The sequence below is a fragment of the Pieris napi genome, chromosome 20 (genome assembly GCF_905475465.1).
Source record: "Pieris napi chromosome 20, ilPieNapi1.2, whole genome shotgun sequence".
In the NCBI taxonomy this organism is placed as follows: domain Eukaryota; kingdom Metazoa; phylum Arthropoda; class Insecta; order Lepidoptera; family Pieridae; genus Pieris; species Pieris napi.
The window spans coordinates 9,302,009-9,590,366 of record NC_062253.1 but is presented as its reverse complement, the minus strand read 5'-3'; the positions used below and the strand labels follow the sequence as shown (position 1 = coordinate 9,590,366).

Below are 288,358 nucleotides of genomic sequence, written 5' to 3'. Positions count from 1 at the left end.
AAATCATTAATATGTCACGAATCTGAATGTTTATATAAAATTCTCGTGTGACATATATCCTCCTCCATACTCCTCCGAAACGGCTCGACCGATTCTTATGAATTTTTTTATATTCAGTAAGTCTGATAATCGGCTACTATATATCTTTCAAACCCCTTAGTGATAAAGGGTGTCCACCCCAGAACATATATTTTGTTTTTAGACAAATTTTTTTGTTTTTATTTTTTTATGATACACCATACAAAAATACATAGAACCCCTAATTTTCATCCCACTATGATCAAACCCTACTGTAAAAATGTTTCTAGAAATAATATACATGGCAAAACAACGTTTGCCGGGTCAGCTAGTAAATAATATATAAATACACAATTCCTAAATAACAGCAAAACTCTAGGATACTCAGTGTTTATAACGGACCTAAAGCTCAGCCGAACTGTGTAAAATGATTGTCGACACAGGCGTGCTATGAATCCAAATTAGATCAAACAAATGGACTATATAATGCGACGACATCCACTAGTGACCACTGAAACGAAAACAGTTTAACACGCAACATCTTAAAACTTTTAATATGAAGGTAGTGGCGTTGTTAGTTTTTTGTGTGCTGGAAATTCGGGCATATCCCTATCCTTATTATGGACAGAACGTGGATACATGTAAGTATATGTTAATTTTTATTTACAATAGAGTATTTACAATTTTCTTAACCTACAAATTAATAATAAAATTATAAAAAAAAACAAATTTAAAAAGTTTGGTCCCTGTTTTGTACCTTTAATGCTGGTAGCATTTCCATGTATTGCGATACTTATTCGTTGAGCCAGGAAAGTGCCAGCTCTGGGGTCACCGGTACTATCTACTAGGCGCCAACTTAAGTCTTTAATAAGCGCCTGTGCACTTGAACCCCAGGGCCCAAGAGTCTCTACCCCAAAGGGAACAAAATCGAAGTTGGAGGAAAGAGTATATATGTTAGTTTACTCCGAATAGTCGAGACGTATGTCAAAATTGTTTATGGATACACGGTCATAGTTGGCTTTGAATTCGATTCGAAGTCTTGTCTCTGAATTTTGCTGTAATATTCAATAACAATACCATTTTTTAAATTCGTATGTGTTTCCAAGTTTGTGTCGTAAGCGCTACGGATATTTAAATCAATAAAAAGTAGTTTTAAGGCTCTTTTTTTGTCCAGATTGTTAACTAATAATAAAGAGTTGAGAGAGTGAGAGAGTAGTAGAGAGAGCCGATTCAATGACTATTAAATACTGTTTTTTTTTAAATTCATTAATTTTATTCACTTTGAAATCTTCACAGTGATCTTTTTAAAGCCGTTCCTTTGTCATTTAAAGTCTATGTTAAAAGATTCCTTTGATTGTCATGAATTGTATCATTCTTTTGCAGTTAGACTAGTCTGCGGTCTCAAGCTTATGTCGTGCTTTCAAACCTCTCCTATGAATGCTTTCTATGATTTATAAATTTCACTACCTGGATTTTTAACGAACCATAAAAAAGCATATTTAGCCTTATATTCATTATCTTACTAATTTAGCGAGTGTAGTAAAAAACATTGTAATAGTTTGCAAACTCTTGCCTAGCGGCAGTCAGTTGCTAGGCCACAAGGAAATTAAAATTCTGATATTAGATAGAGAAAGAGTTCACCTATATCTGGCGTAACTCTAATTTAAGTCCGAGCTATGTAAATTTAAGCCTAATATCAACGACGTGCGTCAAGCAGGTACTAAAAACTGAAACTAAATTCACACTATTTTCAGATTCTTATGGATCTATGGACAGGAATCGTGGAGCTATTGTGTTAAGCCGCTACTACAGTCCATATTACAACCCACGTACAGTTGGTGGTGGTGGAATGGCTGCATTCATGTTCAAGCCCGAAGAATACCAGCCCCAAACCAGTCAATACTACTTGCCAGACAGACGCCGCCAGACTCCCCAGGATATTAACTATGCGCCACCGCTACAGAACGAGGTTTACTACCAAACACCTGAAGCTCCCTCTGAACCAGAGCGAACTTATGTCCCTGAGTCTCCATTTGTGCCCTCTGAACGACCGGTTGCTACAGAAGCTACTGAAATGGCAGACCCAACTGAAAGAATCGAAGTCCCGACTACAGTAAAGGCGGTAGCAGTTCCAGAAATAATAGAACCCGAGGCAGAGGATGTGCCGGAACCAGCTCCAAAGAAGAGAGTCACAAAGAAGAAACAGGTAAGGAAACCTGATGAAGACGAGGAAGAGGGTAACGATTATCCCCCAAGAATGCCAACTGGTGCCTTTTTCCCGATGTTCTTCGGATACGGTGGAAGATCTGGTCAAGGTACTCCTCAAGGAGCGACAGCAATCGCGAACGCTTTCAGCACGGGTCGTGGTGGTGTCGCTACAAGCCATGCGACGGCCTACGGACCACCAAGAACCGAAAGTAAATTGTAAATAAACATATAAGCAAAGATTTTAAAAGTTGCCTACTGTGTTAATTCTCTCATACTTTGCTTAAAGAATACAGTCGCGGAAATTATAGCTAAGATGCCTTTAGTTATATGTATTATATGTAATTTAAACGATTTTATGTAATGTGACAAACATAATTTTAACGCTGAAAGTAAGTTTTGCCACAGATTTTCTTTGGAAATTATAATGCAATGTTGAACATTAAATAAATTGCCAGTATGATCTTAGCAGGCGTTTTATTTTTCATGTATAGTGAACAGTATTGTATAGGCGATACTGCCTTATGAATTTCTTATAATAAGTCGCTGATCGTCTTCTAACACAGTCTATATTTGGTCTAAAACAAATATAGGGCATACTAGAAATTCATTAACAGTTTCTAATCTACACCTATTTTAAATTATAGTATTATTCATTTCAGCAAAAAGTAGTTTAATTAAATACTCAGTAATTTTCTATAAATCAAGTTACTGACACGTTATTACTATGATTCACTATAATTATAGTAATTGCTATTTCATAACAATGTTCATCACAATACTCTTTAAACTTGTAATAAGATTATTTTCGTCATTGTTAATACAATTTTGAGGCTTAAAAAAGCGAAAGTCTAAACTTTACCTTTTTTTATCGCTCATTTTATTTTTATCTTTGGTTTTAAATTAATAGTCTACTATTAATGTTAGTATCAAATCGTATTCAAACCAAAAGTACCTAGTAACTTCGTGTCTTTGCAATTCTTTTTATTATTTATCAGTTTTGACTAAGGTGAACGGGCATTTGTATACAAAGGTTTATATTGTACAGACTTAGAGTTTTAGAAATTAGATTTAGTAGGAATCCCTCTAATATAATTGTACGGTACATAGGGCTAAATCTCTGATTTTTGCCCTTAAACAAATAATCAATAATTAAAACAGTATAAAACTGATTTATATTTTTGAAGTTATACTTCTTTAGGCGCGTTATGAAAAATTGATGAGAGTAAAATTCTACGATGCGCGCGCACCGTTACACAAAATTAACAGAATGAAGTTAGTTCTAGGTGGCATGAAAATCGATAATAACTATGTTCAAGTTGTATATTCTAGTATTTTTATATTTAGAACACGTGTTTCGTAACAGTACAATTAAACAGTGTGAATAAATATTTATTATTTTGGTGTTTTTATTAAATCAATTTCATATACGACGGTGATAGTATTTACTAATAATAATTTTATTGATTAATTTTAATATTTATCGTTAATCACTACTGCATTTTAGTTATTTTTTTTCCATACCCCAAAGAAGTATAACTTCTAACGCGTGTACATAAGTAGACACTCTCTTTTTTTTATATGCTTAAGCTATCTATGCCCTGGCTTCCCTATCACAGGTCTCTGACTTACTAGGGAGGCCTCAATCTGAATTCTATTATATAGATAAACAAATAAAGTTTTTTTTTAATTTTGAGTATTCCGTGGTACTTTAGAATCCGTTCCCGTAGTTTTTTCACAATAGTTTCGTGAACGTCAATACGAAATTCCAGTTTCGGCCGCACGAACATTTTCCTTACTAATATACATAGGTCAAGAAAAAAAATACAAAAGGGAATAATATTATAGCGTTGTTTGTACGAACTTATTTCAGTTCCAAATACACTCACAATCTAATATATAAAATTCTCGTGTCACAATGTTCGTTCATATACTTCTCCGAAACGGCCATACCGATTCATATGAAATTGTTTATGCATATTCAGTAAAGTCTGAGAATCGGCTACTATCTATCTTTCAAACCCCTATCTGATAAGGGGTGTCCACCCCATAATTTTATTTTTTTTTAGACAATTTTTTTAGTTTTCATTTTTTATGATACAGCATACAAAAATACAACCCCTAATTTTCACCCCTCTACCATCAACCTATTTTTAGTAAAATAGATATTTTTTTTTATTAAAGTAAAAAAATTTTTTTTTTTTTGACATGGCAAAACAACGTTTGCCGGGTCAGCTAGTATTTTATACAATATCTCATAGCTTTTTAACTAGACTTTGTGTTTTATGTTAGAATGATTCAAAGCTTGTTGTTTTTTGTTATACGTATACAAAATGACGTAAGAATCAAGGATGTGGTTTTTATAAGCGATGCACTTTAGAAGTCGTGACTGCAGACGATACGATTAATAGATAATGCTAATAATAAATAACGTAATAATTGACATTATACTTGGCAATAGTTTTTATAAATGCATAATGGAGTTAAACTCACCTCTGAACTTAACGATAATTTGTACACGTTCTATGGAAACATAATAAATTTAATATTTCATAAAAGGAGATTAACAGTTATGTATGTGATAGCTGGAATTGGATAATATTTGAGTTTGTATTTATATTTATAAACTTCTCAGTGTGTATTTGATTTACAACCTACTAAAGCGACCCCTATGGGTCTACTATTGAATCTTCGAAACTACAGAACCTCTTTGCCGCTTGCGCGCTTACCAGTCGGGCACCTCGAGCTCGCGTAGGTCCTCCGTGACGTCTTACCAGCGATATATTCTCCTCTTCTCTCATGACCTGTTCAACTGAGTCTTTGGCCTAGATATCTTCGTGTTTATGCAGCTTCCTTCCTCCATCTTTGTCGGGCCTAGAATCTTCCGTAGAAAATCTTCCGGCTACTAATAATGTCTCCGTTTCTTTAATAGTCAGTCACCAAGTCTCAGATCTCTACAACTGTATAACTTAAAACCGTTTTGTAAATACGGAGTTGGGTACCTTTAGAGCACCTTGGGCGATAGGATTTTGTGAAGAGCTGCTGATCGGGGAATACGGCTGTCAAAAATCTATAGCATTGTGTTTGTGTCCGTTACAGTACATACTTGAATTTATTAGTGCCATTGAAAGAGATATTCCCTACGCGCAGGTCTTTTCGTTTTGGGTTTTGTCTTTTAAGAGCTTTATGTGTAGATTTTCGCGATTTTTCGCAGTCTTCTTAGGCCTATTTTAGCAGCTTCAGACACCAAAGTTTAAGTTTCATCAAAAGTGGATTCCTTCATATTACTTCTATATGTTAGAAAATATATAATGAAGTGTATAGAATGTGTTTTATTTTTTGATCTTATATTATAGTCATATATATTTTATTTTATTTTTACACATGACATATTGCAAATATAGTAAGGGTTTATTAAGAAAGTAGAATATTGTACTATTAATAATACCCGTGACACTATAACCCTTCGCCGTAACTTTTTGTATCTCTTTCCTTGTATATTTTGATGATTTTCTTCTTAATAGACAGGTCAGGTCATTAGACTTCTAAGCCTGAGACACGCAGTCGACTTTTGGGTCTAAGACATGCCAGTTTCCTCACGATAATTTCAACGTACGAGCAAGCAATTGCAAATAGAAAAATAAATATAGTTTAAAAAAACTAAAAAACACGCTTTTAAAGCACATCAAACTAAAATGTGAGAAATAATTCCTAATTTAGGCTGAAAATGGTAATGAACAAAAAATACTGGTTTTATTGTGAAAAAGCGTGGGTTGCTCGATAGACGAAAAATGTGGCACTTTTTAGTCCTAGCAGCAATACGTGTTGTCTCAATTTAATCGTATTGCTTTGTGGACTTAAAAAAAATTCATTGTTTTTTCGAGATAAACCTATGAAATTATTATATAATCGCTGATTTTTTATAAGTGTACAAAGTTTGAATTAAATCTGTCCGTTTAAAGTGGGTCAAAATCGAGTCCGAAGGAGTCGGTTACATACATATATACATACATACAGGTGAAGCTAATATAAAGCGTGTAAAAAAACAGCTTCTGTTTTGTCGCACAATACATATAGCCAATTGCTCCGTGATTAATAATCTATTTAAACATTTATATTAGCCTAGTCTTTTTATTCAACCTAAAGTCGAAAGCATCAGTGTATCATTAATTGAACCATTGTTAATGTAGTTAATAAAATTGCAGATATTACAAGCGTACAAAACCTGACCCCTAAATCTTGGAAATACCACCTGTTTCGATCTTATCGTTAAACGTTACCACAGTACATACACCACACCGTAATCTAAAATCTTAAACTCATGTTAAGTAATGCCAGCCGATAGCGGCTTTCCGGCTCTCATAGGTAGGCTTTTAATAAGGCCTGATTATGAGGTTGATGCTACAACACACACATTTTCTATTGTTAGTAGTCATTACTAATGATTATGGCAGTTGTTTTAAGTTTAAAAGATACATTTGGACAAAAACAAAACATCACGGGTTGCTTGACACGTGTAATTATAAATTTGACGATTATGTTAATGATCCTAATCCTTGGAATTTTTAAGACGCAAAACTTGGCGATTAAAAAGAGTGGCGGAGAGTATCTTGCCAGTTATAATTCCGCTCTACGCCCTTGACTTGCGAACTGGTAGTAAAAGTTAATTTAGAATCAATTTAACATCTTTTCTGTTGACGGTTAAAAAGAGTGGTGGAGAGTTTATGGCCAGTTCTTCCCTTCCGTTTTACGCTCTTGATTTGAGAACTGGCAGTAAATGTAAAATTAGAAGCATTTAATGTATATTTCTTTTTTGACGTTCATAAGTGTACATTGTGTTACCTATATGAATAAATGATTTTTGACTTCAGTGTACTTGGTTACGTATATTAATAAAGTTATTATGAGTTTGAGATTTTTTTTATATTTGTGTTACAAAAGTACACAAGCTTATAGCTACACGCACTTGACATTTTAACTTATACACGCCATAAGGAAAACACAAAAATATAATCTTAACAATTGTATCTTAAAAAATTAAAGACACAAACAAGTACATCCTAAAAATATGTGTTTAACCAATGAGATCATCAATTATAATTCACATCTCATTCTCATGAACGGAAATCTACAATTACATAATTGATTACATATAAAAAGTGAACTTCTAAAGGCCCTTTCCGGGTTCTTGAAATTATTAATTCTATTGAGACAAGGTTTAGAATCGAGACAAACCATTAAGCATGACTTCTGAACTTCAAAATATACGTTTTTCCTAGTATCTTATTTCTTTTTTGAGGTAGTTATGAATGTAATTAAGTTACCTTGAAGTCCTGATAAACTATGTGCGCAATTAACATTTGCTTATACGACAACGAGAAACACCGTGATGAAACGCATATCAAAGACCTATAGAGGAACATGGTGTAATGGTTGCAGCTCCTTACAAACGTTGTGTAAAAAAAAAACATGGCGATTAAAAAGAGTGGCGGAGAGTTTATTGCCAGTTCTTCTCTTCCGTTCTACGCCCTTGATTTGAGAACTGGCAGTAAATGTAAAATTAGAAGCATTAATATGTATTTCTTTAATGACGAATCACAAGTGTACATTGTGTTACCTACGTGAATAAATGATTTTTGAATTTGAATTTGAATATAAATCAACGAAATGTGCACGGCTGTCCAACTTTCAAAAATAACAAATATCGAAGAATAACCATTTTTTTATAATGTTTTTTAAATTAAAGAAATTATAAGTCAAGCTGGATTGTAAGAGCCCAAATTAGTTCTCAAAGACAATAAAAAAATAAATGTGGTACTACAACTGTATCTTGGGTCCAGATTAAATCTGATAGTTCGGTCTTTTTGTTTATATATGTTAACGTAAAATTGTAAACACCGTTAGATTGTAATCTATCTCGCGAGATTATAAACTGTCGAAAGATTGTGAACCTCAGCGTACTGCTTACAATTTAACGTATTATTATTCGGTAGATTGTACTACACTAACTTAGTTATCATTCAAACTTCTTTGGTCAATTACAGATTAATTTTACTTCCCAACAATTTCATATAACTACCGAATAATAATACGTAAAATTGCAAGCAGTTCGTTGAGGTTCACAATCTTTCGACAGTTTACAATCTCGCGAGATAGATTACAATCTAACGGTGTTTACAATTTTACGGTGACATATGAAATGAAATGAAATGAAATGAAATGAAATGAAATGAAATGAAATGAAATGAAATGAAATAGTTTATTCTTGCAAGTAGGACTATATAAATCACTTTTACAATGTCATCCTAAACTAGATGAAGTCGACATTTCCTAACTGACTGCCCTGAGAAGAAATGTCGAAACAAACTCGGGGGTCTTAGTCTCTTTTATAGTCCAGATAATACAATAATAAATTAATAAATTGGTGTAAACAAATGCAGAGTATTTACTGGACTGGTCTTTGGAAGAAAGAACCAGATCGATCTGAGCAAGCCTGTGCCAGCAGACGGCTAGCATGCCCCGAATAGCTCATGCAGCTCAACCATTTTTAAGGGAGCTGCACAACCCGGTACACAACAATACCGCCAGTGGCACCATAAAAATATGTGGGGCAACAACTCACTCAGATCGCCAGCCCAAAATAACTATAGACTAAAATGTATCAAATTATAAATCAAGCAAAAGAGTTTATGATATACCCGCATAATGTTTACACTTACAATGGATACAAAATGTATTTTTAAGGTGTACCTTAAAGCAAGGAAAAAATAATGAAATTGAAAAATATAATCGAAATATAATCATTATTCACTTGGCATGTCAAAGTGTAAAATATTGTATGCAAAAGCACAAAACATGTCAGTACTGTAGAAAAAGAAAAAATGAATATGCACTAAGCACAAAACATGTCAGTAATATAGAAAAAAAAAAAAAAATGTAAAAAAATGAATATGCACTAAGCACAAACATGTCAATAGAATAAAATAAAATGCATATGCAAAAGCACAAGACATGTCAGATTGTAAATATGTACAACATGCAAAAAAAAAAAAAAAAAGAAGTGAAAGACAGCTTACAAAAACACAAGCGATAGCTGTATAAGCGAGCAGCTCAATCCCAGGCGTTTCTATCATTTAAATAATCGGATATCTTGTAATATCCTTTAGTTAATAATTTTGATTTAATAAAAAATTTAAATTTCTTAAGGGGAAGTTTACGAACATCCATAGGAAGTTTATTGTAAAAGCGTATACATTGACCCATGAACGAGTTGCTTATTCTATGAAGGCGAGTAGCATGAACTGTTAAATTATTTTTGTTCCTAGTATTTCGGGAGTGAAGATCAGACAATTTGACAAAATCCGGTTCGTTTTTGTAAACATAAAGTAAATTTTCAAAAATATATTGTGAAGTTACAGTCAGAATGTTTATCTCTTTGAATTTCTCTCGGAGAGAAACTCTAGGACCTAACTTATATATAGCGCGGACAGCCCTTTTTTGTAATAAGAAGATTGTATTAATATCCGCACAGTTTCCCCAAAGGAGAATGCCGTACGTCATCAAGCTATGAAAATAACTGAAATAAACAATTCTGGCAGTATCCACATCAGTAATTTGTCTAATTTTCCTTACAGCATAAGCAGCTGAACTGAGCCTTCCAGACAATTTGTTAATGTGTGGGCCCCACTGTGGTTTGGCGTCAACAGTAATGCCAAGAAAAACAGTTGACTCAACAGGGTCCAACTCTACTCCATTCAGTTGTACATTGGTGCTTAACTGCCTCACATTAGGCGTAGAAAATTTTATTAATTTAGTTTTACTTGAGTTCAAAAGCAGATTATTAACATTAAACCAATGGACAACCTTAGATAGTGCCAAATTAACTTGGTCAAAATTTTCAAGTTGACGCTTAACTTTAAAAACAAGCGAAGTGTCATCCGCAAATAATAGGATTTTGTGATCATCCCTTACACAAAAAGGTAAATCATTGATATAAATAAGGAATAAGAAAGGACCTAGAATTGAACCCTGCGGAACACCCATAGTTACCACAGATCCTTTTGATTTTTTGCCATTAATATCTACACTTTGTATTCTATTGTCTAAATATGAACTGAGAAGTCTAAGAGCCTTATTTCTAATGCCATAGTGGTGTAGTTTCTTGATTAGTGTGTCATGGCAAACACAGTCAAAAGCTTTGGACAAGTCACAGAATATGCCTAAAGCATCCTGTGAATTCTCCCAAGCCTCGAATACATTTTTGAGTAGTTCCACACCTGCATCAGCAGTAGACCGACCCTTAGTAAATCCAAATTGTTTGGAGTGAAAAAGATTCTGTCTGTTAAAATGCTTTAGCATTTGCTTTAAAATTATTTTCTCAAAAATTTTGCTCAGTGTAGGCAAAATTGAGATAGGGCGAAAATTCGTAGGATCGGTTGTACTACCAGATTTGAAGAGTGGAATCACCTTGCTTAACTTCATTAAGTCCGGAAACACACCAGATGCGACACAAGAGTTGAACACAATTGCCAGAAATGGGGAAATACATTCAATTATTGAGGATATTATTTGAACTGACAACCCCCAAAGATCGGTGGACTTTTTTACTTCCAAATCTTTAAATGCATCTAGAATGTCCTTAGCACTAACAACTGTAAATTCAAAACTTGTCCCACATTCTGCGACACAGTCTTTAAGTATGTTGTATGCGGAGCCGGAAGATGACAACAAAGTTTGAGTTGTTAATACAGGAATATTAGTGAAAAAAGATTCAAACTCGGTTGCCACCTCCAAATCCGCCCTAACATCTATATCATTAATTTTAAGATGAAAATCATTATTCTTGACTGTGGTTCTTCCTATTTCAGAATTAATAATATTCCAAGTAGTTTTAATTTTGTTTGCAGAAGATCGTATTTTGTTTTTAATGTGTAAAGATTTTGCGGCAGCACAGGCTCTCTTAAAAGTCTTAGAGTAATTTTTAACATACTCCCTAAACCTTTCACTATGATCATGGTTCCTTTCATTATATAATTCAAATAATCTTATTCTGCTTTTAAAAATACCTGGTGTTGCCCAGTCACTAAACAAAACTCGATCACTAACAGAAACTGATCTAGATGTAAAAACCTTCTTAAACTGAGAATTAATCATGTTAAATAATGAAGAGTAAGCTTGGTCAGGGTTATTGTGATAAGGCAAACCAGGCAGTTTTTCATTTAAATTATTTTTAAAAAGTTCTAAACGATAACTGGTTACTGGAACAAAATTAACATTTTTTCGATTTGCTTTAACAATGTCTTTAGTAAATGAAACCAACTGGCCACAGTGATCTGAATCTAACAGATTAATAATTGAGTAGAAAGTTGGCTTCACATTTGTAAAAACATTGTCAATACAAGTGGCACTGGTGGCAGTTATTCTAGTTGGCTCAAGGAAAATATTATATAAATTATATGATTTCAATAAGATTAAAAATCTATTAACAATACTAGATTTATCTAATAAGTTAATATTAAAGTCTCCACAGATGGCAACTGTTTTATTAGTATTAGATATTTTTATTAATACATCTTCTAGGATTTTTTCAAAAGTATCGTATAAAGTACTAGGGGGCCTGTATACACTCAATACAATGAACTGCTCAAGCTCAATACATGCTATCTCAGCAACTCGCTCAACAGACAGGCTCACTATGTCGGTACGTTCTTTAAATTTAAGATTATTCCGAGCAATAATTAAAGAGCCTCCACGTATTAAATTAACTCTGCTGAACGAGCTGGCTACCAGATGATTGTTGAAGCTAAACATGAACTGGTGGTCCTTTAACCAATGTTCAGTAATACATAAGATATCAATGTTATTACAGTTCATGAACAACTCCAACTCCAATTCTTTACCCATCAAACCCTGAATATTCTGATGTACTAAATTTAAAATATGCTTATTATTGATTTTATTATTGACATTTAAGGAGTTTGATGGATCTCCTAATAAACAACTATGACTAGAACTATTGCCAGAGATCACCTCTTTTGTCTTAAAATCTAATTTAAATAATTACTTGGAACAAATTCCAAGGTATCTTGAGAAAAGGTACTATTATCTATCTGCTCAATAGGAGCAGATTGGTTAGCCAAACATTTGGCTTCGTTTAAAATACAATATGATAGCGAATTTGCTACTTGTCCAATATAATAATTACAAAGATAATAGTTATCTTTTGTCAAAAAGTAATTATAACTAATGATGATATTAGTGTCAATAAATTCAAATTGTTTATTATACAGTGTCATTGTATGAATTTTATTATTGCATCTGTACCTAGCATTGTTTTCGGTCTGTGACATACCTTTTCCATAAGGAAAAGCAAATAAGACAACTTTATTTACATTAAGTTTTGATAACTTTTCAAAATAACTGATTAACATATTTACTGTTACATTACCTCTTCTCCCAATTAAAAGTACAATAGTTGTGGATGGGCAATAACTATTACTTACTATTTTATCTAATATTTGTTTATAGGAAGCTCCAGGCATACAACAATTTATGACCTGAGAACCTAAATTTTGGTATAACTTATAAGATATGTTTTTGCCCATTTCATCGCTAAATATCATTATTTGATTTTTGTTTATTACATTAGATTTAACATTCAGGTTTACATGTGTGGCGAAGGAAGTACTTGTGAGGCTATTACACAACTCCGCAGAATGAGTCACAGGTGGCAACGACTCCAGAGAAACAGCTGGCTGTGAACAACCCAACATATCTGTTTTACAGTCTGATGTTTGACTGTTTACTAAGGAGTTGAACATCCTTTCATTCTCACTACACAGATCTATCAAGCCATCCATTGCCAGTATATATTCTCCTATTTCCTTTTGTGAGGTGTCATATTTAGAACTAATATTGTTCAAGGATTCCTGCAAACGGAGAATCTCTGACTGAAGGTGTTGTATATCAGCCTCATATTTTAATTTTCTATAATCGAACTTACATTTTAACTGTTTACATTTATTTAATGAGTTAAAATTGTTTTTACAGGTAGTTTTATTGTTTTTAATAAATCTTTGTGTTTTCTTAATTGATTTCTTAATTTTAATATATTTCTTTAACTTATTGTGACTACAACTTATTTTCTGTACTGTGTTATCACAAGTTAAGTCTATCGTTTCAATTTGGTTATTATTTCCCAAAACTGAGTTGGCAGAAGGCAGTGGAGCGGCACCAACCAGTCTATCAAACAGAGCATGTGTATATTGTGCCTGGATTTTCTGGCTAGCACCGTCCATTTTGTGGATTGTCTCTTGGGCTTCACTTAATCTACTTTTAAGGTCTGCGTTGAGCTTGAGAGTTGAATCAAACTCATCACTGCACTGATCAAATTGATCTACTAATAATCTAAGTTTATCCCGTTCCTCTGTGATGTTTACTAATTCGCTATGAATTTCAGCCATCTCACTTTTGAGTTTGGTATTGTTGTTTAAAATTTGAAGCACTTCCTTCTCATTGTCATCTTGTTCTCTTTGCAACTCCTCACACAAATTTTTGTATTTATTTAATTCCTGTAATGTTAATTGGAGTTTTGATTCCTCCAAGCGAGCAGCACCCCTTCTGGTCATCACTCTATCCATTCCAGATGCAAAAAAATAGAGAAGTGACAAATCAGATGGGTGTTAAGTCAAAGTTAGAAGAAGAGTTGCAAAGTTTGAGGTTGTAAGTTAATCAGTTCAAGTTAATCCCTTGGCAATAAACACCAAGACACCGTTGTAGTAAACGTGTGTGATAAAGAAATAATATCAATATACTTACACGCAAGTTTAAGATGATAATGCACTTTACAATTATCGTTACAGTTTAACTTAGTTTGACAGCGAACTTTTCTGATACAATATACAGTTTTGCACCTCGTTACACACTTAACATGGAAAAATGGCACTGTTCTTACAAAGTATTGATTATTACTTAGTATATTATCGATAATTAAGTGTAAAATATAAACAAATTAAATTAAAATTTAATTAATTAATTGGGAGAAGTTTTGTTGACGTCTTATCAACGGTGTTGCCCGACCGAAAAAAAAAACAACAACATATACAACGTGATGTCTTGCTTACAATAATCGTCCAATTTTCCGTTCGGAATGTTTTCTTTAACTGAACGAGCGAGTGTAATGCTTTAAAAGTATTTACATATTTTAAATTTTGTGGTAGTACACCATTATGTACCTTAAAAATAAAATAAATCATCCATCATTAGAGATAATTTAAACGGAGTACGCGATGACGTCTCTATCAAATATCCAATACTTGCGATTTTAATATATATTTTAGTCTAAAAATATATTTCGTATTTCATTGACTTAATCGGTAATTAATATTTAATAAATACCATAATTAAATCGATCAATATTATTGATTGATAATAAATCGTTGACCTTTTTCTCGCTAATCACGAGATTAGCTCATAACACGATCATTCCTAGTAAATGTATGTTTTGATGAAAATTCTCTATAAGTAGGCAATAAATTATAATCTATCAATACAATTTCTCAAAACAAAGTCGAAGACACCATTGGTTTCTCCGTACTTGATATTCATGTGAACTTGTTTGTGATTGTGTTAGATAAATAGGTGTATAAAAGGATATTATCGTGTAAGCATTGTTATACTGTGCGAATAAACCGCCATGAAGTGGTCGTGTTTTGTTTTTGGGATTGCGCTAACTCTCGCTAATGCAGGTAAATATAACATATCTATTCGTTATGACATAACTTACTGATTTACTTAGTTATTCCTATACTCAAAAATGTATTAGCCATTTAATAAGATATCACCATGAGTAGACTGAATAATAGAACAATTTAATTTTTAATAACACGCTCGCTACACTCAAATATAAACATTCACATAAGAATTGTACTTTAATATAATATAATAAAAAGGTTTTCTTATAAAAAAAGTACATTGTAGAAGCCGGAATAAGCTAGTTTTAAATAAAGAAGTGTAAGTAGTATTACAGCTATCTGGGAAATTCTGTTTTACTGTAATTAAGCGGTGTTAATTATTTTAATTACTGCGTTTTTTTCATAAAGGCCAATTAATTTCATGAAAATGAATGTGTTTATTAAGAATTACCATAGTAAATGTGTGATAATTACTCAAAATTATCTAGAAAGTGCCTCGGTACGGACACGAGGCTTTATCTCTAAAATTTTTATACGTTTTAGATTAAACATAAATAAACTTATACCACCCTGTGACATTGTTAATTTTTTACATTATATTCATTAGTAAATCATGAAAAGATTCACGATAATAATATATATTATTATTAATTATTATCTAACAATAATATATTTTATGTGATAGATAATAATATATATTGTGTATACAATCTCTATTGCAAAATTTTCCTTTGTGCTTTTAAGCGTATTAGGAATAAACTTTGTTGACGGTACTAAATTTGTGACAATAAACACTCTTTATTACAAAACTGGAAATGTCAATGGGTGATACTATTGAAAAAGAAATTAATTTGATATTTTCATTAAAAAGAACTATATTAACTTTGCTTTTGAATTAAGTATTAAGTTTGTTATCATATAAGAGCTGAAAACCCTTACACAAGTATTTTTTTATTTTAAAGCCAATCAGTCAATTTCATTTTACAGAAAATTTTTTTGTAAGGACGCACTTGTACCCACAAGAAAATATGAGATCACAAATTTAACATACACATCAATTATATTAGAACACAAGCAATCTATCAAAGGAAAAGTTAAAAAATAATAATAACTAATACTATAAAGATAAAAATTCAAATAACAATAATAACCTAAACTAAATGAAAACTTAAACCTCATTAAGAGCGTGATAAACAAGGTTACGGTAACTTGGCAGACTGTTGTACAACACATCAATATTTTCATCGATGTTAGGAATAAAGTTGTAAAAGCGAGACAGCCTATTCACTGGGCCATTGAAAGTAGCAGATAGGCTATTGATATACTATATATAAATAATAAATAAATTACTATATATATTATAAAGATGGTTTACCTTTGTGAGAATGTAGAGGATAATCTCTCGATTTACTAAACCGATTTTGAAAATTCTTTTACCAACAGAAAGCTACATAGTGAAAATATCATAGCAGAAAACATAAAAGTATAAAAACTTATTCATAGAAGTCGGATTTGCAAAGTAAGGCCCTTTCTCCACTGCTCCGGTCCGGCGTCGGATACCGGAATGAGTCATGAGAAAAATATCGGAAAGCCGGATTGCGCTTCTCCACTAGGTATATCCGATCCGACAATAATCGATACTTGTATATTCATCATGCAACACCTATATTAACTTAAACCCATATACTTAATTTTATTAATAAAACGTTCTAAATTCTAAATATTTTATTGCCCTGGCAAGTTTATTACTTTTTTATATTGTCTATCTTAAAATATTATAATCTACTTAATAAATAGTTCACTAATACTATGGTATAAAAAAAAATTAATAGCAACATAATTTGTTTCGGTCCAGGTTATCCAGATTCTTTCAAATTAAACAAACAATAAATAAACCTGTAAATAATAATTTATAACCTATTGGATACTTGGATATACTTGGACCGAGAAAACACCGCGTTCCGATCTAGCAAGTTATCGGATCGTTAAAAACCGGATGCCGGAGTAGTGGAGAATTACATAAGAACTGTTATGAGTTTCTAAATCGGACCGGTAATTAAGGTTTGCCGGACCGGAGCAGTGGAGAAACGGCCTAGTCAGGATAATAACGGTCGAACAAAAAACTTCTCAATATTCCATACAACATCTCAAAGTTCCAATGAGTCATAGTAATGTAATAATAATGTAAATTGGCGTTCAACAAATTTTTATTTAAAGTACGCTTTTTGTCTTTTCAGAGAGAGTTCGTAGATATAGCGGAGGCGGCGGCGGTGGCGGTGGCGGTGGCGGTGGCTTCGGCTTCGGAGGCGGATTTGGATCCGGCGGAGGTGGCGGAGGCGGGGGTGCCTTTGGGGGCGGTGGGGGACTAGGTTTAGAGGCCGGGCTGGGCGCAATAAAACAAGGTGTCCATAGCATCATTGACAAGGCTGCAAGTTTCGGAAAAGGAGGTGGCTTTGGATTTGGAGCTGGTGGGGGATTGGGCGGTGGATCAGGAGGTGGTTATGGCCTTGGAGGTGGTTCTGGCCTCGGAGGTGGTTCTGGCCTAGGAGGTGGTTCTGGCCTCGGAGGTGGTTCTGGCCTAGGAGGTGGTTCTGGCCTCGGAGGTGGTTCTGGCCTAGGAGGTGGTTCTGGCCTCGGAGGTGGTGCTGGAATTGGAGGCGGCTTAGGTGGAGGAAAAGGAACAGAGAAGTTTATACAAACGAGTTCATCCGATGGAAAATCTGGAGGGTTCGCTTTTACTGGAACACTTGAAAATGGGGGCTACGGAGGAGGTGGTGGTTACAGCAACGGTGGAGGAGCAGGTTATGGTGGCGGTGCTGGAGGTGGATTAGGATCCGGCGGAAACGGAAATGGCGGTTTCGGGGGTCACAGTGGAAGCGCTGGAGGTGGAGCCGGTGGCTTCGGAGGAAACGGTGGATCTGGAAGTGGGGGCTATGGAGGTGGAAATGGTCTCGGTGGTGGAGCTGGGGCTGGATTTGGAGGGGGATTTGGCGGGGGACTAGGGGGTGGTAAAGGATCCGGTGGTTCTGGCAACTATGGAGGCGCTGGACCTAGTCACGGAGGTTCGGGTGGAAATGGCTTTGGAGGTGGATCTGGTGGACAAGGGGGCAGTGGAGGCGGTTTTGGTGGATCGGGTGGAGGTCTTGGCGGTGGCGCTGGAGGTGGATCCGGAAGTGGTATCGGTGGTGGTGTCGGTGGAGGCCATGGTGGATCCGATGGCCACAGCGGTGGGTTAGGTATATCAGGTGGAGTTGGAGCTAGTTTGGGTAGTGGGGTAGGAGGTGGTAAAGGCTATGGCGGTTCAGGAGGCAGTGGATTTGGCGGAGGTGCTGGAGGTGGTCTTGGAGGTGGATCTGGGGGTGGATTAGGAGGTTCCGGTGGTCATGGAAACGGCTTTGGAGGTGGATCTGGTGGTCCGGGGGGTAATGGAGGCGGTTTCGGAGGATCAGGTGGTGGTCTTGGAGGCGGATTAGGAGGTTCCGGTGGTCACGGAAATGGCTTTGGAGGTGGATCTGGTGGTCCGGGGGGTAATGGAGGCAGTTTTGGAGGATCGGGTGGTGGTCTTGGAGGTGGTTACGGTGGCGGCTTGGGAGGAGGTAGTGGTCATGGTGGATCTGGAGGTCATGGCGGTGGTGGCAACGGAGGTGGTTCCGGGGGATATGGTGGAAATGGTTCTGGATCAGGTAGCAAAGGTTGTTCTGGAGGGTGTGGTGGTTGTGGTAGTGGGTCTTGTGGTGGTCAGGGCTCTGCCTATGCCAGCGCTTCTGCAACTGCAAGTGCTAGTGCCCACGCTGGTGGATATGGAAAATAAAGTCATAAAAGACAAAGAAAATTATTTTCTATTTGGAACCCAATCAGTAAGGCCACGTCTTTTTCAAATTTATGAATAAGTTACGAATTTATTATTTTAAGTAACGATGCCATAACATTCATTATGTATTATAAAAGAAAAATAATTGTTAATTAAGATTGTTTTCAATTACATGTAATAAAAATAATAACGTTTAAAATTAATACTATCAAAAATATTGTAATGGAATAAAAGCTGTGATTTAAAACTAAAGTAGAATTAAGTTATTTAAAAATTTTAATAAAACTTTTTATGTTTACATTTGTCTTTTATTTGTCTACACTAATATAGAGAAAAGATTTAATTGTTTGTTTGCATTGAATAGGCTCGAAAGCTACAGGACTCTATAGAATTCTTACACCATTAGAACCCTACGTTATCGCTGATAAGCAAATTCTGTAGAATATTTGCAAAAAGTTAAAGTTCTGTATAACCAATAGTGTAGTCTGTGTAACCCAAGAAAAAGACCAATGAGGGATTTTTCTGACAGCTAAGAAAAGTAGTCATTTTCATGTAAGGGTTTTTGTTTTTTTAATGGGACTTGCCAGTTTGTTCTGTGGTCTTTCCTCTTTTCTTTTGGCTCTTGCATTTGATTGTGATTGGTCTTTGGGCAACTTTGGGTGCTAAAATCACGGAAAAAACGTTTTATAATCCTTGTATTGTTAAAACATGTAAAAAAATTGCTACGCACCATTTCCCTACCAATGAATATCGAAGAGTACATATTAGAACAGAACATTCGCGTAACCACCAAGTTTTTATCTGTGGCAAGCAATAAGAAAAAAAGGTAAACCCTTGCGATCAAGCGCCATTTCATCGTAGCTTTTAGAACTATCTTTTTTTTAAATAGCTGTCAGAAAAATCCCTCATTCCTAAATCGGGTACGTTGCGGAAACTATTGATTATAGAGCAAAGTGATTGGCTATACACTTTATATAGAAGACGTCAATATCTAGTCGATGAGATCATGTCTAACAAATAAATATTATTTTTGTGTTTAGAATTCTATTTACCCAGTAAAATTGTAATACGTCATATTAAAATAGTATTCGTAACGTAAGCTTTGTTTATTTTTAGACTAGAATTTGTTACATTAAATAATAAAAACCCCATAGTAGTAGTATATGTATAATAAGTTTTAGGATTTTAACGATTTCTATTAAATTACCATTGTAAAATACATACCTTTGTCTTTGCTAATTTTACAAATATTAAGGACTAAAAATTCAAAAATCGCAATTAAATGAGAATAAAATTTGAAACAGCCTTATAAAAATAAATTAGCAGTAATGAGATGCAGTAACTTTGCTTTTATTCGTAATGATAACAATAGTTTAAATTCGTATATGATTCGTCGGACACTCTTGACATACTGATGACTTTGGCACATCGCAGGGAATAGACGCAAAATCATAATGAAACAAAAAATTTTATATTTTGTATATTGTTTCTTTTGTATTGTATCTTCGTGAATGTATTTAATGGACACTACATCCTTTGACTATAAGTGTACTATACCGAATCTATGGATATAAACGTATATTATCCACAAGTCGAGGAATACTTATACTATGACTATAAGTGATATAGACTTTGTCTTTGAAAGTATATTTTGCTAGGTACTAATTAAGTAAACCATCATTTGACTCAATAATCATTTTCGAATTTTAATTTGCTGATTGAATTGAATTAGAACGATGTATACGTTGCATTTTTATTTTAACATTACAATTACTTTGAGCACATGCTTAGGCAGATATTCACACACCAAACTTAAAGATGTATGTCAAAATCCATTATTAATGGCGTACGGGAGTCCAGACTTAAGCGTAGATAACAATCTCATTTCTGAATCCTACGCTAGGCACTAGGCAAGACAAATACTTGACGAAATTAACAAACTTAAATTAAAAAGAGTGGCGGAGAGTTTCTTGCCAGTTCTTCTTGCCCGCTCTACTCCCTTGACTGGCGAACTGGTACTAAATGTACATTTAGAATTAATTTTACTTCTTTTCTGACCTTCATAAGTGTACTTGTTTACCTATATGAATAAAGTTATTTTGAGTTTGAGTTTGAAACAACCCTTCTTCTAATAGAAAGCTCTAACTAGTAATGTTAAATTGTTAAACTGAAACCAAAATGGACTATAACGTATTTTTTTTTTTAAAGACAATTCACACCAATTAACCTAGTCCCATGCTAAGCTGGTGAAGCTTGTGTTATGGGTACTAGGCAACGGATATACATACATATTGTAGATAGATAGACTTATAAATACATATAAACACCCAAGACCTAAGCACAACACCAAATGCTCATCACATCGATGTTCGTCTCAGCCGGGGATCGAACCCGGGACCCATGGATTCGCAGTCAGGGGTACTGACCACTAGACCAATGAGTCGTCGAATTAAATAACAATTGTTTGTATTTGTAAAAGAATAAAAAATAAACATAAAACAATTGTCCTATTGTACTTTTAACCTTATGGAAGATGGTGCTAATCATAATTCGTAACACAATTCTTGTTTTTACGAAGGGGCATAAAGACAAGTTTTATTATTAAGACGTTCGTAATTGTAATATGATCAAATTTATTTCCAATACACAATTATACAGTATATACAATATTCTTAATCTACATAGTAATAATAATTATTATTTATATAATAGTTGATAAATATAAAGTTAAAATAAATTTAAAAAGTTTGGTCCCTGTGGAAGTGTACCTCTATTGCTGGCAGCATTTCATTGCTGTAATAAGGTAACTTATTCGTTGAGGAAGCAACAGCTCTAGTGTACTATCTACCAGACGTATCTTTAATTACCGCTTGTGCTCTAGAGTCCCAAGAGTCTTTACTCCAAAGGGAACATAATCAAATTTGAAGGAAAGACTCCTATATTTGAGCCGTTATTATTTTTCACCAGCTCTGCGGCTGCGCCAGATTTTGTGCTTGCCGAGGGAGATAAGATGGGGCTAATAACAATAATAACAATTGTAATAATTATAATGAACTAGTAGACTCGGCCAAGCGTTGCTGTGGCTAAGGTTTTTGTTACAGATGTTAAATAGTATCTTATGTGAAACGTTGGTACTTTCAACACAGCGCGGCGCCATGTGTTAGAATTGTGATTTGTGACTGTCAAATAATAACAGACAAATAATTAGCAATAAATTAAAATTGCGACTATAATTTGAGATTTAAACTATCCTATCTCTCAAGTTGGATCGAACTGCACATGGTGTGCAAATTTGATTGATATCGGTTCGGTAGTTTAGGAGTCCATTGAGGACAAACGTTGTGACACGAGATTTATATATATTAAGATTATCGGGGGTACTTGTAAATATGATTAGTATCAGTATAAGATACAAAAAATAAGCATTATTAATCTTGACGCCTACTTTTTTTATAAAACATCACTTGTTAAACCATTATTTTTCTCTTAATATGTTTAGCTATAACAAACGTTTTAATATTGACTTCTTAAGGTCATAAGGAAAAGTCAACGCGGTTATTCTTCGAAATTGCTTGCTTATTGTAATTAAATTGATAAAAAAAACCTCAATATAATAGGAATTACGAACATATAAACTTCTTTTTTAAAACACTGAGAGGTTCATACTTTGATGTAGAGTTTTGTACTGGTTCCGCGAATATTAAAGGTACTAGATCAAACATTTCATCGCTAATTTGATTAGAAATACCAGCCCAGGCTTTGGTAAAGAATTAGCATACTAATGACGATGTTGTAAAAAGTTTACGATGTACCTTAATGGTCTTCAAGATCAAGAACCTAACGAAGACAAAAACTCGAGAAAACCAGTCCGGTGCTTCCCGCTGTAGTGTTTGTAATTACTTTAGAGTAAGTAATGAACAAGCATGATACAAAATTTGTTCGTAGGGTTGCCACTTCGATGAAAAACTTAAACCACTTATCACATCTCCCACATTACACAGTGCTGGATTGAGGGTGCGACTCTCATCCCTGATATACGAACCCCAGCTGTGCAGCAATGGAACTTTCTCTATATGTGCGCGTTTAACACTCCCATTGTGAAAGGAAGCATCGTGAAGTTACACCCAAAAGGCTGACGGTGTCTACCTTTTGGGTGGTCAAGCACAGAAGGCTGATCACCTACAGATTTATAAGAAAAAATGATTACGAAACAGCCTTGCGATTCTGTAACTCACTTTTCGTACTCGCAGTCCACCCCGAGACACTGACACAGCAATTCGTGCTGGGATAGGGCCTTAATTATGATGACAAATATGTAGTAATAATTTAATATCTACCACTTGTACTTTAAGTAGGGACGATTTTTTGTTAAACCTACAAGAATGAAGACGGCAGTTTCCAAATGAGATATACTGCTTATCACTAGATCGTTATGTTTAGTTACATTGGTTCTGTTGACGCGACCATTTCAGTTTTAATTCTCTAGTGTTGTACGTGTATATATATAAATATATCTTTATACTCTATGTGTCATTTGACGACTAAATAAATAGCTTACTTTAATAAATCAAAATCGTTATACCGATATTGCTTCACATTTTATTTGTCTATCTATTTAATATTGTCTCTTTTTTACTATCGTGCACCTGTAATAAATAAGATTTACAAAACATTTGGCTAGTATAGCGACTAATTTAGTCATATTAAAAAGAACAAATCTACAGCCCTATCGTATAAAAAGATACTTATCATAGAATTCGTTGAATGTATAAAAAACACGTCGATAGTCAATGCTTTATCGATATTAGGTATAAAAAAAGATAAAAATCCCCTTTCAAAGCTTCAAGCTGCAAAAATAGGCTTTTATATTGCTGTAGAAACTATTTATTGATGTATATAAAGTCAATCCCGTTCTGTAAATTATATAAAATTAGTATTTTATTGTTTTTTGAATTAACTAAATTTGTAAAACTTTGTTTACTAACATAGTTTACGTTCTTATTGTTGCAATATTAACAGATCAATGACGTCACCGTGACCTCGTTCTTCGCTGTTCTAAAATAAACAATTAATTAAAACTCTGTAACTATACATACTCGTATGCTCTAACCTAGTATTCAACGTGGGGCCCGCGCCCCACAGTGGGGCAGTTTGGTTGTTAAAAGGGGGGATTTAGAAAATGTTTCTGAAGTGAACTATTCAGTTTTTAATATTAAAATTTTTGTAGGGGTTATGCTACATAAGGGGGTATAAGAACTTTAAAAAGGCAACACTGCTCTAACTTGTCTCGATTCTGAGTGAGCAGGTACGGGTGTACATAGCGCATTAGATTACCACATACGGAAGTGAGTTCATGCTAAGCCTTCTTTCTGAATCTCACCAGAATTTTTGACTCTGAATTTTTTGGTATTAAACTACCTTTGATGTCAATAAAATCAAATTAGATATACATCGGTGTTTTTATCCAAGTTTTTTTTCGCATACAGACGCAGTTAAAGATTCGTTCTCATATCAATTTTCTATATCTCAACCAAAGCGAGTCACGAACCTGTTACAATTTTAAATAGATTTTATCACGACTGATTCCGAGTATAATACAACGGAAATTATGGGCACAGGTTATTCCCAGTAATAATGTACTTACAATCTTTTAAGTAAATTACAAAAACTTATGTAAATGTTGTTTGTTATTCACTAAGTGAGGCCCGAGAGACAAAATTGAAATTGAATCAATCAAAATTTACTCAATTCTCATCCAAATGTAGGGTATATAAGTAATTACAAGTATCAATTTATATTAAAAGATAACAAGATAATTTGTCCTCGCTGTTCAACTTTTCATATCTAAATAAGAAATCTAGGCAAATAAGGAAGTCTTATTTGCCTTTAATACAATCTGTATAAATTTCATAGCATTTTAGGACACATAAAAAAGCTATGAATTTCATTTGCAATAATTCAACCAAATTATATTTTCAAGAGGTTGTGACGCGTGAAAAACAAAACAGGTTTTTCCAGGTGCTTAATATTGATGTTCAAGCAGACATCAAACCATAATTGGATAATTGTAAACATTTGCGGTTTTTTGGCAAAATACGCCAGTATATAACATTTAGATTGAGTGTAACATCAGTAGTTCATCGAAATGTCAAGGTGGACAGTGGTTTGCTTAGTATTAGGGCTTGTTGCCTATGCCCAAACTAAACCTTTAGGTACGTAAAAAATTAAATTAATGCTCAAATCTGTCGATTAAACAATGTTTTTTTAAGCTTCCATATATAACCGATAATATTAGTGATTATTTTTCCGACCCAAATATCGGCCAATAGAATTGCACCATTCGACGTCACGTGGTACAACCTACATGGTATTATACTGATAATTTTTTGTGAAAATGTTCTCTGGTCGTTGCTTCAAGAAAAGTATTAAGTAGTTGTTTTATTCATTATGAAATTCTTATTTGTTAACTGTACATTTCGTCTCATGGTGCAATTCTATTGGCCGACATTTGGGTCGGAAAAATAATCCCCCGAATACCACACGAGCTTCAAAATTATCGGGCATTTCCCTCAAGGTTCCCTGCAAACAAATATAGTCGTCATACTCTTGTGGTATTATAAGTGAAAATAATTGTATGGGTAGCAATAATTCTAAAAAAAATAAAGCTTAATAAAACATCAAGTTTTTAATAATTATGTGTTAATAAAATAGGTACGTTTATTTTATATCAGAAATATCATGTTCTTAACTTTATTTTCAGTTGGTGGTAGCCGGGGAGGTGGTTTTGGTTTCGGGGGAGGTGGTGGTGGAGGAGGTTTTGGGGGAGGTGGGGGAGGTGGAGGAGGTGGAGGAGGTTTCGGCGGAGGTGGCGGTTATGGTGGAGGTGGCGGCTTCGGTGGCGGAGGTGGCGGCTTCGGTGGAGGCGGAGGCAGGGGCTTTGGAGGAGGACACGGTGGTGGCCATGGCGGTTATGGAGGCGGACGAGGGTTCGGAGGAGGTTATGGCGGTAATCGTGGTTTTGGTGGTAAGCATTTATTTAGTCAAATGGAGCAACAAAATTCCATGTTCAAATGTATCCGTATTATATATGTTTATCTGTAAGGACTTTTCATGGGAAAATGACAACTGCTATCACTATGCACTTGATATATAATAATATTATTCGATCAGTATGTTAGATAATATTATTAGTAATTGACTTAAAAACTACTGGACTGATTTCAAAATTTCTTCACCATCCCAGATTATTCTTATTACTCAGGCAATATTTATTTTGAAATTTAAAAAAAATCATTCCTTGCGAAGTTGCTTGTGATTAACAGTAGGTACAGAGTTTTTGACATTCCTCTTTTTTTACCAGGTCATGGCCATCACTATGGGTAGGTGCTCGACTCTCCTAATTCATCATTGGTGTGTGAGAGGACTACTATTTCTAGATCATGCGACATGTGAAATTTTCAGACGATATGGATTTGAAGATACAAGAACTACTTGTGATTTACTTTTTAGATATAAATAAATAGCGTTATGTTTTATTTTATTTTTCTTTTTTATCCGCGCGATACTTTCGTTGCTTTTATCGATATATGAAGTCAATACGTTCCATAGTCTTCTAACAATTTTATTTATACTTTATTACCTTATCATAACATGAACGGATTACAAAAGTTATAAGGCAATGCGCGGCCTTATCGCTACCAAGCGATTTCTTCCAGGCAACCCTAAAATTTTATTCTTTTTATACAATTAAATCCAGGTTCGTTTAGTGCGTTTATATTTTTGAAGTTTAAAGTAGCTTTTCTATGATAATTGGTTTCAGCCCATCACGTTATGATTTTTCAGAAAATTATAAAAACCTTGTGAGATATTTAGTTGGTACTAAAGCAAAGAACCTTATTGATATTTCCTAAATCGAATAAAAATTATTTATTTAAAATAAACTTACTATTCAATGTCCTGATAAACAACCTACTACCCCATGGATCAATAATTAATCATTTTTTTTGTGCGAGTGGGACAGTCAAAAGTCAAAATCATTTATTCATATAGGCAACGCAATGTACACTTATGAACGTCAAAAAAATATATATACATGAAATGCTTCTAATTTTACATTTACTGCCAGTTCTCAAATCAAGGGCGTAGAACGGTAGAGAAGAACTGGCAATAAACTCTCCGCCACTCTTTTTAATCGCCAAGTTTTTTGTTTTACACAACGTTTGTAAGGTGCTGCAGTAATCAATAATAATAAAATAAATTAAAAATAAAGATTTGTCCTCCATCAGCAGGACGCATGGTGAAATAGGAGCACGCACATATATTCTCGTGAGTACAACATGCAAACACATAGTCGAAATAACTAACATAACGATCGATATTCGATTACGAAATTTACATTATGTTAAGAAATAATGGCCAAGAGAAAGACATAGACCAGTGCAGATAGCCTTTAAAATAAATAAAAAGTGAAAAAAATTACAGTAGGATGAAACCCATTAGAAAAGCAGGGGAATATGATCAAAATGAAAGGAAAAATAAATTACGGTCGATCTGAGGTCGGGAAGGGGTAGGGGGGGGAGTTTTAAGGGAAAAAACGGTTTATCTCGATTTCCGGCAAAACTAAAAGTCCTATCGAAGAAAGTTTAATGGCAAAGTTGTAGGTAATAAAAAGATCTAAAACTTTTGTATTCACACATTTTTCACATAACCTCAAAATTTATGTGAAAAATTCAAAAAACCAAGTTTTTGGTTTTTAATTTTTATCTTTTACAAAAATATTTTTTTTTTTAACGAAATTTGGTGAAAACTTACCTTTCTATGTCCCAAATACGCTGTAATTTATTTGATTAAAAATATTTATTTGTTCACCTTATTTTGAATTAATATCGAAAAAACTCCCTAATTTTCAATCGAAAATTCTGACGTCAAAATTTCAGCTTTTTTCAAAAAGTTGGTGTGCTTTCAGATCGTTGAAATCTCTACTTTCCTATGGTAAAAAAATATAAATATACTACCATAGTAAATCTTCTTAGAAAACGCAAAAAATCGTATGCAGTAACGCCCAGACCTGTCATCCCCTTCCTTACTTCTCTATGAAATACGAAAATTTTAGCCCATCTGAAGGCTAAATTTTTTTTTAGGTCACTCAGGTATATATAAGTTATCTTAAAATAGTAATAAATAGGCATCTGATTATAATTTAAAGAAGATCGGCACTGGTCTATTATTATACCTGGACAAAAAAAAATGTGCAGCGTGATGCATTACTTTTACTATAACCTATGAAATTTGAAATACTTTATCATAAATTGTAGCCCTGTGTAATAATCATGTGTACATGCACTGTTTTAACTGGCGTATTATTAGTCTCTTTTCATTAGTGTAAGTCTGATTTAGTTTTTATAAATTAGGAGGGATAGTTATAATAATAATTTGAAAAAAAATAATGGACAGATTAAACCAAAATTGTTAATGGAGACTAATCAACACGTGAGTGACTGATAACGTCGCATCTTCTTTCTATTTCAATGTCCAAAATAAATCCAAAACAAAGATTCGTAATGAAACAGATAAAATAGTGGATATTAAAATATAGATTATATAAGGTAAATCCAATTGTTATGGGTTTTTTCAATGTTTCTTCTAGAAAAATACGTTTATTCAGTTTAGATGCGTCTTAGGGCATGCTTATGAATGTCAAAAACCTTTACAAAATTCGCGAAAGAGCAAGACTACGCGATCGATCATCTGTGAACAATGGAAACTCTTCCATTATTATTCATACCTTCTAAATTGTCTAAACTGCTTACAATTAACAAAAGCTCTTGCTTTGTTCATTTTGGCAGTGATTATTTAAATAAAATATAATGTATTTTTGACGTGACAACGTCTTATAATTCGATGGTGCCGGCTGCACGCACGAAAAAACATGACGATGTTACCTCGCTCTGAGGCGTTCCATTTATGGCTAGAAGTGCAAGCGAGATCGCGGAGCGAGCGACAAAGAGGCACAATCGGCCTCCGCTTTCGGCAGCGTTCGTTCGTTAAAAAATTTGACATAATTTATGCGAACAAATAAATGTAACTTGATCAATTCAATTGTGATTTCAATTTACCTCCTTCTCTATATACATACAAAATATCTATCAAACGAATAAAATTAAAAATTTCTTTTGAAACATGCAATGCATGCATGCAGGTTTAAGGGTAAAAAACGGTTTATCTCGATTTCCGGCAAAACTAAAAGTCCTATCGAAGAAAGTTAAATGGCAAAGTTGGAGGTAATAAAAAGATCTAAAACTTTTGTATTCACACATTTTTCACATAACCTCAAAATTTATGTGAAAAATTCAAAAAACCAACTTTTTGGTTTTTTACTTCTATCTTTTACAAAAATTTATTTTTTTAAACGAAATTTGGTGAAAACTTACCTTATTATGTCCCAAATACACTGTAATTTATTTGATTAAAAATATTTATTTGTTCACCTTATTTTGTATTAATATCGAAAAAACACCCTAATTTTCAATCGAAAATTCTGACGTCAAAATTTCAGCTTTTTTCAAAAAGTTGGTGTGCTTTCAGTTCGTTGAAATCTCTACTTTCCTATGGTAAAAAATATATATATATATTACCATAGTAAATCTTCTCAGAAAACGCAAAAAATCGTATGCAGTAACGCCCAGACCTGTCATCCCCTTCCTTACTTCTCTATGAAATGCGAAAATTTTAGCCCATCTAAAAGCTAATTTTTTTTTTAGGTCACTCAGGTATATATAAGTTATCTTAAAATAGTAATAAATAGGCATCTGATTATAATTTAAAGAAGATTCATAGAGAAGTAGGGAAGGGGATGACGGGTCTGGGCGTTACTGCATACGATTTTTTGCATTTTCTGAGAAGATTTACTATGGTAATATATATATTTTTTTACCATAGGAAAGTAGAGATTTCAACGAACTGAAAGCACACCAATTTTTTGAAAAAAGCTGAAATTTTGACGTCAGAATTTTCGATTGAAAATTAGGGTGTTTTTTCGATATTAATTCAAAATAAGGTGAAAAAATAAACATTTTTAATCAAATAAATTACAGCGTATTTGGGACATAGAAAGGTAAGTTTTCCCCAAATTTCGTTAAAAAAAAAATATTTTTGTAAAAGATAAAAATTAAAAACCAAAAACTTGGTTTTTTGAATTTTTCACATAAATTTTGAGGTTATGTGAAAAATGTGTGAATACAAAAGTTTTAGATCTTTTTATTACCTACAACTTTGCAATTTAACTTTCTTCGATATGACTTTTAGTTTTGCCGGAAATCGAGATAAACCGTTTTTTACCCTTAAAACTCAACCCCCCCTACCCCTTCCCGACCTCAGATCGACCGTAATTTATTTTTCCTATCATTTTGATCATATTCCCCTCCTTTTCTAATGGGTTTCATCCTACTGTAATTTTTTTTGGTTTCAAAAATTATCGGCACTGGTCTATTAGTGAATCGAACGCTTTTCTGTATTTCACAAATGCAAATCCCGGAGTGACACAATAGCAATATCAGGTTTTAAAAGTATATTTAATAACAATGTTTGTTGATTGTCGGTTAGGATGCATTTGCTAATTCTGTAGAACGGTGATTTTCCTTTTTGAATTATCTGGAAAAACATGTCGATTCATAATTATCATATAGATGTCAATCAAGACTTCGGCGACTACAGCATAAGAATTGCATCATAATACAATTAGTTTACCTAGGTAACACTGAAAATGTTTAGAAAATGAAAAACGGCTTAATGTGGAAAGTTGCCAATACCTTTATTGTTTTTCGAAGTAATCTTCGTTCCTCTCTACACATCGTCGCATTCGATGGAACCACTGAGAAAAGCAGCATAAACTTCAACGTTAATATTGCATTATAATAATATTTATTAAGTATATATTATTTGCCTTATCGCATTTAGCGATTTTCCAGCCACTCAAGTAAAGGATAATATGATCAAATATTAGGTTTCTGAAAATGTACATCCCGAATTGTCAATTAAAATTATTCATTAAAGGCAAAAACTAAAATTAATGTTACTATGAGGAGTTGATATTAACGTTTAACACATACTAGAGATAATTCCAGATAACTTATCCACATTGATTTGGCTACAAAAGCTCCAAAGCTAAATTTAAAATAACATAAGTTTCAGTCCGCCAAAGTAACCAAACTTCGTCCAGTTTATCGCTTTGGTTCAGGCACAAAAAATGCACAACAAAAAGCAAAGTCTGTAAGTAAACACTACCCGTTCATGACATAAGCCTCACAGTATAAAAGGCAGTAGCGAAGACTGTATTCTCACAGTTCTAGATATGCCGAAGTTTGTAGTAGCTTGTGTTGCCTTCGGGTTCATTGTTTGTGTGCACTCTGCACCAGGTAATTATAATACTTATTAGCACTTTAAATTATTTTATTTTTAATATACAGACCCAGTTCAGAGTATTTATTTTAGTTATTTTCAACCCCAACGGGGAATGTTCGCTCCTTGGATGTGTACGAATAAATCTTGGATGTGGAGAAAAAATTGCTCATAGACTAAACTTAAACTCAAAATATCTTTATTCAAGTGGATAACCAAGTACACTTTTGAATTGTCAAGTTAAATTAATTGTAAATTTACATTTACTACCAGTTCGCAAGTCAATGGCGTAGAGCTGGTAAGAAGAACTGGCAAGAAACTTTCCGCCACTCTTTTTAATCGCCAAGTATTGTCATACAAATTGTTTGAACTGGAGCAAATCAATCCCAAGGATTAGGATCATTTATGTATTCCTCAAATTTATAAAACGCTTTATTAATTTCCGTTTAACGAGGACTTTGAATTTATTTACTGATAATTCTCTAATTTCGCTTGGGAGTTTGTTGTAAAAACGAATACAATTTCCATATAAGGAGTGGTTTATCTTTTGGAGCCTGGTCAAATTACTAGACTAAAAAAACATTGAAAAGAAACTGCCATCTCTTAGTTAAGTATGACTTCTATATGTCAAAAACTTATTGGATTTTGATACTGGAGTCTTACTGAGCGCTACTTACATCCAAAAATCGACACACAATTCCTTACCGGCAGTAGGTAAGGAATTGTGTGTCGTCTGTTTGTTTCATTTTCTTTTACATAAAATCTTTTACAAAAAATCACTTAACTATGTTGTATATTTCAAGGCATGTAAGAGAGCCCTCTGTGTCCAATCTATATATATAAAAGAAAGTCGTGTTTGTTACAACACTTATAACTCGAGAACGGCTGGACCGATTGCCATGGTTTTTGATTTGTTGGATTTGTTTCTGTCCCGAATAGCAGAATAAGCAATATAATATCGGATAAGTTATCGAATAACAATAAACTAATTAATTAATTTTACGAATGCAAAAACCGTATGGTGCCATCTGTTGACAAAACTACGCATCATTTTACGTCGAATTCGTGTCAGTTTAAGAAATTCCGATCTTGAGGTGAATGAGGAGATGCATAACCATGCTTTGATCCTGATCAAAAGATGTTGGATATCAGAAAGTGCTTAACATGCAGTATCGCCATATTGACGCTAGAGAGAAGATGCCTAATGTGTAAAACTGCCATTCTTCTTTCGCAATGGCAAGCAATAAAACATTTCTGTATTTGCAAAAGAGTTGTATTAATGTAATACTTAACATTAATGAAATCCTTAAATAAGTTAAATTAAAGTAACAACGATATGATAAGGTTGTAGGGCGAAACGAAGTTAGCCAGGTCAGCTAGTTTTAAATAAAAATAACCTTGCTAGCAAGCGATCCCTGTAAGGGTAATTCAGATTTAACGTGTAAGTTAATCGCTATAGTCAGAGGAGTTTCAATCATAACAAAAGTAATATAGAAGCCGGAACCAGCTAAGCAAGTAACGCATAAAGTTACATCGAAGGTCAATTAAATGTCTATACAATGTTTACTAAACTAATTTTGACAATTGTAATATGAAGACCGATTTTAAAAAAAACTGTGTGTACTTATGTACACGCGTTAGTAGTTATACTATAGCGGAACAAGATATATTTTTTTCTATTTTTCGCCTTATTCTATCTACGTTTGTAGAAAAAACGACATTAACAATAAAAAAAAAATACTCGCATCATTCTTCCCTAACGCGCCAAAATATTAGTGTTTACACTTAAACATAATACAAGTCCGTAGGGGTCATAAAATCCCATAAATCATATTAGCAAAATTGTTTTATAATTAAATTTTTTTCTCGTATTGTTTTAATTTATATTGCACTGTAACAACGGTAGCAGTGACCGCCATGGAAAGGACAAGATTAACATTTTAACAGTAACTTAAATATATTAACAGAAAATAACAACATCAATAGAATTATTACTAAATGGGAATATATGTATATATATATTTTTTTTAAAGACAATTCACACCGATTGACCGAGTCCCATGCTAAGCTAATGAAGCTTGTGTTATGGGTACTAGGCAACGGATATACATACATATTATAGATAGATAGACATATAAATACATATTTAAACACCCAAGACCTAAGCACAACACCAAATGCTCATCACATCGATGTTCGTCTCAGCCGGGGATCGAACCCGGGACCCATGGATTCGCAGTCAGGGGTACTAACCACTAGACCAATGAGTCGTCAATATTGTTTTTCAGGGGGCTACGGCGGTGGTAGTAAAGGCTATGGAGGTGGTGGCGGCGGCGGATTTGGAGGCGGCGGCGGTTTTGGCGGTGGTGGCGGTGGAGGCGGAGGCGGTGGCGGCGGATTCGGAGGTGGAATAGGAGGTAAGTTTGTTTATTGTTTGTAGGACAGCAGAAGCATTCAAATCATTAATGGCACTTATAATCAAAACTTTGGTTTTATGCAGAAAAAGTAGTGGTATTTTTTATATGTTAGTTGCCATCTGATGTATTGTCTGCTCCGCTGTAAAATTACATTAATGTATTCGAGGTATAATGTTGTAAGAACTTATTGACTTTAGTGTTTCACGACAACGCTTTAGGTAAAGAAATTTTTTTTTTTTTTGAGCCTTTAGTGTTAAAAAAATCATACCACAACTGCTAACATATTTGAGGAATATATTACTGAATTTTGTTACTCCTTTATTAAAAGTTAAATTATTTTGTGGTTTTAAAATGAGAATATTTCAGGTGGTCATGGTGCAGGTTTAGGTGGCGGTAATGGTGGTGGCTTAGGAGGTATGTCATATCAATAAATAAATATATAAAATAAAGCCTTTACGTGACTATTGTTCAATATCAATTATATATTAACCAGTTTCACGGTCAGGTTGTCTGATAGGTGACGTACCCTATTATAGGCAATTCTGCTGGGCTAGCCTGCTCCATCTCTTCGATAGACCATATGCCCATCTTTTTACAGGACATCCTCTCTTCGTTTTGCAAACAAAACCTTAATATTATATTATTATATGTGTAACGTAATGTGGTATTGATGTAAAGTTATTTCAGGTGGTCACGGAGGAGGCCTTGGTGGAGGAAACGGCGGTGGCATAGGAGGTAAATTAAGAGATATTTTACTTACCTTATATATTGGTAACTTTCTAAGAAATTAACAGTTACTTGGGTATATATGTCTTATATTATCATATAATAAGCAAAACATGGTTTGTATTTACGGTCTTGACAATATGTTTGCGAAAATATTTAATTATAAATGGATTGATTGATTGTTTATTCAAACAAAATTGTAGTGATGTCGACTAGTTATATATTTTTTAACTCATACGTATTCTCGTATTAAATCATATAAAATTATTATGCAAATTATATAATGATTATGCATATGCATATACTATGCAAATTTAAAACGTCAATGTATACCACCGGTTTATTGTGGGTCTGAGAATAACTAGTACATAAAACGTGACAAAAATGTACACCATATAAAGGGGTTTAGACAAAAATAACGAAAGTGCTTAGATTACATGTACTTATAATTTTTCAGGTGGTCATGGAGGAGGTCTTGGTGGAGGAAATGGCGGTGGCTTAGGAGGTGGTCACGGAGATGGATTAGGTGGCGGAAATGGCGGCGGCCATGGTGGTGGTCTTGGAGGCGGAAGCGGAGGTGGTCTTGGAGGTGGTCACGGTGGCGGTCTTGGGGGCGGAAGCGGAGGTGGTCTTGGAGGTGGTCACGGTGGCGGTCTTGGGGGTGGAAACGGCGGTGGTCACGGTGGCGGTCTTGGGGGCGGAAACGGAGGTATGACAATATATGCATTCAAGTTTTTTATTTTTAAACGTTAAAACCCTTTTTTAAGTTCAGGAGTCAGATTCTAGATTATTGTGGTTACAAAGTTATGCTTTATTCTTTAACGTATAGTGCATATAAAAATCACAAAAGAGGTTACTATTAGTTTTTAGTTCTATGGACTATAATTCAGTTTCATCTACAAATGAAAATCAAATATTAGCTACTAAGAATGAATCTAATATCTTCTTAAATATTTACCTTAAGTATATTAGTACCAATTACAGGGGAAATTTTTTGCGGTTAGGAATTATGATTCTTTATTAATTATTGGATATTATTAATAGGTTTATAAGTTAAGATCCGACTCATCCAAAGAGTCAATCTGGTCAATGTTTCATCCCCTAGAAAAGACACTAAGTCAAAGTCATTTCTTGGACGTTATACCTGGATTTATAAAGAATGCCGTGAGAGCCCTCTGAGACACGCTAAAATATTTTTTATAGGTGGAGTCGGAGGTGGAATCGGTGGCGGCCATGGAGGTGGTGGTGGGCTCGGAGGTGGCCTAGGTGGCGGACATGGCGGAAACGGCGGACATGGCGGTTACGGCGGACATGGCGCTCACGCAAGCGCAAAAGCACACGCCGGTGGATACGGGTAAGAAATAAAAGTTTTAAACAAATTTAACCTTTTAACTAAGCTAACTACAGTCTATAATTTATACAAGTATCTTTTATGGTATAGTTTAAACTTTTTTTTTTTCGCACTGAGTGGCGATTAATCCACAGACAAAGAGCCCGGCTCTTAAATTTGAAGAAGAAATGAATATATAAACATATAGCTCATTTATCTTAAAGTATGTTTAGATTGTTTTAAGGTTCATCTTAAAGTAGCAGAAAAAATAAATCAATAGTCAATTACAACATATATCCTGCTATATATAAAGACAGCTAAATAAATGATTATGACGCCCATATTTAATCAATGTTAGCACATATTACTATTTGTATTACTATATTGTCAGAATTAATAAAAATATTTTCTTTTACAGGCGCTAGAACAACACGAATATGGCGGTTCCAAAGTGCAATAAAACAATTCAAAATGTGATATAATTAGATATAATATCGCCATTACTGAAACGTAATATAATATATTGATTTAGAACAAAGCAGATGTTTTATTTTCTACCATTAGTATTAACACACTCAAATTCAAATTCAAAAATCATTTAATCATATAGGTAACACAATGTACAATGATCGTCAAAAAAAAAGAACTATATTTGAAATGCTTCTAGCTTTACATTTAGTGCCAGTTCTCAAATCAAGGGCGTAGAACGGAAGAGAAGAACTGGCAATAAACTCTCCGCCACTCTATTTAACAGCCATGTTTTTTTTACACAACGTTTGTAAGGAGCTGCAACCATTACTAATGAGTTTGCAAGAGCCGTTTGAAAGTTCTAGTAAAGTGACCGATTTGGATCGTTTTTACACAGAAAATGTATCTAATAATAAAAGCTATTTCGTAATATTTTTTTATTTGAGGACGGAAAATGTTTTCTTACTAAACCCTTAATGATTCTGATTCGCAACAGAGATAGGTAAATTAAAATGTCATGAAAAAAGTAATACGATAAAAATGGATATTTTCAATTGCGCACGAATTGACGTATTTCGTTAAAGTTAATTATCTGAGTAACCAATTATTTATTTCTTTGCAATTTCCTCATAAAAATTAATTTAAAAAATTCAACATAAAACATATAAATTTGGCGAATTTTTTAATTTATTGACTGGGTAGCTGGTTTCACATAGTGGTGAACTGCCTTAAATAACAGTTGTGGAATGATGATTATGATGATGAAACTCAGCTGGTAACAGTGTGGCAACAATGCACTATACAATATTAGTTATTGGGGGCCTATCGTGAACTTCGCTTATCACTACAATTAGTATAAAAGAAAGTCGCTTTCTCTGTCCCTATATCCCTATATGTTTTTATATACAACGTTCACAGTTTTTCTGTAGTGTATTTAGTATCAGCATTGCACCCGTGCGAAGCCTGGGCGGGTCGCTAGTGTAAGTATATAAAATAGATAAAAGTGCAGCAACAAAACTTGCTAAACTAGATTTTTTACAAGTAAGCTTCGTTATGTCTTAATACGTAATTTTTTTACTTATTTCCTTCAGTAGTATTTTTTTACTATATAGTATATACCAATATATGGAACATTTGGCTATGCTACCCCATAGAGACTTCAATTTTCAGGAAGAATAACACAAATCCTGGACGAAAACCAACCCATTGTTCTGGCTTGATTGTTTTTGAAAGAATTATAGTACAATTGATCATATCCCCACAATCAAACAAGTGCTAGAAAAATTAAACGATCTTCCACAGTATTTGACTGTCTGATAACCTCATCTATCCCCTAGTTGCGTTTGATCCACGACTTTTTGGCCACCCTGTATATCCAGTACAAATGTGGATCACTGAAAACCGATGCAGTAGGCATTTAGCTGTCATGCTACGCCACACTCTTGTCAATACGCTTAGTATTTTCCAGTTGATATCATATCACAGTTTTACTTACAACTAAAAATTATTATTATATTAACTGGTTTACGTAGGGTTTACTTTCATGAATATAAGACGTGTTTGTGAAAGTTTGTATGTTTCATGAAATACCTGTGAAGTTCTGCCCTGCGATTCTGTAACTCACTTTTCGAACTCACACAGCGGTTTTCGCATCGGCGGTCGCTCTCAAATCAGTCGTGAGCAGTCATTTTATGATTTGGCATTCTGAAAAGGTGAGAACTTGTAGTTTATTGTTTATTAGAATGCCAAATCATAAAATGACTGCTTCACGACTGATTTGAGAGCGACCGCCGATGCGAAAACCGATGTGTGAGTTCGAAAAGTGAGTTACAGAATCGCAGGGCTGGACTGCTCAACTCAGACGAAACCTGTCAGATTTTAGTTTAATGTGATGTCAGTTTTATAAAAACAGTAGCCTATTCGCTGGATTTATTTTTTATTAAAAGTGATTAATTTGATGATATCATCGTACAAGCAGAACAGTTATAAACATGCTTCTCCTTTGTATTATATAAAGCTTTATTTACATATTATATAAAGAAAACAAAATGTGTGTTCTTAAATTTTATTGATTGTGCCACATCGAAATTAAAATGATTGCATCCCTTTAGCCGAGACTCCTGAAAAAATAAAGATTGGTTTATTAAAATTAATTATCTATGTTCTATTACGAGTGGTACTTTATATACTTACACGTTCATAAACCCGGTTATAAGATCAATCAGTGCCGTATTCTCTGATTTCACTTCTGACATTCCTAAAAGAAACAGCACAATTAACGCTTAAAATATTTAGAAATATCTAATCATTTTGCGGGTGATGGTGGATAAGAATTGAAGACGTATGTAATAAAATTTCTTGTCTAATCACAGACACCCGACAAAATCCGTCTTTTGTTTGCCTGATTAACGTAAAACGTCGGAACTATTATCTGGAGGGTTTGAGAATTCATTATGCGCCGCTATAACTATTGGCTTTAGAGGCACTTAATTAATTAATCTATTCCATGTTATTTTGTTTAATTAGTCATGATCAACTCAACCTTAGGCTAATATTTCTTCATGCCGGTTTACACCGTACGTGTAATTGTTTAGTAAAACCGAATTGCGTGGTTCTAATTAAATCAATGTTGCTACTAGGCTAAGTAATGACTCTTGAATGTCAAATATCAACTCATTTCTAACATACATAGGCTGCACGAAAAGTATCGGGAATGGAATAATACCACTGTTCCTATATATAGTTTTCAATTAATAAGATTTAAATATTTAAATCTTATTAATTGAAAACTCCTTTTTTTTAAATCGAATACTATTTTTTTTTTTTTAAAGATTCTCGGTCTTTTCTATACTTTCCCTAAAATAAAGAATAAATTGCGTGGTCAGAGATTTTCATCACCTGAAGAAGCTGTGGACGCCTACAAAACGGCCAATTTGGAGACCCCAACTTCCGAATGGAATGGTTGATTCAATGATTGGTTCCATCGTATGGAAAAATGTGTCAAATTTCGCGGAGATTACTTCGAAAAGCAATAAATAAATTTTTAAATGGTAATGTTGTGTCACTTCCTTGATTCCCGAAATTTTCAGTGCCGCCCTCGTACCGTAGACATATTATATATGGCTAAGTTTCAATTTTAAATCTTACCCTACCAGTACCAGTATAGTACGTTCAATCAATATAATAATGTTATTTTTCTTACCCTCAGGTGGTGGTGCAGTCAAAATAATTGCAATTTGAATAGCAAAAACAATTAAAATAAAAAACAAACTCGTATAGGACATCATGTTGACAAGTAAACTAATTGAAAATGCTCGCCGTTTACCATTTTTATATCTTTTACAGTTTTTTGCATTATGTAAATTTTTCAACTTTAGGAAATTACAAAGAAGTACATAATTAGTCTCTTATTAATTAGTTTTGAATACGTGGTACCTTACGTAATTGCTTTGTATTTGAATATACGTTTAATTACTTTAGAGAGTTAATTTCGTTGGCGGTTGTTGAAGGGATGTTCAATTAAATGAAACTCTTTGTTTAAGTCACCTAGCTTAAGTGTCAACTAGCTTAAATCGTTTAATACATGAGCTTATAACTAACATAGGATTCGGGTTAGTGGCGTTGCGATGCTAGACTAACAAAAAACTAACTTGACTTATTTAAGGGTTCTTAAATCTAAGGGACACTTCTGTTACCTAATAATAAGTGTAATCGAACTATTGGACATTTTCGCAAACGAGAATGTTATATTACAACTAGCTGACCTGGCAAACGTCGTTTTGAAATGTATATCATTTATAATAAAAAATAGGAGTTGATCGTAGAGGGGTGAAAATTAGGGGTTGTATGTATTTTTTAATGCTGTATCATAAAAAATAATTGTTTTATCTAAACATTAAAAAAATAAAATATTGGGCTGGACTAACCTTAACATTTAGGGGGATGAAAAATAGATGTTGTCCGATTCTCAAACATACCCAATATGCACACAAAATTTCATGAGAATCGGTCAAACCGTTTCGGAGGAGTTTAACTACAAACACCGCGACACGAGAATTTTATATATTAGCTTTATGATAGTATGAAAAACTAAAGGGCACATTTAATACTAAACTGACGTTTTACAATTTACTGACTACAAGTGTACGATGATTGCTAAAATTTGGTTTGCGCTTCCAATTATTCACTAATATATACTTATGTAACTAATGTTACGTTACATAACTATGTCTATATGAATTTTTATATTTTGATACTTATATTTTCTATTACAATGTACTACAACAATACGTATTAAAATTCAGTTAAAGGTACGATCCTCAGAATGGGTTTTTACACAGTTTTTAATTCGATAAGACCAACACAGACACAAGTTTGTGTTTCTATAACTTTAAAGTAAGATGACCGAATTGTGCTGTTCATACAGACCCTGAAAATATGTGAATCAATAAAAAATTGATACAGAAAGACCATGATTTTGATTGTATATATATTGATCCCCGACTGTGCACCAATTTGAGTGTTCTCTTGCTCGTAGAGTAAGGAGAACACGTCATAGACCCAAAATTCGCCTATAAAGTTAACATCACACTGTTATCAGTCATAATGAATTTAATAATGTATGCTTCAGAATATTTAAACTAAAATTTCCAGAAAAGCAAAGGTTCGTGGACAATAACTAGGTATAAATTATCTATTATCGTGTTTATTTATAAGAAAACTCAATTCTTGGGTGTATATGATGTCAGCACAGCTCAACAAAAGCCTATTATATCAAACTGTTGGGCTTGCACCATGAAATAATTATATCAGGTCAAAAGTGAGTACGTTATAAAGTTTATGACAGTTTCGTCTGAGTTGACCTGACCAGAACTTCACAGCTATTAAATGAAAATACAAACTTTCATAAACACAATATATTCTTGAATATAAACCCTATGTAAAATTATGTATTTCAAGTGCACAGGCGCTTATTAAAGATTTAAGTTGGCGCCTAGTAGATAGTACCGGTGACCCCAGAGCTGGCACTTTCCTGGCTCAACGAATAAGTATCGCAATACAGCGAGGAAATGCTGCCAGCGTTAAAGGTACACTGCCACAGGGACCAAACTTTTTAAATTTGTTTTGATTTTCTTTTTAATTATTTTTATGATTACTTTTGTAAATAAATTTATTTAACCCTATGTAAACCAGTTATAATAATATAATATAAAGTGGTCAGTAAAACTGTGATGTGATATCAACTAAAAAGTACTAAGCGTATTGAAAAAAGAATAGCGTAGCATGACAGGAGAAAGCCCATTGCTCAGTTTTTTAGCTATCCATATTGTACACAATCCACTCTATACTGGATATACAGTGCAAGAGTGTAGATATTATTAACATGCCAGTGAAGTTCTTGACAGGTCAACTCAGACGAGACCTGTCAGATTTTAGTTTATAATGCGATGACGGTTTTATAAAAACAGTAGCCTAATCGCTGGCTGGATTAAGACAAGTAATTAATTTGTTAACCTGATTTTAATTATCCTCGTACAAACAGTTTCAAACAGGCTTTTTCTTTGTTACTGTAAAAGCTCGAACTGCAGTAAATCCTAAGATATTCCAGTAAAACCTAAGATCTACCAATTCCTAATGGTAAATGTCCCAAAAGGTTTGCCATTCGAACTCTTACCACCATTCCGTTGGTAAATCTTAGGATTTACATTAATGGCACGGTAAATGTTGAAAAACAAAACATGACTAGCTTATGTAAGCATTATGTTTGTATTTTGTTGTTTAATTCCAAATAGAGAACTACAGATTCAGTAAGATAGATATAATAGAAATTGAGATATTCAGAGATATACGTTATGTGTTTTTTCAAAATAATTTAAATAAGTTTGTATTAGTTTCTACTTATTACTATCATATTATTCCTTTATAATACTATGTACCTGTTTTGTCTAATAGTTCATTAATGTAAATAATTAAGAATTACTCATTGTTTTATTCCTAAAACCAACATCTACCAGCTGACAGTGGTAAAACCATATACTCAGTTCGAATGGTAAAAGCTCGAAAAAATCGTCGTATTTTCAGAAATACTTACATTTACCAACTCGGTACGGTAAATCCTAAGACTTACACTTAAATCTTAAGATTAACCGTAGTTTGAGCTTTTACAGTAACATATATAAAGCTTTATAACAATTTACATATTATATAAAGAAAACAAAATTTGCGTTCTTAAATTTTATTGACGTGCCACATCGAAACTAAAATGATTGCATTCCTTTAGCCGAGAGTTCTGAAAAAAGATTAGTTTATTAAAATTAATTATTTATGTTCTATTACGAGTGGTACTTTATATACTTACATATTCATAAACCCGCTTTTAAAATCAATCAGTGGCGAATTCTCTGATTTCGCTTCTGACATTCCTAAAAGTAATAGCACAATTAATGGTTAAAATATTTAGAAATTACAAATCATTTTGGGGGTAATGGTAGATAAGAATATAAGAAGAATGAATTCTCTTGTGTAATTACAGACACGCGACAAAATCCACCTTTTCTTTGAGTAATTATAATCAAACGTAACGACTAATTTTACACCAATAAATTATTACATAGTTTCAAAATAAATTGATTTTGACTCCCTTATATAATATTATTAGTGAAAACTTATACCCAGTCTTACAAAACACTGTATTAGGTTTCAAAGATAATAAAGTCTCTTAATAAATGAACTTAAGTTAATACTAAGTCGATTACCCTACTTACTCTTTACACTTTATTATTCTCAGCGAAAACAAACTGTTTCAAGGCCTTGCCTGGTGCCTGATCATCTGATGCCTGGTCGAAATGAATCGGCCCCATTGTCTGGAGGTTTTGAGAATTCATTCTGAGCCGTTACAATTATGGGCCTTAAAGGTACTTAATTAATTAATAAATATATTAGAGTTATGGAGTTGATAACCTTCTTACCGATGATTTCCTACACTGGACTTTTTTTTTATTGTAATAGGAGGCAAACGGCCGCCCATGGACACTCACAATGCCAGAAGGCTCGCAAGTGCGTTGCCGGCCTTTCAATAATTGGTACGCTCTTCGGACGTGTAATTGTGCTGGTAAAACCGAATTGCGTGGTCCGAATGAAATCAATATTGCTACTAGGCTAAGTATGACTGTTGAATGTCAAATTTCAACTCATTTTTAAAATACGGCTCAAGCTCTATAAGTCCAGTACCAGTACATTACGTTCAATCAATATAATTATTTGTCTTACCCCCAGATGGTGCAGTCAAAATACTTGCAATTTGAATTGCAAAAATAATTAAAACAAAAAATAAACTTGACGTATAGGACATCGTGTTGACAAGTAAACGAATTAAAAATGGTCGCCGTTTACCATATTTATATACCTTTTTTACAGTGTTTTTGTATTATGCAAATTTTTTAACTTTAGGAAATAACAAAGGAGATAATTTATCACTTACTAATTAATTTTGAACACGTATTACCGTACGTAATTGTAATTATACTTTTTAGTACTTAATCATTTAATACACGAGCTTATAACTAACATACGATTATTGTTAGTGGGGTTGCGACGCTAGACTAACAAAAAACTAACGTGACTTATTTAAGGGTTCTTATATCTAAGAGACACTTCTGTTACACACATATAAAGAGTATAAGTGTAATCGATAAAAATATATATTTTTACTATTTTTAATACTTATTTTTTCTATTACAATATACATAGATAACAAAATTTAAAGAAAAAACTTTTTACCGGATTAAAGTTATGTATTATTATAAATTTACAATTATTTAACATAATTTTAAATTTATCCGACGTTTCGCGTGCTTTACAGCGTGCGTGGTCACCGTGATAATAATACATAACTTTAATCCGGTAAAAAGTTTTTTCTTTAAATGTGTAAAGGTTATGTTAATCAAAGACAATACTATGTAACAAAATTTATTAAAATTCTCTGCTATCTATGATATACTGTATGGGTAGATCCGATTTCACAGGACCCCTAACGTGAATTCTGAATTCACACAGTTTTAAATTCATTAAGACCAACACAGACACAAGTTTTTTTCTATAATTTTAAAGTAAAATGAGCGAATTGTTCCGTTTTCATACAGACCCTGAAAATACGTGAATCAATAAAAAATTGATACAAAAAGACCATGAATTTGATTGTAATTGATCCCCTTCTGTGCACGAATTTGAGTGTTCTCGTAGAGTAAGGAGAACACGTCATAGACCCAAAATTCGCATATAAAGATGATATAACACTGTTATCAGTTATAATGAATTTAATAATGTATGTTTCAAGTTCGAATATTTAAACTACAATTTCCATAAAAGCAAAGGTTCGTGGACAATAACTAGGTATAAATTATCTGATATCTGAGAAAATTCAATTCTTTAGTGTATATGAGGTCTTAGCACAGAACTCACTTTTCGAACTCACACAGCGGTTTTCGCATCGGCGGTCGCTCTCAAATCAGTCGTGAAGCAGTCATTTTATGATTTGGCATTCTGAAAAGGTGGTGCTTGTAGTTTATTGTTTATTAGAATGCCAAATCATAAAATGGTAGGGGAGCCCACGATGCTAAATGGGGATTTACTCGAGCGTCGTAGAGACCTATTGGGATGCAAAGCTTAGATAAAAAGAAGAAAAAAATGTTATATGATAAATTCCTTTTCATCGGTGGGGGAAGCGGCTATAGATAGTTAAATATGTAAAAAAAAACTGTTGCATGGACATCCTCGAGCGCGTCAGATATTGATAGCATCTATGCCCTACGTATTTTTAATAATGTACGTATGTTAATCTGATCGTTTGCATGATGCGGGTGGTTGTATTTAAGGGTTGAAAATTAAAAAAAAATTTTTTTTATCGAGCGCGTCAGATTTTCTAAGGGAGTGTTAAGTGCACCAAAAAAAAGCTCTCATTCACTAATCTGACGATTTCGATGGGACGCAAACCCACAGCCATTTTCTTAATTTGCAAAAAAAAATCGCAATTTTGAAATACTCAAGCGCGTCAGATTAAGATATATGTGGTTCATCTTTATGTTCTAAACGTACTGTCTCATAATCTGACGATTATCTAGAGGGATTCGCCTGATCTGCCAAAAAAAAATAGAAAAACGGTTCACCTAAAGGGTCATCCCTGCAACTTCCCGCTAATTCCATTCCTGGGCGCTTAAAATTGATATTTTGAGCTCGCTGAGTTCAAAGAAATAACATTTCTATGCATTTGAGCTCTCCCAGCTCGAAAGTCTGATAGAAGTTTCATAGAACACTATTTTTGGAATTTTCAAACCGCAATAACTTTTGAATGGATCAAGCAATTTTCACGTGGTTGGCGGCATTCGACGCAGTTTTATCATCCTCATAAATAATTTTGCAATTTTAATTGATCGAACCACAAATTTCGGAGTAATCCCGAAAAAACACTTTTTCGGGTTTCTTTCGTGTACGATATCTCTCGAACGAATCAACCGCTTTTGACCAGCTTGGTGGCGATCGACGTGGTTTTTCAAGCTCAAAGGCGGATTAGTTTTTGAAGTTGATCGATAAAGAAACCACTTTAAAAAAAAATATTTCTTATTTTTTTAAGATTTTTCAAAATTTCTCAAAATCTATCGGTCCGAATCGGTTCAAATTCACAGGAAATGTAATTTTGAGGGAAATATTTAGAACGCCGTTTAGTAGATTCCGATCGGTTGAAGGAAATGTAGGCATCACGCAGCTGCACGCATTTAACTTTATCGACGAATTTTTGTTATTTCGGCTTGCGGAAATCGTCAGATTATATATTTTTCATTATTCTTGAATCATTTCCTTCAAAATAAAAAAAAAATTAGCTACGCTCGAGAATGTCGAGATGACGTTTTTTTTTTACAACTTTGTTGCCCTCCCCTTTTTTTCCGTCACTCTCAAATTGTCAGATTAGTGGAATATACACTTTTTAGGATGTAATTAACTCACCCTACCTTAATCTGACGCGCTCGGGAATTTCTGATGGTCAATTTTTTTTTACTAAACTGATCCTGTCTCCTTCACGTGCGGCTTTATATATGGGCCTCATATTTTGTGGAGGTACTTAACCGGGTACAAGGTATCCCCCTATATATTAATCTGCCGCGCTTTAGTAAATCCCGAAATCCCCTCTTGGGCTCCCCTACCAAAATGACTGCTTCTGCTTACAGAATCGCAGGGCAGTGCAAGAGTATATTGTCCCCGTAGAGCGAATAATCATTAAGTCCTTAAAACCACTTTTGACATAATCAGGGCTAATGTTTTGAAATATATAAATTGCAATAACTTTAGCATATCACAATCAGTTGACCCTGCCCGTGCGCTGTTGTACAAAAAAAAAACAAGAATATGTCCTAAAATTTTATTTTATGCCACATCGTAAAACTTGAAATATCTCCAAATACATATCATTGGTATATCTGCAAATAACAACCTCCATTTCTTAGCCGAGAGTTCTGAAAAATAGGTTCGATTATTGTATCTATAGTTTATGGTAATTTGATATCTTTTTTGCACTGTAATATATACTTACAGATTTAATAAAGCACTATTGACACCGAGAAGGGATGTCGGGAATCCAGAGTCTGAAAATTCAATTATTAATGTTTGAATGTCTAAATCAATATGTAGGACGTATTCACCCAGCACCGAATGTTTCAGATACATTGTATCTGGTTTATTAATATTTTTTAAAGTTACTTTCTGTGCCTTCGTGCTAAAAAAAATTTGATTTCGCCGACGAAAAACTGGTACCAGACTCTTGGGTACGTTGTGTACACTAGGCCCCTTTTTGTTGCTTTAAAACATAATGTACACAGTGAAATAAACTTTGATTTAACTTTGCATTAAAAAGATGTTAAAACAAATGATAAAAACAATTTAAACAACATAAAATACTTACTAAATAATTGTGGCGCACTGTAAATACTTGCAATTTGAATTAGAAATATAATAAAAATTAAAAACAAAGTTAAAATGTTTATGGACGTCATATTGTCAACAGTCAATAAATTAAAAAAATACCAATTCGCCAAATTTATACGTTTTACGTTGTATTTTTTGCTATATTAATTTGCACGAGGAAATTGCAAAGAAATAAATAATTGGTTACTTAGATAATTAACTTTAAGTAAATACGTCAATTCGTGCGTAATTGAAAATATCCATTTTTATCGTATTACTTTTTTACATTTTAATTTACCTATATCTCTGTTGCGAATCAGAATCATTTATGGTCGAGTAAGAACACATCTATCGTCCTCACAGTCGCGCATGGGCCATGGACGGCTCAAGGGTCCACCTAGGGCCTGGCCAGGATCATGCTTTTTTAAAATGTTACGAAATAGCTTTTGTTAGTAGGTACAGTTTCTGTGTAAAAACGATCCAAATCGGTCACTTTACTAGAACTTTCATAGATAGGACCGTAAAAGCAAAATCGTGTAAACGCTTCTTTCAAAACGTTTTCCTTCACCGCTCGAATAATTAATGCGCACATAGAAATAAAGTCAATTGGTGCACAGCCGGGGATCGAACCTACGACCTCAGGGATGAGAGTCGCACGCCGAAGCCACTAGCCCAAAACTGCTCATTTTTTTTTGCAACCAAACATTATTTATTCATAAAAATGTTATGAATGTGAATTCAGACCAGGACGCTGGCAGAGCTCAGCTGGTTAGTTCTTTGTTAACAACATAGACACTAAAACATAATGTTTGTAATCTAATTAATGTAATACATTCGCGTTTGTATCCACCTTCCATCGAAGTTTAACACGTTCACTGCGGCAAGTAAAATAATAATATTTCATCAGGTGCGGCGGCGGGCCAAAATGCGCCCCCAATGATATTTCCGCCGGTGCGTGGCAGGTCTTTCTAGACCCAACAGCACTAGGATAGATTAAATTGCTATAACTTTGTGGAAACATAATGTATACATTTTCTTTTTATATTGTTAGAATGACCTTGAACCCAACTTCCTTAGGTTTGATTCGCCCCGGGATCTGGCAAACAGGAAATGAGAAATAAAGCAGGAAAAGCGGCAGGCCGATATCGACCTGAACCGCACTAGAATATATTTTTAGTAGTGATGGGACAGAGAAATATCGAAAATAAAACAGAATTATCGTAAACTCAACTCAAACTCAAACTCAAAATATCTTTATTCAAGTGGGTAACCAAGTACACTTTTGAATCGTCAAGTTAAATTAATCGTAAATTTACATTTACTACTAAAGGAACTGAAAAATTTATTTATTTACTTATGTATGCCTGTCTTGGAAACAGAAATACTTTTTATTTTTCTTAGTGGAAAATATGTCTTCACTGCTGTCACTATCACTGTCAATAACTGCAAGGCGAATTACTCTATTTTCCTAAATTTGTATTTTTCTTGTATTGCTTGCCATCGTTGATAATATCGAACGCTATGTTAGATCAGTTAGATAGCACAACACTAACTGGTCGGGCGCGCGCTCTGTGCGGTATCGGGTCGCCAGCTGCCTGTTGGGTGGGCGGGCTGAAATGGGCCCACTGCCGCACTCAGCGGATGCAAAGCAGCGTCAGTGCGTGGTAGGTCGATAAAAGCCTGCCGTTATGTTTTGATGGGGAAAACCTACAATTTTGACCGCAAGATGAAATATATATTTGTCCCTGTCGAATTTTTACAAACACCTGAGATAATCGTTACGCACCAGCGAGAGGGACATAGATTTCTTCGTCCACACCAGCGGAAATACCGCGGCAGGCTGATATCGGCCTGTTACGCAGTGAACGTGTTAAGTAAATCATAGACAATATATTTAATTAGCTATTCGTTGCCTGTGTTTTCACATAGATTTAAGGTATTGCATTAAAAATGTGTATGTATGTGTCTCAGCTAATAACAGCCTTGCCTTCTAACGAAACAGCGCCGCCTAAAAGTCAGCCGTAGCGTTTGTAATAACATTTAATAAAATGGCTGGCTGGTGCTTAAGCCATTCGTACGATAGAGTGACCATGTGGCAGAAAAAAAACAGATAAATAATTTGACATAAAAAATATTTCTTTAAAAATTAAATTGCTTGAGTCAGTCACAACTAAATTCACATTTTATTGTCACTACACTCTTCCATTGTACTTGTGGTTTTTTACACTTTGGAAAACACCATCAAAGTTGTGGTTTGTCGACGCCATATTGACAGTTTCTAGAGTTTCGTTTCGAATTTGAGAGTGGCAGAAAGTGGAACTAAATTTAAATTAACAGTCAACTGGCTAGGCAAGTAATGAAACATCTTCAATCCAAGTATTTTTTTTGTAACCAAACATTTATTTTTATAAAAATGTTATGAATGTGTATATATTCAGACCAGGACGCTGGCAAAGCTCTGCTGGTAAGTGCTCTGCTAACTACACAGACACTAAAACATAATGTATGTAATGTAATACATTTGCGGTTGTTTCCACTCTCCAGCCCAGCCCAGCTGTTTGATCAACTGGCTGAATATCTTTCAGACCGCTAGTTAAACGGCGCTGTTTAGTTAAAAAGCTTAATTGAACGGCTTATTAAAGTCAAAGTCAAAAATCATATTTTATTAATGTATATGGCATGACGTTAAACTAATTTATAAAGACACCAACGTTATGATAGAGCTATTTAATTACTTTCGCCTCAAATTATAATGTTAATTTATATTTAAATTAGGTAGCAAAAGAACAAACCATTTATAATGTATGTAATTAATATATATAAAACGTCAATAGCTTAAAAATAATAAAGTAAATTTAAATAATGATGGTTTAAATCGAACAGTTAATTAATTTTTTTATTGAAATGACTTATAGAAAAGATAAGCGAAGACATTATTAATAGTTCTTAAGGAAATATACATAATTTTAAATTTTCAAATGGCCTTCAAACAGTTTTTGAATACTGAGCACGTGTCTGTCAACCCATCAAAAACAGAACAAACCGAAGAGTTCTAAACTCTTTAACACAGCCCTGCGATTCTGTAACTCACTTTTCGAACTCACACAGCGGTTTTCGCATCGGCGGTCGCTCTCAAATCAGTCGTGAAGCAGTCATTTTATGATTTGGCATTCTGATAAACAATAAACTACAAGTTCCCACCTTTTCAGAATACCAAATCATAAAATGACTGCTTCACGACTGATTTCAGAGCGACCGCCGATGCGAAAACCGCTGTGTGAGTTCGAAAAGTGAGTTACAGAATCGCAGGGCAGAACTAAAACTCACGGAGGAAATCAAGTACCTAGGTGTGATTCTAGACAGCAAACTACAAACAAAATAAAGCAAAGATTGCCTTCTATAGTTAAGAAAAGGTCAAGGAATAATAATGTGGATCTTGCCGGTCCATTTTTTTTGTCCATTTTTTTACCCCCTTTTCTCTTATGCATAAAAGGAAGTCACTCACATTTTGCATACTCAACTACCTCTAGCGCCTGGACTATATAGGTCGGTTATCGAAAGCTGGCGGGTTCACAGTACTCACACTAATGCAATTTCACATACAGTATGTTTCAAAATATGATTTTTTTGCCTTGCTATACATTTTAGTCCACTCATACACGACGGACAGTCTATTCATGATTGTATTTCAGTTTGACATCACGTCTCGCGCTTATTCACAGACACTACACAAGCACAAAGTGTAAATGTGTTGAAGCCGCCAGCTTTAGTTAACATACCTATACATAACTTTATGGCTATACACTGCCGTAATTAGGCCAATGCCTCGGAGCAGTGAGGTTGCTCCGTGAAGCCAGCGACGTGCCCTGGAGACTAATCCTTTTAATAGTGAGAAAGACTGTGAGAGTTAAGTAGGGATGTGAAAAAATAATCGATAATTTTTATAATCGAAAATCAATTATAGTCGATTTTTCATCTGCCACCTCCCGACATTATGTCTGGTCTTTTATAACCCGGACCTCGAACTATTAGGGATCTTCGATATACATCGATGTTTACAATGCGATACATTGAAGATGTATTGATGTACTCGATGCATTGACGTTTTTTTGTTAAACATCGAAAGGATGATAAAACCAGTTAGTTTTACAAAAACTCAAGTTTGAATGGAACACTATAATTTAAAAGTGAAATAAATTTATTTAGCAGCACAAGATTACATACAAGTAAAAAGACAACAAAAATACTGCAATGTGCTACTGAAAAGGCATACACTGAACACTCAGCATTTATCAAATTTCATCTAAAATCTATCAAAACGAGATTAAGTTAATTTCGATTTTGATTATTCTTAAACGTTAATTTGTGTTTATAATTTCTATTGTTTATTATTAATTTAAAAAACCATGAAAAAAATCGATTTTTTATGCAGAATGTCACATCCCTACAGTTAAGTGATAAAATAAAGCTCCAAATTCCAAAAGAATCTGCTTCAGGACTAACAAGTTCTGACAATAATAAAGTTATAAGCAATAATCAACTATTGCTTTACAAAAATTTCAAATTAAAAGTTGCTCTTATATTAAAAACAAATCAATAAGTACTTATTGCTGTATATAGGCGAAACGCTAGCGCGTTTCATTCGACTATCAACGCCATCTAGTGAAAAGTAGCAACTAACTTTTCATGATATTGGGCATAAATCTCTCTTCTTATTACGCATATGCTAAACATATCTTTTGAGATAATTTGAAGCAATTACAACTGAAATTTCAGGTTATGACAGCACCTCGGTATACAGCAAATATTCTACCAGGCGCTAAATTATTTATTTATTTAGTTTTTAATGCCTCAGAGCAGTGAGGTTGCTCCGTGAATCTCCGTGCCCCGGAGACTTATATGCTTCTGGGAGGAAGGCTTAGTTAGCCAGGACTTTACGTATAATGGACCTAATGAGCGTCTCATTGCGCACAAAGTCCACCACGGCACCAATCATACTAAACCATACCATAGCGCCACCCTTGGTGTATTTTTTGAAGTTATACTTCTTTTGGCGTGTAAGGGAAAATTATGAGATTAAATTTTACGATTTTACGATGCGCGCGCACACTGTCACAAAAAATGTCCATTTCTTTAAGGCTTATGTTTAACTTACCACCAGGTATAGTAACATATAACAGACAAAAATAGTAAATGATTACCAAAATTAAACCCGCATTTTAATGTAAAATTACAACCTAAGTTTTAACATCTCGCTATCCTATTTAAGCAAAATGACTCCAAATAAATCATTGTTAACCCAAAAGTAGTAAATGATCGCCAAAATTAAAACAGCATTTTAATGTAAAATTATAACCAAAGTTTTTACATCTTGCTATCCTATTTAAGCAAACTGGCTCCAAAAAACTCATTGTTAGCCCAAAAATAGTTAATGAAAACCAAATTATTAACCATATTTTAATTTAAAATGAAATGCAAAAAAATAAAATCTCGTTATCCGATTAAAGTAAATTACCCTCGGCAAAAAAAATATTTTGCCAAACACAGTAAAGTAAATTTACTCCTAACCTTTTTTGTCTCCAAATTGATTAACCACTACAAAAAAAAATTATCTTGAGCGTTTCGTTTACAACCAAATGCTATACCTAAAATAAAAAATAAAACTCTTACAATTTCAATAATCCCTTTTTTAATTATTGAAACAATCATTAAAAAGATAGTCCTCTTAAAACTAATAATAAACAGTTCAAAGATCTTAAAACTAAACTAATAATAAGCATTTAAAAAATCTTAAGAAGAATCAGTCTTCTGTATTAATTCACTGCACAATTAATGCTTTCTTAGCTTTGGCTGGTCGTCCTCTTTTGCGCTTCATGCCAATCGGAATAGCTCTGGCCTCTGAAGGTGGCTGGACGTGCTTAAGCCGAATCGCCAATCCAACGAGATGCTTGCAAATGTAATCTTTGAGAAACTTTGGGCAATTGCATGTGCCGTGTAACCAATTTTCCTTTTCTCGGGGCATTATAACTTCCCACTCTCTAAAATGTTGCTCTTTGTATTCGTCAAAGGTCTCCCATGGCTTTTCATAATTTTTGCAATCTAAATCCGACCCAGCTGGAATTCTGTATGAGCAAACTAGCTCAGTACTATTCTTTAATGGCACCTGCTTCGACAGTTTTGCCCATTGGTAACTTTCTGTCCACATCTTTAAAGATACTGTCGGCAGTTGAGCGAACCGTCTCTCAGTATTATTAATCACGTATTCATTAGACCAGTCCTTGACTATATCAGAAGCAATTACTAAGAACCGCGCCAAAGGATGACGCTCACGAAGCGTGCCACCATCTTTTATTGTTTTATTGAAAGATTCCAGAGCATTGTTTGTAGCAGGAGTCCCCAGAGATGCGCCCAAATACCAGAAACGATTTAGTATTAGCCATTCATTTTCAAAGTATGTAACAAAATCTTTTTCGGCTTTCCACTTGTCCAAAAATTTTTCGCTGGCTCGATCAAATATTTCCTGAGTTGAGGCACACTGTAAAGCATCAATATCTTGTAAGATCTCTTTTTGGGATTTCTTTTGCACACTTTGCTCTACTCTTGTTTGCATCTTCTTTTTCGCATGCGCCCAGCACATTCTTATGACTGTATCTGTTCCAAATGTGCACGCAAAGGCAGTTTGTATAGCCTTCGCTGCATCACAGACCAAAACTTTACAACTTAAAGTGTATGAAAATATTGAGAAAACTGCTTTTTTTAATGCGGAAAATAAAAATATGAAGTCTTCCGTTCGTTCAGCTGTTGTCACAGCTAATCCAAATGGGTGAAAATGTTTATCTCTGTCTGTAGTTCCAATCACAAGTACTGGAAACCCTTGCCAAATGAGCTTATATGTGGCATCCGCGTGAAGAACAGAACATTGGCGTGATAGACCAATTAAATATTTCGTCGTTAACATGAACCGGAAGTTCTGATCTAAATCATCTTCAGAAATTTCATACGCCAAAACAAAAACTTCGTGACCGTCATCAGGTATTTCAGAGTTTTCTTTTAACCATAATTCAAGCTGTCCCAAGCTTATTACCGATGGCCCGTATTTTTTCTTACGTATGATTTTAAGATAATTGTTTAACTGTAACTTAGTCGGCAGAACTAGTCCATTAATTTTACTTAAGTTCTTCATAATAGATTTAGGTTTCAAACGCAGTTCGAATAGTTTTTCTATTTCCTTTTTCGTTGCCTCATTTATTCCCCTAGTCGACTGACAGTCAGAATTTTCATGGTCGTGACATGTTTCAGTACGAAATAATAATATATCATCACACGATGCGTCAAATAAAAGATAAATCGCGGCAGAACACTGAATTTCAGCCCGAAGCTTCACTTTGTTACAACGATAGTAACGTTTTACTCCTTCTTCAGTCGTATGAATTTTTTGTATTGACCAGGTCTTCTCATTTTTGATAAATTCCTCAGCGCTCCGCACAGTTATAAATTTTCTTTCAAAAACCCAAACTTTATTTTGCCTTCGACGTTTTTTCGTATGCTCTGTGATTTTATATTCGTCTTCATCTGATTCCGATGAAGTACTCAACAGCGGAGCACACGAACTCGGTCCCGCTAAGTTTTCATTCGCCATTGCAAAGAAGATAGATACCAAAACACACCCAATAAAAGCAAGTGCTCGCACGCGACTAAATTGGCGATCGTGTCCGGGCGTGCGCGGCGCTTGCGGTGTGGTGGGAGAGGATCGTAAGCCGCAGACATAACTTAATATGGCATCATAATGCTTCATTTGGTAATAAGCCTACATTTTATGTCAATCATAGTGGTTTATTTAGGCAGAAATAGCGCATTAATTTGCTCGCTAAGATTTGGTGATCATTTACTACATTTGGTGTTCGAATACAATTTGAAGTGCAGTCGTGACTAAAATAGCTAGTACTATTGTAATTTTAGACGTTATTTATCTGGTGTTAAGTATATATTTTTGGTAAAAGAACTAAGGGTATCAAAGCATTTTATGGTGATCATTATATTTAACCCCATTGTTATTATACGTATTTTATAATTTGTAAATAAAATAATATTGAGAGATTAAAAGTTTTTTTTGTACTCCACACTTTTATAAAACCGTATTTTTCTTAAAAGACCTGCCAAAAATCACAGATTAGCGTAGAAATTTCACCTATAAGAAAAGAGCGTAATAAGGGCCTCATAGCCTAGCGGTCTTGTTAAGTGGCAGCTAGGTGAGGGGTACCGGGTTCGATTCCCGGTTCGAGGGCAAGTTTTAATTTAATTTAAATTTGTTTTCGGCCTTTGGGAGGGTTGTGCGGTACCGGGCGAGTGCCTTAACCGTACATAGAGGGCACGGTCGAATTTCTAAGGCAAGCAGTGAGTATGCTACCTAAGAAAGGAGACTGTGAAGGTGTAGAACGTAGCAATACGTTCTAGGCCGAGGATGGCAAATTACAAGTGCGAATTATAAAAATCTTATACTTGACGCTGGCTACTGCACAAACCGTGCCAGAACCATTAAAAAAAAAAGAGCGTACCAGTTCTTAATACCCCGGCATGGCCCTTAGGGAAGGGTCCCAACTTCTGGCATTGTAAGTGTCTATGGACGTCGGTATCACTAAACATCAGGTGAACTTCCTGACCGGGTTTCCATTCCCGGAGAGACAATTATTGTTTGCGGTAACTGGTCTTAGTCAACTTAGTTATAGTGTCGACAAGGTATTCGTGTGAAAGACGCGATACGAATTACTAATTAAGGCATCTTAAAGTTTGTAAGGCAGGTCACAATTGAAAAGCAATTACGAGAAAGAAGCACCGTGTGAAATTAGACATTTTTATTTTAATTAGATTTTTGTGTCGGTTTTTCTGAAAACTAGTAACCGATCTACATTATTTGATTAGCAATAATAAATTGCGAAAAATGGAAATAAATAATTGCTTTTGTAATATGCCTACACAAAAACTTGTATATTTTTATATACTTTTTTTTATTTACACAGAACAGGGGGCAAACGGGCAGGAGGCACACCTGATCCTAAGTGATACCGCCGCCCATGGACACTCAATGCCAGAGGGCTCGCGAGTGCGTTGCCGGCCCGAAGTCGAACTATTTTGCTTTATTCTAGGATATCGTTAAGCCGAAACTGAATTAGACTGGCTAATTCGTGTTAAAGGCTCATATTGAATCGAAATCTTTTCCATAAGCTAGGGACAAAAAAACGTTCAATTCGAACGGATAAAGATTTTGTTAACATGTTATAAACACACACACACACACACATACACAAGAAATTATTTCTACATAATTAAAGAAAGGGGTTAAATATAATGATCACCATAAAATGCTTTGATACCCTTAGTTCTTTTACCAAAAATATATACTTAACACCAGATAAATAACGTCTAAAATTACAATAGTACTAGCTATTTTAGTCACGACTGCACTTCAAATTGTATTCGAACACCAAATGTAGTAAATGATCACCAAATCTTAGCGAGCAAATTAATGCGCTATTTCTGCCTAAATAAACCACTATGATTGACATAAAATGTAGGCTTATTACCAAATGAAGCATTATGATGCCATATTAAGTTATGTCTGCGGCTTACGATCCTCTCCCACCACACCGCAAGCGCCGCGCACGCCCGGACACGATCGCCAATTTAGTCGCGTGCGAGCACTTGCTTTTATTGGGTGTGTTTTGGTATCTATCTTCTTTGCAATGGCGAATGAAAACTTAGCGGGACCGAGTTCGTGTGCTCCGCTGTTGAGTACTTCATCGGAATCAGATGAAGACGAATATAAAATCACAGAGCATACGAAAAAACGTCGAAGGCAAAATAAAGTTTGGGTTTTTGAAAGAAAATTTATAACTGTGCGGAGCGCTGAGGAATTTATCAAAAATGAGAAGACCTGGTCAATACAAAAAATTCATACGACTGAAGAAGGAGTAAAACGTTACTATCGTTGTAACAAAGTGAAGCTTCGGGCTGAAATTCAGTGTTCTGCCGCGATTTATCTTTTATTTGACGCATCGTGTGATGATATATTATTATTTCGTACTGAAACATGTCACGACCATGAAAATTCTGACTGTCAGTCGACTAGGGGAATAAATGAGGCAACGAAAAAGGAAATAGAAAAACTATTCGAACTGCGTTTGAAACCTAAATCTATTATGAAGAACTTAAGTAAAATTAATGGACTAGTTCTGCCGACTAAGTTACAGTTAAACAATTATCTTAAAATCATACGTAAGAAAAAATACGGGCCATCGGTAATAAGCTTGGGACAGCTTGAATTATGGTTAAAAGAAAACTCTGAAATACCTGATGACGGTCACGAAGTTTTTGTTTTGGCGTATGAAATTTCTGAAGATGATTTAGATCAGAACTTCCGGTTCATGTTAACGACGAAATATTTAATTGGTCTATCACGCCAATGTTCTGTTCTTCACGCGGATGCCACATATAAGCTCATTTGGCAAGGGTTTCCAGTACTTGTGATTGGAACTACAGACAGAGATAAACATTTTCACCCATTTGGATTAGCTGTGACAACAGCTGAACGAACGGAAGACTTCATATTTTTATTTTCCGCATTAAAAAAAGCAGTTTTCTCAATATTTTCATACACTTTAAGTTGTAAAGTTTTGGTCTGTGATGCAGCGAAGGCTATACAAACTGCCTTTGCGTGCACATTTGGAACAGATACAGTCATAAGAATGTGCTGGGCGCATGCGAAAAAGAAGATGCAAACAAGAGTAGAGCAAAGTGTGCAAAAGAAATCCCAAAAAGAGATCTTACAAGATATTGATGCTTTACAGTGTGCCTCAACTCAGGAAATATTTGATCGAGCCAGCGAAAAATTTTTGGACAAGTGGAAAGCCGAAAAAGATTTTGTTACATACTTTGAAAATGAATGGCTAATACTAAATCGTTTCTGGTATTTGGGCGCATCTCTGGGGACTCCTGCTACAAACAATGCTCTGGAATCTTTCAATAAAACAATAAAAGATGGTGGCACGCTTCGTGAGCGTCATCCTTTGGCGCGGTTCTTAGTAATTGCTTCTGATATAGTCAAGGACTGGTCTAATGAATACGTGATTAATAATACTGAGAGACGGTTCGCTCAACTGCCGACAGTATCTTTAAAGATGTGGACAGAAAGTTACCAATGGGCAAAACTGTCGAAGCAGGTGCCATTAAAGAATAGTACTGAGCTAGTTTGCTCATACAGAATTCCAGCTGGGTCGGATTTAGATTGCAAAAATTATGAAAAGCCATGGGAGACCTTTGACGAATACAAAGAGCAACATTTTAGAGAGTGGGAAGTTATAATGCCCCGAGAAAAGGAAAATTGGTTACACGGCACATGCAATTGCCCAAAGTTTCTCAAAGATTACATTTGCAAGCATCTCGTTGGATTGGCGATTCGGCTTAAGCACGTCCAGCCACCTTCAGAGGCCAGAGCTATTCCGATTGGCATGAAGCGCAAAAGAGGACGACCAGCCAAAGCTAAGAAAGCATTAATTGTGCAGTGAATTAATACAGAAGACTGATTCTTCTTAAGATTTTTTAAATGCTTATTATTAGTTTAGTTTTAAGATCTTTGAACTGTTTATTATTAGTTTTAAGAGGACTATCTTTTTAATGATTGTTTCAATAATTAAAAAAGGGATTATTGAAATTGTAAGAGTTTTATTTTTTATTTTAGGTATAGCATTTGGTTGTAAACGAAACGCTCAAGATAATTTTTTTTTGTAGTGGTTAATCAATTTGGAGACAAAAAGGTTAGGAGTAAATTTACTTTACTGTGTTTGGCAAAATATTTTTTTTGCCGAGGGTAATTTACTTTAATCGGATAACGAGATTTTATTTTTTTGCATTTCATTTTAAATTAAAATATGGTTAATAATTTGGTTTTCATTAACTATTTTTGGGCTAACAATGAGTTTTTTGGAGCCAGTTTGCTTAAATAGGATAGCAAGATGTAAAAACTTTGGTTATAATTTTACATTAAAATGCTGTTTTAATTTTGGCGATCATTTACTACTTTTGGGTTAACAATGATTTATTTGGAGTCATTTTGCTTAAATAGGATAGCGAGATGTTAAAACTTAGGTTGTAATTTTACATTAAAATGCGGGTTTAATTTTGGTAATCATTTACTATTTTTGTCTGTTATATGTTACTATACCTGGTGGTAAGTTAAACATAAGCCAATAACAATTATTAAGTAGCTTACTAATGTGTGAGTGAAACCCTTGCAAGCGCCAAATAAATTTCTACCTTATGCCTTACAACTTACGGCAGCTATTGTAATCCACAACAAGAAATACTCTGAACGCGAGACGCATTCTTTTACTAATGTGTGAGTAAAACCCTTGCAAGCGCCAAATAAATTTCTACTTTATGCCTTACAACTTACGGCAGCTATTTCAATCCACAACACGAAATACTCTGAAGCGCGAGATGCGTTCTTTTAGGGTGAGATCTATAGTGCGCACTTGGACTTTGCTCAGACTTACCTTACGAAAAACTTTGCTTAGTGTACACTAAGGTTAAACTATGATTTCGTATTTATAGACATTTTAACGGTGAGATTAAGCTAAGCCCAAGCTAAGACAGAAAATGTCAAAATACAAATTGATGTTTCATTTCATGCAATACTTTGTTTATTATCCTTTAAAAAAGTAAACAATAACAAATATTTAAACATCTAAAACGGTACACATATATCTTCAATTTATTGTTATTTATGTATTAATTTATTTTATTATTGCAATAACTAGAAATTTACGAGTAACCTTTAGAAAATGTATTAATTATTTAAAGATGACAATAATTTTATTACGTAGAACGGATCGCAATGTTTTGACAACAGCAACAGAGCACTTGTATCAACTATCAACAATTGAAAATTTTAAACCACTTTTTCTCTTTTCTGTTTCTGTTTGTATGAGCTTATAAATATAAAGGCTTTGTGACTTGGACCTGGACCAATCTGGATCGTATACCTACTTAAGACCTACGCATTCCCGAAGCACTGTGACGTTTTGTGATTTGGCTTTGTTACATGGACCGCTTGGAAATATCAATATCGAAAGTGACATGATGGAGAGAGAGAGTTCTATCTTCTATAGAAAACATTGAAAGGGTAGGAACTGCAGCCGATATGAATCCACGAATGCCTAAAGTGTTGTATATGTTCGGAACTAATAAAACCAAAATCCTTCCATCCTGTACGGTTAGAATGAATTCAAAAGAAGGAACCGTATTTTGAAACACACGGTATTAAATGTGATCTGACGCTGATCATTACAAACTTGCAACCTTATAACAACAGAGGATCGCCAAACCTACCGCAATTGCAAATACTTATTGCATTAAGGCATAAAAATGCAACTGGATGTTTTCAGGTAATATTGTGTTCATAAATATGTATGGTTTTTCAATTTGATATATTATACCTCTTCTCAAATGATTTTAAATACATATGTTGAAGACTTTTGTCTTCTGAATTTCAGAAACATAACATATATGTGACTAATAATAATTTGTTGACATTACAGATGGTGTGTGGTGATCTGAACAGCATAAGCCAATCTACAGTCTGTTTAATTATAAATAAAGTCTCTGCAGAGTTGAGTAAATTACTTCCTAGATTTGTAAATTTTCCAAGAAATATGAACACAGCCAAAACGAAGTTTGAAGAATTAGGAAGATCTAATACTCACCTAAACAGTATAATCGGAGCTATTGACTGCACCCATATAAAAATTAATAGACCCAAAGGTATCGCTCACTCTGAAGCATACAGAAATAAAAAAGGGTATTTTTCTGTAAATGTGCAAGCAATAATAGGGCCTGATATGGAAATATTTGCTATAGTGACTAGGTGGCCTGGCAGTTCACACGACAGCAGGATATTTAGAAAATGCCTGTTTTAGTAGGTGACAGCGGTTATCCAGCACTTAACTTCATGTTAACAACACTTTTAAATCCAATGACAAGAGCTGACAATATTTATAATTATTCTCAAATAAGAACTAGGCATATTTTTTTAAGGTTTTTCGGAGTGTGAAAAAGGAAATTTCCATGTTTACAGCTAGGACTACAGTCAAAATTGACAAATACTAGTTATATATAATTATAGCTTGTGCTGTATTGCATAATATAGGTATACAGAGAGGGGATGCTTATGATGATGGTGATCTTGCTGACAGCAGAAGTTGAGTAACACAGAAACTAGCATTCCGGCAATCTGTGATTGCACAATTTAACTGGGTAATTTGTTTGGTAATAAAAAATATCAAAACAAAACTTGTTTCATTTTAATCATTTATTTTCTGATTCTTTTTTTAAGTGTAATACATATTTCTAATACTAATTTATATTTTTGTTGAAGAAATTCTATTTCTAACAGATTTTTTAATTTCATATGTTCCACTCCTATCTCAAATTTTTTAGGGTAGTCAGGTAATAAATGGTAGAAGATTCAGGGAAACGAAAATAACAGATGTGAAGCGAGAGACATCGGTTAGGTTATAGTTTGAATTTCGTTGTCACTATAATATGCCAGGGCTGCCAGGTGACATACAAAATCACACCAGTTATTTTTAAGATTTCTCAAAAATGGGGTTTGAACAATTACATAAATAATATAAATAAACAACAATAAATACCATAATAATGTGTAATTATTTTAATTCATGCATTTCATAGGTATTTATCAAGATCATTTATAATTTCTTTGAATTCAAATTCTATTTTTCCCAAAGTCTATGGAACTCCGATACAAAATGGCAACACCGTTCATTAAAAACCGACAAAAATAAAAAGTCCAGTAAAAGATATGATGGTAAAGCAAATTTTAGGCCATTATTTTTGTTAGGCTTATAGTCAAAGTTTTTGGTAAGTCGTCGATTTCGTGGACTTGGGATTAAGCTAAGCCAACACTCGGAGAGATTCGCAGTTTGCTCTATAAATACCGACTGTGTCTTAACTCGATAGTTGAGTCAGAGCAAAGTCTAAGGGTGAGATCTATAGTGCGCACTTAGACTTTGCTCTGACTTAACTATCGAGCTAAGACACAGTCGGTATTTATAGAGCAAACTGCGAATCTCTCCGAGTGTTGGCTTAGCTTAATCCCAAGTCCACGAAATCGACGACTTACCAAAAACTTTGACTATAAGCCTAACAAAAATAATGGCCTAACATTTGCTTTACCATCATATCTTTTACTGGACTTTTTATTTTTGTCGGTTTTTAATGAACGGTGTTGCCATTTTGTATCGGAGTTCCATAGACTTTGGGAAAAATAGAATTTGAATTCAAAGAAATTATAAATGATCTTGATAAATACCTATGAAATGCATGAATTAAAATAATTACACATTATTATGGTATTTATTGTTGTTTATTTATATTATTTATGTAATTGTTCAAACCCCATTTTTGAGAAATCTTAAAAATAACTGGTGTGATTTTGTATGTCACCTGGCAGCCCTGGCATATTATAGTGACAACGAAATTCAAACTATAACCTAACCGATGTCTTTCGCTTCACATCTGTTATTTTCGTTTCCCTGAATCTTCTACCATTTATTACCTGACTACCCTAAAAAAATTGAGATAGGAGTGGAACATATGAAATTAAAAAATCTGTTAGAAATAGAATTTCTTCAACAAAAATATAAATTAGTATTAGAAATATGTATTACACTTAAAAAAAGAATCAGAAAATAAATGATTTAAATGAAACAAGTTTTGTTTTGATATTCTTTATTACCAAACAAATTACCTAGTTAAATTGTGCAATCACAGATTGCCGGAATGACCGGACCTGTAGGAGATCTTTCATTGTTTCTGTGTTTCTCAACTTCTGCTGTCAGCAAGATCACCATCATCATAAGCATCCCCTCTCTGTATACCTATATTATGCAATACAGCACAAGCTATAATTATATATAACTAGTATTTGTCAATTTTGACTGTAGTCCTAGCTGTAAACATGGAAATTTCCTTTTTCACACTCCGAAAAACCTTTAAAAAATATGCCTAGTTCTTATTTGAGAATAATTATAAATATTGTCAGCTCTTGTCATTGTATTTAAAAGTGTTGTTAACATGAAGTTAAGTGCTGGATAACCGCTGTCACCTACTAAAACAGGCATTTTCTAAATATCCTGCTGTCGTGTGAACTGCCAGGCCACCTAGTCACTATAGCAAATATTTCCATATCAGGCCCTATTATTGCTTGCACATTTACAGAAAAATACCCTTTTTTATTTCTGTATGCTTCAGAGTGAGTGATACCTTTGGGTCTATTAATTTTTATATGGGTGCAGTCAATAGCTCCGATTATACTGTTTAGGCCATGGTGAGTATTAGATCTTCCTAATTCTTCAAACTTCGTTTTGGCTGTGTTCACATTTCTTGGAAAATTTACAAATCTAGGAAGTAATTTACTCAACTCTGCAGAGACTTTATTTATAATTAAACAGACTGTAGATTGGCTTATGCTGTTCAGATCACCACACACCATCTGTAATGTCAATAAATTATTATTAGTCACATATATGTTATGTTTCTGAAAGTCAGAAGACAAAAGTCTTCAACATATGTATTTAAAATCATTTGAGAAGAGGTATAATATATCAAATTGAAAAACCATACATATTTATGAACACAATATTACCTGAAAACATCCAGTTGCATTTTTATGCCTTAATGCAATAAGTATTTGCAATTGCGGTAGGTTTGGCGATCCTCTGTTGTTATAAGGTTGCAAGTTTGTAATGATCAGCGTCAGGATCACATTTAATACCGTGTGTTTCAAAATACGGTTTCTTCTTTTGAATTCATTCTCACCGTACAGGATGGAAGGATTTTGGTTTTATTAGTTCCGAACATATACAACACTTATAAGCTCATACAAACAGAAACAGAAAAGAGAAAAAGTGGTTTAAAATTTTCAATTGTTGATAGTTGATACAAGTGCTCTGTTGCTGTTGTCAAAACATTGCGATCCGTTCTACGTATTAAAATTATTGTCATCTTTAAATAATTAATACATTTTCTAAAGGTTACTCGTAAATTTGTAGTTATTGCAATAATAAAATAAATGAATACATAAATAACAATAAATTGAAGATATATGTGTACCGTTTTAGATGTTTAAATATTTGTTATTGTTTACTTTTTTAAAGGATAATAAACAAAGTATTGCATGAAATGAAACATCAATTTGTATTTTGACATTTTCTGTCTTAGCTTGGGCTTAGCTTAATCTCACCGTTAAAATGTCTATAAATACGAAATCATAGTTTAACCTTAGTGTACACTAAGCAAAGTTTTTCGTAAGGTAAGTCTGAGCAAAGTCCAAGTGCGCACTATAGATCTCACCCTTAGTGATGTTAGAATGAAACCCTTGCAAGCGCCAAATAAATTTCTACCTTATGAAATACTAATTACGGCAGCTATTTCAATCCTCAACACGAAATGTGTGTCAGAGTAGGTAATACTGATATCTAGTAACGAAATAATAGACCTTATATTAAAAGTTTTAAGCATCTTTAAGCATTGACGGATTTTACATGTATAGACAAATAGGGAAAAAAGTTCTCTTTCTCAGTTTCGCACTGAAGAATGTTTAATTTATTAGGTGTTAATTGATATGTAATAATCTCGGCGCGCATTGTTTTATATTAATTGGTAAATTCGAGTAAGCCCCTGGCTCTAGAATAATTATAATTAATTAATAATAACTTTGTCGTAATAGTGAGTGAATAAAAAAATTGAACAATAGTAAATAAAATTAGTGTAAAAAGTTATTATAAAGTTTAAGTGTGTACTGGATTAAAAATACCCATATTGTATTTTTTTGTCTATGCATTGCTTTAAAAAAGTTCTTTATTTATATTAGTTTCAACCTTAAATGCTCGGTGAATGTTCTGTGTTCTGTGGACCATTAGCATATTCAAAGAGTACTTAACTAATTCCTATAATTAGGTGACACAGTCGCATATTACTAAATACTCGTGGAACTAGTTTTTTTAAGTACTTGAACTCCTAAGACTAGGGCTGTCTTTTACCGAGTACGACTCACCTCTCCTCTAGTGTTTATTTTGAAATTAATTCAAAAATTAGGATAAACTCGATTCGATTATTTATTAATCGATTTTTCATGCTAAAAAAGTAATCGATTAATAATAAAATAAATCGTTTTCTTTTATGCAGAATATTACATCGCTATTCCCTACAGAGTACAGATAAGTCATAAGTGACAAAATTCCAAATCACTTTGAATCTGCTACAGACTAAGAATTGCTGACAAAATAAAGTTATAAGCAATAAACAATTATTGCTTTGCAAAAATTTCGAATATTGAGTTTTCATCAAATTTTACGACAAATCAATAATTACTTACTGCTGTTTATAGGCAAAACGCTAGCGCGTTTCATTCGACTATCAACGCCATCTAGTGAAAAGTCACAACTAACTGTTCATGATATTGGGCATAAATCTCTCTTCTGCGTAATACGCATATGTTAAACATAACTTTTAAGAACATTTTGAAGCAATTACAACTGAAATTTCAGGTTATGACAGCACCTCGGTATACAGCAAATATTCTGCCAGGCGCTAAATTATTTATTTATTTAGTTTTTAATGACTCGGAGCAGTGAGGTTGCTTCCGTGAAGCCAGCGACGTGCCCCGGAGACATATGCTTCTGGGTAGAAGGCTAAGTTAGCCAGGACTTTACGTATAACGGACCTAATGAGCGTCTCATTGCGCACACTAAGTCCACCACGGCACCAATCATACTAAACCATACCATAGCGCCGCCCTTGGTGTATTTTTTGAAGATATACTTCTTTTGGCGTGTAAGGAAAAATTATGAGAGTAAATTTTTACGATGCGCGCGCACTCTGTCACAAATAACCGACTCCCTGAATTTAGCATTGTCAATTTTTTTTAATAAAACATTCCATTTCTTTAATTATGTAGAAATAATTTCTTGTCTATTTAAATAAACTTTATTTAACTAGATAATGCGTTATAATAAAACTTTCAATGCATTAAATACCTTTTTTCTATTGTTAGTGTCGTTTTTTTAAAGGATTTTTATCTTGTTACAAACCACTGTTACAACTTGTTACCAAAGAAATATAACTTCTAACGCGTGTATATAAGTACACACACGTTTTTTTATTATGTTTATAACATGTTAACAAAATCTTTATCCGTTCGAATTGAACGTTTTTTTGTCCCTAGCTTATGGAAAAGATTTCAATACAATATGAGCCTTTAACACGAATTAGCCAGTCTAATTCAGTTTCGGCTTAACGATATCCTAGAATAAAGCAAAATAGTTCGACTTCGGGCCGGCAACGCACTCGCGAGCCCTCTGGCATTGGGTGTCCATGGGCGGCGGTATCACTTAGGATCAGGTGTGCCTCCTGCCCGTTTGCCCCCTGTTCTGTGTAAATAAAAAAAGTATATAATAATATACAAAATTTTGTGTAGGCATATTAAAAAAGCAATTATTTATTTCCATTTTTCGCAATTTATTATTGCTAATCAAATAATGTAGATCCGTTACTAGTTTTCAGAAAAACCGACACAAAAATCGGTTTAAAATAAAAAAGGTCTAATTTCACACGGTGGTTTTCTTTCTCGTAATTGCTTTTCAATTGTGACATGCCTTACAAACTTTAAGATGCCTTAATTAGTAATTCGTATCGTGCCTTTCACACGAATACCTTGTCGACACTATAACTAAGTTGACTAAGACCAGTTACCGCAAACAATAATTGTCTCTCCGGGAATGGAAACCCGGTCAGGAAGTTCACCTGATATTTAGTGATACCGTCGTCAATAGACACACAATGCCAGAAGATGAGACCCTTCCCTAAGTGCCATGCCGGGGTTTAAGAATCGGTACGCTCTTTTTTTTTTTTTAACACGTTCGTTGCATTACGAGATCTATCAGATCTCTTGCAGGACTTTTGTATTGTGCGTTGAACATAATCGTGTTTTTTCACTCCTTGCGGGAGGATGTAACTTGTAAAGTTCTTTAAGGATGAGCAGGACAAATATACATATTTGCTTCCTATTTCAAGCTGATTTCAAGGACTTTAAAAAAATAATTAGAGATGGATTAGGTCCCTAACGCACAGTACTGTAATTGTTTTAATTCCTTGCGTTAGGAGATATGTCGGTACTCGTGAAATCGTAGGCCTCGTAGACGCAAGAGATGGAGGATGGGATTTTTAGTGTTGTCCTAGAATCGACATTCAGGAAGTCGCGGCCACGTTTTGGAAATAACACTCGCGTATATACCAGCGTGTTGATTATTTTTGATAAATAATGAGTGATTTTAAAAGAAAAAAGTGTAAAAAATCTATTTTATTGGTGAGGTTTCTAACAAAAAATCAACGCCGGATTATACTGCTGCATCGTCCAGTAAAATATTTGTTTTGGAAAATGATAGGCTTGTTACGAGATCTTTTAGGTCTCCATAGCACCAGCTGAAAGTTCTTTAAAAATGATGGCGCAGTGAACGTGTTAAATGGCACTGGCACGGTTTGTGCAGTAGCCAGCGTCAAGTATAAGATTTTTATAATTCGCACTTGTAATTTGCCATCCTCGGCCTAGAACGTATTGCTACGTTCTACACCTTCACAGTCTCCTTTCTTAGGTATCATACTCACTGCTTGCCTTAGAAATTCGACCGTGCCCTCTATGTACGGTTAAGGCACTCGCCCGGTACCGCACAACCCTCCCAAAGGCCGAGAACAAATTTAAATTAAATTAAAACTTGCCCTCGAACCGGGAATCGAACCCGGCTATGAGGCCCTTATTACGCTCTATTCTTATAGGTGAAATTTATACGCTAATCTGTGATTTGTGTGTGTTGGCAGGTCTTTTAAGAAAATACGGTTTTATAAAAGTGTGGAGTATAAAAAAACTTTTAATCTCTCAATATTATTTTATTTACAAATAATTATAAAATACGTATAATAACAATTATTATGAATATAAGTAGCTGTACCGGAAATGACCAGAAAATATTGAATATATAAGTTGTTATTTCCAATAATCAATTAAAAAAGTAAAAATATTTTTCTAAATATATTTGTGATCTTTTAGTAAAATATTAAAACTAGTCTACATTACGAGTATTCTAAATTCAAAAGTTTAGCAACAGTAAAAATCACGATTAAAAACATTACAAATTGATCTTAACATATCGGTCCAGTATTTTTTGAGCCAATTCGTTTCAACCATATTTACATACAAATCTTTCCTCTTTATAATATTGTATAATATAGGCGAATCACCTAATATTTCCTTCAAAAACTCAAACCAACTTAGCGCTTTCTATTTCTACTATAGCGCTCTCGAGGAGATACTTCTGCAGCTGTGTAATTGAACATTTTCTTTATAAGTAAGTATTTTCAACTTCCATGCTTTGTATAAAGTTACGATGTCTCACAGTATATAATTGTATTTAGGTAAAAAAATTCACTTGGTGGTCAGGGGGGTACAGAAAACGTTACAGCTCGTAACGTTTGTATTTTTAGCCTGTAGGCCAACATCAAAAATTTAATTGTTCATAAATTCTGACAAATTTCATAAAACAAATTACTACAGTGTTCATACCAAGGGCGTAGAGCGAAAAGAACTGGCAAGAAACTCACCGTCCACTTTGATCGCCAAGTTTTTTAAAGGTTTGATGAAACAGCAGAAAATAAATAATCGTGGCAATTTTATATGACTTTTATGGGTGCAATAAGGGCAAATGTTATTACGTACATTTCAGACACTAAGCAGTTAAAGCTTTTTAGTATTTACTAACTGCTCCAAGGGAGATTCAGAAACGAGACTTGCGTCTATTGGTAATACATTTTTGACAAATTCGGGAGATAAGATTTAAGTAACGCAATAACAGAGCACTGGCTAAAAAAATATGAAGTTTTGTTTAATTTTTGTAACCACAGGGTTGGTAGTGTGTTTTGCAGATAAAATGCAATTCATGGTGGCCCATTAATCCTAATTAGTAAAAAACTTAAATGCAAAGAAAGAAAGGATATTATCAGCCTCTCTGTAGAACTAACTATTGAAATCTCCTGTGTGGAACTGGAGCAATTCATTGTTGTATGTCTATATTGTCCTCCATCAGCTGTCTATAATAATGTTGAAAATGTATTAGAGGAGATATTGTGTAAATTAGGAAAGTGTAATAAAGGGCTAATTGTGTGTGGGGACTTTAATTTCAATTTACTTTGTCATTCTAATTCAAGTGTACGCATACTTAGTCTTTTTCGTTCATACAATTTAATAAATCAATTTCATTCACCCACAAGAATAACAGCTAGCACCGCAACTTGTATAGATAATATGTATATATAGTGACATAGCCCCTTTGAATGTTTGTATTTTCAATAGATTTAAATCTGATCACACTGGTCAATGGTTTGAATTCCAATTAAGGAAACAAAAAACATGTAAAAAGAAGAAAATTGTGATTACTCCTATTACAAATGACCGTTTGGACAGATTTAGAGAAGCATTGGTCTATAGGATGTTTATGAGAAAATTTGATTTTAATATGAAATAACATAGTTAGGGCGCTTTTAGTGTCACGCGGATTTGCTCACGCACGCGGGATTGGACCGCATGCGTAGCATCCGCAAAGAACAATTTCATATAGGTATCTATTGTAAAGCGTGATAAACGCACGCGGGACGCGGGGCGCTGTGCGGGGCGTCACCCCGGTGCGGGGTATCCGCATGCGTAAGCGCTGCCTACAACTTCAGTGCCCATTTTAGAGTCGAGCGGGGCGCACGCGCCGTATTGTACTACCGAAATGAAAATCGATACAGAACGAGTAATCATTGAAGTTCATCTGCGGCCCGTTTTGTGGGATAAACGCAATGAATTATACAAAAACAGGGACGCGAGGGAGGCTGCATGGAGAGATATTTTGAAGGAATTGGCACCTAACTACGAAAATTTGAGCGAAGAGGAAAGAAAAGAGGCGGGTATGTGTTTGGTTCATTATTTTATTTATACAAGCATCATTACTTTATTAATATAAGCATAATTATTTAATTCACAAATAACATCAAAAACCTTCTAAAACCTTTTGAGTTTAGTTAATTAATTATATATCGGTGTTGCCAGGAGACTTTTCCTTCATTGATAAAGTAATCTGCAAATATATCTCTGATATTACTTGCCGACGTATTACTACTTTCAGTCTGCTGCCTGGGTAGTGGTCCCGTAAAACCATTTGTGACAAATGTATGGCTGACCTTGTAGCCATCCCGTTTCCTTATGAAATTGTGAAGTACACATGCCGTCTTGACTATTAATTGTGCTAGATCTAACTTGACATTCATGGATCTGTGAAATATTCTAAATTTATTTGACATAATTCCAAAAGTGCATTCTATGTACCTTCTAGCTCTGGACAGACGGTAATTAAATATTTTCTTTTTGTAAGGTAAATTATCACGAGCATAAGGCCGCATCACATGTGATGATAAACCAAATGCCTCGTCTCCCACTATCACGAACGGCAACTTTGCTCTTACACTAGATGGATAAGCTACTTCGGGGCAAATAATAGGCAACTCTTGCGGGTCAGGGATACCCAACGTGTTACTTTCCAGTTTCGTATACAATTGACTCCTTCTAAAGATGGTTGAATCGGCGTTGCTTCCACTGGTACCGACATTAATATATGTAAAATTATAATCAGCATCACACATTGCGAGGAGCACTACAGAATAATATTTCTTATAATTAAAATATAGTGATCCACTGTGCGGCGGCCGAATCACTCTTATATGTTTTCCATCAATTGCACCCAAGCAATTAGGAAAATTTGTATATGTGAGAAATCCCTCTGCGATTTCTTTCCATTTGATCCCATTAAGCTGTGGAATACATTCAGACTTTAGTTCAATCCATATTATGTAACAAACTTGTCTTACTATTTCGCTAATTGTTGCAATTCCAATCACATAGGAATAGTGTAGATCAGTGAATGTATTACCAGTTGCCAAATATCTGAAAACAAAAACAATATATTAATAATATGATAACATAATATATTAATAATGCTGACATCAGACATAAGACAGCATGCACCGCTCGAATTTTACTTCAGAAGAAAAATAAATACCCTTAAGGTGAAAGGGCACGGAAGTAGCTAGCGCTAGAAGTTTTTAATTCGTTTTAACTACAGTACTATAGCTACGTTAGATTTCTATGATTTGCCGAAAATTTTATCATAGGGGGGTATTTATGCAGTTATGATTTCATATGAAAAGTTCGAAGTATAGTTATGTATCTCATATCTGCTAAAAGTGGCCACTTTTAGCAGATTTGAGACACATAACTATGCTGTAAATATTTTATAAGAAATCTTCTCTGTATAAATTAACCCCTATGGTAAAATTTCCGGCAAATGAAAGGAATCTAATAAATATATATAATATAATATAATGAAATATCGTTTATTTCAGGCAATATTTACATTACAAGATGTCCTCCTTCATGAAGGTTGACAGATGCAAATAAAGCAAATTTTTGTTAAAACAAATTAAAAACTTACAGCGCTAGTGACTTCCGGAAGTTTTCACCTTAATTTTGATGATGGCAAATTTTACTGTAACAAATAAACAAATTGCCCGATTCAATCCGGTGTTTTTCCAAAAATCCTTAAATGAAGTTCTAATTATTTTTGTAAAAAATGAATTATTTCGTCGATGTCTGCGCCGCGCCGCCCCGGCCGCGCCGTCTGCGTCTAGTATAAGATTCACTTTGCGCTATCGTTCGCGGCGAAATTGACCGGCCTGCGCCGGCCCGCCGTTTGCGTTGCGCCTAAGGGTACTTTTCCTTCAACTGCGGCCTTATTTTTCCACTCTGTATAGGTATATATATATTGCTTGATTTATCTAATGCTTCATGAGACAGTGTAAAGTTGACAACATGTGTGAATTAAGGAGGGCCTTTAATCGAATGCAGTTAAATTTCCAACTAATATCAGATTTGTACACACGGCCACAGATCAAGCTTCCCAAAACCAGTATAAACAGGACTCATGCGTTGTTTATTATCGTAGACGACTCGGCGCCCGGCGAGGCCCTAGCAAGTTCCGTTTATTGGTACTGGTTTTGGGTAACTTGATCTGAAACTGTGTGTACTTTTGCCACTTACTTATTATATTTTGTCATTTCAGACAAGAAAATACAACAACGCTGGCGAACAGCAAGGGACACTTACCAGAAAGACAAGATATCTGAAAAAAATCAGCCATCCGGCTCTGGGAGTAAGAAGAAGAAGAAGAAATATTCTTACTATGACATTTTGACTTTCTTAGACAGTACAACGGAAACTGCTGGAGAAGAGTCACTCTGTGAAGAAATGTCTGAACAAAGTAATTTAGAAACACCTAATGAGTCCACGCAACCAGATACTTCACGTCAAGAAAGTTCTCACCCAACATCAAAACAAAAACAAGTAAAATCTAAAAAGCAAGCACCATCTGAATTTGAGGCACAGTTATTAGAATGCTTAAAGTCTAATCAACTGGAGCTAGAAAGTGAGGATTTGGCTTTCTTTCAGTCTCTGCAGCCTTCATTAAAAAGATTCACTAGATATCAAAAACTAATGTACAGAACAAAAGTGTTAAATATAGTTATGGAAATGGAAAGTCAAACACAACCTGCATACTACAGTCCCATACCTACAACAAGTTCTAGTGCTTTTACTGAGCTTGACAGTTTGTCACCGATAAATTGTCACCAAACCAATAGTATAATCCAGGATACTTCGAGTCTTAACGACAATGCTATTAGTTCTGCTGCAGTGAATGACAATGAAACTCTTATTTCGACTGAAAGCGGCCTGTTTAATATCACGTCTTATGACGTAATTTATACCCCAGCAACAACATCATCTACAGGCGAAAGTAATGTCAACGCTCAGGATACAAATTTACAAAGAAATGAATGATGTAAAATTTGATTTTTTAATTTATGAATAAAACTCTTTTTATTAAAATGAGTACGATTAACTTTTTTTCTCCAGTTTCTCTCTAATTGTTTGTTTAGTCATATGAGTGCGGTTGTACACACGGCACAGATCAAGTTACTCAAATCCAGTATAAGCGGGACTCCGACGGGTTACCTAAGTATGATAATACGCAAGGCGCGAGTTCCATTTATGCTGGTTTTGGGTAACTTGATCTGTGGCCATGTGTACTTTATCAGATAAAAAAAAGGATTGTGTATGTAGGTTGAACGTACCAATCCCAAACCAATTAAGGACTTTTTTTGACTTTAAATTACTGTCATGTGCAAACCTATAACTTTTATCTATATTATAATAAGTAGCGTGTGATGAAAGGTAGGAATGATTCCACTTTAATGGCGACATTTTATGAGTGAAATAATCTTATTTAATGAAATTTCAACATGAAATTGAATGAAATTATGAACAATGAAATTTCAGAGTACATGACAAAATTTTTTTTTTGCACATGTAAATTTACACATGACAGTAATTTGAAGTCAAAAAACGTTTATCCTACCTGTTCAAATCCCTTTCCACTAAATCATAGCAGGAAATTAAATATTTAAAATTTAAAACTTACCTTAATGTAATAGCGAGCCTCTCAATCGGTTGTATTGTAATCCTTCGTAAACTGCTTTTTTGTAGCTTATTCTCAATTTTACACAACAGTTCATCAAAAGAACGAATGGACATTCGAAAGTAATTTTTAAATTTACGTTCATTATTTTGTAGTTTTCCAAAGCGTGTAACAAACGCCCCAGCAAGAAGCCTATTTTCAAGAAAGGGATCAACATGTACTCTTGTCTTCTTGTTTCGTCGTTTGTAAAGTATGTAAGCGACACATATTCTTCTGACATTGATCATTTTTGAACACGTCTATACCGTTACGCAGCCCGTAGAAAACTGAAACTCATGCTGCGTATGATCCGCAGCGTGAAATTTTACGCATGCGGTCCAATCCCGCGTGCGTGAGCAAATCCGCGTGACACTAAAAGCGCCCTTAGTATGAAAAATACTTTTTAATGTTATTTGTTGGGGCGATAAGGTTGCTTTTTGACTGGTGAACTATTAAGTATAATTTTAGTGCAATGAAACGTCTGCTTCGCGTTGAATCTACTTTATTACTAAATATTAAAATTACAAACATAATATGACTGAACATATCCGCCCACCAAAGGACCTTTAATGTCCTTTCAAAAGATTACATGCAAACCCTTAATATATACACCTTAACAATTTGGCACTTAAGCTTCATTAATTGGGAGATAGCAAAGATTAGATACAGATCGTTTTACAATATTATTTCCATTTTTAACACTATAAACTCTAGTTACACCATCTGATCCTGGATGTTTTTCAGTAATTCGTCCAAGGATCCATTTTCCAGGTGGTAAATTTTGTTGTTTTATCAGTACGATATCACCAATTTTAAATTCTTCTATTCTTTTAAACCATTTTGGCCGTTGTTGTAGATTGGCCAAGTATTCATTTTGCCAACGACACCAAAAATCGTTTAATAGCTTTTGTGTATATTGCCAACGGGCTAAATGCGAAATTTTGATATCGTTCAACTTTGGATGCGGTACAACTATTGGGGCTTCACCAATTAGAAAGTGTCCAGGTGTTAGTGGATCAAGAGTATCATCTGCTTGGCTTATATGGCAGAGTGGCCGTGAGTTAAGACAGGCTTCGATTTCACATAATACAGTGGACAACTCTTCGAAGGTAAGGTTGTTATTAAGAATTCGTTTTAAATGATACTTCATTGACTTAACTCCAGCCTCCCAGAGTCCTCCGAAGTTTGGTGAGTATGCAGGAATGAAGTGCCACTGAGTGCCATCATTTGCTAAGCTGTCTATGATTTCTTGGTCAAATTGCAATTTTGCTTCTTCCCATGCTTTACATAACTCTTTGTTTGCTCCTACGAAGTTTTTTCCTTGATCACTCCAAAGATGTGCGCATTTGCCTCTTCTTGATGTAAATCGTCTGTATGCAGCTATGAATGAATTTGACGTCATGTCACCGACTAGTTCTAAGTGAATTGCTTTAGTAGACATACAGACAAAAATAGCAGCGTAGGCTTTGTTTGTTTTGATACCTCTTCCTTTGTTCATCAAAATTTGAAATGGACCAGCGAAATCTACACCTGCATTGATAAATGGTCGAGAAGGTGTAGTACGAACGGAAGGTAAATCACCCATTAATTGAGTTTTTACCTTTGCACTTTCCTTAGGGCAAATTAGACATCGATGGATATGCTTCTTTGTCATGTCTTTTGCATGCAATACCCAATATTTAGAGCGTAAATAACAAAGCATTAGCTGAATACCTCCATGTAATGTTGTTTTATGAACGTCGGCGATAATAAGTGAGACCAGAGTGTTGTTGTTTCCAATGATTATAGGATGTTTAGTATTTGTTTCTAAACTTGATTTTGCTAATCTTCCGCCCACCCTGAGCACTCCATTATTATCTAAAAATGGATTAAGCGTCTTCAATTTACTGTTCTTTTTAATATTGTTCTTTTTCTTTAACGAATCTATTTCAGTTTCGAATTCTTCATTTTGCACTATTTTGATACATGTTAGTAACGCTTCTTCTATATCTTCTGTTGTGATTGTTATATTTTTATTATCCTTTTTAAACTTGATAAACTTTTTACAAAAAGCTATGGTTCTTAATAGTTCATTTAAGGTAGTAAATCTTTCAAATTTTTCAGAAAATCTCTTTTCTTCTTTAATGTTTGTCAATATGAGAGTTTTAATTCTTTCCTTTTTCTTTTCTAGATCTGTTGTAAATATGTTCTCGTCTGTTAAGATGATTTCTCCTTTTTGTAACCAAGTAGGTCCTTTCCACCAAAGGTTGCAGTGTTTCAAATCGGAGATAAACATACCTCTAGATGCAATATCTGCTGGATTTTCTTGTGACTGGACATGATGCCATTGTTCTTTTTTATGATTTGCTAAAATTTCTACTACACGATTGGCCACAAATGGCTTCCATTTCGTGGGTTCGCCAGACAACCAAGCTATGACTATAGATGAATCTGTCCATGCGAAAACTCTTTCCATCGGTATTCTCATGGCCTGTGCTACTTGGTTCAATAATCGGGATAAAAGCAAAGCTCCAGAAAGTTCTAATTTTGGCAACGAAATTGTCTTGAGGGGAGCCACTCTAGTTCTGGCTGCAATTAATGATGTTCTATATGAACCGTCCGTTTTCTTGACTAGGCAATACACCACGGCGGCGTAAGCTAAAACAGAAGCATCACAATAACCATGAATTTGAATTGTATCCATGTTGGAGCAAGAAGTACTTAACCATCGATCGATAGAAATGTTATTCACATTCATAATATCTCGGCGAATCTTCAACCATTCTTCTTTCAGAAAAATGTTAACATCCCAATCAACCTTCTCAAGCCATAGTTTTTGAATTAATATTTTAGCTTGAACAATAGGTTCGATCCAACCTAAAGGGTCGAACAACTTTTGTATATCTGAGAGGATATTCCGCTTCGTGATTATGTTTTCTTCATCGACTTCAGGTAAGTAAACTGATTCTTTATGTAATTCTTTTTCAGTTACTTCTTCAATATGATTTAATGTTTTATATTCGTTTATTACTTTCAGATATTCGTCTTTTAGTTCTGGATTTCTACTAAATCTTCTTTCAAGCTGCATTAATCTCTTAATTGCTGTTTCTTTTGTATTTCCTTCAGATGACAATGGTGCTTCAGTGTTAAAGGGTAATCTAACTATATATCTTCCTTCGTTATTCCTAGCATGAGTTTCTTTATAAAATTCTTCACATCTCAATTCTTCTTTAGTTAAATTACGTTTTGTGTCTGTATCTATCTCCCAAATAGTTTTAATTAAATCATTAAAACTTGCATCAGTTGTGATATTCATTGCCATTATGGCTTTATGCTTTGGTTTCATGTTGATGTTTATTCCACCCATCACAATCCATCCCAGGCTGGTTTTCTGTGCGCATATTGTGCCTGATGGACCCTTGATTAATCCTTGTTTAAGAATTGCTGTATACTCTTGCACCCCTAATAGCAAATCCAATGCTCCGGAATCCATAAAATTTGGATCTGCTAGATTCAATTTCTCAAAGTGACGCAGTTCCTGTTGCAAATACTCTGATGAAGGTATGTTAAACTTTAATGGCTGTGACATCACGTAGGCGTGTATTGGTAGCTCAAAGTTAGGTTCCCAGCGTGACAATAAATCAAAATTGACTTCTTGTTTGATGTTTACCTTCATATTATCCATACCCGTGACGACCAAATTTACAGGTTTGCGTTGCAATTTTAGTGCTTGAGTTGCCTTTTGAGTGATAAAGCATGACTGCGACCCCGAATCTATTAGCGCCCTAAGTACAGTTGTGTGCCCATAGTTTCCCTTTATAACCACAATTGCGGTTGCCAATAGATTGATATGTTCTGTAACATTATGTAAAGCTGTCATTGTAGCAAGAGTCTTCTCCTCTTCCTGAGGTAATGTCATCGGTTGCTTGAGTTCTAAAGATGCCGATGCATTTGCTTTAGTTGACTGATGAAGAAGAGAATGATGACGAGCCTTGCATATTCGACATGAAAGAGGTAAATTACATCTAAATGCCGAATGCCCTGGAGCCAAGCAGTTGAAGCAGAGTTTGTTGTGTTGTGCATAGTGACTTCTTTCTGCAGGTGACATTTTTGAGAATGTTTTACAACGACATAAGCTATGATTTTCCTTACACATAATACATGTCTTCTCTATAGACATGTGGAAAACACGTTCTCTTAACGGCTTGAGAGTTGGTTTAAAAGGTGGATTTAACAATTCTAACGTTCTAAATTTTCCTTCTAAAAACTTCTGTAATTCAAACCAGGTAGATAATTCTTCTTGACTCATATCATACGAAAATTGTTCCCATTCTTTGTGAGTATCTGGGTCCAACCTTTGAACTACTAAAAATACAATTATAGGGTCCCATGACTCTGTGGATACCTTAAGATTTTGTAAGCTGTTTAAAACTTCATTTGTTGTATCTAATATTCCTTTTAATTGTAAAGCCGATTGTGACATAATTTTCTTTTGTGAAAATAATCGTTTAAATAATGAATTAATTATCATACGTTTATTCCCATATCTAAGTTTTAAAGTCTCCCAAGCAGATAAGTAATTCGACTCGGTGATTTGGATGTGTTTTAACAAGGATGCTGCTTCACCTGTTATGCTGCATTTCAAATAATGTAGTCGTTGAACATTAGACAGTGACGTGTTATCATGTACCAGTGCAACAAAAATATCTTTGTAAGAAGGCCATTCTTCGTAATTACCCGAAAACGTAGGTAATTCAATGCGCGGGAGTCGAACCTGTGATTGTACGTTGTGTTCGACTGCAGTGGAGCCGTTCCCCTGATTACAGGATTGTTGTCCTCTTTGAATTTCAAGACCTTCTAACATATCCTTGATGTCAGACACCATACATAAATATAAATCCTCGATCAAATAATAATCCTCATTGACAAAATATGGTAAAATTGACTTTTGTTCACGCGGTGTAATTTTTATTAAATCTAAATGTGCACTTTTATAAGTCTTCCAGTAACTTTCTATACACTCCATCCGTGTTTGTAAATAACCTTTCGTAAGTCTAGCCTTTGCACATTTTTTAATATTTATTTGAGTCTTTTTTAATAGTTCATTATTATTCTCAAGTACACTTAATAATTGTTCCACATTTGCCATTATTTGATCACTTTAAAGTCACTTGCACGTTCTATTTCAATATTATTCAAAAGTTATAAGTCTAAAAATTGCACAAAATAGTTGCTAAACGAGTTCCTTATCGCAATGGAATGCGTAGTCTATTGTTCCTTCGATGCAGCTCAGTAGACACAAGATCCGGCGAGATTGCGACCATATGTTGAGGCGATAAGGTTGCTTTTTGACTGGTTAACTATTAAGTATAATTTTAGTGCAATGAAACGTCTGCTTCGCGTTGAATCTACTTTATTACTAAATATTAAAATTACAAACATAATATGACTGAACATTATTCAATTAGTTATTGTTACTATTGCTACTTGTTTATTATTCTTTATAGAAGACTCAATATTAAATTTTCTAATTATTTCAATTCAGCTTATAAGTTATTACCCGATTTCAAAACACTGAAGAAAAGGCTTCTTAGAATAAAATATATACTATGTATTACTAGCTGACCGGGCAAACGTCGTTTTGCCGTGTATATCACTTATAATAAAAAATAGGGGTTGATCGTAGAGGGGTGAAAATTAGGGGTTGTATGTATTTTTTAATGTTGTATCATAAAAAAATTTATCTATAAATTTAAAAAAAAATAGGCGTGGAATTCCCTTAACATTTAGGGAGATGAAAAATAGATGTTGTCCGATTCTCAGACATACCCAATATGCACACAAAATTTCATGACAATCGGTCTAGCCGTTTCAGAGGAGTTTAACTACAAACACCGCGACACGACAATTTTATATATTAGATTATCCAATGTTATTCAAGTTAGACCCAGTAATCAATAGACTAGAGAAATTAATGATTTTACTAGTAAGTATATAACACTTAACAGTTAAGTAAAGATGTGAAAAAATAATCGATTACAATCGATTTTTTTAAAAGTAAAAATCTATTTTTTACGCGATTTTTATATTGAAAAAAATCGATTATTTTTACAATTGAAAATCAATCATAGTCGATTTTTCATCTGCCACCTCCCGACAATATGTCTGGTCTTTTATAACCCGGACCTCGAACTATTATGGATATTCGATATACATCGATGTTTACAATGCGATACATTGAATCCGATTCTTTGAAGATGTATTGATGTACTCGATGCATTGACGTTTTTTTGTAAAACATCGAAAGGATGATAAAACCAGTTAATTTTACAAAAACTCAAGTTTGAATGGAACACCATAATTTAAAAGTGAAATAAATTTATTCAGCAGCACAAGACTACATACAAGTAAAAAGACAACAAAAATACTGCAATGTGCTACTGAAAAGGCATACACTCAGCATTTATAAAATTTCATCTAAAATCTATCAAAACGAGATTAATTTCGATTTTGATTATTCTTAAACGTTAATTTGTGTTTATAATTTCTATTTTTAATTAAACAAACCATGAAAAATAAAATATTTAGGGTGTTTATTTTGAAATTAATTCAAAAATTTGGAAAAAATCGATTAATAAAAAAATCGATTATTTATTAATCGATTTTTCATGCTTAAAAAAATAATTGATTAAAAAAAAACGATTTTTCATGCATAATGTCATATGAGTGAGTTAGACCCAATAATCAATAGACTAGAGAAAATTAAGATTTAAGAAGTTAACACTTAACACTTAACAGTTAAGTGATAAAATTATTAAAACTTCAAAACAATCTGCTACAGTAACAGGAATAACAAGGGCTGACATTAAACAAAGATAATATAAACAATAATCAACTATTGCTTTGCAAAATTTTTTAAGATTAATATAGAAAATGGTTGAACGTTCTTTGCTTTTGTTACACACTCCCTCTAGAGGGGTGTGTTTAAGCCCGTTCGGGGCTATGCCCCCTTCGGGTGGTGTGACTTTTCGCGCCCTGCTAATACAGGGCGGTACGGGGTCGAGGTTTCTCCTCTTGGTGGGGGCTGCAGCGCGCAAGGAGACGTTGGCCTCAACTCGCTGCGCGCAGCCGATGGGGTCTATTCCGGGGTGTCAATCCGGTGGTTTGGGGCCAAGGAGTATTCTCGACTTGGCCCTGGTGTCTCAATGGTTGGTATCGGGCAGCTACGCGGCTCGCGGTCAACCTCCGCCGGGTGAGACCCCCGGTGGCCCCGGGGGAGGCCCAGCGAGGCGACCAGCGGTCGTAGCCGCGGTTGCTGCCCTGGTGTCACGTCCGGTGGTTGAGGTATCCGCGGAGAATAGCTCACGCGGATACCTGTATTTGTCTGGTGGCCTGGAGTGCCACGGCGCGATGTCCTTGAGGTGGGGATGTTGAGAGGCGTCCGCTCGATCAAACATCCCCTTGGCGAGCCGTGCGACGAACTCGTCGATTGACTCCATCCTCAAGTCCCGCGCTATGGTGGTGTTCCTAACGTAGCGGGGGGCCCCCACTGCGCGTCGTAGGTTGATGTTTTGTACGGCGCGCAGTCTCTGGCGGTGGGTCTCCTTTGTGTAGGAGTACCACGCCGGTGCCGCGTACGTTAGGTGTGGGCGCACGTACAGTTTGTAGAGCGCGAGCTTGATTCGGAGGGGTAAGTTGCCGTAGAGTAGGGGGTAGAGCGCGTACGTCGCACCCTTGGCTCTCCCTACTGCCCTGTTGACATGGTGCCGCATTGTGAGTCGCCGGTCTATGGTGACCCCTAAATATGTGACCGGCGTCTTCCACGGCACGTCCTGATCCAGGAATCTCAGGGGCGGCGGCAACTTACTCTGGCCAAAGGCAATCGCCTGTGTCTTGTTAGGGTTGGCGGCTAATCTCCACTTTTCTAGCCACTCTGGCAGGAGGTCCAGAGCGCGTTGGAGCTTAACCGCAGCGTGCTTTATTTTTAGGGATGTGGCCACGTACGCCGTATCGTCTGCGTAGAGGGCCAAGGTGCACCCTTCTGGGCACGGGACGTCGTCAGTATACGTGGCATACAAGATTGGAGACAGCGCGCTGCCTTGTGGTACACCCGCCGTGATAGGTCGCGGTCTCGACGCAGCCTCTCCCGTCGCTACGAAAAACGTGCGATCAGTGAGAAAGGCGCGGAGCACGGCGACTATGCGGCGGGGCAGTGGGGACTCGGCGAGCTTCAACACGAGGCCATCGTGCCAGACACGGTCGAAGGCCTTTTCCATGTCCAGCATGACGGCTGCGGCCGCGTTCTTCTTGTTCAGGGCCGTGGCTGCAGTGAAGAGCACCTTCGTCAGCTGCAACGTCGTGCTGTGCTCGCCGCGGAAGCCAAACTGTTCGGGCCTTGGCTGCAGGTAAAGTTGGATCCTCTGCAGCAGCAGCCTCTCGAACAGCTTCGACTGCGTCGAGAGCAGAGTGATGGGCCGGTAGCTCTCAGGTCGGGTAGAGTCCTTCCCGGGCTTCGGTATTAGGATCACCTTGCCCTCTTTCCAGGTCTTCGGGAAGTGGAGGGTCCGGAGGATTCCCGTGAAAAGGCGCGCCAGCGCGACAATCCACCTCATCGGTAGATGGCGCAGCGCCTGGTGGGTGATGCCATCCGGTCCTGGGGCCTTCTTCAGCGGCAGTCTTCGGATCGTCTTCCGCACTTGCGATGGCGAGAAGAAGATCCCGGCTTCGTCAGGTGGGATCGGGCTCGACAACCGGGCCTCGACAGCGCTCTCTACCTCAGCCACACGCGCAGGGGATGTCGCGGTGTTCGGCGAGAATTGGCGCTGGAGGTGTTCGGCGAAGATTTCGGCCCGATCGGTGTCATTGTAGGTGATGACGCCGTTGCTGTCATACAGTGGACGCTTCGGCTCTGGAGTCCGGTAGAGACGGCGGCATAATTGGAAGAGGCGAGTAGGCTCTGTAGTGGCCTCTCCCAGAGAGTGCTCCCACGTGCGCCGCGCGTGTGTCGCCAGTTCGGCCTTGACACGCTCGGCGAGGCGGTTCAGCTGCGTCTTCAGCACTGGGCAGCGATTGCGCTGCCACTGCCTCCTGAGTGCGCGCTTCTGTTTTATCAGTCTTTGCACGTGGGGAGCGAGGTCTGGGCGTATGACCTCCGGCGGACGCGTCGTGGTAGCTTCCGCCAGAGCCGCCTGGAGTTGCCGCGTCATGGACTCCGCCATGTCGTCAACGGCGCCTGGTGTCATGTCCGGTGGGCCGGGTGCAGGGGTGTCTCCAATGATGGACTCGAAGGCGTTCCAGTCGGTGACCCTGCAGGTGCGCGCAGGCGGGGATGGAGCCCCCGCGACGATGCACAGCACTGGCTGGTGGTCCGACTGGAATTCGTCCATCAGTACCTCCTGCGCCAGGTGGAGGCCAGGCCGGTTGTGTACCACCAAGTCTATGATGTCCGGCCTGTGGGTGTCTATCCTTGGGTAGTGTGTCGCGTCTTCTGGCCCGCACACGGTGTAACCTCGGGTCTCGGCGTATTGTAGAAGTCGAATCCCCCGCGGGCTGTTGGAGTGCGAGTGCCAGCTGATGTGCTTGGCATTCCAGTCGCCCGCGAGGATTGTTGGCCTCTGTTTGAGCGTGGCCTCCAATTCGGCCGGGATGAAGTTAGAGCCAGGGGGAGCGTAGATGGCCAACACTTCTGTGGGCTGGCCACCCAGTTCCAGCTCTACCCCTAGCGTCAGGATGCCAGTGTGATTTGTGGCCTGGATGGCACGATGAGGAATCCTCCTTCTAATCAGTACCGCCAGGCCACGTATGGGCGCCCCGGTGATCGCCTGGTGCTCTTCGCGGTAGACGAAGTAGCCCGCAGCACTCAGGCGGTCGGTGGAGCGCAAGTGTGTTTCGGAGATGAGCGCCACATCCACGTCTTGGGTACGCAAGATGTGACGCAGGTGGTGGCCTTTTCCCCGAAGGCCTGCGGCGTTCCAGTGCAGGAGGCGTAAGTTCATCTTCTTTGTTTTCTTACGCCTCTACTGCGCCCTCGGCGTCCTGCATGATGATCGGACGGGGGCGGGTATAGGGCGCCCATTAATTCGTTGACCGCCCTGTCAACCGCTTCAACGATCGCCGCCTCAATGGAAGGCGTCAGGCCCCCCAATGGGCCCCCACTGTGGGGGCGTGCGGCTCGCTGTCCGGCGGCTCTGGTGGCTCCATCGGCTGGAGCGGAGTCGGCGGCGGCCCTACTGGGGCCAGCCTCGGCTTGCGCAGAAAACTCCGCGCGCGGGGGGGCGGGGGGTTGCAACCCCCCCCGACCTCTCCTACCTCTGGGGCGCCTGCGCTGACCTCGCAGGGGCTCCGTAGGGTAGGAGATGATGTCTACATCTCGATGGTACGAAACGTGCCGCCCATGGGCGCGCGGCTCAGCCTGCGCATGCGTGCGCGGCTCGTCTCCATGCTTTGCGGGTGCACGGGCAGAAGCGCCAGGTGCGCCATGCGCGCCATGTGCGTCACGCGCGCTCTGCGCGCCATGCGCACCACGCGCGCCCCGCGCGCCACTTGCGCCAGGTGCGCCAGGCGCGCCATGTGCGCCACGCGCCTTCGAGGCGCCCATGCCCCGTGTGGTGTGTGCCACTGTGCCTGCGCGCTTATTGCGCGCCTCCTCCTTTAGCACAGGGCACGTGCTATGGTTCGCCGGGTGCGCCCCCTTGCAGTTGACGCACTTCGGCGTTGCCCCCTTTGGCAGGGGGCAGTCTGTGGCGTGGTGTCCCTCCCCGCACCTCACACAGGCTAAGGCCCGGTGGCATTGGTGCGAAGAGTGTCTAAATCCTTGGCACCGGTGACATTGGGCGGGGCCCCTTTTGCCCCGCCAGGACTCGATCGTGACCCCCGGTATACACAGCAACTCCTTGATGTCATATATAGCGGGGGTGAGGTCGGGGGTGCGGCGCAGAATAACTAGGAAGATACACCCCGGTCTACCCTTCCTGGCGCGTATGGGCTGAGCGTGTTCCGGCTCAAACCCGAGGTCGCGCAGCTCTGTCATGATGGCCTCGGGCTCCGTGTCCGCCGGAACGCCCCGCACTGCCACCTTTAGCTGCCTCTCTGCTGGTAGGGAGTATGAAAAGTAAACGACGTTGACGCCGCTACTCTCCAACTCCCCAAGGTACCGCTGCACCACACGGTACTCTTCCTCGTCTTCTGGGATGATTTTCAGCCCCTGCCCAAAAGCGCGCGCGTTGACCGTGCGCCCGAGCCTTTTTTCATCTCCCTGACATGTACCGTCCAGTCAGGGAGGGACTCGATCACAAACGGCGGATATTTCGGCTTCGATGCGGCGGGGGGCAGGGGTGCGAGGGGGGGCCGGCGGGCTACTGCCGGCGAAGCGGTCGTCGCGGCGTATGAATTCGCCGCGTCTTGCGGCGTTGATTGAGCCGTCGCTTGTGGGGGTGCGGGAGGCACCGTGGTGGGCGTCATGCCCATGGGCGAGGCGGTCGTCAATTTATTCGTGCCCGCCGTGTCCTGCGGCTCTTTTTGAGCCGTCACTTGATGGGGTGCGGGGGGCGCCATGGTGGGCGTCATGCCCATGGGCGCATCCGCCAGGCGACGACAACGCGGGTCTCTCTGAGACAACGGCGCCTGCGGTTGCGGCGGCATCCGATGGCGGCATATGGTGGGAGATGGCGGCGTCGTCTGTGCGCACATGCGCTTGGGCGCCGTCCCGGCGGCGTCCTCGTAAAAGTCCTGCGGCGGCGGGCGGCGTAAGGAGAAATTATGCGCTCGCCTCGCTTCGGCGAGCGCATTGTGTTCGTCGCTTGATAGCGGCGATGTCATGACACCCTGCTCCAGTAGGCGCCTGCGGGTCTGTGAGAGGTACTCGCACATGGCACGTGCGAGCCCGTCCGTTGCGTACCGGCCTATGATTGTCTGCGCAACAAAAAACGCATCCAACTCATATCCGGCCCGCGCGGATACGGGCTGCAAAGGCCGCAGGTCGCCCTCTAGGTACGCGATCAGCTCTTCAGGATCGCGCCCATGGGCAGGGTTGTCGCCTTGATAAGATAGGTCTGATAAATCTTTACTTACAGGATTTATTATTTGATGAGGTTGAGGTCGGTGCGGGGTGGCGACAAGGGCGCTCTCGTCGTCCGTATACCGCGACGAGAGCTGCGGCCTAAAATCGCCACCGTGGGCACTTACACTTTCACTTTCACTTAAGTTTACATTTAAATTTGCATTTAAATTTACATCCGAGGTCGTACGCGATATTCCGCGTTGGTCACTAATTTCCTCCGCGGGGGAGGGGTTGTGGGGGGCCGCTGCGACGGGGTATACGCCAGCCGTATACCGCGACGAGAGCTGTTCGTAAGAAATGTTTTTATTTACACTGTCTTCGGCTCCCGGTCCCAGGGCTCGATCGCTACGCGAGCGAGAGTCACTCCTGGGCCGGTCTGCCATACGCGACGCGGGTGTATTTTTCGTTGACGACGGCGGCGGCGGCGGCGACGGCGGCGGCGGCCACCGCGCGAGCGGGAGCGTTCTTTGGCGCGCGGGCCAGACTCGTCGCGACGGGATCTTCGCTCCATGGCGGGAGCTGGAGTCTGCCAGGCACAGCCTGGACACCTTAGTTTGGTCCGCGCATGCGCATCCCCCGGTGAGACCCGCTGGTGGGAAGCCGGGATAGGCGCAGCACTTTCCTTACCTTGGTGCCGGCGTAGTATTTAGTGCAGGCGGCTCCCTCGTTCGGTGTTTGTTATTATCTTTACTTAATAAAGATTTTAAACAAAACGCGATAAAAGACAAGGCTCGTGTGCTCAACAGGGTGGCAGACAGCTATACTAAAATGGTTGAATTTCCATTGCTTTTGTTACACACTCCCTCTAGAGGGGTGTGTTTAAGCCCGTTCGGGGCTATGCCCCCTTCGGGTGGAGTGACTTCTCGCGCCCTGCTAATACAGGGCGGTACGGGGTCGAGGTTTCTCCTCTTGATGGGGGCTGCAGCGCGCAAGGAGGCGTTGGCCTCAACTCGCTGCGCGCAGCCGATGGGGTCTATTCCGGGGTGTCAAGTCCGGTGGTTTGGGGCCAAGGAGTATTCTCGACTTGGCCCTGGTGTCTCAATGGTTGGTATCGGGCAGCTACGCGGCTCGCGGTCAAGCTCCGCCGGGTGAGACCCCCGGTGGCCCCGGGGGAGGCCCAGCGAGGCGACCAGCGGTCGTAGCCGCGGTTGCTGCCCTGGTGTCACGTCCGGTGGTTGAGGTATCCGCGGAGAATAGCTCACGCGGATACCTGTATTTGTCTGGTGGCCTGGAGTGCCACGGCGCGATGTCCTTGAGGTGGGGATGTTGAGAGGCGTCCGCTCGATCAAACATCCCCTTGGCGAGCCGTGCGACGAACTCGTCGATTGATTCCATCCTCAAGTCCCGCGCTATGGTGGTGTTCCTAACGTAGCGGGGGGCCCCCACTGCGCGTCGTAGGTTGATGTTTTGTACGGCGCGCAGTCTCTGGCGGTGGGTCTCCTTTGTGTAGGAGTACCACGCCGGTGCCGCGTACGTTAGGTGTGGGCGCACGTACAGTTTGTAGAGCGCGAGCTTGATTCGGAGGGGTAAGTTGCCGTAGAGTAGGGGGTAGAGCGCGTACGTCGCACCCTTGGCTCTCCCTACTGCCCTGTTGACATGGTGCCGCATTGTGAGTCGCCGGTCTATGGTGACCCCTAAATATGTGACCGGCGTCTTCCACGGCACGTCCTGATCCAGGAATCTCAGGGGCGGCGGCAACTTACTCTGGCCAAAGGCAATCGCCTGTGTCTTGTTAGGGTTGGCGGCTAATCTCCACTTTTCTAGCCACTCTGGCAGGAGGTCCAGAGCGCGTTGGAGCTTAACCGCAGCGTGCTTTATTTTTAGGGATGTGGCCACGTACGCCGTATCGTCTGCGTAGAGGGCCAAGGTGCACCCTTCTGGGCACGGGACGTCGTCAGTATACGTGGCATACAAGATTGGAGACAGCACGCTGCCTTGTGGTACACCCGCCGTGATAGGTCGCGGTCTCGACGCAGCCTCTCCCGTCGCTACGAAAAACGTGCGATCAGTGAGAAAGGCGCGGAGCACGGCGACTATGCGGCGGGGCAGTGGAGACTCGGCGAGCTTCAACACGAGGCCATCGTGCCAGACACGGTCGAAGGCCTAATATAAAATCGAATTTTTATGCAGAATGTCACATCCCCACAGTTAACGTTAAGTGATAAAACTCCAAAACAATCTGGCATCTGCTACAGTACTAACAAGTAACAAGTTCTGACAATAACATAGTTATAAGCAATAAACAACTATTGCTTTACAAAAATATCAACGTTTTTGAATTAAAATCAAGAAGTGATTCTAAATTGAATATCACTGATACTTATAAAAGACAAATCTTAAGTACTTAGTGCTTAGGCGAAACGCAAGCGCGTTTTATTCGACTATCAACGCCATCTAGTGAAAAGTAGCAACTAACTTTTCTTGATATTGGACATAAATCTCCCTTCTTATTACGCATACGCTAAACATATCTTTTGAGATAATTTTGAAGCAATTAGAACTGAAATTTCAGGTTATACAGCAAATATTCTACCAGGTGCTTAATTATTTATTTATTTAGTTTTTAATGCCTCAGAGCAGTGAGGTTGTACCGTGAAGCCAGCGACTTGCCCCGGAGACTTATATGCTTCTGGGAGGAAGGCTTAGTTAGCCAGGACTTTACTTTACCTAATGAGCGTCTAATTGCGTCTAATTGTCACCAACCATACTAAACCATACCATAGTGCGCATAAGTTATACTTCTTTTGGCGTGTAAGGGAAAATGATCAGAGTAAATTTTTACGATGCGCGCGCACACTGTCACAAAAAACCGACTCCCTGAATTTAGCATTGTCAATTTTTTTAAATAAAAAATGTCCATTTCTTTAATTATGTAGAAATAATTTCTTGTGTATTTAAATAAACTTTATTTAACTAGATAATGCGTTATAATACAACTTTCAATGCATTAAATACCTTTTTTCTATTGTTAGTGTCGTTTTTTTAAAGGATTTTAATCTTATTACGCCAAAGAAGTATAACTTCTAACGCGTGTACATAAGTACACACACGTTTTTTTTATTATGTTTATAACATGTTAACAAAATCTTTATCCGTTCGAATTGAACGTTTTTTTGTCCCTAGCTTATGGAAAAGATTTCAATTCAATATGAGCCTTTAACACGAATTAGCCAGTCTAATTCAGTTTCGGCTTAACGATATCCTAGAATAAAGCAAAATAGTTCGACTTCGGGCCGGCAACGCACTCGCGAGCCCTCTGGCATTGAGTGTCCATGGGCGGCGGTATCACTTAGGATCAGGTGTGCCTCCTGCCCGTTTGCCCCCTGTTCTGTGTAAATAAAAAAAAGTATATAAAAATATACAAGTTTTTGTGTAGGCATATTACAAAAGCAATTATTTATTTCCATTTTTCGCAATTTATTATTGCTAATCAAATAATGTAGATCGGTTACTAGTTTTCAGAAAAACCGACACAAAAATCTAATTAAAATAAAAATGTCTAATTTCACACGGTGCTTCTTTCTCGTAATTGCTTTTCAATTGTGACCTGCCTTACAAACTTTAAGATGCCTTAATTAGTAATTCGTATCGCGTCTTTCACACGAATACCTTGTCGACACTATAACTAAGTTGACTAAGACCAGTTACCGCAAACAATAATTGTCTCTCCGGGAATGGAAACCCGGTCAGGAAGTTCACCTGATATTTAGTGATACCGACGTCCATAGACACTTACAATGCCAGAAGGTTATAAGTGCCATGCCGGGGTTTAAGAATTGGTACGCTCTTTTTTTTTTAAATGGCACTGGCACGGTTTGTGCAGTAGCCAGCGTCAAGTATAAGATTTTTATAATTCGCACTTGTAATTTGCCATCCTCGGCCTAGAATGTATTGCTACGTTCTACACCTTCACAGTCTCCTTTCTTAGGTAGCATACTCACTGCTTGCCTTAGAAATTCGACCGTGCCCTCTATGTACGGTTAAGGCACTCGCCCGGTACCGCACAACCCTCCCAAAGGCCGAAAACAAATTTAAATTAAATTAAAACTTACCTTAACTTACTTACTAACGAACCCGGTACCCCTCACCTAGCTGCCACTTAACAAGACCGCTAGGCTATGAGGACCTTATTACGCTCTTTTCTTATAGGTGAAATTTCTACGCTAATCTGTGATTTTTGGCAGGTCTTTTAAGAAAAATACGGTTTTATAAAAGTGTGGAGTATAAAAAAAACTTTTAATCTCTCAATATTATTTTATTTACAAATTATAAAATACGTATAATAACAATTATTATGAATTTAAGTAGCTGTACCGGAAATGACCAGAAAATATTGAATATATAAGTTGTTATTTCCAATAATCAATTAAAAAAGTAAAAATATTTTTCTAAATATATTTGTGATCTTTTAGTAAAATATTAAAACTAGTCTACATTACGAGTATTCTAAATTCAAAAGTTTAGCAACAGTAAAAATCACGATTAAAAACATTACAAATTGATCTTAACATATCGGTCCAGTATTTTTTGAGCCAATTCGTTTCAACCATATTTACATACAAATCTTTCCTCTTTATAATATTGTATAATATAGGCGAATCACCTAATATTTCCTTCAAAAACTCAAACCAACTTAGCACTTTCTATTTCTACTGTAGCGCTCTCGAGGAGATACTTCTGCAGCTGTGTAATTGAACATTTTCTTTATAAGTAAGTATTTTCAACTTCCATGCTTTGTATAAAGTTACGATGCCTCACAGTATATAATTGTATTTAGGTAAAAAAATTCACTTGGTGGTCAGGGGGGTACAGAAAACGTTACAGCTCGTTACGTTACGTTCAAAAATCACCAAAATAGCGTTACTGTAATACTTGAAAGCTCCCTAACCAAAGAAGACCCGGATTCCATTAATTTTTAGCCTGTAACCTGGCCAACGTCAAAAATTTAATTCATAAATTCTGACAAATTTCATAAAAAAATTACTACCAGTGTACCAAGGGCGTAGAGCTAAAAGAACTGGAAAGAAACTCACCGTCACACTTTGATCGTCAAGTTTTTTAAAGAATTGATGAAACAGCAGAAAATAAATAATCGTGGCAATTTTATATGACTTTTATGGGTGCAATAAGGGCAAATGTTATTACGTACATTTCAGACGCTAAGCAGTTAAAGCTTTTTAGTATTTACTAACTGCTCCAAGGGAGATTCAGAAACGAGACTTGCGTCTATTGTTAATACATTTTTGATAAATTCGGGAGATAAGATTTAAAGGTCGGCAACACGCCCTCTATTCAGGCAGGTGTCTTTCGACGGCGGCTATCGCTTAATTCAAAGTGCCCATTTTCCTCCTATCACATAAAACAAAAAATTCAGCCGTCAGTCACTACATTGTAATTCATTAAATTAATTAAGTCTCGAATTGGGTACCAGTGCGTCCTTACAATTGTTTTTCTGTAAAATTAAATTGATTGATTGGACAGATGGATTCATTTATTTACTAGAAATAAATTTGGGAAGCCTTTTAGATAAAAAATACTTACGTTTACAGCTCTTATATGATAACAAACTTAATACTTAATTCAAAAGCAATGTTAATATAGTTCTTTTTTAATAAAAAAATCAATTTAATTTCTATATACATTTACTTCTTAAATACGCTAAGTATGGATTTGACTACTATTCCTATTAATCTTAAAACACTGTTTATGAGAAGATGTGATTTTATATGATTTAATATGAAATAACATAAGTTAGTATGAAAAATTATTTTCAATGTTATTGAATTAGGAATTGTTACTATTGCTACTTGTTTATTATTCTTTATAGAAAACTCAATATTAAATTTTCTAATTATTTCAATTCAGCTTATTAGTTATTACCCGATTTCAAAACACTGAAGAAAAGGCTTCTTAGAATAAAATATATATATTATTATCCAATGTTATTCAAGTTAGACCCAGTAATCAATAGACTAGAGAAATTCATGACTTTAGTAGTTAACAGTTAATAGACCAGTGCCGATAATTTTTGAAACCTAAAAAAATAATAGTAGAATGAAACCTATTGGAAAAGGAGGAGAATATTATAAAAATTAAAGGAAAAATAATTTACGGGCGATCTGAGGTCGGGAAGGACAGGGGGGGGAGTTTTAAGGGTAAAAAACGGTTTATCTCGATTTCCGGCAAAACTAATAGTCCTATCGAAGAAAGTTAAATGGCAAAGTTGTAGGCAATAAAAAGATCTACAACTTTTGTATTTGCAGATTTTACACATAACCTCAAAATTTAGGTCAAAAATTCAAAAAACCAAGTTTTAGGTTTTTTATTTATATCTTTTTCAAAAAAGAATTTTTTCTACGAAATTTGGTGAAAACTTACCTTATTATATCCCAAATATACTGTAATTTATTTGATTAAAAATATTTATTTTTTCGCCTCATTTTAAGATAATATCAAAAAAGCACCCTAATTTTCAATCGAAAATTCTGACGTCAAAATTTCAGCTTTTTTCAAAAAGTTTGGGGGTTTTCAGTTCGTTGACATCTCTACTTTCCTATGGAAAAAAAATATACATATATCCCATAGTAAATCTTCTCAGAAAATGCAAAAAATCGTATGCAGTAACGCCCAGACCCGTCAGCCCCTTCCCTACTTCTCTATGAATCTTCTTTAAATTATAATTAGATGCCTATTTATTACTATTTTAAGATAACTTATATATACCTGAATGACCTAAAAAAAATTTTAGCCTTTAGATGGGCTAAAATTTTCGTATTTCATAGAGAAGTAAGGAAGGGGATGACGGTTCTGGGCGTTACTGCATACGATTTTTTGCATTTTCTGAGAAGATTTACTATGGTAATATATATATATATATATTGTTTTACCATACGAAAGTAGAGATTTCAACGAACTGAAAGCACACCAACTTTTTGAAAAAATCTGATATTTTGACGGGTGAATTTTCGATTGAAAATTAGGGTGTTTTTTTTAAATTAATTCAAAATAAGGTGAAAAAATAAATATTTTTAATCAAATAAATTACAGCGTAATTGGGTCGTAGAAAGGTAAGTTTTCACCAAATTTCGTTTAAAAAAATAAATTTTTGTAAAAGATAAAAATAAAAAACCAAAAACTTGTTTTTTTGAATTTTTCACATAAATGTTGAGGTTATGTGAAAAATGTGTGAATGCAAAAGTTTTAGATCTTTTTATTACCTACAACTTTGCAATTTAACTTTCTTCGATAGAACTTTTAGTTTTGCCGGAAATCGAGATAAACCGTTTTTTAACCCTTAAAACTCCCCAGTCCCCCCCCCCCCTTCCCTTCCCGACCTCAGATCGCCCGTAAATAATTTACCTTTAATTTTTATATTATCCTCCCTTTCCAATAGGTTTCATCCTTGATCCTACTATTATTTTTTTCACTTTATTTATTTTAAAGGCAGATAGCCTGCACTATAAGCGATAAAACTTCAAACAATCTGCTACAGCATAAACAAGTGCTGGATTAAACAAGGTTATAAGCAATAATCAACTATTGCTTTACAAAAATTCCGGTTTTAGAATTTACAAGTTCGCGTTGAATCAATAATATTATTAAATGACAAATCTTAAGTACTTAGTGCTTAGGCGAAACGCTAGCGCGTTTCATTCGACTATCAACGCCATCTAGTGAGAAGTAGCAACTAACTTTTCTTGATATTGAGCGTAAATCTCCCTTCTTATTACGCATATGCTAAACATATATTTTGAGATAATTTTGAAGCAATTAGAACTGAAATTTCAGGTTATGACAGCACCTCGGTATACAGCAAATATTCTACCAGGCGCAAAATTATTTATTGAAGTGAAACTTCTTTATCGGGGTTGGAAAAAAATTTAGTGTAACATTTTTTCGTTACGCGTCACATTTTTCCGTTACGCGCCATGTTGCTTTTTGAAGTCAAACTTCTTTATCGGCGTTGGAATGAAAGTTCTTTATCGACGTATGGGAGAAATTTTGTAGCAAATCGTCACGTTTGTCGGTTACGTGCCATCTTTTTCTTGTCCCTACCACGGTTGATCCGAAGAGATTCGAAGCCATTAATAACCAAAATATATAATAACGATAACAATGATAGTAATCGGAGGGCAAAACTTGCTGAGTTTCTTGCCCGTTCTTCTCAGAACAAGGCCTCCTGGTAGTTTTGCGAACGGATGGCGTAGTCCTGCTCTTTCGTGAATTTTGTAAACGTTGTTGACATTCATAAGCATGCTCTAAGAAGCACCTAAATTGAATAAACGTATTTTGATTTTGATTTTTTGATTTTGTAATAATTCTATTACAATTAATGAAATTCTGTAATAATCTTAGAAGTAATAAGGTAAAATGAAATAATTGTATTTGTATTCATGTCTATGATAATAAAAGCCTTTTGTTAAACTTTATTTTTCGAAAAATAAGGTCATAAAGAAGTTTCACTTCTTACGTGTGTACACCTAGTACACGCACACATTTTTTTATTTATTTTTTAATGCCTCGGAGCAGTGAGGTTGCTCCGTGAAGCCAACGACGTGCCCCGGAGACTTATATGCTTCTGGGAGGAAGGCTTAATTAGCCAGGACTTTACGTATAACGGACCTAATGAGCGACTCCTTGCGCACACTAAGTCCACCACGGCACCAATCATACTAAACCATACCATAGCGCCACCCTTGGTGTATTTTTTGAAGTTATACTTCTTTTGGCGTGAAAGGGAAAATGATGAGAGCAAATTTTACGATTTTACGATGCGCGCGCACACTGTCACAAAAAAATTCCATTTCTTTAATTATGTAGAAATAATTTCTTGTGTATTTAAATAAACTTTATTTAATTAGATAATGCGTTATAATAAAACTTTCAATGTATTAAATACCTTTTTTCTATTGTTTTTGTGCATATTACAAAAACTTAAAAAAAAAAAGGTTTTTGTGCATATTAGAAAAGCAATTATTTATTTCCATTTTTCGCAATTTATTACTACTAAATAAATAATGTAGATCGGTTACTAGTGTTCAGAAAAATCGAATTAAAATAAAAAAGGTCTAATTTCACACGGTGCTTCTCTCTCGTAATTGCTTTTCAATTGTGACCTGCCTTACAAACTTTAAGATGCCTTAATTAGTAATTCGTATCGCGTCTTTCACACCTTGTCGACACTGTAACTAAGTTGACTAAGACCAGTTACCGCAAACAATAATTGTCTCTCCGGGAATGGAAACCCGGTCAGGAAGTTCACCTGATATTTAGTGATACCGACGTCCATAGACACTTACAATGCCGGAAGGTGCGACCCTTCCCTAAGGGCCATGCCGGGGTATTAAGAATTGGTACGCTCTTTTTTTTTTTAATGCTTCTGCCACGGTTTGTGCAGTAGCCAGCGTCAAGTATAAGATTTTTATAATTCGCACTTGTAATTTGCCATCCTCGGCCTAGAACGTAATGCTACGTTCTAAACCTTCACAGTCTCCTTTCTTAGGTAGCATACTCACTGCTTGCCTTAGAAATTCGACCGTGCCCTCCATGTATGGTTTAAGCACTCGCCCGGTACCGCACAACCCTCCCAAAGGCCGAGAACAAATTTAAATTAAATTAAAACTTGCCCTCGAACCGGGAATCGAACCCGGTACCCCTCACCTAGCTGCCACTTAACAAGACCGCTAGGCTATGAGGCCCTTATTACGCTCTTTTCTTATAGGTGAAATTTCTAAGCTAATCTGTGATTTTTGGCAGGTCTTTTAAGAAAAATACGGTTTTATAAAAGTGTGGAGTATAAAAAAACTTTTAATCTCTCAATATATTATAAAATACGTATAATGACAATTATTATGAATATAAGTAGATGTACCGGAAATGACCAGAAAATATTGAATATATAAGTGGTTATTTCCAATAATCAATTAAAAAAGTAAAAATATTTTTCTAAATATATTTGTGATCTTTTGGTAAAATATTAATACTAGTCTACATTGTTCTAAATTCAAAAGTTTATCAATAGACCAGTGCCGATAATTTTTGAAACCAAAAAAAATTACAGTAGGATGAAACCCATTAGAAAAGCAGGGGAATATGATCAAAATGAAAGGAAAAATAAATTACGGTCGATCTGAGGTCGGGAAGGGGCAGGGGGGGGAGTTTTAAGGGTAAAAAACGGTTTATCTCGATTTCCGGCAAAACTAAAAGTCCTATCGAAGAAAACTAAATGGCAAAGTTGTAGGTCATAAAAAGATCTACAACTTTTGTATTCACACATTTTTCACATAACCTCAAAATTTATGTGAAAAATTCAAAAAACCAAGTTTTTGGTTTTTTATTTATATCTTTTTCAAAAAAAAATTTTTTTACTACGAAATTTGGTGAAAACTTACTTTATTATGTCCCAAATATACTGTAATTTATTTGATTAAAAATATTTATTTTTTCACCTTATTTTGAATTAATATCGAAAAAACACCCTAATTTTCAATCGAAAATTCTGACGTCAAAATTTCAGCTTTTTTCAAAAACTTGATGTGCTTTCAGTGCGTTTAAATCTCTACTTTCCTATGGTAAAATATATATATATATTACCATAGTAAATCTTCTCAGAAAATGCAAAAAACCGTATGCAGTAACGCCCAGACCCGTCATCCCCTTCCCTACTTCTCTAATTTTCTTTAAATTATAATGAAATTTTGACGTCAGATTTTTCGATTGAAAATTAGGGTGTTTTTTCGATATTAATTCAAAATAAGGTGAAAAAATAAATATTTTTAATCAAATAAATTACAGTATATTTGGGACATAATAAAGTAAGTTTTCACCAAATTTCGTAGTAAAAAAATTTTTTTTTGAAAAAGATATAAATAAAAAACCAAAAACTTGGTTTTTTGAATTTTTCACATAAATTTTGAGGTTATGTGAAAAATGTGTGAATACAAAAGTTGTAGATCTTTTTATGACCTACAACTTTGCCATTTAGTTTTCTTCGATAGGACTTTTAGTTTTTCCGGAAATCGAGATAAACCGTTTTTACCCTTAAAACTCCCCCCCCTTCCCCTTCCCGACCTCAGATCGACCGTAATTTATTTTTCCTTTCATTTTGATCATATTCCCCTCCTTTTCTAATGGGTTTCATCCTACTGTAATTTTTTTCACTTTTTATTTATTTTAAAGGCTATCTATCTGCACTGGTCTAAACAGTAAAAATCACGATTAAAAACATTACAAATTGATCTTAACATATCGGTCCAGTATTTTTTGAGCCTTAATTCGTTTCAACCATATTTACATACAAATCTTTCCTCTTTATAATATTGTATAGTATAGGCGAATCACCTTATTTCCTTCAAAAACTCAAACCAACTTAGCACTTTCTATTTCAACTGTAGCGCTCTCGAGGAGATACTTCTGCAGCTGTGTAATTGAACATTTTCTTTATAAGTAAGTATTTTCAACTTCCATGCTTTGTATAAAGTTACCATGCCTCACAGTATATAATTGTATTTAGGTAAAAAAATTCACTTGGCGGTCAGGGGGGTACAGAAAACGTTACAGCTCGTTACGTTACGTTCAAAAATCAACAAAATTGCGTTACTGTAATACTTGAAAGCTCCCTAACCAAAGAAGACCCGGATTCCATTAATTTTTAGCCTGTAACCTGGCCAACGTCAAAAATTTAATTCATAAATTCTGACAAATTTCATTAAAAAATTACTACCAGTGTACCAAGGGCGTAGAGCTAAAAGAACTGCCCTGCGATTCTGTAACTCACTTCACGAACTCACACAGCGGTTTTCGCATCGGCGGTCTCTCTCAAATCAGTCGTGAAGCAGTCATTTTATGATTTGGCATTCTGAAAAGGTGGGAGCTTGTACTTTATTGTTTATCAGAATGCCAAATCATAAAATGACTGCTTCACGACTGATTTGAGAGAGACCGCCGATGCGAAAACCGCTGTGTGAGTTCGTGAAGTGAGTTACAGAATCGCAGGGCTGGAAAGAAACTCACCGTCCCACTTTGATCGCCAAGTTTTTTAAAGAATTGATGAAACAGCAGAAAATAAATAATCGTGGCAATTTTATATGACTTTTATGGGTGCAATAAGGGCAAATGTTATTACGTACATTTCAGACACTAAGCAGTTAAAGCTTTTTAGTATTTACTAACTGCTCCAAGGGAGATTAATAATTTTTAATACATTTTTGACAAATTCGGGAGATAAGATTTGAAGGTCGGCAACACACCCGCTATTCAGCCAGGTGTCTTTCGACGGCGGCTATCGCTTAATTCAAAGTGCCCGTGAAAATCGATTTTTTACGCGATTTTTATATTGAAAATAATCGATTCTTTTTATAATTGAAAATCAATCATAGTCGATTTTTCATCTGTCCTCCCGACATTATGTCTGGTCTTTCCCTAATAATTAGGGAATAGTTCGAGGTCCGGGTTATAAAATCTATAATTAAAATATCCCTATATTCGATATACAACGATGTTTACAATGAGATACATTGAATCCGATTCTTTGAAGATGTATTGATATACTCGATGCATATTTTTGTAAAACATCGAAAGGATGATAAAACCAATTAATTTTACAAAAACTCAAGTTTGAATGGAACACTATAATTTAAAAGTGAAATCAATTTATTCAGCAGCACAAGTGTACATAAAATTAAAAAGACAACAAAAATACTGCAATGTGAAAAGGCATACAGTCAGCATTTATCAAATTTCACCTACAATCTATCAAAACGAGATTTTGAGGAAAGTTACGAAAGAGTTAATTTCGATTTTGATTATTCTTAATCGTTAATTTGTGTTCATAAATTCTATTGTTTATTTTAATTAAAAAAAACCATGAAAAATAACATATTTAGGAATAAATCGATTATATAATAATCGATTTTTCATGCTAAAACAATAATCGATTTTTTATGCAGAATGTTACATCCTAACAGTTAAGTGATAAAACTCTAAAACAATCTGGCATCTGCTACAGTACTATCAAGTTCTGACAATAACATAGTTATGGTAGGGGAGCCCACGATGCTAAATGGGGATTTACTCGAGCGTCGTAGAGACCTATTGGGATGCAAAGCTTAGATAATAAGAAGAAAAAAATGTTATATGATATATACCTTTTCATCGGTGGGGGAAGCGGCTATAGATTGTTAAATATGTAAAAAAAGAACGAGCGCGTCAGATATTGATAGCATCAATGCCCTACGTATTTTTAATAATGTACGTATGTTAATCTGATCGTTTGCATGATGCGGGTGGTTGTATTTAAGGGTTGAAAATGAAAAAAAAATAAAAATTATCGAGCGCGTCAGATTTTCTAAGGGAGTGTTAAGTGCACCAAAAAAAAGCTCTCATTCACTAATCTGATGATTTCGATGGGACGCAAACCCACGGCCATTTTCATAATTTGCAAAAAAAAATCGCAATTTTGAAATACTCAAGCGCGTCAGATTAAGATATATGTGGTTCATCTTTATGTTCTAAACGTACTGTCTCATAATCTGACGATTATCTAGAGGGATTCGCCTGATCTGACAAAAAATTTTTAGAAAAACGGTTCATCTAAAGGGCCATCTCTGCAACTTCCCGCTAATTCCATTCCTGGGCGCTTAAAATTGATATTTTAAGCTCGCTGAGTTCAAAGAAATAACATTTCTATGCATTTGAGCTCTCCCAGCTCGAAAGTCTGATAGAAGTTTCATAGAACACTATTTTTGTAATTTTCAAACCGCAATAACTTTTGAATGGATCAAGCAATTTTCACGCGGTTGGCGGCATTCGACGCAGTTTTATCACGCAGTATTATCCTCATAAGTAATTTTGCAATTTTAATTGATCGAACCACAAATTTCGGAGTAATCCCGAAAAAACACTTTTTGCGGGTTTCTTTCGTTCACGATATCTCTCGAACTAATAAACGACGTGGTTTTTTCAAGCTCAAAGGCGGATTAGTTTTTGAAGTTGATCGATAAAGAAACCACAAAAAATATTTCTTATTTTTTTAAGATTTTTCAAAATTTCTCCAAATCTATCGGTCCGAATCGGTTCAAATTCGCAGGAAATGTAATTTTGAGGGGAATATTTAGAACGCCGTTTAGTTGATTCCAATCGGTTTAAGGAAAAGTAGGCATCACGCAGCTGCACGCATTTAACTTTATCGACGAATTTTTGTTATTTCGGCTTGCGGAAATCGTCAGATTATATATTTTTCATTATTCTGGAATTATTTCCTTCAAAATAAAAAAAAAATTAGCTACGCTCGAGAATGTCGAGATGACGTTTTTTTTTTACAACTTTGTTGCCCTCCCCTTTTTTTCCGTCACTCTCAAATTGTCAGATTAGTGGAATATACACTTTTTAGGATGTAATTAACTCACCCTACCTTAATCTGACGCGCTCGGGAATTCCTGATGGTCAATTTTTTTTTACTAATCTGATCCTGTCTCCTTCAAGCGCGGCCTTATATATGGGCCTCATATTTTGTGGAGGTACTTAACCGGGTACAAGGTAGGAGTGAGACGTATTTACCATACCAGGTTTGTAAACCAGGGCTTTGCTTCGAAGGACGGCGCCCTGGTACGGGAAGGAAATACTTGCAAGTATGAAAGTATTTGCTGTGCTATCGGGCGAGAAAATACTTGCATAGGAAATCGATCCATCTTATTATACAAATAAGAAGCAGAATCGTATTTGCAACAAAAAATACGTGAAACTTGCAAGTATTTTTTTCACTGAGACCATTATGGTCTTTATTCTTAAAGTGACACGAGTCAATTTCCTATGCAAGTATTTTAGTATTTTGGCGGCGCCGATAAAGCCGCGAGAAATACTTGCAAAAACTAAAGTATTTGCTGTGCTATCGGGCACAGGGCTAAAAAATACTTGCATAGGAAATCGATCCATCTTATTATATAAATAAGAAGCAGAATCGTATTTGCAACAAAAAATACGTGAAACTTGCAAGTATTTTTTTCACTGAGACGATTATGGTCTTTATTCTTAAAGTAACACGAGTCAATTTCCTATGCAAGTATTTTAGTATTTTGCCGTGAGCCCTTCGTTTACAAATAACCGTCATATACTGATCAAAATAAGGAACATAATTGTATTAACATTCAATAATCGTAACTTTACTCTTTCTTTTGACTAGTTCACGCTATTCATTCTTATGTCTATACACAAAAGACACATAATTGCGTGTACAAAAGTATTGTTTTAAAAAATATACTTATGTGCCACTTAAAGTTTGTTTATTTCAAGTAATAGTTTAGTTTCCGTTTTTTTATTTTTTGTCAGTTGTGATTTGAGTGCGAGCTTGTTACGTCAACGACTAACCGTGACCTAAATTACAAGCAATTTTTCGGGAGTTTATTGATTTTAAAGTCAATTTTCGATTTATTATATAATATAAATTAGTGAGTGTATAAATGTATAAAACTGTTATTTTTTTAATACTGTGTTTAGTTTAGTTTCGCGAGTTTAAAGGACCGACAATTTTTGAACTCGAAATAGGTAATAGAGTGTAAATAAAACTGTGATTTCGTCATTAGATAATAGTTAAGTTACAAATATTTTTTCCGAAGTTTATTGAATTTAAAGACAATTTTCGAACTATTAATAGTGAGTGTATAGATGTATAAAACTGTTATTTTTTTAATTCTGTGTTTAGTTTAGTTTCGCGAGTTTAATGGACAGACGATTTTTGAACTCTAAATAGGTAATAGAGTGTAAATAAAACTGTGTTTTCGTTATTAGATAATAGTTAAAATACATAGTTAGATAGGTAGAAACTTGTGCTAAATAATAATATAGTCACAAACCATGGCTCCAAAGAAAAGTTTGGCTTGGGATCATTTTGTGGACAAAGGTGAAAATAAAGCTGAATGCAAAATGTGCAAAGTCATTATCTCATACAAATCAGGAGTGTCAAACCTTACCAAGCATGTACAAAGAAAACATATTTCCGTTAACTTAGTGAGAAGGGAACAACAAGTGGATCGTCAAGAAGAACAAGAGGTACAGGCGCATACTTCACAAACTGCACAAATTACGGCAGTCAATACTGCTATACAAACTATCGCATCTAATACGATAAGGTCCAATCCGAACCCATCCAGTATTACAGCATTCCTTCGGCGCGATTGTCAAAAAATAAAAAAACAAATTGATGATCATTTAATGAATTTGTTCATATGGGACTTACAGCCTTTTTCAATAGTAGAAGACAAAGGATTTCGCGAATTAATAAATTTTGCTTTCCCAAATTATACAATACCATCACGAAAGTATTTCGCCAATAATTTATTGCCGGGGCTATATGAAGAAATAAAGATAAATACAAAAACAGCTTTAAATGAAGATGCAAAAAGTGTATGTTTAACGACCGATATGTGGACGTCACGAAATAATGATTCTTACCTAGCCGTTACGGGTCATTACGTAGATAAAATTTTTATCCTTCAGTCGGTTTTACTGGAATGTAAAGTATTTGAGAGCAGTCACACGGCACTTCATATAGCACAAGAATTAAGAAATGTGGCTCAAGATTGGAACATTTTAGATAAGGTCCTCCTTGTAGTGTCGGACAACGGGGCTAATATAAAAAATGCCATACTTCAATTAGAATGGAGACATTTTGGCTGTTATGCACACACACTTAACCTAGCAGTACAAAAAGTGTTATCCCACTCAAACGTAAATAGCATAATAGGCAAAGTAAAAGCCATAGTATCCTACTTCAAAAGAAGTAATTTAGCCTGGAATAAATTAAAAAAGTACCAGGAGCAGGCCAATAAAGTAGTGAAGAGGCCAATTCAAGATGTCGCTACAAGGTGGAACTCCACATTTTACATGATAGAGAGGTTTGTCGAACTGAAAGACGAAATCAAATGTGCTTTGAGTAATTTAGACACTGGCAATTTGATTAATCTTACTACATATGAATGGGACATTTGCCAGTCTTTGGTAGTAGTGTTTCAACCATGTGAAGAAGTGACAAGAGAGATGAGCGGACAGAAGTATGTTAGTGGAAGCTCGGTTATCCCCTTAACGATTGGTCTTACCAACGCTCTCAAAGAAATCGCAAGTCAGACATATCGGCAAGAAAATAATATTGACATTTTTCCTGATGAAGTGGAAATGTGTCGACAGGATCTGCTTTCAGAAATAGGCACGCGGTTTTCTAATTTGGAACAAAGCCGAACTTATACCGTCGCTATGTTTTTAGACCCGAGATACAAGTTATACTTTGAGAACGAAAATGTTGCAGACAGCACTAAAAAGTATATTGTGGGCTTAGTAACCGCGATGATAAATGAAAATGAAAAAAATCAGTCTTCAGCATCCACTTCTAATATATCAGATAGCCAGGGGAAAAAATCTAACAGCCTATTATGGAAACACTATAATAAACAAATGCACAATGTGCGGCCAGCTGGCACAGCCAATAGCAGAGCCATAATTGAGACGCAAAAATATTTAGATGACACAGTTTTGTCTCCAGACACAAATCCTTTGGAATGGTGGCGAATAAATCAGCAAATATATCCAAATTTAGCCAAACTAGCCAAAATTAAATTAAATGCAATGGCTTCTAGCGTGCCTTGCGAACGTCTATTTTCAGTAGCAGGGAACATATTGACGGAAAGGAGATCCCGACTCGGGAGTCGAAAATTAGAGCAATTGTTGTTTCTCCAACAAAATAAAAAATGATGATTGAGAATTCTATATATATATATATATATAATAAAAAAAAGTTGTACATATATAAAATGAAATGAAATCTTTTAACTACGCCTGCTAAATGCTAATACTATATTTCACAACTAGCTGATAAATGACCGTAACACTATTAGTAGCAGACAGTCCTAAGCCTGTGATTAACAAAACAAAGTAGGAAGGAAAGATTTCATTTATAAAAAGCCGTGCAAGATTGTGGTACACACACTGTACGATACGATTGCCACCAAATACTTTCAAGTAGAGGTGAGTCGAAAATATTAGATCAGATAAAAGTACTAGGTATTTTTCGAGATTAGGCCGCACCTAATCCAATGGACGCAGTACCTAATCCACCTAATCCAAGAGGTAGCGTAGCGACTAGCGACTAGCGAGTAGTGTAGTCCCGGGCCGCGCCCGCGCGTCAGCGGTCGGGCGGGGTGCGGGGCGCGGGACGTGAGACTGGTAAAATCCGGTTTGTTTCGCTGGCTGTTCGGGCCTCGCGGGCCGGCGGCGAGCGCACAAAACAATAGCTTTCCTTTTCTAACACATAGAAACGTTACCTGTTTTTGTCTTTGTTTGTTGTTCGGTTAAGAAAAACAATAAATTTGCATGTAATGTAAACAAACACTTAGTTAGTGTCGTTCGTCATTTGGGCGATGCAAGCTGTGACTTGTTATGATTGAGTTTGTTTAGTGAACTTTAGTGCAGAAAAACTTTCGTATTTTGTAAAAAAAATGGCTCCAAAGGGGAGTAGTGTCGCGTGGGACCATTTTGTGGTCAAGGACAAGGATCAGTACATGGCCGAGTGCAAAATGTGTAAGACTCAGTTAAGTTTTAAAGGTTCTGTGTCTAACTTGACAAAACATTTGAAAAGGAAGCATCCTTTGGTCAATTTAGTGCCACGAAATTCTTCGACGTCAGCTTCCATATCGCTTAACTCGGAATCACCATCATCACAGGTGGCAACGGCAACGACTTCATCAAGTGATACGACCGCAAACGATCGATTATCACCAGCAGCTAGTACCAGTAATACTGGTACAGTGCGTGTAGTACAGTCAGGCACAAAAACTATAGCTGCATATATTTACAAGAAGAACGCCGATAAATGTAAATCCGATATCGATCAATTGATCATGGATCTATTTATTCTGGACTTTCAACCATTCCGCATTGTAGAAGACAGGGGTTTTAGAAAACTGATTCAGTCTGCATTTCCATTTTATATAATTCCCACACGCAAGTACTTTGCAAACAACTTACTACCGAGCCGTTATGAAAGTTTGCGGGAAATAAAAATGGTCGAACTTCGAAATGTTGAGTCAATATGCATCACAGCTGATATTTGGACTTCAAGTACCAATGATTCATTTTTAGGTGTTACTGGCCATTATGACAAAGATGAGTATGTGCTTAAGTCCATATTACTTGAATGCGTGCTTCTGGATGGTTCCCACACAAGTATTAATTTAGCAACGGAGCTGTTGCGAGTAGCAGAGGAGTGGCAAGTGGCGAACAAAATTCTGCTGGCAGTTTCGGATAATGGATCCAATATTAAAAAAGCCATAGAAAAGGATTTAGGCTGGAAGCATTTTGGCTGTTACGCCCATTCTCTCAATCTGGCCGTACAAGAAGCGATGTCGAAGTCAGAGGAAGTGACTGCATTGGAGGGCAAAATAAAAACGATTGTCAGTTATTTCAAAAGATCCGCCAAAGCGTGGGAAAAATTGAAGAAGTATCAGGAGCAGGCCGGAAAGACTGTTAAAAGACCACTGCAGAGTGTGAGTACAAGGTGGAACTCCATCTTTTACATGATGCAAAGGATTCTCGAAATCAAAGAAGAGATTAATAGTTCTTTATGTAATTTAAATGCCAGTGCTATGTCACTATCCCAATTTGATTGGGAGCTTTGTGAAAATGTGACCAAAATTTTAAAACCTTTTGAAGAAGTGACCAAAGAAGTGAGCGCCCAAAAATATGTTTCGGGAAGTATTGTTATACCTATCACAACGGGACTTATAGCCTCTTTGGAAAATATGGATACAAGTTCCTATCTTGAAACTGCCCAAATGTTTAAACAAGACTTATTAGGCGCTATAAAAACTAGGTTTGCTAACTTGGACAGAAGCCGCACTTTCACAGTTTGCATGTTCCTGGATCCTAGATTCAAGTTGTACTTCGATGATCCAAGTGTAGCGGAAAATACGAAACAAAATGTTATACAGCTCGTGACTGCTCAAATTCACAAAGAAGACCGCGTTTCACAGTCATCCCAAAACGAAAATGGTTTAATGGAGCTTCAGGAGTCCACTTCAACACAACCAAGTACCTCTACTTCAGGGGAGGTGCAGATCTCTTCAGTATGGCAACATTACACACAGAGAATGAAAAATATCCAACCGAAAGGAACTGCGTCATCGAGGGCAATCATAGAGGTGCAAAGATATTTAGAAGACAAAGTTGTGTTGCCTACTGAAAAAATCTCACCATTACAGTGGTGGAAACAAAGAAAAGATGTGTATCCGCATTTACACGCTCTGGCTATTACAAAACTAAATGCAATGGCTACGAGTGTTCCATGCGAAAGATTATTTTCAGCTTGCGGCCTGCTCCTAAATGACAGACGAACTAGACTAGGCACTCGAAAAGTGCAACAGCTGATGTTTCTTCATCAAAATACATAGCGCAGCCTGTTGTCGAGTGTATAACTGTATGTAATATGTAGCACATTGTACATACATATATTAAGTTGTTCCAAGAGCAAAACTATGTAAATATTTGTAAATTAATAGTGTACATACAAAACTAAAAAAAGAAAAAAAAAATACTTGTAAATAAGTAGTGTAAATACTTACAAAATTAAAAAAAGACAAAAAAGTAAAAAAAAATATATAAAACAAAAAAAAATACTTGTAAATAAATAATGTAAAAAAATGTGACCTTATGTACATAAAATGAATTGAAATCTTTTAAATACGCCTGCTTAAAACTAAATTTTAAGCTGACAGTCCTAAGCCTGTAGAAGTATGAAGGGAAGATTACAATTCATTAACTAAGAAAACTTATAAAACTAGCATAGTAAAGTAAATAGTACGTAGTAAATAAAGTACTGCGTCATATCATATTCACTCAATACAATACGCAGTACTATGTGGATTAGGTGGAATAGGTATTTGGATTAGGTACTTATGTGGATTAGGAACAGGTGTATCTGATATCAAATTTACCTAGTACAACCCATCTCTACTTTCAAGTATTTTTATACCTGGTTTTCGTACCTGGTATTTTTACATACTCGTACTTGGAAGCCCTGGTATTGAATTTTGCAAGTATGTCTCATCCCTAGTACAAGGTATCCCCCTATATAGTAATCTGCCGCGCTTTAGTAAATCCCGAAATCCCCTCTTGGGCTCCCCTACCATTATAAGCAATAAACAACTATTGCTTTACAAAAATTTCAACGTTTGAATTAAAATTAAGAATATCACTGATATTAATAAAAGACAAATCTTAAGTACTTAGTGCTTAGGCGAAACGCAAGCGCGTTTCATTCGACTATCAACGCCATCTAGTGAAAAGTAGCAACTAACTCTTCTTGATATTGGGCATAAATCTCCCTTCTTATTACGCATACGCTAAACATATCTTTTGAGATAATTTTGAAGCAATTAGAACTGAAATTTCAGGTTATGACAGCACCTCGGTATACAGCAAATATTCTACCAGGTGCTTAATTATTTATTTATTTAGTTTTTAATGCCTCGGAGCAGTGAGGTTGTTCCGTGAAGCCAGCGACGTGCCCCGGAGACTTATATGCTTCTGGGAGGAGGGCTTAGTTAGCCAGGACTTTACTTTACCTAATGAGCGTCTAATTGCGTCTAATTGTCACCAACCATACTAAACCATACCATAGTGCGCATAAGTTATACTTTTGGCGTGTAAGGGAAAATGATCAGAGTAAATTTTTACGATGCGCGGGCACACTGTCACAAATAACCGACTCCCTGAATTTAGCATTGTCAATTTTTTTTTAATAAAACATGTCCATTTCTTTAATTATGTAGAAATCATTTTTGTGTATTTAAATAAACTTTATTTAACTAGATATTGCGTTATAATAAAACTTTCAATGTATTAAATACCTTTTTTCTATTGTTAGTGTCGTTTTTTCGCAATTTATTATTACTAATTAAATAATGTAGATCGGTTACTAGTTTTCAGAAAAACCGACACAAAAATCGAATTAAAATAAAAAAGGTCAATTTTCACACGGTGCTTCTGTCTCGTAATTTCTTTTAAATTGTGACCTGCCTTACAAACTTTAAGATGGCTTTATTAGTAGTTCGTATCGCGCCTTTTAAGAAAAATAAGGTTTTATAAAAGGGCGGAGCATAAAAAAACTTTTAATCTCTCAATATTATTTTATTTACAAATTATAAAATACGTATAATAACAATTATTATGAATATAAGTAGCTGTACCGGAAATGACCAGAAAATATTGAATATATAAATTGTTATTTCCAATAATCAATTAAAAAAGTAAAAATATTTTTCTAAATATATTTGTGATCTTTTGGTAAAATATTAAAACTAGTCTACATAATTCTAAATCCAAAAGTTTAGCAACAGTAAAAAACACGATTTAAAACATTACAAATTGATCTTAACATTGTAAAAAGGTTTAATCCAACTAAATGTTATTTAAAAAAAGATATAATTAATATTCTTATTATAAATTTCAATCTATCAGTTTGTAACAAAAAATGCACACTTGAACACTGTCAGATGTCATACAAAAAAGTGACAGATTACAATAAACGGAATACAATCTAGAGTGGATCTGTTGAAGATTCAACAGAACATACAATTTCATTACAAAGCGACAATTAAAAAACCGGTACTGACCACGATTTTGTTCGACTAGTTGTAATAACAATTTAATTACAACAGATAACAAATTAACCTAAAGTGATGTTCAAAATTGTTCAGCTTACATATAACGATAATAATAACATTATTCTAATACATTCAAAAACCCATACACCTATTGCACACAAATAATGCACAAAGTTTAAGCAATAAAAATGTGGTGATATATCAAGAAAAATCCTTTTGTATTCATAAATGTTTCTCTGGATACAATTCTAAGACGGTATTAAGGGAAAATATTTATATGAAAAATGTTACAGCGCTTTATTCATACCAGTATTTTGGGAATTTGTAATGTTACTAGTCTCAAGACATGATTGTGAAAACCTTAGCACGTACTATACGCAATAACTAATACTAACAGTTGATCTTTATATGGATAAATTAAGAAGCACTCTGTGGTCGTATTTTTAACTTAACGGAGGCACAAACATACATTGAATACCTATAGTAAACTATACAAATTTATTTTTTATTAACTTATTATTTTTTATTGATTATCGTATGCACGAGTGTTTATCGAAAATTATCGTAACAGCGTACATACGATTACTTGACGAATCTATGGTAATCTTCGTGCTAAGGTCTTTACTCTCTTGTCTATAGAATTTACGACTGATAGCAATTACGTTTAGTATTTTGGTTATCCATAACACAACAAGTACAAAAAACACTTTGTTATTGCACTCAGCAATTGATAGAATAATAAATCAGTCAGTTTCGGTAACGTCACTTCTAGAGTTTCCAAACTCATTCACAGATTAAAAATTACCAGATTCATAGACAAACATAATCCTACAATAATTTACACTCGACCCAGCCTTTTATATTAATTCACTGAATAAATCAAGTGCGTAAAAATATATATTTTATTCTAAATTACATGGCCATACATACTTGTACATAAACGCCGTTACATCTATTGAGAGTAAAATTCATTTAAAATAAATATTTACATTTAGTTACTAATATAAAAATCTAATCACTAGCCATTTAATTCGCAATTATATAAAAAATGATGCGAAGTACGCTGTCTTTTTGGAAATAGCCCAGTGTTTGACTTTCACTTCAAATATTGAATAACCCGCAATAGAAACTAAATACGTCAATCTATACGCATATAGATTTGTCTCTTTCTTTCGGATTGATTTTGAGCTGTTAAAGAGAGAACGCATGCGTCAATGCGAAATAGTGTACTCAGTTTCTAACGCAAAACAAGTTGATTGGATGTCAATTAAGAGATTTGTCAAACTGTCAAACAAAATGTCATGCCTTTTTTTTAATTTATTTATTACCTGAATACAAAGTCCATTGGCACTTCATGCCTTTTAAGTTTCTAGAATTACCTGTTCAATAGTGTTGCTGCAATTAAAAATAATATGTAAATTCAAACTGACGTAAGTCTAGTCTAGTCAACATGAATTAATTTGATATTGACAGTAGTCAGTTAACATTAACATTTATCAGAAACTGTGCTTTAAGAATTAATATTAATTAAAATTAAATATTAATTCTTAAAATATTTTTATTCAAAAAGTTTTTCATATAATAATTCCTACAATTAATTAACAAACAGACAGCGTAATTCAGCAAAAACTCAGTCCCATATGTGTGATGTACACAACTATTATAAAATGAATAACGTGAAATAAAATGAATAAAAACGCATACAAAAAAATATTATGCAATTACCTAAAGCTAACACTGGACAAAGTAGAATTTAGTTTAAAAATATATTACGTCATTTGCTAAACACGTAAAAAAATTCTTACTAAATCCAATACATTAAAATAATTGATCAATTTTAAAAATATGTTGCGTCAATTTATGCGCCTAAACGATTTAAAAAGTACGTAAAATGTTATTTCTCTATCTTTTGCTTACATTAGACAGAGATAGCCGACATTATCAAACTTGGTGAAAAATTATTATGCTTAGTGACGTCATAGTTTCAATAACAAATCGTTGATGAAAACATTCGTTATATGAGGTTAAAATAGGCAGTGACTATTTAAAAAAGCTTAACTTTTAAATATAAATTTCGCTACAACATCAAAAATATTGCACAAATATCGCTAAAAATAGAAAACTTCATCTAACAATTCAAAAATATTTGTCAAAATTCGACTTCTGTAAAGAAAACTGATTTTTAAAAGTCCCTTTCCGTATTTAATTTTAGGTCCAATAAGATTTTACATACGATATTGCTATTTACGACTTTCATTTGTTTTGGTTGAAATTTTATGGTCCTTCGATCCGGATTCTCGTTAAATTGTAAATATGTTTTGTCGCCTTGAAGCATAGCAGTATATACCTATTGTATTTAGGTTTTTAACTAATGTATAACATGTCATTGTTTGTATCGGCACTTGTTTATTTATGAATATATAAAACCTTATTTCTAACATTCTACAGTTCATTGCATAACCCATCATAATTCATTTGTCAAAACATCCTTGTGTTACCGTAAATATAGCAGTGCCAACTATTAGTATTTTTATATTCACACGGAGTCCTCGTACATTGTCGATGTACGTCAGAGTTGTGTGTCAGGGTTAGGCGCGAGTGGCGCGTCTTGTGGTGTATCTTGTCTTTCTCCAGGGTTCATGTCGATTCGTCCCGCCCGGCTCCATACTAGCATATCCATTATAAACGCTAGGAACATCAGACCAGATGAGAGACCTGGAATGCAAAACCAACTTTAGTCAGTAAATATTTAAAAAGTTTAAAAAAAAGGGTTTGATGCTTGTATGAATAAATTAAAAAATGATTTTTTTTTAGCGAGACTTGGTGACCACGATTGCTAAGCTCTCAAAACGTAAATAACTCAACGAATTCGCGTTTATATGAAGTTGTATTAATGACTCGCGTAAACCAAAGACAATACTACCTTTATAATGGTTTAATATTTCGTGTAGTCGTAACTAGACGCGCCTTAATCATAATTATATTTCATAATACAATCATAGGAAATACAGATTTGGTAGATATAATATTCGACAAAGGTGGCGTTCTCTAGTTCCGGGGGTCAAGTAGTAGCTGCCTATAAAGCGGTGAAGTTTTTTGCCAATAAGGTCAATTAAATCAAAGGCTTATCCTACATTTCTATTAAGTGAAAAAAAAAGGGTGCGTGTACTTATGTACGCGCGTAAGAAGTTATACTTCTTTGGCATTATTAAAAATAGTTTTTGATTGCTTGCAAATAATTAATTACAATTAAATAATCAAAGACTGGAAAAGGAGTATAATAAAGTTCAGTTTACATTTGAAAAATTAAATAAATAAATATTCTCTTACATTAAGTGTAACATAAATTCTATTATTATTCGAATGTTGTTTTTAAATTAAGTCAAATGCCGTAGCATCTTCCGTGGGCAACTTCATTCTGTTAATTTTGTGTCACGGTGCGCGCGCATCGTAAAATTTCACTCTCATCAATTTTTCATAACGCGCTTAAAGAAGTATAACCTCAAAAATTAATACTGAAGTTACTGACCATCATGGCTAATTAATGCGTAGTGGGTACATACACAAGATTTCTAGCAAATAGTAATTATTACTGCCTAGGAAAATACAGCCTATAAAGAAAAGTGTTTAAAGAACTTTAGGCTATCCGAATAGGAATGAAGATTTCTGAATAATTCAATATTGTAATTGTTTTACATAACGTGATGTCAATCGGAATTTCCACTGATCAAAAGTCACTCCCACACATTTCTAAGAAAATATAAATCACGCAGCGTCATCACGCGATCGCGTCGTACACGTGACTGAATATATTAAATATGACACAATATATGTTAATCGAGATGAAATAAAGCAAGTTAATCCATACATTGTTATCAGTTAAATCTAGATATAACTTTAATAATATAAGCCTAAGTCTGGATGTTTTCGTTTTGGTTCACTGTTAGGAAGGAAATCTGAAACGTTTTTTTCGAATCGTATTTTTATAGTATCGTCCTAAACCGATTAAAGATCGGTTTAAAAGTATGATTAGTCTGAATATTTGTATGCAGCTACTGCTACCCGCAAACTTCTGCATGGATTTAAGATGAACTGTTGTTTTATTTATTTATTTATTTATTTATTAACAGCTCAATGGCCAAACTTAGACTAAAAACAATAAAATACAATTAAGATTTACAAAAATCAGCTTCTGTCAATTCCATCGAAATAAACGATTCTTTAGTGAGCCCTCGTCCACTATTTATTATTTATCAATGTAGTTTAAAAAACAGAAATAACAAATTATATGTTTTGTTTTGACACAATTTTTTGTTTTTATTTCATTATGATACAGCATACATAAAATACATACAACCCTTAATTTTCTATTATTATTTGGATAGATTTGATTGAACTAAAATAATGTTTCCAAGAAAATTTCTACTAGCTGACCCGGCAAAAGTTGTTTTCCCATGTATATTATTAATTTAATAATTATTTTATTATGTTGTATGTGTTTGATTTAATTAGGTATTTTATCAAAGTCCATTCTGCAGTTACAAAATATCAGTCGATTCAGTAAGGTATTAGGCGATTTAGTATCCAATTTTAATATAGTTATTTCAGTATTAATAGCTTGGATATCGCTTGGGATCGCGAGTCACAAAAACGTACCATTACCGTACCGTACCGTATTACCACCGTACAATTTCAAATTCTCAATTACAGATTACCGGTGAGTATATCTATCTCACTCACCCAGGAAGAAATGCCTCAAGCTGTCACTGTCATACGACACGCATCCGCCAAGTACGCCGCAAGCGACGTCCCGCAACCGACAGGCCGCGTCCACTGCCGCCCCAAACACTATGGGGCACGGGACATTCCCAAACACTCCAATAGCGAACTGTATCACCCCCATCGCCATGGCCTTATCTGGAACGGACTTAAACTCAAAACGAGACGGGATTCGAATTTTATGTTCCAGGGTTTTAGAGTGTATATGTTAACGTAGAATTGTAAACACCGTTAGATTGTAATCTATCTCGCGAGATTATAAACTGTCGAAAGATTGTGAACCTCAACGTACTGCTTACAATTTAACGTATTATTATTCGGTAGATTGTACTACACTAACTTAGTTATCATTCAAACTTCTTTGGTCAATTACAGATTAATTTTACTTTCCAACAATTTCATATAACTACCGAATAATAATACGTTATATTGTAAGCAGTTCGTTGAGGTTCACAATCTTTCGACAGTTTATAATCTCGCGAGATATATTACAATCTAACGGTGTTTACAATTTTACGGTGACATATATACCTTACAGAAGAAGTAGATAGAATTCAGTTGTGTTCATAATTATAAAGGAAAGATTTAATTTTATTTTCGACTTATTATGAAGAAAATGCATTCGATAATAATTTGACTTTAGTAGATGAAGTACTATTTTATTTATTTATCAACTCATTTAGATAATATAAATTAAAGAGACAACGCTATCGTTATCGCTATCTAACGAACTCTTGCAACCCTGGTAAGGAAAAATAATGTGAAAAGTGCAAATAAATTTAAAAAAAATGATTGTCTAAAATCGGTTTACGGACGAAAGTTTAACGTGACAACGTCATAACAAAGCATTGATGAAATGATTGCATACTTTTAAGAATAAAATTAAATAATTTTTATTGAATTACCACTATTTTGTATGGATACAAAGGAGTGAATCCTCGGACGCATGAGCCAACCTAGTGGAAGAGAGTCCCGTTACGCTCATTGCGCAAGCGTACAACGAGCGTAACGGGACAATGAGTCATGATTTTTCGTGCGTGCAGCCGACTTTCATCGATTTATTGGACTTTGTCACGTCAAAAATTACAAACTAAGACTTTTTAGTGAAATGAATTATATTGATCTATTATATTAATTATAACTTACCATGTTTATCCGTACAGCGTATAATTAATAACACAGCCCCGACTTCACCACTGGCGTGTACGAACATAATGGCCGCAAATATCGCTATGAATAAATAGATCTGGTTGCAGGAACCGCCACATTCGCCGCTCACGGCAAATCCGCCGTTCGATATGTCCTCATACGTCACGTTTACTGCATCGTATCGTTCCAAACTGAAACGTTCAGTCATTATTGGAACGCAAGTTTCTAAATCTTACAGTTTATAATAAGTACAGTTTTGTACACCAACTAGATGTTTTTATTTATTTAATCTGATATTTGGAATGAATAAATAATTTACCAATTAAAACGTCTAAGTAAAGCTTGCCTGTATGCAAAGGCTGTCAAATCTGACAGCGCTGTCAGAAATTTGACAGCGCCAAGACGAGATTATGATTTGAGATACGAATTAGAACATGGAGTTTAATGTTTTATATTCTTCTCACAATTTAAAAAAAATATGAAATGGCAATACATACTACTATTGACAAGTATGGCGCCAAAGCGCAAAGTGAAGGTATGTGTAATATTTTTAAAGTGTAACTTCTTTAGGCGCATGAGGGTAAATTTTTACGGAAACGTCACGAAGATGTGCAGCGTTTTGTCGAAGAATAGGAAGAGAGCGATTGAGACCGATTGAGAGAGTGAGAAGGGCGAATTAAAATTTTGTAAAGAGAATTAATGAAATATTAGTATTTTATATTTTATGCAAAATAATTTATTGAAATCTTAAATGACGAATTGTAAAGTAAAATGCCACGTGTTTTTATTATAGAAGAAAATTTATAATTTGTATTAAGTTTCCACACTTCTAATATTTAAATCACAATTAAATTCATTAAATTCCTAACATATGTTCCTTTTTCCCTCCCTATAAGTCTCGGAAATCTAAAGTTTTAGATTTGTATAAATATGAACAAGACTTAAAAGTTAGTTTGCCAAAGAAGTTTCACTTCTGACATCTGTACTTTGTACGCACTTTTTTATAGATTTTATGGCCTGGTAACGAGTGTAATAAAAGTAATTTACCATAGATTAAGAAGATTTGTCGTCCAAACTCTTTGCCCACAAAACTAAAACCTTTTTGGAAACAAACTTCATGGAATTGACCGCAAAAAAAATGATTTTAATTTTGATAGTCCGTAAACATTTTATTCACGTTCGAAATTCAAATATTACGAAATTTAACTTACATTTTGTAAGCCTTATCGCCGATAGTGTTGTTATTAACACATTCGCAGTCACTGTAGTACCAAGTATTGTTGTCTAGTTGTTTGCTACTTTGACAACCAGCTTGACACGGAGACATGTATGTGTATGAATCCTGAAAAAATTATATAAAGTAGAGTTTTCACTTTTTGTCATAAATAATTCCAAATTGTCTTACGTACGGATACATCAAAACGAGTCGTAGATTTTGAATATACACTTTTAAATACAGATCACTTGAACTGTAATTGGTGTAAAGTTTGAACTGTTTTTACACCGGAAACATTGATTCATATTTCAAAAATAGAACCCGGAAGAATCTAAACTTTTAAAAACGAATCGACTGTGATTTTAAAACGTATTTAATATCTTTACACATCATTTTAAATTTAGAACGTATTTATACTTTTGAAAAGGGAAGGAAATAAAACTTCTTTTTTAGATTTAGATTAACTTCTTTTTTAGATTCTACCCTCATTTAGCTTTATAAACAATAAAAATATAACCCGTATAAATATCTAATAACAAACAACCTAACCAATTTGTTAAAGACACTGGAAGGAACTAGCGTTTAAGATACAGGCTAGGCCTAGTTTAATCGCTAGTGCACATAGAATTATTTTATGTACGAGGTTGACCAAAATTAATAGTGAAAACACAACGATTCGTTTATAACCTTTAGAATGTAAGTACAAAATGTTTTTTTCGTCAAATAAAGTGATTTTTATTTTGTATAAAACAAGGATTCGATTTTCAAAACTTTTCTATCTAACTTAAATGTTGAGTACAAACCTGCCCACAAACAGGACTATATGAGGAATTCTCGCAATGACAGCCAACACTACAAGTGAGGTTGTTGTTTGTCGTACTCAACACTCTAAAGGATTCTTCGGGACAACTCACAAACATAAGCAGTATCATACCTGAAACAATAAACCAGTTTTATAAATAAAGTCATTTTTTTAAATTTCATATTTATAGAAAAAACAATGTTTGGTACCGAAATCTACTTTAATTAATAATAGGGAATTAAATATGAATTAATCGTTAATTTTTTTTGGTGCCCGGTTAGTAGGTTCGACGTTAGTGTTGAAAATAGGGACAATTTACGGTACAAATCGGACCCATTCTATGCATTACGGAGCGTTCAAGCATTACGTCACGCAATTTTTGGAGATTATTGACGACACACACACACACACACACACACACACACACACCAATGTTAGTTAAACCTTTCGTGACCACCTAGTGACTTTTCATACCTAAAACTTACCATTTAGTGGTGTAAAGTCGAAAATAATATTCAAAATAACGCGTAATTTATACTTATACATATATCTGATATTTAAATTAAAAATAGAAAATAATTAATTTGAACTATAGTTCCATCAAAATATCATAAGAGCGAAAAGGACAAAATATTAGCTAATAATCTTTACCAGCGCTATAGATGGCAGCAGTTGCAGCTGTCCAGGCGGCAACTTGTCTCGCACTCGGGACCAGCTTTAGTATAACCACTCCGGAGGTGATAATACCTAAACCCATCACCAGAATACCGCCAAGACCTGGAAAAATAAACTTCTATGTCATGAATATTATTAACATATATAATATAGGATATAGTTATATTACCTATTACATAGTTTAAATTCAATTTACTCGTAAAATAAAAATTGTCTTATAATAAATTCCTTTTAAATTTAGAAGAATTGGTCACATATACAAAACATGAAGATCTTATTATGCTAATTTTAATTTTAATTTTTTCTTCTATAGGAGCAATTCTATATAAATTCAAATCATTTCACGCCTCTAAGAATACGTCGTGTCATTCCGTCCGACCAAAGACAATTCAACGTTCATCTTTTGTTTCGTACGTTCTCACTGTAGTATAGTCTGTATGGTTTTTGACACATGAGAATACAAAGAATTATGGCGGTTAATTATATTAATTAGATTTGAGTGTGTTAATATGTCAGGAAATTTAATAATAGTTTATAATCTGTAGTGCAATACTTATAATGTAAATTGACGCATACTGTAACTGTGTGTTTTGTTTACCATATAAATTATAGCGTATTGAAAGAAATGTATGTTCATTTCTGTAAATGGAAAGAATATATTTTTTTATAGAACTCGGAGAAATTATCTTGTCAAACTCTTATCTATTGGAAAGAAAACTTTATCATACGTTATAAGACCGCAAAGGACAATTCCGCATAACACCATTTTGTGCGGTGTATGTGGAAAAATCTGTCACTCAAAGATTATACGCGCTAACAAAAAATCATCGTTAACTTCAAAAGACCCAAAGATTACATTTCGTCGTGTAATTTCTTTTAAATTTCTTTGTTTATATCCAAAATATCAAGACGAACAATATCCGAACTCATAAAATCTAGTACCTCACCCGAAACAAGGTTGGCATCGTGCGTGGGCAGTCTGAACTGCTTCTCCAGGTATTTGGGCAGGAATGAGTAGACTCCACTTATGGGCATCAGATGGAGAACCGAACTGGCTGTCCTCCACATTAGGATGTCATTTGTCAACTGACGTTTGATCGTCGCAAAGAAATCTGTGAATTCGTCAATTGTCAAAATAAATGGCGGCAAAATTCCGAGACAGTTAAAACAACAAAAGTTGATTGTCAACACATTTCTTATATCAAAGATGTCACTGTCATTTGTCAAATGATTAGATATTGCACAGAAATTTATTCTGACTCAACTTTATGATTTAATCTAATTCACATCAGATTTTAAATTTAAAAGATTAGGATGTCACCATCATTTGTCATCAGACGTTAAAATTTTTGGTTTTTGTGAATTGATGATGAAAAATAAAATGGCCATGATTTTAATATTGCATTAAAACATTAAATAGCATTTAAACACTTTAAAATTTCTAAGATAAAGAATTGGAATGTCATTGTCATTTATCAACTGTTATTTATTTGACATTGTTTTTAGCCAAATTTACCAGTACGTTTAGAATAATTTACGTGCATTTGATACTATACTATTCAATTCACTGTATTTACATTCATTATTTTAAAAGCGTATTGTTAATAATCCTATTACAGTCAAAACCGTTACAACAACATACCCGTTATATTGACCAAAACCAAAGGTCCCGGTTAAATTCTATGTATTAGGTACTTAATAACAAAGTCATCGGCTGTTACGGCTATCTGTTTTTACGACCTAATATGAGTAGTCCCTTCGATGTCGTTATAACAGATTTGACTATTCTTTAATACATCAGCTTTATTTCCATTAATTAATGAACTTGTAAAGTACCTTTAAACAACGGCTCATTCTTCTCTTTAATCTTCTTGGGAGGCGGTGGTAGAGGACTCTGTCGTATTTGCTTCGGGAAACAGAACATCAGAGAGGAGAGGATCACAACAAATCCTGCTATGAACACCATACCTAGAATTGACAAAACAAAACCTTAGTAAAAGATAAGAAATTATATATAATTAATAAGGATTACTAAAGTATAAAAATTTCATCTCTTATGGATGACCACTAGAGAGATATTCTCAAAGGTCCTTAAGACTTCCAAACTGAGTTTTTTCCCAGTAATAGAACGGAATCTCATGTTACATAACATCAGATTCCTACAAAAGAGTGGCGGAGAGTTTAATGCCAGTTCTTCTCTCCCGTTCTACGCCCTTGATTTGAGAACTGGCAGTAAATATAAAATTAGAAGCATTTAATGAATATTTTTTTTTTTTTTTACGTGTACATTGTGTTAATAAATTAATTATGACTTTTGACTTTTTACGCAATAAAATAATTCAATACAAATACATATCAGACCTGTCAAACTCTTTTTATCTGTCAAAATGTTCAAGGTTGTCATGTGCCAAACTCGTGATAGGGATATCCCACGATATCTAATACCATAAATGTCATTTAAGTAAACAAGAATAATAGTTATATCACACTCCGCCCACATAATATATAGTTACTTAACAAATTTACATACTTAGCATACTATATCTATTCATATTATAACGTACAAATGTATAACGAAGGTTTAGGTGTATGTATGTATTTAGTATGCTTTAATGTATTTTTTTCAAACGGGCAGGAGGCTCATGTGATATTAAGTGATACTGCCGCCCTTCTTCTTTTAGTGCCTCTCCATTACTGGAGGTTGGCCGTCAGTATCTTGAAGCGTGTCTTGTCCTGTGCCAGATGCAGCAACTATTCCGCAGTTGTCCCGTCCACTCCCTAACGTTGCAAAGCCATGATTTCTTCCTTCTACCATCACGCCGTTTACCCTGGATTTTACCCATTATAATTAATTGAAGGAGGTAGCGGTCATGGCGCAACACGTGGCCCAGGTACGCAACTTTCCGTTGTTTAATGGTCAGCAAAAGCTTATTCGACATTCCAACTCGTTTTAGAACCTTCTCGTTTAGAAGGTCTCTACCTTCTGGATCCAGCTTAGCTTATACCAAGCATGCCCATGCTGCCCATACTGCCGCCCAAGGACACTCAATGTGAGAGGGCTAGCAAGTGCAGTGTAAATTGATCTAAATGACAATTATTGTTGGAGATATCGTAAAAATATTCGCTGGCGAAACGGTAGGCCGTATCTACTGACTAATAACTTCGCATCGGTCTAATGAACGCAACACATAGTAAACAACAAAAAAACCATGATTAGCAAAGAATTCTAAAGAACAAAACCGCACTTATACATTATTTATTAGCGCTTTTAACAATATTACGCCCATTATCAATATACGTAATAATACCAAAATCATTGAACCTTGTATGAGACATAAGATAATAGGACTTCAACCTTGATAGTTATAACCTATCCAGTAAGGGAGCGTTCATGTATTAAGTGAAAGAAAACATCGTGAGGAAACCGACATGTCTTAGACCCAAAAAATCGACGGCGTGTGTCAGGCACTGGAGGCTGATCACCTACTTGCCTATTAGACTTAAAAATGATCATGAAACAGATTCAGAAATCTGAGGCCAAGACCTAAAGAGGTTGTAGTGCCATTGATTTATCTTTTACTAAAATTGTATTTGTTTGCCTACGTATGTACTTTTTGTTATCACTCAGTATGACTTTGCTTTGGAATCCTGGTTATCCACAAGTTCTTACCTAACTTGGAAACCAGTCTCCCAATACCTTCTTAAGTGTAATCGTATTGTTGCAAATGTTAAAAGAATTATTATTATTATTGAAGTTAAACTTCTTTAGGCGCGTTAGGGAAAAATGAGTAATTTTTTACGATACGCGCGCACACCGTCACAAAAAACCGACACCCTGAAGTTAGCTATAGTCAACATTTTTGTTAGTGTCGTTTTTCTACAAACGTACCTAGAAACAAATGTTTAAAAAATTTTTTATCTTATTACGCCAAAGAAGTAAAACTTCTAACACGTGTACTTACTTATGTACACGTTTTTTCTATCCCTTAGTTGCTTACAAAAGCTAAAAATATATCTCAATACCTGTGTGGTCAAAATACTAAACCATAATTACAAAACAAAAACTCGGCATTGAACCAAAATGGATCCTGATACATCAAAACAGACCACACTTGCGTTTACAAGGTCATCCGGCCAACGCCAGTCAAGGGCGTTTGCTAGACATTTAGGTATATATTCTACTCGAATTAAAACCGAACGTGTTTTGAAAATTAGAATTGGAGACAGGAATTTAACCTCTTGACATAAACACCAACCGGTTTAGAAGTAAAAGTGAACAAGGTGGTCCCGTGTCCACCCACTAAAACCTCATTACAACCGGCGATGGCATAATTGTCGACAACAAGGCGTAGCCTTGGCCATGACCGTGTAGATAGAACGCTTATTTTAGTCGTCGTGACGCGACATGATGTAACGCATTATATAACACAAAGCGTGCGTTGTGACCGCCAGCGTGACGACGATGCAACAGAGGAAAAGCGAAAGCCAAGAGAAAATTGCATCGCTGTGCAACGCGAACCGGCTGATTTCAATCGAGCCAATCGCTACTATATATAATTAAATAAATCAGTGACGCCACAACCTTTTTAGGTCTGGGCCTCAGATTTATGTATCTGTTTCATGATCATTTGTCAATGTAATATGTCAGCCTCCTGCTTTACGCACGCCGTCGAATTTTTGGGTTTAAGGCAAGGTTTCCTCACGGTTAAATTCGCACATAGAAAGAAAGTCCATTGGATCGAACCTACGACCTCAGTCGCACGCTGGAGCCACTAGGACAACACTGCTCTTAATGACAATAAACGTTAAGATAAATATCATTGAAACATATACAATGTATTCATGGCGGTTACAAATGTACCGATAAAACTCTTATTAATATTCAGTCTTCATCGATGAAGTTATAACTTAAAACAATAAGGAAATACGCGGAACCATTTCGTGATTTGCGAATTCAATCTATTGCAAGTCAAAGCACGCTTATTTTCTACTTGGGCACAAGCAAAAAAGCAGTGAATAGCCAACTCTGTCCTGTACGTATTAAAGATGCCATTGTTACAAAGACTGGAATATCACTTTGTACGCATTCCTTTAGTACTTCAGTCACGTTCGTGCTTTCTTCGTGGATTTTGCGCACAAATCTGAGTCAATGGTTAAGTAACGGTAGCTGACAGTTCCGCGATGTGTGTAATGTGTATGGCTGCGAAGGCATTCCAGCACCCATACCGTAGAGGATCTTTCAATGGGTACATTATACCGGTACAGTTCGTAAAGACCGAAGCTCAACCAATAACAATAAATAGTTCTATGTTACATGAACTCTCAACGACGACTTCACGTTACATTGAAATATAGAAATCCAAGAATTTAAATACGACGTAATTTAAAAGACGAACAAAATTCTAAAATTCTAAAATCAATTAGTCATATAGGTAACAAAATGTACACTTATGAAAGTCAAAAAATAAATATATAAGAAATGCTTCTAATTTTACATTTACTGCTAGTTCTCAAATCAAGGGCGTAGAACGGAAGAGAAATGGCAATAAATAATTAAACATTAAATCCTTCACGACACTGATTAATGCAGATAAAACCGCAACGCTACTGGAAAAGACAACTAAATTTTTATAAGGATTTACTTACCAAGCCACCAAGCTCCAACCCATCTCGGATCATCATATTCGTATCCAGGGTCTTGAAGTGGGTCTACGTATACTCTCGTACACAAAGCCCCGAGTAGAAATCCAAGCGCCGGTCCAATTACTCTGATCCCAATCGTTATTGCTGTAAAAATAAAAATAATAAATCCGTCTGCGGTCATAATAAACGTTACACGCAAGGTGGCTTGCATGCTGGCATGAATTTTATTAATGAAGGTCCTACGGGAGCCAACGATGCATACAATATTAAAGATATTAATGATGGAGCTGGGACATGCATTATGTAAATTGATATAAGTACTAACTGGCCAGCGACCAATAATGCTAAGAAAGACAGTCTAATTACAGTTAGTTTAAGTAAAGAGGTATTAAAGATATCGATAGATAACCCATGGAAAAAAATATATGTTTATTATGGAATATAAGATACAGGTATCACTCATTCCACGTCATTAAATTTGTATCGGTAGACATCCCTACTCATTAGATTATTAGATTACTCCGGCAAAGATATGGGGTGTAGGCCGAGAGAAAAATCTGGTGTAAAAAACTCTCGGTAAAATCAGAAAACGATGAAAGACGGCGAGTAGAACTGAAACTCAACGTCTTTTATATCTGAGACACAGTAATTAAAGTATATAAAGAGATTTATAAAGCTCTTTTTATATAACCAAGGGTTATTGACCGAAAAACAATCAGGTACTTATGCAGCAAATGTAATCATTCTGAGAAATCGACCGCGTCGCTTGCCAAAATCACCCAATGCATTTTGCTTGCATATGGTCCTCTTTGAACAGAATATAAATTTTCCTGTTATCAATATACACTTTGGTGTGACTACATTCGAAAAGGTATATAGATAGCTTATTTATGTAGTTTTTATAATGTTTAAAGTAGCCGTGATTCTATCTCGAAAAGAAATTCGCGCAATAACGTTCAGTATTTCTTCTGATAATGATTTAATATTGCATGTACCGCTTTTATAACTGTTATTACCGGTTTTCGTGTAATTAGCTTCAACCTACTGCATAACACAATTGTCAAAAAATTTAAGTTATTTCGAACTGATTTAACTACTTAAAATTTGATTACACTCAAATATTCAGCAGAGTGGATATACGATTTTTAACCACCACAAGCAATTTAAATACCACAAGCTGTCATGATGAAACAACTCGCTTTTGGTCTTGGGAAGATAATGGTAATAAGGTTTTGATGTATCAAAGTTGCTTGTCTGTGACAACAAAATTCAAAAATCATTTATTCATATAGGTAACAAAATGTACACTTACGAACGTCAAAAAATAAATATATATGAAATGTTTCTAATTTTACATTTACTGCCAGTAATTGTAATTAGCGCCACTCTTTTTAATCGCCAAGTTTTTTGTTTTACACAATGTTCGTAAGGAGCTGCAACCATTACACCATGTTCCACATGACATCTTAAGTAATTAATAATAATAAAATAAATTAAGAACAAAGATTTGTCCTCTATCAGCAGGAGGCATAGTGAAATAGGAGCACGCACTTACATTCACACAGAGATAGCAATTGTATTAACTTTTATTTTAATTACCAATGTATGTTCATAACCGAATAGTCTCGACAGGCTGGTAATGGAAGGGAGGAGTGATGGCGGGAAAAGTCGAGGTCGATCACCTACCCCGTCTGACCAAACTAAGACAATTATGGTTCTCAACATGGCTAATACACTGAGACAAGCTGAGGGTAGAGTGGTGCGGAGACAAGTCGACGTATCGGTTAGAGATTTTCAAGACAGAGACCTTCAGTAATGAAGGCAAGAAGCAGCAAGCAAGATAGATTATTATACAAGATATATTTCTAGCTACTTACAATCTGAGCCTAACATATAGTACTTTTTATTGCATCAAAATGAATAAATTTAATGATTTAAACTAACTTACAAGTCACCATTAGTCTAAGCATCCACAAGAAAACCTTTGTCAATCAAGTTTAAAATTTTCTAAAACCAGTTTACACAAGATACGCATTTTACCACATTCATTGAGGGAATAGAGGCACAACAAGGGACGCGTTGAGTCCAGTTTTGTTCCTTTATCCTGTAGACGTGACACGATTACTTGATACGACAAAAGCTTTACAAAGCCTTAAGAAATGTGCTTTTAGAAACATAAATTACCGATTGTTGGACAATAATATACTGTTAAGTTTAGTTCCAATTCTTTTCATCGAAACTAGCTTAATGGAACTTTAATTTATATTTAATATTCTGAACTTTTTGCTTACTACCCTTATACTTTTGGTATTATATTATAGAATATTTAAAGTGACAGATTGTCCAAATAGAGAACAGAAAGGACTACAGATTAAAAACGTATACAGTAAAACTGGTTGTGAATAGATTAACGGTTTAAACAGACAACTTTTGGTTAGCTAAAGATTCTATACTTTATCAGAACAAGTACTTCTTACACAAAATAGTAGAACATTCGTTAAACTTTAGAATGCGTAATTACATAATTATTATACGAAATAACAATACAAATAGTAAACTAATTAGCCAATTGTAATGTCCTTTTGATAACGAACTGTATATTGAAACCTAAAAACCCATTTACAGACGATAACGTATATAAGGCAGTAGGGTTTATGATAACCTTGTTACATGAGCTAATAAACTCGAAAAGCTACAAGTACATATAGGTGTAGCTTCGAGTCGGGTTTTAATATGGGGCCGTTCAAGTATTACGTAAGCAGATTTACTGCAATTTATCCCCCCTCCCCTTCCTCTTGTCAGCAAAAGTTAAAGCTCTCAAAAATAATAGTACATAAACGTATTAATTTTTTGTTGGAATCCTCGAAAATGCATTTCGTTGTCAAGCGTATGGGTAATATGTGGAAAAAAGTAAATAATTACTGTTGACGTAATCACCAAATAAGAAATTCACCCCCTCCCCCCTATAGTGCTTACGTAATATTTATAAAAACTTTGATAAAAATATATACAGTGCTAACTCTATATAACGACACTCAAGCGACTGTGCATATTTTGACGTTACAGAGAGTTGGCGATAAATAGAAAGTAGAAAAATCTAGAAAAAGAAAAAGTTTATTTCAGACTAGTGTTAGTAATTACATAAAAAAACAATTCTTATTTGAACGCTATTGAATATAGTCTGTTATTTTCGCCTGACGCCTTTTGCTGCACTAGAAGTGATGATGTACTTTTTTACTTGTTTTATTCATATCTTACGAGATATCGCAATCAATATCGTAATCTCAATAGAGGCATCTTCGTGATATAACACGCTCAAGCAATCCCAATTTGTAATCAAAATAATGGATTTCTTAGAAAGTTCGGTACGTATGATGCCGATAGTCGAATTTATTACGGGCTAGGACAATAAAGCGACAAAAGAACGTACACAGTTCCGCAGTTTTAACTAATTTCGGCAACTTAAAAAGTACATTTTATTATTTAATTGTCGTTATTGACAGTGGATGTAATGCTATGTAGAGTATATCATTGTATGGAAGACAAGTGATTTCGACGCTTTAGGGAGTTCGTCGTTAAATGGATGGACGTTACATGGAGTTTTCACTGTATTTTTAATGAATTCCACCTCTCAATACTACATTATCAGGCTTTTAAAATGTCTATAAAGTGTTCCATACTTTTATAAATATAAAACTTTAGAACTAAATTTCCGACATTTATATATTATCAACATTAAATAATACGTTATTTAAATCATTAAAAACTATTTAAAATCTGCGTAAAATTTAAAATTTTCTTTCTAGCGGAACACGAAAATATAGTCAAAACTGTCACTGAAAACCTTTCCTTACAGTTTCCATGAGGCATTTAAAATTCTCAATAAATCAAATTATTCGGTCGAAAAGTTAGTCATTAATTAGATTAACAATAGTGCAATATTTAATGATAAACACGCAAGGTTGACTGATAGTGGTTCATTCAACTGACTACAAATATAATTAATTCTATATAAGTATGCCAAAGTAGTTTACTAGAAGTAACTAGTGTGTCGTAACTCGTAGTTTTAGTTTTCCTGTTTCATATTTTCAATACAAACTTTATACAGGACTAGTAGTAGTAGACTTCACGCACCGGAACTTATAAATCTCAGGTAAATGATTATTGGAGATTAATTCAAATTATTTTTATCACGCTTTATATTAGCTTCACCTGTATGTATGTATGTATGTAACCGACTCCTTCGGACTCGATTTTGACCCACTTTTAACGGACAGATTTAATTCAAACTTTGCGCACCTGTCAAAGATCGATGACAATGCAATAATCCGAAAAAAAAATAAAAAAAATTAATTAAATAAAGGTTGCTCTATAGACGAAAAATATGGCACAGAGCGCCCCACGCTTTTTCACAATAATACCAGTATTTTTTGTTCATTACCATTTTCAGAATAAATTAGGAATTAATTTTCACATTTTAGTTTGATGTGCTTTAAAAGCGTGTTTTTTAGTTTTTTTAAACTATTATTTATTTTTTATTTTAATAGAACAAGGGTCAAACGTAATATATTAAGTAATACCATGAACACATTCAACGCCAGAGCTCGCAAGTGCGTTGCCGGCTTTTAAGAAATGGTACGCTCTGGTTTATTAAAAATTAATTTAACGTAGGAATTACAAAGTAACGAATATAAACAAGAATGTATACTCTTTCGTGAGTTTACACAGTCAGAGGGTAAATCAGTCTCATCTGCTATTGTTTAAAGACCATAGACACATTTTCACGTTTAAAATAGAGTCGGAGTCCAATTGTTTCGATTTAACAAAAATATGCATTTTATCAACGTAAACAAAAACGTCAACGTTGCGAAACTGACCTACGTCAACCACAATGATTGCAGAGTAATATGATAGCCAAACTTGCATAAGAATATGTGAAAATTGCATGTGGAGTTGTGATACGTATAGAGCCTTCAAATGAAAATTATTCACTATTAAATATATTCCTTATTAATAAAGTTACCGCCCAATAAAGTTTATAGGCAATGGTTTCAATGGGAATCGAACATGCCTTGTACGCTTCTAAGTATGTATGACCTAAAGAAGTTTAAGTAACAATTCTTAAAATGCCGGCAACGGACTCGCAAGCTCTCTGGGATTGAGTGTCCATGGGCGGCGGTATCACTTAACATCAGGTGCTGGCCGTTTCCCCCGTTCTATAAAAAAAAAGTTCTAGAAAATAATGTTTATATTGTCTTTAAGAAAAGATTAATTAATCATTTTAATTTTTATTCATTATTAAACAAGTAAATTTCCCTGATTATTTTTCCGACCCAAATATCGGCCAATAGAATTGCACCATTCGACGTCACGTGGTACAACCTACATGGTATTATACTAAAAAAATTTTGTGAAAATTTTCTCTGGTCGTTGCTTCAAGAAAAGTATTAAGTAGTTGTTTTATTCATTATGAAATTCTTATTTGTTAACTGTACATTTCGTCTCATGTATTGGCCGACATTTGGGTCGGAAAAATAATCCCCCGAATACCACACGAGCTTCAAAATTATCGGGCATTTCCCTCAAGGTTCCCTGCAAACAAATATAGTCGTCATGACGACTATATTAATTGTTTGCAACGAACCTATCGGGAAATACCCGATAATTTTGAAGCTCTTGTGGTATTATAAGTGAATATATTATTTATTTAAAAAATATATTCTCGTAAAATTAGACTTGACCTCACGTAATTTCCATTTCAACAGAACCGCCTTTTATCCCCAAAAGTTAAAATCAGAGCAAAAGAATTAAACCAATCAATAACCACAACAAGTAACAAATGATTTCATCGTAAAATATACAGTAAAACGATCAATTTCCTTGTTTTTTTTGTAGACAGTTAAAAGGAATATATTTTAACAAGCTTAAGTGGCGACGAGACGTCCCGCCCTACTGACACATATGCATCTAAAACGCATCACATATGACATTTCGTAAACTCACGCGCACGTAAACCACAATGCAGTTGCGCAATTGCATATTATTTAAACGCACGCTAGTGAAATTATACATCTTAATATATATATTTCTTGTGTGCGTGTGTATGTGACTGAACTCCTCCTAAACGACTGGACCGATTTTGATGAAATTTTTTGTGTGTGTTCAAGGGGATCTGGGAATGGTTTAGATTCACAAATCAGCCCGCCAGATGTTAAGGGTAGTCCACCCCTAATTTTTTTTTTTTATTTATAGATAAAATTTTATTTTTTATTTTTTTTATGTTACAGAATTAAAAAATACATACAACCCCTAATTTTCAACCCTCTACGATCAACCCCTATTTTTTTATTATAAATGATATACATGGCAAAACGACGTTTGCCGGATCGGCTAGTTTATTTATAAATTTTATCTGATTAATACAAATTAATAGAAACTTGTATATGAAATAGTAGCGGCCCATGCCGGATTCGCACGGATGGACATTTTTTGTAAATTTTCTAGATATTGATATGTTATTTAATATTGTGAAAAAATTTTTAGTGCCATCATCAATAGTTTTCGCAGCGCATGCGATGAAAGATATTTTATAGGCATTTTTTTACACCTTGGGTAGCATTATTGTAATATTAGTAGGGATCCTTATTTTTTTCTTTTAATTAAAATAGCCTATACTAAACAGTGATAATGTAGCATTCAAATGGTGAAAGAATTTTTAAAATTAAAAAACTGCACGTATTTAGGTAAAAAAATTCACTTGGAGGTTATGGCCGATTTACATGATCTTAGTGTTTAGGAGAGTGCTTTAGGATAGTGCTTTAGTTGAAACATGTAAACGCTACTTGCTTTAGTACGGTTCTACTTGACTTTCAAGTTGAATCGCTTTTTATTTTTGTTTCAAGTGATACCCCTCCCGCGCCCGCGCACCCCCCGAGTTCTTCCCTCGTTGTGTGTAAACACGTAATTTAGTCAAATCTTTAGGAGAGTGCATAAGTGCTGTGAAACGCGTGCGTGTATTTTGATTTTTAAAGATGACCAAATGGTCGGAAGATACAACTATCAGATTTGTGTCTGAATATGTTGTACACGAATGTTTGTGGAACGTTAAAAACAATTTATACAAAAACAAACAGGCTAGGCATTCGGCATACACTGCCCTAAAAGAAGCTATTTTATTTATTATTTATATTTAGTTTATTTATTTCGAATAAAATCTCGTATTCTATTTTTTCCATAACTATAGTTAGTATTTTGCGTAGAATAGAGCGTATTTGCCGACGTCGTTGCGCGTTCATTGTGGCGCTGTAATGATACTCTACTGGAAGAAATGTAAACGTTCACTCGCAACGCACTAAAGCAGGGGTCTCCAATATGGTTTTGGCCCTCGGAGCTTACAGGAGTAATCAGTATGGCCCTAAGGCTGGAAAGTTTGGAGATCCCTGCACTAAAGCACTAAAGAACTTGCCTTTCAACTTGTACTAAAATACTCTCCTAAACACTAAGATAATGTAAATCGGCCTTAAGAGGGCGAGGGAGTACAGAAAACGTTACAGCTTTACGTTACGTTAATACTTTAACGCTCCGTAACCACGGAATACCCGGATTCGATTAATTTTTAGCCAATAGGCCAACGTCAAAAATTTATTTGTTAATAAATTCTGATAAATGGCAAAGAAAAGTAGACGTCATAGCGTCATAAAAATGTCATGCAAATGTTATTACGTAGATTTCAGACACTGTGATATCAGACGGTTCACTAGAATGATTGTTCACTCGAGTGAATACTTCATTTTTTTTCATTCTATGTTCACACTGCTTAGACGAAATGATACAGAAATGAACATTCATTGTTCTTTCTTTTAAATATGTCATCGAATGAAGTCGTACGTCTTGGAATTAGTTTAATTTGTGATCATTTAATCAAAGAGTTGACAAAAAAGAAGCAAAGAAAACGTCGAAGGTGGTGGGTGCGACCATGGATTTAAAGAAGAAATTTATTTAAAAAAAAAAGTAATGTATTTTGATTGTTCCACTTGAACACCATTTTGCCGCATGTAAACAATATAATAACACACAGAAAAAAAAGTTATAATTTCGTCGACAACGTGATGTCCGTCAACTACAGGACTCGAAACAAAATGGCCGAATCCGAATGAACGTTCTCTCAAGGTGATATAGGTGATATCAGACGGTTCATTTTTTGTTCATTTTCACCTTTCATTCGGTACATTTCACTCGAAATGAAATGTCTGAACAAAAAATGAAACACGAGTGCCGAATGAATTCATTAGTGAACCGATCCAACAGTGTTGGATATTGGCATCCGGTATCTTTCATTGCCACTCCGAATGAACGAGAAATGAACGGTCTGAACACTGAGAGAACGTTCATTCGGATTCGGCCATTTTATTTCGAGTTCTGTAGCCGACGGACATCACGTTGTCGACGAAGTTATAACTTTTTTTTCTGTGTGTTACTATATTGTTTTCATTCGGCAAAATGGTGTTCAAGTGGAACGATCAAAATACATTACTTTTTTTTTAAATAAATTTCTACTTCCATGGTCGCACCTACCACCGTCGACGTTTTCTTTGCTTCTTTTTTGTCAACTCTTTGATTAAATGATCACAAATTAAACTAATTCCAAGACGTATGACTTCATTCGATGACATATTTAAAAGAAAGAACAATGAATGTTCATTTCTGTATCATTTCGTCTAAAGGTGATATCAGACGGTTCATTTTTTGTTCATTTTCACCTTTCATTCGGTACATTTCACTCGAAATGAAATGTCTGAACAAAAAATGAAACACGAGTGCCGAATGAATTCATTAGTGAACCGATCCAACAGTGTTGGATATTGGCATCCGGTATCTTTCATTCCCACTCCGAATGAACGAGAAATGAACGGTCTGAACACTGAGAGAACGTTCATTCGGATTCGGCCATTTTGTTACGAGTCCTGTAACCGACGGACATCACATTGTCGACGAAGTTATAACTTTTTTTAACTTTTCTTCAAATTTACTTTCATCCATTCGAAGATGATTACAATATGAATCAGGATTTCAACGGCTAGTTCTCTCAACAATGTATTGGAAGCTCCTAATCAATTTCTTCTTTCAATCCATGGTCGCACCCACCACCGTCGACGTTTTCTTTGCTTCTTTTTTGTCAACTCTTTGATTAAGTGATCACAAATTAAACTAACTCCAAGACGTACGACTTCATTCGATGACATATTTAAAAGAAAGAACAATGAATGTTCATTTCTGTATCATTTCGTCTAAGCCGTGTGAACATAGAATGAAAAAAAATGAAGCATTCACTCGAGTGAACAATCATTCGAGTGAACCGTCTGATATCACCTTAAGCCGTGTGAACATAGAATGAAAAAAATGAAGCATTCACTCGAGTGAACAATCATTCGAGTGAACCGTCTGATATCACCTTATCAGACGGTTCATTTTTTGTTCATTTTCACCTTTCATTCGGTACATTTCACTCGAAATGAAATGTCTGAACAAAAAATGAAACACGAGTGCCGAATGAATTCATTAGTGAACCGATCCAACAGTGTTGGATATTGGCATCCGGTATCTTTCATTCCCAATCCGAATGAACGAGAAATGAACGCTCTGAACACTGAGAGAACGTTCATTCGGATTCGGCCATTTTGTTTCGAGTCCTGTAGCGACGGACATCACGTTGTCGACGAAGTTATAACTTTTTTTTTCTGTGTGTTATTATATTGTTTTCATGCGGCAAAATGGTGTTCAAGTGGAACGATCAAAATACATTACTTTTTTTTTAAAATAAATTTCTTCTTTCAATCCATGGTCGCACCCACCACCGTCGACGTTTTCTTTGCTTCTTTTTTGTCAACTCTTTGATTAAATTATCACAAATTAAACTAATTCCAAGACGTACGACTTCATTCGATGACATATTTAAAAGAAAGAACAATGAATGTTCATTTCTGTATCATTTCGTCTAAGCCGTGTGAACATAGAATGAAAAAAAAATGAAGCATTCACTCGAGTGAACAATCATTCGAGTGAACCGTCTGATATCACCTTTAGTGTTCAGACCGTTCATTTCTCGTTCATTCGGAGTGGGAATGAAAGATAGCGGATGCCAATATCCAACACTGTTGGATCGGTTCACTAATGAATTCATTCGGCATTCGTGTTTCATTTTTTGTTCAGACATTTCATTTCGAGTGAAATGTACCGAATGAAAGGTGAAAATGAACAAAAAATGAACCGTCTGATATCACCTTAAAGGTGATATCAGACGGTTCACTCGAATGATTGTTCACTCGAGTGAATGCTTCATTTTTTTTCATTCTATGTTCACACGGCTTAGACGAAATGATACAGAAATGAACATTCATTGTTCTTTCTTTTAAATATGTCATCGAATGAAGTCGTACGTCTTGGAATTAGTTTAATTTGTGATCATTTAATCAAAGAGTTGACAAAAAAGAAGCAAAGAAAACGTCGACGGTGGTGGGTGCGACCATGGATTGAAAGAAGAAATTTATTAGGAGCTTCCAATACATTGTTGAGAGAACTAGCCGTTGAAGATCCTGATTCATATTGTTATCATCTTCGAATGGATGAAAGTAAATTTAAAGAAAAGTTAAAAAAAAGTTATAACTTCGTCGACAACGTGATGTCCGTCGGCTACAGGACTCGAAACAAAATGGCCGAATCCGAATGAACGTTCTCTCAGAGTTCAGACCGTGCATTTCTCGTTCATTCGGAGTGAGAATGAAAGATACCGGATGCCAATATCCAACACTGTTGGATCGGTTCACTAATGAATTCATTCGGCACTCGTGTTTCATTTTTTGTTCAGACATTTCATTTCGAGTGAAATGTACCGAATGAAAGGTGAAAATGAACAAAAAATGAACCGTCTGATATCACCTTAAGCAGTTACAGCTTTTAAGTTTTTTTTTGCTTTTTTGTTTTTTTTTTTTAGAAATGAGACTTGCGTCTATTGTTAATACATTTTTGACAAATTGGACGCAACACTTTCGAGTGCACTTCGGGAGTCACTATATACGGCGTGGTTGTTTCTGGGTGACAAAGGATCCTTTGAGTCGCTTTAAGAATAGCCACTAGTTCTGCTTGATACACGGAACAGCATGAAGATAGTTTCAATTTAAAAGTCTCAAATTCGGCACCATTTTTCCATAAGGAAATGCTGGCACCGACCAATTCGTCTACTTTACTTCCGTCTATATCTTTACTGCCGGTGCATCTGTTCTAGGACCCTCTTGTTCTCTATAGGCTATAAATTTGATATCAGGTTCTTTGGAGTGGTGAGGAATACTCCACGATACTCTTTGCTCCAGGTCACCTTCCAATTCAGACTGAAATAATCCTCTCTTTGCTTCGTATAGCACAGCGGCCTCCTGGATTCTAAGGTCTAAGGGCAATAGTCCAGCGAGGATCAAGCTGGCATTCAGTGATACGGTTCGGTAAGCTCTGTAGAGCTTCAGCGCGAAGCCTCGTTGTACTGAATTTAATTGCTTCCTAATTCCTAGCTTTTTAGTGGCTGGAGCCCAGACTGCTGCCGCGTATAAGATTATCGGCTCGATGACTGCTGTTTAAATAATATGAATTACATCTCGGTGTAAACACCAGCCAATTCTCGCCGCCCTTGCTAATTGTTTGTAAATATTTGTTGCTTTCCTGCATATATTGGAGATATGTTTATTAAAGGTCCATTTAGCATCGAGAGTCAAACCAAGTATTTTTATTTCATCTGATAGTTTCACGGACACTCCGCCCATATTCAAATGTGGTTTGTCATATTTTTTTTTTTTTGTTATAATCATAGCTTGTGTTTTTTGTGGAGCAAATCTGAGTCTGTTTTTGGTACCCCAATCTATTACATAGGCAAGAGCAGCATTAGCATTTCGTTCTATTTCAAATGCTGATTCTCCGACAAACACCATGATGACGTCGTCTGCAAAGGCTTGACAATAGTACCCCTTTTTTTCCATTTCTTGCAGCAATGGATCCAAAAGTAGGTTCCAGAGTATAGGGCCACCTATGGATCCCTGAACGCATCTTTCGATGTATTTCTATTGACCTCCTCTCCCGCATATTTTAGCTGAAGCTTTCGATCTTTTAGGTAGCTATCTATTAGCTTTCTCAAGTTAATCGGGACCTTTAGTTTAGCCAGCTGAACCCGTATCATTGGCCACCAGGCACTGTCAAAAGCGCCCTCTATGTCCAAGGAAACTATCGTTATCAGTTTTTTCTTATTTATTTGGTCTCGTATATAGCCCATAAGGTCGTAGAGGGAGTCTTCTGTGCTCTTTTGTGGCATAAATACGTATTGACGATGGCTTAGTTTAGGTATCACATGCCATTTCAATCTATACACAAGCAATTTTTCTAGGATTTTACCCATCACGGGCAGAAGACCTATTGGTCTATAGGACTTTGGACTCGTGATCCTTACCAGGTTTCCTGAGAACCACTACTGTTGCGACTTTCCATAGTTTCGGGAAGTATCCAAGTTCTAGACATTTGTTTGCCATTGATAGGAACACTCCCGGATCCCGCAGGATAGCTCGTGAACAAATATCGAGAGTGAGGCCATCTGATCCAGGTGCTTATTGCAGTCAAAGCTACCAATCACCATGTTGAGTTCAGTAATAGTAAATGGAGGATCATGGTTGTCATCATGGTCCTGTTCATTTACTGTTTCAGCGAGCTGTCTTGTTACTTATGTTCCTGATCATCGTCTTCTTCTTGATCACGCGGATAAAAAACCTCTGCTAGTAGCTCAGCCGACTCCCTTGAACATAGAGTTTTACCTTAATTATTTAGCGGTAGATCTTCATGCCTCTCAGTGGTTTTATTTATAATTTTATATATCCCCTTCCAAACTCCTTCTTTATCCTGTTTTTCACAGTACTCTTTCCAACTATTAATCTGTGCTTTTTTTGCTTTTCTCTCATATATATCCTTAGCCTCTAGATATTCTTTTATCACTTTCTGTCTTCGAACCGCGGCAGCGCATCGAATCCTACGCTTTTTAGTCACCATTATCCGTTTAAGGTTTGCCAGTTCTTTGGTCCACCACGGTATGGTAGGGAGTGATTTATTTTTTATTTTAGGTATGCAGGCATTACTGGTTTCTGTTATAATATTTATATATATGTTGCTATAATGTCTTCTAACTCTGTTTTATCGGTTATATTATCTACGTTTTGTTGATTTATTCTATTTTCCAAAAGTAACTGACCGGTTTTCTCTAGAAAATTAGTCCAGTTAGCTTTTTTAGTATAATATATCCTTGTTGTTTTTAATTCTGTGTTATTCTTTGTTATTTTCTGTTTTATTGTAAAGGTAATAGTATTGTGGTCAGAGCTAATTAAGTCTTGATTTACTTGCCAATTTTCAACTTTTTGTAACATATCTAATGTGCAAGCCGTTACGTCTATAAAACTGGTATATTGTTTATTGGCTCGTATGGTATAATATGTGGGGGTGTTTCCCTGATTTAAAATTTGCATTTCTAATTGCTCCAGTGTTGCAGCCATATCTTCTCCCCTTTCATCAATTACGGAGCTGCCCCACCAGACACTTTTTGCGTTTGCATCTCCTCCAAAAATTAAGTTGCGTTTTAATTTGCCTTTGATTTTAACTAGTTGGTCTAGGTTTTATTATTCTTTATAGAAGACTCAATTTTTAATTTTCTTATTATTTCAATTCAGCTTATTAGTTATTACCCGATTTCAAAACACTGAAGAAAAGGCTTCTTAGAATAAAATATATATAATACTAGCAGACCGGCCAAGCGTTGCTGTGGTTTTTGTTATATTACATAGTAGCAAACTATTCAAGGGAAACGGTAGGAGAACACCAGTCATGGAGACCACCCATGCTTTTTTGATGACTATGCCATTAAATTGTAGCTTATGTGAAACGTTGGTACTTTTAACTTAGCGCCATCTGTTAGAATTGTATCAAATAATAACAAATATTTTGCAATTAAATAACATCGTGGGTATAAATTGAGATGTAAGCTATCCTATCTTTTAAGTTAGATCAAACTGCACACGGTGTGCACATTTGATTGATATCGGTTCGGTAGTTTACGAGTCCATAGCGGACAAACAACGTGACACGTAATTCATATATGTATATATTAAGACTAGTAGACTCGGCCAAGCGTTGCTGTGGCTAAGATTTTTGTTATATTACATATTAGTAAACTATTCAAGAGAAACGGCAGGTGAACACCAATCCACCATGCTTTTTTGGTGGTTATGCCATTAAATTGTAGCTTATTTGAAACGTTGGTACTTTCAACACAGCGCCATCTGTTAGAATTGTGACTGTAAAATAATAAACAAATATTTTGCAATGAAATAATATTACGGGTATAAATTGAGATGTAAGCTATCCTATCTTTTAAGTTGGGTCAAACTACACACGGTGTGCAAATTTGATTGATGTCGGTTCGGTAGTTTAGGAGTCCATAACAAACAACGTGACACGTAATTTATATATATTAAGATTATCCAATGTTATTAAAGTTAGACCCAGTAATCCATAGACTAGAGAAATTCATGATTTTAGTAGTTAGGGATGTGAAAAAAGAATCGATTATTAAAAAAATCTATTAAAATCGAATTTTTTTACGCGATTTTTAAATTTAAAATAATCGATTATTTTTATAAATGAAAATCAATCATAGTCGATTTTTCATCTGCCACCTCCCGACATTTGTCTGGTCTTTTATAACCCGGACCTCGAACTATTAGGTATATTCGATATACATCGATGTTTACAATGCGATATATGAATCCGATTCTTTGAAGATGTATTGATAATATACTCGATATGTTTTTTTTTTTGTAAAACATCGAAAGGATGATAAAACCAGTTAATTTTACTCAAGTTTGAATGGAACACTATAATTTAAAAGTAAAATAAATTTATCCAACAGCACAAGATTATATACTATTAAAAAGACAGTAACAAAAACAAAAATACTGCAATGTGCTACTGAAAAGGCATACACTCAGCATTTATCAAATTCACCTAAAATCTATCAAAACGAGATTAAGTTAATTTCGAATTTGGTTATTCTTAAACTTTAATTTGTATTGTTTATTTTTATTTAAAAAAAAACCATCAAAAACAAAATATTTAGGGAGTTTATTTTGAAATTAATTCCAAAATTAGAAAAAAATCAATTAATAAAAAATCGATTTTTTTATGCAGAATGTCACATCCCTATTAGTAGTTAACAGATAAGTTATAAAAATAAAAAAAATTTCATAACAAACTGCTACAGGACTAACTAGTGCTGACAAAAACGAATTTATAAGCAATAATCAAATATTGCTTTGCAAAAATTTTTAAGTAGATTTAGATATGTAAGACTAAGTAGTTGAAAGACAAATCAATAAGTACTTACTGCTGTATAAAGGTGAAACGCTAGCGCGTTTCATTCGACTATCAACGCCATCTAGTGAAAAGTAGCAACTAACTTTTCTTGATATTGGGCTTAAATCTCCCTTCTTATTACGCATATGCTCAACATATCTTTTGAGATAATTTGAAGCAATTACAACTGAAATTTCAGGTTATGACAGCACCTCGGTATACAGCAAATATTCTGCCAGGCGCTAAATTATTTCTTTATTTAGTTTGTTAAACTATACAAACAGCAGTATCGTATTTCGTTTGAAAAAACACGGGCTAGATTTATTACATTGTAAGTTTACATTGCAGTGCACCGAGCGCGACGCCCCAACGAAACTCGTTTCAAAGAAACAATAGCCATCCGCATCGATACATCGAAATTATTTACTTTTTTATTTACTTTTATGTACATGTACTTCTCAAAACTTACTAAGACAACGTATTACAGAGAATCGTTAAATCTCGCTTGCAATGAAATAAAATATCCATATGAAGCACTGATTGAGTAAAAATTGTCTTGTCTGGCAAGAAATTTAAACATGGCAACGCCGTCTTATCTTAAATGGCGTATGCAATAAAATGAGAAATGACCTATTAAGTATCTAAAGTAAAAGTAATGAGCTTATCCTGTAAGGGCATAGGCTCCCCATTATGTCAATTGTGAAGAATTGACATAATCGTTTCTCTCGCACGCATCGGTGATTAGTGAGAGTAAAATGCAAGCGAACAGCTTTAAATTACTATCATGAAACGGTGATGTTATTATATTCAATTCTCTTTAAAACTAACATAATGTTACGATACACAGTGTAAAGTTTTTATAACGAATTTCAAGGGACCGAGCATTGTCGTTATAGAGAGTTTCGTTATATGGAACGACAATAAAAAAAATCTAATTTAACCAATTACAATAATTTATATATTATATAATAGATAGGTAGCGATGGTGCGTTTAGTAACCAAAATTTCCTACAAGCAATGTAATCTAAGAATAATGGCACACGTGTCAATACAATTAACAATAAAGGCGAGACGGCTGTTTATGACCTCAAGTGTCTTCCTCTCTGTTCTTAGAAATTTCGGCACCTCAAAAGCTTAGTTTCGTAAGCTGATTATAAAAACAATAACACTTAAGTATGTTGTTGATGTCTAGATATGAAAATGTTTCTTACATTTTCAAATTTAACTTATTTTACGTTTCACAGAGATTGTCGTTATAACAAATGTCGTTATAAAGAGTTTACATTGTAATTGACTTACCCATATACAGAGGAGATTGTCTGCTGCCGACGTTGTCATCAACATAGGGTATGCCAAGCGTTGCTATCCCAGTCTGGCCCACTCCAACCACCAGGAGACACACGAAGAGCCAGGGAATCACTACCGCTGTTATAGAGGATCGAGCAGCAGTACTTTTCATATAAGCTGCATCGCAAGCTGTCGACGAATTGTCATTGCACACGGGCGCAGCTTCAGCTCGATGCGAGTCCAAATGTACGTCCATCAACTGCGTCCCATACAGTATATGAGGTACCACACATCCAATAACTCCTATTGCTAGAACGATCATCATGCAACCAATCCATCTCGGCCTGTGTCCACGGCCAGCTAAGTAAGTCAAAAATAACGCTGTGCATATTTGTCCAATTTCCGTCGCAGACAGTAGAATCCCTGTCGTTTTTGATTCCACCTTATACAGCTTCTCAACTGTCGTCGTCACACTCACGAAATAAGTGAGGAACATGCCCTGCAACACCCAACCCGAGAGGAAAACCAGCATGAACACGTGAGTCGAGTGAAACACGGAGCGAGGCTGGGTGGGCGGAAGTTTGCAGTCGAGGGAGCCATTATTATTTCCGGAAGCTAACCGTTCTTGTTCCTCTGGTGTGGCCTCCACGCCTTTCATAGCGTCTTCCTGGGGTGCAAGGCCGTTGGGACCCTCCCCACCCGCTGGTACAGTTACAACAACCGGTGCCCTGCAACAAATGAAAAACAGTTCAACAAAATAGTTCGAAAACAATATTTTTGTAATTGTATAGACTCACGTCATATCGCTTGACCACGACTAGTCTGAACAACCCTTAGCGCGACGCAATCGACTGAGCGGAAACAAAATACACGCGAAGCTCGCTGAAAGCTTTCTGATAACGGGGAGACAAGGAATGTTGATAAGCGATACGGAAAACTTCTTCGTCGCACCCGAAGCGACTCAAGCGCATGCTTTCGATAGGAACTGGTGAGCGATTGAGGGATGTAAAGCTGCGTGCGCGCACCCAGCCCGGCGCCGAGAGACTGCAGCGTGCACTTGCGTCTTGCAGCCGAGCGCACAGCACCCGCCCCTCGACATCTCCCCACAGGGTTTTTATTGGCCGCCTATCCGTTTTTTACACCGTATGCGCTCACTCACGATGAAAGCCGTCTGTTCGTCGCCCTCCTCGCGAGATTCCCTCTCGCCCCGTCTGCGGAATGTCTTTGTGTCGAGCATGTCTTTACTATTTACATTTTACATACAATTCAAATGTAGATGAAGTTGGAAACTGTTTTTTAATCTGGCGCTCATTCAAAACGTGCACGGCGATCGTAAATCTATAAATATTTAATGAGGGCAAAATTGTATGATAAAGTAATGTGGACAACGATGCGTCAACCGTCAGGAATCAACAGCTAAGTTCGCAATTACCGGTGCGGAATATTAATGTGAATGTGTGGTGCGAGTAACAGGACTGGCGAAACTCACCACCGGGGCGTTGACCAGTGACACTGGTGGTCTAAGTCTTGACTGGACTATCGCACAGATAATACTAATCGCTGGCGAATTTTTCGCAGTTTCGTGAGCCGATATGTGTAACTGCATTCTCTGATAGTGAGTTATGACATGCAATGCACGGGTTATCAATATATTCTTATCGCGTTGATAATGGGCGCGGAGCGAATAGGCCGGCCACTTGTTGAGCGGGTTACTGGCCTGACAACCTTAAACAGAATGCCCTATTTAACACATCAAGCTCTAGTTTGATAGCCTTGGTAACACTTGTTAAATTATGCCAACAGATATCGGAGGCATGACTGTACAATCCTATACGTCCTCTGCGATCGTGTATCATTAAAACCATTGGGTATCACAAAAAAACTGTTGCACATTTTTAGCAATTATGACATCAAAACAAAATTTGAATGTGATTTTAAATAATTACTTTTATAACTTTAGGTTTTATTCGGTCATTATCTAGTGTTGGGCATTGTAATACATCCAAAAAATGGTTTGATTTTTGAGGTTTCTATAAATTTAATTCAAAATTAAAACCTGAATATTGTTAAAATTAATTCGAGGACTTTGACTTTGTTTAGCAGTAATAATTTATTTATTTATTTACACTTCGTTACCCAGGTTACATAAGTTATTAGGCAACGGACGGCCTTATCGCTAACAAGCGATTTCTTCCAGGCAACTCCTATATGGAACAATAAAAAAGAAACACCAACAGACGATAAAGTACAAGAAGTGCATAAATAATTAACAAAAAAGAATTTAGTTTTTTCTTTGAAATAGTATTAATTGTCCTTAATGTAAAATTTCAGAATCCTTTAATTTTTTTTCTTTTTGTTTAATAATGTACTTACTTATGTTTTTTGTTTCAAATATATCGTTTATCTATGTAATCTTAGTATTTTGTTTTATAATATGTATGTTAGTTGTACAAATAAATAAATAAAATTACAATATAAATAATAAAAACATATAGAAAGTTTCAAGAGGAAAACGCTAAATAATTTCGAATATTAAAAGGTAAAACAAACGAATCATTAGGAATCTCTAATTTATGCTTTAATTAAATTTCTCTTTCATCTTGGCACAGATTGTGTAGGTTAATATAATAAACGCTTACAGCAATAACAATCATATTTCTTATTATTTCGTTTCTTCTAAATAAATATATATTCAAATACACCTGTAGATAATACAGTATTAAAAAAAAACCCTTGCATTCTCCGCCAGGAATATGTCGCCTGACAAACATTATTGCAAAGGTTGTTAGATAGAGACCCTATGTGTAAATGAATAAGTAAACCTGGTTTTTTGAAGCCGGTAATAAAGAAGGTCTTACGGTAATTTACACATTCATTATAGGCAAGTATCTTTTGGCAAGCAGGTGAACAGTCTACCTTAACCCATACATACGTACATACATACATACCCAATTTTGTTACTAAGCCACGGTAATTGGTGTCTTGTAGGGCTTGAAACGCATATTTTAATTTAATTGGAAGGCAATGAAAATAATATCTTATAAACAATCTAAGCCAGTAAAATAAACAGAGATTGGAAAAATTGAAAAGAAATCCGCATTTATACAAACATTAAAACACCAATATTTCTATTTGTTCCTAAGTTAAATCGAAAAAAACAAATGAAATCCTTATTTTTTTTTTAAGTTTTTACGGATGAAACGCAATAATAATAATAATATAGGCGTCACGAAGATGTGCAGCGTTTTGACACCGATTGAGAGAGTGTGAGAAAGGGCGAACGTAGCATGAAGCAAATAGCCATGGAGCGAGAGGTGGGAGAGAGCCATAGTGAGAAAGATTGAGAGAGAGATAGAGTAAGGGAGATCGAGAAAAAATACACGCTATTGGTTGATGTATTCGTTTAGTAGTTATATACTAAACATATTAGAACTTTAGATGGCAATTATGTCGCATAACGTCTTGTGCAGTACACGCAGATTTTTTATTTTTTTTTATTATCATTAGCTCGTATACAGTGTCTAAACAGCGTGAATATAGATATACAAATACTATGAGTGATTATATACTAGTACATGATCACCTATTGGAGCTTTTTACCTTAGTTATAATTATAAGAAGTTTCACTTCTGTCATGTGTACGCACGCACTTTATTTTTGTTTTCTTTATTAGATACTTTAGTTAATTTATTACGTGTATGTGCACAGAATTAAAACCAATATAAAATATATAAATGTTAATTTAACAACTGCTTAATATAATTCCAAAACACGCAACGCTTAATCTTCAACGTCAACCCACATCAAAATTTGTCCGTGTGTTCAACGCAAAAAGACACTGCCAAATATGCATTTAAATAAACTAAAAAAAACAACCCACATCTGCATTTTAAGATTTAAATTACAAATGGAAAAATTAGTCATTTCTCGGACTTCAATAAAAAAACTTCGCTTACATGTACACGCTGTAAAATAATCTGAAGTCAGATTAAAAGAAATGCTAATATATTTTAGACTGGTTTAGTTACAAATTTAAGGAATATTCATAAATAAGTGGCGCTACAATATATTATATACAGTATATTATGATTATATATAATATATATATAGTCCATAGCGGACTTATATATATATATAAGTCCGCTATGGACTCCTAAACTACTTAACAGAAAATTTGCACACCGTGTGCAATTTGATCTAACTTTAAAGATAGTATAGCTTACATATATAATTCTACTGTATGTGTGATTTTTATATGCGTTTGGGTGGAGCCCTGGATGGTTTAGATTCACAAATCAGCCCGGCAGATGGCGCTGCAGGTGGTACTACTTTGTTTAATATCCTAATCGCTTGAAATATCATGCAGGTCTGTGGGGTCCGCTAGTGACACAATATATAATTCAATGTATTCATTTTAAAATGTTAGTACAGATTGAATATAAAAATCATAAAACATTGTCAAGTCAGTAAGTTATAAAGTAAAGCGGATTAGGCATAAGAAACTCATCTCTCAATGTTAGTTCATAAAATATAAATGGACTTCTGTAAATGCATTTGAATGCATACTATATTATATTGGTTTTCCTTTTTTATTATCACATTTGCCAGTGCGCTACACCCAAGGGACTGCATAATATCAGTGTTGGGGTCAAATGGAGTCCCTGAATAATAATACAATATAAATTGTATAAATTAGTTTTTTGTAATGTAGGACCGAATAAATTCTCTTTCTTTCTATTATTTCTTATTTATTAGGCAAGTAGGTGTTCATTGTGCTTAGTTAAGATGCCTTGTAGAAAATCGAAAACTAATTTTGTATGAAAATGACAGTTCGTGTTGACAAGTTTCTTAGACACGTGTAGTTTTTTAGGTTTGTGACATCCCGGATTCAAACTCACGACCAACACTGCTCCCTTTTCATCCTAGTGTTGTTATAATAATAATAATTTATTTATTGCAAGAATATGGTATGTTAAGGTGGTACAATCGCAAGTTCGCATATTCTGCCACACACAATGGCGCGCAAATTTGTCTTAAGGAATTTTACATTTTACATTATTAGTCAAAGTCAATTCTTATATTATTTGTATCGTACATACCATACTTTATTAAATTTATATCAAGTACAGTGTCTCACGCAAATAATAATTTATTGAATAGTAAATTTTTTCTTACACTAATAATAATTTAATATAAGTCGCTTTTTAAAGACCCTAGTCGGAAGATCTTTTAATTCCTTTGGTAATTTATTGGGAACTTTAATTGCCATACAAAGGGTGTCTTTCCGAAACAGTTCCAGATTGATTTTTGACAGAGCCAATTTCTCTCCATGTACTTCGACTTCTACATCTACATGATACTCACTGATAATGTACCTTTACATTATGTTTAGCCATTGGAAACAAATGAAATCTGTCCTTTTTATAATATATAGACATTAATTAAAAATATTTGCTTAATTTATTTGTAAGAATGAATTCTAAGAATGAAAAACGTAAATAATAATGTCGTCGCTTAGTAGTTCCAGAAAAAAATCAAGTCCTTGAACACGAAAAGAGAATAATTGGACGGGGAGACTCATAAATTTAGCAACATGACACTACACAGTTGCACGCGCGAATTTAATCATGCATATATATCTTATGTATCTAATATATAAAATTCTCGTGTCACAATGTTCGTTCCCATACTCCTCTGAAACGGCTCGACCGATTCTTATGAATTTTTTATGCATATTCAGTAAGTCTGAGAATCGGCTACTATCTATCTTTCAAACCCCTAAGATATAAGGGGTGTCCAACGCAATTTTTTTTTATGATACAGCATACAAAAATACATACAACCCTTATTTTCATAATCGTCGTCGTATTATTTTATGTATTAGTCATTCAGTACCAAGTCTTAAACTCGCCATAACTAACTTTGGATAGTAATCATATGAAATAGACACATTATTTTTCTAAATTACTGAAGGTCGTGCCTATCTGAGCTCTAACCAATATATATTGCTGCCTTCACACCACTCCATGCTCAGCTTGTCTCAGTGCAGTCAGACCAACGGGTATGTTTATTATGGAACATAAGATACAGGTATCACTTATTCCCCGTTATTAACACGTACTCATCGGCAAACAAGACAGAGGGTGTAGGCCGAGAGAAAAATCCGGCGTAAAAAACTCTCCGTACTCTTTAAAATAGCAAATCCTTAAACAACACTTATTTTAAAACAAATATCGCAAATTAATTAGAAGCAGCTTGTCTAGTACTAGTCCCGGGCCTTTTTATCAACTAGATAATCGTTAACTTTATAATAAGCCTTTTCTTTAATACATTTATTAAATAATATATAAGAGCCTCTGCGATTTTATTAAAGAAGAGTATCCCTTTTCTCAAAAAAGAATTACTATCTTTAGATAGTCTAGTACGGGGAAATTGCAGCCTGCGTTTGTTCCGAGTATTAACATTGTGCGTATGTTCTATTCTATTAAACTTATCACTATTTTTGTATACATACATAATATTTTCATAAATATATTGCGAGTAGGTAGTAGTTGGTAGGCGATCAACCCCAAATTGTCCTGCCATCACTCCTCCATACCAGTCGTAATACACACATTAGATGACTAAAAAACAAGTGGCTATAACCATTATATGATAGTTGTTGACGATGTGAGAGGACGCTCGGTCAAGGTGAGTGGGCACATTATAATTGTATGCGCCACAACTTATAGCAGTGATAAGACAGAATTTGTTACTAAACGAAATATTGAAGAGATAACATCATCTATAATCACTTTATTTGCATGTTTTTTTAGTTAAATAAAACATTAGTTAATAATTCACCTTCATCTATGAAACAAATTTTTCTAAATGTTAAAAGCGGATGAATTCAAAAATTTAACTTTTTTGAAAATTACAATACTACACTGCACTCATAAAATAATTTTGGAACAAAGATATCATATCTCTTAAAAAGATTTCAGTTATGAATGAAGATCCTATTTTCATAACAGATAATCTGGTACCACCAGGGGAACATTCAGAGTTGAGTCTTAGTTGAATATTTTATGAATACATACAGTCTAACTAGGAGCGCATATCGACTCTTTTTTACTATCTGTACGAAATATTAATTAACGTTGCGCCGTCCTTTGAATAGGCATTCAGCTATTGCTCTATGATCACCCAATAAAAATTAAAAAAAAAGCTTAAATACACTTTTAGATGTTTTAAATTACGCATTTCCTGTTTCGACTCGGATTGTAACGGGCTAGTTCATTATAAATAAAGTGATTGTTCCCCTATATTCTACAAATAAAGCTAAAATACGCGGCCTTAAAAATATTCAGCCTTTCGACCGTTTATATTATAGATACATCATCTATCTGACACAAAATTCAGCTCTAACTTTCCTTCCAGGTATTAGGGCATTCAATAAAATTATACTGATTTGTTTAAAGGAAATCGCGATCAGCCAGAAATATAGCTTTTCACAAGATTAAATCTAATTAAGATTAAAAGAGGTATTGAAGTTAACATGGATTTATATACAACTGAGTGCCAGAACTCACCAAGAAAAATTGGGTTTTCGTGGGCAAATTCCCCACAATCGCATGTGCAAGTAATAGTTACATAATGTTTTATCATTACGTGCAAATCGTGGAGATTAATTCATTTGTAGATTGTTATTCGATCTGAAGTTAATTTGATTTGCAAATATTCTGATAATCACGCGATAGAGCCGGTTTCATAGAAAATTTTAATAAATTTATAACGATTATTAACTAAGCTTATTTATAAATGCATAACCAATTCTAGACCATCGAAAGAGCCACAGCTTTAGTCATAGACAACATCCCGTAGAAAAATCTCAAATTTCTCTAAGTTTCTTGCCAGTTCTTCTTGCCCGCTCTACGCCCTTGACTTGCGAACTGGTGGTTAATGTAAATTTACAATTAATTTAACTTCTTTTTGACGTTCATAAGTGTACTTGTTTAACTATATGAATACAGATATTTTGTGTTTAAGTAAAATTAACAACAGATAATTGTATTATCATAGACATTTAAAATATTTTAGACGACTCATTGGTCTAGTGGTTAGTACCCCTGACTGCGAATCCATGGGTCCCGGGTTCGATCCCCGGCTGAGACAAACATCGATGTGATGAGCATTTGGTGTTGTGCTTAGGTCTTGGGTGTTTAAATATGTATTTATATGTCTATTTATCTATAATATGTATGTATATCCATTGCCTAGTACCCATAACACAAGCTTCACCAGCTTAGCATGGGACTAGGTCAATTGGTGTGAACTGTCCAATAAAAAAAAATTAAAAATCTAAATTACGCAATAAACATTTGTGAATAATTGTTATACTACAGTCACTATGTTACCTCTCTGTCGCTTTACCTATACCATATAGATTTGTCAATTTTTGATTTTTATTCAACATTTTAATCTTATAATTGAACTAATAACTATCTATCGTTATACATACAATGCTGGACCGAGTCTTTACAACTGATCTATTCAAAAAACTTTCTCTTGTAATGTAGGCCTTTTCGAGAGAAACAAGTTTGGTCAACTGTAATTTAACTAAATTTATATAATATATGTATTTAATTATACGTCCAATTCCTTTTAAGGAAATATATCAAATAATACTAAATCAAGTTTTTATTGGGTTATTAGTTCATCCTACACACGGTAGGTCAAGTGTTCTAATAGACCATTGTTACTATGTTAAAATTCATCCCAATATCCTTCATATCCAGGTCGATATATTAGGGAGCGTTCAAGTATTACGTAACGCAATTTTTGGAGATTATTGACCCCCCCCCATGTAACTCGCCGTAACGTTATTCAGTACCAAGGTACAGTACTGTACCCAAGTATAGTAAAACGTTTCGTGACCACCTAGTGACTCTTTAGTTACTATTATGTGGTGTAAGTCGAAAAAAATATTAACAATAACGCGTAATTTAATCCCCGCCCCGCATCGTAACGTTTTACAAAAGGACCCCCCACCCCTCCCAAAATACGTTACGTAATACTTGAACGCTCCCTTATATGATCATATGAATAAAGAATCTATCTACTTAAGTCTGATTTAATAGTGCGTCACCAAAACAGTTCTATAAAGCAATCCCTTTCAATACGCCACGAAAAGTCATAACATCCTTGAGTAAGTTGAGAATATTGTATAAGTCTTTGAAGTTCCTTTTTAATGGAAACATGATCCAAGTCAAAATAGACAAGCCAACGTAACCGCAACCTCAAATCGATATTTAATACGCGTTAAGAAATAAACGATCGAATTTACATGTAACAAGTAATCAAAATGCAATACCTACGTAAAACATCATTTGACAGGAGGGCCATGAATCTTTTTTTATCAGAGTTTTGCAGTTTTTTATACACCTTATCATATATTAGGCATATTATTAATTACTTAAAATTGTAGACAATTTTAGCTTATAGCATCCAATCCGTGGCTGTTAAAATTTTACAATAGCTTTCGACTGTGTATGACATTAGAAAAATACAAAGTCAATATTATTTATTCATATAGGTAACACAATGTACAATTATGAACGTCAAAAAAGAAATACATATTATATGCTTCTAATTTACTGCCAGTTCTCAAATTAAGGGCGTAGAACGGAAGAGAACTGGCAATAAACTCTCCGCCACTATTTTTAATCCCCAAGTTATTTTTACACAATGTTTGTAAGGAGCTGCCACCAAGACACCAGTAACCCTTAACCGTCAGATGAAAAGCAAGTACCAAATATTTATTTTATTTTTATATATTATAGCATAAACATAAATCATCGATGAAGAGAAATATTAAGGAAAACGTTGCACACCACAAGTACATAAAACTTAAAATTAATCGTGCACTAAAAGCCTCGTTCTATTGGGAAATTACTGAATATTATGAATTTTAAATTATGCATACTAAACTGTCGACTGGTCGCCTAGATTTAATAATGATGTAAGCTGTGATAAGAAATCTTTATAGCGCCTAACGGAACGTGATCAACACAGCTTGCACAACATGACATAACCAGCCCTTGACATTGTTTATCTCATGCCTACAGATGTGGCCTTTTTGTAAACTTCAGAACTTAGGTTAACAGCTTTGATGACCTGTGAAGTACCACACAAAACGGTGAATCCTTTCACAAAGAGACGAACAAATTACACATATGATTCATTAACGATCTGCGACACAAATACCAATTTGACATATTCACCTCTACTTATTGTTTAAAGTAGGTGTTAAATGAAGAAGCTATTGGTCTAAGATCCCGCTATACAACGACCTTCACCGAGATGCTTATTTAATGAAACTTATTTTATATTTAATTTAATATGTCAATAAATATAATCCATATGGGTTGCCTAGCAAATTTCAGTCCAGAGTATTTTAATTAATATTAAAAAAAAAATATTTTTTTAAACATTTCACCGGTATGATTATTAGATAAATTCTATACCAATCGAAAGTATGAAGCCCATAGAATATGCAAACGTTAGGTTGTTTTTAATCAATTAATTATTTATGTGTATATTTTTTATGTGACACTAAAGTACATATACATCTTTAGTATAAAAGAAGGTTATAGTGATACATATATAATACTACCCTGATTAAAAATATTGATTGAAAAAAGTTCAAAAAATTTACTACATGCAAATTATAAAAAACTTTTTTTTTTTAATATTAATTAAACATACTCTGGACTGAAATTTGCTAGGCAACCCATATGGATTATATTTATTGACATATTAAATTAAATATAAAATAAGTTTCATTAAATAAGCATCTCGGTGAAGGTCGTTGTATAGCGGGATCTTATACTATATATATCAGTCAGCGAATCAATCCGTTAACGAATGTATCGTAACAAATGCTACAACTGAAGGTAATATTAATTCAAATATGAAATGAAAATTTAGAAGACCAATTGAAACAAACAATTAAATCGCGATGACTGAAATCTACTATCGATGTAATCCAAACAGTACTTGTGATAATTTATTTTAAAACATTTAAAACCTACATCTAAAAGGATCAAAACGTCTTGATTTATTGGTTTAATTAACTATAGATTACGGTTTGCCATATAAAGTAGTACAGTACCGCGTGTAAAGATAATTGTGTCAAAACATACAAGCGAGAAGCCCCACAAATTATATTACTATGTTCGCATTTGCAGCTGTTAAATTGCCCTCAATTGACGGTGAAAGTACTCATGAAATTCGGCCTATAGGGGCGGTGATCATGTCAGATACGCCTTCGGACTTCCGATCTATAGTCAAAGTCAAAGTCAAATCATTTATTTCAATTAGACCATCTAAAATGGCACTTTTGAACGTCAAAAAAAAATATAAAGAAGATTCTAGTTGCCCCTTCCAAAAGGTAGTTTCGTGTGGAGAAGAATGGGCAAGAAACTCCACACTTACTCTTTTAAAATAGGTTTACAATATTTTGTTACATTTGTTAAATAATTATATGTGAAGACAATGTACTCTTAGAATAAACTACTATACTAAAAAAGTTAGTATACATGTTCCTCACATATTTACAAATATCGAAACCGTAGTATATTAACATCAAAGAGTAATAAAAATATTAAAAAAACACAACAAAACAGTGTGTGAGATACAAAAAAATAATAATTACATTTGTAGCATTATAAATTTAAAAAAATAATAATAATAATAACAAAAATATGTTAAAGCAAAAAATCAGCAACCAATTTGATTTTGTCCAGGCTCTATGATTGTCCTATGGAGCAGGACCAGCATGTTTCCAAGCATTCTTATCTTGAATATAATCATCTAATTTGTAATATGCTTGAGATATGCTATAGATCTTTGAATTTAAGCATCGAATATTGACCTAGAAACAAGTGCTATATTTCTGTTCTCAATAAAAATGCCGAACAATCTTCCTGGAACATCAATAAATTAAATTTTCTTTTACTCTTATATTTGCACAGCCGCGATAGCTAAGTATAAATCTCATTAAAAAACGAAGCGCGTACTGCATTAAGTGGGTGAGGGCCGGTTCAGAACGACATTCGCGTTTAAAAATATAAATCTGTATGTATTATTGATGTGATAAGAGCAGTGTTGGCCTAGTGGCTTCAGCATGCGACTCTCATACCTGAGATCGTAGGTTCAATCCCCGGCTGTGCACCAATGGACTTTATTTCTATGTGCGCATTTAACATTCGCTCGAACGGTGAAGGAAAACACCGTGAGGAAACCGACATGTCTTAGACCCAAAAAGTCGACGGCGTGTGTCAGGCACTGGAGGCTGATCACCTACTTGCCTATTAGATTTAAAAATGATCATGAAACAGATGCAGAAATCTGAGACCTAAAGAGGTTGTAGCGCCACTGATTTATTTTTATTTTTATGTAGTATTGATAGTAAATAGGTATCCCAAACCTCTGGATAGGTCTTATTCAATTTCAATATTAACATAACATCTTTAATTGTATTCGCACGTCAAATTCTCTAACACAAAACAGAATACATTTTTGTTCAATTAGAAAAAAGTATTCCTTATTAACTCGTCAAACAAATTATAGTACAACACGGAACTGCAAAAGCGAAAACAGATGCCTGTATTCCTGACGTTTTATCATGTTACTTATAGCTCCCCTATTTTTCGAGTATAAAAATAAAATCAAACATCTCCGCAGCTACACAGTCTTGAGGAATTGTGATAAAAATAGTCGTTTGTACCCTTATCTTTCCATTTGAGTCAAGGTTAAAAGCTAAGTGTCATGAGGTTTTTGTTGTTTCTTCCATTAGCCGCATATGGTGATTCGTATTTCGTTTTGTTTAACATTCGTGTAGGAAGTCTACCAATGTTTGTGGAGGATTCAAAGTAAACGGAGGTGTTGTGGAACTTGTAAAGCTTTTAAGCTCTACCTACATATGCCACTTCAGTCTTTTTTTGTACACACTGGTATTCCAGTGCCTAAACTGGAATGTTATTTGAGAGTGACGACTCATTGGTCTAGTGGTTAGTACCCCTGACTGCAAATCCATGGGTTCCGGGTTCGATCCCCGTCTTAGACGAACATCGATGTGATGAGCATTTGGTGTTGTGCTTAGGTCTTGGGTGTTTAAATATGTATTTCTATCTATAATATGTATGTATATCCGTTGTCTAGTACCCATAATACAAGCTTCACCAGCTTAGCATGGGACTAGGTCAATTGGTGTGAATAGTCTTAAAAAAAAAATGAGTCTGTTAAAGCATTTCCCATGAAAAATTTATATGTATAAGCTTTTACTATTCATTCTCTATGGGGCTAAAACCGCCGTTGAGTAGCTCTTGATAACTTTTAATTTGCTAACAAACATCCTGTGTCAATAATTTTTATCAATATACGGTTCAAATACTTTCCACTGTCAGTCACGATTATAAGGTTATCAGCGGATCAGAAATCAACGAACTCGTTCTTCTATTCATAGTAGGAGAGCTGGCACCAATTTTTGGGCAGGTATTTGAGGCAAGCTGAAAACTTGTCACATACCTCTCCTATTATATTCCAACACGGAATTGCAGACCTGGCTGGTGAGTAGCGGGGCAAAATCAACCCCTACATTTTTAAAAATATTATTTTTTTTTCTCCAAAAATATATTTGAGGCAATACGCAATTTATATATGTTGCAGTGTAATACTTAATAAATACGAAAAAAATAAGCCAGACAATTTAATCGGGGCTTTAACATTACCAGACGCGTGCAAACATTTTTAGCAAAAAATTATAAAAAATGTTTTTGAGGCAGCTTGAAATTTTAATGGAGTGTTATTTATAACTATAAAATAAGATTCCCAAAAAGACAGATCATTTCGGTAGGGCTTTCTACCTGCCAGGCGATCAAACAAATAATGGATGGGTACGGGCCTGTACTACTATAGACAAGCTGTAGTGTGAGAGAGAGCGCATATCGACAGCTGTCTTCGTTCTGGCTTGCCGCGTTACTATTGGCTCTAGCGAGGCCACGTGACTTACAATAACCCATGAGGTTTCTAGAATTTCGGAGTAAAAAATATAAAATTTTCTGAATTTGTACTAAATACATTTAGCATAAAAGTGATTGTATTGATTTATGGACGTTAAAGGGACATATTTTTGTGATTTCTTTTATATCTTAAAAAATTAGTTATTTTTCCAATTTTAATGCGAATTTAAACGTAATGAATTGTTTAAATATTTGATATATGCGATGATTATATACCGTTTTCGAATTTCGTATTTTTGGTAAGGTTTCTGTCTCTTGGATAAATGTTTTATACTTTTCTAAGGATTTAATTAAGCCATCTTTATCCAATTCAGAAAGCGGTTGTCGTTGTCCTTGATATTTCTTAGAGTTTTTGTCACAAAAAATACAATTTTTTTTATTGAGCTCGGAATTATTATCAACATCGATATCTACAAGTGTATTTGACGTATCAGTGACGTTGTCTTCATTATTATCACTAACATAAGCTTCTGGTATGGATGTACATGGCTGAAGTAGAGATGTCGATGGCTGGGGTTTTAATGTTGCTGGTTCAACTGTAGATGTAGATGGCTGGAGTGTTGTAGTTGGTTCTGCTGTGTATGAATTGTCGGATAATAAATTGTCTGTAATAAAATTTTTTTTAAAAATATTATTTAAATTTTTGTTAATACTAAAAATCATTAGATTTATATTAATTAAATGAGATGTTCATTAGGCCAAAAAAACATGAAATAAAAATGGTCTTTATTCATTGGGAAAAAATAAACTATTAAAATTTATTAATTTTATGCCTATCACAAGAAATTTATTTTTACTTAAGCAAGAAGTACCTTTAGTTATATATGAAATATAAGTAAGTTGAAAAATTCTATTTTAAAATAACTTCCAACAGTTTTTGAGTGACCCTTAGAATACGAGCAGGTAGTTATTGTTATTATGTCAGTATGTCAGAGTTATTGTATTGAACTATACAGGTAAAAGATAGAATAATGATAAAAATATACTGAACATTTTATTATGTCAGTAAGAAAACTGATAAACTTAGTGCTGTAAATGCTTTATCAGTATGTATTGCTTGAAAAATAATTAAATTAATACAAACCTTTTGTAAGAGTATAAACATTGGATTCAATCACAGTATTTTCAATATATTTTTTCATCAAAGCTATAAAATTCTTATAACAACTTGTGTGATAACCATCTGAAAGGTTAGGAATCACTGGCAAAACAATATCATTATATTTTAACCCATGATGTTTACGGATCTTTAACACCTCCTGACTTTTTTTGAGAGTTTTCTCCACAAAAGCAATCACTTTAGCATCATTTTTTTTACAAATAACACAAACTAACTTTTCACTAGACATTTTCTAATTATTTGAGTTTTAAAACGTGTAATACCATTAGTAGAATAATACGACTGAAAATAACGACTCCGAAATTCTAACTAAAAACCTCATGGGTTATTGTAAGTCACGTGGCCTCGCTAGAGCCAATAGTAACGCGGCAAGCCAGAACGAAGACAGCTGTCGATATGCGCTCTCTCTCTCACTACAGCTTGTCTATAGTAGTACAGGCCCGTACCCATCCATTATTTGTTTGATCGCCTGGCAGGTAGAAAGCCCTACCGAAATGATCTGTCTTTTTGGGAATCTTATTTTATAGTTATAAATAACACTCCATTAAAATTTCAAGCTGCCTCAAAAACATTTTTTATAATTTTTTGCAAAAAATGTTTGCACGCGTCTGGTAATGTTAAAGCCCCGATTAAATTGTCTGGCTTATTTTTTTTCGTATTTAATAAGTATTACACTGCAACATATATAAATTGCGTATTGCCTCAAATATATTTTTGGAGAAAAAAAATTAATATTTTTAAAAATGTAGGGGTTGATTTTGTCCCGCTACTCACCAGCCAGGTCTGCAATTCCGTGTTGGAATATAATAGGAGAGGTATGTGACAAGTTTTCAGCTTGCCTCAAATACCTGCCCAAAAATTGGTGCCAGCTCTCGGACCATCAACTGTTTTCAGAGGGGAGACATAGATATGTTATTTGATAATCACTGTACGATATACTTTAACTTGAAGGCAAATTTTTAATGGAGCGATACTAGTAAAGTAAGTTGATCTATACACTATTGGTTATAGTTTTTGTTGATCTGTGCTAAACTAAAGGACCATTTGAAATGGGAAGCGTAAAAATCTATGCGTTTGTTTACCAACTGACTAGGTATATTCCGAATGCAATTATTTAAGTCATGAAAGGACATCAATGAGACACACAAGTAAATACCAATTATTGAATATTTTATGTTTGATTGGATACGAAAAGATAATATTACATGACGACGCAAAACAACTGGTTTCCACTACGCAGTACAAATTATGCATATTAAATATTGGCTATGCTACATCACTCAACTTGTTGAGTCAATGTAAGTAATAAGAGGTATGTTCTTTGGAAGGCCAGTTACTTAAATTAAGTTCAATAAAGTACGGAAACATAAATAAAAGACCCCATACATTAAAGACAAGGAATGCCGACTGATTACATAAATTAGCAAAATAAACAAACCCATTGAAATAACCCAAGAAATTTTCAAAGAAGATTGTACATCAAGTACAAGACAGAAATTAAGAACCACACAAATCGCCCAAATAAGGAACTAAATTAAATTTTACGAAAAATTTTGAAATGTGACCGTCATGTTTCAGCTTAAACCACATTTATTTTGTCGTTGTATGCATATGTCCAAGGACAAGCTGTATAACAGAAATCAACCGGCTTGCCGATTAGTTATCAGTATTTATTTTTTATTTTTAGTGTGATTTTTTTAGTATTTCACATTTATAAGTAACTAGCAGACTCGGCCAAGCTTTGCTGTGGCTAAAGTTTTTGTTATATTACATAGTAGCAAACTATTCAAGGGAAACGGTAGGAGAACACCAGCCATGGGGACCACCGTGCTTTTTTGGTGGTTATGCCATTAAATTGTAGCTTATGTGAAAAGTTGGTACTTTCAACACAGCGCCATGTTAGAATTGTGACTGTCAAATAATAAATAAATAACTCGAAATAAAATAATAATACGGGTATAAGTGAAGGTGTAAGCTATCCTATCTTTTAAGTTAGTTCAAACTGTCCATAGCGGACAAACAACGTGACACTTAATTTATATATATTAAGAAAAGATTACAGCAATAAAGGCTATATTATTGTTATTATTATTTATAACAAAAAATAAAACACAAGAACAGAGTGTCTTCCCTTTAATAGAGACTGTAAGTAGTATTATTGGACACTTTCTTATGTTAAATATCCTTATTAGTAAATTAGGTTAGACTTAAATTACTTATTAGTCTTAAGTTGCGCTAGATTAATCTATAATAGCGCTAGCGCTAGCGCTATTAGTTAAGCTAGATCGTTGATGATGTCTTAGTGAAGACATATGTATAAAAAAATATTATTTATGTAGCTTTTAATTAGTGAGCAAAACTAGATTAACAAGCCCATTTATTATCTAAGATATATAAAACAGTTGTGAGATGTAGGCCGCAACAATTGTTCCAAATATAGACCTCATAAAGCGAGCGTCATTGAAAAAAACCATGTACTTACACTTGACTGGCCATGAATTCATTTTGAAAGTTGACCCTGAATTGTTCCAAAAAAAAACAAATATCAGTTAAAGCTGTTATACGACCCACATCATCGCCCCCGATACGGGGAAATCGCGATGTAATTTCGCGACTTTATTTCGGAACACTTTTACTTTGGCAACCGTTGATGACACCAATTTCACCTTCAATAACCAGGTGCTTTTGTTAGATCGACAAATAAAATACAACTTCAACAGTTTACTGCAACAATATATCTGACGACTCATTGGGGTAGTGGTTAGTAACCCTGACTGCGTATCCATGGGTCCCGGGTTCGATCCCCGGCTGAGACGAACATCGATGTGATGAGCATTTGGTGTTGTCCTTAGGTCTTGGGTGTTTAAATATGTACTATTTATATGTCTATCTATCTATCTATAATATCTATGTAATTCCGTTGCCTAGTACCCATAACACAAGCTTCACCGGCTTAGGATGGGACTAGGTCAATTGGTGTGAATTGTCTTTTAAAAAAAATATATATATATATGGATATATATATATTTTTTGAACCGTAAATCGATGTTGCTTCTCCGGTTTGAAGCAACATCGATTTACGACAAAACAATTACTTATATTGGCCGACGATGAAAATTCAATATAAATGTATATTTTGTAAGTACATAAACACAAAAGCTTTTCCAAGCCTAAGCACGGACAGTAGAAAAATGTTATGGAATATTAACAATAGATATTTGTACGGAATACTTAAAAGCGCATGGACATGATACAATTAGAACACTCGAATATACATTAAAACCCATTCGAGTCCGAGTCTACCGCGTTATAGGAAATCGAGTTGTAGGAGTATTCTCGTAAAACCATTTTTTTGAACAATTCAAAACCTATGAACACGAATTTAATAAAGTTAATTAATTTTATTTTATAACAACACAATTGAAACATGTGCAAAGGTACGCAAAACTAATTATGGACAAATCATTATAAATTTCACACTATAACTTGAGAAATCTCCGAGTTATAGGGGGGAGGAAAACGCGTTTTTTGGGGACGGAAATCGCGTTATACGAACACGCGACCGCGTTATAGGAGAATAACCATACTACTATACAAATCTAATGGTGATTTACGAATTCTTGACCAAACTATATCGTTATCCAAAAATCATTTTCACAATTTCGTAAAAGTTATAATTTATGGAAACAAGAAACGCAGCAGTGAGACTGGAGAGCGAAACTAATACAAGCTAGTCCGGTGTATTACTTTCATTTGTTTGAGATGCCGAAAGTGACTTTTACTTTCGGTATGCAGATATTCATTTTATTTATCATATATAACTTTCACTATACAATTTTCCAAATGAATAAATTATTTTCACACTCATCGCTCAGTTTAATTAATTGTCAAACAAAATAACAAAAGATAACATAAAAGTTTAATTGGCCGCCCGTAATGCACTTACTGCGCGACATCGATGCTTATCGAATCACATTTAGTGCACTGTATAAAACCAAAATTAAATTCAGAATAATAAACCACACCATTCGTTCAGTTTTTTTAAAATGTATCTCATAATATGTACTCGATATTAAATCCTTAAGATTTGAAACAATCTAATCTTATTGTTGTTCGTTACGTTAACAAAAAACAAATATTGTTCTATAAAGCTATAATACATAATCTAATATATATATAATGAAAATGGTCTTCGTTTGAGGCTCAATCACGCCTAAACCACTGATCGTATCGACATGAAACTACCACCATTCGATGCGAAATTTTTCCTAGATGGTTTATGGCTATTTATTAAATATATATTAAATTCCAACGTTCCTTCATTTTTTTATTGCTGTTTTACTTTTATGAAAATTTATCCATACGGACTTCACCGCGGAAACATTCGGGGAGGCTTCCTAGAACCTTTAAACGTCAACATCTGTTAAAAACTCGATTTTCGAAATATTTCAATTTTCTTAGCGGGAAGTTAAAAAGAAGAATAATAAAAATATGAAAAAAAATAAAATAATGAAACATAAAATTTATTTTAATTCGTCCAGCAAAGCGGGCGCGAAACGGCTAGTCTAATATATATATAAAATTCTCGTGTCACAATTTTCCCATACTCCTCCGAAACGGGTAGACCGATTCTTATGATTTATGCATTTTCAGTAAGTCTGAGAATCGCCTACTATATATCTTTCAAATCCCTAAGAGATAAGGGGTCTCAAACCCAAAAAAAAATAGTATTTTTTTTGTGTAATTTTTTGTATGATACAGCATACAAAAATACTTACAACCCTTAATTCACCCCTCTACGATCAACCCCATGTCATACCTAATTAAGATATTTTATAGGTACTCAAAATAAACATGATAACTGGGCAACATAATTTTTTTTTTGCATACAATTTACTTCCTATTTTAAATAAGATTCACAATGAGAACATTCCTTCCGATCTACCCGTGAATATCTCATAAAATTGTAACATCCTGTCTACTCCAATGGTTGGTCATCATCTATTAAGACTATTCTAGAACTTGAGAATTTAGTTGGTCTAACCACGCATTTAGAGTAAGATTCAACGTTAATAATGTCTCAAATAATAAAAAATGTGTGTGTACTTACACGCGTTAGAAGTTATACTTCTTTGGCGTAACAAGATAAAAATCTTTTCAAAATAAAAAAGATAAAATTTTTATTCTACGTTAGTAGAAAAAAACATTATTGTATGTTATTCAATACATTGAAAGTTTTATTATAACGCATTACATAGTTAAATAAAATTTATTTAAATATCACAAAACAAAAAAGTTTTCTACATAATTACAAAAAGACATTTTTTATTTTAAAATGTTGAATATGCTAACTTTATAGTGTTTTGTGACGGTGTGCGGGTGTCGGTTTTTTGTGACGGTGTGCGCGCGCATCGTAAAAAATTACTCTCATCATTTTCCCCTAACAAGTATACCTTCAAAAATATTTTAAAAATATATTGTTTTAGACATACTTAGACTTTATGCAGATTGTCAATACATAGATTTTCCAAATTCAACCAGATTATTCGCTTAACTTGATTAGATCTTATAACACCGTTACAATTTAGCGTTTAAATGGTGCGATAAATTATACAAGCTATAAAGCCCTTCATAGCGCGTCTTACTCCTTTTATTGGCTATAAAACCTGCCGGCATTGAGTCCGTTAACCTAACTTTAAAAACAGGATCGAGTCAGGTTGTGAACCTAAACCTTCACAACAGTTTCATTGTTCTCCCGGGTAATGAACCTGACAGCTGACATTCAGAATGCATTTTTACGTGAAACAGTATAGCCCAAAAATATTTATTTATCTATATTTTTTTTATTTTTTATGGCTCTGGCACGATTTGTGCATTAACCAGCGTCAAGTATAGATTTTTTTATAATTCGTGCTTGCCTTTAGAAATTCGACCGTGTCCTCCATGTACGGTTTAGGCACTCGCCCGGTACCGCACAACCCTCCCAAAGGCCGAGAACAAATTTAAATTAAATTAAAACTTGCCCTCGAACCGGGAATCGAACCCGGTACCCCTCACCTAGCTGCTGCCACTTAATAAGACCGCTAGGCTATTTATCTATTTCTTAACAATTATACACTTTTACATAAGTTGTATATAAGACTTCATTACTTACACTACTAACTATTACTAATTTTTTTTTCTACTACGTAACATTACATTATTTTTCTTTTTTGCGACTGAAGCGCAAACTAGCTGCTGTGGTAGAATGACCAGCGCTGTGGAACAGTACGCTCCTCAGCATGAGCCAGGGTCAATTACAGCCACAGCACACACGCTTTACACACTTAAATGGAACCTTGTTCTTTAAGGGAAAAAAATTTTTTTTTTTAGTTAACTCTCATTATATATTTTGTTTTCTTTGATTATTGTTATTATGTGTGTGTTGTTGGTAATAAATGTTATGTCTAAGTAGAGTCGACTGTGCACTAATATTTTCTTATACTACTACTAGTACGGTGAAGGAAATTACTGTCAGAAAATTGGTGGTGGTGGTAACTCATTGGAATTTGACTCTCGAAAGTTATATTAAACGTCCCTTAAGGCCGATTTACATTATCTTAGTGTTTAGGAGAGTGCTTTAGTACAACTTGAAAGGCAAGTTCTTTAGCGTATTAACGACGTCATATATTTTTATATCAAAGGTGGATTTGAATATAAAAATTTTATTGTCTACAATAAAGCTTACCCATTTAATTTATTAGCATAGCATTTAACTGATAATTAAAGCACGTTCTCCGATTGGAATTCGATATTTTATGTCTTTCGAGCGGGTATGCCACTAAGATCCTATATTTTTTCAAGGCAAGTACGTCAAACCTAGCCGAACCCAGGAGCAAGTTCAAAGCCATGTGAATCACACACCCACACACAAAATTATTCCTTAAGACATTTCGTGACACAATTATGTGTTTTTCGAATTGGAATACTCAATTCCAAATAGCTAAAAGGTTAGTCGACATCACAGGAGACCGAAGAGCTGGCAGCTACCTCAGACAAAGATTTAGTGTAGCTATTCAAAAGGGGAACGCTGCCAGTATCTTCGGAACCTTGCCTAAAGGGAGTCCTTTTATATTATTTTTTTCAAATAACGTTATTTTTACGTTGCTTAATTAATGTAATACTTGATATTAAATATTGCTATACTCAATTAATTTAGCTAATATTAAACATATGGAGAACTAGAACGCGCCACTTGACTATATTTGGTGATATTAAAATTGATAAGGTTTATGCAATTTTGTCACTATCGAAATGACAAAATTATTTTTAGTACTATATGAGTAGTCGTCTATTTGTTAAGCTCTATGTATAAACAACTGAATCTCTATTTTCCTTGGTTACCCTAAGGGAGCGTTCAAGTATTACGTAACGAATTTTAGGAGGGGGGGGTCCTCTTGTAAAACGTTACGATGCGGGGCGGGGATGAAATTACGCGTGATTGACTGATTGTTAATATTATATTCGACTTTCCCGTACTTTACACCACATAATGGTAACTTTTAGGTATAAAGAGTCACTGGGTGGTCACGTAAAGGTTTTCTATTGGGTACAGAAAAACGTAAGGCGCGTTACATGGGGGGGGAAGGTCAATAATCTCCAAAAATTGCGTGACGTAATATTTGAACGCTCCCTAAACGGATAGAACAATTTCGCTAATTATTTTTGTCGTGTTTATTATAGTCAGGAAAAGGTTCTTATTAATGAAAAACTAAATAGGTTTAGCGGAACATTAAACATTTAAAAAATACTTAACGACTATTAATTTCATACAACTGTCAAGTTGTTTGAAATACCTGACAGCAGAAAACACTATGTTTTTGAATAAATTTTTTTATTTAATAAATTAAATATTCATAGGACGTCTGTCGGGTCAGCTAGTCTCTTAATAAAAACTATTTAAGATAATTTTATTCGATTCTTAAATAATACTATTATATTAAATTATAGGAGTAAACTTGTATACTTATACAACAGAAGAACAATTAAAAAAGCTGTATAGGCGATATTTTTGTTGGTCATGATAATATAAAACAAAAGAAACGACGATTTAAAAATAGTACCATAGTTTTGTGTCTAATACTGATCTTCGTATGAAACGCACAGACAAAAACTCCATTAGTACATTTAACAATTTTAAGTCACTTACTTCACAAGATAACCCCTAATAACTGAGTTTCGGTTCTAAGCATCGGTCAACGACAGATAAGAAAGAATTATCAGTGTTGTAACCGGTTAAAAACGATAGTTAAGTATACACAAACGTTTTCATATACTTGATTTGAATCATCTCATCTGTCAAATTTCATTTGACAGTTGACATATTCGTTCATTATAGAATCTGAATTTAAAACTACCTATCCATTTAATATTTATTTATATGGTCTGGATACAAGCCGATTGGCCTCTTTAATATTTATTACCCAGTTTCGCCAACCTTTTATGCGTTAGGCCACAGATTGCATCCGTTTCTTTGATTTTTTTTTAAACCTGTTGTTTTTTGTTGTAAGCCTGACACTTCTATGGCTGACACACGTCGAGTTTTGACTCTAATCATTTTAACAATTTAACTGTCGTACGTGAAAAACGCATTGTATTTGATATACGGATATCATAGTCATAGATTGCTCTCTATTTATTTTTACAAACGAATTCTCCTTAACGACCTTTAGACGAACTCAATTTTAAAGGAGATATTTTAGATTATAGCCAATCTTAAATCTAAAATATATCCTTTAAAATTGATAACACTCCCGAAATAAGGGTTGGTTATGATCCAATACCAAGAGACGAAAGGTCAGACGTCTGGAGGTCGAAAAGGAGACATTACTAGTCTCCTTCGAATTTCAGAATCTCCAAAATTTTTGTTAACAGCAATAATAGCGTTAAAATACGTCTTTATGTAAATAGACTAAAATAAACAAAACATATTCTTATAGATACTGTGACACAAGAAGTATAGAAATATTACATTTAAACAGCTAGCTACATAGCTTTATAAACTAGCGTATATTACTTTAAAATATTAAGTGTATACAAAATAATTTACCAGGATCTAATAAACTCTAAGTAACAACATATTGACATTTCGCCAATACTGCGTATATCTAAGTAATCATGCCTATTTACTTGTATCTTAAGTAGAGCAGTTACATATATAATGTTTAATTAAACATTATCAGTAGTGCAGAAATCAGTGCATGTAATCAAAGTGAATTGCAGTGTAAATATGGCTAAACAAGATAAAGTGCATTGCGCCCTGTCAAACACACAACGCACAGACTTTGTGAACAAAATATTTAATATTGCTAATAAGCAAACTCCACCCGGCAAGCACATTAGTGTTTTTGAAAAAACATTATACTATACACAATTCAAGAAATACTATAATAATGTCTATGAATAAAATAGATTCGAAGCAATTACTCCAGAATGCCATAGACTAAAAGTGCGTCTTTTGTAAACCTTGCTTCAAATACATAATAATCCTTAGTCCTTAGTAACTTAACTTCGTATACATCATATGTAGTTAATTTTACGTACTTTTTATGTCAAAAGCGCAAGCAAAGGGCTCATATGGTGCACTATACATCCGCCAGATGACATCCAAAATTCGGCCTATATCTCTAAAATCTTAGAGACAGTACTGTAAGGAATTTCATACTTTTTCAAACTACTCTGGAGATATTATGTATCATGTGATCTAGAATCTGTTAAGGCTATTTAGAATGCCATCTGACACAAAAAAGCATTAAAGTATGTATCATTAAGTACACTGAACTAAATCTGTACGAGAAACACTTTAAAAATCGCAAACTTCTGCAAAATTTCGAATTTTGTTGCATGCACAAATCGCCTTCGAATTTTTTACAAAAAAATTGATCGTCTTGTGAATTAAGTAAAACGCAATTCAATAAGATTAACTGTAAGTAAATGAACTATAAAAAAAACTAACAATACAATAGGTATGGAAATTCCTTTTTTAGCGTGATTAGACTAACGCGTTCCCTAGTGACGTGTTTGATCCCTGCCTGCGATATGTTAATTTTATTACAACAACTCAAAAAACATCCCAACCGGTTGTTTCGAAATGGTGCTCAAGTGACATAAAACGACCTTCACAACTTCACGTTTAAGTAATACGAAGTTTCATCAAATGTACCCAAAAAATATGAATATTATCTATCTACGACCTAATCTTGATAGCGCGAAGATTCTGTAAGTGCGCGAAGTGAGTTGAACTGACGTTCATTCGTCTAACAAAACAATCACCAATTTTCCACCCACCGCTTCCCAACGCACGTGAGTGTAAGTACTAGCAAACTTAACGATAGAAAAATACATCCATTTAATAAGCAATCGTGTATAACAATATTCCATTCCGAATTCAAACCCAAAAAAACACCGAAACATTCAGTTTAGAAAAATGCACGAAATCTGACGTAATAAAGAGAGTCACTTACGATTGTATTAGTAGTGGTAGACCCAAATGGTCCGGCGCATACGCTCATCTATCGTTATCCAAAAACTCGGCACAGATCACTTATCGGTAATACGACAATTGTTTGTCGGTGCGACGCGCCGCGCTAGTCAGAGTCGAGTGCCGGCGTGCGGTGCCGAGTCTTGTAAACAAATAGTTGGTGGGGGCCCCGAAAAGCCTGGGCGAATCACGCCGTTCACTTACGTCACTATCACTGATACGTGCAATGGCTATATCTTGTCCTCATCATTTCAGAACGGAATGCACTGAAATAACCCAATTTTCACCATTCAAAGTCTTACAAAAACGAAGAACGGTACACATTCATCTTGGTTAGGTTAGTTTAAATTATTGAACTTTATAACAGCTTGCCTTGTACTGTGCTAAGTGCACCTTTGCCACCGAATCCTTCCAGAAACTTCTCAAGGAATATATAATCTAAATACTGTTAGTATTTAGGCCAAAGTCTCAGGTGATTTTGATCTTTTTGGTTTATCTATATACCTTAAATTAATAATATACATTTTTAGGCATGTAGGTCACTAAACCGTAACAACTGTCCGGATAAAAGATGTTTCTAGTTTTTATTCTACATTAAAACTTGACCTTGTACCTTGTATCGTGAGATAGATTGGCCGAGCCGACACGTTTAGCTTTTTATGTACGAATCTAATCAAACTAAAATAGTTATATTAATATCAGGCATCGCGGTTGGGTGCCTCCCGAATAAATTTAACATCTGGCTTTCTACACCCTCACTTTCAGCCCTATTGTGTGACCGCAAAACGCCATGAAGCAGAACTAGTTGGCCACCCCTGCAATGGTACTCTATAATCTCCAATAGCGATATTGATACCAATCCCGCTGTCTTTGTCAAGTTTCGATATAGTTCTCTCAAAGTCCGCTGATGTCAAAGTCAATATCCGCTTGAGATCGCGCAGTACAATTCAACATTAAATTCGGAGTCGTCATCGATTTTGGAAGTTACAGGGTATCCTTGCTGGTTGATCCCTTAACAAATTTTTAACGTAATAATATATTTTAATAATGTGATGATGATGTAAATACAGTCGACTCTCGATAATTTGAAACTCAAGGGACCAGAGATAAATTTCAAATTATCAAGAGTTCAACATAACAAGTGTTTGAATAACCACGAGGGGGAGGGGCGACTGAAGGAAATAAGAATTTGATCAAAATTTGTTACTTATTATTTCTATATTCTTATTATGTATTAACAATTATTATAACAATTATTCACAAATTTTTATTTCGAAAAGAAGTCTGTAATCTTTTTTGAGTGAGTGAATAATTTATGTATACAATTGACAAGTCTGTGCATGTATGTAAACAAACGACAGGTATGTGCATGATAAACGCTTCAAATTATAGAGAGTAGGGAAGACCGGATTTCAAATTATCGCATGTTGGCGAGCAAGATAATACTTTTTCAACTTCAAATTACCGAAGGGACCAATTATCATTGATTTTATTCAATTTATCGAGTATTTTTCAAGGGACCGGAAAAAAAATTCAAATTAGCGAGAGATTAAATTAACGAGTGTCAAATTATCGAGAGTCGACTGTATAAGAATTAACTAAATTATATGGCTCATAATGTAATTGTAACTTCTTTTCTACCCTTTAAGGCAAATTTTCACGCCATTATGTGTGGCAGAATGCGAACTTAGATTATACCACAACATTTTGCTAGCATATTCTTGCAAATAAGATATTATTATTATAAGCAGTTTTGAATCACCACTATTAAATAATACCTGTTACACTTTCAAACTTGTATATCAGGCGTAAATAAATTATTAAATTATTCTCTTTATGTAATCATTATCTCTATTTTTTAGTTTTTACTATATGACGCAATTAGCTCAGTCTAGATTTCAATATTAGATCAAGCAGTTACAATTGTTTATTAAGGCTATTTACATATTATTATTAAAGAATATATTATTAAAATAAAGCATTAAGAAAAACTAAGGGAACAGATGTTACAATAAAAATAAATAAACTAGTGGAAATAGGCGGGGTACATGGCAAGAGGAAAAGAAAAATGGAGCAAAAAAGTACTAAACTGGTGCCCAAGGTACAGCAAACGAATAAGGGGAAGACAACTTAGAAGGTTGATATACCAAATTAAAGAAACAGCAGTGTACATGGCAGAGAGTGGCACAGTGAGAGGAATGGCTGGATTTGGAGGAGGCCTTTGCCAAAAAAGGGCACACAGATACCTAAAAGAAGATTGAAATAGATACGTGATTAAATGTAAAAGTATCTGACTTAAAAAGCTTATATATATTATTAGATTAATGTTAGTTTATTAGATTGTAATAATCATGTGGCGCTACACTATATGGGTCTTGTCTTTCTTCGTTCTCTTATTTTATAGATATAGATCAACCTTCTCTGTCTGACACATGTCATCATGGTTTGACAAATGCACATGGAAAGAAAACTTCATTAGAGCACAGCCGTTATTCAAACGCACGACCTCAGGGATTTGGGCCCAAGCCACTAGGGCAACGCTACTTTTCTATTAGATTGTCTTAAATACCATTTATTGTGTAAGAATTTAGATAAACTCTCAAATCTAAATCTATATTTTTATGGTATAATATCTATCTAGTGTTAGCGCACGTAAGTACTAAGTGCTACACTTTCTTATGTTAAAAAAAACGTGTGCAAATATACTTATGTACACGCGTTAGAAGTTATACTTCTTTGGCGTAAACAAGATAAAAAAAATATTCTACGTTTGTAGAAAAAACGACACTAAGAATAGAAAAAACTAAAATGTTGACTATAGATAACTCAGGGTGTCGGTTTTTTGTGACGGTGTGCGCGCGTATCGTAAAAATTTACTCTCATAATTTTTCGCCAACGCGCCAAAATAAGTATAACTTCAATTATAGTATCTAATGACTGCGAGCGGCTCTGTTTAGAAATGAGGTCTTAGGGTGAGATCTATAGAGCGCACTTAGACTTTGCTCAGACTTAACTATAACCATTCCTTACTTTTTTAAAGGATAATAAAGAAGGTATTGCATGAAATGAAACATCAATTTCTGTCTTAGCTTGAGCTTAGCTTAATCTCACCGTTAAAACGTCTATAAATATACTAAATCATAGTTTAACCTTAGTGTTTTTCGTAAGTAAAGTCTGAGCAAAGTCCAAGTGCGCACTATAGATCTCACCCTTAGACCTTTTATGGAAATGTTACAGAATAGTTAATTACATTTTTGTATGGAAACTTGAACAGCGTTGTGCTCCTATTTGGAACAATACCAGCTCAAAAATTCTATATTAATGTATGGCTAGAGTCAGAAACTAACAAAAAGCTTGTCAAACGGCACATTCTTATCCAAGTTCTTATCGCTACCATAATCGTTTCAGTAGTTACTACATCCTACTAATTACAAACGTCAAAGTTTGTAAGTATGGATGGATGTTTGTTACTCTCTCACTTAAAAACTACTGAATGGATTTTAATGAAACTTTACAATAATATAGCTTATACATCAAAATAACATATAGGCTACAATTTATAAAGATTTTATGTAAATTGTCTAAAATATCAAGTAAGTAGGAAAAAATGCAACCTGCAAGCTATTCCGGCGTGCGCTGCCAAAACCGCTAGAGTTACATATATCTAATGTATGATGGAAATGTTTATCTTAATTAGTCCCACAAAAAGTCCGCCACAGTATATATCTATGTCTTATGTTTGAGCCATTATAGCCAAAATAGTGAACCATAACTAGAATAAAAATTCGTAATTTATTAAAAATTCACATTGCACATTTGGTAGTAATCAATTGATTCCTAAATGAAAATAGATACTTTTATCGTTTCTAGTATTTGAAGTAGATAAAATAGTATGTCTTTTACGCTACATCATTTGGACAAATATTATTTTAATCCTGCGCAGACGAAGTCGCGGTTTTGAAATAAATAGGCTATTATTTTGAAGTCGCTATGCCATACGTAGTTTTTTCTACGCCACGCTAGTATAAGCTACTCGAAATACTAATCCTGCGCAGACGAAGTCGCAGGCACCTGCTATTAACTACATAAAATGACTCATTAAACCTAAATATGTCCGAATATGGCAAGCGTTAACCAGTTTCTGTCAATAAATAAATAAAAAAGTAGATCCAATATAGACAATTTTAACAAAACTCCAGAATTAAAACGTGTAGGATGCGAACCGTTTCATGGCATGTATTATGTATGATGAATTTTTATTACATTTAAATTTTGACTTTGAGGCGAAATAAACGTTTTTAACCGACTTCAAATACCGAAAGTTAAATTGACGTATGGCATAGCGACTTCAAAATAATAGCCTATTTATTTCAAACTACTCTGCGCAGGATTAAAATAATATTTGTCCAAATGATGTAGCGTAAAAGACATATTTTATTTACTTTAAATACCAGAAGCGATAAAAGTATGTATTTTCATAGGAATCAATTGATTACTACCAAATGTGTATTTAAAATAAATGATCAATTTTTATTGTAGTTATGGTTCACTATTTTGGCTATAATGGCTCAAACATAAGACATAGATATATACTGTGACGGACTTTTTTCTGGGACTATTTAAGATAAACATTTCCATCATACATTAGATATATGTAACTCTAGCGGTTTTGGCAGCGCACGCCAGAATACCTCGCAGGTTGCATTTTTTCCTACTTACTTTATATTTTGGACAATTCACACAATATCTTTATAAATTGTAGGCTATGTGTTGTATGATGTATAAGCTATATTATTGTAAAGTTTCAATAAAATCCATTCTGTAGTTTTTAAGAGAAAGATTAACAAACATCCATCCATTCTTAGGGGGCGTCCATAAATTACGTGAGGTGTTTTTTTTTAATTTTCTGTACCTCCCTCCCCCCTGGTGAGATGTCGTGAGATTTTATTCAACCTCCTCCCCTATCCCCCAATCTCACGTGAGATTTTTCAAAATGTGGGTTGCTTTCGTAAACGCGTTGGATTGTTATTGTAAAAAGAAAAAAAAATTGCTTCGTGCTTTTATTTACGACTAAAACAAAATAAGTGAAATGTTGAGCGTTTAGGTATGGAGTTAGCGGGAAGTTGCAGAGATGGCCTTTATGGTCAACCGTTTTCCCATTTTTTTTTTCAATCAGAAAAAAAATTGCGTGATATTTGCCGAGACCCCCCTCTCTCCAATGTAAGATTAAATGAGATTTGACTCGACCCCCCCCCCACCCCTTAAACACCTCACGTAATTTATGGACGGCCCCTTACAAACTTTTGCGTTTATAATATTAGTGGGGTGCATTCAATTCTCTTGGACAATACTAATCAATAGAAATAAAAATATTGCTATTTAATATTAAGTGTTTTTGGAGACAGTTCAATGATTAATATACGTTACACAAGTATGTCGCCCTTCGCTAAATATTAAGGTAAAAACGTATGTGTATATTGGCTTGCTTAACATGCTAGATATGGAAAAAACCAATAAACAATTGAGTATATCAAAATAAATCGATAAATTATACGCCTAGTAGCAACTACTGGTAATTTATACTGATTAGTATGTCATTGGAAAAGTTTCATAATTAGAAATACATAAGTAGACTTAGCCGTTTATTACAACAAATTATCATTTAAACGGGTAACACCAGGTACATTTATGAACGTCAGTAAAAATTAATACTTTATTTAATGTTAAAAAAAAATCAGTGGCGCTACAACCTCTCTTAGGTCTGTCAGTCTCCTGTGCCTGACATACACCGTCGACTTTTTGGGTTTAAGACATGTCGGTTTCCTCACGATGTATTCCGTCATCGTTCGAGCGAATGTTAAATTCGCACACAGTAAAAGAGTCCATTGGTGCACAGCCGGGGGTCGAACCTAGGACTTCAGGCATGCGAGGCGCACGCTGAAGCCACTAGGCCAACACTGCTCCTAAATTTACCTTTAGTTATTGAACTAAGACCGTAGAACTCAAATTGATTCTTCACAAATTCAATAGAGTGAACACTACTAAGAGCGTATTATATAGCGGGCTGATAAATTTAAAAAAGCGTTATTAGGTACCTAAGTACCTTAATCTGTCTATTAATTAACTATTAAATTTTATTTATTTATTTGTAAATCTTATGTCTCCCGTGATTGTCATAGATTGTAACTTAAACTGTGATTTTTATTTTATATCTAATATATAAAATTCTCGTGTCACAATGTTCGTTCCCATACTCCTCCGAAACGGCTCGACCGATTCTTTTTTATGCATATTCAGTAAGTCTTAGAATCGGCTACTATCTATCTTTCAACCCCCTAAGTAATAAGGGGTTTTTATTTTTTTATTATGTGGCATTAAAAATACATGCAACCCTTAACTTTCACCCCTCTACGATTAACCCCTATTTTTCATTATACTATAACTAGATAGTTATTTTTATTGAACTAAAATTTTTTTCCTAGAAATGACATGGCAAAACAACGTTTGCCGGGTCAGCTAGTCCATGTTATAAATACAACAGACGAGTATAACTGGCAATAAACTCTCCGTCACCCTTTTGAATCGGCAAGTATCGCCTGCATTGCTGTATTAGAACGACTTTTTATAAGAATCTTATAGAGAACGTGGTCATTCACCTTAGCCAAGTTTTTACTGCTGTCTAGACTACATATTCAATAGTAATAGATTTTAGTTTACCTCCATTACTCTATTTTAAATTTAATCGAACTTTACATCATCTTACAACAAACTTTGTTTAACAAAAAAAAATGGCCGATCTAAGAAATAATGGACTCAGTGTTATACCACTGTAGAATCCCTATTAAATGCGCTAACTTTTAAAGCTACTTGCCAAACTGGAGTAGTACATTTTTTTTTCAGGACGATCAGTTGAAGTAGTGCGAAAATTAATTTTGAAAACTTGGTACGGTATAAAATGACATTTTCCTAAAAGTTGGAGTGATCAGCACAGAGTTTAGGATCATAGGTTACATAAAACACTATTCGGTATGACGTAAGAGAAAAAAATTTGGCAAAAAGTAAATATTTGTAACAACAGGAATGAAAAAACTGTCACATGGTGTACATTTTCTGGAATAAAAGGAAAATATCCATAACTTCAAAAATACATGACTTATTTTTTTTTTTAACTTTTCTGATAACTGGTGTGGCATGACCTATGAGAAAATTTCGACTTGACGTCGACTTTTGGGACACCCTGTATATATTTAAGAAGGGAAGACAGCTCCCAAAAACTCTGTCACGTCATGAATGTTTAAGTCTTACAAAGCTCTTAAAGGCCGATGGCTGGCCATGCGTCATACTCGTGAACGGGTGCTACTTGTGGTGACTGGTCGAACTTGAATTCGTGTATGCGGTGATGTTAGTTATTTCTACTATGTATTTGCATGTTGTTCCCACGGGAATGTAAGTTCGTGATCCTATTTCACCATGCCTACTGTTGATAGAGGACAAATCTTTGTTTTTATGTTTTTTTATTAATTACTTGAAGATGTCATGTCAGTGGCGGAGAGTTTATTGCCAGTTCTTCTCGAACGTTCTACGCCCTTGATTTAAGTTTTTCTTTATTGACGTTCATAAGTGTACATTGTGTTACCTAAATGAATAAATGATTTTAACTTTGAATTAGTGAGCTTAATTAACAGGTCACAAAGTTTGCACAACCAGAAGGCACAAATGTCGCACGTTCCTGACAAATAGTCCTCTACTACCTTATCTTCCGATATATTTTGGCTAAAATGCAATTGCGTCGTAAGTTACCAATGTACCTTGATGAAAGTCAATTGCGATCACGATCTGAGTTTCAAATTCAGCGTTGACGCATTGCGCGTTGTTAATATTTATGTTGAATATAAATTTGTATATAAAACACCCGAACAACCGGCATCTCATTTACTTCTACTTGCAACTGGAGTTATGCAATACTCATTTAAATAAAACCAGTGGCGATACAACCCTAATCCTGTCTTAACCGTATGTTATCGTCTATTTATTTTTGAGTAGGTGACACACGCCGTGGATATTTGGACAGCGCAGTGTTTCCCGTGGGGACCACGTCCAGCAGGGGAAATTTAAGAAAATTTCTTAAAATTATTTGGAATTTGAATTCCACTTTTTCATTATATGTTTTGAAAAATTACTTACTGTGTGCTTTAAACCTATCATTAAACAAGAGTTCTTAAGTGAACAATTCAATTTTTTTATATTCATAATAGGGGGGGATGAGAATTTTATAAAGGCTAAGGTGGGGTATGGCACAAAAAAGGTAGGGAAACACTAGTCTAATGCACGCAGGTTTCCTTATGATGTTTTCCTTCACCGTACGCGGTACGAGCGATCGCCCAGCCGTAATTCGAACAGTCTCTACATTAAGAGTCCAGTGTAACCACTAAACCCACACTCCTTTTATATAATAGGAACATAATAAACGGAAATCATGATAATAACCTTAAGCTGTGGTGAAACTAAGTTTCGTAAATATAGTCGCGCTCTATATTAAAATAATTGAGATATTAATAACGTTTCATTAAAACTATCACAATGCGGAATAAAAAAAAATCGATCCAAATGACACAAAAGTAAATAATTACGGCAGCTTGCATTTATTTCTGTACGTGATACGTGAACATTGGGTTAATTCATATTAAATGCATTACAACAGCCGCGATTCGGTCGCCCGCATGATTTAAGAAATTTATACAATGTAGCAATACTCTCGGTCCACGAAGCACAATTTAATATACTACAATTTAAACTTACTCAATTTCACAATTCAAAATTAATTCATTCAAATTCACAATTTCAATTTACTTCGGGTTTTTTGAATTTATCTAAAACACAATTCCAAATAAGTAAAAATTGAAGCTCATTATTTGTTATAATCAAGTCTTTCAGACTATCCAAAGAAAGAAAAAATTAAATATATTGAGATTATTAATTATAACGTATTAATATTATATATCATTAGCAATATAGATAGCATTATTTGTTTTGTTAAGAACTTTTTGGTATTACAATGTGTTACTTGTAAAAAATATCAATATAATTAACAAATGATTCACACCGTGGCGAGACTGTTCTCGCGACATCAGCGACTACAGAACGATTTAAACGTGTATTACCTGAATAAGACTGGCATATTATTTTAACATAGCAATTACCAACAATTGTACACGGTTTTTGTAATAATATTGAATGGAGTTTAAATTAGTGTTAAAATATCACGGATAAACAAAAAAACTATAATTTAATCCTTATATTACTTCTTTATAAGCTGTAACTTACAGTTCACAAATCTTGAAAATACCTAAATCTCGCGGGATTGTTATTCTTAATCCCACGATATCTCGAATTAACGATCTCGAATGGATTGCATTACCTATCTGTAAGTTCTCGGGCACATAAACGCTTAGTACAAACACAGGTTTGGACTTTGTATTTTTTGTATATCCGGGGTTTTTACTCATCCCCAGAGAGTACGAGATACAGAGCCTCAACTTACCCCAGGAAAGATCTGCTAACAGCCGGGTGAACAGTACCCACTTAAACCATTTCGGGTGCCTCCTACCAAACTCAGAAGCTGCAAATTATACAGTATAGACTCTGCTACTAAGAGCCGGGTAAACAATACCCACTTAACCCATTTCGGGTGCCTCCTACCAAACTCAGAAGCTGCAAATTATACAGTATAGACTCTGCTACTAAGAGCCGGGTAAACAATACCCACTTAACCCATTTCGGGTGCCTCCTACCAAACTCAGAAGCTGCAAATTATAGTCTAGACTTTCATACCAATAAAACAAAGGTTCTTTCGTGCTGTGTTTAAACTTCTGTAATCTTGACACAAATGAATGTTTTGCCAAGATTAAGGCTAGACTTCTCTCAAATATTAAAAAATACACGTCGAACTGATAACCTCATTTTAAAGTCGAAAAGGGATATCTGAAAACACAACATGACAACAGTAAAAATGCAAGTACCACAAATCATGATACTTGATAAGATTATGTACTAAAGTTCTAAACTCAAAGTCATTCATTACTAACGTGACCAGACGTCCCGTTTTGAATGGGACTGTCCCTTTTTCCAATTACGAGTCCCGGTTTCCCCGAAATGAACTGAGGGACGCAAAATTGTCCCGTTTTTAGAAAGCGCGCGAATATTTCAGCAGCAGAATATAAAACAAACGTGTCAAGAGTTTCATTCTTATTTGTAATCGTCACCAACTATATTAAAACAAATTTGCTCTTCTGATAAATATAAATATAACTAAACATTTTGAGTACCTATATTTTGTGATTCGTAACTTTTATGCCAACTAACTACATATTTCTAAATACTACTACTATTTCTAAATACAATACTTGGATTAAAAAGAGTGGCGGAAAGTTTCTTGCCAGTTCGTCTTCCCCGCTCTACGCCCTTGACTTGCGAACTGGTAGTTAATGTCTACTTCTTTCTGACAATTCATAAGTGTACTTGTTTACCTACATGAATAAAGACATTTTGAGTTTGAGTTCAAATAAATAACTTTAAAAAAAAATATTTTTCATTGACTACTTATTATTTGACCTAAATTTAACCAATGTACCGTTGTGAGTCAAATAATAAATGGTCACTTTATTCATTACTATATTTTTTTTCTTGCTCTGGCACGATTTGTGCATTAGCCAGCGTCAAGTATAGGATTTTTTATAATTCGTGCTTGTCTTTAGAAATTCGACCGTGTCCTCCATTTAGGCACGCGCCCGGTACCGCACAACCCTCCCAAAGACCGAAAACAAATTTAAATTAAATTAAAACTTGCCCTCGAACCGGGAATCGAACCCGGTACCCCTCACCTAGCTGCCACTTAATAAGACCGCTAGGCTATGAGGCCCCTTTAATATTAGTTAATCTACCTTTAAATAATATAACAACACCGAGTATAACAATACACTTTAACAAACACCGCACTGATTGAAACAGATTGACATTACATAAATTGTAAATGACGAATTGATCGTGGTGTCCTTTCGGTAAAAGCGTGTACAATGGACATCATTGTCTGTAATTGGTAGAAGTGGTTTTAAAAACGAGAGGGCAATCGAGTGAAACCTTCTGGAATGGGAACGTTATTGCCACAATCGAGACGATTCATTGATACAAATTGATTATAAAACGGTAATTTGGTTTTGTAGGTAAATTTTTATTAACTCTACCTACTAATAATAATTTCGGTAATATACCTACTAATAATAATTTCTTTTATTATTAGTAGGTATTTTACACCACATTACCTTTTTCGTAAAGTACAATTCTGGTACAATTAAGAATACAGTACAATTTATATTCCAGTGATGTTAGACTATCGACTCGGTCGTGCATTAGCCAGTGCGATACGAGAAAAACAACGTGACGAAAGTAACATGACGTGTCAGACATAGAAGCTGGCTACTTTTTTATATTACCCTGTATTGCGTTGGGAGATGCAGGCTATAATGGTACATTTAGGAGATCTCTTAGATCGAAGACGAAACTGATTGATAAAGCTTTAGACAACAATTGAAGACTAAGATCGTTTAAAACTAGGTATGAATTAGAACCTAAAACTTAAACAGTTTTAAAACCGGACGAAGTACTGGCGTATGTTTTATAAATACCATCATAGTAATATATTATACGTATCTTCTCGAAAGTACGAATTCCGTAACGTACCTACATAGCTAGCAAAACTAGAGTCCGTACAAACGATGCATTTAGTTGTAATAAATAAATCCCCCAAACACATTGCATAGAAATAAAATTATTTAGAGCAAGCCCATACCGCGACAAAAATAGGTCTCTAAAACGATAGAGATAATATTAAGAAGCTATGTGTGTGTTTGCTTAAACTATTTTGAATTTAAAAATATAATAAAAGAACGTTTGAATAGAAAAAATATTTTTGTATTTAACATTTTATTCGGGAATCTATAAGTTAACATCAGACCACGATCGAAATAACGCAAGTGAAATATACTAATAGGTAATTAACGATGATTGATTACTATCGTCGGATAAGGTTATATATTAAAGGTTTAATAAGAAACTTGTTTAAAACAATATTTGTAAAATAATTTATAGAAACACAAATACTTTCTGTCTAGGAAAGTGAAATGGTCCCGTCTACGCATACCACTGTGAGGTAACCCACACTAGCCGGTCGCCCGGTCGCGCTCACTTTCGTTTGAGGTGAGATAACAAAGTGCACTTTCCTATATTGCAATCAAATTATCATATTACAAGTTAATTAAACATGTTGTACCTGTATTTTATCATAGAGAATAATTAGAATAATTGTATTATTGAATATAAATAATTATTGAATTTAAATAAATTCATTTCATTTTCCATTATCTCTATTTGAGTAAATGTATTGATTGGTTGAAAATCAATTTGCTCAAATTAGCCCAGTCCTTGATTAGGTACTTCCTAACCAAAACACAATGATGTCTTAGTAAAAATCCAATTACAATAAAGTTCTCTCGATAATTCTGTCAGTATGAAAACAGAGCAAAACAAAAAACATTGAAATAAGTAATATCATAATTATTGCTATTTCAATGTTATAGTAACGTGGTAGCTATGTAGCTGATCACTTTACATCAAGTGAGGTTCAACACTTCATGTTTTTATACCCTTCAGAGTTTGGTAACTAACAGTGTTCTTACTAAAACTGGTACCACTGGTGGTAATCTTTTATTGAAATTGTTTAATGTTGTTACAAAAAAATTTCTTTACTCTTCCATTCTGAATATATTTGCTAAGATTGGTCCCACTTGTTCAAAAATTACCAAATTTTAAACAAAGTGTTTACTTAGTAACACTTTTTGACATTTTCGAACAAATCAGTAAAAAAACATACCTTTACTAACATACATAAACAGTGAAAGATGTAAAATTACTTTCATATTTTAAAATAAGCACTGAGTCATTTTTAAACATAGTTTTCACACATTTTTGTGTGGCACAACCAATTTTTTTCAAAATTTACAACAATATATATTTACAAAGATCAATAAAAAAATAATGAGTTCAGAAATGTCCACAACAACAACAGTTCTTCAATCAACTCAAATATTATTTTGAATTAAAAAATACTTGGATTGCACAGTCTGGATTTAATATGGGGTATAACATACCTAATAAATTTATTTAATGAATGTCAGCTAAGAGTCTCAGAGAAATTTTAAGCTTCCTTTAATTAAATCAATTAGGAAAAACAAAGTAGTAAAATAAAAGCATAACTAGTACAAGCAGGCTCAAATACACCTTAACATAGGTATTTAATTATTCAGCAAAACCTTATCTTCATAGGATATTTTAAATATGCAAAGTCATATGTTACATTTTAGCATGTTACCAAAATTTACATGGTAGTGCATTAAAATTAGGTTTAATACAACTAATATAATCGTGTTGCTCTTATTTTACATGTCTGTTACAAGTAACAAGTAAATTCACTAACCTTATAAAGTTATATCAATGATATACACATATCACTGTTTTTTTTTTTTTTTTTTTTTTTTTTTTTTTTTTTTAATGGCTTTTATATGTGCCAACTGGGCACAAGGTACTTCGCCAGTGTCGTGTAGATGGAGAAGGCACGATGGAGATTGATCGGTGAAAATAATAATTAAGTTATTTTTGAATATGCACCTAAACAAAAACAAAATAGTTGCAATTCGATTGTTAGTTTTAAGGCTGCACAGACAACACAAATATGAGTGAGTAATAATACCATTATTAAATACTGTTTCCTCTTTATAATAATTTTTATATATATATTACACTTTAATTTTATTGCTTTCTATATATTTACATAAAAATCTACAATATGGACTAAACACAAACATTAACAAACATTTAACGCTTAAAGGACGGGGGACTTTACGGGGAAGAACGTCATAGAGAGGATAGGTTAGTTTGGGACAATTAAATAGAATGTGAGATACAGTGCCTTCATCCAAGCCACACTCACAGATAGAGTGATCCCTTATCCGGAGCTTGGCTAGATGAACAGGGGTGCAAGCATGACCAAGACGAAGACGTGAGATTGTGGATGTAATCCAGCGATTTGCATTCCGATAATGACAAAACCAGGGTTGTCTTGGTATGTTTGGTTGGATGGAAGCATAAAACTTACCCTTAACCGATTTGGAGTCATTCCAAAATGTCTTCCAGGTTCTGTCCAGATATGTCTTTGCAAGAGTACAAAGATCCTGTGCTGAATTTTCAAAATGATCTAGAGAACCTGACTCAACAGCTGATTTGGCACATGAATCAGCAGTCTCGTTTCCAGGGATACCTGAGTGGCTAGGAATCCAAACTAGTATGATAGACAATCCTTTTTGATTACAAGAGAGCAGAGTCTCCCTGATTTTTAGAATAATGGGAAAACGTGATTTGCTGCGAAATGGGTTTTCTTTAATGGACATTAAACAACTAAAAGAGTCTGTCAAAATAGCTGTCTGTTGTATGTTATGGGAGTGTGCAAACAGGATTGCTTCCAATAGAGCAGTGGCCTCTCCTGTGAACACTGAAGATTCGGGAGGACATTTAAATTTCAGGATAATTCTATACCGAGGAACCCAACAGGCAGCACCAACACAGCCGTCTGGAGACAGCTTTGATGCGTCAGTGTAAATAAGAAGATGATTTGGCCAATTTTGATTAATATAGCTTTGTAATTTGATGTTGGTATCTGGGGCTCCTTTGATCAGACCAAGGTCTGTGATGATGGGAGGTTTGTATACCAGGGCTTTATAAGAAGTAGAATACAGGGGATTTATTGGAAAAGATATCAGGGGGTTAGGGAGGCTGGTGAACTTTAGATAGCTATCTAGCAGATAGGAAGAGGAGTTGCGGGTACAAGGAGAATGTGATAGTTGGGATAATCGATGCCAAAGAGGGTGGGATGATAGCTGTAACATCTTGCTAACAAAGCGGTCACATAAATACTGCCGGCGGATGTGTAGAGGAGGATCAACACACTCTACCTGCAAAGCATTAGTGGGGGAGGATTTCATTGCACCTAGAATGATTCTAAGGCACCTATATTGAATTTTGTTTAGTTTCTCAGCAGCTGATTTGTTAAAGGGATCCAGAACAAACATACAGTAATCCATATGACTACGTACTAAGGCATTATACAATAACTTTAAAGAATAGGGGTGAGCGCCCCACCAAACTCCCGCTACTGCTCTTAGTACGTTAATACCTTTTTCGCATTTTTTGATAATGTGTTCAGAATGGGCAATTCCGTTCAGCCGGTTGTCTAAATAAATACCTAAAAATTTTGCTTTATCTGTCAGGTTGATTGCTTGATTTTCAAATGAAATGAGTAGAGTGGGAATGTATCTCTTCCTTGTAAACACCACTGCCTGAGATTTGCCCACTGACAGGGACAAGCCGTGGTCAGACAACCACTGGCCTAGATAATACAAAGCAGAATTGATACGACAGGATACTTCCCCTATACTGCTTGAGCTGTGATAGAGGACAATATCATCAGCATATTGTAAAATATTGCAAAAACTGGTAACAGACAGTTCGAGGTCATAGGTATAAATGCTATAGAGCAGAGGGCTGAGAACTGAGCCTTGAGGGAGACCTTTCCAGACTAGTCTGGGGGGAAGAGAGGTATTCTGATGCTTTATCAAAATAGATCTGGTAAATAGCAGATTACATATGAGATGTACCATCCTCGAAGAAACACTCAGCTTAAGCAGTTTCTGCCTGAGCGCTGGAAGTAGGACACTGTCATATGCAGAAGCAATATCAAGAAACACACCCACAAGGTACTCTCCTTTTGTAAAGGCTAGGCGAATGTCTGTTGTCAGTATACTGAGGCTGTCTGTGGTACTCATACCCTTCCGGAACCCAAATTGGGATGAGGGGAGAATATTTCTACTTTCCATTAACCATTCCAGTCGGTTTTTAAGAAGGTGTTCCGTTACTTTAGCTAAAGTAGATGACAAAGCTATGGGACGATAAGAATTTGAATCTGAAGGGTTTTTTCCAGGTTTGAGAATGGGAATGACTATTTGAGATGTCCAAGATGTCGGTATAATACCAGTTTCAAAAATTTTGTTGATTATTTTTAGATAGTAAAGTTTAGCTTTGTCATTTAGTCTAGTCAGGAAGGAATATGGAACGCCATCTTCCCCTGGAGTTGAATCTTTGAGACCATTAAGAGCGATTTGAAGCTCAGAGAAAGAAAAGGGAGCATCCATTTCATTGTTAGCCGGAGCTGGCGTAGAACTTAGAAATGAGTCCACATAGGGAGCGAAAGGTGGAGCCAGTTTATCCGCAAAGTTGTTAAGCCAGTCAGAAGGGTTATTTGAAGAAGGATTAACATGGTTCAGGGAACGACGGAATCTCCTCACATTAGACCACACAATAGAGGATGGAGAACGAGGGCTAAGGGATTCGCAAAATTGTATCCAACCACATCTTTTCTTCCTGGATACCAACCTTTTAATTTTAGCATCAAGCTTCTGGTAATTAATAAAGTTCTCCTGTGACATACTGGCTGAGTAGGATTTCTCTGCAGCCATTCTCTTACCAAACAAATCGCTGCATTCATCATCCCACCAGGGAGAGGAAAGCAGCTGATTTTTAGGAGAGTGCTTTTTGGGGATCTGGGAATCGGCCGAAGATATGAGAGAATTTAAAAAAAGATCATAGCAAGACAAGACATTTTCTTCGCATTCCAAATCAGGCAGAGTGTCTACCATGCAATCAACGGATTGGGCATAATCTTTCCAGTTTGCTTTTTTGAGTTTATATTTTAAAAGGGGGTTGTGGTAAGAGGGGGGTAAGGATTTGTTATTTAATGAAATAATTACAGGAAAATGATCACTGCCATAGGTGAACTCAAGGGCGTTCCAAGTTAGTTGCGAGGCTAGGTTAGGGGAACAGAGGGTGAGATCCACTGCAGATTTGGGATTCTGATTAGGGTATACCCTGCGAGTTGGAGAGCCATCATTGAGGATGCAGAGATTGACATCGTCGAGTAAGTCAATCAGCAGTGGAGCAAACCTATCACTAGCATGGCACCCCCACATAGTGTGATGGGTGTTAAAGTCACCCATGGCTATGATAGGGCTGGGAAGGGATGATAAAATTGATTGTATCTCAGGAAGAAGAGAAGGAGAAGGGTGAGGAATATACAAAGATACAAAAGAAATGTCTAAGGTACGAACAGCAACAGCATTAATCTGATCGCTGTGGGTAGGGAGAGGAATTTGGGAGAATGGGAGGGAATGCCGTACAAAGACAGCACTGCCCGCATACCCATCATTCCTGTCATCCCGCAGACAGGAAAAGCCAGGCACCCGAAATCGGGAACCAGGTCTCAGCCATGTCTCCGAGATGGCAACAATCGTGGGTTTATGGAGGTTTATGAGGGAAATTAATTCATGTTTTTTTGAACGTAAGCTTTTACTATTCCATTGAATTAGGGTTATTGGGTCCGTTTTGTAGTAATTTAAAAAGTTGGGATAGGTTTTTGGCAACGTTGGGCGGTAGGGGGATTTCGCTACATGGAGCGACAATACTTAGAAGAAATTCAGAAATAAATTCTAACATTTTTCCCTGAGAGGGAAGGGTGTCAACATTATTGTTGAGAGCACAACCATTTGGGAGGGATGAGGAGCACTCACCAACAATAGTCTGGTGAGCTGTTCTATCGTACCCCTTTGCTAGAGGAGCTTGGGGACGAGGGGAGCGATAAATTGTTTGGCGATAGGAGGCATTGGTAGGAGTTTGGGATTTTTGAGTAGATTTTAGAGAATAGGCAGGAGGGGTAAACATTTCTTTTGTCATCTCAGCATATGAACGTCGGACAGGAGGAAACTTAATTGCTGCTTCAACGTATGAGATGTTGTCCTGGGACATCACCATTTTTATGGATTGCTGTCGAGTAAATTCTGGACAGCCCTTGTCAGAAGCAAAATGTTTGCCTGAGCAATGTAAACATGTGGATTTTTCTAAAGTGACTTCACACGTATCACCTGTATGGGGCTGAGCACACCTGTAACATCTTGGCTTAGATCGGCAAATCGATTTAATATGTCCAAAACGGCAGCAGTTCAGGCACTGTATGGTTGGGAGTTGGTAGGTTTCGACAGGGAGGGAAGTGTGGTAGGAGTAAACCTTGGCAGGGAGCATTTGCCCCCTGAAGGTAAGGACGACAGATTGGGTAGGCACCCAGGTGGTGACACCCTCAGTGACTGTTTTTCGGTTCAGCCGCCTTGATTTTAATACTTCACCACATCCAGGAGGAAGCTCTAATGAAATCACGAGTTCGTCCATTGACCAGTCCACCGGTACACCTCTGACCAACCCCATTCTGGTAATGTTGTAAGTGGGGATAATAGCTTTAAACTTGCACATACTAAGAACCGGGTTGACCAGAAAGTTGTTGGCAGCTTCAGCAGAAGAGAACTCAACGGTGATTTTATTACGACCTATATTTTTTACACCATCGTGTATGATTGAACTAATTTTGTGCTTATGCATAAACTGGCCGAATGTAATAGCACGTAAAGAGGCTCCGGAAGATGGGTCTTCTACTTCACGGGAGACTTGTACAATGAACGGACCTTTATCTTCATTAGAGTAAGACCTAGGTCCATCGGAGAAGGAGGGGTGGACATAAAGGTGTTGTATAGACGGGTTCGCCTGAGCGGGATCCGTAATAGTTTTTTTAAAGGATGGTTCATTTCTCTCCTCTCCTTGTCGTTTGCGAGACGTAGAAGAGGTTCCCGGGTCAGGAGGCTCGGGGTCAGGATCTAGATCCATATTACTAAAACTGCAGCAACTATATTAATTTAAATTTTATACTTTACCAGCACCAATAGGGTTAGTTTTATCTAAATAGCACAATAACAACTATTTCAGCTTAGGAAAATAACAGAAACACCGAGAAAAACACGGAAATCTCACTAACACGTGCGTCAACCAAAGCTAACCAGCGATTTCCATATCACTGTTGCTTTCATTGTAGTAGTCACTCGTGGAACTTGACACTTCTTCGCCTCGTGAATAGCACTAACGAACCAACAATAATTATAGCACCAAAAGCAAAGAAAGAACTATTAAATTTATGTAATAGATTTACGATTTCAACTAAGTTTGATGTTACAACTTCGCTAATAACTGAGTTGTAAACTAACTCATTACCACAACAAGACATCACAATATATATATATCTACATTGGTTTTAATACTTAGAATAATAAAATATTGCACTAATAAGGTTAAAGTAATATTTTCCTAGGAAACTTAATTATAAATTTGACCTAAATCTAGTAAAATTGGTGTGTAAAATGTAAACAGCTGAAAAATAAGTGTGTCACTACTCACTGTCAACTCTGTAGATAGAAATTGACAGTCACAGACTAGAAGTATATTTAGTTGTAATTTGTATGCTGTCTGTGTGTACTGTGTACCCGCTAATAGGCATAAACTTGTCCAGTTGAGCTAATTTACACACAGTCAACAAAATATGAATTAATTTAATATTCCCATTACTGTTTTATTTTAGAGTTCAGTATTAAGAAACTATGCTAAGGTTTTCGTTTTGAAATACTAATATTTGACATAATTCTAGTTAACATGGCTACATTAGGTATTTAACATTAAATGACAATATAAATAAATTAACGTCGCCAACAGTAACAAAACTCTAAAATAAAGACTAGTTTAGTATACTTTCTGAGCCAGGATATACGTGGATATATCCATACGTAGAAGAGCTTGAGTCAAATGTTCTTTACACTATTAACTACTATTTACTGACCTAAACAAGGAATCCCTATTTAAAAAAGATATGGCTGTTTTAGTAGTCAGTTTCTTATACAACTTCAGCGACAGTTTACGAAATATATACGTTACAACTACCTTAATATTCTTAATACAGTAAGCGCTAAATAACACCTAGTTTCCAATAACAGAAATTAATTATAATAAAAACCAACAGTACCACAATATTATAAACGTTTATTACCTTCATGATATAGAATATTAGTAACTAATTTTATCTAAAATATTAATTTAATTTGTAACTAAGTCTGTATGCCTATTAAGACAGTCCATTGACACACACAGATGTCCATTTTTGGCAAAAATATTTGAGAACTTAAGTGCAATTTTTTTTTATACAACTTCAATTTCCGATAAAATAAATGTTCATATTTAATACAACGTTTTAACTGGATATTAGTAACATCAATTAGTCTTACCCTCTTAGTCTTAAAAATATATGTCTTATAACACCATTTTAACTACTCTTTGTGTTGTTTGTAGTGTTAGGTTTTAATAGTGTTGTCATGTCATTGAAAACACTATTTAATAAAGAGAGGTAAACATGCTTTTGTTAAAAGAGTGCAATTAGAGCCATTTTTATTATTGACTAAGGGGGTATATATTTATATTTTTAACCATGTCTGGGTACATGACATAAAATAATTATAATTAAGTCCGTCTTATGAATGGTGATAGAATATAGTATTATTCCCCTCGTAAAATTTAGTTTCATTAAGAATGCTATACTAAGGAATTTAATAAAGCAATGTTGTTGTATTGACTTTATATTTATAAAAAAGGTTAGTAATTTTTTTCAACTACACATTTTTAAAGATTGATTGTTAATTCAAATGCATGGAATATATATAATACTGGAAAGATATTCTTATATAAATGTCACTGGTTTCACGTCAAACAATGTTATTAGAATAACAATTTCCTTTCAAACAGATATTTACCGTTCCTACATAATTTAAAATATAACTTCTTATAAATTAAGCTTATCAAATATTCAAATTAATTATAATCTTATCTTAGGAACAATCTGAATAGCATCACTATTGATTGGTTTCTTTGGACTCAACTTGTTCGGTGATTGCATAACAACATTTACAGCTTTTCTTAAGATTTGGTGTTCACTTTTCTTATATTCTTCTGTTATTTGAGATAAATCAAGATCTGCGTCTAATACTAATACCTGAAATTTAAACATTCATTGATGTCATTCATATATTATTATTTTATACATATATTATTACTTTATACATATATTATTAGCAGGACCCAGTAATAGCCTCAAAAATCCTACAGAAAGGCCTAGATGATACAACTAAATGGCTTCAAAACTGGCGGATCAAAACTAGTACAGGTTACCTACACTCTATGCAAAGGCAATTGCCCCTCAGTGAAGCTAGAAAATACCACCCTTCCTCACCGGAATTGTGTCAGATACCTTGGTCTTCATCTTGATAGGCGTATGACATGGAATGATCACATCAAAAAGAAGCGAGATGAACTGAATATTAGATATAAAAGCTATCTGTGGTTGCTAGGCCGAAACAGCTGTCTGTAGACAATAAACTGTGTGTATAAACTAGTGTACAAGTCGATCCTGAAACCTGTATGGATGTACGGCCTTCAACTATGGGGTAGTGCTTGTAACTCCTCCATCATGCGCATACAAAGAATGCAGAACATTATTCTCCGGACTATCAGTAATGTCCCCTGGTATGTGACTAATGCTGAGATCCACAAACACCTGGGAATGCTCACAGTGAGAGAAGAAATAACTAATATCAAGACGAGATACAGGGAACGGCTAGCAGCCCACCCCAATGCCCTTGAGCTATGTTAAATGCCTTAAGCGAAAAGACATTCTATAATGTGAAGAATTATGAGTAGATGTTCTTACTGGAGGACACACTCCGAACGAGATAAGCATCCAACATATTTGCTAAAAGTGAAAGCACTGATTGCAGATGGAGAATGTACAAAAAAAAAATAAAAAAAAATATTATTAGCTTCCGACCAAAGCTTAACTAACCCATGCAACAAGACTTTTTGCAATTTACATAAAATTTATATAATCTATACACATATAGACGCTGTCATTTGATAGAAACCATACAAAAATCTGTTTGGTAGATTACTTTATTGTGTATATTATGCTCACTAGGTGTGAGACTCTTCTTCCTGAGGTTGTAGCTTCGAAGCACGGCTGTGCACCAATGGACTTTTCTATGTGTTAACACTACACAAACATCGTGAGGAATCCGGCATGCGTTAAGACTAAAAATACTGGACGTTAATTATTAAAAATTTAATTGATAATATGACATTATAATTTTATCAGGCTTTGTATTTATTATAAAACAACTTTCATCAGTTTAAATTTGGTGAAAAGTAATAAGAGATTGAAAAATGACAAAAGCTTCTAAGCAATTTAAACTTTGAGGATACATTTATAATGGAATCAACACTCATTTCATATTAAACATGTTCACAATCATACTTACAGGCGCTGGGCAATCAGCATGAGTTCTATTAATAAGCCAGTCTTCATGTAATTTATGTAGCTCTTCTATATAGCTCAGTGGAACACACTGCTCTTCTGAACGAGCCCGTTTTTTAATCCTATCATAAACTATAGATGGGGTAGTCTTGAGATACACTACAATATAAACATAATTTAAAAACATTAATACTTAAAGAACTACCATGACAAGTGTTGAAACATAAAAATTATATTACCTATGAGGTCAGCTTCAACTGGTATCTCTGTGTTGATAAATTTAAACCACTCATCTAGAACTGCAAATTGTGCAGGATGTAGTGTGCCTAGTCTCTTCATTTGTTCTACAAAACAGTACTTTGCACTAAAGATAGAACGTTCCATCAATTTAACTGGAGTGCTTGTCGGTCTGCGATGCATTTCCAGCATAGTAAGAGACACATACGCTTGGAAAGTCATCGCCCATTTTGCAGGGTCGCTATACATCAAATCCTGAAATGATTAAGAAATCCTGTTAGGTTTTCAAAAAACAACACTGTCTATTACAAAAATATGTTACTAACCAAAAGATTCCAGCCTTTGAGGTTGCGCCATTCTTCTACTGGTTCCGTTAACAGAGTTATATCTTCAAATTGCCTAAAATGCTCTAAGAAAGTAGTTTTTCCACTTCCTATATTACCTTCTACGAGCACAGTAAACGGTCTTGAATTTGCACAGTTCATTTTTAACCGTAAAGAACCTAAAAGTGTAAAGAGATTAGATTATTAATCTTATCAGTGGCCGAAATACAAGTAAAATTTCCCGCCCAAACTAAATTGACAACTGAGTAACTGTTACTGACACAATTTAAAGTCAAAGGCCAAAGCATGTTTTAGACATAAATGAAAATAACCTAACTTTGGTCGGGAAACGTAGAATAGTTTTTATGCAATATTTTGTTATTTTCATCATGTTTAGTACACATTATATTTTTAATTAATTCCAATGACTAATTTAGCTTTAAGCTACTTAAAATCCTAACTAGAATTGATATTTATTTTAATTTTTCGCATGGAAAGATTTTTCGAATACACAGAGAATGATATCGACTGCGACATGAGTAAACAAATAACAATCACAGCGCCACAGACATAAAATAATAATCACACTATTTATATAGACTAAGAAAACTAAAGATTTAAAGTAGATGAAAAACAATAATTGGCTGCTTTTTAAAACTTTTTACTTCAATTAAATCGGTTGTTGCAATAAATAATCAAATGGATGGCTATGCGCGGTGGTAAAAGCCCATCATGAACCAATGTCCTTTCAATCACACTATACACACATCACCTTATTGAGTTTTCCCGGGTATTGGAACAGTCTCAAGCCAGACCATCATAGGCCTAAGAACTTTTTTGGACGTTCTTGTTTAATAATCCACTTTTATTATTAATTGATGATGAGAAGTGGATTATTTGATGATGAAAAATGAACTTTTAAAACGGTTCGGTATCAATTTATTGAAACAATAGCAAGTTCAGGTATTCCAGTATTTTTTTTCACTATATTTCTTTCAGTGAGGTCGTGTGGCATCCAAATATTGAACTTTTTCGTGTACCCAGATTTTCTCAAATGGGTCAAAAGTATTTTGTGGTTAATTGTGAGTTTGTAAGTATGTCGTTATTACTGATATGCCGACGTTGACGTCCTTTTATAAAAATTGGTATTCATTTTATCCGTCACCTTGATCATGAGAACATATTTGACGAAAATATTCTCGCATTGTTGGCCAACTTTTAGTGACACTGCATTGCCAAAAAATATTAGTAGAATCTTTAAAGTTTGCTTTTAATTATCCAAACGCCAAAAAATCTATGCTGCATGTATGTATTATCTTAGATGATATGATGAGCTATCGTTTATGTATACTCTACAATTCCGTTATTCCACACGAAGTTAAAAAAATCGTAGCGTAGCCAATCACACACAACCACGAAATCCATCGACAACTTCTAGTATTTTGTTAGAATTTTCCTTTGTATCTGTTATTATAGGAAAAATAATTGACGTGTTTATTTCATGCCACACGGTTCATAACACGCAAATTTTAATTTATTTATAGATATTAGCGAACTCTTAATTAAGTGTGCGGGTATAATTTTTAAAAATGATACATTTACGTTGTATAGGTAAGTTTATAAACATATAACAGCCATGAAATTATAATTAACGTGAAAGACGTTACCGGTTTTTTACATTTTTTTATTGATTTTACACAGGAATATTATTACTGGTGGTTGGGTCGTATGCTCTTTATGACTCTTCATCAGATGTGGTTCAATTAACACCAAGTAACTTCGAGAAGCTTGTAACAAATTCAAATGAAGTGTGGATCATAGAATTCTTTGCACCATGGTGTGGGCACTGTAAGAATCTTGTTCCTGAATATAAAAAAGCAGCTCGAGCCCTTAAAGTGAGTAATATATAATTAAAAACATAAATGTAACAAAAATAATATATTCTTGTTTAACACAAGAAAATGGTTTTTACAGTAGAACTACAACTTAACCTTAAATTATCTTATGTTTCTTCAGGGAATCGTCAAAGTAGGTGCTGTGGATGCGGATCAGCACAGAGATCTTGGTCAGAAATATGGAGTCAGTGGATTCCCAACTATTAAAATATTCACGGGCAGTAAACATACTCCATATCAGGGACAGAGAACGGCAGAAGCCTTTGTGGATGCAGCATTGAAAGCAGCTAAAGATAAAGCTTATGAAAACCTTGGAAAGAAAGCAAGCGGATCCAGTTCTGACAAGGTAAACTGTCTCAAAGAACTACTCTTAATATTAAAGGCTCATGGTAAGAAACATAAAAAATTTAAGTAAACAAATATGCAACCATTAGTATAAATCATTCTACATGTCTATTAACCGTAATAGATTGGTCTACTGTAGGATTTGATTACTTTTTATTTAACCATAAATTGAACACACTGAGAGCATAGTAGTGTACTGAGAAACTGTAAGTTATTAACGTGTTGATAATTACCATATACCATACAACAATTTAGTATATTATATTATTAAAAGATAATATAGTCCTCACTTCATCACTTTGTATTGTAAGAGAACTATTTTATGAACCTTTCTTAAATTTACTTTCAATATAGCATACAGCATATAAAGTGTTTGGTCATAAAATAAACTGGAAACCACAGACTAAGAAGCAAATTGAAGTACCAACTCATACACCATCCATAAAATCAATAAGATTTAAAGCATTACAAGCACATTTATTTCGTAGAAGGGATTCTGGTGTTGTGAGAATTGTCAAATTGAATCATTCATCAGTTATTAAAAAGAAATTATAATACTTTGTCTCAATAGTGTTTTAATAAAGAATATATGTTATAAGTTTAGACACTTTAAATTGTTATAGTAGGATAGTTGTGTTACTTGATAATAAAGACAAAAGACTAATTTAGTTAAAGAATAGATTGAGTTAGTTGTTATTAATGAAGGTGTTAGTTTTTTAGCGTTTTATTCATGGAATTAAAAAACAAATCATCAAATCCATTTTTAATTATCACTATTTTATATCATTTGAAACTTGCTGTATAAAACTAGGGAGTGAGCAGGGCAATGACCCTTTATCTCTGAAAACAATTCCCTGTTTAAATTTACAAAGCTAATATTATAACAAGCTAGATAGTATGCCTTGCATCATAATTGATTACCTAAAACTTAATTATGGAGACAAAATGTGTAAAATAAATTTCTTATCAATAAACAGGTCTACGGGAACTAAATTATATTAGTTTGCACTTATTTAGATCAGCCTTTGTCAATTCAATAGCGATTTCCAAATTTGGCAAAAACAGATAATGCTAATAACATCATCTATTGACACCTAATCTTAAGTTATATAAAAGTATAACTGAAATAATAATATAAATTAATTAACAGAAGCATTCAAAGCAAATTTTCTATTAAAAACACTAAACAATGTGTAGTCTTAGCAAACATCATATGCAAACATACATTTTTATATATCTTATTTTGAAATCAATATTTTTCCAACATCCCTTAACTAAAGAGTAATATTTACAACTCCTACAGGTTGGCTAAACCAACCGCACATTTAAATATATTTATAATTAATACATTTTTCTATTTCAGTCGGATGTTATCACTCTAACCGACAGCAATTTCAAGGAGATGGTTCTGGACAGTGAAGACATGTGGCTTGTTGAGTTCTATGCTCCGTGGTGTGGACATTGCAAGAATCTGGAACCCCACTGGGCAAAGGCCGCAACCGAGCTTAAAGGAAAGGTAAATTGATAAAGTTTATTTAAATAATATGTTTCTGTATTCATAGCCTACCTGTTATCTATTTTTAATTTGTTGACAGAAATGCATCATTGACAACTCTCTGTAATAATTGTGTCTACGAAAATTTGAGGATAATCTATGTAAAACTTTTATTGACACATTTGGGAAAAAAATTTCAAGTTATAATACTAATCATAAGCATTAATACTTTGTTACACACTTTATATTAGCTTCACCTGTATGTATGTATGTATGTATGTAACTGACTCCTTCGGACTCGATTTTGACCCACTTTAAACGGACAGATTTTATTCAAATTTTGCGCACCTGTCAAAGATCGATGACAATACAATAATCCGAAAAAAAAAAAAAAAAAGTTTAACTAAAAAATAAATAATAGTTTTAAAAAACTAAAAAACACGCTTTTAAAACACATCAAACTAAAAAGTGAAAAATAATTCCTAATTTAGGCTGAAAATGGTAATGAACAAAAAATACTGGTATTATTGTGAAAAAGCGTGGGGCGCTCTGTGCCATATTTTTCGTCTATCGAGCAACCCACTCCTATTGGATGTTATAACATATTGTTATATAATTAATTGTATTAGTTCACAGCCTCTCTAGTTTAACAAAGATTGCCACAATCCGCTCTTTTGAATTGATATCCTCATTCTTTATTTATTTTTTTGTTAATTAATGTATAGAATAATAATTGTGATACAATAAATACAGGTAAAACTCGGAGCCGTTGATGCCACAGTTGACCAAATGATGGCTTCCCGCTACCAAGTGCAAGGATACCCGACCATCAAGTTCTTCGCTGGTGGTAAGAAGACCAGTGACAGTGTAGAAGACTATAATGGAGGCAGAACTTCCAGTGATATCGTCAGCTGGGCCCTTGATAAGCTTGCTGAAAATGTACCAGCACCTGAAGTATTGGAGGTATGTAGTCTTATTGAAACGGCTATTTCATTAGGGTTGGTTATTTCTTTGCTGAAACAAACAAAGAGGTTTTTTGAAGTGAAACTTCTTTATCGGGGTTGGAAAAAAATTTAGTGTAACATTTTTTCGTTACGCATCACGTTCCTTTTTGAAGCGAACTTCTTTATCGGCGTTGGAAATAAATTAAAAAAAAAAATTTAAAAATTTTACCGTCACATTATTCATTATTTATTATTTATTGTACTTTGTACAGACACACTTTTTTTTGAAATAGACACATAAATATATCAGCACAAGAAACCAGGCTACTTCATTTTAAAAGATAGAAAATTTATGTGATCATTACTTGTACTTAAATAAAATAATTATTCCTAAAATTTATACTACTTTATAGGGAAGCCACTGAAATATTTTTGGGAACTCTATTAGAAGACCCTAACTCTGATAAATTTTCTTCTTTCATTACTAGAGACTATTGTATTTGATTTGCTATTGTTTTCTGATAATTAAAAATATAATTTTATAATTATTGATTGCTAGATTGAAAACTTTACTATGAGATCGGGTCATAACAACCTTTTGTATATTTCATCACATAATATGTCGTCATATAGCAAAATGCGATATGTTTTTGCCTGGGAGTCGTACTTGGGGCTAAGCCTGAATCAATAACTTACGGATTTATCAATATCGGTTTGGACTAAGAAATGGTTTTAATATTTCTCATTCGCACTTTACTACACTTGAGGCAAAGATTCTGGATGAAAACACTTTATATTAATATAAAGTTAAACATATATTCACACAACTTTGACTCAACCTACCATTATCCGAATTAAGACTGATTCAAAGACGCGATTTAACATCACACAATAGAAACATAAACAATGGTATATTTATAATATAAACATTCATTGTTCTTATGTTATATAAATCTTATTTTATTCAGCTTCTCAGTTCCATTTTCAAACATGTCGGATATCATATATTACGTAACTTACTACATCATAAAGTTCTTTACGTTCTTTATATAAATATGAAATTATATTTGAAAATACTTTAAAGCTAGATTTAATAGTTTGTATGTGTTTGAAATCGTGCAGTTTGTGTTTTTTAATTTGTAAAAAAAGTTGAATTATAAAAAATGCGTGCCTTATATATTTATCGTACGTAAAATTTCGTAATTTCTACATGCACCAAAAAAAAGGTTAAATGATGTTTACAATATTACAGAAAATAAAAAATGCAATGTGTATTAATTAATACAAAACAATAAAAGCGCACTGAAGTAGTGACGTAATAATTTTCAATACAAATTTAGTGATGCTTTTAAACCCTTATATATAATGATTCGCCGGGTTTCACTGGATGGCAAAATAATTCCAATATTTTTTCAGGTAACAGATGAAGAAGTGATGAAAGGTTGTAGTGATAAGCCACTCTGTGTGGTATCAATTTTGCCTCACATACTTGATTGTAATGCAGCTTGCAGAAATGACTACATCGCGATATTGAAGCGCCTTGGAGATAAATACAAGAGCAAGATGTGGGGGTAAGTTAGCCTGTTCGATATTTTATAAAACATGTATATTCTGTGGTCTATTATACAAATGGCAGCTATGGTAAACGGTTTCCCGCGCTTTTAGCCGCAATGATTAAAGACCCGTGTAAATCATAGCGCGCCTCTTATTTTGCTATTTTTATGTTGTGGAGACATTTTTAATCCAACATTAACAAAAATTAAGTTAAGGGTAATTTTTATTAAAATTAAATTTTTGTCATGATTACGTCATCACAATGGTATTGGCGTATTTGGATTTGTTTTTATAAAACCTTTGCAAAAATGCATTTGATTTTATTTCATTTTAATAACATTGACATTGGACTATAATATAGACTTCAAAAACTTGAAAGAGTACAAACAAATTCTACACATTTTCTCAATAAAGTGTCGTGTCGTTCAACAGAGCTTATTTATTCCGTGAATAGACCCATGTTTTAAACGTACATATTATCGACGAATATTAGGACTGGTTTCGAGACCGAAGCAGAAACTACACAAACAAAATAATAATTAGGGTATTATAATCCAACACGTCGAAGACGGCTGGACGAATTCGAATAGTATTCTTTTTAAATGTATTTCTTAAACTATGTGGAAAATTTCTGTGGAGAAAAATTGAAAAAATATACAGTCGAAACCGTTTACGACGACATCGTTTAGAACAACATACCGGTTATATTTACCAAAATCAAAGGATCCGGCTGAATTCTATGTATTAGGTACATCGGCTTTCTACGATTATCGGTTTTTACGACCAAATATGAGTAGTCCCTTCGATGTCGTTATCGATTTTGACTGTAGTTAAAAAAGTAAGTTTCGTTTAGTACTTTGGTTATTATTCCGGAAAAGCGTAAGTACATTATCTATGGATTTGCATTGAAAAACTGTACTAAACGGTAAGCTTAATAAAAAATCGTATGGAAACGGGTGCAGAAAACACTAGTTAGTACTTAGTAGGAAGGTAGCCTTGCGTATTAATTAGCAAAAATATTCTTTGGCGAAGATTTCGGTCGAACGACAATTTACAACTGCAACGTCTAATGATGTAATAAATTTGCGTTTCTATCCGTTAAAACAGTTTTACTTAGAGTAAAGCTAAAGATAAATAAAAGATTGTTTTAATTTCTCAGCTGGGTCTGGTCAGAAGCTGGTGCACAGCCATCGCTTGAAGAATCTCTGGAAATGGGAGGCTTCGGTTACCCAGCCATGGCCGTCGTCAATGCTAAGAAACTCAAGTTCTCTACTCTACGTGGATCATTCTCTGAGACCGGAATCAATGAATTCTTAAGGTATAGTTTACCCCGCATTTTATACAAATATTACAACTTAGATAAAATAACTTTTACATACATGGATTTTCATATACATACATTTTAACATAGATTAGAATTTTTTTGTGTCCCAATGACTAGGTATATAAATCTGTGTATTGGGTAAAGAATTTTTGGGGGGGTCCTTTTGTAAAACGTTACGATGCGGGGAGGGGATTTAATTACGCGTTATTGTTAATCTTATTTTCGACTTTCCAGTACTTTACACATAATGATAACTTTTAGGTATAAAGAGTGACTAGGTGGTCACGAAACGTTTTACTATACTTGGGTAAAACGTTACGGTGCGTTACATGGGGGGGTCAATAATCTCCAAAAATTGCGTAATACTTGAACGCTTTAAATACTTTTGTGAATAATAATATTATTATTTTACAGAGATCTATCTTTCGGTCGTGGCCAGACAGCGCCAGTAAGAGGCGCTGAAATGCCTAAAATCTCCAAGACAGAGCCTTGGGACGGCAAAGATGGCGAATTACCGCCAGAAGAGGACATTGACCTCTCGGACATTGATCTCGAGAAGGATGAGCTATAATGTGCCAGGGGTTATTAACCTTTTAGCAGTATTTTGTTTTTTTTATTAACATCTGCCATAGAGTAAAATTAAGTTTTTCTCAGTGCATATTTTGTTATCTGCCACCATAGTGATGTTCTTCATCAATTGTAGTAACAATTTTTTTTTTTACTGAAAACCATGAAGTAATTATTATATTGATTTTAATTGTAGCGATATTTTAAATAATAATTATGGTATAGTTATTACATTACGATATATATGCTTGTAAAGTCGTTTTATTTAAGTAAATTAAAAAAAATTGCCATAAGTATACATATGGTAAAATCTTTCGTAAATGTTGTGTCATTGTACTCTAGTAGTCTATAAAAAGGTCCTATTATGTCTCTGAGTAGTAAAGTTAAAAAATAAAATACTGCTAATAAGTGTTTACATTACTCCACAGAACTGATTAGACTAAGTTCTATGACATGAAATTGTCTATTAAAAATCTGTTTAGATTTTTTACATACTTACTAAATTTGTACTAAAAAATAATTTTTAAAATTAACTCTCATAATAATTGAAATACTTAAATAATAAGTGATTGCTGTTTTTACAAATATTTTTAAACACTCCCAAAATTATTTTCGATAATTTTGTGTACAAATTAACATATCTTAAGGGGATAAATGTTGTTAGAATTTACTCTTCCCTTTTGCCGAATCTAATCAAAATGTAACACCATAAATACTAGTTTTAAAATAATCATAATCTTAATGTTACATTTTATAATAAAGCTTCCATTCTGACTAAGAAGATGCATTTACAGTGAAATTTATTTATGTAATAAATTATGATTTAACTTTTTTTGTTTGATTTTCACCTCAGTATTTAGCTGACATATATTGAATCAGTTGAGGCTCCTTGACTCCTTTTCTTTATTTAATTATATATTTCTTTAATAAAAGCATAGATTTTACATAATATCATATAAACTACTAATACTAGCTTCCCCCGCGAACTTCGTTTCTCCTTAATGCCTACCTTTTTAGTACAAACCAACATGAAACATTTTGCAATTCTACCCGAGACTGTTCGGTTTTCCGATTGATAACTTTTTAGGTTTTTCTGTGATTTTTCTCTGTATAAACAAGAGTTCAAGTTCTTAACTAACAAATAAAAAATAGGGGTTGATCGTAGAGGGTAGATGAAAATTAAGGGTTGTATGTATTTTTGTATCATAAAAAAATAAATTTAGGGTGGACACCCCTAATCACTTAGGGGGTTAAAAGATAGATAGTAGCCGATTCTCAGATTTACTGAATATGCATAAAAAAATTCATAAGAATCGGTTGAACCGTTTCGGAGGGGTATGGGAACAAACATTATGACACAAGAATTGTATATATTAGATTAATAATTTCACCTTTAAATTTACTAAACCACTTTCATCTATTAGTGTGCTCTGTAGAAACAGAACCATTGTGAATAAATGAAATGAGGCATAGCAAAGAGGATTTATTTTAGTTTGCATAATTTGCAAATTGCAACATTAGTCCGTTTTTCGTTCTGCTCTGAATAATCACGTTAAAGATGTTAAATAACAAGCCAATGAAGAACTTTCAGAACACAACTTTAGGTAAGATTCAGTCACGACATAGCCCTATCAAAACCAATATATTTATGCCAAACAGGAGATATACTTAGCACAAAGATAATTCTTTGTGTGACTTAATATACCAAAAACTATTTTGTATATTGCCTGACAGCTAGGTGATAGATCCTTAAATATATCCATTAGGATAGTTTTTAAAAACATGTAAGCATTATTTCTTTTCATTTTGAATAACTGACTATTTATAATATTTACCCTTTCATTATTTAATATTGGGATACCATAGATAAAGAAAATGCTATATATACTTATTACAGACTTTATTTTGAGCATTCCAATTAATAATTATATAAAAATATATGTGTTAATACTGGTATAATTAATTACAAAGAATTCTTTTTCACAATAGTGAATAGACTAACTGTATTTGTGTATGTTATCAACAAAGTGATAATAATTACATTTATAATCTTAATGAAGTAAAATACAAACATTACAATTAGGACATCTCAGAAAATAGAGATATTTATGATTTATAAAATATGACAAATATTTGTACTCACAACCTCAATGGAATTATTATGTACATGATTTCGTTAATAAATGCTATATATGAAGATGAATCAGTCTTATATTTGCATAAATTTATAAATATTGCTAATATTTTCATTACAAAACAGATCAATTTCCATATCTTATTTATTTGTGCAAATGGTACTTTAGTAATTAATCTTAACCTATATGAATTGCAGATTAACAGCCATACTCACAGTTACTTATATTATTGTAAATAGTTACTTATGACAGATTTAATTAAGTTCACCATAGATTTGATTGGAATTGAATGCTATAATAGCCAAGTTGCACCAGTCTCAAAATACTAATACCACTAGGGAGTTATCTCCAAATTAGAAAAATCTGTGTGTGGCTGTCAGATTCACACAATACCACTTTAGTTATAACCTAAAGTCTACTCTTTGTCTACTCTAATGTTAGGCTATAGTTGGTGATCCAATTATATCATACTTTCTAGGCTTCTTACAAAGTACAGGGTAACAAATTGAAAAATAATACATTCCAGCAATTGCTAATATCATAGATATAATAAGAGTTATTAGACCCCAAGCAGAGATTCCAAGACCTCTTCTTATAGTAGCGGGACTAGATGGAGATACATCATTTCCTGTGCCCATAGGTGCAGCCTGCTTTACTGGGAGTTCCTTAGCGTTCTTATTTCCATAACCTCTGTTCCGGAAACCAGAACTGGATGATACCATGAGGTTCACAACTGAAATATTAATAGAAAATTCAACATAAGTATGGAAGAGGTTATTATAGATTTTATGCATATGAAAAATTATAGTATTTGGTATAGAATAATCTAGTGAACTACAAATATATAGTGTATGTAGAGAATATAACATACAAATAAACACTCACCAAAACAAATGAAAAAGAATCTAATTGCAAAGCTGTACATGATTTTAAAGTAATAGCCTAACTAGTGCACTCAAACTTCTAAATATTATTGCCTGTTCTTTTAAAACGTTAAGCAAGCTAATTCTGTAGTTTTACTCTATTTGAACACAAAAGTCACCGATAATTAAATTATGTTACTTTTGAGTATGTAACTGATACTGTAAAAGTGTAAAGGAACCAGTTTGAGTTAATACTTTATAGCACAAGTTTAAAATTTCAATTGAACAAAACTATTTACCAAATTACCATGACTTCAAGCACAAGCATTGATAAGACAATTGACAACTCAGATGACAAAAAAGACAGACTAAAAATAAATTCAAAGGGTCAAACACTTGACGCTGGCTAATACACAAACCGTGCCAAAGCCATAAAGGAGAAAAAAAAAAAAAAAAAGGGTCAAACTTACTTAACGTACATAACAAAATTAAATGAAAAGAAATCTAAAGATAATATTTAATAAGGAATTATAATTTTTCGAGCACATTGAAACCACCGTTAGGAAAGCTAACCAAAGTCTAGGTTTACTATCTTACGTATTTCAAAGCCATTTAAAGATTCGTAAATTTTTGAATTCAATAAAAATAAATGTTTATTCAATAAATAGTCATCGTTATCTCTAAGAGTGCTTCAAATGTGTCGACTAAAAAAATTGCTACTTAAATTGCTTATAAAATAAATAATAGTTTAAAAAAAACTAGAACACACGCTTTTAAAGCACATCAAACTAAAAAGTGTGCCATATTTTTCGTCTATCGAGCAACCCACGCTTTTTCACAATAATACCAGTATTTTTTGTTCATTACCATTTCAGCCTAAATTAGGAATTATTTTTCACTTTTTAGTTTGATGTGCTTTAAAAGCGTGTGTTCTTGTTTTTTTAAACTATTATTTATTATTTATTTTTTAGTTAATTTATTTTTTCGGATTATTGCATTGTCATCGATCTTTGACAGGTGCGCAAAGTTTGAATTAAATCTGTCCGTTAAAAGTGGGTCAAAATCGAGTCCGTAGGAGTCGGTTACATACATACAGGTGAAGCTAATATAAAGCGTGTAAAAACATGAATGAGGCAGACACCCAGTCGACTGATATTCCGAAAGCGGTCCGCTTGCATTGTTTATATGTTATTTATATATATTTTTTCCTTTTTCATGTGTTTTTTTGGGATCAGAATTTATATTGTTTGCAGGTCAATAAAAATTTCAAAACAAAAAAATATTAATACCACGAATAATCGCATTAATTAGCCATAATACTTTTCCTCAGATACGCGGACTGCAACGAGCTGTACCTAATGGTTTAAGTCAGTACGTAAAATGTATGTCAATTTTTGTATCCAGGCGGTTCTAATGGATCGAATGGACCCAATTAGCAAATAATTTAGTAGAGTTTTTTTTACATTTTTACGTCTACCTCCTGTGATCATGCCTGAGAGACCTGGATGTCCACCTTTAAGGCAAGGATTTTTTTGCTATCTAAATGGTATGGACCGCTAACCCCAAAGGCAGTCACGAGCAAATGATTTAGTATCGTAGTATAGTAGAATTTTTTACAAATTTAAACCCCTAAGCTTGACAACAGCAACGCACGACCTTAATTCATTAAGAATTTTGTCTATAAATACGTAATACGAGTAATAATATTATACTCGCCAGCTATTGCAGGCTACTCGGTTGCCTAGATCTGGTTAGCACTGCGCCTTCTTAAGTTCTGATATAATTTTCCTTTTGATGATCCTAATTTCATGTGATGTTTGAAGCATTAATAAAATTTAAAAACATAGTGTTCCATTAATAAAGGTAACTGTATAGTCCTTAGGATCCTCATTCAAATCCAAAATCATTTCTTCATCTTATGAACGTCAGTAAGAAATACATATTAAGTGCTTCTAATTTTTATTTTACATTTTACATTTACTGCCAGTTCTCAAATCAAGGAAATGGACAAGAAGAACTGGCAATAAACTCTCCGCCACTCTTATTAATCGCTAAGTAATTAACTATAATAACAAATGATAAAAAAAAAACGAAAAAAACAAAGATTTGTTCTCTATCAGCAGTAGGCATGGTGAAATAGGAGCACGCACTTACATATATATATATACGAATTCAAGTCCGACCAGTCACCACAAGTAGCGCCCATACAAGAGTGGTCTGCCATCGGGCATCGGCCCCCTCGCCATATATTAGGGAGAGATACAACCCGACACATGGACCTGGATATTAGATCCTTAGCATGTAATAAATAACCTACTATATAATATGGTACTATACTATCAAGATTGGGTTATTCTTATTGCTAAAAATCTATAGACAATTTTGTTACTACAGACTAAGAACTTCCGGTAAGTTTTAGTAACGATAAGTTGATGGCGTGTACTTCCGGCTGCGTCGATGATTGTTAAAATGTCAAGTGAAATACCGGCGAGGAACAAAATGCGGATTTGTGTTGTATTTCTACTATTTATTTTCACAATATGTGGGTCTACCAATGTAGACACAGTATCAAGTGATATTAAAATTAAGAATGTTGATAGAATAATCGATTGTTCTTCTCAACTCGTAAAAACAACATCTAAAATAACTTTGGAGAACTCAGGCAAAGCACCAATAAAAAGTTTCTTATTGGCTATAGAAAATGTTCTAAAAGACCACATATCATTCCTCGGAGTTAAGGATAGCCACAACAAAGATCTACGCTTAATAGAAACAACAGTAAAGGGTTATGACTATGTCAAGTTTTATCGTGTCGAGCTGAAAGATGCTATTAATGCAGGTTCTTCATCAGTTCTTACTGCGGAATCCGTTTTCACTAAAGCCCTGCAACCATACCCTACCGCCATCACTCAGCAGGAAGACCAATTGGTCAAGTTTAATGGTAACCTATATTTCTTTTCTCCTTACTATGTCATATCACAGAAAACAAATGTAATTTTGAATACAAAGAGTGTAGAATCCTTTACGAAAGTAAAACCATTCAGCCAGCTGGATGGTACACTTATATTTGGGACTTATTCCAATATTGGACCATTCACTGAAAAGGAATTGAGTGTACATTTCAAGAACAACTCTCCATTCTTAACTGTCACTCGCGTTGAGCGTCTTATTGAAGTATCACACTGGGGCAATATAGCAGTAGAAGAAAAGATTGAAATTGAGCACACAGGTGCTAAGTTAAGTGGACCATTCTCTCGCTACCACTATCAACAGGATCACCACAGTGGCCCTGCTAGTGTCCGCTCATACAAAACATTATTGCCTGCTTCTGCTGCTGATGTATATTATCGGGATACTAATGGCAACATCTCTACATCCAACATGAAGGTTAAAAAGGATTCAGTAGAATTGGATTTAAGACCTCGATACCCTCTATTCGGAGGATGGAAGACTCACTACACTCTAGGTTACAATGTCCCAAGCTATGAATATGTTTACCACTCTGGAAATGAATATCTCTTAAAGATGCGTGTAATTGATCACATTGTAGATGACATGCAAGTTGATGAATTAGTTACCAAGGTGATTTTACCAGAAGGAGTTCATAATATCAAAATTAACTTTCCCTATTCAATAACAAAACTTCCTGATACTTTACACTACACTTATTTGGATACTCAAGGACGTCCAGTGATTTCATTTACCAAGAAAAATATTGTTGAAAATCATATTCAAGATTTTCAACTACGGTACACATTCCCAACAATCATTATGTTGAGGGAACCATTAATAGTAGTTGGTTCACTATATGCTCTATTCCTTTGTGTTATTATTTATGTAAGATTAGACTTTTCTATTCATAAGCCAGAACATGCCCATAAGGACTAATTTCTGTATTTTGAATTGATTATATCTAATATACTGCTTGTATTAGTGTGATTTCATAATTTATTGAAGTATAATTTCGTGTTCAATTGGGTATTATCAATTCTAATACAAAAGCATAATTAAATTTTTATTATATAATAAATACAGAAAAGTAAGAGTGTTTTAATCATATTTTTAGTGTTAATTATTTAAGGCTTTCCTACTTCTAGATATAACAATTAATTATTAAAACTTCAAATTATAGTACATTTATTAGAAATTTAATTAAATTTATTTACATAACATAAAATTACATTCCATATTCAGAAGTTTTAAATCTAAGAATGACTGGTGCACTTGTACAAGGTAATATTGCCAATTCAGTGACCACTGCAGTAACGAGGCTAGCTGGAGTGACGTCATACGTCAAGTTCAGAAGATTTAAGTTGGGATTTGAACGCCAGTCCTTTAGAGGGGAGTTCTCGTCTGACTTGTCAATTAGTGCATCAGCGTCACCTGTGGTTATTAAAATAATTCAGCATAAAATCAAATTCTTTTTCATTATAACTTTAAAACATTTATATTAGACTTGCAACAAATATTCGGTTACTATTCGGTATTCGGTTACTATTCGGTATTCGGCCTATTCGGCTGCTTTTATTATATTCGGCCGAATACCAAATACTTAAATAATATATTTTGTCATAGAGAAATAATTCGTAAAACGAAAAATAAAATCGATTGATTACATATATATTCATATTTTCATTTCTGTTATAATCATTTTAGTAGTCATTGGTACATAAGACAGGTAGATAATCATCTTCTGAATTAGAAAAATGGAGCATTCTATGTATTTGAATTATTGTGGTAATCAAAATTTAGAAGGATAAGGTTCTCATTTTTTTTATAATTATTTATTAAGTAGTCATTGGTATATAAAACAGGTAAATAATTTAATCATTTTCTGTATTAAACAAGTTAAGAATTTTTCTATGCATTTGAATTATTTTCATAATGGTAGGGGAGCCCACGATGCTAAATGGGGATTTACTCGAGCGTCGTAGAGACCTATTGGGATGCAAAGCTTAGATAAAAAGAAGAAAAAAATGTTATATGATAAATTCCTTTTCATCGGTGGGGGAAGCGGCTATAGATAGTTAAATATGTAAAAAAAAACTGTTGCATGGACATCCTCGAGCGCGTCAGATATTGATAGCATCTATGCCCTACGTATTTTTAATAATGTACGTATGTTAATCTGATCGTTTGCATGATGCGGGTGGTTGTATTTAAGGGTTGAAAATTAAAAAAAAAAAAAATTTATCGAGCGCGTCAGATTTTCTAAGGGAGTGTTAAGTGCACCAAAAAAAAGCTCTCATTCACTAATCTGACGATTTCGATGGGACGCAAACCCACAGCCATTTTCTTAATTTGCAAAAAAAAATCGCAATTTTGAAATACTCAAGCGCGTCAGATTAAGATATATGTGGTTCATCTTTATGTTCTAAACGTACTGTCTCATAATCTGACGATTATCTAGAGGGATTCGCCTGATCTGACAAAAAAAAAATAGAAAAACGGTTCACCTAAAGGGCCATCCCTGCAACTTCCCGCTAATTCCATTCCTGGGCGCTTAAAATTGATATTTTAAGCTCGCTGAGTTCAAAGAAATAACATTTCTATGCATTTGAGCTCTCCCAGCTCGAAAGTCTGATAGAAGTTTCATAGAACACTATTTTTGGAATTTTCAAACCGCAATAACTTTTGAATGGATCAAGCAATTTTCACGCGGTTGGCGGCATTCGACGCAGTTTTATCATCCTCATAAGTAATTTTGCAATTTTAATTGATCGAGCCACAAATTTCGGAGTAATCCCGAAAAAACACTTTTTCGGGTTTCTTTCGTGTACGATATCTCTCGAACGAATCAACCGCTTTTGACCAGCTTGGTGGCGATCGACGTGGTTTTTCAAGCTCAAAGGCGGATTAGTTTTTGAAGTTGATCGATAAAGAAACCACTTTAAAAAAAAATATTTCTTATTTTTTTAAGATTTTTCAAAATTTCTCAAAATCTATCGGTCCGAATCGGTTCAAATTCACAGGAAATGTAATTTTGAGGGAAATATTTAGAACGCCGTTTAGTAGATTCCGATCGGTTTAAGGAAATGTAGGCATCACGCAGCTGCACGCATTTAACTTTATCGACGAATTTTTGTTATTTCGGCTTGCGGAAATCGTCAGATTATATATTTTTCATTATTCTTGAATTATTTCCTTCAAAATAAAAAAAAAATTAGCTACGCTCGAGAATGTCGAGATGACGTTTTTTTTTTACAACTTTGTTGCCCTCCCCTTTTTTTCCGTCACTCTCAAATTGTCAGATTAGTGGAATATACACTTTTTAGGATGTAATTAACTCACCCTACCTTAATCTGACGCGCTCGGGAATTTCTGATGGTCAATTTTTTTTTACTAAACTGATCCTGTCTCCTTCACGTGCGGCCTTATATATGGGCCTCATATTTTGTGGAGGTACTTAACCGGGTACAAGGTATCCCCCTATATATTAATCTGCCGCGCTTTAGTAAATCCCGAAATCCCCTCTTGGGCTCCCCTACCATAATCAAAATTTAGAAGGGGAAAGTTATAGTGCAGAAAGACTAACTTTTCTGCATTTTTACAAGTGCAAGTTTTTGGCGCTAAAATCCAGCCGAATACTTTTGCCTAATATTCGGTCAGAGGCCTCGCCGAATATTCGGTATACTGCCGAATATACTATTAGTTGCAAGTCTAATTTATATATAAGTATGTAAAAATAATAAATATGTCAACATACCAATTTCATTATCGACAAATGCGTCAGTTTGCACGCGATCTGAGAATTTGTGCGTCTCACATGCCACCAAAACGGGTACGTTGTGCGCACGCGCAACTAAAGCCACCTGAAGCGTGCCCACTGCACCAAGGACTGAACCGTTTACCAGCAATGCGTTAGCTCCTAAAAGGACTTTGTTAATCTGAAATTTTAAGTAATTGGTTCATTATCAATCATAGACCGACCTGTCATATTATTTGGTATCTTATCTTTGTCACTAAAGCCCTAGTTTGCTTCGAAGAGTTAATGAGATATAATATATCTCAAGTAATGGGCTCTTATCATATATTTTTATACAAAATAACAATGGTTTGCGTTTGAAAATTTAGTACTATTTTATAAACACAGACCCCAAAAGAATGTATTAAGACATTTGAATTGCCATAAACATCAAATTAATAAAAATTCAGGTCAATTATTTTAAATAACTCAAATTAATATGACAAAATAAATGTTACATTTTTGTTGTTGTTGTTACGAAAAGCAGAATTACTATTAAAATAATTATTAATAGTTTATTAAATATTGGCAAAAAACTAAATGCCATTTTTTTTTCATCTTTAATGGTCTATAACTTTTGCAATTTTTTATGTGCTAATACACGCTTTTAGCACATTTTTCTAGACGTCATTCCGGATCCAATGAGCTATCGCACATAATTTTAAGAGCAGTATCTCTATTTTGTTCCATTTTCAACTTGTCGACTAGACTAATAGTAATTATGTAGTTAATTTCTTGAATTTTTTTTTATATAATTTTGTTTCGTCTGTAAATTTTATTCACTTATTGTGCTCATGTCAATTGAGGGTCGCCTGTTAGGGCAGGAGTGTTTTTATAAATAAATAATTTCTTAAAAAATCCCACATACCGACTTCATAACATAGCTAAGCGCCGAGATATCGACATAAGTACAGGCCACACCCGCAGATACAAGTCGTCGAAGCATTTCTCGCGCTGAATGACTCACTCTATTCCCAACAATGACCGCACGATATTGCACCCCCGCTTCGTGACTTTCTCTTAGGATTCGTTCGATTAACGATGAACTAAAATATGTAAACAATATATAATATATCTAGTGACTTAAATCACTAAGCCCGAGTTTGAATCACTGTACAACAATGGAGTTATCCAGTGGCGTAACTATACTATCTGGGGCCCGTGGTAAATTCTTTTGATGGGGCCCTATCAGTAAATAAATAATAGTTTAAAAAAACTAAAAAACATGCTTTTAAAGCACATCAAACTAAAAAGTGAAAAATAATTCCTAATTTAGGCTGAAAATGGTAATGAACAAAAAATACTGGTATTATTGTGAAAAAGCGTGGGTTGCTCGAACAGAGCAGTAATAGTTTTTTTAAACTATTATTTATTTTTTAGTTAAATTTTTTTCATTTTTTTTTCGCATTATTGCATTGTCATCGATCTTTGACAGGTGCGCAAAGTTTGAATTAAATCTGTCCGTTAAAAGTGGGTCAAAATCGAATCCGAAGGAGTCGGTTACATACATACATACATACTGGTGAAGCTAATATAAAGCGTGTAAAATCGAAACGTTGTAGCCTGTAGGTATATGTTCGACTAATGGTCATAGGCCTCCTCTCTTATGCGAGAGGGAATGGTCTGTAGTCCCCACGCTAGCCCAATGCGTATTGGAGACGTCACATTCCGCCCGTGGCATTTTGCCAGCCCTGCCACCCTATTGTTACGCCACTGGAGTGCTCTATGTGCGATTAAAACTTGCTACGATGAAGGCAAACACTGAGGAATCATGTCTTAAAATCCAAAAATCTACGACAGGTGTCAAGCACAGAAAGCCGATCACATACTCTATAGTCTACATCATATTCATACATATTGATCAAATAGTGCAATCTGTGGCCAATACTGTATAGGGTTGTAGCGCCACTGTTTTTTTTTTAAATCGACATAAGTGTGCAGCCTAGCACACATATTACTGTCGTTTATATTATTATAGAATTTATTTTTATGTAATAGGAGGCAAACGGGCAGGAAGCTGATGTTAAGTGATACCGCCGCCCATGGACACTCACACTGCCAGAAGGCAAGTGCGTTGCCGGCTTTTCAAGAATTGGTACGCTTATCTTGAAGGACCCTAAGTCGAATTGGTTAGGAAATACTTCAATGGGCAGCTGGTTCCACATAGTGGTGGTGCGCGGCAAAAACTGCTTTGAAAAACGCTCAGTTATGGAACGACGTCGAGGTGATACGGATGGTATTTTGTATTTTGCCTTGACGTCCGATGATGAAACTCAGCTGCAGGTATTAGACCGAACAACTTCTCTGAACACTCTCCATGGCAAATGCTGTAGAAGATGCAGAGTGACCCCACAGCTATACGCAACGCCAAGAGATCAAGCCGCACGGAAAGTGACTAGTCGTCGACGATTCGAATCGCTCTTCGTTGAATACGGTCAAGTGGAAGGAGCTTGTACTGGGGAGCTCCCGCCCAGAGGTGAGAACAGAGGTAGTTGTCGAATACTTCGCTGGGAATCGAACTTCAGACCAATGGGGTGTACGAATTATGCGTAACATAACTACTATGGATAAAATATAAATAAAGTAATAATTGATATATTGAATTAAATACAGTAGAACTCCAATTATTCGAATTAATGGGGACCGGGACCCATTCGGATAGTCGGATTTAAAAAAAAAAATTGCCATTGGAGAGAATAAAAGCTACGTTTTGATATTGCACTATTTTTTTATTGAATTAAATGAAAGAAACATGAAATTTTCACATGTTTTAAATATAAATAAAATGTACTTATGTACAAGTTTAGAAATAAAAATCATTGTTTTTTAAACATCTCCGTCAATGTAAGCTGTTTTGCTAATAATAGCGCACTTCGGATAATCGGCGATTCGGATAGTCGGAGTTCGAATAATTGGAGTTCTACTGTAGTTTATTTGTACTCAATTGTATTTGTATGAAGAACCTTTTGTCAAACCCATTCAGAATACTGTTTTTATTTATTTAAAAAAAAATAATAACAATCCACACTCGCATTTTAAGTTAAAGTCATAAAAATATCGCACAATTAACTTACCACCCATAAGTGAGGATATTATCACCGTTCGATATTTTATTCCTCACAGCGATACTAATAGCTTCACCCGCCATATCGATTTGTTCACGGATATATCTGTCTATTTCCTCTTGGAGTTTCTTCTTTGCCTAAAATAAAATTTATATTTTCAGACCGCAACGTTATAACCAACATTTTGTGTATTAAGTGCGATATTAGAGCACCTCATAATAATACCTTTTCAGAATCCCTATTAAATGCGCCAAAGCTATACAGGGTCGCTTTTCGTTAGAGTATTTCTTTTTCACAGTGGGGTCCGAAGTAAACAAAAAGTTATGATTTGAGATTTTTTTTATATCGTATAACTTAATTCAATACACTCAATAAACAACTATTAATGGTAAGTCTAACGCAAGGACTCATCAGTACCAATCTAGTGGATATTATGAAAAAGATACAGGATGTAGATATTTTCTAGTTTTAATAAGAATTAGTAAAAAAAGTCAATTTTCATATAAAAACGCAAAATAAATTATAACTCTGCAGGGGTTGAGCTTAGAGACCTCCCGTAGAACAATTTTTTGCAGCTGATCACCTCATCTATCCCCTATTTGCGTTTGATCCACGACTTTTTGACCACCCTGTATATATATGTTTAACTTATTGCATATTATTTATAATGTTGCCACACTTTATTTTTCCTTACAGTGGAGTCTGTAAGCTCCACCGAACATTGCCTTTCTAATTATTCAAGATATTCTATTTTTACAATTCAATTGAAATTAAATAAATATAATATACATTATATACTTACATCAAACTCATCAACATTGTTCGGTAATTGGGTGAGTTGGTGTCTAAAGTGCTTGATAGCGTTAACTTGAGAGGCTGAAGGAGCTCTCATCTTCCATAGAAATGCTAAACTCGCTGCTAATTGAGCTTCTAAGCCTCGAGCGAACTCTGTCTTGGCTGGAAGGATGTAGTCACGGACCATCTGTTTATAGGAAAATTTAAATTAATAGACAACACACTATTTATTACAATATTATTACGTCAATATAGTGTGACAGTCACAATCATCTTATTACTGGATATGAAAAATTTACATTTTTTTTTTAAATGGCTCTGGCACGGTTTGTGCATTAGCCAGCGTCAAGTATAAGATTTTTTATAATTTGTGCTTTTTGTCTTAGAAATTCGACCATGTCCTCCATGTACGGTTTTAGGCACTCGCCCGGTACCGCACAACCCTCCCAAACCGAGAATAAATTTAAATTAAATTAAAACTTGCCCTCGAACCGGGAATCGAACCCGGTACCCCTCACCTAGCTGCCACTTAATAAGACCGCTAGGGGCCCCTAAAATTTACATTTATTGTGAATTCATTAAATGACGCGTAGAATATAACAATAACTGTCACGATTCTTTTACAGTACAGACTCTAGTATTTATCACACTCTATGGCTGTAATTTAGAATTTCTGACACCCATACGTCAAAAATGCTTTGTATTTTGACCAATCGGGAGTCATAAATCTCGTTTTTAAATCTTATCCTGGGGCCTCATAGCCTAGCGGTCTTATTAAGTGGCAGCTAGGTGAGGGGTACCGGGTTCGATTCCCGGTTCGAGGGCAAGTTTTAATTTAATTTAAATTTGTTCTCGGCCTTTGGGAGGGTTGTGCGGTACCCGGCGAGTGCCTAAACCGTACATGGAGGGCACGGTTGAATTTCTAAGGCAAGCAGTGAGTATGCTGCCTAAGAAAGGAGACTGTGAAGGTTTAGAACGTAGCAATACGTTCTAGGCCGAGGATGGCAAAATTACAAGTGCGAATTATAAAAATCTTATACTTGACGCTGGCTACTGCACAAACCGTGCCAAAGCCATAAAGAAAAATCTTATTATATAATTCAATACAATTTCAGTGGTTTCTATTAGAATAAATTTGCTAAGCACATATTACATTTGAGTAATATTTTTTTAATTTATTCTTTGAACTCTGAGGAAGGTATTTATGGAGAGAAGAATTGGAAAAATGGCTAAGTAAAAAAATATATTAAGAAGAAACGAAGTTAGTAACTAAACGGCAGATACTAGTAAATAAAATCGACATACATTGAATTGATTCAATCTAGTGAAATACAAAAATAACTTGTCATAATATTACATGTTTTTTTTTATTAACTTGAAACTAAAAATTTAAACTAAAACCTACCTTTTTAAGTGCGTCCAACAGTGCTATACACCTTGCATTGGATCCGGTCACAACACGCGATGCGAGCTGAACCCCCAATTTTATCACTGCCGGGTGTAAACTAAAAAATATAACATAATAATTAATAATAACATATTAATTTATAAAATAATAATTAAAAAAAAAACATTTATAAAAGAAATTTTAAGATGCGCGCGCACCGTGACACATAATTAACAGAATGAAGTTGCCCACGGAAGATGCTACGGCATTGGACATAATTTAAAAACAACATTCGCATAATAATAGAATTTATGTTTCACTTAATGTAAGAGAATAATAATATTTATTTATTTAATTTTTCAAATGTAAACTGAACTTTATTGCCTATAATGACTCCTTTTTCAGTCTTTGATTATTTAATTGTAATTAATTATTTGCATGCAATCAAAAACTATTATTAATAATGCCAAAGAAGTATAACTTCTTACGCGCATACATAAGTACACGCACCCTTTCTTTTTTTTTAAGATTCGCCAAAGTAGGGTTCTTCTAAATATCGAAAATGGTCAAGTTATGTTTTATCCCTTGCGACTAACACCAGGTCATGGAGCGGTTGGGGCCGCTAGTTAAAAGGCTAGGCTGTTAATTGAACGGCTTATTAAGCTGCGATATCTAATATATAAAATTCTCGTGTCGCGGTGTTTGTGGTTAAACTCCTCCGAAACGGCTCCACCGATTCTCATGAAATTTTGTGTGCATATTGGGCATGTCTGAGAATCGGACATCTATTTTCATCTCTCTAAATGTTAATGTCCACCCCTAATTTTTTTATTTATATTTTGATAAATTTTTATTGTTTTATTTTTTTATGATACAGCAAAAAAATACATACAACCCCTAATTTTCATCCCTCTACGATCAACCCCTATTTTTATTATAAATGATATACATGGCAAAACTCATAATACATACTTAGAATTGATAGCAACTTGTTTGAGAGCCTCCTTGTCATGTACAGTGTGAAGATGTTGAAACCAGTTGCATTTCTGTGTTGTTTGAGACTTTTTCGGCTTCTCCAATGTTTTTGGTTTCGGTGACTTTTCCTGTAAATTAATAATAATAAATTAAATATGATTATTCGTGGATTATCAATTACTAGACAGATTCCTCTAAATGAACTAAAATACCGCCAAATTATTTAAGTTTCAATAAATAATTATATACTATTTTAGTAATTTATTTTAATTTTTTATAATAGGGTATCTAATCCTAGTTTTTTATAAAATTTTTAAATTCATAATTTTAATTTACATTTAATTAAAATTAAAATTTCACTTAATAATTTTTTTTTTAATTTAATTTATTATTATTTATTTTTATTTTTTACTAATAAAATTTATTTAAATTTTTGTATAACCGCAACTGCTGGCACAAAATTTGTTATTTAAATATAAATATTACTAAATCTTAATTTCTTAAATTTTTAATTTTAATTACTATGAAATTATTTAAATTTAATAAAATTAACACTAAAATTTATATGTAAATTAAACTTAAAATAAATTTTTCAAATCATAAATTTTTATCTATTTTAAAAAAAAAATAGATATTAATAGATATTTATATATTTAAAATAATGTTTTTAAACGATTTATTTATAAACACAGTCAGTGTTTTAACTTTTTGTCTCCCATCAAATTGTGTTTCCACTGTGATGAAAAGAGATAGGTGAGTACTTTAAACCAAGCAATAACATTAATTTTTTCTTTAGTAATACGTCTAATTTCACAAATCTTTAAGTCATAAGTCCATTTTCACATATGGGTTCCAAAAATAATATTACCACTTCGAAATAATAATTGAAAGTTGTAAACAAATATTTTTACAATTTAATTTAATTTCACTAAAACAGATCAGTTTTTAGTATGATCTCAAAAAGTTTTAATTTTGTTATACATACATAAATTGTTCTATAAAAATATTCCCACAAAATTTATTCAAGAAGGAAAGTTCGTTACTTAACTTCTATAAATTACCTTTTTAATATCAACCTCTTTAGGTTTCTCTGGTTCTGCTTTAGGTTTATTAATTGGTTTCTGTTCTTTTTCCTGTGTTTGTGCTAATTTGGCCGCCCTCTGGGCCTCTTGTTTGGCTCTCCTCTCTGCCTTTAATTCAGCCTTACTTTTGCCCTCTCCTTCACCTTTTTTGTCATCCTTTCCTTTGATATCAGGTTTTTCTTCTATTTGAGGTTTCTTTTCTTTTAGTACTGGTGTGTTAATGTTACTTTCAACTTTCTCATTTCCAGACTGTAGTCAAAATTATAGAAAAACAATAATATTTTGTTAAGTGGCAATACTTGTCTTATAAATAAAGAAACTAGAAGATATATAGAATGTATGTTTACTATATATAGCATAGAAATGAGATAATCTGTTATAATAATTAAAATTTTGAGAAAAGTGCTCGGATACTGAACAAATTTTATCACTTTATTAATATGTAAATAAAGTATTAACAAATTCTATTTCTTTAATTGAGTATTACCTTTTGAACATTCATTGATTGGATGATGGCCGTGACATTCTCTACATCCTTTGCGACATTGACAATATCCTTTAATGTATTTACAACATCATTAACTGTCAAATTCTCACCAACAGGTACATTTCCTATGTCTTGATCATTTGGTGAGGCACTCTTTAACTTTGATTTTAATAAATTTAACAATTGAAGGGTGTCTTGCATACTCCCTATTTCAGCACGGTCAACTTCATCAATGCTACTTTTTCCAACTGTTTTCTCATGTTCAGTAGTATTTTCTATAGTTTTATTTGATACTTTGCTATCTACATGTACTTCTGTAGTTTTAGTATCAGATAGACCTTTCTTTTTGGCTTGCTTAGCTAGTTTTTTAGCTTCCCTTGCTGCTTTTACCTCATCACGAGCCTTTTGAATTGAGTCAACATCAGATTTAGTATCCATTTTTATGTTATTTCTATCCTCTTTACAGGATTGCACACAGTTATTTAGCTTTTCGAATAAAGTGTCACCTTTAAGTGATAAATTGTTTAAATTTAAGGATGATTTATTAATAGTACACCCCTGTTCAATCTCTGGTAAATTTGCCTTCTCAATATATTGTTCTGTTTTAGTTGGATTTTTTATGTTTTTTAATGTTTTGCGACGTAACCTTCTTCTTTGAGACGTTGTCAGTCTGTCTGAATGAACCTGTAAAAAATAAAAGCAAATATGGTTGTTTGTCCTTAATTATCCTAAAACAAATTTCCTTATATTTTCGAAGTCTTTTTTTTTAAGTCAAATATTGTTGAGACCTGCGACCTGATAGGACCTATTCAACAGGTAAGTTATGAAAATAATGATGCAATATTTGTAACCTTAAATGGACAAAAGCTACGGATAAACTTACCTCCATTGTATCCATAGCAAACTAATAAATAAAAAATCTGCTTTAAGTAATTTAAACTCATTATGGTATGTCATAAATATGGGAATAAAATAGTACTTACTGAGTTGGCAATTAAACCTTTTAATACCTATCCAAATGTACACAGGTTAGATGCAATTATATGTATAATATAAAAGTTTGCCTAATGTGGGTGCATTAGGTAAATTAAAAAACGTTTAAAAACGGCAAGAAATAAAAGTAAAGGTTGAAAGAGGGATATTTTATTTTTACTTCTTGCTATAGTTCTGTTTTTCTACTTTCTCGTACTAATGTTTTTTCTTGCTATCTGACAGTTGACATATTTATGGTTTGACATCTATCGAGTATCGACCCGGATGAATAAATCGAAATAAAGTAATGAATCAAAATATAAGTGTAAGTAATTGATTATAATATGTGTTAAGTACTTTTTTATTTTGTTTATAAATCATAAAGTATATTTTAATTAAATTGGGAAAATAATAATAATTGTTATATAAAATTCAATACTATAATATGTAGTAGGTTACTACTATTCTTGAGTATAAGTAGAGAAGTAATGAGTGGATAATGGATATTATTGTAATCGGGGTCGCTATTGGAAGTTACAGAGCGCTTCATTTCAAATTAAACCACAATAGTTATATATTAGAATTTAATTCAAATGCAAATTCATGACTACAGTATCGGCAGTACCTATGCCAGCGTTATAAAATATATAAACAATAAATATAACCACGCCAATAACGGCACTTAATTATAACAAGTACATGAATAAAATAAAAATTACTTAATATCTATTATCGTAAATGATAGCCCCGTAATTTGGCGTTGTTGCGAAAACGTAGGCATTGGCTTTGCTTTTTTCGATATCGCAATGTTTTACGTAAAACTCATCTTTTAGCATTTCAATGTATTCATTAACTTTGTCATTGGGACATAAAGCGACAACACAGCCTCCCCACCCCGCTCCTGTTAATCTACAATGTACATTCATTTTACGCGATATGTCTACGAGTCGATCTAAATTTTCATGTGAGCATTCGTAAAGATTTTTCAGGCTATCATGACTACTGCACATTAGCTTACCGAGCTTGACTATAGTAGTCTCAGTGGCATCTTTAGTTACGCCATTTGATCCATTAGTATGAGCAGTTTTTCCATTAACAGTGGTTTGCGTACACGTCTTGCGAAAATCTTCAACTCTCAAGGCTTCTTCGAAGACGTGAAGTGCTCTTTGTTTCAATTTAAATTCGTTTAAATGGCTCGTATTCGGTGTTAAATATAAATTATTCATTGTATTTTCATCAATATCTAATATACTACACACTTCAGTCTTAGTGTACATTTCTTTGGGTAAAAAGTCGTGCACTAAATCTACCATTTCAGTTAATGTTTTGCCCAAAATGTTCTGCGCTTGACATAGCGTTATGACCTTTTGATTTGCAGTGACGTCAGAGGAAGTTAAAAGGATTCGAGCAGCTAATCTACACTCTATAACTCTCCGATTATAGTCATTAGTGGCTGCTTTGTTGGCTTCAGCTAAGCTATGTGCAACGACAAAGGATGCTTCTTCTGGTAAAGCTACAGGTGTAGCTTTCAAAGGCTGCCATGTAATGTACTGAGCACTATATTTTTCTGCTAGAAATGCTATAGCTTGGTCCATACCACCTCCTTGCGTTCCAATATATCGTTCACTCTTTGCGCATAGAGTTGCTATTTCTATTTTATTTAAACTTGCTCCTTGCGCGTACAAAAACGCTAAACACGCTGCACTGACTAAAGCCGAAGAGCTGGACAATCCTGAAGCTGGAGGAATTATTCCGTCAACAAATAAACGTATTCCGTGAATCATTTCATTATTTATGAACTCCAAACCTCCCTTTATACCACAAAGGACATAATTATACCAAAATGGTTTTCCATTAGAATCCGGTTTAATATCGATGTCTTCAAACATGTTAATTTTTAGGTCAAACTTTTCATATTTACTATTTATGTTTCGTAGATACAGTTTTGAATCTTTTGTAAGATCGGCAGCAACTAAAATATCTTGTTCCAATGCCATGGGCAACACTGGATAGCCGCAGTAATCAATATGTTCACCAATAATATTAACTCGGCCTGGTATTCGAACAAAATATGTAGGTTTGCATCCAAATTCATCGTAAAAATGTTTAGTGAGAGCTTCAATTCTGTTATTACATGGAACGCCTTTTATTGGTACCGTGTCACTATTTCCATTTGTTGTGGTCATCTTTCGTATAATTCTAAAACACGGCTATTTACAAGCGTTACTTTGTAACCACTGGCAGGATAGTGTACGTCCCCACGTATTCAGTTGTTATCAGAATGGATTGTTATCAACTTCAATAAAATAGTTAATATTTACAAACACTCCACCGTTCGGTGTTTTATATGGATTATATATACATTTTAAGCACTTGTATTAAGCTTAAAAAGCTTCGGGATGTCTTCGTACCTTAAAGTTCAAAATAAAAACTATGTAAAGGAACGTCGTGCATGAATAATAATGCCACCACGACTGATGTGAATAATTGTGAAGCATTGAAATGACGCATACAGCCAATGTTATGGGGAAGTAGCGTTTTATCAATTTCACCTTTATGTTTAAGCACTAAGAGTTATAATTATATGTCAGAAAAGTATAACAGTTGTTAGCAGACGAAGCAAACACATGAATATAAGTTCTATGCTAAGTTCATAATAAATATAGGTAGGTGGCGCATTTTTAAACTGGCCTAACAAGTTTTTTTGCTAAAATGTAAAACTGGCGCTTTATTAATAAGATTAGAAAAGCCTTGGTCTATATACTAACAAACTTACATAATATTGTATTAATTTAACCTTATTGAAATGCTCTTAATAAAAGTTATCAATTATCCTATAGCCACTTATCCTTAGCCCTAATATGCCCATTGATACCTAGTTATATTATCAATATCTTATCACTTAATTGCAGTTTATTGTCACCAAGACTTGTTGTTAACCTAAGTTACTTGAATAGAACATTATTAAATTTCATATTTAGAATTTAAACCATAGCTGTTCATAGTCGAACTTTTATAGATATTATAAGTATTTAAAAAAATCTTATTCATATATATTTTATTTTAAGCTTATGTGTATGTTTTTAAGGAATACTTATTACTTTTTAAAACAAAAACAAAACAAGGTGGACTGAACTGAAAATGAGTTTGTGAATGTTCAATGAATGATATTTAAATATTTATTTACTGCCATAATATTAAAAAAAAATGTAAAAACCATACCATTATACCATTAAATTGAATGAATAATATAATAATAATTATTAATATTAATTAATAATTGAATAATATACTAATTATTAAATATTATTAACGTTAAAAATTTAATATTTAAAAAAATAAAGAAAGCCAAAGAAGTATATCTTCTTACGCGCGTACATAAGTGCACGGGTCACGGACCCTTTTTTTATATAGGTACTCTGTGATATGTACTTTTTTTTAATATTATGGCAATAGTTTTAACTTTTGATATATACTTCATAGGGTCATTGTTCATTCTGTTTGACGTTTAATTTCTTGATAATATGTCAAGTGTCAACGTCGAAAGGGAATAGAAGAAAAGTAAAAAATCAAAATCATCAAGGAAAACAAAAACAAATTGACTACAATAGTTTTTGTGACTATCTTAAGACTTAATCCCTATTTATTTATAATAATTGTTAAAATGTTTTGAAACTGCATAAAAATGTCGCATATGCTAGATTTTAAGAAAATATGTCGGGCTTGTTTATCTGACGCTGGTCCATTAAGCGATATATTTACTGTTTCTACATCAGGAATATTTAAATATTGCACATCTGTTGAGGTAAATGTAAAATATGATTTATAGAATTATTAAGATTGTTATATAAAAAAATTAGATAATTGGTTTTAGGTCTAATGAATAACTATTGAGTAAATTATTTTTGATTGGTTTCCAGATTTCTGATAGTGATTGTATGCCTAAGTTAATCTGTCAAAAGTGTCTAGATCTTCTAAACAAGCTCTATAACTTCAAGCAAGTGGTTGTGAGATCAAATGTAATATTGAAACAACAATGGAAGTTACAGGTAAAAGAGTTATTAAAAGTCGGATACCATTACTCCAATAAATCTTTAACTCACCTTTACATATATTACTCTCCAATTATGTAGTGTTTTAATGAAACTTTATATTGTATATAAACATGAATTTATTACATTTATTTGACAAACTAAAGCCCTATCTTGTTTGCATGGCTAGACATTTATTTTCTCAGGGATACTATAGTGAAATTTTTTTTTCTATTAGTCCAGTAATTTGTGACAAAAATACAGTAAGTAAGTCTTCTCTGTTAATAATGTAAAAATAAATATTATTTTTTATAATATTATTATGCTTAATCTTGATGATATTGTCTGATGACAATGGATTTGACTGTAGTTTGTTTATTTTGTCTCAGTGGTTTAACTGCTAAGCAAGTTTTAATAGTATGTACCTACTTGAAAATCAAATTTAAAATAAGCAAAAATATTAAAATATAGATAGTATTTAAAAAAAATTACTTGTGATGATAAAAAAATTAATACCAGGAATTCATAAACATGTCATGAATCATTTTCTTGTGAATTTCAGGTCAAACCCGAATCTCACCTTACAGAGAACAATGAAAACAGTTTCTTAGATGTGAATATTACAGAAACAAGTGATGATGTATTAGAAAATACAACAGAAAATATGACACAAAATAGTAGTGACAAACCATATGACCCAGCTAGTCTAATAAGGTATACTGCCTTCAGATTATGTGTAGTAGTAATTCGCATTTAAATCATTAAATTTAAAGATTCACTTTTAAAGAACAAAGTACAATTTCAAATGTAACTTTTCTATCACTTAACATCAGGTGAGCCTCCTGCCTGTTTGCCCCCTATTCTATAAAAAAAAAAATCTAATTTCTAGAATTACTCCTATGGATCAATCTTGGCACAAAATGTTTTTGTCTTAGGGGATAGTTTTCAGCATATTATCTCAGAGATGATGGTTAAAACTTGTGCCAACTACTTACATCTTGCTGCCTTGTAGTTAAAAACTACAAAAATTATGAATTAATAAATTGTGCAGAAAGAGAACCGTCATGGGATTTGAAGTTGCTGCAGTGCTCAGTTATCTTTTTTGTGACATCTTTATAAATTGACAGTAATTGTCTTCATACTTATTATGAAAAAGTCAAAAGTATATAATTTTTTTTTTATTAATTTTATTACAGAGGCATTATACATTGTCTGCACGGGTCTAAAATATTTTTTTTTATTAAATGCTACTTCTTTTTTAAACTGTTTGCAATGCAAATGACTTAATTTATTTTGTTTGTTTCCTATGACTTATTTTATTATTTTGGTCAAATAATTAATAAAATAAAACAACTTTATTTTACAGTCAAATACTCGCCCGTCGCAGGCGAAGGGGTCCAGGGCGACCGCCAAAAGAACCGGGTGTGGCCCAACGCCGCTCCGAGCGTATGAAGTGCGTCAAGTGTGGCAAAAGTTTCCAAAAGTATGAAAACTTTGAGGCACACATGAGAGGACATTTCGGAAAACAGGTATAACATTTTTCAGTTGTTTTAGTATCTGTCGGCTGTGTGTATTAACATTCTAAATAGATATTTTGTATTCAAATATGATTTATCTCTATGTGTATAAATAAATTTATAAACTCAAAACATGTATTAAGTGCGCTGTAGCTAAGTTCTTAGACTTGTGCTAAATGGCCTAGACCAACCCCGGGGGGCTCTTAGACACTTTAGTGGGCTAATTTTTTCTGCTGTAATGGACTCTGTTCCTTCTAATTCTTTTTAAACTAATGACTATATGCTATAAGTTACAACCTAGATATTTCTATTTTGAGCTAGTGTTTTATTTTATTATTCGCCTTTGCCAGGCTTAACTATAGACCATCTCGTCTTGTCTACATATATTTTTTATCTAAAAAAAATCATAATTAGGCACACAACTAGACATGTATATATAAAGCACATCACATCTTGGATATTAACTATTTTCAGTGACAAAAAAATGGCGGTCCGAGTCGTTTGTCTATTGTTTATTTGTGGAATTTACTGAAGATCGATAGACTAAATACTTTAAACGACTGGAAAGGGAATAATAATAAAGAATTTTCATCTTCCAGCCAGATATAAAATGCAAGCATTGTGACAAGACGTTTCTCTCACTACGAAGTCTGAGTAGCCATATTCGCATTCACAGCGCAGTACGAAAATACCAATGCCTATCTTGCGGCAAGAGTTTTGCATATCTCAATGTTTTGAAGAACCACGAACTAATACATGCAGGTGTTAAGAAACACGAGTGCCATATGTGCGATGCTAAGTTTGTGCAGGCGTATAACTTAAAGGTACTCTAATCAAATATGTGATTATATGTTAATAACATAAAAAAAGTATAAAGATTAAAATTTAAAAAAAAAACGTGTGGCACTCGGGGACTGTCGCGGTAAAGCTATTGCATAGCATTTTTTTTATCAACTTATGCGATTTTTTTGCATGCAGTATTTTTTTTTCTTGAATATTAATTCAAGTTTTTTCAACCAGACTCAAACTAACATTCCTATAGTCTGTCTCACTCTAACGCGTACCGGCTGCACCGGCCGCGCTTACGCTACGTCACCGATTTCGTCAGAGAGATGTGAATACGCGGTATGCGTTCTGTGCCACTCTAACGGACCTGCGCTACGTCACCGATCACGTCAGGCCGATGTGAGACACAGTATGCGTTCTGTCCCGCTCTTACGCGTATTAGCCGCCCGAATATTACGTCATTGTATTTATTTATTTTCGTTACAGAATTTCTTGATTCGGTCGCCGCGCTTAAAGCCCGCGATAAAATCTATGCAATAGCTTAAAAAAATCACTAACATTTTGCCTCATTTTAAAAAGGTTTAACTTGAAAGTTTTGACAGAAAGCGACGAAGCTACAAAGGAATTTTCCTTCTTAGGGGGGGATTAAATGTTTTTATGTTGTATTTGAGTAAAAAATAATCCAAATTGTAACCCTATTTCTATAAAACCAAGCCATTTACATACATTTCCTCATATAGATGCACATAGACACACATAACAACGAGAAAAAGTACAGTTGTGGTGAATGTGGGAAGCAGTTTGCTCAGCCCGGGAACCTTAAGACCCACCTTGTGAGACATTCCGGGATCAAGAATTACGCCTGTTCCGCTTGTGATATGAGATTTTATATTAAGGTAATTTATACTTACATTTTAACACTGATATTGCTGATATATATTAGGGAGCGGTCAAGTATTACGTAACGAATTTTGGAGGGGGGGGGGTCTTTATGTAAAACGTTACGATGCGGGGCGGGGATTGAATTACGCGTTATTGTTAATATTATTTTCGACATTCCAGTACTTTACACCACATAATGGTAACTTTTAGGTATAAAGAGTCAGTACTGTACTTGGGTACAGAAAAACGGGTGTTACGGCGCGTTACACGGGGGGGGGGGAATAATCTTCAAAAATTGCGTGACGTAATACTTGAACGCTCCCTTAACAGTATATTAAATTTCAGGCAGATTTAGTTAAACACATGCGGTCACATTCCGCTGAGAAGCCGTTCTCTTGTCACATGTGCGATAAGACGTTTAAAAGTAGAAGTTTTCTGTCAATACATATGAGGACTCATACAGGTATCTTTTTCCTATTATTTGAATTACGAACGTCATATTGTAAATGACGTTACACAGAATATCAAAGTTCAATTGGATTTGTATTCTGTTTTAATATTTATTTTTAAAAATTACAAATCGAATTGATAGCCACCTCTTTAGCAATGCAATTTCTATAGTCTATGGTATTTTTTTCTTATCTGTGGCCACTTTCGCTTTGCGTTTACATTCCTATACTTTTATTACATTTCACTAATTATTAGGTTCATAAAAATCTGGCCATGTGCTGAGAGTAGTATATTTAATACCTAGTTGTAGACAAATTCAACAGTGTTGGCCTAGTGGCTTCTCAGTGCGACTTTCATCCCTGGGGTCGTAGGTTCGATCCCCGGCAGTGCCCCAATGGATTTTCTTTCTATGTAACACTGGCTCGTACGGTTAAGGGAAAACATCGTGAGGAAACCATTTTATTTTTTATTCTTAGACTCTTATGTCATTTAACTGGTATAATCTAATGAAGTAAGGACTTATTTAATAAAAACAACAATTTTTACCATCTAAAACTGTGGCACATAATATTTTAATGAACATTGATGAAATGAAACATTTTTCGTTTCCTATAATGTTTGGTTCTCTGGACATACGAGGTTATCACGATATGACATTGTAAAATATTAAAATTTTAGGTGAACGTCCGTACGCCTGCGATATATGCCCTAAAAAGTTCATGGCACGAAAAGACTTACGCAATCACAGAATGATCCATACCGGCGAGAAACCCCACAAATGTCAACTATGCAATCAGGCGTTCATACAAAAATGTGCGTTGAACCGGCATATGAAGGGACATAGTAAACCTGATTTGATCAGGGAGATACCGATCGTCAGTTCACCGCAAATGGGTTATCCATATTTGTGATTACATTGATAAAAAAAATATATATATTTGTTTTAAATCAAAAAGTATTATCATTTCTACGACAAACAAACCTCCAGTTTTCAAAATGTATGACAAAAATGAAAGTTGAAAGTCGAATTTTTTATGTAACTTTTATTGTGGTTAAAAACAAAGAAAAATTGGTTGGGACGGTATTTCCGATTTTCCTTTATGGCGCTGGATCCTGGATAGTCTGAAATATCTGAAAGAAGGAAAATAGATTCTTTGGAAATGTGCTATAGCGATAGCTAAAGATACAAACATGTCCATATTAAGACGGTTACAGTTAATAAATTATCTATCAACACCAACAGATCCTGAGTTTTTTTGACATGCAACACAGATCCAGAAAAAAAAAGAAAGGTTATCGTGACTGGCAGAGTGGAGGGCACCAGATTTGAGGTCGATCCCATATTCGCTGGACCGATCAAGTAAAAAACCTTACAGGTTTTATCACGCATGCGCAGAAGCTTGCCAAAGACAGGGTAGAGTGGAGAAAGTTGTGCGTCTAATACGACCTTCAGAAATGAAGAGCGCGTCTGAAGAGATTGTGGTAATAATATATATGAAGCGTGTTGTTGTATATTAAGGTGTAAATTTTGTAAATGATATGATTAAATGAGTCAAATCAATATGCATTATTTTTTGGTTAATTTATCCCATTATTTCACTATACGCACAACGGACCTAATAAGCGTCTAAGTAACCAAACCCCTTATTTCACAAATAACTCGAATTGCTATTACATATTTGGTCTTTATAACATATATTTTACAAATGTATAAAGGAGATAAAACATTTGGAGGATATTATTGCAAAAAAATTATGGTGTATCACCATAAATTTCCAAATTATTTGAGGTCAAAACTTGACCTCTTATTTGTGTATTCTGATAATTTATGTATTATCATGGTCTTGATTAGTGTTCTGTAGCATACACAGAACGCTTTATGTAAGTACCCTTATGATTAGTACTAAGAAATGCTTTACGATGTTTTCCTACGGCGTACAAGTTTTAAAATTACGTCCATAAAAAAAACTACCTATAGTAATTTGTATATTGATTAGCAATTCTGAGCAAGGCATTATAATAAATGATCAAATGCAGTGTTTTATTAATTTAAAAAAAAATCAGACAGCGAAAAACATGTGTATGAATTTTAATTAACATAAAAAAACGAAAACATTTTATACAATATTTCAACTCATATATTAATCTCTATTGACTAAGTTATAGTAGTTCATCTGCCTCTATCCTGCTTGATGATTCAAAGAAAGGGTATTAAGGGTTGTAGTTGCTTATTATTGTTCTGGGTATAGTACTCTTGTCTTTGGTTAAATATTTTCATGTTATATGAATTAAATAGCGCCAAAATATAAACCATTTAGGAACTATAGACCATCTTCTCAAACAGGCTGTACTTTATTATGTATCTTCATATGCCTCTTTACACTACCCTTTTGTGTAAAGCTCTGTTCACAAATCGTACATTTGTGTTTTCTCTCCCCTGTATGTATCATGTGATGGTCATTCAAGCGACGTTTAGATACAAAATTCTTTGAGCAGTACAAACAGCTGAACGGTCTCTCTCCGGAGTGCAATCTCTGATGTTCTATATAATACGAGCGTGTTGAAAATGACTTATTACAAAGAGTACATTTGTGCAATTTCTTTCCTTCGTGGGTTAATAAATGCTTGATTAAGTTATCTCTGTATTTGTAGGAGAAATTGCAATAATGACAAATGTATTGTTTGCCAGTGTGTGATCGATAGAAATGGCCTTGTAGTGCTACTTTAGATTTAAACTGTTTGTTGCATTGTTCACAGTTATAAGTGTAATCTTTATTATCAATATGTCGGTCAATGTGAAGCTAAAACAAATAATTTTAAAATTGAAATTGCTTTTTTTTTCAAATCTCTTCAACTTTTTTTTATAAAAAAATATTGTTTAAGTATTTGTTTCAGATATCTTATTTTGTATGTATAACTTCCATTGAAATTGTTTCAGTAGTTTTCGTCTTAAGTTTAGTTAACTTTAAATTTACTTTTATTAATTTATAACAATATTAATATACATATACCTTTAAATTTCCTCTGGAATTGCTAATTTTACCACAGACATCACAAATGTACTTGTTGGTTTCACTATGTTTTGTCTTCATGTGTAAGTGTAGTGTTTTAACAGTTTTGAACACTTTTCCACATTTCTTGCACTTTGTGTCTTTGAAAGTCCACTGTGAGTGCTTCAATTTGTTATGTTGATAAAATGCAGGCTGTGATTTAAATGATTTATTACAGGGAATGCATAATCTGTTCTCCTGAAACAATATTTAATTTCTCCTTAAATTTAAAACTGCAACACTAAGTTTTTGAAATCTAAAATTATTTCTTGTAAATAAACTCAGTATATTTCTTCATATACTATAAAAACCCACGGACTAAGCTTGTGTAATAAAATTGGAGTTAGCACAAATGTGGTCCCCTTTTTTTAGATTGTTCCTGATAAGTTGTGTTTGGAAGTAATTCTGGATTACATTAGACCTGATTTGGTCACACAATTTTAAAAACAAAAATATTGGAAAATTGTATGTGTGTATATGTCACATTTATATATTAAAACAGACTTAGTGATTGACAGACAAAACATTCAATAGATATTGAGTCTTGTATGTTTATGAATAAAAAGAATTGAGTTCAAATATTTATTACTTACATGAATCTTTTTGTGATTATTGAAGGTCTTCCTGTTCGTATAAACCTTTTTGCACACATCACAGAAAAAATCCATTTTCTTTGTACTGTGAATCCTAAAAATAATTAAAAAGCATTACTTTATTATGAAACTTATGTGTAAGGATATCAAAGGCTTTACTAGGTAATACTTCTCTGTATGTGGCATGTCATTTTTAAAATTTTGCTTTTCCGTAGCATCAATACTATAAGTGCCTTCTGAAACATTAACATAAGAATTGTCAACTGACAATATTTAGTCAATATTAAATTATTATTATTAATTAATAATATTCTAATGTTTTCTTTAGAATTCCACTACCTTAATGACTAAAACATATTTTAAGTATGCTCTGATAGACTGTGTTTTGTATGTTTTTTTAATATACACATAATTTGACAAAAATAATTGCCCAAAATAATCCACTTACCAATTTCTTCAAAACTGGGTTCCAGCTTTATCTCGCTTTGAATTACATGCTTTGATCCACCAATACTCAATGTTGAAATATCATCTGAATTTTTTTTCTCTCTGGTTTTGTAAAATATTGAACATTCGGTTTCTTTCTTAATATGACACTTTAAATTTAACAAATATTGCTGTGTATCGATACATTTTTGTTTGAATGCGGCAAATTTTGATAACAAATCGTAGCACGAAGAGCATAACATTTTTGGTAAATCTTCAGTTTCTAAAATCTAAACACAATATATTATAATACAATAAAATTACGCTTTGTTTATTATTTCATTTTACCTGGATTGAAGTGCAAAACCAATAAGTATAAGCTGAAACATCTTTAAACAAGATAATTTTATTTGAGCCATCAATTGTTAGTAGGCAAGCGCGACATAATTCATTAAAATCCATTTCATTCCTAATAGCTTTAAGCTTATTGTAACTTCAAATTCTTTATTCTGTAGCTACTAGTTTATAGCTACGGCGGAGTGCGGACGGCCTATGGGCTACGAATAATGTTTACTTTTTGTTTTGAGAATGAGAATTTGTTAATTTGACGTTGACAGTTGAAAGGTACTATATCATATGGTAAACATATACCAAAAATTTACCACTCATACTTGACAAGTCCAAGATTTTTTTTGGAGTTGCATCTCGCTGTTGAACTGAAGTTCCTAGAAGAAACATTTTAGTCTGTATTCTAAAAAATTATGTACCCACAGCGTTAATACGAGAGCATTAAAATGTTTTAACGTCCAAATTATATTGTTGAGTTGTTGACAATAGCAGTACGACGTTATTTGACGAGTAGCTCACACTCGTGTCTCTACTCTCTATAAACCGGTTTGTGTTAATAGAATTGTTGCAATGTCATGGCCAACAACCCTAGTTGGTGTAAATATTAATTTTTATAGGCACATTAGGTTTAAACATTAATAAAATAACTATTAACGAAATATAAAATTTATTGTAAAAATTAAAATCTCATGTTTTAGATCTCTATGCTACAGAATACAATACAAATACCATGAAATAAATCACAATGTAATAACCACCACCTAATGGCATTAACTAATATTATAGTATTTAAATAAAGAGATGGAATGCAAAATCATAACAAAGGTATAACTTTGTAAAAAAAATATTAATTGATATCTTTTAAAAATATTATCTCTCTGGCAACCCTAGATAAAAAGTCACTGGTCGCTAGAATTAATTTAACTCCAATATATAATCTCTGCACCATATAGAAAAGTTAACAGTCTTCTACAATTCTTAAATCCCAATACTTTAGTACATAACACAATAATATAAAAAAATCTGTTTGAAAAATATCATCACAATGCTTATAATATAATGAAAGCAATCAACTTGTTTTTTGAAAGATACAGTACAATATGAAGAAATATCAGTAGATTACAACTTTTTACAGGACATTCTCTACAAAAATCACTATAACAACAATTATATTGATGATTTTGTTGTACTCCAATTATATAATATCAAATTGTTATTGATGTCTCGTAAAAACGTCATAGAGCAGACACATTTTTGTGCTTGGTTTATTTTTAAGGAGTCTTTTACTTGTCTATGTAAAGCATAATTTTTGGCGGGAAATCAATGATATATGTTTGGGGTTTAACGTCAGTTTACATTACTACTACTGTCAATAGTTCAATAAAAGCGCGGGAAACAGGTAGAAATATTACCTAATACCTATTCAGTATTCTATGATAACTGGCAGCTAAGTGTTATTGAAGGGGCTTTTAGGGCATCATAATTAGCAAGGTTTGTAAGAACTTAAACACAATTATTATTTTATCATGTAAAAAGTATCAAATCTACTGTATTTGGGCTGATTATTTCTGGTGCAATCACAGTTTTCCTTGCATCAATGGTTTTAGATATTTGTGAAAACTTTCATTAACCGGTTGAGCGTTAAGTGGGCTCTTCATCGCTTCTTCCATAAGTCGCTCGTACGCTCTACCATCGTACGATCCAAGTGTTGAATTTAAAATCTATGAAAAAAATAGGATTCATAAGCAATTGCCTTTTAAATAATTTAATAAAAGAAAATAAGTATATTACCTCGTCTCTAATATCGAAAGCGTCGACAAGTCCAACGGCATTTGTACGCAATTTGTTCATTGTATTCTCGTACCAGGTCTGCAATTGTCCGATATCGCGCTCCGATATCGATGTGAACTAAAATACAACAACAAACGTTTACACGGCCATGAATTTTTTTTATGGCTCTGGCACGGTTTGTGCATTAGCCAGCGTCAAGTATGAGATTTTTATCATTCGTGCTTTTTGCCTTAGAAATTTGATCATGTCCTCCATCCATGTACGGTTTAGGCACTCGCCCGGTACCGCACAACCCTCCCAAAGGCCAAACCCTTAAATTAAATTAAAACTTGCCCTCGAACCGGGAATCGAACCCGGTACCCCTCACCTAGCTGCCACTTAATAAGACCGCTAGGCTATGAGGCCCCTAATATAACATCTATTCAAAACGATCTGGGATTGGGAATACAAACGATTGTAGTATAGTGCTTTTCATGAAAGAAGTCCCGCGGTGATTTTTGGAACTAAATTTGACAGGTCGGTCGGACATTCGTCGATTTTATCAAGTTCGTTTGTTGTGGTAGATTTATGTGAATTTTTAACTAGCTTAGTGCATTTTAAAGATTGATTACAATGCCAAAAGTTGTAAAAAGTTCGGCTCGAGAAATGATATTAAAGGTGAAAGAGTTCTGTGAAGCGGAACATAAGAATCAAGGTGTTTTAATACCACTAAACAATGTTCAGAAGAGAGTTGGCGCCATAACGGGTACTTTTTAGAGTTGCCATTTAATAATTTTTTGCTGTATTGATGGGACTTTTATGATATAAATTCGTTTTTGCGACAAAATTGAATAAATACATAACGTGATGAAACTAGGTAACTGAAATTATAACATATTCATATTACATAAGCATTATAAACTTAAAGTTACTATTATTTTTAATTGTTCATAATTTAATTGCAGGTGTGTCAGAGAAAACTGTAACAAGAATTACAAACGAAGGTATAATAGCGGCGTGTACTTCGAAAAAAATTGTAACCCAACAATTATGCAATAAGACTCTGAATAAAAAATTGTATTGCTTTTCTTTACCCTATTTTCTCATCTTTTCCCTGTAAGTAGGTAGAACACCGCTAATATAAGTAAATAAAAGTATACTTTTTACATAACAGAAATATTGTTTCATCGAAGTATGCAGAAAATAATATTTGATAAATTACATCTGCTAAATGTAAATAAAATAGGTAATTTTTTTACTCATAAATGGCAACATTACGTTATGCGATTGCAGCGCCGCGTCTGGGGGACTTCTTTCATGAAAAGGACTATAGTTTTAATGTCTCCAGATTAAATATGATTTGAATTTAGAATGGCGAGCTGACGCTAGACTTTGCTAAATCAATAAACGAGTTTGTGGAATTTTATAGAGAAAAAATAATCGTAAGAAAATGCGGTCTGGTCTTTATAATAGTCTATTAAACATGAGAAAAAGCAGTTGTTTAGTTGTTGACGAGTATTTAAATGAATCTTGGTTTTAAAAACTTACCCTAAGCAAATCTCCCAATCTGGCTAACGCCCAGTACACAACGTACAAGTCAACTAGCTGCAATAACACTGTTTTTAACTCAGCCGACACTGTCTTCACTAATTCTTGCGTCTCCTTGTAGTATGTGGATAAGATTATTGCTCGGCAATGCGCCTAAAACATAAATGTACAGTGTAAACTCTTTATAACGAATTTCAAGGGACCGAGCATTTTTCTTCGTTATAGAGAGCCTTCGTTATCCGTAGGGAAGATAAAAAATACGAAATTTAACCAATTAGAATAATTTATATATAATAGATAGGTGACAATGGTGCGTTTAGTAACTGAGACCAAAATTTCCTACAAGCAATGTAATCTAAGAATAACGGCACACGTGTTAATGCAATTAACAATAACAAAGGCGAGAAGGCTATTTATGACCTCAAGCGTCTTTCCCAGAAATTTCGGCACCTCAATAGCTTAGTTGTGTAATCTAATTATAAAAACAATTACACTTAAGTGTTATTGTTTTTATATATTTAGACAAAATATGAAAATATTTCTTCGTCATAGAGAATAGCTGTTGCGTTACAAATAGTGAATTAATTATGGGTTTTGAGTTAAACCAAACAAATTTAACTCTTCTTTTACGTTATGCCGTATAATGCCGTTATAAAGAGTTAGACCTGTATTTCTAAAAGTTCTCTTATGAGACGTAAACTACGCAGGAGAGGGGTGAACTCAAGATCAGGTGCATGGTTCATAGTTTTAAGTGGTTTGGTTGCGTTTTGCGCCAAAACCTGGTTTATAGAACCTACTACGAATAATACTAGAACGTGGGTATATAGTAATCACCTCAGACGCCGATATGAGCTGAACTGAAGTCATATTCCACGCGTCTTCATACGACATGCCACTCTTCTGACGTTTCTCTATCTGAGAGACGCACAAACCGATTTTTCTGTAAATTCAAATAAAATTAGGGTAACATTCAGAAAACTGAGCGTTATGAGTGACTTGTATGAGTTGACAGTTAACGCAAAGACAGATAAATGTTTAAAGTTTAAATAGTCTGTGACATCAAACGTCAAAATTCGTAATTACCACGTGTAGTTTTCCACAGCAAAACTTTGTCTACTACACAAAGTCATTGACAACGGTCATTAAAGGTACACTGCCACAGGGACCAAACTTTTAAAATTTGTTTTGATTTTCTTTTTAATAATTTTTATTATTACTTTGTAGGTTAAGAAAATTGTATTAATTATATTATTATAATTTTAAATTAAACTTAAATTTTTTAATCAAATTACTCACCCCGCAGACACATTGAAGAATCCCTCGACGATTCCTTCGATAGTATTGTCCCAGGGTGGAGAACGACGTCCGTTCCCCACTCGAGAGATGTAGGACACGGTGGGGGTTAAGGTGTTGCCTGAAGATGCTTGTTGCCACGATTTTACTAGGTACCTGGTAACCACAAATTACACATTATATTTTACGAATAACTCTCCAAAAAATCCTAGATATCGCGTATAATGGACGGTAACTTTGTTCAAACTATTGCTTATTTTCATATCGTTTACATTAAATGTAAATTATATTTTATCTCTTAAATATATTATATTATATTTAATATAAATTAAAAACGCATGATCAGATATAAATTAAAATTCTAAACATTAACGGCCAAAATTAATAATGTATCCTCAATCTATGATGATAACCAATCTTGGACTGATTCATATCTAAAGACCGATCTCCAATCTGCATGCCAATAAACATTTCTGCTATCCGATTGTTTATTTGACAAAAGATTGACAGCAATCTTTTGCGTGATCCTTGCCTCTCGACCGCGTTTCGTTCAATGCAATATGTTGTGTTCAAGCATACCAAAATTTGCTGTTTTTGGAACGAAATAAAATAAGTAAGACTTAGGGTCTGTTTCACAATGTATGGATAAAGTAGCAAATAGCTATGCAACGTTTTGTTTGTTTTTTTGTTACGAACAAATAAAGTTACAAAATTCTATAGAAAAACATAGAACCTTAACCTCTTTGATGGTCATTTAATATTACTTGTAACGAAACGGGCTGTCATTTTCATATGGTATTATTGTTTGTTAGGTTATTGAGTATTATAGTACATATAATTACAAATATAAATTTTCTCTGAGTAGTTTGTGTATGTTGTTTTTGTGATTCGAGGTTGGTTCTTTAACCTAAAAAAATGTCTACGCAAAAACGTGAAAGAAGCGTCAATTTCAGCCGGGAAGACGTTGACCTTCTAACTTCGCTTGTTGCTGACCATAAAAATATATTAGAAAATAAAAAGAGTGACTCAGTCACCTGGCAGGAGAAAGAGCAGTGTTGGAAGACGCTGGAGGCGCTGTTTAATAGCACAAGTGGGGTAAACTTTCGCAGTGCTAAAGCTTAAAGAGGGCTACAAGAAAAAAGTCTGCCTTGATACATGCTGAAACGTATCGTACAGGAGGTGGCCCTAGTGCTGCTACTCCTCTTACCCCCTATCGAGGAAAAAGTCAAAGACATGATATTGTTGTCTGTCGAAGGAAATGAAAGTCAATCGAAAGGAAGAGCTTCTAAATAAGAGAAAGCAATGGGCATTTGAAGAGGAAGAAAGAGAGCATAAAAGAGAATTATGGGCCATAGAAAAAAATATATTGTTAAATAAATTAGAAAAATAATAGATTTTGTGCCTGGAGCGAGGATGTATTGTATTAAAAATTTGTATTTTTATTTAAATAAAAGCATTGAAATTTTATTTAATTTATCTCAAAAATGTTGTAATTTATAAAATATTATAGTAATAAAGCAAAATAATCACTTATAAGATTACTTCGCACACTTGCATTTCCCACGTTGTCAATTGCGCTTTGATCAATATCATCAGCTTGTTCATCTACTTGTTGCAGTAGTTCAAAATGTTCATCTCGCATATCAATAGCAATATTGTGCAACACTGCACATGCCACTATCACGGCTTGTACACGAGATACTTGAAGCAAAACCTTTTTTGACAAACCGATTTTGGGGAACCGATTTTTTCCAAACACCATATTATGTCCTTTCCTCCACATTTCTGCTTCGTATTTGAGATTCGTTATAAAGATGTTCTGATGGAGTCTTGAGGTTTTGAAGTGGAGTTAGTAGGTAGTATCTATAGTAACAAATATTTTAAAAAAAGTTACAAAAGTTGATGAAAAGATGAAACCTGCAAGAAGTCATGATAGACATCACTTTGTGTAAAAGTGACTCCAAAGCTTCTTTTGTTAACCTAAATCTAAATGTGAATTCGGCGTCATTCAGGCTCTGGATATAATTAACTCTTGTCTTCTTATGTCTTCGCACAGAAGTACGTTGTCTTCTTCCAGCTTCAGAATTACTATCCCAATCGGATAATTGCATTTAAACTTCCAAATCACTATCACTAGAACTGGAAGATGACGAAGATGAATAAATTTTCCCAATGAATATTAAGTTAGGTCGCAATCCCAATCCCAAATCATACGAGTTTCACCGATAGCAATCCGAGATTGATTTGGCCAATCGAAGCAACTGTCAAAATGGACAGATAGGTTGTTGGCATGTGTAAACATTCATTTTCATACAGAGGGCAATCTTCAATCTCTTATCCGCCCTCTGAACGATTGGTTGAATAATTAGATTGGTATCTCAGTCCATGTATTGAATATTGGCATGCTTTTCTTTAGAAATGGATTGAATTGTCAGTCTATGACAGCTAAAATTGGATTGATATTGCATATTGGTTTTGGCCGTAAGGAATATTATGATAAACATCAATGAATATGTCAAAACAGTGTCACAGATAATCATGTGTTTTATGTCACAAGGTGTTAATAACAGATAAAAATAAAAACTTAATTTTTTATCTTTCTTTTTTCAATATTGCCAGTTAAATTAGTACACCATAATCAGAATAATACAAATTTTACTAAGTAAATAAAACAACTACTTCTAGATTTAAATTATAACACTTCGCCATTAGGTATATGTTTGTTTTCTCTATAAGTCAAATGTTTTTAAAAATATATAAAGTGTATTTCATTATTGGCATAAGTATTCACTATATTACCTAGCAGTTTGCAGCAACAGCACGGTATTCTCTCCCTCATAAGTGCAAGCGGCAGTGACCAGACCATACATAAGCGGCAGATTCGAGGCGAGCATATATCCGTGTCCGCCACACGCTAGACGGCATCGCTCTACGCACTCTGCCGCATCTGCTGTCACTATTGCTTTAAGACAGCAGGATAGAGCATGTAGCTAGAACAAATATAATGATAACTTAGTTTTTTTTTATGGCTCTGGCACGATTTGTGCATTAGCCAGCGTCAAGTATAGGATTTTTAATAATTCGTGCTTGTCTTTAGAAATTCGCCCGTGTCCTCCATGTACGGTTTAGGCACTCGCCCGGTACCGCACAACCCTCCCAAAGGCCGAGAACAAATTTAAATTAATTTAAAACTTGCCCTCGAACCGGGAATAGAACCCGGTAGCCCTCAGCTGCCACTTAATAAGACCGCTAGGCTATGAGGCCCCTAACTTAGTTTTTATAACGACCGTCAAAAGTCTGCTGTCATCGATTGGATCTATGACATGCCGGTGACGTCAGATCTCGTTCAAGATACGTACGGGGGCGCTCATAGAATATACGTTCGTACACAGACTATAATAATAACATTTATACTATTTAAGAAAAATAAAACATAGATTTCTTGTCTCTGTCACTAGGTTGGTATACCATACGTTTTAACATATTATTTCTGACAACATCTAACTGCACATAGGACATTTTATTGTCTTTTATTTTGTAGTTACATATTTTAAGTTTTTAATTATTTTGTTAGTCAGTAATAGTTATTAAGTAGAAAGCTTTTGTTTGCCACTTTATAGACAACCTTTCTTTAAATATAGACTATCGGAAAAAGGAAAACTGTTTATATGGTAACCCTAAAAATAATATATCTGTATTGGTGAAATTATTTAAAATTTTTACCTCAGGCAATCTTTCCATATCTCCACTCTCCATCTCAGAGGTTACGTTATTATACATATTCCATATCCAGTCGGCGTTCGTCTTAAATGCGTGTACAGACGCAATACCCACCAACAACTTATGCTGCTGTGTTAGATAGTCTAGGATCTGTGGTTCGGGTTCACTGAAAAAAATTGTATTGTGACAATCAAAACTAGGTCGGTTGCGTACCCATTGGTCTGATCAAAGACAATATTAGGCAAGACGTAGTATCGTTAAGTGCATTACAAGTCAATTACGACCCTTAGGAACTCTAAGTTGTGTCATAAAAAACAATTGTAAAAAGAATTGCAGGATTCTTACATATGGCAACACTGGATAAGGCTTGCTATAATTACGTAATGCACAGATTATAACGTCTAAGTAAAATTGTTACGAACTTCTATTGACCTAGTTTATGGGCTTTTATATCAGAATTATTATTTTGCTGAATTCAGTGGTTTAAGTAAGTATTTTCCAATGAGATATGTATATTAGAATATATAATATTTTATACCTAAACAGTTTAGAGAATATCCAGTTATATACAGTAATCGTGTCCCTCTACTATTTAGATTTTTAACTGTTACATTTAATTAAATTATTATTACTTATTTTATCTACATCAGTAATAGAGGGACCTAAGACTATCTAACCTTTAAATATTATAATAAAAAAAATTGACGACTCATTGGTCTAGTGGGTACCCCTGACTGCGAATCCATGGGTCCCGGGTTCGATCCCCGGCTGAGACGACCATCGATGTGATGAGCATTTGGTGTTGTGCTTAGGTCTTGGGTGTTTAAATATGTATTTATACTTCTATCTATCTATAATATGTACGTATATCCGTTGCCTAGTACCCATAACACAAGCTTCACCAGCTTAGCATGGGACTAGGTCAATAGGTGTGAATTGTCTTTAAAAAAAAAAAACAATCGAAGAAACGTTAAATATGGTTGGTTTCAAAGTACAAGTCGAGTCTTATATAAAACCATTATAAAAAGTAAAAAGATTATTATTTTGAACCTTAGAGCAAAACACATAAAGGTTAAAAATATTTGACTCACTTTGGTTTAGGCTGCGATTGTCTCCTAATAGCTGAGTACCTGGTTGCTATGGTAACCGCCTTTGCAATATAATTGCACATGTCATTCACCAACATGACTCGTACGAACATCATTGTGCCGTAAGTTAATTTCGAACTGGGTGCGTTCACGTACGTGCCGTCCTTGAAAAAATAATTACTAATTGTAACCCACATATGCATAAAATATTTGTATTCTCATGGTAATTATAAAATTGTAAATTTTGGCAGCCATTAATTTTTTACGTGTTAATTATAGTTATTAAATTTCAAGAATCGTTTTATCTCAGAAGCGGTAGCTAGCTAGCTACAATTTTTGTCTGAGGTAATTTACGATAAAATTTGCCGTTTTTAAGAAAATCGCGAAAAACCCATTTTTTGACCTTTGACCTTGAATAAATTTTTCTCCATGGGTCGTAATGAGGGGGAATTTTGAAAAGTTGTTTGAATTGTGATTTGAACAAGTTTACTCAGTTTCAGCTTGATGGTAATTCTCGTAGCAATGTGTAGATTGGCCGGATATTATTTTTCGACCAAGAATAGTCTCCGACCAAATTAAAATACAAGATAGTATTAGGATTTGACTGGCGAAGGCACGATTCGTCATAAATCAGTGACCATTTTGTGTCACGTGATCGACGTATAAAAATAAATATTTTTAATTATAGATACATTAATGATTTATACTGATTTCTCTCAATAACACTTTTATCATACTGTCAATTAGCCCATTCTTATTAGCTACACGTAATTTCATTTATTGACAAAAATTATATACTTTTTTGTTAAGTATCAAGATGATTACTGTCGTACTATAATGACGTAACAATATTGTCAACATGGCACAAAAGGTAATTTAGCACTGCACCTAAAATCCCCCGACGCCATTTTCCCGCTATCTCCTAAATGTGAATGTAATAAAACCTACCTCTAAAACCTTAGAATTCTTCATCAACATATAATCTCTTGGTATCCTGACATGTTCGAACCCCAAAAACCCATTATTCGTGCCGTTCATGCCAAGTTTTGCACCAATCTCCCCGACCTTAATACCAGGTAGTGGCATGTGCGTTTCTTCATCTCTCAGTTGTACTATGAACGGATGAATGCCATGACATTTGCCCTGTGTGTATAACTGCGCCATTACGATGCAGTAATTTGCCGTGTGGGCCACTGGAAAAGGTAAACAAGATTTTAATGAAATAAGACTTCGCCTATATACGTATGTAACTAAATATTTGATAAAGCAAGTTTTTAAATTAAGAAAATTAAGTATTTATTAAATAAAATAGACAACACTAGATGGTTCGCAAATATCTTTACATGAATAATCATAATGTCATAATTATATGTACCTAACGAGAATATAAGTGCGTGCTCCTATTTCACCATGCCTCCTGCTGATAGAGGACAAATCTTTGTTTTTAATTTATTATTATTTATTACTTAAGATGTCATGTGGAACATGGTGTAATTGTTGCAGCTCCTTACAAACATTGTGTAAAACAAAAACTTGGCAATTAAAAAGAGTGGCGGAGAGTTTATCGCCAGTTCTCGTCCGTTCTACGCCCTTGATTTGAGAACTGGCAGTAAATGTAAGGGGTGTCTCAGTAAGAGTGCACTTTTTCATTTTTAAATAAAAACAAGTATTTTATGACAGAGTTCTGATATTTTTATTGTATTGTAAAGAAGACATGTTCCGCTTAAGTATGGAATAAAATATCCGGAAAATGACCTCCACGGCTCCGATGGCAGGCCATTACACTTTTCATGAAATTTTCCATGACTTTTTCACAGAGATGTGGCTGTATCTCACCGATGACGCGTTGGATTTTCGATTTGAGCTCAGGAATGGTTTCGGGTTTATTCACACAAACTCGAGATTTCACAAAACCCTAAAGAAAAAATCGCACGGCGTTAAATCGCACGATCTTGGTGGCCAGTTGACATCAGGATTTCGTGAGATAATGTGTTCTGTTTATCGGAGAAAATGACTTTTTTCGAAAAATTGGCATCGACTTCCCTTTGCTCCATTACTCATTGAGCAAATTGCCGGTGCCTTCCTTGGTCTGCTGGTTTGAGCTCCTGAGTTAACTGAATCTTGTACGCATGAAGGTCTTAAGTCAAAATTTGCTAAGTCGAATTGATGTTTTCGGGTATTCGACGACACTCTCGTTTACAGCAGCAATGTTTTCAAGGGACCGACCGGTACGTTGACGCAAAGGATTCTTATTATCCATAATTAATTGACCCAGTTTCTTCAAATTTTTTGACCACTCTTCGACTGGTTGACACATTAGGTGCACTTTCTCGGCTGAAAATTTGGTGAAGTTTGCGAGCGTTTTCAGCGTTACTTTTGTAATGAGTTTTCACAATTATAACGAGTTGTTCTTTCGAAAAGCGCTCCATTTTTAATAATCGGAATAAACAGAGGTGACACCTGTCAAATTTCAGAGTTGCCACTTGCAGGAAAACCAAAAATATTACAATTTTAAAAAGTGCACTCTTACTGAGACACCCTATAGTATTAGAAGCATTAATTGTATATTTCTTTTTTGACGTTCATATGTGAACATTGTGTTACCTATATGAATAAATGATTTTTGATTTGATTTAATACTAACAGTTAGGATATTTATAATTGTTGTCAAAACTTATGATCTAAAAACTCTCCCACATAAAAGCACCTAGCCCTTTCAAATTTAATCAAATTCCCAATGAAAGCGTTACACGGCAGTGATCTGTAACTACTGGGAAGGTGGTTAAATACTAGTATTGTCTTTGATTGACATAACTTTTATACATTTAAATAAAAAACTTTTTTTTTGAACGGATTGAAGTTATGTATTATTATAAATTTACAACTATTTAAACATAAATACTAATAGAAATGGTGTAAAAATTACATTAAATACATGGTACAACAGCCGGCACTCACAGCCGTGTTCGATTCTTCGGTACAGGCAAGTTTCTTTAAATGTTTTGAATAATTTTGGATATTTTTTTACAGTCATGTTTGCTTCTTGGTATATAACGAGGCTTTAAAACATTTCCTCTTCGAATATAATGAAGTATAGGTATGTTAACTAAAGCTGGCGGCTTCAACACATTTACACTTTGTGCTTGTGTAGTGTCTGTGAATAAGCGCGAGACGTGATGTCAAACTGAAATACAATCATAAATACATCATGAATAGACTGTCCGTCGTGTATGAGTGGACTAAAATATATAGCATGACAAAAAAAACATATTTTGAAACATACTGTATGTGAAATTGCATTAATGTGAGTACTGTGAACCCGCCAGCTTTCGATAACCGACCTATAATAAGTTGAATATACCGTGAAATATAAACTATCGTTTCAAGACCGTGGAATAAATTCTTTTCCAAGACATAGTTTCTAGTACAACCTACTAATATAGGTTATCAATTTAAGATTACTCTGTGGAAATGCTTTAGTACGTAGTTTGTCAGGCTGTTAAGGAAAAGTTTTATGTTCGATTTTTTAAATAAAATATATTGTCACGTTTGAGCAATTAATGTGTGCAATACGTATATGTATTTATTTCGATAATACCAATATGTGCATGAAATAACTTGTTAAGAATGTGAAATGTTATATACATACTAGCTGATCCAGCAAACGTCGTTTTGCCATGTATATCATTTATAATAAAAAAATAGGGGTTGATCGTAGAGGGGTGAAAGTTAGGAGTTGTATGTATTTTTTATTGCTGTATCATAAAAAAATAGAAATTAAAAATTTTGTCTAAAAAATAAAAAAATAAATTTAGGGGTTGACTACCCCTAACATTTAGGGGGATGAAAAATAGATGTTGGCCGATTCTCATAGATATCGGATAAGCACAAAAAATTTCATTAAAATCGGTCAAGCCGTTTCGGAGGAGTATGGCAACGAAAACTGTGACACGAGAATTTTATATATTAGATTGAAAACAGTGTAATTGTCGAACGGAAAACCGAGGAAACCGGAATTTCCTCACGTTTTACTTCACCGTACGGGCGTGTGTTATATATGTTAACGTAAAATTGTAAACACCGTTAGATTGTAATCTATCTCGCGAGATTATAAACTGTCGAAAGATTGTGAACCTCAGCGTACTGCTTACAATTTAACGTATTATTATTCGGTAGATTGTACTACACTAACTTAGTTATCATTCAAACTTCTTTGGTCAATTACAGATTAATTTTACTTCCAACAATTTCATATAACTACCGAATAATAATACGTTAATTTGTAAGCAGTTCGTTGAGGTTCACAATCTTTCGACAGTTTACAATCTCGCGAGATAGATTACAATCTAACGGTGTTTACAATTTTACGTTAACATATACGCACCATAGACAAAGTCCATACTAAATTCTAACCTAACAAATCTTTGTGTCAAGTTGATATAATTATCAGGATCCCAATCCCGTCCGGGGTAGAACTTGTTGATTAACAGATTCGATCATTATTATAGGTTATTAAACTCCTTAAATATTGTTTAAATGCCAAAAATCAACAGAAACACAATAATTGAACATTTATTATTTAACCTTCAATTATTAATGTATGTTAACAAGTTAAATTATCTTAAGTCTAAATTTTTTTGTAACAAACTGGTTTCTGTACACATCCCATAATATACGTACGTATACATAATATTTTTTTAGTTTAACATAATTACTCATCCGTCTCTTTTATTTACAGCGCAAATACATTTTGACAGAAAGAGATGAAGTATTACTGTCCTTAAAAAGCGTGCTTTTTTTTCCTTTTTATAAATGTGGAGATCATTTTAATCCATTATTTTATAATCTAGTGGCGACCGTATACGGCCATAGATTTTTTATTTGATAATTTAATTTTTTATACAACTAAGATGTCGTCAAAGTTTGTATTTTAAATTGCCGGTTTAAACACGGTGTTTGCTTTGATAATATCTAGATATATATAGATCCATTGATTTTCGTACAACCTCTGGGTATAGTACCTAACAAAAAATACCTAGAATATACAAAAAAAAATTTAATCACAGATAAAATTAGATAATTTAAAGCGTTTTATCTTCATAGACAAAGTCTATGGAAAGTCCTAATTATTTTAGCTTTAAATGTAATTACTAATCGATTGTGATTTATCTGTTATGCAAGGTTAGATAAAATATTCAATTGATAAAATTATTTTGAAATAATTAATCTATGATAATAAAATACATTTCTCGAAAAATAAGGTAAAAAATCATTTTTACAACTATTTAAACGAAATACAAGAATTTATAATGCCATGTCATTTTCTGCATGGACTTTAAAACAACAGCTAGTAACAAAAAATTACGCGACCGTATCCACGTATGCAAAACCTTGAACTTAGCATTGACTCATATTGACTGGCAAACTGTTCTTTGTACAGGCCGATTTACATTATCTTAAGGCCGATTTACATTATCTTACTGTTTAGGAGAGTGCTTTAGTACAACTTGAAAGGCAAGTTCTTTAGCGTAGCGTTTACTAAAGCAAGTAGCGTTTACATGTTTCAACTAAAGTACTATCCTAAAGCACTCTCCTAAACACTAAGATAATGTAAATCGGCCTTTAGTGTTTAGGAGAGTGCTTTAGTACAACTTGAAAGGCAAGTTCTTTAGCGTAGCGTTTACTAAAGCAAGTAGCGTTTACATGTTTCAAGTAAAGTACTATCCTAAAGCACTCTCCTAAACACTAAGATAATGTAAATCGGCCCTACTTTTATGCAGTGATGTTAACTCCCCAACCAACTTCAAATGCCCCTAAGAATCTATTAAAAACCTCTACTGTTGTACGCTCAGTTTGAGAGGTAATTTCAAATATACATTAAAAATGCATTCAAGTACTATAAAATAGCAGTTATTTCGATCTTGGATTATAGCTTTTTCATATTTCATTTATAGTCACGCTTGAAGTTTATATTTGATTAGATTCGAGGCGTAATATAGAGTGTATCGTGCGAATAAAAAAATCTTGAATAAAGTTCCCCCTGATTGATTCGCCCTAAATTAGGGAAGAAAAGCCCAAAGTTGGTATTGTACCTTATTTGGTATTGGTATGTCCTTATAAGGTACTGAGTATTGTAATGGAACGAGGCTCTTTAGGGCACGACTATTTGATATGTGTGTTGGTACAATACTAAAACTATATTAAAACATTGATGCATTTATATTAATCATGTAGGCACAGTATCACTGTCCTTATGAGTTTAATTATGTCAATATTAAGAACTGTTCTAGGATATATCGTAAGGGAGCGTTCAAGTATTACGTAACGTATTTTTTTCCTTTTGTAAAACGTTACGATGCGGGGCGGGGATTAAATTACGCGTTATTGTTAATATTATTTTCGACTTACACAACATAATAGTAACTAAAGAGTCACTAGGTGGTCACGAAACGCTTTACTATACTTGGGTACAGTACTGCACTTGGGTACTGAATAACGTTACGGCGAGATACATGGGGGGGGGGGGGGGGAATAATCTCCAAAAATTGCGTTACGTAATACTTGAACGCTCCCTAAACGGTGCTTAGTAAAGAAAACACATTTTGATACGGCGAAGATAAGAGTATAAAATTAAAGCTACCTCTGAAGCCGAAAAATATATGAGAGCTTCAGCTATATTCTGCATAAGTTACTAGGACTATCCAATACTTTAGGATGTAGTCTGACTTTGCGCTAAGTCTGCTTCCCGTACGCCTAAAATACTTTAGATTTTCACGTTTTTCTTTTATATTACAAGAGGCAAACGGGCAGGAGGCTCACCAGATGTTAAGTGATACCACCACCCATGGAACTCACACTGCCAGAAGGCTCGCAAGCGCACTGCCGGCCTTTCAAAAATTGTTACGCACTTTTCTTGAAGGATTTAAGTCGAATTGGTTCGGAAATACTTCAGTGGGCAGCTGGCTCCACATAGTGGTGGTGCGCGGCAAAAATTGCAAAAATTGCTCAGTTATGGAACGACGGACGCCGAGGTGGTACGAATGGTATTTTGTATTCCGATGATGAAACTCAGCTGCAGGTATTAGTCCGAACAACATCTCTCAACACTCTCCATCGTAAATGCGGTAGAAAATGCAGAGAGATCTCTATGCAACGCCGAGATCAGCAGCGCTCGGAAAGTGACTGGTCGTTGACGATTCGAATCGCTCTTCGTTGCTCTAAATTTTGGAATCACATCCCAAATGCATAATAGACGGTAGCTAATTTGATTAAAACTTAGGTCATAAATCCAAAAACAACAATAAAATACCAATTGAACAACAAGGGCATTAACTTTGATAAGTTATCACGGTTCCGGCAAACATATTTAATAGATAGTTTTTATCAATCACACAAAATAATTAAAATATATGTTTCTTATTATTTGAAAAACAAATCTTTAATTCTTGTGTGTACGTGCATCACATTAAGACTAGCTGGAAGTTAATGTGATATTGAGCGCGACTTACTGCTAAGTGTAACTCCCGTATGTCAAAAACGTATTAAATTTTGACTAAGGAGTAAGTTCGCGCTAACGCTCGTTTCCCTTAAAATTAAAGTTCATTTTTTCAAAGAGGGGAAATCCTTTATGGCTTTCTTTGCTGGGACCGTGAAATGGCGCAGGGAGTGGAACTGAGGCCCCGATACAGTGTTGCCAGATGGTCTCTCTGGTAAAAATTTTGTAGCGTACTGATTTATTTTAACACTTTATAACCAAATTGTTTCTCTCAAGATACAATTATATTTGAAAGAACATATATTTGTAAAAGTTAGACATATGCACTATCAATACTAAATATTTACAACCTTAACATATAACACTACAATATTTATAATTGAGTCATACATAATTTATATATCGTAATTATTACAGCGTATTTAGCACGCGCAATGTAAAGACACAACAAAGGTTAAAGGGCCTGGTTAAATTAGTTCTGCTCCTAGTACCAATCTTGAACACAAACAAGTTTCCTCGTCCATAAAAAATAAGAGGCGGCAATGTCATGCCATACTTTTCCGGTGTGACTTACATACAGCCCGGCATACCGACGCGAATGCATGAAATAAAAAATAAGTAGATCTATCTTTCATACATCTGAGTGATACGGGATGTCCACCTCAATTTTTTTTTATTTTTTTTTATTATGTCACATAAAAGATACATACGACCCTAAATTTTCACCTCTCTACGATCAACCCCTATTTTTTAGTATAGTAGATAGTTATTTTTATTCAACTAATAAAATGTTTCCTAGAAATAATATACATGGCAAAACAACGTTTGCCGGGTCAGCTAGTAATAGTATAAATTTGTTTAAAATATAATCCGGTTATAATTTCAAAATACGAACCAGCAATATTAAAATTTTGTCATAATGCACTTCTGGTACTTTACTCTCTGTAGGTGTTTCTTTTTTTATTGTTCCACATTAGGGTTGCCTGGAAGAATTCGCTTGTTAGCGATAAGGCCGCCCGTTGTCTAATAACTTATGTAACCAGCTTTTTTGTTTTTTTATATGTATGATTTTGTATTATGGTAACGGAAGTGTAAATAAATAAATAAAAATACTCACATCCTCCAGGCCACCACTTGTACGAGGTGAGTGTGGGTGAGTTGAGAACAAACTCTTTGGTGGATGGATCGTACGTAGCTGTCGTTTCCAACCCACGGATGAATGTACCGTGGCCCAACTCGGTCTATAATAAGTTAAGTCTCTCAAAAACTATTTTTGAACTGTTACTCATATAATTAATATTGATTTTTCGCTCTGCAAAATCATATTGCGCGGACAAGAGTACTAACTTAATAATACAAAATGTATTATGAACATAAGTATGAGAAACATATGAACTAATATTTTTGGTCTTTTATACATAAAGAAGAAACAGAAGAAAGTGAATATTTTAACAAGTTGTTATAGTAATTATTGTTTCGGTGCGGCTTGTTTTTAAACAAATCAAATCATCTACTATGCGGAACCAGCTGCCCACTGAAGAAAAGAGCGTACCAATTCTTCAAAGGCCGGCAACGCACTCGCGAGCCCTCTGGCATTGAGAGTGGCCATGGGCGGCGGTATCACTTAACATCAGGTTAGCCTCTGCCCGTTTGTCCCCTGTTCTATAAAAAAAATCTAGCCATGTTGGTATTTACAAAATAAATATCTATGGGACTGAGTCGAGTAACTTCAAATCATAGTACCTGGGCATAGGTTCCAATAATGCTGAGGTTGAAGGCCCTTCCAATCCAATATGCTTGCTGTTCCACAGTTCCTTGACCCATAACAGTGGGTATAAACATGACATAATGCAATGTGATAGGGTTGCCATCGCCCAGAATAGCTGAACCTAGAGACCCACCCAGAAGAGCCCTACAAAACATATTTAAATAAAAAAAAATCCTTTAAATAAACATCATGTTTGACTAATTTAAAATTAGAACAGTTACAGTATGTACAGGCAAGCGTACACCCACATGTTTTAATAATTTGTATAGTTAAAACAATTCCTAACAATAATTAATATTGTAATAGTAATATCTACCTGTATAAAATAAATAATCAAACTGTAAGTTGTGATCGTAAATAATTATGTAAAGTTTTTATATTAAATACATTAACTGTATTATTTATAACTTTTATTATGTACTTTTTGTACTGTATAAACAATTGCTATGTTAATTATACTTGCAAAATTTATTGTAAGTTTCAAGAAGTTTTAATTTAAAACATTCACACGTCTAATGCCTCCATAACCGACTATTATGTTGGGCTTGTATACTTTCTACATGAAGTTTTTTTTGTTTACTTGTAACAAAAGTATCTAATTAAGCTATGGAGACACGTAGGTTTAAAATAGTCACAATGGTATTTATTTTATACATATAACTCACTGATAATTTTCCATTCCTGCATTTTCCTCTTCCTGTAACTTTCTAATCATTTGAAACATTGCACATGCTTTCTTGACAGCAGCTTCATATTTCTCTTTGTGACTCAAGTATATGGCTGGTACATCAGTTGTGTTGTACAACTGTTTTAGTACTGTGTCCTCTAAAAATTTCATAATGTAAAAAAAATATCTATCTTTAATTGATTTATACATATAAGCTCTTTCTTACTAAACTATTCATACAAATCTATCATAAATTACTTATTTGTCTTTTAATGAACTATTTTTAAATATTAAAATGTACTACAGAAAAATAAACAACTCTTATTTCTGAGTAAAATTAGCCATAGATAGACAGACATTTAGGAGTGATTGCACTTTATACTGATAACATAATGATCTCTGTACCTAATACTCAAACCTTTGTGATTTCATATATTTAATAAAACATTCTTGTATAATAAAATAAAAATGCAAAGTTTTAGTCACAAACATAATTACTGTGCACACAAATCTCTGTTCACTAATAAAATCTTCAGTAAAAAACCTAATTACCTCGCAATTTTCTCTCAGCAGTCTTTTGAGCACCTCCATCCAAAATGTTTGTTAACTCCGTTATATTGAACGTGCAATTATCTCTTTCTCTTTGTAAATCTGTATTCACTTTTGTCACATGCATTTTGGCGAATTGACGAAGGTATAACTTATAAAACTAATTAATGGTTACGTACTTCGCAATAGTTATTGCGAAATTGTAAAAAGTTATGAAAGTGACGTTACAACGTAAATCCACGCTCCACACGCGACGACTACCAAGTCGAAACTGGTTATAAGAAAATAAGATTGGCAAAAGCGAAGTCTTATCTGATGACTTGGACGTAAAATGTGAAATAATACTAGAACATTATGTTTCCACCTAGATTATTATAAAGTTCTTGCAATTCTATTATTTATAGAGAAAAAAAATAGTATTTAATTATACATTATTATATTTGTATCAGTTTCACTGTTGGATACTTATTGGAATTGGAATAATATTTTATATAATAATGTAACAATAATTAATATAAGAGTTAAGTTAAAACATTTTTATTGAAACACCTTTTAAGTGTTATTTATGATTAATATTTAATAAATTGTGTCTTATGACTTTATGAGACAATGATTGTTTTTTTACTTATTTGTATTTTGTGAGACATCAGACAATGAGTTTACGTATTTACTCATTAGAGTCATTACTGTTTACACTTTTTGACTTTTATCAATTGCCATTCAATGTCAAACAGTAACTTATAAAATGGTTCAAAGTTGACAATGACAACTATGTTCAAGTACTTCTCGTCTCCACAGATTACTTTCTGTAATTTCCGTAAAGTTAAAAATTTTGATAATGGTAACTTTTATGCGCAGTTGCCAAATCTAAAAGACGCCATATTTCTTTCTTGTGTGCGTTGGATCTCACCGAATCAGGATGAGGTTAGATTTATTGTATTTATTTAATTTTAAAGGTTTTTTGGCTGTTTTACAATAAAATCGAATGGAAAGTCGTGCAAATGTTACGTTGGCATAATTTTTGCATCATTTGATTATTACTATACATAGTGTTCACGTTGTCAACAACGTCGGTCCGAGAAGCCATGTGGTTCTCACACACAAATTTTTCTGTTACAGTTCCCTCAAATTACAGAAGAGGCTTGCAGCCTCTGTTATGCGATGTGGTAAAAAGAAAGTGTGGTTAGATCCAAATGAAATCAATGAAATCGCCAACACTAATTCCAGTAAGTATAGATTTTGTTAATATTATAACAACCTTCTGTATGCAAAACTAACGTAAAATTTCGATTAGGCCTCATTTGTCTGATTAATATTTAACTTTTATTCTTCGCTTGCATAATTATGCTTATTTTCAAACTTTATATTATAGGACAGAACATCCGTAAGATGATCAAGGATGGTCTGGTCATCAAGAAGCCTGTAGCGGTTCATTCCCGTGCCCGTGTCCGTAAGAACACAGAGGCCCGTAGGAAAGGTCGTCACTGTGGAATGGGTAAAAGAAGAGGTACAGCTAATGCCCGGATGCCACAGAAAGTAAGTATTGAAGTCCCTTCCATTAAATAATAATAAATATTAGGAAAAATGTCATAGGGTCACCAATATTTGCATTACTTTTGTTATTTAAGCTCTTAGAAATCAAAACAAATGGTATAAATAAGATTTGAAAGTTACTAAAACTTTGTCTATTATATTTTCTTAGTCAATTATTTATCCTAATATGTTACAAACTAAAAATAATATGTTTTAGTGTGCTATAAAATAAAGGATTGAGTAGTTTATAATTTTTGATAAATATTGTATAATTGTAGGAACTGTGGGTACAAAGACAAAGGGTACTCCGAAAGTTGTTGCTCAAGTACAGAACAGCTAAGAAGATTGACAGGCATCTGTACCATGCCTTGTACATGAAGGCGAAGGGTAATGTCTTCAAGAACAAGCGTGTACTGATGGAGTACATCCACAGGAAGAAGGCTGAAAAGGCTAGGACTAAGATGTTGAGGTAAAGTGTTTGCTATTTAAATATCGCACTGCTCGTTACTGGTACAGGATTAGGATAATTGACCTTCTAAAAGCTATTTTGGTATGTTGTGCCTTAGGTATCAAATTTCATTTATGTTGAAGGAAATGTTGTCAATTACAGTGTAAGAACTACAATATATTAAAACTGGCATTTATATTGACACTTTATTTACATTATAAACCTGTGATTATATTTTGCAAGATGAGACAGGTTGGTAGGAGAGCTGTTCATAGATATTTTATGTTTCTAGTATTGCCAATATTTAGTTATAAAACTGCATATAGCAGTAATGCACACAAGTCCAGTGCTAACTATAAAACTCTTAAGGGAATGTGCCTATTTTGATATTACAAAGAGGTACCGTTAAATGGAAAGAAAATCTGTATTAGAAAAAGAAAGTTTATTTCAGACAAGAGTAAGTAATTACATAGAAACAATTCGTATTTGAATGCTATTGCGTTGTCTGTTATTTTTGTACTGTAGCAGTAGTTAGGTTGTGTTTTTTTACTTATTTAATTCATATCTTGAGATATTGAGACATCTTTGTGATAATTTTTTTTCACATGAATCTGAACATTTATTTATTTTTGTAAAAAAAGAATGGATTTAGTTCTGTATGTATGACGAGTACTGACAGTCGAGTTTATTTCTGGCTAGGACAATAAAGCGACAAAACATCGTACACAGCTCCACAGTTTTAACTAATTTCGGCAACTCAAAGTACTTTTTAGTATATTATTGAGGGTGGGTGTAATACTATGTAGAGTGTATCATTGTATGGAAGCCAAGCTAAATCAACCTAAGCCGAGTGCTTTCGTCGCTTTAAGGGGTATGTCGTCAAATCGGGGGATGTTACACAGAGTTTACACTGTATGTGTAGATTTAGGTACTGTATTTGAAGAATCTTTACCCTAGCTATAGTTATGGCAGTACATATATGTTTTACAGTGCATTTATTTGACTCATTCAACACTTGTTATAATAAATAATTTTAAATGAACAGTGTAAAAAAATTAATTGATATTTTTTTTGTTTATTGTGACGAAAATTTCCAGTAGTCATTAATAAATACTGGAAAAAATCAAGAAAATTAAAAACTACTTGTGCATCCATAAAGATTGGTACCACAAATAAGATGCCAGGACTAATTCTTCTCTGTATATTTAAATTTTCACCATTGTCTACAGTGACCAGGCTGAAGCCCGTCGTAACAAGGTCAAGGAAGCGCGCAAGCGGCGTGAAGAACGTATTGCCGCTAAAAAAGAAGAGCTCCTGCAAACCTTCGCGAGGGAAGACGAGGCCGCCGTTACTGCTAAGAAGTAATTTGTAATATAAGCAATTAAATATTGGACCCAAATTGTTGTTTTTTTTATCAAATGAGAGTATAAAATTGTAATGGATTTTTTGCTATTTATGATAGTATTTTATAGTTGAGTGTCGCCCTTTAATATCGAGGTTGAGGGGTGCTTTTGATGTTTTTGTTAAATAATAATAAAGCCTTTTATTCAGATATCTAGCACCAGCTCCTTATGCGCTTGCCAAGTTTAAAAGAATAAATTCGATAACAGGTTACATTTTTAGCAGATATTTTAGTCCCTGAACTAAGTCTAGTCCCACTCTTCTCTATTCGCTTTCGTTGCGCGCGACGCACCACCATAAATTCCCATTGTTGTAAATATGTCGTTCCATCACTTGTGGTCGTCCACTACCACGCTTTCCGTAACGTGGACACCATTCTAACATAATTGGTTCAGTAACTATTTCTTTTTGGATATTTTCATATAGAGACATCAAAATCGAGTAGAGAAAAGTCTGTAAATTTCGGGTTCTGAAGATTCAACATTTTTGTTAACGGCCTGCCTCAGCGGTGTCGAAACAAACTGAATTGAAATAACCGGCGCCATGCTGAAAAAATGCGACCTATGGTTTAGAACTACTAGATTGACTGTTGGGGATATAGGAAAATTTATGAAATGTGGAACTTTTTATCTTCCATAGAAACGGCCTGACAAAAGCGTATGTGATCGAATTGAGATGTTTTAACAAAAGTTGTAGAAAACCTTGAGCAATCATTGGTAAAACCTCTACATGGTAAAAAAAGATGGCCGCCAACAAGAGCGACTTTGGTGTTTCACTCGCGATCGAACTTAAAATTGATGTGTATAATCATACTTAAAATTCAACTAAACTTAAAATTCGACGGAAACGGTGAGAGTTATGTGGGTATGGAAACTGATGAGAAACTTGGGGCGTTTTAGGGGTGGTGGAGATTTGCATTGTTAAAAAAATATTTAAAAGATGATTTATTTTCCAATACGACTTCAAATCCTTAGTCGAGGATCCTTATTTTGGGCAGAAGTCATTTGATTAAGCATTCCAAAGCATTTCAAACTTAACAGGTATTGCCATTGCGGAATTTTCACCTTCCATTAGAGAATGTGACCTTTTCTAATTCATTGGAAATATGGTAACCTACACAGCTATCTCGCCGGCCCAGAGCACCGCGCGACTTCTAGAAGGTTTATCTTCATTAATATGTATATAAAATTCTCGTGTCACAATTTTCGTTCCCATACTCCTCCGAAACGGCTCGACCGATTCTTATGAAATTTAAGCATATTTGGTAAGTCTAGGAATCGGACAACATCTATTTTTAATTCCCTTAAATGTTAAGGGTGGTCCACTAAATTTTTATTTTTTTTTTGATAAAATATTTTGTTTTTATTTTTTTACGATACAGTATACAAATATACATACAACCCTTAATTTTCTCCCCTCTAAGATCAACCCATATTTTTATTGTAGTAGATAGTTATTTTTATTACGCTAAAAAAATGTTTCCTAGAAATAATATACATGGCAAAACAACGTTTGTCAGGTCAGCTAGTATCTATATTAGTTCATTTATGATTTAACTCTAAACACTCCAGCATTTTAAGTTATGACCTTGTTATATAATTGTTAATGAGCCATGACTGGCAATTAAATGGGTTAGGTTTAAAAGAATGCGAAATGATCCGGTCCAGCCGAGTTACGATAAATTCCATCAGTGTCTAATAACCTACTAGTGCTAAGTGAAGTGTGCACGCTTCAATATAAATCTATCTAAACCTCACCACGCCATTTGTACGATCGTCTACGAATATATATATGTGCAATTAATTACAAAAAATATATTAATATGCTAAGTCTATTATGTTTTGACTTCTAAGCGATAAGGTCGTTGCCTTAATTAAGTTTTCTGTTAGTAATGAGTTAAATAAATAATTAAATCAGTACATTTACATATGTTAGTCATAAATGATAAATACGCTTCATGTATGTTTTACATCGGTGAAACTTGCTTCTCAGTGTACAGTTAGTTGTGCGCTAGAGCGTTGGGTTGTCGTGTGTCAAAATGGCAAAAATAAATGAAGATTTGCAAAGAGAACGCGATAAGTGTACGTTTAAAATTGCAGAATTGACAACTTTGATCGACGGTGGACGGGACAGAACTGACGCTAGAAGGGAAAGAGGTGACTGACACTAATAACCATATTTAGTTCTCATAGCAAGATATATACCTCTATGTTATTATGTTGAGCATTATAACGCTATATAATAATTTGTAAACCAGTTATTTTTGATATCTTTTTATAAATCTCAATTAAATTATCGTAATTCTACTAGCCGAGTCCTGCCTTAATAAGTCACAGCGCGAAGTTATGCGACAAATAAAAAAGGCTAGGGACACCCTTATCATCGTATATCTACCAAATATTCGTATATCTATTAAATAATATCGGCTCAAGTATAAGTCTTTCCTCCAACTTCGATTTTGTTCTCTTTGGAGTAGAGACTCTTGGGCCGTGGGGTTCGCGCACAGGCGCTCATTAATTTAAGATTTAAGCCTGGTAGTTAGTACTGGTGACCCCAGAACTAGTGCTTTCCTCGCTCAACGAATAATTATCGCAATACAGCGACAAAATGCCGCCGGAGTTAGAGGTCAGGGACCAAACTTTTTTAGATATAATTTTCTTTTTATTATTACTATGTATCTTAATAAAATTATAGATAATGTATAATAATATAATCATTTCCGAGAGGCGCGACCACAAAACGTGTTAACGTTTAAGAAAAAACACTAGGTATTTCAATAGGAGGTCAAAGGTGAAGTTATTTTAGGGATGTTGCTTCGGGTTGACTGGTTCAGAATTACTTGGTCGATGTTAAAATAAAACTCCCTAATTACTTGTAGAGAAGAGGTGTAGATGGAATAATGAATGATTTTATTTACAAAACTGTGTACAATTATACTTAAAAATTATCCTACACTTACAACTAATATTGACATGTGGTGCCAAGATGCGGAGCGTTGATTGGTTGCGCAGGTACCAGAGTAGGCGATAAAACTGCGGCGCGGCAAAAAGTTGGCCTTTTTCTGCACGCAGCCGTCGAAGCGTACGAACGTGTTCTTCTCAGAACACTTCGGTATCGTAGCAATACGATAACGCTGAAAACTGTCCTTTTCAGGACAAATTATCGTATCTCGACTAAACGTCTAACAACTGTCCTTTTCAGGACATATTATTCTTGTTTCACGACGAAAACGTTTGACAACTGCCCTTGTCAGGGCAAATTACCGTGTCTTACGACACGATGAAACTGTTCTTTTCAGAACACACGACCGTAACTATTCTGATATGTTCTTGTCTGAACACATCACTGTTTCAATACGACACGTTAATCAATCACCTACAGGATTCCCCCTCTAGCGAAGCGTACCGGCAGGCGTATAACGCGGCCTCGGCGAGTTGTCCTTGTAGGTATTGTGTTGTTCCCAATGTCTTGTTGTTTCAGGTCGTTGTCGTTTTGATGTTTCAGGTTGTTATCGTTTTGATGTTTCAGGTTGTTGTCGTTTTGATGTTTCAGGTTATTTAATGGTTCATGTGTTTCGTTCGCACTTGATGTGATTTGCTTGTTGCAGGTACTCGGTATTGTATCAGTGGGCACATCTGGCTCGGCGATTGTGTAGGCGGGTTTGAGTCTATCAATAGAGATCTTTGTTTCACGGTTAGGTAACTGCAGCGTGAATATCTTGCTGTCTCGTTTCAGCACGCGATAGGGTCCGTCGTAGGGTGCTTGTAATGGCTTCTTTACGGCGTCTATGCGTACGAATACGTATTCACATGTTTGCAGGTCGCGGTGTATGAATATAGGTTTTGTGTTGCTGTGTGGTTGGTTAGGCATTGGTTGCAAGTTACGTATTGCGTCGCGCAGCTGATCGATGTAGGCAGAGTCCATAATGACGTTATCGCGGGTCGTTGATAAGAAATCACCGGGTAAGCGTATGTTGCATCCGTAGGTAAGTTGGGCGGCGCTTACGCCGGTGTCACTTCGCATAGCGGCGCGTAATCCGAGTAGGACGGTTGGTAGCTCGTTGATCCAGCTTCTTGCAGTCTGTAGTCTTGCCTTTAATGCGGCCTTAAGGACACGGTGCCATCGTTCGATGATACCGTTACATTGTGCGTGGTATGAAGTTGTACGCGTTTTTTCGATGCCGAGTAAGCGAGAAAGAGATGCAAATACTCTGCTTTCGAATTGGCGTCCTTGGTCCGTTGTTATTGTAGCAGGGCAACCGAAACGGGGAATCCAACCTTCGTACACTGCTTTGGCGACGTCTTCGGCTGTTATTTCGCATAATGGGTATGCTTCGGGCCATCTCGTCGCTCTGTCGATCATTGTCACGAGGTATCGATGACCGGTGGCCGCGGTAGGTAGCGGACCAACGATATCGATGTGCACGTGTTCGAATCGTTCGGTTGGTGAAAAAATTGATAATGGACTTGTTGTGTGGCGTTGTATTTTGGCGCGCTGACACTGTAGGCATACTTTTGCCCACTTGCCGACATCTGCGTTCATTGAGGGCCAAAAGTAGCGTTGCGTAATTAATTTCCTCGTGGTCTTTATTCCAGGGTGGCTAACGTTATGTACTGCGTCGAATGCGGTACGTCGGTATTCTTTAGGTAGGTACGGACGTATGTATGAGGTTGAAGTTTCGCAGAGTAATTTAATGTTTGACGCGGGCAGGTTTACTTCCTTAAAAGATAAGTTGCTCTGTAAACCGAGTGCTTGAATTTTATCGCTATCGCGCTCTTGAGCTATTGCAAGTTGATTGTAGTCAATCGGCGATGGACACGTGATTGCGTCGATGCGTGATAATGCGTCTGCGGCTGCATTTTGAGACCCACTGACGTGTCGTATATCAGTGGTAAATTCGCTGATAAAAAGTAGTTGTCGGGTGCGTCTCGGTGATTCGCTGTTTGTATTTGATTTTGTATAAGCGAAAGTTAGTGGCTTGTGGTCCGTGTATATTATTATTTCACGTCCCTCGAACATTTTTCGGAAGTGTTTGACAGCCATATAGATGGCGAGTAGCTCTCGATCATATGTACTGTAGCGAGTCTGTGCGTCGCTGAATTTCTTCGAAAAATAGCCGAGTGGTTGCCATGTGTTGTTCACAAATTGATTTAGTGCGGCACCAGCTGTTTTGTCACTCGCGTCGCTGAATATAGCAAGCGTCGCATGGTGAGACGGATGAGCGAGTAAAGCGGCGTTTTTTATGCTCTCTTTACATGCTTCATACGCTTGCGTCGATTCAGCGGTCCAGTCGATCTTAGTTTTGTCACGCTTCTTGATGTTGTGCAGGTAGGTATTTAGCGGCGCTTGTATGGTGGCGGCGTCTTTGATATTTTCGCGGTAGAAGTTTATCATACCGAGAAAACGTCGCAGCTCTTCTACGGTTTGTGGCTTTGGAAAGTCTGTGATAGCCTGTACCTTCTCTTGGGGTGGCTGTATTCCTTCCGCCGTGACTTGGTGACCGAGGAATTTGACAGTTGGCTGGCCGAAAACACATTTTGATGGGTTGATGGTAACACCGTATTCTTCTAGTCGCTGTAATACGGTGCGTAGGTGTTTTCGGTGCTCTTCCTCGTCGATTGACGCTATCAGCAGATCATCAACGAAAGGGAATACAAAGTCGAGTTCGCGCAGTACTTCGTGAATAAAGCGTTGGAATGTCTGGCCGGCGTTCTTTAGACCAGGACACATGCGCGGGAACTCGAAAAGGCCGAATGGTGTTATGATGGCGGTTTTCTCCACATCTTGCTCGCTGACTGGCAGTTGTTGGTAGGCGCGGTTGAGGTCAAGTGTGGAGAAAATTTTCTTCCCTGCGAGTTGGTAAGTGAAATCACGTATGCGTGGTATGGGATACCGATCGGGCTTGGTTATGGCGTTGAGCCTTCGGTAATCGCCACACACGCGTAACTCTCCACTCTTCTTAGGCACGACGTGAAGAGGTGATGCCCAAGGGCTTTTGCTTGGTCTGCATAACCCTTGATTTATCATGTTCTGAAATTCTTTCCTGACCATTTCGTAGCGATGCGGCGCAATGGGGCGTGGTCTGCAGTGAAGAGGCGGTCCATTTGTTTCAATGAAGTGTTCGACGGAATGTTTAGGACTTAGCTTCATTGAAGTGAGTCTAGTTGTGCCTGGGAAATCTGCTAGAATGCTGTGGTAATTTTGCTCAATGTCTATACTGCGAACTGTAGGTATGCCCGCAGTACTGAGTTGAGCGTTAGTTACCAGCTGTGTTTTCCCGTCGATCAATCGTCGATTTTTTACGTCGACAATTAGGTGGTGGTACTGTAAGAAATCTGCTCCCAGGATTGGCTTGGACACATCTGCTACGACGAATTTCCATGTGTATGGTCTTCGAAGGTTAAGATCGAGTGTGAGTGACTTCTCTCCGTATGTAGGAATTACAGTGTTGTTGGCGGCGTAGAGTTGAAATGGCAGTGGTTTTTCGCGTGAGCCTTTTTTCTTTGGTAGCACGGAGATATTGGCTCCTGTGTCGACCAAAAAGGTAAGTTTTGTTACCCTGTCGGTAACGAAAAGGCGGTGTGATGATTCGGTAACGCCAGTTCCCGCCGCGGCCAGCGTTACTTTTAGTTTTCCGACTCGTTAATAGGCTTGACACTGCATGGTGGTGCGCATTTCTTCGCGTCCATACCGTAGCGATGATGGTAGTAGCAGTATGGCATTGGAGACTTTTTGCGACTTCGGTCTTCTATCTGCGACTCTCGTTGGTTTTCGTTACGATTTGTAGATGCGTTCTGCGAGCGTGATTGTAAACGGTGGCGAGGGCGACGGTTGCGATGGTTGTCGCAAGGTTGTGCTCGTAGCTCAGCAACTTCCGAAGACAATCTTCTTATTTCACCGATGAGTGTGTCGATGGTTGGCTGTTGCGGATGCGGTGGTGGCACGCGGAGCGACAGTGAAATACCGGAGGCTTCCTGGCTCGACGGTGTTGATGAAGTTAGACGCTCTGCACCGGAATTTTCTGTTGTCGACATCTTCAATGTTCTTGATGTTCTTCTCGGGTTTGTTCTTCTCGGGTTGTTCTTCTCGGGGTCACCACTTTAGGGATGTTGCTTCGGGTTGACTGGTTCAGAATTACTTGGTCGATGTTAAAATAAAACTCCCTAATTACTTGTAGAGAAGAGGTGTAGATGGAATAATGAATGATTTTATTTACAAAACTGTGTACAATTATACTTAAAAATTATCCTACACTTACAACTAATATTGACATGTGGTGCCAAGATGCGGAGCGTTGATTGGTTGCGCAGGTACCAGAGTAGGCGATAAAACTGCGGCGCGGCAAAAAGTTGGCCTTTTTCTGCACGCAGCCGTCGAAGCGTACGAACGTGTTCTTCTCAGAACACTTCGGTATCGTAGCAATACGATAACGCTGAAAACTGTCCTTTTCAGGACAAATTATCGTATCTCGACTAAACGTCTAACAACTGTCCTTTTCAGGACATATTATTCTTGTTTCACGACGAAAACGTTTGACAACTGCCCTTGTCAGGGCAAATTACCGTGTCTTACGACACGATGAAACTGTTCTTTTCAGAACACACGACCGTAACTATTCTGATATGTTCTTGTCTGAACACATCACTGTTTCAATACGACACGTTAATCAATCACCTACATTATATTACTTATTAAGTGGTTGTATGATCTCGAAACTTACGGGTGTCATAGTATATAAGTTTCTTAATTAGTTTAATCTATGAAGTGGATTACCTCACTAAATATAATATCCCTCACGTATATTTTCCAGAAAAAGTTTTACTGAGTAGGACTAAAGACCTCGACGGCGTCCCGGAAGAATATTTGAGTCACAAAGAGAAGTATGAGAGCGCTATAAAAAATTCTGTGATACTATTCGGTATAGTTCGGCAGATGCAAGAAGAAGGGAAAACATCAGTTACAGATTACAGGTAATTAATTTTGAATTGTTAACAGGGATCGTAATACTTGTTTTTTTATTATATGGCTAGAGAGCTTGGTTAAAACCGCCACTCTTAGTTGGCTCTGGCTCTACTCTTCCCATAGCAAAACCGAAAGCGATACCTACCTACTGAAGTATTTCCGAACCAATTTGACTAAGGGTCCTTCAAAAAAAAAAACTGTGGCGTATCTGTTTCATAATCGTTTGTCAATCTAATAGGCAAGTAGGTGATCAGCCTCCTGTGTCTGAGACACGCCGTCGACTTTTTGGGTCTAAGGCAAGCAGGTTTCCTTACGATGTTTTCCTTCGCCGATCGAGCGAATGTTAAATGCGCACATAGAAAGAAAGTCCATTGGTGCACAGCCGGGGATTGAAGCTACGACCTCAGGGATGAGAGTCGCACGCTGAAACCCCTAGGCCAACACTGCACCTTCAAGAAGCGTACCAATTCTGAACCGGCAACGCACTCGCGAGCCCTTGGCATTGAGAATGTCTACGGTTGGGTATCACTTGACATCAGGTGAGCGTCCTGTCCGTTTGCCCCACGTTCTATAAAAAAAAAACACAATGACAGTACCGCATGATTTCAAGGTTGCGATATCAGCGCTACGGATATTAAGAGAAATTGAAGCCTTGCATACAAAAACGTCAGAATCGGTATCACTGTCGCTATAGGAGGATACAATATGGATACTATTACCCCTTCCCGTCAAAAAAGGCCCGCAGGTGGCCCTGACACGTTCTAACGGGTCCGGATGATCCAATAACTATAGCTTACTAGCAAACCCAGCGAACTCCGTTTCGCCACCAGATGGCTTCGTTTTATGTAACATTTCGTTTGGTGATTAAAAGATGAAGAAAATTGAAGTGAGATTGAAATTTTTCCTGAATTTTCTTTGCTATAAACCTCACGGAGCCCGAGACCTTTCCAAAGAATGCAAAACCGTGGAAATCGGTTCGTGCGTTCTGGAGTTATAGCGTCAGGAAGGAAAACTCGACTTATTTTTATATAGTAGATACTTATAGTATATCATTTAAAAAAAATGATAAAAAAAAGATTTATTATTATTATTAAACCCTGCCCTCGCGGCAAAGCCAATTCAGACTAGGGTAAAAAATCGTATTCCCGGGGAAGGCGAAACCTTACTACGTCCTTCAATCACTCCAGTGACCTTCAGGCGAATAACTTACCCCGCGGCAGCGTGTATAGGCTCATTTTAAGGAGTGTAATAAAAGTTATATTCATTACATAGAAGGTAAAATAAGTTTTGATAATATACAATAGTCTTTTTTTATGTGAATATAAAATTAACATAATGTGCTTATTAGTTATTACTTATTACTTATTACCAACAAAAAAATATAAAAATGGTTACTTATGGTCTAAGATCCGGCTGCAGGATTAGTGCGCTCATCTGTTATTTGCTATAAACAAAATTTTTATGTTTATTTATAATTAGGAGAATGTATCTACCAGGGTGCCTATCAAAATTTGGCCGCTAGTATTTTTAATGAAATTATTTTGAATTGATTTTTGGGAAAACATTTCATTCACTTGTTATTTAAATAAAATATCGTCTACATCACGGCAATTTACATAAAGATTTTAAAAAATCACGGGTGCCGTTGATTACCTGGCCGCACTTCTTAGGTAGCCAGGTGTAAACAGGTATGATTTCGATACAATTATACGTTCATAACGTACATTTATTAATTATATATCAAATCGAAGGTAATTTTTTTCTATTAATTATCGTATATCGGTGCTTAGTTAAATCTGGCCGCAAATAATGGTAACCTGCTGTTAAAGATGATAAATATTTAGGGTAGAGTGAAAGATAGTTCACGCATAACATCAATTGTTAGACAAGGAAGGACGAAAATAAACACCTAACACACGATAACGTAATATAAGTGCCAATACGCGTTAGAGCGGGACAGAACGCTTACTGCGTCTCACATCGCTCGGGCGTGATCGGTGACGTAGCGCAGGTGCGTTAGAGTGGGACAGAACGCATACTGCGTATTCACATCTCTCTGGCAAGATCGGTGACGGCGGCCGATGCAGCCGGTACGCGATAGAATCAGCCACACTATACAGACGTTTTTTTTAGTTTTCCCCATGTCTTTGAATCGTGGCAATGTAAGCATTGAGCGCCGTAATTAAAAAAAAAGTGGTTGTTTTTCAGCAATTGACGTAATTGTCTGGGTTATTTTTTGTAAATTTTATGCATAGGACAAAAAAGTCAAATTAAAATGCGGATGATGTAATGTTTGGAGTTTATTCTTATTGAATATTATATATCTTTAGGTATTATGAAAACAGGTTTCCACGCAAATGTAAATTATTGAATAATAACGTTTTTATTAACTGTTGGGTACTGTATAATGACAATGTTTTTAATTAACACCAAATTACCACACAGACATTTATCAAGAATTGAATTTTTTTTAATAACTTTTTTTGTGTATAGTTTTATTATTATTAACTGAAACAGCAATCGATTAGTACACTTTAAATAATTCTCGCGACTTCTTTAGCTTGCAAAAATTATCGTGTTTTAGATTCCACACCTGAATTCTTTATTTGTCAATTCTATTAACTAGTAATATACCTAGTACCTAGTATAACTAGTGATATACCTAGTTCCTAGTATAACTAGTAATATACCTAGTACCTAGTATAACTATTAATATACCTAGTAATAACGTCTGCGAAGACGGCGCCAAGACACATACCAATAAATGAGCGTGTTCACTGATTGGGAAATAACCTTCTGATCCTATAACTCTCCTTCGTTTTGATCCAGTCCTTATTATTCACAAACCCAGCTCATCAGCGTTAAAATATTATAAATTACTAGCTGACCCGGCAAACGTTGTTTTGCCACGTATATTATTTCTAGGAAACATTTTTTTCATTAAAATAACTATCTATTATAATAAAAAATTGGTGTTAATCGTAGAGTCAATGCCACATAATAATTTTTTTTTCTATATAGTGATATGGAATGGACGCCCCTTATCACTTAAGGGTTTGAAGAATAGATAGATAGTAGCCGATTCTCAAACTTACTGAATATGCATAAAAAATTTCATAAGAATCGGTCGAGCCATTTCGGAGGAGTAGGAACAAACATTGCGACACGAGAATTTTATATATTAGATATTATTATATTTATATTCATATATATATATAAAATACGATTTAAATCTATATTTACATCTCTTTTATCTATCTTTTAAGCTAACATTGTGTAAGCTGGGTTCCTATCTCTTTGATTTACTAAATTAAATTATATTCAGAGACGTGATAACTGCTCTATTGGCATCAGCGCAGACCCGCGATGGTTCACCCATGGGTGTCCACTACATCATGTTCATGCCAGCTATTCTCAACCAAGGAACGGAAGAACAGCAAGCCCAATGGATGCCTCGAGCGTGGAACTCCAGCATAATTGGAACTTACGCTCAGGTAATTTAAGCAAGTCTTGACGATCAGAAGGGTATTTAAATAAGAAAACAAATCAATAGAACATGATCTATCACACATCTCCAAATTTACTTATCCTGAACCAATTTAATTTAAAGTTATTCGCTTAGAACTTTAGGCCATAAATTTGTTGTTGTACGTAAATAAGAAATTACCTATTTTGCTTAATTTTGAAGTGAAACTTCTTTAGGCGCATGAGGGTAAAACTTTTACGGAACGTCACGAAGATGTGCAGCGTTTTTGTCTAAGAAAAGGGAGAGAGCGATTGAGAGAGAATGAGAAGGTTAAATTACCTTATAGAAATTCTATTAAAATTTCGTAAAGAGAATTTATGAAATATTAGTATTTTATGCAAAATAATTTATTGAAATCTCACATGACCAATTGTAAATTAAAATGCCACGTGTTTTTATTATCGAAGAAATAAATAAAAAAATAAAAAAAACATTTAGACATTTTTAATATATTAATGACAATTAAATACATTAAATTCCCATATCTTCCTTTTTCCCTCCCACTAAGTCTCGGAAATCTAAACTTTTAAATTTGTATAAAATATATGAACAAGACGTTTAAATCTTAATATATATAAATTACGTGTCACGTTGTTTGTCCGCTATGGACTCCTAAACTACTTAACCGATTTCAATCAAATTTGCATACCGTGTGCAGATTTAACTAACTTAAAAGATAGGATAGCTTACATCTTCATTTATACCCGTAAAATTATTTTATTGCGAATTATTTGTTTATTATTTGACAGTCACAATTTGAAACATTGTGACTCTCAAATAAACACAAATTGAAAGTACCAACGTTTCACATAAGCTACAATTTAATGGCATAACCACCAAAAAGGCATGGTTCCCATGGGTCCCCATGACTGGTGTTCTCCTACCGTTTCCCTTGAATAGTTTACTACTATGTAATATAACATAAACTTTAGCCAAAGCTTGGCCGAGTCTGCTAGTATTTTATATATTATAGACCGAGTTGGGCCACGGTACATTCATCCGCGGACTGGAAACGACAGCTACGTACGATCCATCCACCAAAGAGTTTGTTCTCAACACACCCACTCTCACCTCGTACAAGTGGTGGCCTGGAGGATGTGAGTATGATAGTAAAAGTTTGGCTATAAAATGCACATATTTCTCTTCATTTATACACTTAGCTTTTATCTAATCTCAGTAAAATGAAAGGTGACAGAACGGCGCGTTACTTTTTATTGCAATTGGTCATTTCTGGTACAAAATTCAAAATTCAAAAATAATTTATTCATATAGCTAACAAAATGTACACTTATGAACGTCAAAAAATGAATATATACATATATGTATATATCAATTGCTTCTAAATTTACATTTACCGCCAGTTTTCAAATCAAGGGCGTAGAACGGAAGTGAAGAACTGGCAATAAACTTTTTGTTTAACACAATGCTTGTTCAAAGTCAAATCATTTATTTCAATTAGACCATCTAAAATGGCACTTTTGAACGTCAAAAAAAAAAAATATAAAGAAGATTCTAGTTGCCCCTTCCAAAAGGTAGTTTCGTGTGGAGAAGAATGGGCAAGAAACTCCACACTTACTCTTTTAAAATAGGTTTACAATATTTTGTTACATTTGTTAAATAATTATATGTGAAGACAATGTACTCTTTGTGACCTCGTTGTGTGTAATTAATAATAATAAAAATAAATTAAAAACAAAGATTTGCAGCAGAAGACATGGTGAAATTGGAGCACGCACTTACATTTTTATGGGAACAACGCGCAAAACATAGTCGAAATAACTAACATCACCGCATACACAAATTCAAGTCCGACCAGTCACCACTCACCACAAGTAGCACCCGTTCACGAGTTCATATGACAATCACAGACTTGACACACGACCCAATTTGATCTGTCACAGTAAAATGAAACGAGTCATAGACAAAAACTTACTTTCGAATTTATTATATACCATTTTCAGTGGGACATACGGCTAACTACTGCATCGTGGTAGCACAGTTATACACAAAAGGACAATGCCACGGAGTACATTCATTTATTCTTCAAGTACGAGACGAAGAAACTCACGCACCGTTGCCTGGTATCAAAGTAGGAGACATTGGCGCTAAGCTGGGTTTAAATTCGGTTGATAATGGCTTCTTAGGGTTAGATAATGTAAGGATACCCAGAAATCATATGTTGATGAAGCACGCCCAGGTTTTGGAAGATGGAACGTATGTGAAGTCGAAGAATAGTAAGCTTATTTATGGAGCTATGGTGTTTGTAAGAGTTGTTATTGTATTCGATATGGTGAATTACCTGTCAAAAGCTTCGACGATTGCTGTTAGATATTCGGCGGTTAGGCGGCAGTGTCACATGAAGGAAGGGTGAGTATTTGTACAGTTTAACATTATAAACGCCCTTTTTTACACGCTTTATATTAGCTTCACCTGTATGTATGTATGTATGTTAGTTTGTATGTATGTATGTATGTAACCGACTCCTTCGGACTCGATTTTGACCCACTTTTAACCGACACATTTAATTCAAACTTTGCGCACCTGTCAAAGATCGATGACAATGCAATAATCCGAAAAAAAAAATAAAAAAAATTTAACTAAAAAATAAAAAATAAATAATAATTAAAAAAAACTAAAATACACGCTTTTAAAGCACATCAAAGCAAGCACATAAACTATTATTTATTATATTCAGGAACTAACGAATTAAATCACAGACATTATAAGTGTTCCCAGAGATCTCGGTAAGTTTTAGGGAATCAAAATAATACTAAATCATACATTTGACTTTAATAAATACCGTTGTACAATTATAATAAATGCATTATAACCTTTTTAATTATTTCGCGGCCAAATATCATATACAGTTGACAATTGACATATTTTCAGGGCGCCTGAGACACAGATTCTAGACTATATAACGCAACAACACAAGGTCTTCATTTCTATTGCGACTACGCACGCATTGCGAGTGACAGCTAACAAGTTATGGGACACGTTCAATGCTGTGACTGAAGAGCTGGGTGGAGGAAATCTTAACAGATTACCGGAAGTAGGTAACACAACTGTGTAATTGTAATTACCTATTAATTTTAGTATCGAAGTAATTTTGTAGGAAGTCTAGAATGTAATGGTAAAAATCACTGTTATAGTCAGTTTATGCTTTACGTTAACCAATTTTGGGTTTTACTATTAGAATCATTTATTTAATCTATACATGAGGAAACTATTTTAGTTTCATTTTACACCTACCACAAAAAATAGAAAATCTTCATATATTTTTCCTATATCATCAATTTATTATAATTACATCTGTATAACGTAGAAAAAAACAGGCTAGGATTATTTAAATTAATACTTTAAAATTAAATTTAATACTTTGAATAAATTTGAGCACCTCAAACGCCCGCGCCGACTTTTGCTTACGTCACCTGACACGTCCCGCGTTATTTTACTATCGGCGTTTCGGTATATATTACATACATATTTTCAATTTTAATTGATATTAATTAAACTATATACTATCGTTTAGTCAAAACCGACATGTGGATGAAACAAACAGACGTGTAAACCTAGCATGGAACAAATATTGGGCTTTAAAAGAAGTACTGAAATCCAACCCTAACTTAACTATAAAAAGAACAGTCATGGACACATGCATACTTCCATGTCTGTCATACGGATGCCAAACCTGGATTTTTAACAAGGCGTTAATAAAAAAGATTGGAGTATGCCAAAGGGCTATGGAGCGCTCCATTCTTCAATTGAAGCTTAAAGACAAAATAAAAAACAAGGTGATACGAAGTCGTACATAAATAAAAGACGTTGTAACTTATACAAAAAGGCTAAAATGGAAATGGACCGGTCACATTGGCCGCATTTGTGATGGCAGATGGGTCAAAAAGACCCTTACTTGGAAGGGCCCAGTGGGAAGAAGAAAGATGCCCACCGAAAACTTGGGAAGATGATATAAAAGGGATAGCGGGAAAAAACTGGAAAATTGTTGCAACAAATAGGGATAAGTGGAAGAATCTGGAGGAGGCATTCACTCCATCGGAGGTCGAGTACAAGTATAAAACTTAAAAGACATGGTCTTACTGTAGTTATAGTGTACTCGAATAAAGGCTATTTTTATTTTTTATTTTTTTTATTTTATTTTATTTATTTATTAATTAAACTATACAGATAGTGTTAATTTAGAAGGTTTAAATTCTGACGCTCATATAGATAATTATATAATAAAAATATTTTTTTTTAATATGATCATGAAATAAGCTAAAATAATACAAAAAAAACTTTCCTACAAGTACTTTCCAAGACATGCAAAAGTACGATAATAACGGTAAAAGTTTATGAGAAGGGATTTCATGATTTCATTTTTATTTTAACAGAGACAGCTGTTTATTTTTAACTAACTGTGTAATTAAAATTGTAGTTATGGAACGATTTAATAATAATTTCAGCTACATGCTTTGGCCTGTTGTCTTAAAGCTGTGAGTACAGCAGATACTGCGAATTGCGTAGAGCGATGTCGTTTAGCTTGCGGTGGACACGGGTATATGCAGTCTTCAAATCTGCCCCTGACATATGGCCTGGTCACCGCTGCTTGCACATATGAAGGGGAGAATACGGTTCTGTTACTGCAGACTGCTAGGTATTTTATTTTAATTATTTTTTGGGCCTACCAAGCTAGCAGTAAAAGTATGTACAGAGGATTATAAAACATGATAACAAACTGAAAGATAAATCAAACTCAAAATAACTTTCTTCATATAGGTAAACAAGTACACTTATGAACGTCAGAAAGGAAGTTAAATTAATTGTAAATTTACATTTACTACCAGTTCGCAAGTCAAGGGCGTATAGCGGGCAAGAAGAACTGGCGAGAAACTTTCCGCCACTCTTTTTAATCGCTAAGTTTTGACTCCTACAAATTGTTTGAACTGGAGCAAATCAATCCCAAGGATTAGGATCATTTAAGTATTCGTCAAATGTATAAAAAGTTTTATTAATTAATTAACGTTTAACAAGGGCTTTGAATTTATTTAGTGATAATTCTCTAATTTCGCTTGGGAGTTTGTTGTAAAAACGAATACAATTTTCATATAAGGAGTGGGTAATCTTCTGGATCCTGGTTGGTCGTACACTCAAATTAGTTTTATTTCAATGCGTTTTGGTATAGTATAAGTTAGTCTTTTCTAAGAATATTTCTGGTAGATATAGGCATTGACCTATATTCACCGAAGTCAAAACACATTTCATAAATTTTAAGTATCAAAAAAAATTAATTGATCCCGCCCTTTTTTCCACAACATTTTAGGTTTAAAGAACTTTATTTTTCATAAGAACTTAATACTAGTTCGCTTACAATGAGATATAGTACTTAATTCTGAATTATATGTATAATATTAGTAGCCTCTAGAGCGTTGGAAACATTACACTGATTGCAAATAATCTTTTAGATATCTTTTGAAGACATTCATATTATCGCACTGTTTTAAATCCTCTGGTAAATTGTTGAACAACTGTGCTCCTTCAAATAATATCGTTGTTTTTCCGTAATTAGTCCGCGGTGTTATACCCTCGATGATATGATTTTGTACCCTCCTGCCTTTCAATAGCGATCTCAACTTAAATGTTGAGCTTTGTGTATGATCCCAAGGATACGTATATTGAGACAACTTTTTATAAATTACATACAAAACGTCACTAGAACTTACAGACTATCCGTGTTGTTGCGACTCGAAAGATGATAGAGTGTTTCCCAACCCCTTTCTGTGCCATGCCCTTAGCCTTTCTAAAATTCTTATGCCGCCCTGTGTAAAACAAGTTGAGATATTAAAAAGAATTCACTTAAGAAACTTAAATGATAGGTTTGTGGAAGAAAGGAAATTGTTAACGAAAAACAGTAAGTTAATTTTCAAAATAATGAAAAACTGCCCAACATAATCAAATTTGGGGTTGGGAAACACTAGGATAGAGTATTAATTGCTTGTTTAGCTTGTTTTACATTTTAAAAGTTCAGAACAAAGACAATTTATTTAAGTACGTAGTTTTTGTACGCAAGTTCGATGTAGTTCTCTTAATATCCGCCAGATGTCGCCGGTCGAGCGGAACAAAAACTTATTGTTGTGTATCGCCATTGGTAATAACAGGCCCAGGTGGGGATCATGACGGCAGACGTGACGTGACTAATAATTGATGATTTTTTTAGGTTTTTGGTAAAGACATGGCAGAATGTTGACACAGCGAAGTTAACACCAACTGTGGAGTATCTAAAGATCGCAAGATCGAAAGGGTTTATTGAGAAATGGCAGAATTCCATTGAATGCATCATTAAAGGATTTCAAATCGTTGCCATGGGGTTTGTGTTCATCTTTTTTTTTAAATGCACTCATGGGAGTAGTTTTGTAGGCTGGTTAAAGAAAATAATTTCTATTTAAAAAGATTTTGACGGTGTTAGAAGTCCTGATAAGTAAGTCCGTAAGATCTTAATGAACTTAGTTAATAGTTCGTTTTGCCTAAATCAGATCATATAAAATATATTTTCCTGAGAAAAATTTATTTCCCTTTCCATGGCTTTTTTCTTCACCATCTGTATTTTTCTAGCAAAATATCATCAAGCGTGGATCACATGCAGCAAAGAGTATCTAATGGGATGGCCCTTGAAGATGCTTGGAACATGACGTCAGTGCAACTCGTATCTGCAGCTGAGGTATATTTAGAACTATATTTTACACTTAAAAGGCTCTAATATAAGAGTCTTACCTCCAACTTCGATTTTGTTCCCTTTGGAGTAGAGACTCTTGGGCCGTGGGGTTCAAGTGCACAGGCGCTTATTAAAGATTTAAGTTGGCGCTTGGTAGTACCGGTGACCCCAGAGCTGGTGCTTTCCTCGCTCAACGAATAAGTATCGCAATATAGCGAGGAAATGCTGACAGCATTAAAGGTACACTGCCACAGGCACCAAACTTTTTTATTTAGTTTCAGTTTATCCATTTTTAATTATTATAATCATGTCGTTATGAATATAGTAACTAAACACTTTATTTTTCCCGCCTGCTCTGCGGCCGCAAAAATACTTTGTTACTTAATACTGTTTAAAAGATTTTCTTCAGTAGTTAAGTTATCACAAACATGCTAACAATTTTCTCCCCATTATACTAATTATAAGTATTAATAATCCAGTTGCGCAATAACCTTGGGTTTTGGCCTCAGATTGGTTTTCATTTGGACATGTAGGGGACCAGCCTTCTGTGCCCGACACATATCGTCAATGTTTGGGTATGAGTCATGAGGGTTTCCTTGCGATATTTTCCTTCACAGTGAGAGCAAGTGCAATAAATTTTATAGTGCACGACTGAGCGTGAACTTAATGAACACATGTATACAAATGAACGTCAGAAAAAAATGCTTTTAAATTTACATTTACTGCCAGTTCTCAATTCAAGGACGTCGACGAGAACTGGCAAGAAACTTAGAATAAATACATATTGCTATAAGGATTTTTAAGGAAATAGCTAAAAGGTTAGTCGACATCACAGGAGACCTAAGAGCTGGCAGCTACCTCGGATAAAGAATTAGTTTAGCTATTCTAACGGGAAACGCAGCCTATCTTCGGAACCTTGCCTAAAGGGACTCCTTTTAATAATATATTTTAGTTATTATATTTTAAGCTTAGTTATTGTTTCTTAAATAACAGCGTTTTTATCTTCAGGCACATTGTCGTGTTATCATCATGTCAACATTTTACGAAGAGATGAATAAAGCAATGGCTACAGTGTCCCCAGAGTTGCGTAAAGTTTTGCAGAAATTAATTGAACTTTACGGTGTTTACTGGGCTCTGGAGAAAGTTGGGGATTTGTTACAGGTATCAATTTAGAAATATTTGTCACAAATAGTGTTATGAGGTTTCGGTGTATAATTTATACGTTATGGTTTTATGTGACTGAAATATTATGATTATTGTCGAAGAGGTCGTAAAATCTTGCTAAAATACACGCGGTTCGAAGCTAGCTATTTTAAAATTAATTCAGTTAAGAACACTTTACGAAACTATTATATAGTATATACATTTCTTATCATTTCGTATAATTAATATTCCACTTTAATCATAGAACACAATCAGCAAGAATATTTTGTGACACTGATCTACTTGACATACAAAATTTGTTCAAATATAATATCTGTGTTCTCTCGTATAAAGTCCTGCACGACCATACTAATCTAATTATACCAAGAACAAAACATTAGTAGTCGGGTCACTAGGCGAGCAATATCTTGCCTTGCCAAAAATTCGTACAAACTATTTAATAGCCAGCCTGCGTCGATTACACATGCCTTGGCGCCTTTAAGACACGTTTTGCGTGATTAAGATTGACAATAAATTATAGATTTGTGTGTGTTATTAAATTTCTTATTCATTATTGTTGTTTCGTTGTATAAATAATATCTTGTTGTTTGTGTTTTTTAACTGTTCAGAGATTAATTATGGGTATATAAATGTTTCTGTATATTTTTTTACAGAAATAAAGATTATATAACCATAATAGTAAATACAATACTAATACATAAATATTATTAACTTAGCCACAAATATGTTGTTGCAGTATGCTCCAATTGCTCAGAGCGACATACGAGATATGAAAAGCTGGTATGAAGACATTTTAGTAGAACTTCGACCAAACGCCGTAGCCCTTGTAGATGCATTCGACATAAGGGATGGTGTAAGTAGTAAGCTGTCAATTGTCAAACTTCTCAGACTATACAACCCGTGCGCGATAAGTTGGGACCTGAGCGCGGTGACGTCACAGTGGCGTGTTTGTACCGTCCGCAAAAAAGCGAACACAACGAGCAGCCGCCGCGGCTTCGTCCTTGTTTTTTTACCTAATTTATTATGTTACTCAGGGACGATGCTGTTTTTTATCTAATCTTTATTTTTTACTCTATTTGAATACAATAGAATACTATTTAATTATGTATCACAGAAAGTGAAGGAAGGTAACGTTTTGTAATGAATAAAAATACAATGTTTGAGTTTATACATTTATTTTACTCGTATCTATTATTACGTGACGTAAGCCAGAACGAGACTAAAAATCCTAGTAAAAAACTTGCGATGCGAACGGTACAATACGGGCGCCATCGGGGAAGTGCAGGGGAAGCGGGCGGGGAGCCGCATTCCTAGAAGGTCCCAACTTATCGCGCACGAGTTATACTCTACAATGTGTATTGGAGACTTCACATTCATCCATAGAACATAATATCTCTTGCCCGTAGCATTTTGCCAGCCCTGCCACCCTATTGTTACGCCACTGCCTGTATTTACGTGCACATAATTGATAGTTTTATAAATATTTATTATAGATACTACACTCAACCCTCGGAGCCTACGACGGTAGAGTGTACGAGCGACTCATGGAAGAAGCTCTCAAATCACCGCTCAACGCTGAGCCTGTTAATCAGAGTTTTCAAGAATATCTTAAACCATTTATGCAGGGAAAGTTATGAGGGAGATAAAGTTTTCTATGTTCAGGCGTACTTGTAAATAATGTATTTAATAAATATACTAGTATGTGTATTAAACTGTTTTATGGAAAATCTAAATTTGTTTTTTTTTAATTCCTTTCGATTTTATATGACGAGTAATACAAATATATATTTGTAAATAAAAAAAAATCATGTGTGCAATTCACACGTGGTAGAAGTGAAAACTTCAAACACAAAGTTTTTTAAAAATTAATAGTGAAAACACAACGATTCGTTGCATATTGTATGTTTATAACCTTTAGAATGTAAGTACCAAATGTTTTTCGTCAAATAAAGTGATTTTTATTTTATTATTTATTATTTAAAGTTTTTATAATAAGAAATATGAAAATTAGACTTTTTTCATTATCTAAATGTAGGAATAAACTTTTCTTTAAAGAAAAATTATATTTTAAATTTTAATGTTAAATTGTAATTTATAAGTTAAATATTATTCTTTAATTTGGTGAAAAAACTAAAATAATGAAAGTTTTTAATAAGAAATTCGATGAAATGCAACGGAAAAAGCGACAGTAAAAAGAGACAGACACATAAATTCATAAGATTTAACGTGTATACACACTAGTTTAAAGTTTATACACTGTACAATGCTTCCTTTCTCATTTTCTTCCACGTTAAATCTTATGAATTTATGTGTCTGTCTCTTTTTACTTTTTCCGTTGCATCCGGTTTGAAATCACAACGATACTAAAGAGGTTTCACTTCAAAAATAATGTAGAACTCAGATTTTTGGATGGTTGAATCTTCTGCATCTTAGGCATGCCGGTTTCCTCATGATGTGTTCCTTCATCGAATGAGCGTGTGATAAATACGGGCATAGACTGAAAGTCTATTGGTGCACAGCCTGGGTTCCATACGTCTTCAAGGATGTGAGTGCCATGCACATTGCTCAAGCTAAAAGGACAACACTGCAATATAACTAGTCTTGCCATAAATACTGAAACAAAAAAAAACAGTTTTTCTATTTATTTATTTATTTCGTAACCCTACAGCTAACATAAATTATGTATAATTACAAACAGATACACTGAAAATATAGCCAGAGATGGAATACAAAATACTACAAAAAGGTTAAAAAATTTACAAAATCAAACAAACAACAAGAAAAAAAAATTATTCAATACATTCAACTAAATAATACCTAATTTGGCTGTGTTGTGTGATGGTGTAAGAGTGAGTATAAGTACGTGAAGGTGTGTATGTGGGGTATGCTTATGATGCAGGTGATTTTGCGCTATGGATATTCTTAATACTCCTTTTAACCATATTCCGCGACAGCTTAAACAGGTCAAGGCTTAAATATTGGTCGTTGTATGTCCGGGCTGCGCGATATAAAACTGCACATAACATATTTTACAGTGTATTAGTTTAATATATAAATATAAAAAAAAAATTCTATATCACCCCACTCCATTTTAATATCGAAAAATATTGTACAATGTATTGGCGCCAAAATGAGAAAACTCAATGATCAATCACATAAAAATGACAGATTCCAAATTCAAATGTAACATTTTGTTAATTTTTAATTGTAACACTATTTATGGCCAGACTAAGTATTTGGTTCTTACCTAAGATAATGTGAAATCGTAACACCTCTTACCTATAAATTGTCGCTGGGTTTTTTAAACTTTCCTAAAATTTATATATATCAGGGGATTTTTTATTTAATTTAAATATGTACTTGTGACGAATGTCTACGTTTGAATAAGAATTTAAATTTTTAAATCCTTAAAACATACTGTGTACTGTTAGAAACTTTTCTTTATTACATATATGGAAATAATAAGCTTGATTATTGGGTAACGTTGGCACGCAGCGGAAGCCATTAAATTTAAAGTCCATTCTTGTCTCATTATATCCTCGATAAATGGAATCCAACACAATTTTTTATCCTGTTGGAGTTTCTGATATACTCGCGGACAATACAATTTTAATTAAACATACCTACACAGTTTAATTACATACATGTCGAACAGTAAACTTTAACCTTTATTGTATTTAATGAGTCACCAATGGACGGGTTACTGACCTGCGGTACGGTAGGTACGTTGCAATAGGGTTTGTTTTTGTGTTTTGAATGGAATATCGCTCTTGGCCAGGACGGCCTAGACAGCTCAGCTAGGGATGTTTTTGTAGCTGAAGACACCGATAGCGATAATTGATTAAGACTTCGTATACCGTCGTAGGTTGCGACATCAGGCTACAAATATTGAGAGAACTACATCTAAATGACTGACGAATAACTAACGCAATAAGACAGGAAATTATGCCAGTATTAAATGTACATTCCTACAGGGACCTAACTTTTGACGTGACATCGTCTAATAAATCGATGAATGCCGGCTGCAGGCTCGAAAAACATGACTCATTGTCCCGTTACGCTCATTGTCCCGTTCGCTCATTGTACGTTTACGCCATCTATCTCTCTTCCACTCGATTGGCATATGAGTCCGGGAATTAACTCCTTTATATCCATTCAAAATAGTGATAATTCAAAAAAAATATTCAATTTTATTCGTAAAAGCATGCAATCATATTTTCATCAATGCTTTGTTATGACGATGTCAAGTTAAACATCGTCCGTAAACCGATTTATGGACAACAACAAAACCGCTGTGTGAGTTCGAAAAGTGAGTTACAGAATCGCAGGGCTGTATATTTGTGAATAGGCTATGACAGTATGAATAATAAAGTGTTATTGAGAGAATCCACATAAAATGGCTTTAAAAAGTATTTTCGGGTGTTATAACTTGTAAATAATCATTAATTTATCAAAATCATCCTTGTACACTTCCTTATGAGAACTGTCAGTCACGTGACACAAAACGGTCACAGACTAGCCTAAATGTAGTATGTAAGTATTGATTTGCAACTGATTATAATACTGTCTATATTGGAGTTAATTTATGTGTAATTTAAAAAGGTACGAAAAAACTTGACGTTTGTTTACGTTAGCATGGTCGTTGGAACTGCGACGCTATCTTGCCAAGTTTCTATATTCAAGTAAAGAAATAAATATAATTAACTGAAAAGGTTTGTAATTTGTTTTTATGTAATAGTAGGCAAACGGGCAGGAGGCTCACCTGATGTTAAGTGATACCGCCGCCCATGGACACTCACACTGCCAGGATGCTCGCAAGTGCGTTTTTCAAGAATTAGTACGCTCTTTTCTTGAATTGGTTCGTAAATACTTCAATGGGCAGCTTCCACACGAAGTTTGTCAAACCACCCATTGAATACATAAAAAGTCGGAATGACTACGGTTATTGAAAGTTACGTACCGTCGTTATCACTGATTAATGCTGCTATTTTAATTGCAAGAAAAAATAAGGATAGTAAAATAAGGAGGCAAAAAAATACCTTTAAACTATCTTTCATCGCATGCGCTGCGAAAACTATTGATGTTATAATCTACAAAATTTAAAAAAAAATTGGCAACCCGTGCGAAGCCTGGACGGGCCGCTAGTACTGAATAAAAACACATTTTTCATTTCTTTTCCATAAAAACCATTCTCAGAGTTTAAGGTATAAATCTAAAAATTAATTTCTCGAGATTTGCGCTTTGCAACATATTTCAGTACAAATTTTATGTTTCATGCGATTGGGCTGCCTACAATAACAGTTTTTATGATTAATTTTATTTGTATACAGGTTGGTCAAAAAGTCGTGGATCAAACGCAAATGGGGATCGATCAGGTCATCAGCTATATATTATATATTTTAAAATATAGCCAAGAACAAAATCCGTTGTATAACTTAAAAACGCCTTACAAATATTCAAAAATTATATCTGGGGATATTAGCATTCTAAAACGGTGCCTAGTGAATGAAAACTTATACATATGTATATGCAAAGAGACTACACTAAAAATGGACATGGGTGAGTTTCGTTATTTCAGCACCTAGAACCAGCGCCCACGGACACCAGTCTTGCGATTCTGTAACTGACTTTTCGATATTGAGCTTGTAGTTTTTGTTTATCAGAATGCCAAATGGTTAAATGACTGCTTTACGACTGATTTGAGCGCGACCGCCGCTGTGAAAACCGCTGTGAGAGTTCGAATAGTGAGTTACAGAATCGCAAGGCTGCAACGCCGATAGGCTTACTTATGTGTTGCAGATCCCTTACGCTCTTTACTTGAAGATTAGTCCTTCGTTTCGATAATTTATTTATTAACATTCTACCATACCTAGAATTTCAATATAACGTAAATAACTCGGTGAGAATATTTATATTATTTAAATATGGATTTAATATTCACTAACAATCTTAACATATTATAAACCTGTTGTATGCTGAAATCGAAAGTATTCTTCTTGTGCAACAGTAGTATAATTTTATAATTGTATTATAACATGGCAAATTAAAATATTAATAAAATTAAACTTATAAACATAAACTAATAATAATAAAATAATATACATTGAAATAAATAACGAAACTTAACATAAACTAAAATATATTATTAAAAGGAGTCGCTTTAGGCAAGGTTCCGAAGATACTGGCAGCGTTCCCCCTTTGAATTGCTAGACTAATTCTTTGTCCGAGGTAGCTGCCAGATCTTCGGTCTCCTGTGATGTCGACTAACCTTTTTGAAATTTCTTAAAAAAAAAAATACTAATACTTTACTTTACTTTTACTTTAATACTTTACTTAAATTATATATTAATTTATTGGTAATCATAACAATTAAATATACCGTATTGACAATTTTCTTAACCTACATAGTAATAATAAAAATAATTAAAAATTAATAAATAATATAATTATATAATAATTTACCATTCACCGAATTCTGCAAATTTGTTACTTATCAAATGTTAATATTAATTATCTAATCTTGATTAACAATTGATTGCAATTGTTTTTTTAACTAATAATCTTTTTTTTAAATTATCTTTAGGTAAATAAAACAGCAATCTACCTCAAAATATAACGTTCAAGTGTTTTGTGTATTTCAACACTGATTGATCTTTTTGACCTGCGTAGAATAATTTTAATACTAAAATGTCTTACACTCGATCGAGTGGCTCTGTGTCTGTTATACGATTCTAAAATGACCGTAAATAAAATTAATGAAGATCTCGCTAAAGAGAGACGAAAGTGTAATTTTGACATTCAAGAACTAACATATATAATAGATGGAGGGAAACATAAGACAGAGCAGAGAAGATCTATTGGTAAGCCATGGTTTATATCGTAATTTAGATTTTACATGGAAAGTTCTCGAATATACTTTAAATATAAAAAATCTTCAGCTTCTAAACATCTAATGAGAGTTAAATAAGGTTTATTAGATGTCCCACGAATGAATAGATGTCCAGTAATAATATTTATAAAGTACCTATTATGTTTTCATTAGAATTATTGTTAGTGCACGTTAGTCTTAAGTGCTAAACAATGGCAAACAAGAACAGAGTGTCTTTAACTTAATAAAAACTTTAAGGAAATAGCAAAAAGGTTAGTCGACATCACAGGAGACCGAAGATCTGGCAGCTACCTTGGACAAAGAATTAGTCTAGCAATTCAAAGGGGGAACGCTGCCAGTATCTTCGGAACCTTGCCTAAAGGGACTCCTTTTAATGATATATTTTAGTTTATGTTAAGTTTAGTTATTTATTTCAATGTGTATTATTTTAATATAAATAGTTTTATTTATATAACTCTCAAACATATGTTAGCAATTGGCCATCGCCAGTCCTGCCTTGCGATTCTGTAACTCACTTTTCGAACTCACACAGCGGTTTTCACAGTGGCGGTCGCGCTCAAATCAGCCGTAAAGCAGTCATTTTACGATTTGGCATTCTGATAAACAATAAACTACAAGCTCCCTCCTTATCAGAATGAGTTACAGAATCGCAAGGCAGTTGATAAGAAGAACATAAATGTAGGCAGCCCAATTGCATGAAACATAAAATTTGTACTTGGTACACGGTCTCGATAGCCCAAAGAAACAAACTTAATTTTTGTTTTAATGAATGTAAAATTTGTATTTATAGTATTTACAATTTTCTTAACCTATAAAGTAATAATAAAAAGAAAAATTAAAAAGTTTGGTCCCTGTGGCAGTGAGCCTTTAACGCTGGCAGCATTTCCTCGCTGTATTGCGATACTTATTCGTTGAGCTAGGAAAGCACCAGCTCTGGGGTCACCGGTACTTTCTACCAGACGCCAGCTTAAATTTTTAATTAGCGCCTGCGCGCTTGAACCGAATGGTCCAAGAGTATCTACTCCAAAGGAAACAAAATCGAAGTTGGACGAAAGACATTTGAGCCGTTTATTAGTTACCGCCTGCACTACGGCCGCCCCAGCTTTTTTGCATATCCAATCTTCCAAAGGGTCAACGACATCCCATCCGGACGCCGTCTCTCATTTATCTTAAAAAACACAATAGGATTTGAGTTTTGGGTTTCATGCAGTTGCAGTCCTTGATAACGTCTTTGCTTATAAATATAAACATCAAAATTATGTTTTGATAATAGCTTTGCTCAGACACAATATATTACGTCTATTTGCTACATGATTTTGTTTCAGAGGAGAATGTCCTTAAAACTGGCGCTCACGTGGACTTGGTACCTGACGAATGTTTAAGTTTGAAGGAGCGTTATGAGAATGCGGTTAAGAAATCTCTGGCGTACTCTGATTTGGTTAAAAATGAAATAGCCGCTTTTACGGGAATTGAAAGTTATGGGTAAGGAAATATTTCTATATTATTTAAATCTGCCTTGCGATTCTGTAACACACTTTTCGAACTCACACAGCGGCGGTCGCGCTCAAATCAGTCGTAAAGCAGTCATTTTACGATTTGGAATTCTGATAAACAATAAACTACAAGCTCCGTCCCTATCAGAATGCCAAATCATAAAATGACTGCTTTAAAAAGTGAGTTACAGAATCGCAGGGCTGGACTTATTTAACTAAACTAAAGCGTTTTATTCTAGCACACCAATCCTTCGGCGTCTGGCTGATGCATTTTTCGTGGAAATATCACCCATGTTGCTACACTTTGGTATGTTTGTACCAACCATTATAGGACAATGCACCCCAGAGCAACAGGCGAAGTGGTTACTGCCGGCTATAAACCTTGAAATTTACGGGGCTTATGCCCAGGTAAGGGGATTTAGATTTCACATGTATCCAAATAATAGGGTAAATAGAAATAATATAATCCCACCAACAACATAATGTGTTAGAGAGTTTGGAACTGCGAGCGTGCACTAATTTATTCTTACCAATTTTTGTGACAATCTCTAATTAGAAGACCTTTCCGAACCTCGGACCTACCGCCGGAATCTAGCCCCGCGTTTGGTTGTTCCGCCCTTAACCAATTGACGCCATAGGCCTCCTCTCTCAGGCGAGAGGGAATGGTCTGTAGTCCCCACGCTAGCCCATTGATTTGCTTATTGTCTTCACATTCATTCATAGAACATAATATCTCTTGGTCAGGGGCCCGGTCGGGGGCCCGTGGCATTTGTGGCTCTAAGACTTGCTGATTCTCATGATGTTTTTGTTTAACCTTAAATGTCGCAAACAAATCTATTGGTCGCTCAAAGATAGCCTTGGGGTGGAGAGTTGCCCACTCCAAGCTACTAATATGTAGAGATAAACAATATTTCAGACGGAGCTAGGCCACGGAACCTTTATACGAGGGTTGGAAACAACTGCCACCTACGACCCGTCAACTGAAGAATTTATTTTACATTCACCCACACTTACTGCATACAAATGGTGGATAGGAGGGTGTAAGTATTAATAAAACCAGATTTTTTATTCATGAAACTGTGCATGTCTCTAACTTTAGGGTAGGATCTTCGACCAGTCGAACCTGTCCGGCTCGAAGGACCAAGTGGCTTAAGTCCAGATGTTGCCTATATGCCAGCGGTTGGAAACTGTAGTGTGACGTCATCATACTTTAGGAATCGCTAAGAATGCCTTTATTATTTATTGTACATACAGTCAAAACCGGTTATAACGACATTGAAGGGACCGTATAGTTGCCGACGTTATATCCGATAGTCGTTATAAGCAATGTCATATACACAAGTACAGTACATATGTATGTACATTGTACATAGTTATATTATCATAGTTATCGATCTAGAATAGGTAGGTATGGGTTATAATATGGTATGTTAATATTATAATATGTAAACGAGTCAAAAAAGAAACAAAAATATTTATTACGAGATAATTAGGTACAAAAGTAATCAGTCATTTTGGTCTGTTTTTTTTTTAGCCCAGTCTCAAATATTTTTTGCATTTTACGTTTCATACTCCTCAAGGTATGAGTATCACCAGTATCGAACTGTTCGTTAAAGGCAACAAATTTTTTTAAGAGCCTCGGAAATCGTTGTTGGCTGAAACTGTTCGTTGGGAGAAAGTGCGTAGGTAATAATATGCCTAAATATTCATTCAATGCTTATAAATAAGATTTAAAATCGTTTGTTTTGCTGAGATAAGAAGCGGTTGGTCGTTATAGCCGATGAATATCGATAAAATTTCGTCGTTGTAAGCGATATGTCGCTGTATCCGATGTTGTTATAAGCGGTTTGTTTACTGAATAGTTTAATAGGGATTCGGACGGGACCATACAATCTGGTTGTAATAACCGATAGGTCGTTGTAAACGATGTCGTTATAAACGGTTTGACTGTATTAAGATTATTTTGCCTTTGAGATATGATTCGTTTAGTCTCGATGCATGAAAAATATAATTTTATCGACTAAAATAAAATAAAAATAGTATTTGTCAAAGATGAAAATATTTTTTTAACGACGTTTACGACAGCAAGAAGGGTTTTCATATAAATAAACTAATCAGTTCTAGTAATTTACTTATTTAATAATTTTTTTATCAAATATGAATATATATTAACGTAAGTACCTATATACTACATATAGGTACTTACGTTAATAAAAGACAATTTAAAATGTATAGACTGTATGAACTGTATGGGTCCACATATGTTTAGCAAATGTCTGAAACTAAAAGTCATATCGGGTTCATACTTAGGGTCTTACAGTCCAAATTTTACGTAAGTTACAAAATTCAAAATTTGTGTAACTTACGTAAAAGGTAACTATGTAACAGATTGACGTTTACCTATTCCTATTTTCAGTGGGAAAAACCGCAAATCATTGCATTGTAGTCGCCCAGTTGTACACACAAGGAAAATGTTATGGCGTCCATACATTTATAGTTCAAATTCGCGATCTGGAAACGCATGAGCCACTCCCAGGAGTTAAAGTTGGCGAAATAGGTCCTAAACTCGGTTTCAATACGGCTGATAATGGCTTTCTTGGATTCAATAACTATCGGATTCCAAGAGATCATATGCTGATGAAAAATGCCCAAGTACTGAAGGTGAGACTATCATGGACCACCAGGCTTATACTGCAATTTCATATCAATTTCCATTTCAAAATTGAGTTTCGTATCATTCAATGTTAAGGATTAGGTCAGTTGTCAGTTATGATGTTTCCCACAGGGGGCAATTTTATTGTTAAGGGCTATTCGAAAATTTATTAACATTATTTGGGATTAGGATCTAAGTTTATCATTATATATTTACTTACGGTATATCGTTACCAATTTCCTAGTAATATCTTCCTAAAATTATGATGACTTTGAAAAATATGATAGGTATCATTTAATGACGTGGTATAAGTGATACATGTATCTTATGTTCCATAATAAACATATTTTATTTTATGTTTCTTTAATTTAACGATTTTTTTTTAAATTAAAGGTTATAACGTATGTATTAAGCTATGTTATGAATTAGGTTAGGTTATTTAGGGACGTTATTTTTGAACTAATGTGCCCTAAGAATTATTAGTAATCGTTTTAGCGAATTAGTAGGAGAGAACGTCTATAAAACTACAAATTTTTAAAAATCCTGGTAAACTTTCCAGGTAACCACTATTTTGGTGACTGACTTTTCTACTAGCTTCCTTCTCAAGTCAAATCATTTATTTCAATTAGACACCTAAAATGGAAGTTTTGAACGTTAAATCAAATATAAAGATGATTCTAGTTGCCCCTTCCAAAAGCTCCGTGTGATAAGTGTTAAGATAGGTTTACAATATTTTGTATACATTACATAGTTAAATAATTGTATGCGAAGACAATGTACTCCTAGAATAAAACTACTATACTAAAATGGGCACAAAGTATTACTTACAAATTAAGCAATGCGGTAGATCAATTATTGTATTATTATCTTCTGAATTTTTAACTTAATCTTTGAGTCACCAAATAATATTCTATTAACCAATTTTCAGGACGGGACATACAAAAAGCTGGCGAATGCAAAGTTGACGTATGGTACAATGGTATTCGTTCGTGTGACACTCGTATCAGACTCCGCATTTAACTTGGCCAAAGCTGCTACAATTGCTGTTCGCTATTCAGCTGTGAGACGGCAGTCGGAGGCTAAACCCGGGTAAATCATTTATACTGGATGGCCAAAAAGTCGTGGATCAAACGCAACTAGGGAATAGATGAGGTCATCAGCTGCAAAAAATTGTTCTATGGTCCTTAAACTCAACCACTGCAGTGTTATAAATATAGTGTATATTGTATCCCTATACCTGCATTATCACAGTATTTTTTTCTAGTGCTCCGGAATCTCAGGTACTGGACTATCCCACACAGCAGCATAAACTCTTTATCTGCATCTCAACTGCCCTGGCGATGCAATTGACAGCTAACTGGCTATGGGCGACCTTTTCTAAGTACCTGAATGAAATGAGGAAGGGAAATGTTGATAATTTACCTGAGGTTAGAGTAATATATTTTCCGCCTCCATGTAATAGTACTGAGTAAATAAATTAAATGTTTTAATTTTAACTTTGAAGGTCAAATGTCAAGTCAAATATTTGGACGTGGCTAATATTAGGTTAATCTGAAAGTTGTGTTTTTTACGAAAGTACCTACCAAGCACGCATCAGAAATTACTTTTTATCGGTTTGTTAATCTTCAAATGATAGAATTTTATTATAATATATATATAATTTAAAGACCTTTACTTTGGTGACCATGCTTATGACAGATTTTTAAAAATCCACTAAGCAACTATATTTTTATGCATTTCACCTGAGTAAATGTGCATTTTAACATAAATTTATAATTCCAGCTCCATGCACTTTCAAGTTGTCTAAAATCAGTGAGTACATCGGATGCATCATTTTTGATAGAACAATGCAGATTTGCGTGTGGTGGTCATGGGTATATGACGTCATCAAGGCTGCCTCAAATATATGGTTTTGTGGTCGCCACTCGGACCTATGAAGGAGATTATACAGTACTCTTGCTGCAAACTGCCAGGTAACCACGTAATCTACCGTTTTGAGAGTTTTAATACTTAATTCCAACTTTGTACCAATGTTATAAGAATTTATTGTTGACGATTAAGCCAGCTTATTACGCAATACCAATCCAATATTCAGTTTTTTTTCTGTGATAGGAGGCAAAGTGCCCATGGACACATTGCCAGAAGGCTCCCAAGTTCTCAGAACTTTCAATGTAATTCTGATTTTGTACAGCTGTATGAGAGAGGAAGTTAGGTCAGATTCAGAGTCGAGCGCTAAGTACGATAATGACACTCTAATATGTCAGAAACGTATTGGATTTGACATGAAGTCGATTTGACGGAAGTCATATTTGGCAATAAAGCGACTTACCATACCTGTTTCGATATTTGCCTTTAAGTACGAGCAAGTCTCAATTGAATAAAACATTTCTGCGTCGAGAATAGGGAAAAGAGTTAATGAAAAAGATAAACCATTTCAAGTATTTCCTTATTCCAGATTTCTAGTAAAAGCTTGGGAACTTGCTGAATCAGGAGTAGATGTGTCTCCAACTGTGTCATACCTTAACAGGGTTAACAAACACAAGGAATTAGTATGGGATAACAGTATGGAAGGACTCATACGATCTTTTGAAGTCGTGGCCGAGGGGTACTCTTTTGACATATAATAACTATGTTTCAGTCAACCATTATATTGTATTTTAAAATAAAAAGTCAAAAATCATTTATTCATATAGGTAATACAATTTACATTTATGAACGTCAAAAAAGAAATATAAATTACATTTACTGCTAGTTCTCAAATCAAGGCCGTAGAACGGAAGAGAAGAACTGGCAATAAACTCTCCGCCACTCTTTAATCGCCAAGTTTTTTGTTATACACATCGTTTGTAAGGAGCTGCAACCATTACACCATGTTCCACATGACATCTTAAATAATAAGGAAATAAATAAAAAACAAAGATTTGTCCTCTATCAGCAGGAGGCATGGTGAAATAGGAGCACGCACTTACATTCTCGTGGGAACAACACGCAAATACATAGTCGAAATTACTAATATCACCCGCATTTAAGTAGCACCCGTTCACGTTATACACATGGCCAGCCATCGGCCCCCTTTATTATAATAAAGTTTAGTTTTTAAATATTAATTTAGAGAGAGGGACAACGATAACGATAAATAAAGATTAGTCAACAAAAACCGTATGAGCTTCATTAAAATACAGGCTTAGTTTGCTATATTTAAATTTGCTGCTACCAGATTGGAACTTCAATAGTAATCAAGTTATTATAGTAGAGTATGAAAATCTCCAAAGGTAAACATGACTGACTGATCATGTCAAGTTTGGTGTTGTCGTATTTCAAATAGCTAATAGTCGGGTAAGTGGACAATCGAACAGAAAAAGCTTTTAATCCGATATACATATCAAAGAGATTGACTTCTTGTTGTAATCCACTTTTTTTTACTTAAAAACTTCCCCCATCATTCCATTTGTCCCTCCTTTTTTTGGTCAAAACTCATCGATGTCCAAATAGAGCATTCAGCTGAAACAAGCTGGGTTGGATATTCATAGTTGTTCCTCTCACATTTTAAAATCGTTTTTCGTTTAGTTTTTATAATTCAATTTTTTTCTTTAATTTATTTTTACTATCTCTTCTATGTTATGTTTGCCAAATTTTGAAAGTTTTGAAACGAATTTTCTTATTCAGGAAAATATCTCATTGCGTTAAAAATATCCGAGAGAAGATGAAAACTGGAATGTGTTATGATGAAGCCTGGCTTCTAACAACAAATCAACTGGTTCCTGCAGCTGAGGTATTAAAGAATTGTTTTCATTAAGTATATGTGTTCTAATAAACCCTTACTAATGGGCGTACCATAAGCCTGGTTTAGCTATTGTATGTTTTATGTAGCAAATCTCAAACTCACAATAACTTCATATAGGTAACCAAGTACACTTATGAACGTCAACAGAAAAGATGTTAAATTAATTCTAAATTTACATTTACTACCAGTTCGCAACTTATGGGCGTAGAGCGGGCAAGAAGAACTGGCAAGAAACTCACCACCACTCCTTTTAATCGCCAAGTTTTGAGTCATAAAAATTTGTTTGAACTGGAGCATATCAATCCCAAGGATTAGAATAATTTAACTAATCATCAAATTTATAAAAAGCTTTATTAATTAATTTACGTTCAACGAGAGTTTTGAATTTATTCAGTGATAATTCTCTAATTTCGCTTGGGAGTTTGTTGTAAAAACGAATACAATTTCTATATAAGGAGTGGTTTAGCTTCTGGAGCCTGGTTGGTCGTACGCTTTTTTTTATATAATAGGGGGGCAATTGGATCTTTGAGGAGCACGACTGATACATATCAGACACTTTGTTGCTTCGTATATAAATTAAAGCAATCTTGATAGCAGAATAGGATCTACTTTAGTGTCACTTTAGACATAACTAACAGGAACATAATGTGAATGAAAACCTGATTAGTAAGGAAATGTTTTACACCTTCTATTTATTGCTATGATAATACCTTTTAATAATGTTATTTGTGATATATTTTTTCGTCTTTAGTATGGCTGCCTGGATATTCATTAAGTTTTGTCATTAGGTTGATTGTTTCTAAAAATAACAGTGGAATACAGAAATCGAGGTCGTAGCTGGCTTTTGTTTATTACTGATCTACTGCAATATAGCACTCAACAGCGGCGAGGTATAAATATATCCTTGGTATCTTTCAGGCACACTGTAGAGCGGTTCTTCTGAAAGTGTATCATCAAGAAGCGAAACGGTTAACAGCTGGCTCGAGCGTAAATGTACAGAAAGTTATCGACCAATTGGTTCAACTGTATATAATATTTTGGAGCCTTGAAAAAACCGGGGACTTATTAAGAGTATGTATTTGACTAAAAAAAACTTGTTTTTTTTATAAAAGTCGAATGAAACTATTCTCAGAAAGGTTAATTAAGAGTGTATGGTTGGGGCAATTAGATTCAAATAAAACTTTTTATAGAAAATGGGACCCACCTGATGTTGAATACCGCCGCACATGGATATTCTTAATGTCAGAGCTCTCGCGAGTGCATGGCCGGTCTTTTAAGATTTGGTACGCTCTTTTATTAAAGGTTATAAATCAAATCAAGTCACACCTTTTATAGGCAGCGTATGCTTCAATAAGTCGATAACCAACCAGAAATTCATTAAAATATTTAAGTTGAAGTTATGATATAAAATTATATTTAAAAATAAATTTATATGAGAATTTATAGTATATTTTTTTTTTATTCAATTAATCGACCCTATAGTTTATTTAATGGACGATTATGTTCACCACCCTCTGCTAATAATTTAACACAATTGCCTGTATTTATATGTGGACTCTCTTGTGTAGGTTCTAAACTTCTTATGAGAAGAACCTAATAAGATTATTAAGCTCCCTTAATGACCATGGCGTTCATTTTCAGTATACTCCGATATCAGAAAAGGACATAGATGAGTTGCAAAACAGATACGATGATTTATTATCCTCAATACGACCTAATGCTGTGGGACTTGTCGATGCTTTTGACATTCGTGATGAGGTTAGTGTTGCCATATACTTTTCATAATTGTCACTCGCCTTCTAGCAGCAAATATAAAGTCATCAACAAATGTTGATGTAAAAATAAATATACCGAAAAATCTGGCTATAGGCGTCACTGGTATGCAGAAATCATATCATTAAATCTAAAGAAAAATTCGATAGCATTGCGAAGTTTTGGTATACGTTTTTCATATCTATAAAACATAAAAATATCTAGATTTTATAAATATCTTATTTCAAAATCATATAATCTTTAATAGGTATCAGTAGATATGCGTTAAAACAAATCAGCGTTTTGTAATGCTAATAATCTTTGTATTTATTATTCAATAATAATAATAATTGGAAAATTAAAACAAATTTTTAAAGTTTGGTCCCGTGGCAGTGTACCTTTAACGCTGGCAGCATTTCCTCGCTGTATTGCGATACTTATTCGTTGAGGAAAGCACCAGCTCTGGGTTCACCAGTACTATCTACCAGGCGCCAACGTAACTCTTTAATAAGCGCCTGTGCACTTGAACTCACAGCCCAAGAGTCTCTACTCCAAAGGGAACATCGAAGTTGGAGGAAAGACTCTTATATTTCAGCCGTTTATTATTTTCCGCCTGCTCTGCGGCCGCCACAGCTTTAGTGATAATTAAGTCACACGCAGCAAAGTCATTGTCACTGTCTTTAACTTTTAAAATAAATAAATCAGTGGCGCTACAACCTCTTGAGGTCTTGGCCTCAGATTTCGGAATCTGTGTCATGATCATTTTTAAGTAGGCAAGTAGGTGATCAGCTTCCAGTGCCTGACACATGCCGTCGACTTTTTGGGTCTAAGACATGTCGGTTTCCTCACAATGTTTTCCTTCACCATTGGAGCAAATGTTAAAAGCGCATAGAAAGAAAGTCCATTGGTGCACAGCCGGGGATCGAACCTACGACCTCAGGCATGAGAGTCGCACGCTGAAGCCCCTAGTCCAACACTGCTCACACTGCGTCTTTGTCTTTAACATTTAAACACTTATTTTCAGATCCTGCAATCAACCCTCGGAGCCTACGATGGCAGAGTGTACGAACGACTCATGGAAGAGGCTTTAAAAACCCCACTCAACGCTGAATCGGTCAATTCATCGTTCCATAAATATTTGAAGCGTGAATCTAAATTATAGATAAATTGTCATCATAAAATATTTATTGTAATTATATTGTTTGACTTTACGAATTTATTACTCATAAATCATTAATAATTTTATAATAACTAGGTGCCCCCGCTATCGTCGTATCGAATAAATGACTCATCGTAGATTTGATTTGATCTAAGTATGTGATGTTTGAATTAAAAACAATAAATAAATATAAATTTATCTATACAGAAATCACAAAGTCACCTCTAACTTTTGTCTAATTACGTTTTTATTCAATCATGGCGAGTATTTTGGAGAATAAAATAAATTGAATTACAACACATTAGTTTGGCCGAGAGCTGTTACTAGCGATTTTATGAAATATTGTATATTAAATGAGTTATTTCAATAAAAAGCATTTGGCAGGTTACTTCATTTTTGTTCCGCGAAACACTGTCCGTCTCATCTCTCACGAACTTCGAGTGTACGTTTGTTTGACGTTTCACTAGTCACAGTAGTAGTTAGTCAGTCGCCCTAGCTCCATTGAGACAAGAACACTTCTTAGGGGCGGTTTTTTGATCCGTAGTTAACTCAACTATTGGTAAAAAATCGTTACTATTAGTTAAATATCAGCAAAATGCGTTTTTTGATCCGTGGTAAGAGCATCCAATGGTAAAATATCTAACCATTAGGCAAAAAAGTTAACTACTCAGTATCGGAGGGTTAAAAAGATGGCCGCTGGTAATTTATATAGTAACAGCTGTTTGTCACAGAAATCAAACTATGATAAATACGTTTATTACTATTGTTACGAGCTAGGGGATCGGATAGAAACGCCGTAGATTTCTTCAAGGGTTTATTTTCTAATTAAATTAACGAGGAATTTGTTAACACTAAAAACGACAATTACGCACGAAAATTCGCTAAATACACACACAAAATACTGTTACTAATTACTAAAAACACGAACTTCACACAGTACTTGTATTCACTTTTCTTCACTATATTCGCACTTTGTCACTCCGGTGTTTATCGCTTGGTATCGCATTCAAAACTGAACTAATCGGTCGCGTTTCGGCTCGCTTATATATCCCTGGGAGCGATGTTCGAGAACTCTCTAGGCGGCAGCGCAACTGAGTAGCGATCGCACAATTCTAGAACGTGCGTACTAGCTATCTCTTTCGCACATTGCTCCGTCCTTGTCGTACGGCGTTCTAGAGTGCTCGGTCTAGCTTCGAGAAGGTTCCGATCTTCCCTCTCTC

At 34.7% G+C, this 288,358-nt stretch overlaps 18 protein-coding genes and 6 long non-coding RNA genes across 32 annotated transcripts; 12 read left to right on the top strand and 12 right to left on the bottom strand.

Moving 5' to 3' along the window:
* The first annotated feature begins 515 nt into the window (after positions 1-515).
* LOC125059798 lies at positions 516-2,691 on the top strand. The gene is made up of 2 exons (XM_047664416.1): positions 516-659; positions 1,773-2,691. Exons 1-2 carry the CDS (start codon positions 575-577, stop codon positions 2,444-2,446), a joined length of 759 nt encoding a protein of 252 aa, XP_047520372.1. The 5' UTR covers positions 516-574; the 3' UTR covers positions 2,447-2,691.
* A 14,511-nt stretch (positions 2,692-17,202) lies between these two features.
* LOC125059766 (glycine-rich cell wall structural protein-like) lies at positions 17,203-19,022 on the top strand (the record flags this gene model as incomplete). Its single annotated transcript, XM_047664315.1, has 1 exon — positions 17,203-19,022. A coding segment is annotated over one exon (1,524 nt), but the record flags the coding sequence as incomplete, so codon positions are not given.
* Positions 19,023-25,601: 6,579 nt separating this feature from the next.
* Positions 25,602-26,256, top strand: LOC125059861. The gene is made up of 2 exons (XR_007118739.1): positions 25,602-25,750; positions 26,087-26,256. It is a non-coding gene; the product is annotated as an uncharacterized LOC125059861 (long non-coding RNA).
* A 4,780-nt stretch (positions 26,257-31,036) lies between these two features.
* Positions 31,037-36,133, top strand: LOC125059920 (glycine-rich cell wall structural protein-like). 2 transcript variants are annotated; one of them, XM_047664618.1, is made up of 7 exons: positions 31,037-31,139; positions 33,411-33,539; positions 33,906-33,953; positions 34,227-34,274; positions 34,723-34,974; positions 35,469-35,619; positions 36,014-36,133. In XM_047664618.1, exons 1-7 carry the CDS (start codon positions 31,076-31,078, stop codon positions 36,018-36,020), a joined length of 699 nt encoding a protein of 232 aa, XP_047520574.1. In that variant the 5' UTR covers positions 31,037-31,075; the 3' UTR covers positions 36,021-36,133. The 2 variants fall into 2 exon arrangements, with proteins under 2 accessions (XP_047520574.1, XP_047520575.1); XM_047664619.1 differs by lacking the exon at positions 33,906-33,953.
* A 1,981-nt stretch (positions 36,134-38,114) lies between these two features.
* Positions 38,115-39,398, bottom strand: LOC125059836. The gene is made up of 3 exons (XR_007118730.1): positions 39,266-39,398; positions 38,257-38,320; positions 38,115-38,183 (listed from the first exon to the last, which is right to left on the bottom strand). It is a non-coding gene; the product is annotated as an uncharacterized LOC125059836 (long non-coding RNA).
* A 2,889-nt stretch (positions 39,399-42,287) lies between these two features.
* LOC125060046 lies at positions 42,288-42,486 on the bottom strand. Its single transcript, XR_007118782.1, has 2 exons — positions 42,422-42,486; positions 42,288-42,352 (listed from the first exon to the last, which is right to left on the bottom strand). It is a non-coding gene; the product is annotated as an uncharacterized LOC125060046 (long non-coding RNA).
* Positions 42,487-46,460: 3,974 nt separating this feature from the next.
* On the bottom strand, positions 46,461-47,168 carry LOC125060033. The gene is made up of 3 exons (XR_007118779.1): positions 47,015-47,168; positions 46,646-46,697; positions 46,461-46,568 (listed from the first exon to the last, which is right to left on the bottom strand). It is a non-coding gene; the product is annotated as an uncharacterized LOC125060033 (long non-coding RNA).
* Positions 47,169-59,988: 12,820 nt separating this feature from the next.
* On the top strand, positions 59,989-60,692 carry LOC125059868. Its single transcript, XR_007118741.1, has 2 exons — positions 59,989-60,455; positions 60,609-60,692. It is a non-coding gene; the product is annotated as an uncharacterized LOC125059868 (long non-coding RNA).
* A 2,111-nt stretch (positions 60,693-62,803) lies between these two features.
* LOC125059867 lies at positions 62,804-64,167 on the bottom strand. Its single transcript, XR_007118740.1, has 2 exons — positions 63,737-64,167; positions 62,804-63,583 (listed from the first exon to the last, which is right to left on the bottom strand). It is a non-coding gene; the product is annotated as an uncharacterized LOC125059867 (long non-coding RNA).
* Positions 64,168-69,675: 5,508 nt separating this feature from the next.
* LOC125059829 lies at positions 69,676-73,123 on the top strand. The gene is made up of 2 exons (XM_047664470.1): positions 69,676-70,089; positions 72,297-73,123. Exons 1-2 carry the CDS (start codon positions 69,915-69,917, stop codon positions 73,070-73,072), a joined length of 951 nt encoding a protein of 316 aa, XP_047520426.1. The 5' UTR covers positions 69,676-69,914; the 3' UTR covers positions 73,073-73,123.
* Positions 70,091-74,134, bottom strand: LOC125059828 (protein ANTAGONIST OF LIKE HETEROCHROMATIN PROTEIN 1-like). Of its 3 annotated transcripts, XR_007118728.1 has the most exons (3): positions 73,713-74,134; positions 71,670-71,723; positions 70,091-71,122 (listed from the first exon to the last, which is right to left on the bottom strand). XR_007118728.1 is itself a non-coding variant. In XM_047664469.1 (2 exons), the coding sequence occupies exons 1-2, from the start codon at positions 73,994-73,996 to the stop codon at positions 70,204-70,206; spliced, it is 1,203 nt and encodes a 400-aa protein (XP_047520425.1). In that variant the 5' UTR covers positions 73,997-74,134; the 3' UTR covers positions 70,091-70,203. The 3 variants fall into 3 exon arrangements, 1 of the variants encoding a protein (XP_047520425.1); XR_007118727.1 differs by lacking the exon at positions 73,713-74,134 and having other exon boundaries at positions 71,670-72,301; XM_047664469.1 differs by lacking the exon at positions 71,670-71,723.
* Positions 74,135-74,233: 99 nt separating this feature from the next.
* LOC125059902 lies at positions 74,234-76,531 on the bottom strand. Its single transcript, XM_047664585.1, has 2 exons — positions 74,917-76,531; positions 74,234-74,471 (listed from the first exon to the last, which is right to left on the bottom strand). The coding sequence occupies exons 1-2, from the start codon at positions 76,483-76,485 to the stop codon at positions 74,463-74,465; spliced, it is 1,578 nt and encodes a 525-aa protein (XP_047520541.1). The 5' UTR covers positions 76,486-76,531; the 3' UTR covers positions 74,234-74,462.
* A 34,313-nt stretch (positions 76,532-110,844) lies between these two features.
* LOC125059628 (solute carrier organic anion transporter family member 74D) lies at positions 110,845-184,481 on the bottom strand. Of its 4 annotated transcripts, XM_047664129.1 has the most exons (12): positions 184,170-184,481; positions 178,639-178,677; positions 139,421-140,136; positions 122,699-122,839; positions 118,889-119,020; positions 118,000-118,164; positions 117,029-117,154; positions 116,379-116,509; positions 115,571-115,701; positions 114,357-114,550; positions 113,172-113,348; positions 110,845-111,146 (listed from the first exon to the last, which is right to left on the bottom strand). In XM_047664129.1, the coding sequence occupies exons 3-12, from the start codon at positions 140,064-140,066 to the stop codon at positions 111,001-111,003; spliced, it is 1,989 nt and encodes a 662-aa protein (XP_047520085.1). In that variant the 5' UTR covers positions 140,067-140,136; positions 178,639-178,677; positions 184,170-184,481; the 3' UTR covers positions 110,845-111,000. The 4 variants fall into 4 exon arrangements, with proteins under 4 accessions (XP_047520085.1, XP_047520084.1, XP_047520087.1 ...); XM_047664128.1 differs by lacking the exons at positions 178,639-178,677; positions 184,170-184,481 and adding an exon at positions 165,094-165,248; XM_047664131.1 differs by lacking the exons at positions 178,639-178,677; positions 184,170-184,481 and adding an exon at positions 140,898-140,919.
* Positions 184,482-185,157: 676 nt separating this feature from the next.
* LOC125059630 (deoxynucleoside kinase-like) lies at positions 185,158-188,596 on the bottom strand. 3 transcript variants are annotated; one of them, XM_047664133.1, is made up of 5 exons: positions 188,391-188,596; positions 188,058-188,233; positions 187,734-187,986; positions 187,499-187,653; positions 185,158-186,180 (listed from the first exon to the last, which is right to left on the bottom strand). In XM_047664133.1, the coding sequence occupies exons 1-5, from the start codon at positions 188,443-188,445 to the stop codon at positions 186,004-186,006; spliced, it is 816 nt and encodes a 271-aa protein (XP_047520089.1). In that variant the 5' UTR covers positions 188,446-188,596; the 3' UTR covers positions 185,158-186,003. The 3 variants fall into 3 exon arrangements, with proteins under 3 accessions (XP_047520089.1, XP_047520091.1, XP_047520090.1); XM_047664135.1 differs by having other exon boundaries at positions 188,387-188,529; XM_047664134.1 differs by lacking the exon at positions 185,158-186,180 and adding an exon at positions 186,582-186,741 and having other exon boundaries at positions 188,392-188,534.
* Positions 188,597-189,474: 878 nt separating this feature from the next.
* On the top strand, positions 189,475-197,006 carry LOC125059629 (protein disulfide-isomerase A6 homolog). Its single transcript, XM_047664132.1, has 8 exons — positions 189,475-189,665; positions 189,756-189,949; positions 190,071-190,295; positions 191,658-191,810; positions 192,543-192,752; positions 194,150-194,304; positions 195,447-195,605; positions 196,026-197,006. Exons 1-8 carry the CDS (start codon positions 189,644-189,646, stop codon positions 196,180-196,182), a joined length of 1,275 nt encoding a protein of 424 aa, XP_047520088.1. The 5' UTR covers positions 189,475-189,643; the 3' UTR covers positions 196,183-197,006.
* A 4,595-nt stretch (positions 197,007-201,601) lies between these two features.
* On the top strand, positions 201,602-203,219 carry LOC125059650 (dolichyl-diphosphooligosaccharide--protein glycosyltransferase subunit 1). The gene has a single exon (XM_047664165.1). The coding sequence runs from the start codon at positions 201,634-201,636 to the stop codon at positions 203,062-203,064; it is 1,431 nt and encodes a 476-aa protein (XP_047520121.1). The 5' UTR covers positions 201,602-201,633; the 3' UTR covers positions 203,065-203,219.
* An 84-nt stretch (positions 203,220-203,303) lies between these two features.
* LOC125059613 (translation initiation factor eIF-2B subunit delta) lies at positions 203,304-214,924 on the bottom strand. The gene is made up of 10 exons (XM_047664106.1): positions 214,596-214,924; positions 213,713-214,396; positions 213,205-213,474; positions 212,141-212,271; positions 211,187-211,286; positions 209,789-209,968; positions 208,996-209,123; positions 206,790-206,967; positions 205,883-206,063; positions 203,304-203,559 (listed from the first exon to the last, which is right to left on the bottom strand). The coding sequence occupies exons 1-10, from the start codon at positions 214,608-214,610 to the stop codon at positions 203,354-203,356; spliced, it is 2,073 nt and encodes a 690-aa protein (XP_047520062.1). The 5' UTR covers positions 214,611-214,924; the 3' UTR covers positions 203,304-203,353.
* Positions 214,925-215,254: 330 nt separating this feature from the next.
* LOC125059614 (N-acetylgalactosamine kinase) lies at positions 215,255-217,018 on the bottom strand. Its single transcript, XM_047664107.1, has one exon. It carries the CDS (start codon positions 216,868-216,870, stop codon positions 215,404-215,406), a length of 1,467 nt encoding a protein of 488 aa, XP_047520063.1. The 5' UTR covers positions 216,871-217,018; the 3' UTR covers positions 215,255-215,403.
* A 1,182-nt stretch (positions 217,019-218,200) lies between these two features.
* LOC125059493 (oocyte zinc finger protein XlCOF6.1-like) lies at positions 218,201-223,627 on the top strand. Its single transcript, XM_047663921.1, has 8 exons — positions 218,201-218,489; positions 218,605-218,733; positions 219,278-219,429; positions 220,082-220,244; positions 220,832-221,056; positions 221,759-221,914; positions 222,246-222,363; positions 223,029-223,627. Exons 1-8 carry the CDS (start codon positions 218,370-218,372, stop codon positions 223,259-223,261), a joined length of 1,296 nt encoding a protein of 431 aa, XP_047519877.1. The 5' UTR covers positions 218,201-218,369; the 3' UTR covers positions 223,262-223,627.
* A 1,034-nt stretch (positions 223,628-224,661) lies between these two features.
* Positions 224,662-226,932, bottom strand: LOC125059494 (gastrula zinc finger protein XlCGF26.1-like). The gene is made up of 6 exons (XM_047663922.1): positions 226,768-226,932; positions 226,442-226,709; positions 226,166-226,229; positions 225,994-226,087; positions 225,362-225,598; positions 224,662-225,151 (listed from the first exon to the last, which is right to left on the bottom strand). Exons 1-6 carry the CDS (start codon positions 226,879-226,881, stop codon positions 224,687-224,689), a joined length of 1,242 nt encoding a protein of 413 aa, XP_047519878.1. The 5' UTR covers positions 226,882-226,932; the 3' UTR covers positions 224,662-224,686.
* Positions 226,933-228,209: 1,277 nt separating this feature from the next.
* LOC125059492 (probable peroxisomal acyl-coenzyme A oxidase 1) lies at positions 228,210-247,093 on the bottom strand. Its single transcript, XM_047663920.1, has 13 exons — positions 246,669-247,093; positions 246,115-246,274; positions 245,425-245,593; positions 244,799-244,922; positions 237,135-237,379; positions 236,190-236,350; positions 235,102-235,264; positions 234,178-234,368; positions 231,382-231,534; positions 230,920-231,025; positions 230,086-230,238; positions 228,559-228,675; positions 228,210-228,488 (listed from the first exon to the last, which is right to left on the bottom strand). Exons 1-13 carry the CDS (start codon positions 246,790-246,792, stop codon positions 228,345-228,347), a joined length of 2,010 nt encoding a protein of 669 aa, XP_047519876.1. The 5' UTR covers positions 246,793-247,093; the 3' UTR covers positions 228,210-228,344.
* A 360-nt stretch (positions 247,094-247,453) lies between these two features.
* LOC125059495 (60S ribosomal protein L19) lies at positions 247,454-250,045 on the top strand. The gene is made up of 5 exons (XM_047663924.1): positions 247,454-247,589; positions 247,785-247,891; positions 248,038-248,201; positions 248,477-248,667; positions 249,876-250,045. The coding sequence occupies exons 1-5, from the start codon at positions 247,585-247,587 to the stop codon at positions 250,009-250,011; spliced, it is 603 nt and encodes a 200-aa protein (XP_047519880.1). The 5' UTR covers positions 247,454-247,584; the 3' UTR covers positions 250,012-250,045.
* A 1,929-nt stretch (positions 250,046-251,974) lies between these two features.
* LOC125059651 (probable peroxisomal acyl-coenzyme A oxidase 1) lies at positions 251,975-271,141 on the top strand. The gene is made up of 12 exons (XM_047664166.1): positions 251,975-252,203; positions 257,858-258,017; positions 261,335-261,503; positions 262,509-262,632; positions 263,497-263,902; positions 264,425-264,587; positions 265,999-266,189; positions 267,750-267,899; positions 268,145-268,250; positions 269,253-269,405; positions 270,145-270,261; positions 270,902-271,141. Exons 1-12 carry the CDS (start codon positions 252,086-252,088, stop codon positions 271,043-271,045), a joined length of 2,001 nt encoding a protein of 666 aa, XP_047520122.1. The 5' UTR covers positions 251,975-252,085; the 3' UTR covers positions 271,046-271,141.
* Positions 271,142-276,080: 4,939 nt separating this feature from the next.
* Positions 276,081-287,172, top strand: LOC125059913 (probable peroxisomal acyl-coenzyme A oxidase 1). The gene is made up of 13 exons (XM_047664607.1): positions 276,081-276,268; positions 277,623-277,779; positions 278,030-278,198; positions 278,707-278,830; positions 280,207-280,451; positions 281,372-281,532; positions 281,708-281,870; positions 282,226-282,416; positions 282,899-283,048; positions 284,110-284,215; positions 285,146-285,298; positions 285,869-285,985; positions 287,004-287,172. Exons 1-13 carry the CDS (start codon positions 276,145-276,147, stop codon positions 287,139-287,141), a joined length of 1,998 nt encoding a protein of 665 aa, XP_047520563.1. The 5' UTR covers positions 276,081-276,144; the 3' UTR covers positions 287,142-287,172.
* The last annotated feature ends 1,186 nt before the right edge of the window (positions 287,173-288,358 follow it).

Coding starts and splice junctions, on each gene's coding strand:
- LOC125059798 (XM_047664416.1), top strand. CDS start 575: ATGAAGGTAGTGGCGTTGTTAGTTTTTTGTGTGCTGGAAATTCGGGCA. Junction 660..1,772: donor TGGACAGAACGTGGATACAT/GTAAGTATATGT, acceptor CACTATTTTCAG/ATTCTTATGGATCTATGGAC.
- LOC125059920 (XM_047664618.1), top strand. CDS start 31,076: ATGCCGAAGTTTGTAGTAGCTTGTGTTGCCTTCGGGTTCATTGTTTGT. Junction 33,540..33,905: donor ATTCGGAGGTGGAATAGGAG/GTAAGTTTGTTT, acceptor AGAATATTTCAG/GTGGTCATGGTGCAGGTTTA. Junction 34,975..35,468: donor TCTTGGGGGCGGAAACGGAG/GTATGACAATAT, acceptor TATTTTTTATAG/GTGGAGTCGGAGGTGGAATC.
- LOC125059829 (XM_047664470.1), top strand. CDS start 69,915: ATGAAAATCGATACAGAACGAGTAATCATTGAAGTTCATCTGCGGCCC. Junction 70,090..72,296: donor AGAGGAAAGAAAAGAGGCGG/GTATGTGTTTGG, acceptor TTGTCATTTCAG/ACAAGAAAATACAACAACGC.
- LOC125059828 (XM_047664469.1), bottom strand. CDS start 73,996: ATGATCAATGTCAGAAGAATATGTGTCGCTTACATACTTTACAAACGA. Junction 71,123..73,712: donor AGGCTCGCTATTACATTAAG/GTAAGTTTTAAA, acceptor TTTTGTTTTCAG/ATATTTGGCAACTGGTAATA.
- LOC125059902 (XM_047664585.1), bottom strand. CDS start 76,485: ATGAATGTGAATAACATTTCTATCGATCGATGGTTAAGTACTTCTTGC.
- LOC125059628 (XM_047664127.1), bottom strand. Junction 119,021..122,698: donor GGTTGGAGCTTGGTGGCTTG/GTAAGTAAATCC, acceptor TGTCAATTCTAG/GTATGGTGTTCATAGCAGGA. Junction 117,155..117,999: donor CGATGCCAACCTTGTTTCGG/GTGAGGTACTAG, acceptor TTATTTTTCCAG/GTCTTGGCGGTATTCTGGTG.
- LOC125059630 (XM_047664133.1), bottom strand. CDS start 188,445: ATGATGAAAATAACAAAATATTGCATAAAAACTATTCTACGTTTCCCG. Junction 188,234..188,390: donor TCTACGTTTCCCGACCAAAG/TTAGGTTATTTT, acceptor TTACACTTTTAG/GTTCTTTACGGTTAAAAATG. Junction 187,987..188,057: donor TCAAAGGCTGGAATCTTTTG/GTTAGTAACATA, acceptor TAATCATTTCAG/GATTTGATGTATAGCGACCC.
- LOC125059629 (XM_047664132.1), top strand. CDS start 189,644: ATGATACATTTACGTTGTATAG. Junction 189,666..189,755: donor GATACATTTACGTTGTATAG/GTAAGTTTATAA, acceptor GATTTTACACAG/GAATATTATTACTGGTGGTT. Junction 190,296..191,657: donor GCGGATCCAGTTCTGACAAG/GTAAACTGTCTC, acceptor TTTCTATTTCAG/TCGGATGTTATCACTCTAAC.
- LOC125059650 (XM_047664165.1), top strand. CDS start 201,634: ATGATTGTTAAAATGTCAAGTGAAATACCGGCGAGGAACAAAATGCGG.
- LOC125059613 (XM_047664106.1), bottom strand. Junction 213,475..213,712: donor AATCAATGAATGTTCAAAAG/GTAATACTCAAT, acceptor TTTTGACTACAG/TCTGGAAATGAGAAAGTTGA. Junction 206,968..208,995: donor AATATCCTCACTTATGGGTG/GTAAGTTAATTG, acceptor TACATATTTTAG/TTCATCGTTAATCGAACGAA.
- LOC125059614 (XM_047664107.1), bottom strand. CDS start 216,870: ATGACCACAACAAATGGAAATAGTGACACGGTACCAATAAAAGGCGTT.
- LOC125059493 (XM_047663921.1), top strand. CDS start 218,370: ATGTCGCATATGCTAGATTTTAAGAAAATATGTCGGGCTTGTTTATCT. Junction 218,734..219,277: donor AACAACAATGGAAGTTACAG/GTAAAAGAGTTA, acceptor TGTGAATTTCAG/GTCAAACCCGAATCTCACCT. Junction 220,245..220,831: donor GAGGACATTTCGGAAAACAG/GTATAACATTTT, acceptor TTCATCTTCCAG/CCAGATATAAAATGCAAGCA.
- LOC125059494 (XM_047663922.1), bottom strand. CDS start 226,881: ATGGATTTTAATGAATTATGTCGCGCTTGCCTACTAACAATTGATGGC. Junction 226,230..226,441: donor ACCCAGTTTTGAAGAAATTG/GTAAGTGGATTA, acceptor TTAATGTTTCAG/AAGGCACTTATAGTATTGAT. Junction 225,152..225,361: donor ATTCCAGAGGAAATTTAAAG/GTATATGTATAT, acceptor TATTTGTTTTAG/CTTCACATTGACCGACATAT.
- LOC125059492 (XM_047663920.1), bottom strand. CDS start 246,792: ATGCATGTGACAAAAGTGAATACAGATTTACAAAGAGAAAGAGATAAT. Junction 230,239..230,919: donor AGCTCATATCGGCGTCTGAG/GTGATTACTATA, acceptor TTTATGTTTTAG/GCGCATTGCCGAGCAATAAT. Junction 228,676..230,085: donor GATTGGGAGATTTGCTTAGG/GTAAGTTTTTAA, acceptor GTTGTATTTTAG/TTCACATCGATATCGGAGCG.
- LOC125059495 (XM_047663924.1), top strand. Junction 248,202..248,476: donor ATGCCCGGATGCCACAGAAA/GTAAGTATTGAA, acceptor GTATAATTGTAG/GAACTGTGGGTACAAAGACA. Junction 248,668..249,875: donor GCTAGGACTAAGATGTTGAG/GTAAAGTGTTTG, acceptor CATTGTCTACAG/TGACCAGGCTGAAGCCCGTC.
- LOC125059651 (XM_047664166.1), top strand. CDS start 252,086: ATGGCAAAAATAAATGAAGATTTGCAAAGAGAACGCGATAAGTGTACG. Junction 258,018..261,334: donor ACATCAGTTACAGATTACAG/GTAATTAATTTT, acceptor AATTATATTCAG/AGACGTGATAACTGCTCTAT. Junction 268,251..269,252: donor AACTCGTATCTGCAGCTGAG/GTATATTTAGAA, acceptor TTTTATCTTCAG/GCACATTGTCGTGTTATCAT.
- LOC125059913 (XM_047664607.1), top strand. CDS start 276,145: ATGACCGTAAATAAAATTAATGAAGATCTCGCTAAAGAGAGACGAAAG. Junction 276,269..277,622: donor AGAGCAGAGAAGATCTATTG/GTAAGCCATGGT, acceptor ATTTTGTTTCAG/AGGAGAATGTCCTTAAAACT. Junction 278,199..278,706: donor TTTACGGGGCTTATGCCCAG/GTAAGGGGATTT, acceptor ACAATATTTCAG/ACGGAGCTAGGCCACGGAAC.